Consider the following 243,793-nt stretch of genomic DNA (forward strand, 5'->3'; position numbering starts at 1 on the left):
TCTGATTCCGTTAAATTCAATAAACAGCTAATTATGCAAATTCAGTTAGCCTTACAGTTCAGACATTCGATTAATAACAAGAGTGATATGTGAAAAATTCACTTGCATAACCATTAGATTTCAGAGACCTTACAGAGCGGGCTGTAACACATTTCATGTTTATAGATGGGAAGGAGAGGATTGAGGACAGGGGTGATTTCCTGATTAAATCAACCTGCGAGGCACTGGCAGAACTGGGAGTGGGCAGAGACTGGGCCTGGCCAAGCCCCATCTGTTGCTCTGCTAGTGAGAACGAGCTAACTGCAGCTGAAACCTTGCCTCAATAATTGCTTATGGAATGCTAAGAATACTCCAGACAATTATATGTAAGGAATATAATACATATATAATATGTAATGTTGTATATGTAATGAGTATTTCAGAGATGGAATTGCTCATGCGTATGTTATGAAATTGTACATATCACATGGGTTATAATTAAGGATAGTTTTGAAAATAGGATATGAGGATATCTATGCTTTTACTTTCATAATTTATGTAACGTTTAATTATTTTTTTTTGAGGGTCTAGACACATCCTTTGTAGGAAAAATACTCATAAGAGTTCTTTATCTCAAAACTCCTGGCAGAGTCAGGGGACTTCATCAGCTTGTGGAGCTAGTTTAGGTGTCAGAGAAACAGCCTTAAACTGCAACTTCCACTAAATTATAGAGAAACTGTGAGTGCGGTATAAATGAAATTAGAACTGGGTGAGAAAATACGGTTTCATCGTAAATCAAGTGATATTTCAGGTGAAACAAAAAAATTGTACAGGCAGAATATTGTAATTGAATCGCGTTCAAAAATCTTAAAAAGCTTCAAAGTGAATAATTGTTTCCTCTTGTGAATTCCTTTCCAGTATTAAAAGAACATGTGTAATATTGATGCATCGCACCAGTCATCTGGAATGCTCCTTACTGCTGGAGTAAACAGAGTCACTTTAATATTTTTGAAGGTTTCTCTACATTGTAAGAAGCATCATGGGAGCTTATTAAGTTCATTAGAATACTGAAGAAATGTTAACAGCAGTTCTAAGTGCTTCTTTCCTCCAAAACAAGTTTTGTTATTTTGAGAGGAAAAATATAAGCAGCGAGCACTGGAAAGAGACTCATGCTGGATGAAATGAGGAGAAAAAAAAAAAATTATCCACTATTGCTGTTTACAGTTGTGCAATCTTTTGGGAAGCTTTTCAGTCTGTGTGTTTTCACTCTTAAAGTTTCATTTTTTCACATCATATGAAGAAATAGCTAGCAAGAGATAAAACACTAAAATAAAGTTCTGGTAACGAGATGCAGCTTTCAAATATCTCAGCAGAGAAAGTGTTGGGGTGTCTGGGGCATCTGTTGATCTGACAAGTTGTATTATATACAAACAAAATATATACCTTAAAGAACTGTGTATCTCTCCTCCTCTAAGAGCACTGTCTGAAGTTGATGGTTCTCGTCTTCAGACAGTGGTAATGTGAAGAGTGATACTGGTCCAGAGCACCGTCTTATTTTATTCAGCAGCTGGGATCCAAGATGAAAGCCTGATCCCGTGGATGCACAAGAAAGCCTTCAGATAAGAGAAAGGACCTCCTGGAATCAGCCTGGATGTGAGAAGCCAGAGTAAGGTTTGAGTCAAAGATGATGCACGTGTGATGAGCATGTGGGAATACGGCTTGTATCTGTATCAGAAGTAAGGATCCGATGGGACTTATTCGAAAACTTCTTGGCCTTTGGCTGACTGCTTGGCATGTAAGGGATGCCAGAGAGAGTGCCTAGGTAGATCTATCTAAGTGGAGAAGTAGTTCTTTGAAACATTAGCCTGAAGGTGATTACTAAGTTTGCATTTTTGATGGCATTATCCAAATAGATTGTGGGCTTGGAGAACAAATGGTGGCAATGGATGCAACTTTGGGGAACCACATAGGAAGCTGGAAGAAGGACAGAAAGACTCATTAAAAAAGTGCAGAAGGAGAAGGAAAGAAAATTGGGAGGTGACAGCGTCACAGGGGAATCAAAGGAAGGCAAAAATTCAAGTGAAAGGCTGGTTGCTGGAGGGAGTCATTCACAAATGAAGCAGTAGAAGAATGGAAACCGATTCAAGTTTGAATGAGTTGAGACTCAAATTTGATGAGTCAAGAGACTGCATTAAGATTAAGTTAATGGTAGCTAAAAACTAAATTGAACTGGATCTAGATTGAGACTGGAAAAGAACAACTCTGATCAGCTGTTGTAGACAAGAAGTTCAAAGAACTTAGCAAAAAGATCAACTGAGAAGCGATGGGGCTAGTAAAAATGAAACTCCCACAGGTTTGTACTGAGTGGGGTGAGTATTGCATAGTAATGGCTTAAAGAAAAGAATAAAGAAGGGAATGTGGACAGTGTGAGGGAGACCAGAAGCTAGAATGGGCAAGCAGATGAATTAGAAGAGTAACAGCATGGAAAGAGGAGAGGCTTGAGTCTGGTTCTGCAAAGTGAAATATGGTACCAGCAGAGTTGTCCTCCTTCTCCCAGTTCCTTCTGTCTACAAAGGGAAATTTTAAAATTGTTGTAGTTGATAGGGAGGCTCAAAGGTGAGAAGTATTGTTAAAACAAAGAAGAATCAGTGTAATACACTGAATATAGAGTAATAACAATAGTAGAATACTACAGCAGGAGCAGTCAGGGAACAGACCACAGTCAGCGTGAGACGTGAGACAGAGGTTGGTTGGTTGATGAAGACGCTTATACGTTATGGTTACTGAAAACAGCAGAGGGTAGGTCTTTGACTCTCTGATGTTTTCTTTAGTTCATCCTCAATTTCTGAGCTGGTGTTGGGCCTTTTAAAGAAGTTGTGGAACCCAGAAGTTGCTGGGGCTCTGAGCCCTCCCAACCACTCATTTTGTCCTTGGGCACCCAGGATTTCCAGTCCTTGCAAGGGATTTCCAAGTAGTTAGTTACATTAGCTTTTTTTTTCTTTGGGTTTTGGGTTTTGGTTTTTTTTGTTTTTTTTTTTTTTTTTTTTTGCATTGTGCTTCTTGCGAGGAGATATGAAACAGACTTAGATCTGTCCTGTTGTGCCTAACTAGAAAGGAAATCTTTCTCGTCCAGTCATTCTTTACGTAAGTGTTTTGAGTCCTTGTTGGAATGATGTATTCCCAAATGGCACCAGTACTAATGTGGATATTGAATTCTGAATAGATTTTTATGACAAGTACATGTTTTGAAGATTACTCGGGAAAGTATTTCCACCAACTGCAATTTGATGAAAAACATACAATGCCCAAAATAGCTGTTGCTTTCAGATGCTGGTGCAGTTACAGGTATTAGAAAAAGCCAAGCAGGTAGAGCAAAATGTTTTCTTCGTTTCCTGTGTATATGCCTGTTCCACTGTGAAATTTAAATAGCAGTGATTGTCCCTCAAAATAAATATTTGTCAGAATTAAAAACAATTATAATCCTTTGGAAACCTCTAATATAATCACTGGTTTTGGCAAACCGTAGAAGAGTTTTTGGAGCACTTATGACAGTAGATTTACAAATCTCTATGATGCAGAGTTAAAACAAAGATAGTGCAGAGGCTTTTATTTCTTTGTCGGCAAAATGGCACGGAAGAAATTGAAAGATGCCTTCACAGTAAGACATTTTGTTCTTTGATTTCAGCTTTGATTATCTTCAAACGTACAGCATTAGCACCTTCATTTAGATGTTCTCGGTCTGAACAGAAAATAGATGAATTCAGAGGGGTCCTATGAAAGAAGATAGTGCCATGTGGGAGAAGGATGGTTTCATTATTTATTCACAGTTTGGCTTCCTTAACATTGAAATGCTAGAGTTCTTGAAGGACAAGTTGGAAATGGGTGTAAAAATGACACGGTGTAGTAATTACTGATGGAACACAGTCTTGGGATGCATTAATGGAAGTTGGTTCTGTTTGTAAAAGGCAGTAAGTTTTCTGGGTGGACTTGTTCACTGTCTCCATGCCTCAGTTTTCTTATCTGTGAAATGGGGATCCTATACATTAGCTGTTTTTTGGGATTCTTGAGTAATGTGCTATAAAAATGCAAATTTTTATATTTTTTTCTGTTATGGGTTTAAAATTCCTTAAAGCAGTCATAAAGATAACCATTTTAATTTCCCTTTGACTTTTAATTAAAAGCAAAATAGTAATTCAAAAGATGGTAGTATATGAGGTCAGTTAAGTTCCCTTTATAGTCTGCATAATTCATTTCTAGAATAGCTGAGTCAACCATTTATAATAGTCTTTAAAGTTCTGAGTAATAAGCCAGAAAGCCAGTCTTCAGAAAGGTCAAGACGACCAAAACATGATTGTTCTCTGAGTAGTAGCTGCTCTTGATAAATCTCTTTTCATTTGTAATTTATTGTTTGTACTCGGTGTGCCTCTACAATTCCAAGGCTTCTCATGTGCTCAGAATAAGTTTAGGCTGCCAACCCAAGCGCCAATGTTATATTCAAGTAATAAAGGAACTGGGGCAATTTGGTTTGATCACGCGAATCAGGTGAATATCTGCAGAACAAGTAAACTGTCACCACAGGATCTGTCTGTAATGGTAAATAAGTGATAGGCAATATCACTTACCTTTGATTACTGTGTGTGGGATACTGGGCTTGACAGATCAGCAGCCCAGCGTGGCGCCTGTAATGTTCCACTATCAAAGCTGACCTATACGGTCGGTTCCCAGGCACAGATCTAGGAAAACTGCAGAATCCATATGGTGCCGTACTACTATACTATATAGAAGAGTGCTGTGGAGCTCTTCTGTATGTCATACATTTTTATTTGATTTTATATTTACCTAACGCACTGACAGCACATAACAAATAATAGCAAAGCAATACCTGTGGAGATATTATTTTTATTAGTATAAATAAATACATTAAATCAGGCATAATAGTTTCATTTATTTGAGAGACTAAGATTTATTACTTTATTTTTTGGTCATTTAAGTAAATAAATAATATTCTGTGTGGCTCATAATCTTCTATGAAACACTTCTTTATTTTCTTTCGTTCTAGCAATTCGTAAACGCATTAAGTAAAATTCCATATTTAAATAACATTAAAATGGTGACACAAATTAAAGTAAGTCATAGCAGCGTGAAAAAAGTACAGCCTGCCAAGGTAAATTTGAATGTCCTAATTTTGATTATTTATGTTGCAATCTAAACGCTGAACATATTTTTGTAATGAGTATGTTTGTAAATTTCCAGTGGGATTTAAATTTTTTAAAATACAAAGTTACCGGGAAAAGAAAATATACCATGACTATAATTTTCTTGCTCCTCTGCTGACACAAACAGCTACGCAAACTTTAAAGCTATGTTATTTTATCAGAACACATTTAAGCAATGAAACACAATGGGTGGCGTTGTTATGGTAAGATAATAACCCCCCGAGGTGTACTGAGACACAGCGTGGCTGATTACCTCTAATCCTGTTGGGATGTAATTATTTCATGGTAGCAATATTCTTGGAACTACCCTGTTGCTGTTATCAAATTTCTTTTATCTTTGTATCGAAACACATTAAACAATGACTTTGTCAACTTTGAGGTCCGTTGAGATTAACCTATCTTTTCATGATGTTTAATTGGTAGTTGAAATATTTTTTTTCAAGTCTGGTTTCAGTTTCCTTGTAAGATTCCAGCAGAATTGCAAGCAGCACAGTAGAAGATTCTCGTCCGTACGAATGATGCAGCAAAGCACAAAGAGTTTTATAAAATGTATTAAAGTTTGAAAAGCGGTCTGGTTGGCTAGCGGGGATTCCAAGAAAATTAAGAATACTTCTGCATGGAAGTTGCATCAGGTCTGCAAGACTCCTAGTGTCAGTACAGGGTGAGATACATGAATGAGTCTGAACTATGGAAGCTCATTGGGAAAGGCAGCCTGGAGGTCCTAGAAGGCCTTGTTGGTGGGTTCAGGAGAAAATGCAGCTCCATGCAGGCTAGTTTATCTTGCTCTTTGGTGAATTTTGCAGTCTGTATTGAGCTTCTTGCTACTGGGGTAGCCAGCAAGGGTTTACAAGACAGGTAGATGAAAGCTAGCTTGCGTGCCTTGTCTGCAAGGTAGACATGTCATTGACTTCTGTTTACAGAAGCACTTGCTAGGTGTTCAAACATATAGTTGCCTGGTCAAAGCCTGAAGTGTTCAAGCTTTTCCACTTTCCTTCAGATCTATATCCCAGGTCAACACAGCAACGTACAGAGAGAAAGTGTATGGGAAAACATTGCAGTCTGAATGCTGACGTCCGCTTCTGCAGCCTTTCTTTTTTCTGGCTCATGAAGGCAGTTCTGAACTCTTCAGCCCAACCTGGTTACCTGAAGGGAAGCCTCTCAGATAGCGGGTACTTACAGAGCAGTTCCCTAACTTCTAGTTGAGACAAGTAACAGTAGAAATTCAGACTAAAACTTTCATTTCTTTTGCTGTCTTCAGTCTTCATCTGTCATCAAATCAAGACATTAATGCAAAGAATATTTGATGTTCTGTCTGATTTATGTGGTCAGAGGGTATACTTAGACCACAGGGCAGACGTTTAACAGTCGTGCTCTCTTGCTTGAAGAGCATGCCATGGCTCTTCCCCAGCACGTGTCCCTGGCTGTCCTGGCCACAGAAATCAAGACAGAAAAAGAAATCAAGACACAGAATCTCTAACCCCAAGGCTGAACTGAAGAGGTGGGCTGAGGATCTGGACGCTCTTGCCAAAGACTCTACAGCTCTCAAGTCTTTCTCGGTAGTTTGTAAAACTAAAAAATGGATCTAGGAGTTAAAATGGATTGAGCTGAATTTTTTGCATTTTGGTGTAAGAAAGGGAGAAGAGCAAGAAATTTGTCAGTGAATAAAGGTGTTTTGTTAAGTCATCACATTTTGAAACTACTGAGCCCTTCCTGGAGACAAAGAATTATTCTGCTAAATCCTCTGAGCCCTATTAACTTGAGCAAGGATAAAGAGCTGAAGAATCCCTTTGGGGCAGAAGAGATTATAGAATGGAACAGAAAGATCCCAAAGCAAAAAACCCCTAGAAACAGTTATGGGGGAAAGGCTTAGACTAAGATTCCTGCCTTTTTTGCATAAATTTATGAAAGACCGACCCCAGGAAGCTGAAAAAGTTGGACCACTGTTTATATACTGCATCCAAAGCAGAGTAGAATCTTTTTACAGCATGATAGCAAAAATGCAGATGGTTTATTTTTATTTATAATCAGTGCATATGTGAACGTTGGCTTTTAGAGAAGATCTTATTATAAAGAAAGGAGGGAAGGACAAGCGAGATGTAATGCTTTCTGGACCTCTGCCTGTCCCACAAATCACATTCTCCTCCAGGCTTTCTCAGCAGAACATCTTTGTTTTCTACTGAATGGTGTACTCAAAGATGAGTTGCATTCATTTATTTTCTAAAGTAGGGCTTGTTTGCACTCTATTTCGAATAGATTTCTGTCTTATTATACTAATGCACGTTCAGTCCTAATCTAATAGTCTGATCTGGATTACTAAGTGCTAACAGAGCTGTTATCTATCATGGATGAGTTTATCCCAGTGAAAGCGATGATTTCCAAAGGGAATAAGCAAGGTTTCAGAGTATGTATGTGAATAATAAATTAAGATACAGGTAGCACATTTTAGTAACGAGGAGGTAAAATGATAATTGAGTGTCTCAAAACTGCTGCGATTTAAAGTAGATTTTAATTGATAGAGATTTGCAAGGTACATGACCATTGTGCAAGTTAACAGTGTTGAACTAAGAGGACAGAATACTTTTAAAAATTATTATTGCAGGAGAGGAGGTGTCAAATGAATTCGACTCAAGTGCCATGTGGTACAGTTACACCGTACCTGTCTGAATTCTCTTTGGAGTTTAACTGTAATATTATTTTTTTTATATCTTACATACAACTTTTCCATAAAATCATTGAATTTCTGATCTGAGTCATTGCAGATGGTTCTTAGACCATATTCTAGCCTTGATAAAAGCGATTTTCGTGATAAAATCAATTATGAATTATTCAAAGGAACACTTATCAAGTCCAAAATCACAACTTCTGATGATAACGATAGGAATTTTGCAGATTAAAATGTTGACCTTTTGTTTTGGAGATGGGTTTCGTTTTGTGTCAGTAAGATAGCAGGTCTCCTATGATCAAATTTAGGAATTCAGCTTTGATCTGTCAAAGTTTTGTTTGAGATATGAGACCTTGATCTAATATTTGAGTTTTACTTTGGTGAGTTTACTGAGTTACAGAAGGAAGAGTGATGCGGTTTAAATGCTGCAACAGCAAACATTTGGGTAATAAATATAGAGTAGTTAATAGGAATATTCCTATTGGGAATTTTAAGTTCCAGTAAGTACATTTTTGTGTCAATGATAAAAAAGGAGAAAGAATGATCAGTTATTGTGGCCGCTACGTGATATGGCGCGTCTGCTGCCTGCCTTGAAGGGAGAGGAGACTTCGTTTGCGTGAAATGTAAGTTTGTACTTCTAATGAAGGAGGTGGTTTGTGATCCTGACAAATAAGTGACTGTTTTTCCAAGAAACAAGGCAACTGAGGGTTTCTTGGATACACAGGTGTCATCTATATAAAAGCAGGTCCTGTGGAAGTGAGGGGAGGAATGAAATCAAGGGGAAAAACAAATCAGGAAGGGAAAAAAAGGAAATGTGACTACTAAAAATGTATCCGTTTCAGAAGCAGAAGAATCTGAAGGCCACCTTCCTAGCTGAAAATGTCAAATAGCTCCAGGGTTTAGAAAAGAGGATGAGCATTCTGTAGGCTGCAGAAAATAAGTACATAAATTACCTGCAAGGAACAAGGACAAACAGACAAGGCAGCAGATGACACTTTCAGTAGGGATTTGGCCTCTTGGAAATTGCACTTCACCAAACAGGATTACAGAGATTTGGGAAGGGAAGAGAGGGAAACACCTATCTGTCCTGATAATTTTTTTCAAAAATCCTTTCTGTCCTTTCAGTAGGAGAGGAAAGACAGAAGAAACCACTGTGGTTGTGCTGCTTAACAGGGCCTGCTACCTGTTTTGGTTGTGCTTTGTAGCAGATTTTGTGCCAGTTTTCCTAGTTAAATTTGCATGTGCATTTTGATGTGACGCATCAAGCAGACAAGCTTTCTTATGAGGATGAATTCCAATAACAAATAAACATTTTGCAGTTATGGTGTAACTCTAGTTTCAGTGTGGGAAAGTTTTAATGGTAGGGCAGCTTTTTGTCCTCCTGTTTAGGAAGTAGGGAACATCTTCACTCTTGGAGAAATCAGAGAATGCCAGCCCTCCTGCTGTCTCTCTCGATCATGAGCAGCAGGGACATAGGGTGCAGGAGAATATTCACAATCTTGCTGAATTTTAAAAAGCTGAACGAAGGCTGTACCTCTTGCAAATAAGGAGGAAAGAAATGTATAAATTGCCAAAAAGAAAATCTCTTTTCTTCAAGAGCTGTGAATGCAAACGTTTAAATGCACAAGACAAAGAGTTACTCTTTCCTTGGGTTTCCAGCACCAGAGTCTGGGATTTTGCTGGAGGCCCTAAGGACTGCTTTTTAGGCCAGTACCTCATTTGGCCTAACCGAAAAGCAACGGCTGTTCATTTCTAACAGTTATTTATGATGGAGATACCTACCTGAAACCTTAGTCTAGGTAGGCTAAAATCCTTTTCATTTTCACTCAGAAAATGCAATTTTCCTTATAAAATGGGCAAAATCTAATCTCTGAATTATTTAATATTGATTTTTAGTAAGTGTTTTCTTAGTGCTGGATAATCCCTGAGATGTTCAGAGTATTACTCTTAATGCAGGAAGACAGAGTGCCTGCTTTGGAGACTTCACTACCTTTGAACAAGAATGTTACTATGGTTTAAATCCCACCAGGGCCGGAGGAATCCCTGTTCAAACCCTGCCTCTACCACCTTCCCATTAAACTTACGCCTCAGAGTTTCTTCTTCAAAATAAAAATAATTGTCTGCTTTACAAGTGAGTTGAGCAGATGCATATTTATGAAGTACACTGGTGGTACAGGTGCCCTGAAGACCAATGTGTGTTTTTCATGGGAGCAGTACTGGAGCTACCTGGCAAGGATGTTGTGTGATGCCTGCAGGAAAGCGATGGCTTGGTGGCTCCTGGGCAGCCTGGTGCAGCAGCGGAGGAAGGAGGCGACCTGGCAGGAGCTGCCGGACTTGACATTACCTGACTGCCCTTGGATGTAGTAGCAGAGTGAGCCTCCTTGTAGGCCAGCCAGCAGTGGAATAATAGGTCCCTTGGAGAATTCTTGTCATCTCCTGTCTGTAATCCATTACCATTTCTTTTTTTTCTCACCTTTGGCACCCTGGTCCCTGTGGCTGGCACGTTGTGGTTCCCATCCTATGAAAATTTTAGTATTTTCAGGGAGCAGACTTATTTTGAGAGTATGAGCTGGAGATAGAGGGTGAGTTAGAAGGGCACAATTTTATCTGCTCCTTGCATACTTTTTCCCCAAGTTATTGTAATTATTATTAGCCAACCTTCAATCATTATTGATACTACTCCTGTGCGTGCAGCACCTCTCATTCGGAAAGAACCTGATCTTTGTGAGCTGGAGCTTTGAATCCATATCTTGATGAGCAGACCATCTTGCTGATGTCTAAATAGGCTGCTGCTAATGGTGGATGAAAAGGCATGTGGACTCCGTGCCCCACAGAATGAGGGGTATCCTGCTGGCCTTAGCCTCAGGTGGTGTAGAGCCTTCAAGTTGGAGTGCACTATACTTCCTTATACGAAAGTGATCTGCTGCATAGATAGATAGCCAAGGCAAGGATAATTAAGAGTCAGGTAACTGAAATCTAAGTCTCTAAGGCATTCTAAAGAATGCCCTTTATTAATTTTACAGTCTTATAGAGGAGCCCAACTGAACTACAAGCTGTTTAGTTGGGTTGGTGATTGGCTTTAGTTTATTAATAAATTAGATGTGGACTCATTATTTGCCTCTTTTCACTCTTAATCTCTTTCTCTCTCTTTGAAACAAGAACCTCCCAAACCAAAGTGAGAGTGCAATCTTCAAAATGTGCTCCTTTCCCAGTCTCTAATGCCCTTTAATTCTTTTCAAGGTAATTTTCACTCTCATAGCTCACCTGACTCATCACTGTCTTTGTCCCTTTATATCTTTGTCTGTGCTATTTTCACACTTCATTTTCTATTCTTCCATTCCTTTTTTTTTTTTCCCCTTGAGCTTCTGATATCTTTTCCCCAATTCCTTCCTTAACTGTTTCTCATAAGACTGGCACTCCGGATCCTTAATCAGCCGTGATGCACCAGGCTTGTGCTGTGTCCTGCCTTGGCGTGGGGGTCTGAAGCGCAGATCAATCGACCACGCAGAGGATGCTCCATATTCCCCACCACCACCCTGTCCTCGGGCTCAGATGATATATAAGAAACTGAATCTCACAGCACAAACCAAATGAGATTGTTTTCATTAGGCCAGGAAAATCTCAGCGGTGAGACTTACTTTATGAACTGAGAACCAGATCCTTAGGTGGAGTAAAACAAAATGCTGCTCTGATGACTGGAAGGGAGAGGCACTGATCCACCACAGCAGAAGACGTGGACCACTGCTACGGTCTATGTTCAGTTTTGGCTGTTACATTTCCAGGCACCCAGCAATGCCAGTGTTTTATTACTTAAAGAGAGAACACTAGCAAAGAGTGTAAAAAACCGCCGCGCTGAAAATTAAGCATATAAAACCAGTATAAGAAAAAAGAGGAGCAGAGCAAAAGTGCTGCAAAGAGGTTGCCAATAATATCAATAAAAAAAGGAACTGAGTCAAGAAATGAACATCCGTACCCCAAATAGGAGTTGTAAAAGCATTTTTGATCCCTAATATTAGTTACAGTAAATTGCTACATTCCTGTAGCGCATATAAGAGACAAAAATTATTTTATTTCTGTTCCTTTTTGGATTGGGTAGAAAAGTAAACTGGAAAGCTAGACCTGCTTTACTTTCTTTAGAGACTGAACTGAGTGTTTTTTTCTGGCAGGCACTGTCCGGCTCTGTCTAAATGGAGGAAACAAAGAAAATATCTTTTCATTTATGTGCAATGTTCCTAGCTGAATTCCTTGGATTTTTTTTCCCCTGTGGAACTGGGATCTTTCTTCTTCTGCTACTGCTATTTGCGAATTATTTCTTCGTGAGGAAAATGTGATGGAGCAGTCGGTTAGGCTGTCTGTGCAGATGAACTGTCTGCAGGTAGGATTCTGTGTTGTACTGGCTGCATCTCACCTTTTTGCTTTTTATTGATTTGAATGACTTTCTCCTAGAGATGGAACAATTCAAACGATATTGCAGGTAGTGAAATCCTCAATAATTAGAAGCCCAAGGAAGCGAAATGCCAGTTTTGAACTGGTTTTTCTGGGTGTGTGAGTATGGGTGCTGGCAAGAGAGCAACAGGCACCATTTACACCCGTGTATTTTGGTCTGCTGGTGCATCTCGGTGGAGAAGGTGGAGGGGGTAGCGCAGACTGTGGGTCTGCAGCCCCTGGAGTTGCCGTTTACTTATTTTAGAGAACTCTTGTGATTGAAACAGGACAAAGAGTTGTCTGTCAGAAAGTCAGGATTCATGTATGTCCTTGAATTTTTTCAAGTAAAGGAACTTGTGCCCCAGATATCTGGGACGATCCGAAAAATGTTTTCTTTGGACAAAGGCTTTGAGGACACAGGCCATTGTAGGTATGTTAGTTGACAATATGTATTTTGTTGCCTTTTACAATAATGATAGCTGAAAATGTCACTGCCATTACATAGTACATTTTATGCTGTTTGTTTAATGCCCTTAAGCATCCTGTCCTGCTAAACAAATCTGCAAATTACTGGACCTGGGTAATCTTCCCTCAGCGGTTTGATATTTGTGTTTTTAATTGTCAAACCAATTACCAGGGCTTTCTGCTAGAGATGCTAATACTGTTTTGTACTTAGCCAGGGGAAAAAATACTAACCATCTTCTAGGAAATCATATTTTGAAATATAGGAATCTAAAAATACATATTTAAAACTCAGGGAAAGATGTAAAAATATGGTTTTGACTTGGGAACTGTTGTGTATTTTAATCATAACAGAATTAATTGTTCATTTCTGGAAATCTCAGCTCACGTAGGGAATTCAAACTGGTAGTGGAATATTGTGAAGGAACTTGTAAAAGCTTTGATAAATGCAGCAGCCTGTGTTGAAAATCATTCTTGAGTTTCTTATAAACAGGGCCAATGTAGGTTTCTGTGGTGTCGATGTGATCTCCTTTGTGCTGGGCTATGAAATCTTTTAGCACACTTTCCCTTGCGCTTGAGCTCTGATTCTCAAGGCCATGTGCTGTTTTAAAGAATCACTGTAAATGTGAGCATTTCTACTGATTGCAAAGAAGCGCCTCCGATCACAAACCTAACCTCTCCAAATGGCTGGAAGGACAGGGGCGTGGAAAGGCTGTTGCTTGGGGAATGTGAGCCAATTTTTTAAATCAGAGCTACGTGGTGGGGTTTTTTCCCTCTCATGAGGTTTAAATGACATCAGAGGCCAGAAACCTTCTCTGGGAAATTTTACCCTATTGTCTTCTATAAGAAAAGGAAAGCTGCATTCTTATGCCGTTTTTCTGTTAAAGTATGCAGAAACATTTTCTTTATCAATCAGTGTTTTCAATTGATATATGGAGGGGGGAAGTGACGGATTGGGCTCCCTTGGAATAAACTGTTTAGTGTGAATTAATTGTCTCTGTCTAATCATGTGTATTCTGACCAGAGAATAAAAAATAATGATCATAGTGAGAAGAAGAACTATAATGGAGCCTAGCCATGATTTGGACAGTTAGGGCTTTTGGGGGGTGAGACACAGTACTCCCTGGTACAGGCACATGCACTGAGATTGTACTGACGTTGTCCACTTTCAACTTTTAAATAGTGTGACCTAGTCATAAAAGAAATCCTTTTCAATGATTGCTACTTGCATATCCATTGGGAACAGTCTGTGGCTGTTACTCTGTGAGTACTCATCTCAGATGTAATAGGCTTCTTATCTCAGAAATGTAGCATATATATATTACATATATATTCACTGAGGAATATATTCATGTGTACCAAACTGTTTTTGCAAAACTACATTTTAATCTACTCACTGAGCACACACATGTTTTTGGTTGGATGAATGTTTTTTCAGGCACACAAAGAAGTTCCACGTAGCTTTAACAGAGAATCTGGTTTGTACGTACTGGCATTTATGTACACACAAGAGTGTATCTGTATGTGTGTGTATATATGTGTGTGTATATATATATATAGGTATGTATGCATGTGTATTTGTAAACTCAAAGGGTACTGTTTATAAATAATTAATAGATGCTGACTATTTAGATACTTTACTCAAGTATTTTAAATTGACAGTGTGGTTGTACGTTTATTGATAAATCACTATGTTTTCCTGCTGGTAGCTCTCTCTTGAGCTGCTTTATTTGCGATGTCCCTCATCAGCTCTTTGGCAGCTGAAGCCTTTGCAAAGCGACTGAATGACTGTGGTACGGGTGACCCCTGGGTCGTACTTCCCTCAGAGCCACTTGGGTCTGGAGCTGTTTGAGCCTCCAACATCTCCACCCAAGCAGATGGCTTCCACCACAGTTTGGCAGGAGCCTGCTTCTCCAGGTGGCTTTTCATGCCCGGGGAGCTGCGGCGTACCACCGGGCAAACTGATTCAAGTGCCGCTGGAGGCACTGGAGTAGTTTGATTAAAACGATGGGTCATGGATGATCTCCGCTTTACCCGTGTCAACGAGGAAATTCAGGTCCCTTAGCTTGGAAAGCACAGAGAGTTTGAACGAGACAAACGTCATGATCCTATTGCTCAAACTCTGTTTCTTCTGGGTGAATAGTTCTGAGAGAAGATAGGCTGCACTCTGATTTACGTCCTGGATCTACATCTGGGTCTGTGCAAACTCAGCAAACTGGGGGCACAAGCCCAAAGCAAGCAGTGCAATCGGTTAAAGCAGTGGACGTACATTTGATTTTGTTATTGCTCTGTTTGTGGACATTTGATTTTATTATTGCTCTGTTTGTACCCTGGCTTTCCTGAGAAAGGGAGGGACGAGTGTCTCCCAATAGGAGATAAGTTGTTTTGGTTTGTTGTTTTTTCTTCTTTACAACAGATAAATGTAGATTTTATTTTTTCTTATTTTTACACCTCTTCCACAAAAGCTGGATTTTTATCAAGCCACAGCTATAATAATTACAGTTAGATGACAGTTTTCATCCCTCATCTGTTTGGTTTTTGGTTTTTTTTAGTAAGTGTATTTTCTTGAAAATAGTGTGGGTTTTTTTTCTTTATATTGGAAAAATCCAAAGACAGGGTTCTGTTACAGTTTTATTTGCATCAGTTTCCTATCAACTCACTACGTAGGAGAGGGAGAAGGTCAAGTAATTGGTAGAAAGGTCCTGGGATGAAGCATGGAGGAATTGGGCACATGCTGGCATGGGGGTCCATGCAAGTAAAAATGAACATCAGAACAGAAGAAAATTTAGCATTAAGCCATTCTGAATACTGAGACAACAGAGTTTTGCCCACCTTTGCCATGTTAAAGGTAGGATGTCATGCTTCTTTATGCCCTTGTGGTGACACGTAATTAGAGAGTGATACAATGTAGATAGAGAATGTATGGTTGAACATTATTTTCAGTCTCATAGGAGCGTAGATGTTTAAGAACAGCTTGCAAAATGATTAGTTTTGAATCCCTCAGTGTGAATAGTTTCTGTATTAGAAAAGAAACCCGCCAGGTAGAAAAGATATTGCTGGAGAAATCCACCAGGAACGGAGTGCTGCTTCTTCTTCACATGAATACTTTTGTGGTCAGATCCATTTTGAATACTGTCCTGCAACAGCATTTTGAAGTGTTGGAAACTATGTAACAAAGCTTTTCATATTTTTCAATTGAATTTTTAAATTTTTTTGGTGTAGCAGGTGCATGACTGAAAATGTCACTGTGGCTCTTCTGCTGTATAGGAGATGCTAATTTCCCTGCAGCAGTGTATGGGTAGTATTGTTTCTCTTGCCTTCATCCCCACACATATATATATAGGTCTTTTCTTATTTTCAAAACCTTAAACAATAATTTAACTGGAAGCCTTTTTTCATTATTTCAGACATGAAAGGATTTGTTCAACTGGGGTCTTTAAAACTGGTGCTCTGGAATTTGAGAGGACCAACAGTCAAGAGCCTTCACCTTTTCCCTTTTCTCCTGGCTTCTTTTTTCCTTCTCTTGGTGTTTGTGGTTTTTTTTCCTTTTTTTCTTTTTTTTTTTTTTTCCTATTAAAACTTCTTCCCTTTCTGTTCTCTCTGAATCCAAATCCCGTGTTTTTTCCAACTAACGTTTTGTTTCTGGTTGTGGTACACAGTGTATCACGTCATCCTAATCCACCAGAGAATAATAACTTAATTAACTGTAGATTACTAGGAAAAGCTTTTCTCCTAGAATCTTTCCTGTGGAGATAACTGCCCAAGTGAAGATTATTTTAAGTGCTGAAGTCTGTCCTCATATTTACTTTTGCACGTGCCCTAGAATTTATGCATCATAACAGTACCAGGACTAGTAAAACTGCAAACCTCTCAGAAACCCAAATATTTCTTAAAATGATATTTTTCTCTTAATTTCTATGACGGTGTTCCTCTTTATGAGCCATCTTGCTCAGGAATCTTCACCCTTCGCACAGCACAGCATCTGTTAGTAAAGTGGGTCCCTCTGGATGTTCCCTGGCCCGTGGCAATATCTGGTTCTTGCTGTCCAGTTTTCACTTGCATGGATCAACAGGGCATGGTATGAAATCCTTGCTCATCCGTTCAAAGCTCTTTCTCACATATCAGAAACACTTTAAGCTCTGTCCAGTACTTTTCTCTCTATCATTTATGAAAAATCATGTCAAATTCTTATGAAGTGTGAATGTACAACTGTACCTATAAGCTCCAGTGAGGATTAAGATGCAATTGCATGAGGTGGCATGTACTTGCGCTGTAAATATTCTGTCCCTCCAGGAATTCCTACACTTTCGGCTTTTTGGCTTGTCTACTACTCATCTTAATCCTAATGGTGCATGTGATAATAATAGCACAATCTTTATGACTTTTCTCCATTTTCATTGCTATCAAGTGTCATGAACTTGAAATTTATTCAACTACTTATATAACTGTAGCAAAAAAGGATCTTACCTACTTTTAATTCCATTTTCTTGTTCCTCAGCTGGAGCAAAGCCAGCTCATGACACTGTGGGCCCTCAGCTTTACGTATATCAAAGGAGGAGGTTTAAATCTCATTACATATTTTATTTCCTTACCCAATACTAAAATGGCAAACAGACCTCAGCAAAAATATATGATTTTGAAACACCATGTGACTTGAAATATTTTACAGGAGTGAGGACAGACACCTGACCTGCAGCAGTCATCGTACACCATTAAGATCAAAGAAGCTCATGCCTTAATATACTTATATAAAATATAAACTTGATTAAAGGCCACCATAAAAAATGAGTGTGTGTTCAGCTCTCATCTCTATGAGAAATGTCTTAATGATGAACTTGCATGGAACTTATGAATGGCCGCCCAAAAATACAGCAGGAGTGCAGTGTTTTGTCTTCACAGGGGGACTGGGGCTTACAGCAGAGAGCCACTGGCCTGGCAATGGCAGAGCTGGGCTCTGCATAACCCAGGCTCCAGCCTAAACCCCAACGGATGGAACTGTAAATCAGCCCAGGGATGCGTTCAGCACATGTTAATTAGAAGAAAAAGCCATTTTATTGATGTGATGAACTTTCTCTTGCCAGGGTTACCTGCCTCTAGATAATCCTCTTCGCTGAATAATCATCTCTAGAGCAATTTAGCCACAAGCCTGTTCCCATTATTCACTGTCTTGAGGATCTTGGTACATGGAGAGGAAAAGGACGGTTCAGATGTGTTGCTGCCTCATGTCCTCCAGCCACGCCAAAGACAGAGAACAAATACGGACCCCACTTGTTCAAGGGATGCAGAAATAGAGTAAGAACAAAGAGAAAAATTACATTTCTACCTGTCCACAAGTCAATGTGAATTATGTAAAATGCTCCTGATAATCAAACCACAGCTGCATTTACAAATTTCATCAGAGACATAAAGTGTATATATATCCACAGACATAAATAGCTGAAAAACTAGCTTTTCTCCCACATAATGTACTTCTAATTATACTTTTGACAAAATACAAGGAGACAATAATTCATATATAATTTCCTGCAATATTTAACTATCAGATATGTCTTCCTAATTAGGAACTCGGAAGGCATTAAAAATCATTAGAGAAATAACTGGGTGAATGTAAGTGATCTTTTTTTTGCCATGAATGTCATCTTGAATTTGCAAATGAATTCACTTTGACAATATTTCCCCTTCTTAGAGTTTTATGCAACATCTGAGCAACTGAGGTTTAGTATTATGAACAACAGCAGAAAAGAAGCCGGAGTGGTTAGGTCAGCACGGATGTGTTTTAGATAAGATATGACAGCTTGTGTGAGGACAGGGTTTGCAAACTCCATTGCCAGCACTCTACCACAGACATTAAAAAGAGCAAGATATGGATCTTGTCACATATGTGGCAACTTGTGCTTAAAAGCAAATGAGTACGGAGGAAAAAAGTCACAATTGTGGCTATTTTATCTCATTCAAGATCTGAGCTCTGCAGGACATCTTTGTGTACATGCAAGTGTAATCTGAAATCCATCCCAAATACACCTGATTCCCTGCAGCAATACAGTAGTGTATCAGAGCAGCTTTTGAGGATGCTGCTTCTCAACCGTGGGGAGCTTTAGTTAATAGGTGAAAAGCTCACAAAACTTTGTGTCACTGCGTGATGCAAGCTTGCACTCACTTCGGCTGTTCTAGTACCTGGCAACCAAACTTTTGTCGCTGCTCGCAAATAACTGAAATGGCTTTAGGTCTGGTTTGACTTATTCTTGCTGAGGAGCCGCACCTAATTCTTCGGTTGTGAGTTGGATTAATTTACCGCTTGTCTTTGTGGTCTAAACTTCTGTTTCTGTTTGTAGAAGGCAGTTTTCAGAATAAACAGGTAGTTTCCAGTTCCAATTTTATCAGAATGATGTCTCGAGTTCAGGAGATAATTATTGCACTGCTATACTTCACACTGTGTGTGAAAATACCATGAATTCCAATAAATTTATCTCATATTTTCCCTGTCTGGAGTTCAAATGCTTTAAATTCCCTCATTTGAGACAAAAGGAAAATGTGCAGGCCAGAGAAAGTGCATAGTGAAACTGGAAAAAAAAACCAAACCCTAAAATTCTGCTCAAGCCAGTGATGCAGTAAAAAATACAGGACTGTTTGCTTCTCTGAAATGTGAGTCACCAGAACCTGTGTTCTTGCTTTGTAATTTCACAAATCTCCTTTCCGTGTCGTCAGTGCTCCCAGATATATATGCTTCTGCCTTTCCAGTTAAAAGCTTAACCCTCTACATCTGCAGAGTATGAGATGTCTAAGGAAGGCGATACTGTTCCAGAAAGCTTTTATTAATATGTAGTCGTGGTAACATATCTCTGAGAAAACAGCATGTGTTGCATCTTCTTCTGTGTTGCAGGATATTGTGATGTAGAAAAAGGATAATGTCAATAGGAAAGAGGTTTTTATCTGGATATAAAAAGGGTACTTTGCTTGCAAGGTAATATTAGAAAGCTACATGCCTACAACTGTCAATGCACTTGTTAGCATTCAATGGAATTGTAGTAATAAAAATGGAATTTAAAGATGGACTTTTAAAGGAAAATCGAAGTACTAGATAAGCCCCTAGAAAAGCCTTTACTGTGAATTTAGAACAATAAAAATTTGCATAAAAATAGATGGAAAATTAAACTAATGTGAGATTTCTTAAAGTGATTTTGCTCAAAGTAAAGATTAGTGGAAGAAAAGATGCAAGATGTGACACAGGGCCAGCAGGGATGTGATTTCTTCCCTGGTGGAGTGCAACATTTTGCTCCTGATCTGGTCTGCTCTGTCCAAATGAATCAATGACTGCCCCGGGTGAATTGTTCTTCTTGATTATTGAGAAAGGATCTTCTGTCTGGAAATAACTGCTCTCGAGTCCGGTAGGTTTTCGGCCTTCTCTGCAGAAACTTAGAAGTTTGATCTTAGGTTAAATATGGTTCGAATTTATCGCAATGGATGGATATGTTACAAGGGGATTGAATAGGCCAATACTTACACTGAACCTGAGTACAGGCCACTGAGACGTCACGCGGATTTTAAGAGAGAGAATGATATAAATGTCACAGGTTATGACACCCCTTTTTATCGCCCGCTCTCCAGCTCTTGTCTTAAGGGCCAGCACCCTGAAGTGAGCACGTGACGAATCGCTGGTGAAGGGCGGGTAGAGGAAGGCCTGAAATCCCTCTTCCCTGCCGTAACTCAGACAGGTGGCACCACACAGGGCCCGTCTAATTGCCTGGTTGTAATGATCCCTTCTGGAGAGCGTGTACAATCTATATCCGAAGTGTTCCTACAGCGCTGTTAAAGACGTGTCTGTGCCTGATGCTTTTGTGTCTCCGTAGCATTCAAATAGCAAGGTTCTGTTTCCGTAGGACTTCATCAGACAAAGCCGGTGAGTCTAAGTGCAGCCGAGCACCTCAAATGGCAGCAACAAACTATAGGGGTGGGAGAAGAGGTATGAAGGTTACAATAACAATGTGCAAGCTATTCCGGATGATTTGGCACGGATAGCTCATTGTGTTATACGCACCACAGCCAATAAGTCATATGAACATAAGCAATTACACCCTGAGTAATTCTGGGCCTGACAAAGGACAGTGGTTGTTCATTCGGTTTAAAGTTTCTAATGAGCTCTTTGTACATCACCATTCCTGGAAAACACCCAAAACCGGTCTTGTCAAAGTGAAAATGGTATTTTATCTTTGAAATTAGGGTTAGAGAATTTCATTGCCCTGAATATTCAGCACTTTTCACGTCCTAGTTCTGCTCATTGATCATGCATGTAAAACATTAGTGGCATCCTGGGTACTGAATTAAATTCAGTCTTTGCCATTTGCAATTCTACTCACTTTGGAGGTCACCGAATGTGACAAGGCTGCCTTTTAGTTTTAAGAGCCATGTAAACACCTCTCTAGCCTGCTGCTACCTATTGGCCCAGGGATCGGTGTTATACTTCTGGTAGGAATGAAGTGCGGTTCACACCAAATTAGCTGCCTTTGAAAAAAAAAAACCCTCTGTGAATCCTCTGAAGCTGATGTGGCGGTTTGATTAGCAACAGGACATGGCAATATAAACTGTCCACATGGCTGCCACAATGCCTGAGGGAAGGGGAATAGAAGGGCTTTCAGTGTCCTGATTTCTTCTTGCCTTTATTGTGGAGGTTAAATGGCATAAAAAGCATTCCTGGAGATAGAAGTATGGGTACACATATCCTACACTGCGTCTACCTTTGCCCAAAGACACACACCTTCCCTGTTATTCTTGGTTATTTCTTTGCATCTTCATGAAAGAAAGTGATGAAGATAACCAAACCCTCACAATATTTCTTAAAGATTTAGTAAATGTAATAAATTGCCCATACTTTCATGTTTGTACGAAATTGTGCTTCCCCTGAACTGTCTCAATCTATTTCAGTGTGAACCATAAAAGTCCTTTTTTTTTTTTGAGGAAAACCTTCCATTGAAACTGAATAAGATGCCATCAAATTAATTAGAGGTCTACCTGGGAAAAACTATGGACCCAGCATTCAAAAACGAGCCAGACGATGTAGCCATATAAGTGCTGGAGTTTCAAATCATGTCAATATTCGTGCTGTTCACAATAAGGTACAGCACAATTACAAGTAAAAAGTCTGAAAAGCCCAAGTTCATAGGCATATGGTAATAGGCGTAGACAATACACTTCATATAGTACAAAATGTGCGTTAATTGACAGTGCATGGTAATATATGCACAGAGGGACATGTTTCTTAGAGGATTTTAGCTTCCCCAGAATATTTTAGAATATCTTTATTTTACTACCGTTATACTCTAGATGTGTTATTTTTCCTTCTTCATAGACAAAATATAAAATTAAACTCCTTGGTGCTCAAACCCCAAATCCCACGTCAGGTTAAAGCTACGCTTTGTTTTAATCGTGCTTAAATCTTACTGAGGTCAAAGAGGGATTCTCAAGTGCTTAAAAGTAAGCGTGAGTTAAGTGCTTTGCTGGAGTGAGTCAGAATGAACAGCACTTTGCTGGATCAAGGCCTTACGGATTCGCGGTGGGATTAGTTGTGTGATTACAAGTAGCTTTTTGTGTTTTAAGTGTTTATTAAGTTAGAATCCAGGGAAAAATGTTGCAGAAGCTCTCCAAAACCAGCTTTGGATTGTCTTCTCTAAAGATTTATTATTTTTAAAACATCCTACTGATTATGCGTTCCTCCCGTGCACGTTCTTATTGTTGCTCTTTGCCCTTTGTGTGCGTTTATTGTTGCTTTTCTCCCTTTATGCATACTAGAAAGTTAAACAGTAAAACAAGATAAACAAGCAGGTATTATGTGATAATCGAACTCTTAATGTCAGTGTTATGATGCAAGTAATGCAACTCAAGGTCTCTTATCCTTCAGTAGCTAGACAGTAATTGCCTGATGATAATCATGATAACTACACTCCCTGGAGTTCCGTTACTGCTGTTGAGAAATATCTCCTGAATCTCGCACATGAGCATGATGAAAACCCCCACATTCAATTATTCTACTGAAAGTTGAATGATTATGATGCATGTTCCCTGACACGGTGATTTACACAAATAGAAGTTTTATTCTGCGAGGAGAGATAATATTTTAAAGCAGAAATAATTAAATCCAATGTGGAAACTTCATTCATTGCTGAATGCAGGGTCTTCTCGTTTGCAGAGCAAGCATTTTATTACCTGCGTTACATCCCTCAGCAAGTGGGGATGTAACAATAACTGATTATATTAAGAGGCTATTTTTGAAAAATATGGTTGCAAGGAGTAATCAGTTCAGGTCTGGCACGAGGGGTGAATGGAGATTACATCCCCTTAATTGTTTTGGCAAGTTTGTCGTTTTTGTATGAAGAATGATGCCTTGTTACCTGCTACAGCTACGGCCAGTCTACGGATCCCTCGCACAGTCCAGGGTGGACTTTATTTCTCCGTGACTGTTTTCCTAACAGCACAGTCATTTAGACCACCTAAACCAGCGACAGTTGTTGGTGGGTTTTAAATATTAGCTTACTATGAAAAATAACCTTATCACGGTGGATTGTGGATAATAAGATTTGGTTTCTTATGAAAATTATCAGAAACATTTAAATCTTGGAAATGGGCAGAAATATGCCAAGGTCTTTTTTTTATTGCTTCCCTGGGAGGCGAGGAGTGTTGAAATACAGATTGTGGAAGGTCTAGGTAATGCTGTCTTTTGGTTTGTGGCTCTCGCACGGCTATTACTGTAATATACAGGGTGAACATGTGGGATGAGGTGCTGGATGCAGTGATGGCAATGGCAGAATACCTGCCGGCTGCAGGGGGGACAGGATCTCACTTGTCCGCCTTTGATAACAACATAAAAACTGCTGGACTGAAGTGGACCGCTGGCTCCAGCAATTTCCAGTTACAGACCTCAGTAAAAGAAGCAGGAGGAGGGTAAGGTAAGGTAAATCTACTCTTGGCGTATTCATTCAGCCCAGGCAAGAAGCAGTTTAGGGCCTTACTGAGGAATGTTTACATTCGCACCATGGCTGGCAGCCCTGATCAATCTGCCCAATACCTTTTAAAAGCAATTTATTCTTTTGGTTTCCACAGAATTCTTTAGCAATGAGCTTCACGATTAAAATGCATTAGGTAAAAAAGTACCATATGCATCACAGTACTGTCTATGGGTTATCTCTGTTCTAAAGAAATTGTCGTATTCACCTGTAATCAAATTATGTGTGTGTTAGGAAGCCTGTCCCCCAACCTCTTCTCCCCTGATAGCCATCCTCCCTGCCTCTGATCCTCGTCATCCTTCCTCTGCTATTTTCCGAGGTGCGGGTGAGACAAAGGTGTATTTTCCAAACTGCTGATCTTTTAAAAAGGGTGCAGACCACTTACTTAGGTTACGTGCCTCAAATTCTACTTATTTCCCCTTGCTTTTAAAACTTGTTCTCTGCTTATGTTTTTGAGTTCCTCCTAGTCCTTGTATTTTGAAAAATAATGTATAATTATTCTTTTTCTCTGTGCTATTCATGTGTTTGTAGTTGCCGTCTTTCCCAGTCTGATGAGTCCTTGTCTATTTAGTCGCTTCTCTTGTGGGAGCTGCTCCAAACCCCTGATGAGTTCAGCCATGTGTCAGATAGGGATAATAGATTATTTGCCTTACAGGTTGTTATGAATCCAAGTGACTTGATACTTTAAAAAGCTCTTTGAAATCCTTGGATAGACCTGTTTTCTATTTATTAGGCCTTTGCTTTCTCTCTCAGATTAATGCAGAAACACAAAGGTATACAAAGCAGTTGTTTGCTCAGGATGTCAGAATTGCCTCATTTGAATTTTTGGTAGGGTTTGAGTCTTATTTAAATCTGATCCACCTCATCCAACACTTAACAATAACCTCGGTAACAATGTTACTGAGACATTTGATTTAATTAGATAATCCATTACTCAAAAATGCACAAATCCAGCAGAACCAGGGGAATTTTTTTACCAACTGGCAGCAGCCTTCTCCAGGTCTTGGGGCATGCATGAAGTGTTGCGAACCAGTATTCCCCATTGTGTTACCAACTGATTGTGTGAGTTTATGAGCAATTAAACAAGGTGAACTAAATTCTTCATGTCCTTACAATGACGATATACTGGTACATTTGGAAAAGTTTCACCAGTTGCAGTGGAGTTTGTCCAGAGTTGCATCAGTTGATTTTTTTTCTTGTGCTTTTCTTACGCTCAAAGAAACCAGAAGGGTGTGTATTTGTATAAATCACAAGATAAAAATTTTTTACATTCTAAAGCATATTAAAACATTAACTAAAAAGAATACTTTTTTCAGTGATTGCAAAAGTTATTCAGCTCTTTGGGAAGCCCTCATCTTCTCTGAAGATGATGATGGTTCCAAAGGACAACTGGTCAGACATAAATCTCCTGGGGAGGGGTCACAGCCTCAAAGATGTGAGCCCACATCGTTCTTACTGCAACTGGAAAACGCGTTTTTAAAGCATGGCAACGAAGATGTCCTACAGCCCGATTTGAAAAATAACTCATGCAAGTCATCCTTGTTTTCTCCCTCCTTCTGTTTCTTTTTAAAATCCATTCATAGAGAACTATGCAAATTATTTTAAATAGACCTCAGGCTAATGCCACTGTTTTAAACGTGTAACAGCAGTGTGAAAGATGTGAGCGCACTGTTTAATTTATTTGTAACAGTAGATCAGTGTTTCTCATATTTCCTGCCTTTTTTTTTTTTTTTTTTTTTAAGAAAGATTTAATCCATGCGAGAGCAGCAGCCCTAGAATTCTGCTCAAGGATCCATGTCCCCCTCCTGCCTGTGGAGCACTGGGAGGATGAGGAACACACTAATAATATTTTTCTACCGTAACCACCTCCATTTTCTTCTTCAGACGCTTTGTTTCCTGCGCTAATATTCTAGTTCTCTCGACATAATGAATGAGCTTAGGGACTTGCAGGAGTTTCAGTGCCATTTGTTTTTTATCCTAAAGGAAAATACAAACCCCTCTGTCAGACAGGACTCTGCATAAAAATAAGTGCTTTCTGCAATACAGAAGCTGAAGGTGACCTATGGTAATAAATGATACAAACTTTTTTTTACGCTGAAAGCATTCCTCCCTAGGTTTTCGTTGTTCTAGCTGACATTTCCTCTCATGATTTAGGTACTGCATAGTATTTAAAGTATATGCTATTTAAATGGTAATAGATAATTGAGCATCTTAATGGACTTTCTTATATCTCTCAATCATTGTTTACTGATTTGCTTAGTGAGGAAACAAAATTGAATGCGGATAAAAATAGATTTTCTAATTTGACTTTTTAAATTGAGAATGAAAGCAAATATTTTGCCAAATCAAAAACTGGTAAAACATTTGGTTAGGTCAAAAAAGATGTTTATATTTCCAGCCTATTAATGAGAAGGACAATAAAGGGTCTATAAAAGAAATAGTTTCAAATGAGAACAGAATCAAGAGATTTATTTAAAAGGTAAGAAGCTTGCCTGCTTCTCGTGTTTCTTGTGATTTTTCTTATATTTCTTAATTCCATGTTATCCTTTACCATTCTTTTTCTTTGAAAGTTTTGGTGCAAATTTCTTTGCTTAGTCGTACCTCTCTATGAGAAAGAACATTTATTTTAATATTCCTCCGTGATATTGATCAATATTTATGCTATTAACCAAGCAGTTGTATAACAACCTGTCTGTTCCAATACTTAACTAAAATATTTCTTTCTTCTTTCTATAAATTGCTAAATTGTTCCTTTGCATCTCCTGTTAATTGAGAGAATAAGTTACTTTATTTCTTCAGTAATAAAAGACAATCCCCACAACTGAAAATCTTTGGGGAGCTGATAGCAGTTGGGGCTCAGAGAAGTGACAGAAATGCTCTAAGCAAAGATGAGAAAGGATAATATTATTTTTTTTTCCTATTTGGAGATGTCATGGTTGGACTAAGGGCTGCTTGGTCCCTTGAATTGGAATTTTCCCTCAGTTTCCATAAAGGCAGGACTGAGGCCCATAGACACACAAAGCTCTTAACAAACTAATTAATATTCACAAAAGTGAGCCAGGAATTGGAAAGACGAACTAATGAGAAATGATTAAGAGTTAAATATGCATGGCATAGCTTAACAACTATTAAAGCAAAGGACACAGTAGTTGCCTGCAAATACAGAATGTAAATAGAAGGGGCAGAGGAATTAGTGAGGTTGGTTCTGGAACTAATGGAATAATATGCAGTAAAGTTGTTGTCTTTTTGCTTATTAAACTTTCCCTTAAGTTCTAATGCAATAGGTGATACTGGAAAGAAAAATGAGAAGGAAATGTCAGGATAAAAGGATAAAATCGAAAAAAAAAAACCCCACAACCAAAAAAATCCAGGCCCTGGCCAAAAGATCAGATTTTAATAACACTTTCTGCCTCTGAAATCATTAAAAAATGCAAGAAGGGGGACCTAGAGAGTTACAGGACTGTCAGCCTCACCCCAGTGCCTGAGGAAATCATGGAGCAAGGTGCGTGGCTGTGATGCTGTGTCCAGACACACAAAGGACAGGGAAGTCACAGGAGCAGCCAGCCCTGGTTTGCAAAGGACAACTTGTGCTTGGCTGCTGTGACTCCCACCCCGACGGGAGGACTACTTCCAAACTGGGTGACGGCCACGAGTGCTGTTTGGCTCAATATTAGCATAGCCATCAAGGCAAACCCCACCAAATCCCAAGAGCCAAACTGAAGCAGGAGGGGCTAGGTGGGTGGCTTAGGAGGAGGGTGGACCTCAGAGGGATCTTAACAGGCTGGAGATACTGGCCATTGGGAATCTCACAGAGCACAATGAAGGACAGTCAGAAGTCCACCACCTGGGATGGGGTGACCCCGTGCCACAGCTGAGGCTGGGGATTCACTCCAGAAGCACCTGAGGTGCTGGTGGACAACACATTGACATGAAGTCAACAGTGTGGCTTTATAGCAATGGAGGCTAACTGTGGGCTGGGTTGTGTTTGCAGGACTGCAGCCAGCAGGGGAAAGGACGAGGTTATGCCCTTCTGGGGACAGCACTGGGGAGGCTGCATCCACAATACTACGTCTAGTTTTAGGAGGTGTACGCAAAACGGAGAGTTTTCTGTGGAGGGCTGCTAAGATGGGCAGGACACCTGCTCACTTGTGAGGAGAGGCTGGGGGGCTGGCTTGGCCTTGCCTGGAGAAGAGAAGGGTGGGATGGGGTGGAACCCAATATCAGTCTTCTCCAGCTCTTCTCAGAGAAGCACAGAGGAAGGACAAGAGGCAAAAATCTTATGTTGCAACAAGGAAGATTCAAATTGGACATATGGAAAAAACCTGGTATGGTGAGCATGGTTAAACACCAGACCCAGGAGCCCAGAGAGTCTGTGGAGATTTTCTAAACTCAGCTGGACACATCCCTGGGCACCCTGACCTCAGTGGGAAGTTGGCCCATCTTCCAGCAGGAGGCCGGACTGAGTGACCTCCAGCCAGCTTTTTTCTGTGATTTTACGCAGTGGCCTAAATCGCTGATTACAGCTGAGCCTCTGCCGCAGGAGGGTGCTCAGAGAGGCAGGGTGAGCGGGCGAGGAGGGAACAATCCAATGAATTAACCACATATAAGAAGGATTTCTGAGTGGAGTTGAGAAGAAGCTCGCAGCCAAAGATAGCACGTATTGCAGTCAAACTCCAGTGTAGCCAGAGGGTCTGGGGACTCCATAGAAAACTTGCAGCCACCAGGATGCCCCTACAAGGAGCCCAGGGCTCACTCTGGGCATGGGAGAGCTGTGTGAACCCATCCCGCCTTGTGATCAGAAGCCATTTATGAGAGATTTTGTGTTGGTAATTGTTTTCTGTATTGTTTAAACCAGATTTAAAATGCAAGTCTATTGCAAGAGTTTTTTGATATTTATTGTTCTAATTTAGTTGACAAATTGATGCTACTATAAAGCCAATGTTCTGTTAAATCTAGTTTGCTTGAAACAATACTTTACAGGTGAAACACTAGAATAATTGAAGTGTGCATGCCTGTTATGCTCCTTAAAGTGATTCACCTGCCTTTGAATGCATTCAGCAAGATTTACTTTAATACCTAGTGTCATACAATAGAACATTTCAGGACAATCTGCATATTTAAAATGCTGTAATTCTGTTTGGCAAGTACGGGCTAACAGAATGACAGCGCGTGCGCTTTCAAAGCCTGGTGTCTGTAAAACACGGTTCTGGAGCCCAGTTTGTTGGTGGGGTGGTGGGGTGATATCCCGCCTGCGGCCTGGAGACACTAGCAAGGTCCAGAGCTGCCAGGTGAGTCCTGAAATCTGATTCCTGAAAGCATTTAGAAAATATACTTAACGTAGAAGTATAGTTAGAAGTATACTTAAAATCCTGATTTGGATTTGCTGCCATGATAGATTTCTGTCATCTCTGGAATACATTGTATTTTAAAATTGCGCTATACGCCCCAAGTAGCTTTACGTGTGAAGATGTGAAGGAAACACAGGATGAAAACCAGAAGATTTAAGTCTAGCTATAGATTGAATATTGGTGATTTATATCGGCAGTGGTGATTTCTGTGCTTAGAAGATCAAGAGTTCTTTTAAATTTGTATCTTACTGTAACGACATTGGGTCAGAAAGCATCAACCCCATCTAGGATAAAAAAAAACCCAACCCTTTTTGCCTTTCTTACAAGAAATAGTATTATTGCAAACTTGAAGTATAGAAAAAAAACCATTATTGCCTCCAAGGTGGTATGCCATCTTAATAAGACTTATCTTCAAGACAAGAAAAAATGTACTTTTCAAATCCCACATGCATTATAAACCACCACTTACAAAACCTTTGTTCTAAAGTGCTGGCAATTTTACCTGGGGCAGACATTTTGCTGCATTTAAAAAGTCTCCACAGGATACTAGTAAATCTAAGGTGAACTAGAAAGACCTATGGATACAATGAAATTTAAAGTTTTTGGTTTTCCAAGTTTTGGTTGTTTTTTTCTTTAAAAAAATGTAACTTCCACCCTACTTATATAACCTTAGCTTATGCTTAATATCATATTTGAAGAGAGAAATGGCTAGTGAAAAGACTAAATTCATGTTTTTTCAAAAAATATCATTAGAAAACATAGCACTGTGACAATTTAAGCAAATAGACAATTGAAGTAAACTAACAACATAACCAGTAATGTATTTGGGTCATGAGCCAGAAAAGCCCATCTGGCATTCCCAGCGATAGCAGGAACAAGAGCTGCCACCTTTTATTGCATATTGATAAGGTCTGGTAACTACTGGATTGCTCCACCTGAATGCAAAATTGCAGACGTAGTGGGTAACGCTCAATCACAAGCGGTAATTAATGCAACACCAGAAGAACATTTCCGGACACACGGCTTTTCCAGTTAGAATTGGCCTATTTTGCTTTAAAGAACTGGAAATTGAAATTCTGCAACCGAAGTGTTTATTTGAGATAAAACAAAAAAAAAAATTAGCGGCCGTTTATGCAAAAATAGATTCAATTCCTGAGAAGTATGACTGGCTGGAAGGCCTGGCCCACAAACTCTACCTACGCAGCAGCGTGGCAGTGGTGGTTCATCACGAGCATCTCCACAGGTTTAATGCAGAGTGAAATCCTACTGAAAACAGGCATGAGAGAGCTGAGCACGAGTGTGATTTCATTGCAGCCATGGAAAATGTAGCCTCGTAGGAGCGTGCAAGCTATTCCCTACACCTCCAGCAACCTGGATTTTAAATAGGACAAGGATTTTTTTCTGACCATGTGGACAGTTGAAGATAATGCCTGGAAAATGAGGTTTTTTGATTGGGTTCTTCTTTAACTCGGTTTACAAACTTGTGTTAGGATGCACTAATTTTGCTTTTACTAGAATGTTCCACGTAATTGGCAGATGCCAAATGTCTTGTGAAGACAAGGCCTAACTCCTGAATTACGCCCCCACAATTAAGATTGTATCAGTCACTCTTTAAAACATTAGAATGTCCATATAATTTTGTTAGGGTTGAGAGCTTTCAGTGTAACTGGGAAAACTAAGTTTAATAACAGAGTTTAAAAAAAATAAAATAAAATAATGAAATAGATGGTGCCAAAAAGGTTTCCTTTTTTTCCTTACCAGTCATTTTCCTGGCATGTATTTGAATGCCTCTCAGCCTTTTATACCTAGGAGCAGAGGTTATAATAATGGCTTTAAATGTGTAATCTTGTGCAATAAAACCCTTGCCATTAATGCAAGGTTAAGTATCTGATTTTTAAACCTATGAAGGTCAGGAAAGTAAGGAGATAAAATTACCTACGCAATTTAGCTTGCAAGTTTAATGTATTAAACAGAGTTTACAACTACACACTGTGGTGGAGGAGCATCTGTCCCAATAGTATGAAAAACACCTTTATAATGACTTGACTGGTTCTCTGACTGATCCGTAAGCAGAGAAATCAATCCCAAGCTGAGGCAGGACCCTGCGGTGTGGAGCCTGCGGTTCCCTGGGGCCAGGCAGTCGTCAGTCCTGTTCCCTCGCCGCTCGCCTTCCCAGGAGCGTGAGTTTATAAGACTTCCCTGCAAAATGGAATATACGGCCGGGCACTGACTCTGTTCTCTAGACAGAGAAGAAAAAGGCCTCTTCCATCGATTAATCAGTTTTTAGCTTCAGGATTTAGGCTGCTGCTTTCTGGTGGGATTTCTTATACCATCCTGGGCAAGAGTCTGAAATAGCAACAGGAGAATGCTTGCACAATACGGACCAGTTATTTTTGGAAGGTGACAGCCCATCTTACCCAATGTTTTTACAGAATCTATAAAAAGAGCAGGAAGAAAATTGCCTTCTTTTTTGTTTTTCTCCTATTTCTTTGGACTTTTATGAAGTCCAGTTAAATTCTTCAATCTCAGAATCCTCCCTGACAATTTAGCCATATTAAAGAATCACGGACTGGCAGGGGTTGGAAGGGACTGTTGGAGCTCATCTAGTCCAACCGCCCTGCCAGAGCAGGGTCACCCAGAGCAGGTTGCACAGGAACGTGTCCACGAGGGTTTTGAATGTCTCCAGAGATGGAGACTCCACCACCTCCCTGGGCAGCCTGTGCCAGTGCTCTGCCACCCTCAAAGTAAAGAAGTTTTTCCTTACGTTCACTGATTGAATTTATTGGTTTTTGAACTTGATCTTGGTGAGCGGCATGATTCCTGCCTGATATTCTCTTTCTCGTATGATGTGTTTTGCTTATAATCAGCTGTGAAACATTCTGTTGTAATTCTGTACAAAAGAAGTTTTGCAAAAAGTTTTATAGTTACTTAGCTTGCAGCGAGTCCTGCTGCAGCAGTATTTAAAAACAGAGAACTAGGTGAAAATTTCTCAAAGGATTCAATGCGATGGTTTTAGTTTGCTTTTAATTAAGCTTTCTTCTTCCTCCCTTGAAACTTAGTCTCCTCGGAGGCTAGGCACGTGCTGTGGAAATATTCACCACAATTCACATCAGCTCAGAGAAAACTGCATCAAGGCCCAAATCGCAGCCAGTCTCCATGAACTCATGGCTCATCTATGATGGGTGCCAGTTGTTTGAAAAGAGTCAAAATTCAGTGTGAATTTAGACTCAGTCAGACCTGAATTTTAGCTCTGTTGAGCTAATATCCCTAAAAAACCCATGGGTAGTGATGTGATATTTGATGTGAATATTTGATATTCCCTTCCCTTCCCTTCCCTTCCCTTCCCTTCCCTTCCCTTCCCTTCCCTTCCCTTCCCTCCCCTCCCCTCCCCTCCCCTCCCCTCCCCTCCCCTCCCCTCCCCTCTCTTTTTCTTCTCTTTTTCTTTTTTTTTTTTTCCTGAAGCAAGAAGGAAGGACCTCTTCTTTCCTGGGTTCTTGCACACGTTATATTCATGCCAGAGCTTTTGTTTGCCAGTTACCTCATGGCAGCTCACATATTGGTAAACAATAATTTGGACAATCTCAAAAAAATTATTCCAGGCTACAGATGTTAGTTGTTTTGCTGGAAGACTATCAAAAATAGCAGGGAAGAGAGCTGTTGCCAGACTGCATTATCGTGTGCCAAGGATGAATTTTCACTCATAGCAAAACTCAAATTCAGATCAAAATCAGGATTCTGCTCCATATGTGATCTAAATACAAATGGGTTCGTAGGTATTTAGTTCATGAGGCACGATGGGTCACTGAGACATGGATGATTTGACCGCTGTGATGGTGAAGAAGGGGTGAGAAATACAGGGAGGCAGCTGCGCTCGTAGCTGGCGTGGGTTCACTGCTAATCCTGACCTGTGTGTGATGCTTCTGGAGGTACTGGTGCAGTAGGTACTGGTGAGACACACCTAGGTATTGGTGGACTATAAGGGATTTATTCTCCACTCATCCTTCTTATGATGTTATCCTTTTAAAGGAAAGATTTTCAAAACAAGGAAAGCTCTTCATACATCTTCATAATGGAGGATGTTGAAGTATAGAGCATTTTAATGCCTTTGCTGAAGGTCTATGGTAAATTCGTGGCAGATTTAGGATTAAAATTGATGTTTTCTCTATCCTTGTCCTAAACTCGGTCTCAAACAGTCCTGACACAGGCTTTCTGAGTCAGCTCTGCAGAAATGGGAGACTGGCAGAGTCTTCCAAGACGGTATATAGCGTTAGCTCATTCCTACAGTGTGTTCTGCTCCCTCCCATGGTAACAAGACACAGCCATGCATATTGGGAAATGGAAGAAGTCAGAATGGGTGCTAATCTTAAAAAAAACAGAAAAAAAGGTGAAAAACACTGCAGGACAACAACTTATATGTCAATAGCATGACCACTTTCTGTCCCTCAATGCAAGCGAGGTGTTGTCAGAAGATTACTACTGCATAAAAATCTATTTATAGAAGGCCGAGTAGAAGAATGGATCACAAAAGAGCATGTCCCAAGAGGCAGCTTCCTTCAGCTGCGTCTTCAGCCTAATCTCTCAAAAATACATAAATATTCAGCTACATGGAATATTACTTGTTGCGTAAGGAGGCTGAAATGATGGTATTGGTAAAGTTAGTGGAGGCAGTAAGAAGGAAATTAATATAATAGCTGGAAAGAGATGATAGTTTATGGAAAATCCATTTATAACGTTAAGGGGCTTGTTCATAGTTGTTACTGCTTTCCCCAGAATGGTTGGAGAATGTGTCATAACCTACATTTTTTTGAAGCGCAGTACCTGTATTGTATTTTCGCAGTCTGTTTACCTTTAAAAAGCCTTAGACTTCATCATAAAGTAAACCAAACTTCTATTTTGGTCTGAGGTCAGAGCATTTATATGAAAATCAGAGAGGCGGGGATAAATAGGCATGGATCTTAGAGCTGTGGTGTATATTAACAGTGGAGATACTAGCAGATTTTGTAACACTTTTAACACATTTTTGCCAGAAGTGGTTGTCATAAGCCTGTGCCTGTGTTTAACATGTGTCTGTTCTGTATGTTAAATACGTGGTTTCAGAATTGAGTGATAGATATTTAAGTCCTGTATGATAATGGACAGAGAGTTTCAGAAAGGGAGAAATTGAACATTATGCATTTTATTGGAGCTTTGTGAAGTTGCAGACTTCAATTTGCTACAAACCAGTGGAGCTAAACCAATGTTCACAAAGATGGGAAATTTTAGAGAAATAAACCTATAGCTTTTTTTCTCCTACCTCTTGCTGTCTTAGAGGTTAAAACTGTATAATACTTTGTGCTAACAGTAAGCTTTATTACACAGACTTTGCAGTATTTCAGACTACAACTGCATTACACTGTTTTATTTTAGCGTTGATGTTCGATGCCAGCTTCCAGGTGAAGAAGTTTTGAAGGAGTAGTGAATTTTACGCTTCAGTAGTATCTTCTTTTTCTGTTAATAGGCTATATTAGACATAAAACCACACCATGCTAAAATGAAGTCAAGGTTTATTGATAACTCTTTCCTTCGGCTCAGGTAGAAAACAAATGTGCTAAGTTAAAAGATGTATTTTCTCATTATCTTTGTGAGCGCCTCCTAAAGCAGAATTAAAAATGACATACCTGTCTTTCATTCATTAGAAACAAAATGAAATTATGCGAAAAAAAAAAGAATAAATACTTTTTGGTAGGCCACCACCTGAAATATCAGATATTTAGACTGCTCTCCTTAACATTAAATTCTTGCTTTTGAACTTGAAAGCGGTGGTTTGTTATAGATCAACTTTGCATTTTTAATGCTAAAAACTGTAAAATAGAATGTACGACCTAGATTAAATGATTTAGAAATAAGAGTAAGTATGTTAATGTGAATATAATCATTAAATTGAACAATTATTCATTATTGTGACATGTATGTCATGCGAGATGAATACTGAATGTTATTCTACCGTGTTAACAGCGACAGTAGTATTTACCTTCTATATAATCTTTTACTTTTAAAATAATAAGGTTGTCCAACTGCTAGAAAATAATCAGATTTTAAGTAGCAGAGCTCTAGAAATTAAATTAAATAAATTTTCTATCTGTCTATCTATGTTTAACTGTTTTCTTTCATATAACATAATAGTTGAAGTTCAGTTAATGAAAATGGTGCACTAATCTGGTAAAATGCCACCTCACCTTTAAAGCTTTTCTTGCTTGTAAAATTGACTTTTTAAGGGGAAAAACTTCTATCAAGTAGCCCAACTAATTGGAAAACTGTACTTGTGGTATAATGTGATAGAAAGTAGTCAAGACAGTGGAAGGTCTCTAAGGGACATTAAAAAGTAACAAGCCCTGCTTTTGTGGAGCCGACAGCTGCACTTAAAATTCAAAAGATTAGCAGATAATACTTTATTATTCTGTCCTGATTATCATAACTCTGCATTTTATGTATATATTTTTAGTGAAGCCTGCAAGCATTGAAGTTTGTGATGTTCCTCACCTCTTCCTTATTTACTTCTTTATCTACATCTCACTCTCTTTCCCTAGTATCTCCAACAGAGGTTATTTCCACAATCTTTTCTCATCTTGCAGGCAAAGTTAGTACCATTTTTTTTAGCTATCAGAATTTAATCAGGGAAGGCGCCTGGGTGAAGAAGGGAAAATCTGCTCTGTGCTTGGAGGTAAGAAATGCCAAATTTCTGGCAGACTGCATACAATCCAACTTTGGCCCCTTGCTGTGTCCGTACAGCGCACCAGCTGAGGCAGGGATCCTATGGAAAAGTGTGTTCCTGTAATTAAAGCCCGTATCACTCCATTTATGAGGGTATTGTTAAAGTTTAAAGGATAAGTATCAGCCTGGCATTATCTGACACTGACAGCCTGACATAGAAACTTTCAAAAGATAAATGGCCTATTTTTAGGAGAAAAACAAACTGTAAGCATCATCTCAGTAGATGTTGTTACAGGCTGTTGCACTCGCAATCGTGACTTTCCTGTTGCCATTGCAGAAGTGGTCACGTTATCTGGCAGCCCTGTGCTGTCAGTGCCCACGATGGGGAGGAAGGGCTTGTGGGACCTCCTGCCCATAGGAGTCTTCCCTGGCATCCGGAGCAGCTTTGTGGTCAAGGCTTTGGCCAGCCTGGACTACCTGGGACAAAATAACTCATCAGGTTATAGAGTCATAGAATCACAGAATGGTTTGGGTTGGAAGGGACCATCTAGTTCCAACCCCCCTGCCCTGGGCAGGGACACCTCCCACTAGACCAGGCTGCTCAAAGCCCCATCCAGCCTGGCCTTGAACACCTCCAGAGATGGGACCTCCACGACTTCTTCCTGCTATGAAGAGTGGTCTGAGCGATGCCCTTGCCTGACGCTATGGACCATCCTATGTCCCAACCCTTGGCGGGCAGTTTGCCCTTCCAGCTCCTGCAACTGTATCCCGGAAGCTTGAGGGGTTCTAGCAATTTGGGAAGCTGGAGACAAACCTAAAGACACTTCTGCTCCCTCAAGCCCTGATCCCAGCAGTCGAGGGCCCATGGGGAGCAGTGAGGAGCTCCTCCTTCTGCTCTCCCTAAGAGCATCAGACATTTCTGATTAGGCCTCCTGTTAGCACAAACCAGAGTTTCCATGGAAAATAATATCCTACAGCCAAATTAAGTTGTGCTGCAATGACTTAATGAACCTGCATTACTGAATGTTCCTTGCCTGTGTCTGTTCCCTCGGTATATCTTCTGCTCTATGGAAACACCAACAAAACAGGCTGCTTTGCTCAAAATAAGGCTTGACAGGTTTAAAAATGTCGATGTTGGGTAGGATAGCAAAAAAATCCCAATGCAGCTTATCAACAGCTGGGTTTTGTGTGAATGTTTCTGTCCACCGCGCCTGCTACGCAGGGAAATGAGACTGCTCAGTCTCTTCATAAATATCCAATAAGCTATAATGTCATCAGTCTTCCTAAAGTTAAAATATTAAACACTGTAAATGGTATTTGACCTCTATTATGGTGTCTGGAGGATTAAAAATGCTTGGATTCCGAGCGGCGCGCTGTCACACGTGCCCCCAGCCTGCGCTGTGTGTTTGCGGTCGGAGCCTGTGGCAGGGGACGCCTGGGAGGAGGACAGCCCGCGCCAGCGCTGCCTTTCCTCAGCACCTGCCCTCAGCGTTGTGAGCCCAGCACTATTCTGTGCTTTCAATGGTGGTTTAGAAATTATGTTGGAAATACGGAAAATGTGCTACTGCGACATCTCCGGACGTTACCAACAATACAGTGTCAAACTGCATTCTGTCAGCTTCGCTTTCAGTTTTTCAGAGATAATGTTTTTGCAAGACTATTTTTAAAATCTATACTTACAGTTCCCTTCTGAGCACTGATATCATACATTTCGAAACAAGGATGAATTTGCTGTGGAGAACTGCCATATTTGTCTTTAATAGGCGATAAACAATGTTTTGTGCTGCTGAGTGAGTGAAGCTGAACCGGTGCCTTAAGTTATTTGAGAACACAGGATTATTATGGATGAATGTGTCTGTTCTCATTTCTGTCAGAGTATCCATCATACTTCCGTTTTGAAATCAAAGATATGGAGCAAAGAATATCTGGCTCCAGGGCTTTGATTTTCAATGAGATCTGCTTGAAGAAAGAAAGGGGAAAAGGAGGAGCAAGTGGATGATAGAGGATTTTGCCTCTGTATGAATGTAGCCTGGGTACTGACAAGGACACGAATAATAGTCAACATGAATTTATTAAGAAAAAATCATGTCAAACCAATCCTTTTCTGTGGAAAGTGCTACGTGTCTTAACTTCATTGTCTTTTGCAACCGTGTCAGAATTTTTTTCCTAAGTCAGCTGAGGAAACCTGGTCCAGGTGCATTTGCTGTGGGGAGAGGAGGGAGCAAATCTGTGGAGTTACTGATGGTTCACCATGTGGACACGCTTTGCTCCTGAGGCTCCATTGGATCTGCCCCATGGCTGGTGACAGCCTGTTTTTGCTAGTGACCAGGATGGTAGACCAGAAATCCTTTCTAAGAAATGTGCAGGTAATACACAACTGCAGTGAGCTGCAGGTAAACTTAGGGTTAGGATTCAAAATGAGTTTAATAAATTGGAGCAGTTGTCGGAAGAAATAGGATGCTGTTCTACCATGGAAGGTACAACAGAGCACACTCAGCAGGAATAATTAGCAGCCTGAGTACCAGATGGGTAGATGGCATTTTTGTAAAAAAGTATATAGAGGATTATAGTGGATCACAGAGAAAATATGAGTCAATAGTTTCTTGCTATAGAGGAGAAATCAAAAAACACTCAATGATATATAAAGAAAAGTATTACGTTAGTACTAATGTTGCCTGGCACCAAAAGTCCTCAGCTTTTCCCTGCACTCAGACAGGGAAACTGGACCCAAGGAAAGGTCTTGACCACTGCAGGAGCGCAGAGGAGAGCAGTGAGAACCATCAGCAGTGTAAAAATAAGAGGGAAGAGTAAAGAGTGGGAGAAACAGAGTCTAAAGAAGAGAAGACATGGTAGGTCTTAAAATGCCCCAGAAAGGCCGGTGCAAGCTGAGGGACTTTTCTGGTATAAGGCCATGGAGGGTTGGTAAACGCCAGTTTTAACTGCTAATCCCTTCTTCAGCTCAAAACCAGACTTTTACCTATTCTCTGCTGATAAGAACAGTGTATAAAAGGGAGGATGCAGGAATCGAGGTGTATTTAGTGGTAATAAAAATATTACAAAAATAGGAAATGAATCATTTCACCCATGTGCCATGTAAGGCTTTACATTTTGAAATCTCCTATTGGCTGGAAAATTTAATTATTTTTTCTCATTTTGAAGATGGATTATATAACCAAATATATTTTTTTCCTTTTCCTTACACATTGTGATCCAATTCCATTTCAAGTTTTGGCATATTTTCTTCACTAGAAATTGTTTACACAGTTTGAAAGATAAAATGTAAATATTTCCATTGTCTTGGCGGCAATTTTATAAATATTCGTAAAACATACAGTAAAATGAAAGTAATTTTTGGAAAATCTAAAGGTCAAGCTTGATCTGATTGTGTCTCTTTGAGTTATACATTATTTTACCTATAAACTACTAATTAAAAAGTAAGTGCACTGTGCCCAATAAATGTCCATTTGTATTTGTGTTCTCCAGCAGTTACTTCTATCACAGAGAAGTAAACAACCATTTTATAATTTTTAATGGAAATGTATTATTTAATAATGTTTTAGCTTTTGTCTTCGATAACTCTTGCTGTAATTTTGTTAACGTAAAGTAATCTCTGCTTAGTTTGTACGGCATATTCAATAATGACACAATGCTTTTTAATACAAATACACTGAGTGCTGGCCTCAAATCCCAATGTCTACTAGACATCTTTCTAATTTGCAAATAATTTCAGTTTTTTTATTTTGCTGTTACGGACTGATAAATCCACAGCTTAGAACTCAGTCACAAGCTCTTCTTTCCCCCGAACTTCAATTCTGTGGCTTTATAAAAGAATACAACCATTTGAAATCAAAGTAATTCTCCCTTTTGTGAGGGTTCACTTTGTTAGTTCACTTAAGCTCTTGAGCTGGAATACTGAGTAGTTCCCGTTACCTGCGTGCTCTCTGGGGAGCCCAAGGAGGAAATGCAGATGGTTTTTAGGTAGGTCAACTGATGCACACTGAGCGTTTCCTTGACGTGCTACGCCTTGGCTAGAGTATATAATGGCAAGAACATCTGTAGCTGAAACTCCGGCACGGATAAGATGGTGTTGCAGAGCATGTGGAGGGGCTACAGGGAGCTGTGGGAAAGCGAGGACCTGGAAGTACTTTTGGCCTGGCTTCAATAGGGCAGGCAAAGCGTGCGCTTCTCCGGGCATCTGTGGAGTCAGAGGGGATCCTGCTTTCCTTCAGGCATCTCCCTTTGTGTCTATAAGGGTTGTGAGACTGTTTGATCTTGAGAAAGCTTGAGCTCAAAATTAGCCAGAAAACTTTCTGAACTCCTGCTTAATTTGTTCTGCTGTTGTTTTAAGTTTCCACCCCCCCCTCCACATTTGTTAGTAATTTTGTACAAAACTTCGCTCAGATAGGAGCTACTTCAGCAGCATACTGTGAATCTGTGAGCACACCTAACTTGCATAAAATTGAGTGTATTGCAGGTGCCCTCTCTTAACTAGGAAAATTTAAAGCTACTGGCTACAAATCCAAGCATGAAATGATCCAAAGTGGAACTCTGTATCTCATGTGGCCTTTTCTCCCTCATCTGAATTTAGCCCTCCAGTATACAGATGCATCTTGCTGTGCCCTTGCGCCCAAAGGCAGAGCTTAGCCTCCAGCGTCTGGGCAAAACACTCGCCAGCGCTCTCAGGCAGTAACAGATTGCAGTTCTGTAGTTGTCGGTACAGTATTAAAATTGCAGCTTAAGATTTCTTTTCATGGACCCAAAACACCACACAAGCATTAGGAGCGGTTTGTAGAGTGTCAGGCTGCTGGGATGAAACTTTTCCCGTTGAGTGCAGGGACAATTTCTTGCATGTCTATGGAATATTTATTAGTTCTCAGATAGCTCGTTAATTGGTATGAATGGGCAAGTGCATTTAGGGTCATACTATAACTAAGGTATTAAAGTGGTTGATCTTTGCTTTCTGTAGTTTGTTTCAGCTGAACTGTGGACTAAACGGTGGCAGCGTGGCCTTAGAAACACTTGCCTTGAAGTTTGCTTTGTCTGAGTTTTAGCCTGCCCTTGTGGTGCCCTGTGGCATTAACAGGGTCGTGTAGGCTGTGAAAGAGTTAAGTCTTTTGGGTACTGCTCAATGTTACTTATTTTATATAATAGGCTCTTTATTTTTTTATTTTTTTATTTTTTTAAAATATAGCGAGACCAAACTAAAGTCAGCATCTTTAGGAAGGAAAGACAGCATTCTTGTAAGAGCATGGGTCTGGGACTTCAGAGATCTGTATTCAGGTCTTGGCCCTAAGCTTGTTTCGGAATACGCTTGGTCTGACTTGGTGGAACCAGCTGCTAGGAGAACCACGGCCTCTGGAAAGCTGTGTGGGATGCCTCTGCTCTCCTGTTGACCTTACTGGAAATTGCTTCTCTTCCTCCTGCCCACTCAAGCCGTGGAGGCCTCCCCATCTCTCTCCTCCTTGGTCTCTTGGAGGATCTCACTTGTCTCACTGCCGTTGGCTGTGGAGCGATGGTTGGATCTGGCAGAAGCATCTTGTTAGACCTGTGGAAGGTCCCTCACCTTGTTGGAGCTGATTTCTTCGTTTCACAGGTGTGTTTCATTTGTCCAGTTCTTGTATATAGGTTGTAAGAAACTGTGTATTTGTATAACACACGGCTCAGGACTTGGACTTTGAAAACTTGGGTTCAAGTCCCTGTTCAAATCCCGTCCCTTTCTGTTGTCGTGACTGGCCTGTCATAGCTCAGTAGAAAATTAATTTTCCTTATTCTGGTACCTTCTGCTTTGTGAATAGTTCCAGGAACAACAATTTAACATCCCCTCGTGGCCCTTTTCAATACTAGTTTATTTTTGTGTTGAAGCCTTGGTTTATACAAGTGCAGTTCTCTTCTGCCTGACCAGTAACATTTCCAAAAGTAAAGGCATGGACAGTAGAATCGTGTGCTTCCTGCAAAATCATGTGTTTAGCATGTACAGATCAATTATATCCAGTTAACTCATTGGGTTTGAGTCTGATTCTCTCAATTATTTAAAAAAATAATAGGTACCATGATTATACAGATTTTATAAGCATTTCCACTGACACACTCCCTCAGTTTTAACTCAGTGATAGCGTACATGCAGCCCCTTCATGATCACTGTTTTAACCTTTGAAATAAATTTGTCTTTACATCTTCCTGTTTAGACTGTAATACACTTTATTCGTCTATAATAATTTCCTATTATTTTATGCAAACGCTCTTTATCTTTCTTTTTTAATCCAGGTAGTCTCTAGTGTAATAGTGACTAATCTAGATCCTATCCACCCCACTCCCCCAGCTCCTTCCTAATGCTGCCGTAACCTTGCTCAGGTTCTTTTCTGGTTTTGGGTTTTGGGTTTTTTTTTTCAGACATTATAACTCGAAATTCACTCCCAGCTTTTGTTACCTTGAGACTGAGACTGGCTTTCTTTTGTTTAGTTTGGATTCATTCCTCTCGTCCTATTCTGTTTTTTTTTAAGGAAAGGGAAATCAGTGTTCTGGGCATACTTTGTAATATCTATATATCCTTATGTCAGTATTAATCTCCGTGCTTTTGCCTTGTTCAAATACCACCCTATTTATTACATTGCTTTATTTTACAATAGCCTGGACCTCGCATAATTTCAATAACTGATGGTTTTCCATCTTGATCTTCCCAGCTACGGTCTGTAAAACAATTCTGTTTAGCTGGTTACTTATGTCTTGACTTGTATCTTTATTCTCAAATGTTTCCAAGCAGAAGTTGCAAAAATAGTTCTTGTTATATATAAAGAAATAGAGAATAGAGCCAGGTTTGAATTTCATTTTGGTCATTTCTGTCTCCTGCAGGAAATCCCTGCCGTTTCTTCATGTCACTTGCCTTCATGAACCTCCAGTCTTCTTCAGTAATTTGGTCTTGTAAAGTGATGGCAGGTTGTAGCTGTCAAGGGGAAAATGATTGCTTGGTATATAAGGGCATAAGCTTTTAAAAGGGTTTTAATAGCAGGAGAAAGGTTTTGAAATGGTCTCTGTATTAAAGGGCAAATGAACATATTAGGTTGATAGTGGCTTGGGGTATTAAACAGATAGGCTGCTTCATTTTGTGCCCACTGAAAATTTTTTTTCAGTACCCCAGACTTAGTTAAAATGTGAAATAAACAGGCTTGATGATCACAAAGGCTTGGATCTTCTTTCTCTGAGACATCTATGTTAGTAACAAACTCTTTGTTGACCATCAGAAGCTTGGCGCAGAGTACAGGGAACACATGCAGCTTTTGAGTAGGGTGATCTAGTTTTGTTACACCCTTATGACAAATCTGTCTTATACCTGACACGGACTCTGACAGCACTAACAATCTAATAAATCAGTCATGGGTAATGCATGCCGAAAGCTGCTTTGGGGAAAAAAAGAAAGGAAAAAGAGGGGCACTCAGGAGCAGACCAGGAGTATGTTTCTTTCTTCCCGTGGCTCTAAGGCAAACTGATTAAATCCTCTGTATTCTCTCAGTAAACTTATTGCAAGTTATTCCGATCTTCCTGTTCCTGTACAAATGCCAGCAGGTTTTATGTCTAGATCGAAATTATTTCTAAACAGGGGAAAAATAAAGTCTTAATCAGGTGTCAAAGACATCAGCTGGGAAATTGGCTGATCCCATCAGGAACACCATCATGGCAGAAGAGTAAAATTTTGAGAGCAAAGTTAGTACAAAAATTTTTGACAAAATTATGATCATTAGGATAAAAGTTCTTTCTGGTTCAGACTGAGAATTTGTCTAGTTAGGTTTTTGCCTTGGAAACACTTTTAATTTTTTGATCAGCTTTAATAGAGCGACTTCTCCAAGCCAGGTTAGCTGCAGAGTTTGGGGAGGTGTTGAGTCATCTCTCAAATGGGAAGGTAATAACAGAACTGGCTCTGGCACAAAAGAGAGAGAGAAGGAAGTAATTTTTTGAACTCTGAAGAGCTCAACTAACACATCTAATTTGGAAGTGAGTTGCCCGTGACCCAGGCAGAGGCAGAAAAGAAAGGCACCTCTGGTCGATAGGTGTCTCAAGTGTTACAAATAGGAAGCAATATGGAAGAGAGAGTAACGTCCGTCTGCGTCCTGTAAGGCAGACATCTTCTTCCTTTCCAAACCTGCCTTGCAGGTGCCCAGGGATCAATCCAAAGCTCCCCTCCTCGAGCACAATAGAAACTTGTTCTGAATAATAAACGTTAATTTTGGATGTGGCAACTCCTACTCTGAGCTCCTGAGTATGAATTAGTTTGCTGAAGTCTAAATGGTAATCTCAGAGGTACATATTGTTATGCAGACCGTGTGTATTCTGCTATGTCCTGCTCCTTCTCCAACTGATATTAATGTTAAAAAATTAATTGAGCATAAAGGTGTAGTACTAAGACCACAGAGCATGTCACGCTTTACAGCTTTTGTAGTTAAATAATTTAAAATTAAAATAATTTTATGCATAATTCTATGTGTATTTATTTATGTATATGGAGTATTGCAAAGTCTTTTTCATTTGGGACGTGACACATTAGTTGGCAGACCCTCTCAATGTGTCATCAGCTTGAATTGAGCCCCAAAATGTAGTCACTTCATTCCATCATCTGATGTTTTTTCAGTCACTCGTGCGGAACAGGGTTTTCTGGCAGGAAGGCTGAGCATTAAATAGACATAGAGACCAGATCACGCTACTCTCCCCTACGGTTGGTCTCCCTTGGACAGGATTAGCGGCTTCTGCTGTTGAGCTGCTGCTCGACTTGTTTATGGTCGATCCAAGGAATGACACCTGCAGGCCCCCAAAAGTGGTACATTTCTGGAGCAAAACTCTGCTCATTCTAGAAGGAGTTAAGACCTACCTACCTATTCTGCAGGGAGTACATGCGCTTCTTTCAACTTATGTAGCACATCCTAACATGAGAGAAAAAAGCCTTTTTTAAATGAAAAGAAAATGTTGTTTTTCCTGATGGAATAATGAACAGCATGGCTGTTTTTCCATTAAAAGCATTTTCTTGGCTTCACAGCAATTTGTAGGAGGTTTTCAGCTAATGTGCTCTGGAGATACACATATATGTGCGTACGTACATATGTGCAATGAAGCATATAACCTGCCCCATCTTTTTACCAAAGGTTAATGATAGCAGAGAGTAGGCACAAAAAAGAACTCCTTCCTACTTATTGCAGTTTCCTGCTCTCTAGGCAGAAAAAGTGGTAGCGTCATCTTTTCTCTTGAAAACAACACAAACACAATGAAAATTCAAAAGGAATGCAGTCAGGACCTTAATGTCTAAGCATCCACATGAATGAGTATTATAAGCCATGGATGAGTTAAATCTGGCAATGATGGCACTCTTAAGGTTTACGTAAGCAAAAATCCCAAACACTCCTGCTTCTGCCTATTGGTTCTGTTTGCTATTCCCATAACAGGATCATGATATATTGTGCCCAATTTATTTGGGGTTTTAATAGGATTTTGAAACAAGCCTTCAGCAAACAAAGAGTTTTGGAAGTCATAGTGACAATTAGAACTAAATAACTTACAACTTCAAGTTGTACAACTACAACTATGCAGAGGTAGAGTGCAATTAGTAAGACTGATTCCTGCTGTAACTCCTTGCAGTCTTTTTGGACAAATAGCAAGTAGAAAAAGTGGCTTATAAGTATAAGACAAGATTTAGAAAAAACAAGACCTTATATTTCCAAGACAAAGTCCCAATTGGGTATTTTTCAACAAGGTGTAGAACACCTATGAAAGTACAGAGATTAATTTTTCTCTGACATTATTCTATATCTTGTTTAAAACACAAGCTGAGCATATAGTCATCCCTGTATCTAGTGTCTTTTCAGCACAGTATATTGAACAATCAAGGGAAGAAAATCAGTTAAGTGCTGAAGAGGCTGGGAGAAAAGGCACAGTATCAAATTCATCCTCAAGAAAAGAAGTGTTACACTGACATGATCTGTGAAACTACAGTAACTGTAGGTTACCTATAGTTCGAGATCAGATACTGGAACCTGAGCGTCACTATTTATCAGCAATTGTTTGTGCTTTATAACCACACATGAACTATCCTCAATGATGCAAAATACCTTTCTAATTGTCTAAAAATAGAGGGGGATGTATATTGTCTCACACAGTCACTTCTAGAAATACAGTGAGAAGCTGCAAGGCGTTGAAAGCTGTTTTAGGTTTTCAAATTCAATCTTGGCAAGGGATTTTGTTCATTAGCACTGTCTCTTGTAGACCTTATGGAGGCAAGGTAATAGAAATCTTTTTTATTGATTGGGGCTGTACTTCAAGAAAGGCGTAATTGCCACCCTAAATTTAATCTTGTAGGTATTCATCTGGTGCCAATGTTCTGTTTTAGTATTAATGCCTTCCTGGAACTACTAAAATGAGTGCTAAAAACTTAACTTCATATTAACATTACTAACTATGATCTAGATCAATAAGTATTAGTAAAATATAGCAAGTTTTTTTGACGTCTGGTCCTTTGTCTAAGTGTTTGTTTAGTAGGAAACTTGCAAGGAGTGGCAAGTTTAATTTGCTTTTTTAATGCTCTGCATTTGGGATACTATTTACATTGGAGCAATTAATAACAAAATAAAAGAGGAAACTTAAAAAACAAAGAATAGGGAGTCATTTATTGGAAAACAGATTGGATACCTTTAAAAGCATTTTGCTATATTTGTTAGATTTGGGGAAAAAATGCTACTAATAGGAGCTAGGCGAAAGGGAGAAGGAATGTTCCTGTGAGTTATAGTACTGAAAAGTTTCCCAAGATTTTTAAACACTTAATTTGCAATATTCAAAGGTCTCACAGTCAGTATTTTTTATTCTTGTAAATTGACAGTAAGGGTCAGATGAAATTTTACATCTAGTTACCGTTGCAGCCCTGAAGGTTCAATCAAAAAATCCGTACTTGTGTCTTTGTTCCCCTAAGTTACCTCTGGAGGAGTGAGGGAATGTCAAAACTTCTGTATTCCTCCATCAAGGCACCAAGATTTTGGTCGACAGTTGCTCTGAACCTTCCAGTGAGACAAATGAAAGGAGAGCATGAATGCCCAGAGCGTGGTTTGGGATGTACCTTACTGAACCCGAGAGTTGTCCAAAGTGACAGTTGATAACTCTTTTTTTCCAGGAGAACTTATAATTGGTTTCCTTATTCCCTCTCTCTCACTCCTTCCTCCTTCTCCCAGGCTTCCTCCCACTACTCCATCCCATCCCACCCCATCCCATCCCACCCCACTCCACCTCACCCCACCCCACGTCAGTACCGCTGCCTTGGATGAAACACGCGGCTTGTCTTTTGCCCGCTGGTAGGCGAGCCTACCAGAGTGGATTTCTGTAAGTCTGAATTTTCCGATTAAGATGCACATTTCTGAGAGCGCCTAGATTTTCCAGCATTTTGCTAAGCCTCTGTTGTATGATTACAAAGCCAGTTTTCTAAAGTGCTTCCAGGGATTAAGGCTGTATGGCTACATGGGGACTTGTGTGTCCTTAGCATCTCAACCCTTGACTCATCTGGCAGCAATGTACAGCCATTACAGAGGACAAAAGAGAACTCAAGTGTAGATGCAGCTGAAAGCCAGAATTTTAGCAGGTATTGCAACTTAGAAAACCAAAGCAGTTTCTCAGCGGAAAGACGCTACAGGCTGGAGCCAGCATTAGTTAAACATTATTGAGGTCTTTCCCTTGGTAGTCACTGAAATTTCTCAGTAGAAGCAGGATCTGATTTATTCACTTTTCTCTAGACTCTGGGTAAACATACCTGTTTAAAAGAACAGGAAGAAATCAGGAAATTTATCTGTGCCTTCAAATTTTAATGGAAGCAGAATAACATGGCACTAAAAATCTTTATAAAATGGTCTGTACCATTTTAAAATCTTGTTGTTGCCCGGAACAGTCGTGATGGTGTCACTACAGCCATGGATCATGAATTTGAGTCTTGCCATAGATAAGTTTGAAAATAAATGTAGGTTTATTGACGTATGAGAAGGATTTGTGTTTTTTTTTTATTTATTTTTTTATTCTTCTGTGTGATTATATGAGGGTAAAAGGGAGAGAACTAGCAATTTCTTCACACTCTATCTTCCCAAATGGAAAACGTGCTCACTGCCAGATTATCAATACCCAAATGATCGTCTTCATTGTCCTGCTGTTATGTTATCTTCATCCTATTGGGAGCTGCAAAAAAGAAATGAGGATTCAGCTGCTTAAGGGACTATAGAAGAAACAGCCTCATGCATGTGGTGTCATGTAAGAAATATTATGTGCACGCGTTCAAATGATTTATTATAGTTACTGTATTTTCTTTGGAATTTTTATGTAATTACAGCAAAATCGCAATCCACATTTTTTTTTTCACAATTTTGACTTAGGTAACCAAAGTTTTTATTAAGCAGGGAATGAAGAACATGTTTTTGAAAGGGATTAAGCAGTGAAATGATGAATGGAACTGTTTCCAAAGCGTGCGCATAAAGTGATATCATCTAGCTAAGGCTGATTTCTGCTCCATCGCTTCAACAGGAAAATAGCTATATTGCTGAAATGATTCGGCTTAGGCTCTATTATTTGCGGTGGTGCTTGACAGTTATGGAGTTGGAATTCAATTTCTTTCATCTAAAGCAGGTGTGCCTTAAAAAAATCACTCTGCCACTTCTGTATAACGCATGGAGATTGTTGGCGTCTTGCCTGAAAACGTTTCAGTGCACTTATCCCATTTTCATACAGCAGAAGTTGTCCATGAATATCATCTTGGTTTAAATACATGAGTGAATTTTCTTTATCCCAAAACAAGATAATAGATGATATGAAAAGCTGTATTTTATGCCAGCACATAGATTTAAGAACCCGTTTTGAAGGGCAGTTTTATAGAAATCTATATTATAAAGCACATAAAGATGTTGATATTAATTTATTATTCAGGACAAGAAGAAAGGTGCTCCTTAATCTTGATGTATCTGTATTTGATATGACAGGTTAACCTTGATATTAGCATCATGTATCCAATGTTACTTCCCTCTTTCAGTCTAAAATACCTTACCGTAGTTTCTGATAGTGATGTATCCAGGTAGCGGTTGTTTATTTGTGAATAGTACGTGGCACATTTATTTTATCTGAAAAGAGAGTGTACTTCTACAAGTGCCTGCTGGGATTTACACAGAGTAAGGATTTGATTTAACATGGAAAATGTGTGTGTAATATCGGGAAGAGCGATATATATTTATTGAGGTCAACTGAAAACATATGTGTGTGTCTGTGTCATATCACATATTTCTGTATATCTATATACACATTTATACTAAGATACGTATCTGGATTTTAGATGTGTATATGTAATTTCATGTATAAAATAGGATGTATAACGAAACATAAAATGCTGCAAAGGCCCCGTCCTGCTTTCTTTTGGTAAAACCATGTGTGAAGGAAGTTGGAGCATACATTTAGTACCAAACGGGACAGAAACGTGTGTTCATGTTACACACAACTCTGCGATTACTCCAAAACCCCATTCTGAAGGAATTTGTCAACTGAAGTCAAAACGTATCAGAGAAGACTTTCAGTAGACTGATTTCTCCTGCGTTCATGAAACTCTAGAGAGCAAAAGAAAAACATTGTAATTTCCAAATCGGTAATGCTCTCTCCCATTTAGACTTAAAGAGAAGATATATTTTTATTGCAGGGGAAACATCAGCAGAAGTCCAGAATGAACACTTTTGTAAATATTCTTTCTTCATAAGCTTCTCTGAGATTAAAAAGGCGTTCAAGTATTCATACACACTACAGGTTTTCATTTTACTGTGCACTACCATAGCATTGTAAATCCTTTACGGACCAGTGGCAGGCTTTGGTCATCACTAGGATGGAACACACATGGAGACCTCCAGGCTAGCAGGGACCCGAGGTGGCGAGTTCACTGGTAGGGCACTTCGATGTGTGGATTTATCCGGGCATGCCTGGAAGCCTGAGCTCTTGGGTGCTTCCAGGTCTAAACCAACTACAGTGTGTCAGGCTGCCTCTGAAGACAGCCTGAATCCCTGAACAAGGACATGTCTTGAAGGTATTCAGTGGAAGTCCCAGTCATTTTTCTTGCTTAAATAGCATTAGCTACTCCTACATTCCTTTGTAATAAGCAAGCAAATTGTCTGGCATACATGTTTATATTTGACTTTCCCTTTTTTTTCTCATATTATTTCAATTTCTTTCTCAAATCATTTACGAATAGGCACACCGGTTTTTCCTAAAACTCCACTCCAGCTTGTGTATTCACAGATGCCGAGCACAGTTTGTATACCTTGAGCACGCTGATTTGTGATTTAGTGTCTCTTGATGTATAAATGAACAAAATAATAGTGACATTAAGGTCACTAACTGCAGCAAAGGGTTGCCTAATATGAGAAATTGTTTATTAAAAACATCTCATATTTTCAGGCTGTACTGAAATCAATAATATGTTTAATTTTTGGAAGGCAGTCACTGGGTTCATTCATAGGGAATGAATGGCCTGTTGCTGTTCGATTTACTGGTAAATTCCAGTGTTAAAAAGATCTGCTATCAGGTTTGCCTTTTCTTAATTATTATTTTCTGTAACGAGCTACACTTCTCGGTACCTTTATGCCTTCGAATAAATATTCAACAGACAGGCGACTTTAGAGCATTAATATTTAAACTGTTATTGGGAAAATACACCATCATGATAGCTTGTAGTGTAATATTATGTACTGTTTATATCTAACTAGATAACATTGTTTAGCTTAAATTAATTCTGTTGACTTAATTAATGCTATTACTTTAATCTATTTCGAAAGGAAAAAAAGAAAACCCAAGGAAAGCGTGATGGTATCAGATAGGACAACAGATACAATAGGAGTTTCAGCTTTCCGAAAAGCTCCCTGTTGTACAAATGATGCAGTGATTGTCTTGGTCTCTCTTGGGACTCCTGCCAAAGTTTTTAACAGTGGTTCCACTGGAAAAGGGCCTGTTTAGTCTGTTTTGTTTGGGTCGCCCCTTCCAGCCCCGAACAAATGTGCTCTAATGGCTGTTTTGAATGTAAAAGTCAGCGGGAGCATTTGTCTTCATGTCTGCCACGAAACTTGCTAAATTATCTGGCTCTCTCAAAGAGTCAATACAAATTAAAAATACGCAAAAGGTTTCTAAGAGAGTGATTGCTATTCTAGCAAGTTCATTAGCCTTCTGAGGAATGCTGTTGGCAGGCTTTGTTTAGCAGAAGTCCAAAACAAAGTAAACCAAAAATGTCAGAAAATGAATTGCAAATCACTTGGCAATATAAATGTGAGAACTAGGATGTAGATGATGAATAATTTGGGAAAATTTATATTGTTCCTACAGGAATCTTAACTGCACAAAGGGGAACTATACCAAAGATTACAGCAGAGATAGGGGAATAACTTGATTAAGCGAATATGGGCCGTCCAGCTTTTCCAAATGCACCGGCAAAACCAGGCTCCTGACACTATTTAGTTTGTGGAAAAAAAAAGGGAGCTCTGCAGAAAGGCCTTTTTTTTCCCCAGTTCCATCCATCCATCTATCTATCTATCTATCTATCTATCTATCTATCTATCTATCTATCTCCTGGGTGTTTTCAGTATATACTGAGGAAAAAATGCTGCTAAAAATGAATTTTTTGCTCTAATTTTGTGAGACTAAGTTGAAGACCAGAAATTAAGTTCACAGGAGCAAATCCTAAACTGAAGACGTGGTGATTACCTTGTACCTCCTTCCCCAGGAAAGGGAGGTGGGTGGGATTCGGTTAGCTGCAGGTGCAGTCACCTGGAGCATCCCTTGTCGGCTGCTGCTGAGGGAAGAGAAGAGGCTGCTCCCCTCCAATTTAATCCAGGTTTTTTGACAAATTTTACATGCCACTGCTACTGTATTGTTCCCATTATTTGACGACACATAACAGAAGCAGAGCAAAGCGTGAGTTTTAACTCCCTTAGCAAAACATGGTGGTCAATCTCACAAGAAGGAGAGAAGACTGCAGACGACACAGCCAAGGCTAACGTGCCTTTTCTTTGGTCTTCATGGAAAGGTTAAATGTGACAAAAAGTTCAACATGATCAGAATTAACAAAGGAACAAGAATGCAAAGGGGAGTTGGGGAGAAACTGAGTATTTAGATTCAGAAAAGTCAGATTTAAGGCCTGCTTACAAGGTTAAATCACCAGGCAATAAACTGGGATTTGAATTTACGCTATGCTATCTACTGTGCATTAACTCCCCATATGGAGTCTTAGCGTATAAGAGAAGTGTTACATGAAGCAGCTTTTCCAGGTCAACAGGGCCTCATAGAGTTTACCCCAGGCTATTTAAAGATGCATTTTCTAAACCAGCAGTGATTTGCTTTGAGAACTCACAACGGATATAAATAGTCCCAATAAACATAGTAAGTCTCTTTAAATGAGAAAAAAAATGGAAAAGCAAGAGAAAAAAAAAAAAAGCAGCCAAAGATTCAGACTAAGTTGGTATCTAGAAAGATACTAACACAAATTATTAAATAACCAATTTATAAGCCCCTCAACTGTAATGAGGTAAGCAGCCACCAGGTGCAGATACGGTTTTCACTTTAGAGAGATTTCTGACATGACTCAGTCACTCGTGCCTGTATGATTCAGATGAAATAAGTAAGGAGCAAGCCCTGTTTGGGTAAGAATTATCAAGGAAAAATTTATCAACATCAATTTGATCAATTTTGCCGGTCTGTAGGCCCTGATTTTTCTACTGTTTTCTATGTTCATTAATGTCTCAGACAATGAGATGACACATTTTTGAACAATGTCACATTTGGAGGTAACGCAAGCAGGCTTAGAATTAAAAATCTTTTTGATAAATGGGTGAAACAGCTTGAAATCCATAAGAGAAAATTAAGGAAAGACAATAAAAATGGTGCTTGCAGAGGAAAAATAAACTGCAGAAATGCCAAATGGGAAATAAGTGATAAGGTGTCAGCATTGTGGAAAAGACTGGGCAGGTTGCTGTTGTAGTGCAGTCAGAGAAAAATGTAAATCCGTTGCTGCAAATGTGTTAACCAAAGACTCAGGAGCTGCTGGGCACTAGCCCGTGATGGCACACAGCTACAACGCATCGGGAAGGAGATGGAGAAACTGGAGAGAGTTTAGACAAGAGCAAGAGAGAACAGGCTTTGAAACTTGTTTGGATTCGTTTAGGAAAATGGGAGAAAATCAGGCAGGTGAGAGTCTAACTGGCTTAGAACATGTAAACGTTGTTACTGAAAGACCTGTGATAACTTTTCTCCGTTCCCACCAAAGTTACCCCAAGAAGTATCAGTTTTACTTGCAGCAGATTGGGTTTATGTTCAGTGTTAGGAAAAACAAAACTGTGCTCTAATGATGTAGTTAAATACTTGAATAACTGCTTAGATAAATCGTGAGATTTCCGTGACTGACAGGGTTGGAGAAGAAGTTGATTAAAGCCTGTTCAGAGATTGTTCGCTTATACCTGATCCAGTCTGAGAAATTAACTCTTGGGAGGCCCATCAACCCAAATTTTCTACAGTAATATGGGTGTGAATTCCTGTGTTTACAGTCTACTATAATCCATGCTAGTAAATGAGCTTTGTATTTTAATATCTCTCATAATATTGGGTTTTTTTGGAGGGGTAGCTCATTTGCTTTCATATAATATAAGCCACGTAATTTAAACTAGACACCATTAAATCCATCACTTTTATTACTAAGTTTGATTCTAGTTTTCAGCAAGACTCATGGATTGAAGGAAACCTGTTAATTCTCTTTTACTCAGAACGTTTCCTTCTCCACATCAAAGCAATGAGCGTTCCTATCAGTGCAGCCAATCAGTATTTCTGTAGAATAAGCCGTGAAAGTGAAGAGTGCTTCAAACGGTCTTAAAAAATGTGAGATGAATCATTGCTAGAGAGAGCCATGTGTTTACACGTGTCATTGATGGCTTGGCATTCTGGACATACATAATACGCAAAGCCTTTTTCTACTTTCTTTTCCTTTCAGGACTGATTTACTGTGTAGTAGTTTATTCATGCGAGAAAGGAAGCCTGGTTTTTTTTTTTTTGATTTAATATTTTCTGTTAAGTGCAACAAAGTTCCATTTCATTTGTGAAATGACAAATATCATACTTCACACTTTCATAACTAGAACAATGCTCTAAAGCAATCCTGGTAATCTTGGTCTGCTGTATCAAAAAGGGCAACTCTTGACCTTCTGAGGGAAAGTCTCCTGGATATAAACACCTGCAGAGAGTAACTCCAGTTTATCTTGGCATATTCCTGCTTCCATTTGGACTTCTTCTATTAATTATTTGAGAAAATGTGCACCGTATTTTCCTAGGCTACAGCCAACCTGTTTAATAGATTTTTATATACAGAAAATGACAATATTTACGCATCTTATCTACATCATCTGCATTTCAGTATTGATATAGGAGCTGTAATGTAGTATGAGAATGTACTTGTTAAGAAAAATCCATACAGAACTTTAATTCTGATATTAAAATCTAATTATCATTAACAGAATAAAGGGACTATCTGAACAGATTTTCATCCTTTCTCTTAATGCATTATGGAATTGAAATGAAAATATGTTGATTTTTGCCCCTAGCCTTTGAGTATAGATAAATGACAGGGCAACCTGCCTTTTTGAAAGCTGGAGATGGGGTCGTCGGGACATCTGAGTGGAACAGTGTTTGAGTTGTGGGAAATGACCGTGGCTTAAAAATGTGGCCTTTAACAATGGCAAATGTAAAATGTGTTGGATGTTTGTGATTGTGGAAGGGAGGAGATTCTCTGAGAAACAGGTGGTGCAGGATATGAAATAAAGCAGCACTCAAAATCGAAGGGGAAATTCAAGTTGATATATACCATGAACCACAGGCAAGATGGAAAAAAAAGGTTTTGTCTTAGTGGTGAATCAGGGGATAAACTGGACTCACTGACATACACTGACGTGGTGGTCAGATCCAGCCCAGCTGTCAGATGTTCTGTAGCCTTGCAAAGCATTCTGTTAGTTGGACATGGTTTATTGGTTTCTTTTGGGAGGATTGGGAGTGAGGATAATGTTTGCCTGACTCAATGCTTCTCAAATTCACGCAAAAAAAAAAAGATTTGCAGGAACTGGACTTCAGTTTGCTTTGGTCAATGCCAGGAAGAAAGAAATCATTGTTTCTTCATAAGGCAAGGGGAACAGCTATCACAGCACGAAGATACAGAGCAGGGCAGTGTTGCCTGTTTTGGCTGTCATTCGCCTTGGAAGGGCACAGAAGATTTAGCCCCATCAGCTCTGTCTGAGCACATGCTGGAGCATCCAGTTGGTAATGGAGTAGGGAGCGCTAACGGGTGCTGGGAGAGTTCATCTGGCAAAAGAGCCTCTAACAAAGTTACTTGGAGGAGCGAGATGGATCCCTCTGTGAGCAGGAGAGCTGTTTTGCTGTTTTGCCACTTTTGGGTAGGTCTGTAGTGACATTTAATGTAGACTTTGAGGTCAAGCTCAGCAAGATGAAGTGGGCTGTCTGTGGACATCGGAAACTGGAGTGGAGAAGGAATGAAGAAGACCAACTGCTGCTCGCAGACCTCCTGGGTGCAAGGCCTGAGGTTTCACCTTGCGAACAAGAGGCACTGTTAGGAAGGGGGAGGGGTGAAAAGCACGTGGAGGGGTGTCTGGTGGGGAGGAGCAGGTTGCCTTTGCAATTTAGAGAAGCTTCCAGGCTTGGGCTGGACTGCAACCAGCTATTTTTCTCCAGGTTTGCTGTGTAGATGATCAGTGGGTTTGGACAGGAGCACTGCATTAAGGATGACCCTAACTACCAGAATAGAGACAGCTTTTGTGGGTTTTATATTTGAAGTATTAAACAGTTCAGTAAGGGAAAAATTTGTACAGAACTTGGATACAGGGTTATTTTGGCAGCTTAGCAGTCATTAAACTTCCTTTAAACTGTTTTGTAACCTTATTTACATCTTTCATAAAGTTAACAAGACTTTAATCCATTTTCCTGTGAGCCATTTCAATTACATTTAGTTATTTTTGTCCCTCTTACCATAAGAATCAGTGGTTTTGGACTTTACCTTCTTTTCACATGCTGAACCAGTGTGGCCACTTCTGCAAGCACAGACATTTGGTCTTATGCATCTGCTTCCAAACAGACATTTTTGCTCACAATGTGCTACAAATAAAAAATAAAGTTGTTTAGAAATATACTTATTCTAAGTCTTGTAATTAGGAAGGGAATATTTAGATGCTTTTAATGGAGGAAAGGGCAATAAATAAAAAAATATTGAGGCATTAAAGATGGTTTGCCATAGGCTTTTTCATACCTATGTGTCTGTTGTGTGTACAATTTTCTTTATTTTTTCCTTTTCTCCCCAATGATGGGGAAAGAGAAGACTTTGCCAAAGTAATCGCCTCGCCTCAGTCAGAAATGGACCAGTGCAAGGCCTAATTTTGAAAGCTAGGATACGTTCTGGGCATTGGTGGTTGGGTCAGATTTGTGCCAAAACTGATTTTCTTTTGTTCCAATTGAAATAAAACAACAGCTGTTAAAAGATCCGTTCTTGACTTGAGATGAAGAGATATGTTAAATATGTACGCACAAAGGTGACGCTATCACAATAAATAACAGGGAGAATTTGGTGAATTGCATACTTTACACCTCTGGAAACCAGGGCATAAGAATATGTAATTTCATGGTCCCACGGAACCAGTAATGAGCTACTTATTCCAAATAAAAAAGAATCAGAAAAACTTTTTTATCTTATCTATAGTTCCGGTGTGCTTATAGAGGCCCATCCATTTGAAGATATTCTGTTAGTAAAAGAATCAGTGTCCTTTTTTTCAGGGGAGAAAAAAGATAATAAATTGAATTAGTCAAATTTCAGCCAGTTTTTCATCCTCATTAGCAGTTTATGTTGTTATGACATTGTTTTGGCTTAGAGGAAAGAGAAGAGCCAATTCATAGGGCACCAATTCAAGAAGAACACACATGTCATAGTATTTTAATTAGATCTCATGAGTTAAACCACCTATAAATATTGCCAGAATATTGTATCCTAGTTACAGGCAGTCAAACTAAATGCCTTCAAAACTGGTCAGATGTGTATCAACAAATGGCATCATATTTTCTTGTGTGGCAGAGACATATAGGAGGCTGCAAACCATACACCGTTAAGACAGATCTGAAAATGAAGTAGACGCATGTCTATGATCCAATACCATTTCCTTCGTCATGGAGCAAAGTGTTCTATCAGATCTGAAAGATTTTAATGTATCCTTCTGAGGGTTTTTTCATAGAAAATCAATTTCAACAAATTGAGGGGCTGAAGGAACAAATTCTAGGATTTCAGTTTGTTAGGCTTAGGTTCTGATTTTGACACAGACCTAAAGTCATGCAAATTCTTTGTGTTATGATCTGAAGTCTTAGAGGTAGACTGGGCCAGTGAAATTTCTTTAGAAAACACCTAGTGAAGTCCTATGCCATCCAAATGCGATTCTCAGTCATACGAATTGTTGTAGTGGCCTTGGAAGGCCAGCAACAAGACGGGTAACAACGTCTGGAATTCGTATTGGTTTTGTTCTATCAGCTTATCATAGCAGGTGACGCTCAGTGAGGAGGTTGAAATTTTGCCAGAGTAGGGAATATTAAAATCTAAATATGTATAGTGAACTTCAGGCCTGACAGCTATGGGACAGAGGAGCGAAGGAGCAGACTTACTGCCACTCTACACATCCTGAAAAGGAGAGGCTGCAAACAGCTTGGTAAACTCTTGTGAGTACAGTCAGGTAGTGAGGGTTCATGCTATGTCAAAACTACTGACCCGCACCGTGTCCAGAACAAGAACACGTAGAGGCCTGGACATGCTGGTGACCTCCAGGTGCTCCTTTTTAAAAAGCCAGCTGTGTCAGATGGTTATCTGCTGTAGGACTCCAGTGACCTGGAGCCAGCGACTCACCTCCCTAGTATATGAGCTAGTTGATATATTTCCGCTATTTTGAAAAGGTGAAAGTGCTGTTTTGTTGAAGCAAGTTTTTACGAAGCCAACTTGTTTTTATTAGGTGTCTGTTGCAAAACACTCCGTGAGACCCAGAATAGGCAGCTGCAAACCTCTGAACTTCTCCTTCGTCTGAGAGGGGGAGGCCCATGTTTGAGTCCTAGGTTTGGATGGGGCAGAGGAGGAATGAAATCACGCTCAGTCTGGAACAACGTGCTCATCATCTGCCGACTGCTACTTCAGCTCCTCCACGAACTTTGAAAGAACTCAGATTTATAACTGGAAAAATTACAGAATTTCATTCATTGGAACAAAAAACCATTTCCCAGTAGGGAATGTGTTGTCAGCAGAAGGGGCTCCTTGTGCCTGCACCAGTGCTCTTCCACTGTACTAAGCTAGATGAGAGAGAACTGTGTATGGTATTGCTGCCATTCATTTGCTATGAACTTGGGCTGCGGAAAAATGGAAGTTGAGTGTCCTTTCAGCTTGGTAGTGGATAAAACAAGAACAGGGTAAGGCGAAGAGAGGTGGACTCTTCTGGAGACCCCTATAGCAGCTTGGGGTGTACTGGTTCGCATGGGCAGAAGAATAAGCATTAGATAAGGTACTAGGCTTTTTTTCCATCTATGGTTTCTTTGATTCTCGGTTGATGCAAACAAAGAAAACAAAGGAAAAAGATTTCCTCCTTTGCTACCTGCCTGTCTCTCCCTCTCCACCCACTGCTTCCTGCTGTAGTGCTCAGAAAAACAACGGCTCGGTTAGGAGAAAAGTTAAAAACATTTTGGAAGAAAATTGGAAGTGAAATCACACAGGATAATAATATAGCTGAAGTTCAAATGAATATTTCATAAATGTATTTACAAGGCATACTAAGCCACTAAACACTAAAAATGACATGGGCTATGTATGCATTATCCTGTACAGATTCAGCAAAGAAAGTCATTTAAAAAGCTAAGCTTATGTTAAAATTATAATCAATAAATGCCCCTTACAGAAAGAGATTTATCCCTGGGAGTTAAAAGAACAGAGCTATAATTTGCATGCGAACTACATTCTTTAAAAAAAAAGATTTTTCTTTTTTAAGGTTTGAAAGGGTTACATAGGAAAGCTAGAAGAAAGCCTGTCTGAGATGTTGTTCAGTGCGGAGAGAGAGAACGAGGAAGAACGTTGAGGAAATTATAAGGCTATAAGCTTGACACTTATAACATGCAAATAAAGAGAAGATATTCTGAAGGGCAATGAGGAGCCGGTACGGGTTCAATAATATTAGAACAGAAGATAGCAGCATGAATTTTAATGATGAAGATCCTTCACGACTATAACCTTCTTATACTTTATAATTAATTATTAGAATTATACCTTGATCCTGCATTCAGAGCCTTAAACAACAGACTTCTATCCCTGGCCAGAAGCCCTCTGACTTTACTGGGTTGTGTTCTGGCTGTATCTGTCAGTGTCATCAGATTGTACTGTCAGGTCTTCACTGCTTTGGTCTAACGTTTCTTTTCTAGCTCAAGAAAAAGAGAGATGTGAGTTAACACCGCAGGAGGCAAGGGGAAGCCACAGGCATGGAGCTTTAGACTGGGTATCTGGTATGGAATGGGAAGGAAATCACTGATGGAAACATCGTGATCCTGGGATAGTGTTTCTGTGTTTTCAGAGAGGGAATTTTTGGAATATTTGTGCTGAAAGCTGGATGTGAATATGAAAGCTAAAAACAGAGTCATAAAGAAAAAGCTTCTAATGGAAGAAGCCGAATCTATGAAGCTGCTGGTTTCTATAGTTGAGATATGTTGAATATTTCAAACGACATTTTTTAACCTGTCCCCCCAAGAGGTAATTTCCCTGCATTTGCAATACACTTCGAAACTTGTCCATTATTCCTTAAACTATGACCATCAAAGTCATAGGTATTTATCAAGGATAATGTGTGTATTCCACCATAAACCTTATTTGTTGGGACAAATGACCTATTTTATTGATTCTCTTTCAGAAGCTATTCTGTTCAGTTACAGATGAGTGGGGAAGAAAACTGTTCTCTGACCTCTTTATTTGCAGTCTGATAAAAGAGGACTATGGTGTTTTATCTGTTACCAATGGCTCCTAAAAGTCTGCTTTCACTCTTGCCGAGTTCTGCAGTTTAGTTGTGCCCAGAGACTGGTGAAACTGTAAGAAAAACAGCCCACAAAGACGTCTATGGAATGTCATTGTGAGTTTGACTGATTGTAGCATTAAGAAATTAATAATTAACTGCGTTAAATGGACATGCAGTTTCATTGCACATCGTTGCAAAAGAGGCAAAGCTTTTGCTTGTATGATCTCATCTCCAAAATGTAGCAGACCTGTTCTAAATTAGATATAAGCTCCTTAATGTGTGGTAACTACTTCTGACAACACAGGCCAGTCTTGCTCTCTGAGACATTTTGAAAATACTTTAGACGTAGAATTATTCTGACTTAGGCATTGCCAATCTTCATTGCAACAGAACTGAAAATCTGCTCTAGGTTACTGTCAACGGTGTCGTCTGCTGAAAGGTTGAAGCATTTCAGAGTATCACTTGTGATAGAGATCTAGGTCCTTTTTTCCTGGTGAAAGGGGCATCAGTATTTGTCCTTCTAAGTATTTAAATTAATTATTAGGGACCTAAAAGTAGGGGATGTTATGTTTTAATTTTTTTGGTTTTATAGAAGACTGAAGAGAGGAGATTTAGAAAAGATTTTATTGTGGCAGCTATATCTACTGTGGCCTCCGAACATCTTAAACTGTCCATGTAGGCTTAGGCCAATGTGAGTTAGAAAATGCACTGATGAAGGAGATCTGTGACTTCTTATTAAAGATAACTCAAAAGCAGGTATCCAAGATGAATTTTCAGTATTTGTCCATTGTCTCTTGTTGGCTTAATGGCCTACTCTGGCGAGCTATCTCAGTATAGAGGACTGAAAAAATTTTTTCCTTCTGAGAAATGTCCAGAAAATAGTAGTGGAAGCCTCCGTAGATCCTTTGATTTAGTAACCCTACTGGGTGTGTGTTGGGAAGTTAATGAGGAAAAAATGAGGTTTAGCGTGTAGATGAAACCTGTATCTGTGTTTCCATCACTGCCATCCTGACAAGGACAGCCGCATGAATACATAGGCTGAAAACAAAGAATGAATCTGGGGTTATTGAGTCTCCTCCTCCCCTTGAAAAAGCCCCAGGGAAACAATCCAGGCCTAATTGTTTCTGGACAGTGAAGAAGGTACAGTGATTGCCAGGAAAAACTATCCTGATTCTTACTTGTAGAGTGAGATGAAATTGTGAAATGGGAAAAAATTGGATGAAAAATATGGAAAAATATATAATTAATAGATAATATAAATAATAATTTCACATACAATATAATAAAAATACATAGTTTTTAGATAATATTTAATAGACTAAATTAATGCAGTATATGACAGAGTATTTGAATGTCATGAATATGTTGCTACTACTTTCGTATCTTAAAAGTGAATGTTTTGTTCTGTTGTTGAGTTTAAAGCCAAAGTTGGTAGTTAAAGTGATGCAGATCAAGACCGTACGCAGCCTTGTTGTCGATACTGTAGTGAAGCACAGAATCCGGGCATATGCACCCGAGCAAGAAGGAGGTGGTGAGCATGGGGAAACCTGGGGGCCTTTCCTGTGACAAAGCCATCTTGCAGAGCAGCGTAGTGTGATGAACCAAACGCCTCCTTGCCAGGAACGCGCTGGTGCTGGCAGAGCGTGTGGATTTGTCCCACTCTTCGTCTGCTGCTGGAAGATGGGAAAGAGGCCAAAGTAAAGAGAGAGCAACAAAAAAGAGGTAACCAGAGGTTGGTTGCTCTCTTCTTTGCTGCTGCTCACTGGTGCCAGAGCCGAGGCGAAGGCGAGCACTTCTTTGAGCAAGGGAGGCGCTCAGAAGGCTTTTTAAGTTCAAGTAGATAAACGGTTTTTTTTTTACGTTGAGTTCTGGATTTGGACAAATAGCATCCCATTAAAACACAGAACCAGACTTGCTTTCAGGGGTTAGACTTCTATGCGAAACTTTATACCTAACATCTGTGAGGATGAAGACTTTCTTGTTGCCCTGCTTGCTCCCTGCCTCACTGTGAAAACCCTGGAGCAACATTATGAGACCTCACCATCTGCTCTCTGACAATAGTCTTCTCTCTTTCTGTTTAAAATAACAGAAATTCCAGCCACTTGGCGATTATTTGGGTTTGCTGTGGGACTAGGATTTTCAGCCAGCTCCTTTTGGACAAAAAGCTGATTTAATTCCCCAGTAGAGTGAAAACAAGGGAAGAAATAGTAAAAACAGAGTGACTAACAAGTGAACAGATTTGGAGCAAAGTTTCAAAGGAGGTGGTTAAATAGATATATAAAAAATTGCCTGGGCTTGTGTGCCTGCATAGTACAGCAGAAATTGTTAATGATAGTAAGCCCTACTTGCCTTTCACAGGAACAAGCACGATTTGTTTATTTATTAAATAAACTGAGTCAAGAATATGTCACCAACTAATAAATAACTTTAAACATTACCGTGTTTGAACTAGAAGACAGCTGGCACAAAGAAACAATTACACAGCCATTGGGATTTAACTTACAAAAGATTTCCATAAGTAATTACACTCTGTGAGTGTGAGAGGAAAGAAAGATTGCCCTTTAAAGGGGATAATGCCTTGATATTTTCCTCATGCCCTTTTGCTGTAAAGCTAATAACATACACAAACTGAAGTGACCCTGTATGTAACGGGCAATAACGGGGCTCTCCTGTTCCAGGTCTTCCAATCCCTCCACGTGCAAATACCTCCAGCCGTCTCGGTGGCCAGTCTGAACACGTAGCATTTACAGGGTCTGGCTCTTAGGTTACCAGATACACAGAACTTCTTTCTGTGCGTAATGCCACCTGGGTGTGCAGAATGGGCCACTCCATTTCCTTTTGTCTCCGATCCTTCTTTTTTTTTTACCTTAAATTTCAAATTATTTAATTTAAAGACTACTAATTTTATCTGACAGGTCAATCTCACTGCCCACATAAGTAAAAAGATGAGTCAGGTCTCTTTCTCACGCTGATGGTGAGTTCAGAAATGTCTTTGAAAGTAATAGTTTTACTGGCAGCATAAGACAATTTCAACAAATGAGAGGCAGAATTTAGGTGCTAATCATGTTATGGTTTACTTTAACACGTCATACAATAATAGAATCATTTTGGAAAAGATCTTTAAGATTATCGAGTCCAACCGTAAACCTAACACAATATATGCATAGTACAAAATTTAATACGTGAAGATCTCTGGTGCAACGTGCGCGGCTATGAAACTTTAGTAATTAAAGCAGCACTTACGCGTCTGGCACAGCATTCCTACCCATCCTCCAGAGCACTCGCAGATGTTTGGACCTATACATTCTCCGCCGTTCAGACATTTCTGCAGGCAAACAGCTGAACAGATTGACATGAAACAAGTGAGAAGATGTACACGGTAGATCTGGATGTTCAAGATCTGTCTGAAAGGTGACCTGCTAGGTTTTCTTCCATATGGCTAATTTCTAAAGAAGCGAATGTCTTCTGTTCATCAGAAAATCAGTGTTCAGGATTCTTTGATATTTGCTTCTTAAGAAATTTATCTTTGATGACTGTCTACTGGGAGCTTTGCTATTTCTAATGCTCAGCTCACCATCAGCTAAGAATACTCTTCATATGATATATTCATATGTGTTACATGCATATTATTTGTTCCATGTTATAAATAAATATATTCCCATATTGAAGTTTGATATGTTTATTGCATATATTATATCTTCACAGATCCTGAAAGAGTGAAGGCATGTTTTGGTGTATATGTGTGAGAGACTCAGAGTTCCTTCAGAATTTCTGAATAAATTATTAGTAATATAATCTCAAAACACTGGTTCTGAAACCATATTCACTATCACGACCAAAAGGGTAAAAAGCCAATATTTTAATCTGGTTTACATAGTGTATGTCATCTTGATTATAAATTTATTCAATTTACCTGTCAACATCAGGGTAATGAATAGCCACGTAAGGAAAAATATTCCTTCAAAATATTTTAGGGTGAGAGAGTTGTTTTAATTACATTTGTATGTAACTGTAGTCGGATCTGTTAGAGTTACAGAGTAAGAACACATCGTTCTCCAAATTACGCACCAAAATGTATCTGGTGACCTTGGGAGTGTACCAGTTTGGAAGGCTTTACAGCAGGCTTTAAATAGTTCTGTATTTTGAAATATATGGCATTTCTCTGTAAAATGTAAGAAAATATGCGAAGCTGTTAAAACATAAAATCAATGCTTCAAGTTTAATACTATAAAAATGAATTGCCGTAACAGGATGTATAAGACAGCCGCATGAAGCAGAACCGAGGGTTCCCCTACCCAGCTTTTTTTCCTTCGCAAGCACATCAAATGTTTACAGCATTTTGCATTACCTGTACGTAAAACAGTCTTTCCGCAAACTGCTGAAGTAGCAAAACAGATTCTATTCGCTAGATTGTTTTTTAATATTAAAAGAGGATTACAATTGATGTTGACTGGCCTAAGTGTTAGTAGTCTGTTCGATGGGCTTACGTCTATTGCAGTGCTTTCCCCTCCAACCGGACGGGCAGTCGCAGACGTTTGGGCGTATGCATTTCCCTCCGTTCATGCACACGGGATCGCAGACACCTGCAGGCACAGATCAAAGGAAGAACACGGCAGCTGTGAAAGGAGGGAAGACTTTAGCAGAGACTTATTCGCCACCTTTCAGAAGGTTCGATTGCTTGTAGTTAAAACCTAGAAAAGTAATTTGGATTTGAGAATCTGAAATACAGAGGCTTGATAGCTCCCATAAATCCTCCTGGAAAATGCTGCGCCTTGTGTGGTAGATCTTTTGGGGAAGCTCCAGCAAGAGTTGTCTCACCAGAAAAACGAGGGAGGCATTAATTACAATGATTCTCAGAAAAACAAGGAAGAAATTTTCTGTGGCAGCTGTGGACAGGCCGAATACTTGTTAGAGCTTTCACTTCCCAATTGGAAAAACATGTTCTCAGATGTTCATTTGGATAAGAAAAGACTTGAAGAGAATAGATTGTTTTCACACAATTTGGGGAGTGTTTTTGCATTCAACCAAGTTTAAAGACTAAATAGATCTATTCCTCCATTGTCTTTTTGCACAATTATTTATTAAAGTACTTACCTGTTTATTTTATTCTTGCATATAAATAAGATGTGAAAGCTCAGTTATTCTTTCAACCACAGGAAGCCAGATGATTTTTTTTGGTTAGACTTCATTAGAAATCTAATTGCTAATTTTTGCATCTCAGATTAAACCCTGTATTTATCAATATAGTTGCTTTACAACAACCAACAGTAAAAAATCACTGTTCTGGCAAGTCAAACATCTGCAATCCCAGCCCGCTTTGATATAGGTAGGTGCCACAGGCAAATACCCAAAGTCCTCATCTCCTGTTTCTCCCTGCCTGTAAGTGTAGGAAGGACCCATCAGAGGCAACGCAGTTTAGAAACATGGCAGTGCTGGTATGATGGGAGTGGGAATGATTTGCCTTTTACAGAATCACAGAATGGTCAGGGTTGGAAGGGATCTTCAGAGATCATCCAGCCCAACCCTCCTGCCAAAGCAGGGTGACCCAGAGCAGGGTGGACAGGAACGCATCCAGGTGGGTTTTGAGCACCTCCAGAGGAGACTCCACCACCTCTCTGGGCAGCCTGTTCCAGTGCTCTGTCACCCTCAGGGTAAAGCAGTTTTTCCTCACGTTGAGATGAAACTTCCTGTGTTCCTGGTTGTGCCCATTGCCCCTTGTCCTGTTGCTGGCCACCACTGAAAAGAGTCTGTCCCCATCCTCTTGCCATCCGCCCTTTAGATATTGATAAGGATTGATGAGGTCCCCTCTCAGTCTTCTCTTCTCATGGAAGAAGGCATTTGATAATGGAGTGGAAGACAATAAAGCTGTGTTACGTAGGAAATGGTTGGAAGGAGCATGAGTGTCAAGTTAGGAGGAGTCCGACAACGAAGGATTAAGAACACATTTGTGTCGAATGGCTTCTGCCATGTTTAAAGCTTTATAGGCACAACGGGATATCCTGGTAACTCGTTAGCAACAGCAGTAATCAGCAGCAGCTCTCCTTGCCTGTGGAGCCAGGGGGCTGCCCCACACCCAGCCCTTCCTCAGCAGGGAGCAGGCTACTGGCTTCTGCAGGCACCGAGGGGGCTGACAGCTAAATTCTAGCGTTACGGTGCCTTTGTTAGACTTAAGGTTGTGATGTCTTTTGGCACATAAGCAGTAAGAACAGAACTTGAATACTAATGCCGTAGCAATTCTGTTTTTTAAGTCATTGCTATGTACAGGGCTCTGAAACTACCACAACCCTCCCCCCAGACCTTTGCCGTAGAAGGTGGAAGTCAGCAAAGAGCCTCAAAATGGGAACGATTATTAAAAAATAGCATGCAAAAATACAGCAACTGTTGTTTAATGGGAGAATAACCTTCTGTTCCTCTCTTAGGTACGATCAGGCATTTTTGGATAGGTAGATTTAGATTCCCTAATTATTCCTCTGATGCACTGAAATATCGCGTTTGTGGCTTTTCGTGTCCTGGTCTGTTCCTTCAATGCAGCTGCTGCTGCACGGGCAGCTTTTAGAGCTATATTGCTGCTCTTGGTTGGCTGCTACATTTGCATTTTGCTCCGTGCCAAACCTCCTGGATCCCTCAGCACGGTGACCTGCCCTCAGGCAGGTCAGACTTACCCACGCTTGTAAGGGCTGCCTGGACCCAAGCCCTTAAACTGTCGTCCTCGTTTTCCTTCTTTCTCTGCCTCTCCTGATCCATGCTGTAATCTTGGCCTCTGCTTACTAGGGCTAATGGGGATCTACAGTTCTTGCTGAACTATCAAAAAGTGCTGCAAGTACTAGTTGAAACCCAGATGAGTTCAAAGTGTTGGGCAACCGGAACTCTGAAATCATTTCGTCTTTTATTTTCCCTCTTCCTTTCTGTCCCCTTTTTGATCTCATGTCTCGGACAACGGACTTCTGACCTACAATCTTATGTTGTGTTGTGTTCGACTTCCCATTTCAGTTATAAAAGAGCTCAGATATTCAGAATTTAGAAACGATGACCCCAAACCATAAAATGTGGATCGAGATTTCAAATGACCTTATGCTTTGTCATATTCACGAACCACAGTGTCCCCAGTGCTAACCTGCTGTCCCAAAATCATACAGTCGAAATCCAGGGATTTGATTTTGAGATCAAATGAAACTTGGACAATGTCTTCCTCCCACCCCTTAAAAAGTAAAGCCAAGAAAAAGTAACTAGAAGGACAGTACTATTTGTTCAAATGGGTATTTCTCTTTTTGTTTTGTCCCTTACATTTACTGTGTATTTTTAACATCATACAAACAATTGCTTTTTAAAGGTTGTTTTGTACTGATATCAGGTATTTTAAATGTTATGATGACAGACTCTTCCTTCAATTACAGGGAGTCAAACTAGTGTGCTTTCTGATTCATGTTTAGTTTTCAGTTTGTATATAACCAAATTTGTTCCAGCTTAATTTGCATTGCAACTCAGCAAAACTTTAAGTAGCAGGTGAGCTCCAGTCTTGGTCCGAGTAAAACACAACAGCTCAAACTGGCTTTAAACTTGGGATCTATTTCTTTGTGCAGCTGCCTTACAGATGAACAAGTAACTATGAAAATACACCATGAACTTCCTTTGCGTTGTTTATTGCTTAAGGCATCTCTCATTTAAGTGGTAAATCCAAAAGGGTCCCATTCAAAGCGACCTAAGGGAAGTACTTAAGTGGGAAATGTAGGATTGGGGCCAAACCTGTTCTGAACCGGAGGGGCACTTCTGCCTGCTCGCCCTCCAGGGCAGGTGCTTTCTCTCCTTGCTGGGGAATTCACCACCACCTTTATGTAAACAAATGCAGTGTTATCTCTCCCCTTCTCCTGTCTGACCTCCCCACCTTGTTCTCCCTTTCTTTAACTTCCTTAAGTACGATTCCATCTCAATACCCATCAGGCAGGCTTCAACAGTTGTCGATGATAACTAGTTTGGATCCTTTCTAGTCCCACTCCTTGGCCTCTGTGGAGGAGCTCCAATTTCAAAATAGCAAACAAAAATGTTACAGCCTCTCACAGGAAAACTAAATAAATTATCAGACACTAAGAGAGCAAATTGAATTATTGTAATCCTCCCAGGCACTGGCATGACTTTGAAAAGACTCGCAGTTTTTTTTTTCCCCTCCGCTTAAAAAAGGCCTGGCATCTTGACCCAAAGGCAACATTGGTTTGATAGGTTTTCCATCTGCCTTGGGGACAAGCCCTAATAATAGGGCTGTAAACACATTCCTGTCTTCCCTTTGTTGGAGGTTGTTGTGTACATAACTGGGGGTAGCGGGAGTCCTGTACTGTCAACACATCCTGGGTGGAAGCTTGCTGGTAGCCAGTAAGTATCACTAAAGCCTTAATCCCATTCCCCTTGCTGTCAGTGTTGACATTTACATGCTCTTCAGTAAGAACCAAAGCACAGAATTTCATATGCGCTAGAGTGACTCAATTCTATAAGGCGCCACAATTCTATAAGGCCACTGTTTAAAACTAGAAAGGACTCCCGTGATCTTCTGTTTTCCAAAACTGTTAAGTTAGATAAGCTAAGCCTATGTTGAAGGTGATAATGCAAGTTAAAGAAAAAGCATGATTACATGCTGTATTTCAGGTGAGGGGTGATTTTGATAAGGTAACAAGCAGGTGCAGGTGTAAAGACAAAATATAGGTGTTGCACAGAACATCATACAAAATGTACACAATTCTTCTGTGCGCTGAAAGGCACTCACAAGTTGTTAAGTTTTCTGTTTTATGCAGCAGCTCTTTCTCTTTGATGGCTTTAATGCATTTTGGCCTTACAATCACTTAAGATTTCCTGTGACCCTTTTCATAGCTCATCGCCTCTAGGCTGACTTGACCCAGTGAAGTGCTTCTTGCAACACTTTTTATCAACCTCCATGGAGCTCCATAATTCAATTGTTCAGCCCCAACCTCTTTAAGGTAGTTAGACCTCCTGTTTTGTCAGCCAAAGGGAACAATTTTCCTGCAAATTAAATATTTCCAGAGATTACTAAAATTCTAAAAAAAACCCCAATGAACACCTTAGATGTTTTCTGTAAAGTCAAATAGGTCCTGCTGGTGTAACTAACATCAGTGATGGACATCTACAATTCCAGTGTCTTCCTTTGCCTGCCCTTCTTGCCATTGATTTACAGTAGCAGTTCCTCTAAAATATACACAATATTAAACAAATTATCCCTGCTATGCAAAGTCAAAAGGGACTGGGGGCAAAGTTAAGCACCGGGCGTGGTTTGCTGGACTGCAATTGAGAGTAATCTCTTTTTCTAACAAACGGTCGTGATATTTGCCAGCAGTAGTTGCTGATTAGTTTACAGTGATTAAAAGAAGCTAGACATTTCCTTCAGACTCCCACTGCTTCTGTGGATTAGCAGACAAAAACTTTTCGAGTTGAACCTAAGCCACCTTTTGATGCAAGTACCCCATTACACCTTTTCTCGCTAGAAGGAAATAATAATAAGTAGTGAAAACCTTGTAATTTTGTTGAAATAGGCCAGTCTTCATCACCACCCTCATAAAGTCAAAACAGAGGGAGTATTAAATCAGGCTCCTAAAATCTTGGCAGAAAGGGGTCCTCTGCACTGTTTCAGGAACGCGCCTTGCCGCAGCTGAAGGTCTATGTCCTTTCCTGACAGTGAGACTGCACAGACTATTTCTTTCTGAAACAAAAAGTACCTGCCATCACATATCCTGAGCCACACTGCTGCTGAGGAGACAGTGCGTCACGCTGCAGTGCTGATTAGAAGATGTAGTTTTCAAGACAACTTTTCCTTTTTTCTTTTTTTTTTTTTTTTTTTAATCCCCTGTAGAAGCTGAGAAAATTGACCTGCTTCTGGATGCATTCTGCCTTTGGATGCAAGAGAGAAAATAGCCTCAAGCAGTACCATCTGTGTGGGCCAGCTAAGGTAATGCAGCAGGCTATAGCTTTACTGACAAAGAACACAGAAATGCGGCCAAAAGAACACCTACTGGTAGATATATACTTCAACGGATCCTTTAAGTCACCGTCCCCGTGCTGTCGTTTATATGTAATTCACAGGCATGGCTTTTATTTCTGGCCGGGGTTGTTTTGGACTGACTTCTCTGTGGGTCTAGTGCATATTTGGACTTGCTCTCTCTATTGCTCTTCTGAGGAGCAGGAAGCTTGATCACTTGCAGGTTTGGCTTTTGTATGTGTACACGTTGTTTTAATGTTCGTTTTCTCCTTTCTGCTTAGTGGTTATCTTGATTTGGTGTGACATTCTCAAACACAAAGAGCTGTAGCTGGGGAGATACGACACAGTAAGGACACAGAGCATGGGACAGATTTAAAAATAACACCGACTGGTCTTGTCAGGAAAATAAAGATGACGGAACCCAAGCTGAGAATAAAAATGAAACCAATAGATGTGAAAGCAGTGGGTTTTGTGTTGAAACTGGCACTTCTAGTCCTTTTCCAATGTTTATAGGCAATATACATCATCTATTGATAAAACACAAAATCCGGGGAGAAGCTCTGTACCAGGAACGGGACAATCATGAGGCTGCAGCCTTAAAATGTAAGGATGCTGCTGATCTTTTTCATAGGACGCGAAATGGAGGGTCGGGTCAGCAGTTTCACAAAATAGCGCAGCTCGATTGATCGACTGGAAAGAAGGTTCCCCATCGCTCTGGATGCGTTATGCATCCCAGCAGCACTGCTCGAATGAAACATTATCCTCACCGCAGTAAGGAAACAATTGGTTCGATGCTTCTAGGCTCCAAATAAAGATTTGATCTTGCTGAATGGTCTTTAATCCTTTCAAAAAAATTGAGTCGCAAAATGGGTGTGTTCTGGCCAAAAAGGGTGTTTCTGACAAAGGGCACCGTTGTTTGGATTCTACTGCCCTGACACTAGCAGAAACTAGTCACGGTAAAAAATGTCATTCTCCCCTGTAGAGGGTATAACTGATGCTCAACAGATCATTAGCGAGATGGATGTACCAATATATCTGCTGCTGTGAAGGTCCCAAATGCACATAGCTCTGAAAGACATCTTAGATTCGGGACACTAGCAATTTCTAGTCCCCTTTTTTGTCTACTTCCAAGGGCAGTAAGGAACAGTTTTGCCCGTGCTGAGTTTTAGGCACGTATATTGTTCCAGAGCTTGATTTTCTCTGAAATTCCTCATCTATGTTGATTTGGATTTATAAATAAAGAAATAACTTTCTCTCCAAGGTCTATCAATGTAACCTCACACATGCGATCCACTGAATGTCAGTAAGTATAGGCACAGATTTAATTTCAAGAAGAAGGAATATTTGTCATGTAATAAAATTGTTTGCAATTTTTGTGCAAGGTTCTTCTAAAATTTGGATCCTTACCCATATCAAGCTACCAATCATTTTGAGGTTTGCTCATCCCTATTTCTCGCTTCATGTGTCACTGACAGAGATGCAAAGCACTTCTTCGATAAATTACCTTTCTGAATAGTAAAAATAATCTGGTAGAAACCTCTGAGGGATGCAGTGCGGGAGAACAAATTACTACAAGACACAGAGGGAGCTGTAAATGTAATTGTGATGGGTGTGGTGACAGTTTGCATTTATAATATATTCACTTTACCACATGGCTCTAGCAATGTGAGTTAGTTTGCATGACCTAGCACGCATTTCAGAAGAAAAAATGGCCTGAAAAATTGTAGACCATATAGATAGCAGTGCAATGCCTGTGCTTCGCCTAATTCTGTCTGGGCTTCGTTCTGATGTGTACTCTGATATTCCCATGGGGCCGCTGAGTGTTATTAAAGCAGGAAATAAATCTAATTTAGGTATTAGTTCAGGAAAAAAAAAAAGGGAAAAATTAATTAATACTGGATGGCAAAACTACAGAGATGCTAGACTAAATTCTGAGTGTTGGGTTGTAATGGACTGCATTCCTGTTTGCTCTGTCATGCCATTCTCATCAGATGATACAATTTTATATCAGTTAAAGAACATCTTGATCTGTCCTGATCTGTACTTTCAAAAATTTCCCTGGTAATGGGCAAGACTCTGACGCCTCAGGCAGCTGTGGAAACCAGTGAGAGGTTGTGCCTCCAATACAGAGGGGACTCTCCGCTCTCCTTGGCCTGAAGTATTTCTCCCTCTGGGTCTCCTGATCTTTATTTTGCCTCCTGTCAGGTGAAACTCTTTCTAGAGATACAATGGTACGATGTTTGGATAGCTGCAAAATATTTCAGCATCTTTCAGAATGAAAGCTACTACCAACAAAATCGGCAGGTGCAGGTGCACGTTTATGTATTTGGTGAATATTCTGCTAGGAACTGTCAGGTTTTGAGATCATTAGCAAAACCTTTTTCTCATTTACTTGTTGGTTTCAGTCTGATTGCAACACTATTAATTTGAAAGAGACGATAGCTATACTTTATTCTCATCTTTGCAACTGTTAGTACATAAGTAATGTGGGGAATCGTAAAGTATACTCTCAGCACAGCTTATATTCCCATCTTGTTAGGGTCTCGGGTTTGGTAACATTTTCTCTTCATTGAAGAATGCTCTGTGTTTTATTAGGTCAGTGAACCATTGCAGCGTGTGTATAAATTGTTCTGTTGAGCTGCTTTCTTGTCATGCCCGAATAAGAAGTGAAAGAGGATTCTCATATACATTGTTTTCCTCTCTTGATTGTTTTTGCAGCTCGTGTGCTTGCAGTATGACCTGCCATTTAGGCACGTTTTCATCGCACTGAGTGGGCTAAGCCGTCGCCCGGGCTTGATGCAATTTGGTTTATTTTCATCTGTTCAAAGAAAAAGGGGGATTCAGGGTGGACTAACTGAAGAGAACCGCAATGGCATGGGAGAGACAGTCTCCAGCCAAGAAGACATCCAGCCACAGGCCACCGTGGTCCGGCTGATAACCCAGCCAAAGAGCGAGGAGGACCTCAGGTGGGAGCCCGGTCAGGGGGTTGGGAAGAGGACTGCTGTCTGCGTTGGCACCCCATTAATCTGTTAGTCGTCCTGTTGTTATCTGTCTTAGAAAGTAAGCTAAGTCTTACTTGGGAATCAACGCTGGAGAGGACTGTCTTTCCCAGGTCTTTTTGTGGATAGGCAACATTAATCTCCAGAATTTTTCATCATCTGGGCTTTTCGAGTGGTAGATCCCATGCTCCTTTTTTAGGAAGAGACATTTTTTAAATATTTTAATTAAAAATAGACCCCCCAAAGTATTGTTTCTTAAATCAACTAGAGGAAAAAAGCACTTATCCTCACCCAGAAGCCCACCACAAAGGGAAATGCAGTAATTCAGGAATCCCTGCTATTTTAGTTTAAATATGCATTTACATATGGCAGCGGGTCTGACACATTTCTTTAGCGCCTTTAAGATGCAAGTAAAGAAATACTGTCTCAAAACCTTGATTCTCTACTCTAGTAAAATTCATGCTGTAGTTTGTGAATGTTTTGCTTATGGAATGAATGAAAATTTAATAAGGCTTTTGGGCTTATTTAGGATATATATTCAGTTCTTATCCAGATATATTCTTGTTCTCTTCCTGCAAAATAAATTTAGAGACAACTGCGTGTGCTCAAAGCCCCTATTAAAATAAATGCACCAACTACATATATGTAAACAAAATGTAGCTTTTAAGAAAGGCCAGCTAGTGGTTTTGTCACAAATTCTTACTAAGGGCGAGCAGAGAGGAGCGCTGCTCTGCGAGGAGACCACAAACTTGTCCCTTGAGTCACTGCCTCCCTTTTGGGTCTCTCCCTTTCTCCGGGAATTCAGAGCTCTGCCCGTTGCCCCCAGGCAAGATACATGGATTGTGTTGTGTTCAGCTGAATGGGAAAGACAGTAGTAGCCCTGATTTTTTCTTTGTCTTCTGTTGTATTTCCTGGCCAAGGAAGGAAGATGACATCTGATATGAACCTATTCTGTTACACGGGCTGCAAAATCAAGTAAGAACTGAGACCAGTGTTTCCTTTTCCTGTGTCTCCAGACTGTGCACCAACTAGTCAACAAGCCAACCTGCCCGTTGTTCTACTTCTGGCGCAAAACTAATGCTTTTAGCAGTAAGTTACAAGTTTCTCTGCTATAAGCAGCTGTTTCCTTATGTCCAAACACCCACTGCCCGAGGATATTTGCCATCCAGAAATCTTAGACACATAGCTGCTGCCTTTAAGCACATCCTTAACGTATGAGAAAGAAGTCTAATGCAAACGATTACTCCATCCATTTGGATGAGATAGGTGGATTGTCCCCCGCTCAGCTGTGTGGGAGGGTATGTCGGACCTCTGGTTTGCAAACTGGCTGATTTTAGATGGCCTGAGTCAATCTGCCTACTCAAGGAAGATATTTCAGAGGATATATCACCCCTCGTCAAGATGAGAATTCGGTGGAGGTCTAATTTGTTGAGCAATAAGACTTCCTGCTTACGCAGCTGGCAAGGCAGTAATCTACAGAAACATTACATGGGAAGGCTGGAATATGGGAAATCAGTGACTTTCACAATATGACATTGCTTAGCAAAGAGCTGCCTTTGAAACCCAGTGTTCACATTTCCAATTAGTTTGCCTCTAGCTCTCATGCAAGTAAAGTCCTCACGGTATTGGGAAGGCAAAAGAGGGGGGGGAGGGAAGAGGAGCAAGCGGAGCTGGAAGAATGAGCCTGAGTTATACTGTGCACTGTGTATTGGCTATAAATCCTGCCTGCAGGAATTACTGAAATGGAGAAATAGTTATCTACTAACTTTGAGATCCAATCTGCAAAGTCCCAATGTCAGCGCGATGATTTATGCGATACAAAGTCGGCAGGATTCGGCCTGACGTGATAAAGTAGATGCAGGCAGAAACGGGGTCTCTCTGTTTTATAGCGTCAGCCAAGTCCCGCTCGCTGGGCGCCAGAGGAGCGGGCGAGAAGGAAGGGTGCCACCGGAGAGGCCGGGCCAGGCTGCAGGTGTGCTTGGTGCTCCGGAGGAGGGAGGAGGAGGATGTTCGGCACCGTTCTCCCGTGACCTTTGCTGGCTGCTGAGCTCCAGAGGGAGCTGTGGCTTGCCTTTTTGCGCAGAGATGAACTCGCTAGGAGCAGCCAGCAACGGAAAAGGGATAAACACGGCGTCCCGTGAATCTCTCTTTTTCTCCCCTTCTCTTCACTCCAACCCTTCATAAGTAAAGGAAACTTGGCTTTTGTGAGCTTTTCTTCTTCAAGAGTTGTTTCTAAGCAGCCCTGTGAAAATGTGGGTAGCAAATAAATGAAATCTAATCCATTTTCTTTGTTTATAATTTTTGTAAGGATGTGGTACAAATCAGTGCGAATGCTGCTTTAAAACCTCATGAACAGGAGTGATATCCCAGGATTGTTACAGCTGTGCGTTTTTTCAAAAGGGAATTTAAAACCAGGCGCGTGAATAGCTTTCTTTTAGTCTTAACGCCGAGTAAGTGTGTCTGATGCAAAGTCGATCCAGAAACGTATTTTATTTTGAGGCACTGCCAGCATTTGCCTCTTTCTGCTCAAACAGACTGATTATAGTGAAAACAACGCGTAGCAAGTGGGAATACAAGGTTGTAGAATTGCTGAGGCATAACCATGCATCTCCCTGTCAGCTCCGACGCCCCCTCGTCCTGGGTGCGGGTGCCTGGTTTGCATAATCACCAGGCAGTTATTTATCAGTAAACACACCAGGCAAAGCCTTGTATTTCAGCTGTCAGCCAATCAGACCTGGTTGATTTACATGTTTTTTGGGTCTTTTCTGAGATGTTGTTTATTTACATACAAAACAAACATGAACTTTCAGGCTGAACGCCTTCCTCCCTACACTAAAGAAGCAAAGGAGAATAATCCCGAATGGCAAAGGCACGGTGGTGCCACGCCGTCCTGCACGGTTTTGGCTGACAGGCAGAGATTATTAGAAATGCCAAACTGTACAGGGATGGAAGCGAAAATCCTAAGGCTGGTTGCTATATATTTAAAAGAAACCAACAGCATATGTGGGTTCAGTTTAGAAATAACCTGTCTTTGATTGGCTGCCATGGCTTTTACCTTTAATTATCTCCTTCAGTTGAGAATCTGAAGTTGCCAAAAGCAAACAGAAGCTTTTGTTTCTCTGTCCATGCAGGTGAGATATTAAGAAGGCACTTAAAAGCAGTGGAAACAATGCCAAAATATCCAAGGGGTAAGTGACCAAAAAACTGATTGGACTTATTTTTATCTTTACCTCTAAATGCTTACCTACCTAAAAAACCCCTTTATAAATCTGGTATCATGACAAATATGCAATTTGCTTAGATTATGTGAACCCTTTATTCTGTTGTTTCCATTACAGATATTAAGGTGCCTTTTTATGATATTTTTTAAGATGAAAGAAGTACTTATGAGCATTAATTACTGGAGAAACAGATACTCACAGCTGCTGTTATTCTCATTTTGTTGAGTCATCACAAGGACAAATGTCTGTCCCACTTGACCAGCTGCTACCTCTGAGTTGCAAGACGCTTGGGTTCACACATTAGGAACAGCCCTAACGTGCGAATTATCTCCAGGATGGGCATCCAAGTGCTTCTGGCTTCCCTGACTTCATGTAGCTCCATCAAAGGGGTCATCCAGTACTGGAATCAGGGCTGTACATGGGAGGGAATTTTCCCCTTGCTCTAACTCTGTATTGGAGCATATTAAAGCTGAAATCTAAGGGTTTACTGATGCAATTCGTATCATTATTAAGCTGGTTTCAGAGATAAGTGTGCAAAACCCGTGTACTGCTGTGTATAAACAATGACAGAATTGAAAAGACTGCCAATTTCAAGCATTCGCTGCAGGTGCGAAGAGGTAATATTTTTGTTCAGATCACTGTTTCTGAAAGGACAATTTCTCACTTTTTATGGTGCATGGGAAATTTCCCAAACCCACAAATATTTTCCCAAACTAAAAATCAAGAACGTTAGGCTGCTCTGCATGTAATAAATGGGTGGGAAACTTCTTCAGACTTGTCTTTTTCAGTCTTAAGTTTACTCACTCTATCTTGTTAGGTTTTATTAGGCAGGTAATAAATCCACCCAAAATTTCTAAGATTAGGGGCTCAGTGTAAGTACATAGTAAAGCTGATTTGCTGACAGAGGTTTTTGAAAGTGTTCTGGAAGTGTAAAATGACTTAAGGACATGGAAAACTCAGATTCAGAGAGTGAAGAGCAATTAAAATAATGATAAAACCCCTCACAAGGAATTGTTTTTCTCAGAATTGTCACATTCCTCCCTTTGGCTCAGCCAGCGGCACATTTCTCAGCATGGGGTGACCTGGCAGGAACAGGTTAGACACCACTGAGCTCTGATTTGGGCCACAGGTTCACCTCTGGCAGTTCCTCTGACGATGTGGCATGTTGTCCTGGTGACGTAAAAATGGGAGCTGTTGCAGTATTATTATTGTATCTAATTACAGTTTTTCTATTGTCATGTCTGTATTTCTTTTCCTTACTCTTTGTGTAAAGATAGAACGACTCTGCACAGGTTGTAGTATCCTGTGTGACTCAGGGCACAGCTGGGTTACACGGGGTCCTTAAAGGCAAACAGAAAAGATGCTCAAATCCAGCGAAAACCCACTCTGTAAAGTAGGAATCCACTGTTTGTTTTTTTTTTCCTGATTCCTTCTTGCCATACCAGGAAGGCTGGCAGAAGCACTGCACGGATCATGTCCCAGCTGGGTTTCTGAGCCCTCAGACACACGGCACATGGGGCTGGTCGCACCTCTGCAGAGTCAGCGGCCCAAGTGGCCACAGGATTATACAAATTAATTTGATAAATGGATAAAAACATATATATATATACTGCTAGTGACACTGCAAATGAGACAGAATGAGTTACATGACATATTAGCTCCTTCTGGAACATAAGATGGATATCATGGTATTTTTTATACATTCTATTTAAGAAAAAGGGGTTGGGTAGTGGGACTTCTTCACGTGGGGAACTTACTTTCCACATTTCATTTGTCTGTGTGTAAATAAATTAGGAACACGCGTCTATGTATAAACTCCTGGACTTTAAGTGTATGCCGAGTACATCAGCTGATCCACCAATCAGGTCAGTGCCTGACTTAAAATAATATAAAATCACATCAAAACAAGGTATGAAATGCCTTTGACACTTGAGCTCTGAGATGTATTGGACTGGGGGCAGCCTCCAACTGAGGGGAGTGCTACTTTTCTCCATTTTCTTTGGGGGGGAAGGTTTGCGGAGGTCAACTGGGACTCACTGCTGCTGTGTGCCCTGCAGGCCTTTGCTCCAGAGGAGTGGAGAAATCTGGATCCTCTGGCGGAGGAGAGAGAAGCTATTTCATATGACAACAATGATAAGACACACAGCTCTAATAGCAACTGCTTGCTACGAAGAGCTTGTGAATAACCTATTTCTTTCTATGGATCATGATACCTGTCCCATGTGCAGTTGACTGTAAGCAAGAAAAAAGAAACATTACTGAATTATTTTACCTATTAACAGTCAGGGGCCAGTGAGTATGCAAATAGTAGCATTTTCCTTCCACTTAATCACGTTTCTCTTCATTCACCACAGACACAGGTCCTTTCTTTAAGTATTCATAAGACTAAGCTAAATAAAACTGAAAACATATTGGTCATTGAAGTAGAATGGAAGTTGCGATTGGACAGAACAAAAATATTTTTGTCACATCAGAAAGCTTTTTTGCAAAAGATTATACCAAGACGGGCAACAAAACCTCATAAACTCTTTGAAAGTGGAAAGAAACATGCTGTGGATTGGCAGCAGTTGGAGCATTTAGGGCAGCGCTTTGCCAGACTGCAATCATGATCACCTCTTTTTTCCTTTGATCTGTCTGGAGATGCGCTAGCGTGTTTAAAGCTGGGAACGGCACTTTTCTAATGTTCTCTAGCCTCAAAAACAAGATGCCAAACATAAGGTTTTTTTCCTCTTTTCTTCCCTCCAGCTTGTTTCTGCCAGAACAGACTATTCAGTTGTGTACTTTGCAGCCAGGCAGAACTGTGCATCGTGATTCTCTCTGCTGAAGGAGGGGAGAGCTGTAATATGGGGATTGAGAGGGCTTTTGTTGCTGGAAGGAATTTTTTTACTAGCTTTTTTTTCTCTGTGTGTGAGAGACATAAAATGCTCTGGAAACACACAGATTCTTCCTGCCAAGAGTGGTTGTTTTCACAGCTCCCCTTTTGCCAATTTCAAACTGGTTAAGAAATAATAAAAAATAAAAATAAAAAAAAAAAGTTTTCACATACATATACTAAACTCCCTGGATGACAGATATTGTTGAGCAACAGAGTCTGTAAAAGTGCCAAAATAACCTATTTCCCCTGAAGAATAAAAGAATCAAATACGAATACCGATGCTAAGGTGAAGAGGGAATTTTCAGTGACAAGAACAAAGGCAAGGCTGAAGCGTTATTAACCGACTGTCTTAATTAAGCTAGAAGTATGATGTTCTAATATTTTTCAGGATCTCAGTCAGCTGCTCTGCCTTTGCTTTTAATTTTTTTCCCCAAAAATCTTTAATGCAATATAATGGATTCCTCTCCAAATACCGGAGTTATTCTTTGTGAATGCATGAAACATTTAGAGAGGATTCTAGCAAAATGTTCTGCTCCCAACATTGACTTGACTTAATGCTATTCTAATTAACAGGTTGGTTTTAGACATAACGTAGTGCCGTACGTGCTCCGGTAGAAATATAGGAGATCATGGCATAAATCCAGACTATATATTCTGTTGAACATACACAGAAGGGAGAAGAGTTGTCTATGAGTCAGAGAATATTGGAAAGCAAAGGGAAGTTTGTAACTTACTTTTCTGACACCTTCTTCCAGTGTAGCCCTCGGTACAGGAGCACACGTTGGTCCGAACGCAGTGACCACCATTCTTACAAGGGGGAATGCACACAGCTGGTGAAAGGAAAGCGAAAGTTTTGTGCACCAGAATCACACAGGGGATCGACATTGCCTAAATATAAGCTCCTTATTTAGGTGCCTGTGGCGGGGGACCAACCTGCAGAGGCTTTTTTCTTTAGTTGGGGTAGAGAGGGTGTCTCTCCAAAGGATGATTCGGGCAGGTGCCTACCTAGACATCCTGATTCTTTCTTGTTTGTGGAAAGAACGTGGGACACAACTCCGGTCACCTAAGGGTCTCTTTCAGATACCTGCAGTCAAGTGGTCGGAGTATTCCTGAGAATCTCTTAGGTTTTTAACTCTCTAGCTAATGGTCTTCTTCAAGGGCTTCTGCCCTTGAAATATAGATGTGTTTGATATTTGATAACTTGGTTTTGGTGCTGTTTCTTCCCCTTTTCTCAAGGAAGCAGAAGGAAGGGTTTTGCTTTTCTTCAGCATCCATCCACTCTCTCCCTATATCACTACTATAATCCACAGATGTGGATATTTATTTCCAAGTTTCAGTTCTGTCCAAACCATAACAGTTAAGGATAAAAATTCCAAATCACCTAGATGTTGAAAATCACCTTCCACGTTGAACCTCAAGAGAAAGATCATCAAATTACAGAGTCTGTATCATTTTCACCCTCTCCTTCACCCCCAACATCACAAAAACAAAGAACTTCCAGCAAACTCCATTTGCAATTAGATTTTTGTGTGTGAATCATTCACTTGCAAAAGTATGCGTTGGGATTGCATTCATCTAGGAACTCCCGGGAAACGGGAGAAAGAAAAAAAGAACTTTTACTATTGAAATAGTACAGGTTTGGTGATAAGAGTGTATTTATATACCCAGATGCAGGAGGGGTTATTAGAGGCACGCTCAAAAAAATGAAAAGCAAGTGGTGTAAGCACAGGAGTCTTACAGCTATTTGAGCCCTAAACATGAGTTCATCTCTCCTGTCCATTCCACCTGAGCTAACGGGTAGTTAAAGTATTCGTTAATTTGACTTCTACAGCACAAAGTGAGCAAGAAGCCCAAGATACTGTTAGCTGCAGTTTAGAGCTCTCCTCTGTAGGACAGGGATTCAAAATCAGGTCCTGCTCTGTGTCAGGCAGAGTGGTGTTTGATCGGATCTTTGAGCAGGGATCTGAAGAAGTCCTGTATAGGTCTCCCATCCACTGCACTCTAGGATGCTCGGTCAAGTGGGTGATGTTGTGAGCCCCATTTGAATATAAGTGATCATCTAGCTCTGAAACACGGTATTGTGCACGCTAGAGTACGCAAAATGAACAAAGTAGAGCCATGCTTTAGCATTTAATTGAATAATGGCTAATTAGTGATATCACTGACGTCAGAGAGTTTTAGATTAATTGTTTAGTTATCATTAATGCCATCATAAATAAGTGCTTACTCCTTCACAGTACCATTAAGAACAATATAATGGGGATTTACGACAGCCTATAACATCAGGCCCCCCCATCAGGATTGGGGTGGAGTAGCTCGAAAGCTGCCCGGCAGAAAAGGACCTGGGGGTGCTGGTGGACAGCCAGCTGAATATGAGCCAGCAGTGTGCCCAGGTGGCCACGAAGGCCAACAGCATCCTAGCCTGTATCAGGAATAGTGTGGTGAGACGGACTAGGGAAGTGATCATCCCCCTGTACTCGGCACTGGTGAGGCCCCACCTCGAGTACTGCGTTCAGTTTTGGGCCCCTCGCTACAGGAGGGACATTGAGGTGTTGGAGCGTGTCCAGAGAAGGGCTACAAAGCTGGTGAGGGGTCTGGAGGACAAACCTTATGAAGAACGACTGAGGGAGCTGGGGTTGTTTAGCCTGGAGAAGAGGAGGCTGAGGGGAGACCTTATCACCCTCTACAACTACCTGAAAGGAGGTTGTAGAGAGATGGGGGCTGACCTCTTCTCCCTGGTGACAAGTGATAGGACGAGGGGAAATGGGTTCAAGTTATGTCAGGGGAGGTTTAGATTGGATATTAGGAAACATTTTTTCACTGAAAGGGTTATTAAACATTGGAATAGGCTGCCCAGGGAGGTGGTGGATTCACCATCCCTGGAGGTGTTTAAAAAAAGGGTAGATGGGGCACTTAGGGACATGGTTTAGAAGTGGCTTTTGTCAGGGTAGGTTAATGGTTGGACTTGATGATCTTAAAGGTCCCTTCCAACCTCAGCAATTCTATGATTCTATGATTCTATGATCAAAGGAGCATACAGGGAGTTATGACAGGGAAAGTCTCTGGATATACTTCATGTGGGGACAGGTAATGCTATAGGCTGCTGTTTATATTTTAAGCCCGGATCCTTTATCAAGATGATAAATAGAGCTTTCTTACCTCTCTGGCACTGCGGCCCGTAGAAGCCATAAGGACATGTGCACGTGTTTGGCCGTACACAGATTCCTCCATTCAAGCACATGGGATTGCACACAGCTGTATGTGAATATAAGATAACTCTATGAATCCTGTATAATTTTGAATTTTTTAAAGTAGGCACTCTTTTGCTGCTGTGCATGTCATTATAGAATAAACATTTCTAGCAACATTGTGATAAATTTCACACCGTCCTCGCTGGTCAGTTGTGCTGCGGCATTTATTCATTGTCGACACAGTGGGAGCGTTTCAGTGGTGTTTTAGCATAGCTTGGGGGACGAAATAAAGCATAATTTAATAGTTTATTTCTGATGTCTTCCTTTGATTTGCACAGTTCATTTGCTTCCAGCTCTAGTATCCTCACCAAACAGGATCCCAAGGCAGTAAAATGTAGTCACATTGCGTACAGCCTGGATAACCCGGAGATCAGATATTAACCATTTGCTGCTTTGTCTGAGTTCAGCAGAGCATCGTGGCATTTCCGTGAAGCTGAATAGGCACGTGCCGCAAAACCTCCCTTTGTTCTGCCTCATTTAAATGCCAGTTCCCACAACATATTGGCTCGTGCATCACCAACAAAGCCACTGGCTGAGCTCCCTTTGCCTCTTTATTTATCCTTTATTACTGTAGATGATATAACAGGCATTAGAAATTAAAAGCTGTCTGGCATATTTCTATGCGGCAAGTACCTGACTGTTGAAAAAAAAAGAGTATTAGAATTGCAAATTAGTTTAGTTGGGAAGTCGGTGTGTGAAGAATAAGGAATCTGATAAAGTTTTCATTGTAAAGCAGAGTGACACTTTAAAACAGTCTTTTTCCTTCTATTCCCTTTGTCTTTCTGTATCTTACAGAATAGCTCATTAAATAAATTAAATACATTTAAGCTTAAATAAATTAAGGGTCACTAAAATGTTTCAGGCGAACTAAAGGAGAAATAAAAAGTTAATTTGGAAAGAGAAAGGAAGTGAAATTGTGGTCTAGATGAGAGGCTTTTCTGAGTAAGCAGCAGTCACGAAGTCAAAATGGACTTCATTTGTTGCTAATGGTGAATTTGGATTAGTTGTGTCGTTGTCCTAGCTAGTTCACAGATGTCCACATTCTGTCAGTGTTTATAGCTCCATTGGTAAAGTTCCCTAACTCCCTTTTTTTTTTTTTTTTTGGTTTGTTTGTATATCTCTGTTCATCCAGAGACTCCTATCCTATCACTTGAGGTAGGAAACCCCAACAGTATCCTCAAAATACTCTGCGTAGCGCACACAAAACCATGCTGGAGAGGTGAGCCTGATAGTCTTTCACCTAAGGAATTATCAGACAAACAAATCCAGCTGCAGTTACTCTGGGTTGGAAATTACTGCTTCCGCTGCTGATGATTGTCCTCCTCTTGGAATAATCTTGTTTAAAACCACCCCAAAATAAATTTGCAGAATTCAAGGAGGGTAATCTCCGGCAGGGAAAAGAGGAGATAGTGGGAACCAGAATAGCTAGTGGCAATCCCAGGCATTTACCATGGATCTTACCTAGGTTAATTTATGTGTCCTCAATAGGTCTGTCATTTCAACACTTACAGGAAGAGCAATTTCAGGGAGATGGAGGTTAAAATGACATCTCTCACCTTTCAGGAAAGGTAACGTAGGCTGCAGGTGTCTTAGTCATTTAATGTTCACCATGGCAGAGGCAGACTGCCTCTGTAGCCTTGAGGTTTGGCACTGATTAAGGTACTCCTTGTGCTTGCTTTAATATTTCGCTATTTTGCATGCCTTGTCCCGGGTGAGTGCTCCAGCTTTTAGCGCTTAGACCCTGAGAGGAAGGTCTGAGCTGTACCTATTCGAAACAAGGTCCAAAACGATGAGTCCTGCCTACAAATAGGTAGCTAGTTCCGATCCTCACCGCGTCATTTTGTTCTGACGGGTGGAGGTGGGTTTTCCCTTTTTGTAGCTTTTGTAGGTACTCTGCGGGTATGAGAGAGTGGCAGGAGGAGCAGTGTGGATTCTGCCAGCAGCAGGAGGTTTAGCATTAGGGGCCGAATGGTTACGTCCTCCTTGCAAACTGGCTTTTGTTCTGTCTCATACAGTCACAGGTCATCTTCTGGAATGGAAAACTGAATCCAAGAACTAGACCACAAAAATCTTAGTAGTCAGTCTCAGTTTCTGGTAGCATGCCTTTCTAGGCTCACTTTTCTTCCTTAGACTATGAGGTATTAGAAGTGTGTATGTAGCTGCTAACTTAGCAGCTGAAGTCACCTTAGCTTTCTTATGTTCTTGTCCCAGCTTAAACTGGCCTCCTGCCTCCGTAAACTGTACTTTTAAATTCAGATTTGACTGCATACAGTTAAAAATCACCAAAATGCCAAACACTTGTTCTTTCTGCCCCACCATCGTACCTTGGGAGAAATATGTGGGGTTAAAAGCAGTGAAAACTGGAAGTTGGGCAGATGGCGAGCAGTGCAGACGGTTGCATTGCCCTCATCTCTGCCACTGCGGGCGTGGGGCAGGACTCATTGTTTGGGCTCTCCGTGAACAAGACCAACAAAGAGTGAGGTTATGTCCATGGCAGCTGAGACTGTAAGTCAACACATCTCCAAAGGCTCCAGTGAGAATTTTTCTCATTTGCAGAAGCTACCAAGCACCTAGAAAGGTTGTGGCTCCTGAAATGGTGAATAGGTTTATTTTCGATTTTGTGTAACCTGAGAAGAAAGTCCAGGATCACACGAGCTTAAAAAAAGCTGCAAAAAGGTTTTGTTTGTGGGTTTCCTCTATGTGACCCTGAGATTTACATAAACATCTAAACTTATGAATACTTACATAAACTCAAAGCCTTCTGAGGTTTTGCCTTTTACGAAAAGGTCTCCTTTTCTTACATTTTAATTCTTTAAGCGCTTCCTACTCTGACTGCTGAATTGCAGGAATCACATGGATTTCATGCAGCAAAAGAAAAGAGAGACAAATCATTTCTAACCACTTACCTGTTTCGCAAGAAGGGCTGCTCCATCCGTTTCTGCATTTGCACTCATCCGGTGACACGCAGACCCCACCGTTATGGCAGTGTCTGTTACACACCACTGGAAAATACGCAAAGGATCAAAATCTTGTGTTGGTAACACCGATGCAAACCCTAAAGCTGCTCTATTACAGCAACTAGCTAATGGTATTAGTCCAAGAGGCAAACGGAGGGATGAATCCATCCCTTTCCTTGGTTTTCCTTCTCTTTTCCACCCATTCTTTCCATCAGAAGTCTTGCGTCTAAAATTCTTTGCTTTTTAAGTATTCCAGCTACCCTGGTTCAGAGATAAAATTATATTCCTGTCAAGAGCAACCTGATATTTAAATAAGCAGCGAGGACTGTAATAATGAAACCGCATATGTTTCACCATTCAGCTAATATAGAAGGATTTGAAGGCTGATTTTTTCCCCAGATGTTCCATATATTGAGCATCTTTTGTAACTTGTATGGCACAATAACGTGACTCCTAATAGGTATGGTTTTCTTTTTGTGAACTCAAAATTAGTATTACCGCATTCACTCACACAACCTTGAATTTCATAAATGTTACTATAAATAACATGGAGGTTTTTGCTTGATTGTTTTTCCAGAAGCACTTTTATGTAGAAAGTGTTGATATAGATGTGCATATTTTTACATAATACAACTCCGCTGCTGGTAAATATATGCTCTGAAATAGTTATTAAATATTACTTCAATATATTAGACTTTGATTTCCTTGCTGTATTCAATCATCATTTCAGGGGGAAATATCGAAAAATAAAAAGGCTTTTTCTGTCTTATAATTTTCTGCAAATTCAAACATGTAATGAGGAGAAAAGCCGGAATGATTTCATACATACTTGTTTCACATCGAGGACCAACAAATCCATAAGCACAAGAACAAGTATTTTGAGATACACACGTTCCTCCATGCTCACACGGTGGATCACACTGCACTGCAAGAATAAAACACGAGGACAAAAAAATGCAGTTCGAATGTTGCATTCTGTGTGGTTATGAGCACAACACTTGTTACTACTTTTCCTATGCCATTTTATTAATCCAACGGGTAATTTGGCTACTGAGGAACTTGGTTACTGCAGGGTGAAAGCGGGTATCACGTCAGTAATACAGCACTAACTAATGAGTAGCTATATAATGTCTGCAAGGGAATGATTTTAACATAATCATATTTAACTTCTGAGCAGGCAGATTTTTAAGTATGTGTTTTTGAAGTCTAAGGATGGATCAACCACAAATGTAGTTAATGCTAAAGACCTTGCCCTTCTCTCTCTACGAAATTGCCTTGTGGATGTTCGGTAAGCCTTAACAGGGGTCAGAAGTTACGCTAAAGCAGAGACGAAGTGTTTCTTCTGCACAGAAAAGAGTTGCATGGGAATTTGTCACCTAAATGACAAATAAGTAAGCAACAATTTAAATGTTTAATAAGTAGTGTGAGGTCTGCAAAGCAGCAAGTTAGATAATGCTTTCTCGACATATTACAATATGCAATGTCGTTCTGTGGGAAAAAGAGGATGTGCAGGTGTATGGCGTAAAGCTGGAAACTTTTGGAAAATTGCAGCTGCTGAAACAGGCTATTTGATGAAGACACTCGTTTAATTTTTAAATGAATTTTTAAATTATGAACCTATTGGCTTTGTCGTGCAGGGAGCCCGGAAGCTTTAGCCTCTTAAACCTAACATCTAAGGTAGGTATCTGACATCTGATGTCATGAATACTTCTATTTGTAGCCCTCTAATAAGGGGTAGTTCTGTATGCCGAGCACATGAGAGGAGGAGAGACGACCACGGAAGGTAAAAGACAACCACTGACACTTGAAGAAGAAGAAATGCTGTGTGCAGGAGCAGAGCAAGGCATGTGTGTCGGCTGGCTCTCACACCTTCAGAAAAAAAAAGCCACCTCACATAAAAGAATGAAAAATATCTTTCCTTGTGCTTGGGAAGTGAATACAGAGAAAAATGTTGCACTTTGGCACACTTTACTGGCAGAGTTTTGTCTTTTATAATGGATATGAAGCTAAGCAAGGTTATTCCAAGGAAAACGCAAAGTGAAGCTAAAGAGATCTGAAACAAAGCATCTTTCATTTTAAGTATTGTTACAAGGGCAAAAAACCCCTGAATGTACCACATTTTGCTCTTAAAACTGGAAAATGGACTATGTAACTGGAAAGCTAAATGAAGGACAAATACTTGTAGCACCGCACAATTTAAACAAAGCTCGTGCATCAAAGGCCTCCTCACCTCTTACGATGCCACCAAGCCTTCACATAAAGCCATTGCATATCAACCTTGTCACCCAAAAACGTTACAAAAGCCAGCACGCATTTTCTGATTGCAGTTAAAAAGACAAACTCCAAGAAGGTGCCTTTAAATAAACCATTTTGACACAAATAACATTAAAGAAATGTATTTGGCGTTAGATCTGCTCTTCAGGTACCGCAGTATTTACACCTCCTGTTACCATATAGTTTTAACGGTGAAATTTTCAATGTTGCATTAAAATAACTTTAGGATTTGACATGCCTGAGAACAGAAAACTTGCTAGATATAGTTTAGATCCCTACTAAACATGCTGAGAATGTCATTAGGCTAACTTTAGTTTTGATTTGATGGGCTATAAGGTTTAGACATTTGCAATTCCACATGTGTTTAGCTGAAATTTGAAGTGTACGTCTGGGAGAAAAAAAGAATAAAAAAAAAAAGCAATGGCAATTTGAGGACAACATGAATAGATTTGATTTAGACCCATTAAGCAGTTAGGGTTAACCTTTCCTAAAGTTCTTCGAATTCCACCACCGGCAGCAGGGGCTGGAGCAGGTCAGAGGCTCAGGCAGCTCGGGCTCTGGTGCGAGCAGCGGGCAGCAGTCCGTGGTGGAACAGAAAGCGGAAGAAAGGGAAAGAAATCGAAGCTGTTTTCAAAGAAATTTGTTATTCCTTTAAAATTGCAGTACTCTATTTATAAGCCACCAGTCGCGTTCGGGGGCTTGTGGTAGATGTCACTGAAGTGAATGACAGGCGCAAGGGAGGAGGGTGCCCACCCGTCCGCTGCACACACCTCCCTCTGAAACATCTCCGCTCTTCTGGGCCTGGGTGACCACGGGGAGTTGCTTATAAAGGGATCTCTTTGCAATTAGAAATTAACGGTAGGTGGAATGGGTTAATATTCTCTGCGTGGAGATGGGGAAACACAAAACCTGGGAAAAATGTACCGCTCTTTTTGAAGTGCGTGAAATGTGATTGTCTTTCCTGGAGGACGATGGCCGCATAAAGCCTCCAGGTGCCCAAGGGCTGTGCCAAGCACACTGACAGTCAAACATATTATGCTTTATTTCAGCGTGTTTTGTACGCAGCACTTAAAGTGAATGTGTCCATTTGAACAGAGTACTCTCCATCTGGCCTTTACACATTTCGAGGTGCATCTGAACTGTCAGAAAAGAACATGGTATTTTGGATATTAAAACATTTAGCTCTTATGGTGACATTTAATAGTAAAATGTTTAAAACTATTCTATTGCTGGTGAATAGCAAAAGATAAAAACTGAACACTGGCTGCAATGTGAGAGCGAGACTAATATTCACCTAAAAGACATTTCCCTCCATAATAGAAATATACTGTTTGTGTCAAATTCTTTTTCCGAAACTTCCGTCTTTCATCTTCTGGAATGAATTTTTTTTTTCCATGAGCGTTTGCTAAATTGTCCAAAGGTATTGCAGTGTTTTTATACTAAGCGATTTTGGATGGTATAAAATGACAGTAAAGAGGAAAACATTGCTGTAAATGGTCAATCTTGCTGTCAAATGTACGTATGTTTATGTTTATAATTTAAAATCTGGAGGTAAAAATGGAGAAGTCCATTATTGTTTTCTCTGAAAAGGCTTTTTGGGAAATATCCTGAAACTACTTTTTTCCATTAAAATGAGATCATGCACTTCTTATAAGTTTCTCTACGATAACTTTGGGGGTACTCAAGAATACCAGATGCTGTGTTCTTCCCTCCATTTTCGACAGCCTAATCAGCAAATGGCTTCCGCGACAGAGTTATTGCTTAACATCCCAACAGCGAGAAGGCTCCCTGTGCCGTCCGGCACGTGAGGTCCTGGGCGCGCGCCGTTAGAGGAAGGCTCGGAGGTGTGAGAGCATCACCTGCAGTTCCATTTAAAAATTTGGAAATTCACTGGATGGAGCCTAAGCTGTCTTGTTTCATGCAAACGTTGTACGTTATTAATTTTCTTTCATAGTTGCATTAATCTAATTTCCTAAATGTACAGGTCAAGTTTGAATATTTGCAGCACAAGGGAGGGAGAATAAGGAAAAGAAAGTTACATTGCAGGTTGGACAGAGTTTTTGTTCTTCTTTTGAACAGATATGGATTGAAGCCTTTCTTTCGCATGGAAGATATACAGATAAAGGAAATAAAGCATAGGGTTAAAGCATGCATTAGTGCCATTAAAATAACTCACATGCATATTTAAATAGTCCAGCAGTCCAGAGCGCCGTTATGAAATAAATACCTATCATAGCAAATAGAAAATTAACAAGATTAACTTGACTGAATAAATTGGGAATACAAATGCAGACAACGTTTCTAGTTAGGTTGTACTAATGGGTTTTGTCTTGAGAAATGTCAGCTGAGTGCTCATCTGCAGTCAAACAAGCAAATAAAGTGTTAGGAATAGTTAAGAAATGAGCAGAGCAGAAAATGCCAGACTTTATCATGACCGGTATCCATGGTGAGCTGCATCTGAAACACCACATTCAGGTCTGATCCTCCAGCTCAGAAAAAATAGAGTAAAAATGGAAAAGATGCAAAAACAAAGGCGACAGGGATAACCACAGTTCTAGAACAACTTTTGTACGAAGAAGAAGTGCATAGATCAGGTCTTTGGGAAAAACGTGACTTGGGGATATAAAATAGAAAACTACAACATGAGATGTGGCCTGGAAAGGTTGAGCAGGCCACTCTTCAAAGGCATCACCTTTGCTTTTTGAAGCACAAGATCTATAATTTGCTGAGAGACTATTCTGGACAGTATCCCGATATCTTTCCCATGTATTGCCAGACATCTGCTGTTGGTAGCTATTTGAGATGGGGGAAGGACTTTTGGTCTGGTACGGCAGAGTAGAGCTTTTTGGACGTAAAAATGTCAGAACAGATGAATGCCAGCTACCTGGGGTTTTTTTTACCTCATTTCATCCAGCTGTGCATCCTGAGGTCATAAGATTTTCCCAACTACTCCATCTTTCCTGTTATTTTGAAAATTATTTCGTTTGAACAGTTGATTTTGTAATGTCAAGGCAATGCTATGTTTTCAACTCTTGAGCAGAAAGCGTGACTACTACTGTTCTAGTCCTCCCCTTCCATCAGAAAATACTGTGCAAAGCCTATAAAATATCCAAGAGTTTTACTGATTTAACATTTTTGAGAAAATGTTTCTAAAGTAGCATGACTTTATCTTTTATAGGAATCCTGAGGAACTTTTATGACTACTAAAAAATGAGAAAAATAATAGTCCTTAACTGTCACTTAATCCAAAATAGTTATAAATAGTCGTCTGTATTCCGTGGAACTGAGCCTTTGATGTTTTAATTGTACAAGTTTAGCAACGAGACACTCCTCATTGAATGAGTTTAAGGTAAGAGAAATAAAAACAGGGATGACCGGGAATTTGGCTTAAATTCTTATTTTTCTTCAGGCTTCAGGTTTAGGTCTCTCGGAAAGAAGCACAACAATGATGCCGAGAGCAGAATTTTTTGTTAGCTTCATCCCCGTTGTGGAATGAAAAGGACATGTTCCACCTTAGGGCACCCTACGGAGCTCAAGAGACACAACAGCTGTTCTCAGACAGTGCCATATGCACAGACCCTGGTGAATAAACCGAGCCCAGGGAAAAGACGGCATTCGTTTCCTTGTCCAGTGGATACGACATCTTTGAAAGTGCAAGCTTACGTCCCTGCTGTAGAGCGGGGAACAGAGGCAGGACATTAAGTAATTGCTCTAATGTCACTAACAACACCAACGAATATGTCAGAGCGTTAGCCTCAAATGTTAAAATAAGTGCTGCGTTACACGTGCCAGTTGTAATACGCGAGACAAAGTATCAGAAACATTCTGAAAACAATCCTGTTTAGACTAGTTATGCATTATCACATTACTAGTTTTTTTATTCTGTTGGCATACTGAGCTGAAATATTTAAAGCTCTGTAAGTGTCATGGCACTTCTGCAGCTCGCTTTGGCAGGTGATCGATGCTGATCCGTAAAATTGCTAGGAGTTTACCGGAGCAATGCATTGGTTTTATGGTGTATATACTTGAAAAGGACACTGAGAGTGGAAATTATGCATTTAGTAATCTCCTTCATCACCAGAGGAACTCTTGGCTAAGTTGACTCCATAAAGGCCAGCGAGCGTCTTGTGCCAGAGAACATGCAGGGCAATCCCGGGGGCTACAATAGGCCTTATTTCTCCTGCTTATTTTTGATTTGTGTAGGTGCTGTTGGCTATCTCAAAAATGCTACTCTGAAATGATGTTTTTCAAGGATTTGGCGGTTTAGCAGACTAGTCTTAAAGTTAGGTCACTAATAAATGGTAATTGGCTTTGTGCAGGAAGGCGAAAGAGCTCTGCAAGCCGAGAACCTGGCCAGCTGTAGGAAAGGGCACGGGAGTGATGAGTAGAGCCTTGAAGAACTACTTCAACTCACCTCATCTGCAGAGTAAGTAGCCAGAATTAAGAGAATTAAGAATCTGTAATGCTTGTTATGCCAAAGCAAGATGGGTAAAAGCAAGGTCCTACTTTTCACATGTGATAAAGTTGTCAGTAGTGAAGGGAGTGATCTAAATGGAAATTGCTAAGAGAATCTGAACATGTCTAAGTTTAGATGCTTGAAGATAAGCCAAACACACTGACATCTAGCTATATTCTTCCAAAAGAAGATCGGAGGTTGGACCTGATGATCACCAGAGGTCTTTTCCAGCCTGGACTCCTGTGAGTCTGTGATTCTCAAAGCAAGAAGGACAGAGTAGAGGGAGGGGACTTCCAACAAAATCATAACAGGGAGTTAGAGGGGCTTGACCAAAGGGATAAGAATATTAGAGAAATAAAATTTGGTATGATTTATTTTAGAAGAGAAAATCATTTTCAGGATGTTGCTTATTTTTTCCCTACCAGTCCTCAAAGCCTGATTTTGAAGCGCACAACAGGAAAAAAAAATAAAAATTACATTCTGTAACATGATAAATATCACTCGGTAAAGTATTTCTTATCTTAGAATATTTTCAGACACTCTTATTAAACAAAGGTCACATCCCCTCAAGCTCCACAGGTATTAAAACTTGCTACCGATGGGGCTGTTTCTTTTATCTTGGTGAATTTTGATATCAAACAGGACGGTGACAACCATCGATAGCTTGTGAAGCTGTCGACATTTTTGCTCACTTGCCACGGATGTTGCATCAAAGTCTGGAGATTTCGCAAATGCTGGTCTCACCTAAGCTTTGATCACTTGTTCAATTTTGCTGCCTCCTGCTCCTGGAAGGTACTACTGTTTTCGGGGAAGTCGGCACCATCGTGGCAGCATCGCAAGGTGCTGAGAGCTGAGGTTACGACAGGCCTTAATCCAAGGAATTATCCTCATCTTTCAACTTCATCTGTCATGATGAGTCAGCTGCATCTGACATGGGAAGAGGCATCGACGGCTGGAGGTACAATGGGTGCTATTCACCCTCCTGGCCACGCTCCAGGAGGGTGCTCGCAGGTGGGTGGAGGGTCTCGGGATGAAGCCGAAGCGGGGAGCAGACAGGCTCATTATTGAGTCAGGTGACGCGGTCAGTGACAAGAGACAAATAAAGGATGTTTGTGTATCGTGTCATCAAGCCCCGAGACAGAGAATGATGTTGGTAATAAAGTATTTCATCCTAAGGACTCTCCAGAGAGATTTTCAGTAATACCAGTAATTGAAGAAAACATCTCGTCTTGCGAGACAGTAAAAGGCAGAGGTAGATTTATGTTTTAAGAACTATACTGATGGGCATACTAAATATACACGAAGCAGCCATATGCCCGTATTCATAAATATTCATATGTACATGGGCCTGGTCTTTGAGGGGAGGACATTCTGTGGCCAAACTTGCTTTGGGCTTCCCAGTAGTAGGAGCTACTTGGTACTTCTCCAGCTCCAGGTACAAATCAGAGGTCAAAAGACAGGGTCTTTTGTGCCAAGTAACCTTAAGTCCTTTAGAAGGGGCATTTCAGGAATGTGCAAACAGACAAAAATTATAGCACCCAGGATGATAGTAACCTTTTCTTACGCATTTTGTAATATATCTCCAGCACTGCTCTGAGCTCAGAGGGCTGCAGTATTTCTGGGGGCTTTGCGTCCCCACAGAGCCTTCTTTACAGCAAAGAATCCCTGCAAGGTCCTCGGCAGTGGGTCACGGCTGAGACCCCCCTACGCCTGCCTGCTCTGTGCGCAGCGCACGACAAACCATATGTGAAAGAGAATGAAATAGATGATGCGAATGCTTTTTCCTTTGTGTAGTGAAAGGCCAATTAAGATATCAACTTATCAGAGGGTTTTCAACAAAAGGTGTAATTAATGATAGCTAAGTCAGGGAATCCGTTGTTTCAACAATGTGCATAATACTATTGTTTTACAGAGGTATTCTAAACAGTCTAATAAATAACTCAATATATTGTGAAAACCCTTCTGGTGCTATATATTTCAGATGACAAGTTCAGTTTTGTATTTAAGATATTAGATAGATATTTAAAATAATCTTTTAGGTAGTAGAACAATTAGTTTTTCCTAGAATATTTGTTGCATAGAGAAATGGCGTTAATTTTACCCTTTCCTTAAAACAGAAGTTTTATGTGTTTTCTAAAGTAATGACTTCAGTAGAATGAATCTGGCCTTAAGCAAGGGTAAGCAAGATTGCAATCTGTCCCTGGTTTCAATTGATTAGATATTATCAAATAAATATGTCATTTATGTAAGCAGAAAGAGCTTTTTCAAAGTTATAGAATGCTTGTCTATTATTTTGAGATATAATTGGCTTTGAAAACCAGAAAGATCCCAGCTAGAAAAATCTCCAAATTTATAATCAAAATTAATTTTTACTTTGTGGAGTTACTAGATTTGAAATTATAACAGAATTTGAAAGAAGATTTCCCCCCTTACCTTCACATGTAATTCCATCACCCCTGTATCCAGTGGGACAAGACCCACATTTAAATCCTCCATCTTCGGCCGGCTCACACTTCACACCAGTAAAGCACGGCGTATTAGCACAAACGACTTTCTGATGCGTCCCACCGCTGGGTTTTGGCAGTTCCACACGATCCATTGCTGTGTTGTACGCCTTTCGGGCTGCTGCGGTCTGTGCCGGCAGCCTTGCCCAGGGAGCAGACCCTGCCGGGATGATAGCACTCTGGGAAGCTGCATCAAGGGAAGAACCTATTAAATGGAAAGGGGACGTGAGGTGTGTTGCCAATGGAGATGCTCTCTGCTGCTCTGTTGGGAAGTCCTGGGGTGGTTTAGCCTTCAAGACTGCGACTCGACCGGGCCATTTCCTGGGAGAATAGCCGTACTTGGAACGAGTTTGCTGAGCAGCATGTAGCCTTGAGAAGAGTGAACTTGCGTTTGTGTTGCGATGAGAAGGAACGGTTCCTGTTGTCCCCGGTTTGTGTTGTTTAAAATGGAGAGGGGGATGGGTTGTCACACTGGCAGTTGTGGCCCTGGGGTCTGGCTCCTCGTGCAGAAGGAAAGTGCGTGTATCACTCCTTCTTTCAAGAAAAGACTGTTTCTCAGGTGCTGTGAACTCCATGTCATTTTTTTTTGCTGATGATGTCTGAGCTTGGGAAGTCTTCCTTTTCATTGTAAGGGATGGATTGTTAGTGACTGTGGGGTTTCTTTCCAAAAAGTATGTAGTTTCTTGTCTTGGAATTTGGGTTTGGGAAAGAAGGGAATATATGTTTCTTGATGTCTTTAAAATGTCTTCCTGGTGAGAGCCTCTAGCATCTTCAATATTTCTTCCATCAAAGTCCACATGGCTTTGGGAAGATCTTGAAACTAGGGCAGAAGAAGATATATATTAGCCAAATTTGCTGGTTTAGAGTTTAAAGGAACTGCAGTGAACATTTAACTTATGAGAAAACAAAGGACATCAATTCTAGAAGTAAAACAGTTAATCTGTCATATACACTAAGGGCGCGTTTATGCTGTCTGGCACAGAAATGACACGGTGTTATCTGCTAAGGGTAACACCAGCACTGGATGTACAGGGAACTGCAATACCAAAACGTACAGCGTGGCACTTCATGAACTACATGAAATACGTTCATGCTGTCTTAACATCGAGCCTAAGGTAGTAAGTCTCGGTGAAGGTCAGACATTATTCTTTGAGGGGTAGCACTGGGCTTACAGGGGTTAAATTGCAGCCAGGCAAAACTACTTGCCATGCTGGTTTACTAATTTTGGCTTACACTAGTCCATGAGGTTTTGGCACCTTTCTGTGGTACACCCTGCAGTTCTTGACCACCTGAGCTAATACTTGTTTCTTATTAATTGTCTGTATTGCAATTATGTGCTGGGAAATGTTCTGCTAGACAGTACGTAATGCAGAGACTTTGCATTCAAGCTCTTGCAGTCTAGGAGAAGGACGAGACATTGCAGTTTGGGACAGATAGATGTTGGAGATGGAGAAATAAAGAATGTTGAGATGGTCCTTGGCAACACCATGTCCTAGAGGGAGTCTAGTCCCATTACACCGGTGTGTAACTATGTAATGCTTTTGCAGTCCTTATGGCAAAGGGAAGTTTTAGAAAAGCATTTAAAGGAGACAAATGGAAAAGCTTTGTTAATGCTGTGTACGGCTCCCTCCAGACGTGAGGGGCAGCATGTAAGAGAGAGTGCTGGTTTGTAACTGTCACCCACTTGTTACAAAGCCAGCCACCTTTTCAGTTGTGTAAGGAGGGATGATAGATGGGGAGAGGGAAGTCTGTGAAGGGCCTTGAAAGTGGAGACGAGTAGTTTGAATCAATACTTTCAGGAAGATTAATGGCCATCTGCTGACTCTAATGAATGGAAGAAGCTATTTTTAACCGGTTCTGGCATACTCACTCCATAGGAAACAGAATGTATTGGATCCTGAACAAAAAAACCTCAATTGCTTCTAGGGTTAACCCCATGTGGGATGTACCTCTTCATTTTAAATATAAATATTAATCACTTTCTTAAAACTCCTATTGATGTAGAAATTATCTACAGTTAGCAAGGAAAGAGATTAGGATGCTTAGCAAAGGTCAAAATGTAAGTTAGAGCATTGACTAGACCAAAGCATATCCCGGCACGCAAAGTCGTGTTTATTTGGCTGATAAAAAGTGTCATCTACTAGTGGCTGATGAGTTTTTATTGCCTTGAAGCCTAATGTTTTGGAGTTTCCCAATGGTACTGAATCAAGCTATGGACATCAGTAGGTAAATACATGGTATTTACTAGAGCAGTAGGTAAACACATGGATTTTACTGTCCAAAGTAAGGCTGATGAATGATGAGGTACACAGAATGGAAGAAAAGAAATGGTGAGGCAAGGAGGACGTCAGCAAAAAGAGCATGAGAGGATAGGAGAAGTCAAAGGATTTTGAAAAATGAATGAGAGAAAGGTGAAGGAAATATCCCCACAGGAAAATAGATGATCGTTACTGCCATTAGAAAATTTGATTGAGAGACCAGAAGTCAACAGGAATGACAATTAAAGGCTGGATGACCTGTCTGACATATTTCCAAAATGAGCCCTGATTATAGCGTTGAGATCCTTCCACTGTGTCATTAAATGGGATTCCTCCTAAGCAAATTTTAGCAACTAGTAAGGGGATCAGACTGACTACCCGAGAAAGGTAAATCTTTTATTTCTTTATCAGATGATACAGATGATATAGCAAATAAGCTACAGCCTTCCCTGTAAGGCGGAGCATACTGTTGGGGTGTATCTATGATAATGTAATTTTTACATCTCAAATAATACTACCAATGAAGAGCAGCAGTCCACTTTGGGTGGTTGTTCATTATGATACATACTGATCAAGGTCCCTCAGCCACTCTGTAGAGGCCACTAAAGTTCATAAGATGTTGGCATCATTCGAATGTGGTGACTAGAGTGTCTTCTCAGCTCTCATCATTTCACGTTTTTACTTGTAGTGATGCTGTGCAATTTAGTTAGGATTAGAATACGATAGATTTTTTCTGGAATACCTGAAAATTTCTTTCTGCAGTCTTCCAGATATCTAAATAAGCTAAAACAAAGAAGAATACCAAAAGATTGCAGACTCAGTTGTCTGCAGTCAGCAGCTTTCTCAAATCCTGTATTACTTCAATTTATTTTCCTTGCACCCGATCAATATCTTCAAATGTATAACCCATTATCAATGCAGAAGTGTGATTGCGTGAATCTGGTTTTCTCTGTGATGCCACTGTATGATTACATATTGGACTGGATGAAAATAACAAAAAAATGACAAGGCAAAGTGCTCAAGGTTATATGACGGTACAAAAATACATTTTCACTGCCTGTCAGTATTTCTGCCTGTACTAACGGCGAAATGTGCAGCAGTGGAACGATTGGGTTTATTTTTCACAGAGGTAGATAAGGGACCGAGAACCTGCTGCTTTGCTCCAGCTGTGCGTGGCAGGAGCTCCATTCGTATCGATGGTGTTACACCACAGTAAGCACAGTGCAATGCCGGGATGGATCAGGCCCGGAGAAGATAGATTCCTCTATGTCCCCCTATCTGGGGAAGATCAGAACAAGGGTGACAGAGGGCACATTTCCGAGACAGAAGTTTAACATCCCTCCTCCAACTCAACTCCGGGACACTTCCCATCTGTGTGGTGCAGGAGTTCCCCGACATGAGAACCCCCTCAGCCTTCGGTTCTCCTGGTGTTTCAGATACTCAGTGCTCCTCGCACTAAACTCATAAATCAGAATCCTCATAACCAGTCTGTGGTTCACGCTTGCCAATGCCGTCATGGCATTGTTAAGGCACAGCAAATTCTGATTTCTTCTCTCACTTGAATTGCATTTTATAGTGAACTACTAGATATCTGTAGTTGAAGAGGATCATGTTCATTTTGAAGGTAATAAAATGACTGTATGAGCTAGTGAAAATAGCAGTTCACAAAAGGAGAAGATACTTGACAGTCTCTTAAACCCAGGGTGAGATATCAACACTATGAAATACAGAAAAGAAATCTAATATATTTTCTCTCTTCTGAGTTTCTGGCTATTTTTTTGCATTTACAAACTTTCAGAAAAAGGCCACATTCAGACTTGAATTAAAAGAAATCACATTCACTTCTGACCCCAACCATTCCTGTTCCCAGAGAAGCAGCACACATTTCATACTCTGCCTGGACAGGGTGGACCAGGTTGGTTCCCATATTCCTCTGTGCCGTTCACCCAAGTCTGTGCTTTCTCTTAGACCCGTGCACCTCACACCTTTCTTCCCAAGACATGTGCCTTGGAGACAGCCCCATCCTGACCTCCAACTAGCGGCTGACACCTCAAACACCTGCTTAAGCTTCTTGTAGACGTGAGTATTTATGACCTTTTCATTGCCATGCTTCTCGTTGCAGCTATTGGAGTTAGAAACTTACAGTTTATTTTTTAAATGCAAGTGTAACTTTTTTATCTAGTGACATGAGGGAGACACTATAAGCATCGCCATGTAATCTCAAGTGCTTCTCTGTCCTTTAATCTAATAAAGTGCCCCAAACCAGCCTACTCTTCAGGTGGAGACTGTCTCCTCCTTAGCAAGACCATCTGGCTGGGGTCTCTTCTGCCTGTCAGTTCAGAGGATTATGGGCACCTTTAATTCCAATCAGGTTACAACTATTTCCAAATTCTGTGAATAGTTTTAAGAATTCATCTCCTTATTAACACAATTCAATAAATTTACAATTTGTGTAGTTTTAGAGCTATTAACATTTAGCAGTAGACGCTGTGTAGCACTTTTCTCATTCAGAAGAATGTCGAAAGAGAAATGCTCTTCTGACATATTACACTATGTGGGTCATCATTTAAAATTTGAAACATCTACCAGCACATAAATCTTATTTAAAATGTCAAGAGAGAATAGAAAAATTACACTGGTCTAAGAAGTCTTGTTACCAGAGTATTAGGGATCGTCCCTTCTCTGCTTTTCCACATTAATATTTTTCTCTGTTATTTACTTGGTGAGAAAGGGGAAAGGGAGCAGCTGTCAATAGGAAGCTCTAGGGAAATTCTGGTTTTCCATCAATTCTTAATCTGCCACTTTGTACAATTAACTTCTGGCATAACTTTCTTCTCTAGTCAGAGTATGTTTAATTCCTAAATCTTCTGTGTAGCCATCCAAACATACCCTAAAGCCTTCCCTCTCCCAAATATTCAGAAATATAGCTTTGATTTTCCCTTCCTTCCTCTTAAGTATACAGAATTTCCCCACATACAGATGCTGTTTGAAATTCCCAGTCACCGATGTCCCCTCTCTTACAACCGCAAGCAATAACTCCCAGAATAAATTCCTCAGCTCCTTTAAGTGAGGTACAGCTTCGACTTCCAAGTTTTACAAAGGGTATACTTCCAGGATTATTTTTGTAGAAACAATAGCATTTTGTTTCTACAGTTATTGAGATTGGGATATTATTATAAATTTAGATAGGACCTTAAGTTTAGAGCTCATGATCCTTTACCTGTTTTTCATGTCAAAAAATTGAAAAGTCAAATGTGTTGTAAAAGGGTTTAGGAAGACAAAACACACTGGGAGTAGGCACAGGCAAAAGTTAATCACCACCACCATTTGAAAAATGTGGAAATCGAGGATAGGAGTAAAACTTTTACATAAGAGGTGCCCAGATCTGGAATTCGCAAATCAGAAAACGATGTGGAGCTGCGTGTGACAGAAGGAACCAGCCAGGCTATGTAGCTTGTGCTGGGCTAACAGAGCGGGACAGCTTCTGGCCCTACTGTGCCTTACATCCAGGCAGGGCAGCACATGAGTAAAGCAGTCGCACGACTCCGTATCCGTCTGCGTAGGTACATTCGGTCTCAGTAAAATCAGTGCTCTCCAACCACCTCTTCTGTGATGGGTAAATGTACTCACTTGTTGCTTTAATGATGAAATTAAAAGGTGAGCATCCCGTTCACTCTCCCTGGGCTATGTTTCATCCAGACAGAAAATGAGATTGTGTTGCCGATGTTGCTACCTGGTGAGCAATTTCCTTCCCCTTCACCTACCAAAATCATAAACAATAGGGAATATTCTGTGGAGCCTGCATCACCTGGCTACTTCTGATTTTAACTATTCCTCTGCTTCTGACTCGTCAAATGTGGCTGCAGCTACATATACACAAATCTATGCATTCAGATTTTGCAATGCAAATTTGTTTTTTGTGTATGAAATACAAAATGATTCTGCTCTAACACAATGCATTTTGTGGAGGAGAAACCCTGGGATCTTCAGCCAGCTCGCCCACTAAACTGTGTTTACGAATCTTCCTATATTCACAGGAATTGATTCCCACAAATGGATTGGGGTCCAGACTCTGCCATCAAGGAGATCCTTTCTCAGTTCTCGGATGTTGAAATCCTGTGTGAGATCCTGTATGAGAAAATATTACCTCAAGAAGAAATAGTGTGTTTGCTTAAGTTGCTTTAAAGGCCTTTTGTATTTGTTTGCATCAACACATAGTTCATTTGCCTCTAGGTTTTCAGAGCAATATAATTGACATCTCAATTCGTTAACTTATGAATGTAAACCAAATAGGCGTTCTGAGATGCCCAAGCAGAAACCAAAAAGTTTATGAACGTAGAAATGGTGTTACTGACTACATGTCAGGGAACAGTTTCAGACGTATCTAAGATATGTCAAGGAATACATAAATTTAAAGATCATCCCTTTCGTACTCAACAAATGCCAAAACAATGCCTTAGAAAGATTTTGCTTAGGTATATCCCTTTCCTTATATGAAATATTTTTCTATTCATAAATCTTTTCCACTAGAGCGCATTATAATTTAGGAATTAAGAGAAACAAAAAGCTTAAAAGAGTTGGGGCACTAATACTGCCTTAGTTTATACCAATTTAAACCAGATTTCTCCATAGACTTTAAATGATTGACTCCTTTTTAGGTGTCCTGAACAGAAAACACTAGTATCAGGTTATAAGCCGGATTTCTAGAATGACACTCAAATCTGAAAGTAACAAAACAGTTTTAAATATGAAACTTATCCTGATACATGGCACTTTCACATAACCTATGTGTAACTGTATTCCAAGGAGGTATCCATCAGCTTTTGGTTAGTACAGGCAAAGTGCAAGAAGGGTGCAAGAAGGTGGTGAACACAGTGGTAGCTGAACAGAAAAAAGGGCCTGAAATAATGTCTTTTGTGCACTTTGTTTGCAGACTGTGTTTATTGTGTTGCCTTTTTGGGTTTTTTTTGTTGTTGTTTTTTTTTTACTTTTGTGATGCTTTCTGTAAGTTTTCACTAGAAATTTTAACGTCAGGGTCACCAGAGACAGTGTTTTTAAAAATGGTGTAGAAATTACTGATTGCAAAGACGTGAGCATGCTCCCCAAACAGGGATTTTTTTTCCCCTCCATCAATATTTTTCTTTATCACTATCTATTTTGGATTGTATATGAAGATTTATAAACCAGCTATGTTTTTACAAACATTGCTTTCTCAAACACCTCTCCTACCTTCCAGTTTATTTCAAGATTTAATTGAAAAGTTCTCTCCTAGGGGTGGGAAAGGCTCAACACGTTTGATGTACTCTCACCCCTTGCGCGGGAGACTCGCTCCCCTTGCTCCTTTGTTACTAGATCTCTTTTTCTGCTCTTTGCTTTCCTTGGGTCTAACCCATTCTCTGCTGCTGTTTTTAGAAGTGCTCTTCCTGTGCCTTTCTCTGAATATCCAGCTAACAAAACAGGAAGCGAAGGAGAACTATGGTTGTGTTTCAAAACACCATGGATCACCCACTTAACCCCCTCGTCACTGTTTTATTGTCCTTTCTTTCGCTATTCCTTGTCCATCTTTCAGGTCTGAACTTTTACCTCCCCTCTTTGTGTTTTACCGTCTCCAATTATTTGAGTCTGCAACTGTATTATTTCAGCAGCTGCAAAGACAGTATTAAGATAGAGTTCATAAAACTAAATTATATTTTCTATTCAGGAAATGGCAGTGTATTTTACTTCTCAGCGCTGCGAGAGATGGAAAAAATTAATAAAAACTCTGTTCTTATCTGATGATGCCTCATGGGCCTTCAGACTCTCTCATGGCTTGAACAGGTTGATAGATATATACAAAATAGGCTAAATCAAGACAGATCCTCTCTGAAGCATCCCTGTCTAATTCTCTGAATCATCTATGTAGACTCCTTTAGAACTGTAATAATACATTATAAAGTTCATAACATTTCTTCAAAAGAAAATCTATAATATTTCTTCAAAGAAAAAATAGCTTAAATTTGAATATTTTACTGAAATTCTCCTTTTATTTGATTCAAGAAGTAAGTAATCTAAAACTATAATTATGTTGTTTTGGGCTGTAAACACAGAAAAATGAGTTACTTTACATATGAAAGCCAAGAAAAAATCTGAACTATGCCTTCCTGGAAACCAGTAATGAATCTATCTTAATACCATATAAGCACATATAAATACTCTCAGTGAAATCATGCTTTTATGGATTTTTCCACAATTTCAACTGATGAGGATTAGGTTGACAACTATCTATAGTTTCTTGTTAGAAAAAAAAAAAAGCGGGGAATTTTGATAAGAAGTTTTCACAAATGTTCTTAGGCAGTTGTCCTAATTTGTGTCTAGTTGAACCAAATGGGTTTTTCACCGTTGTCGGCAGGTGAGCGCTGATAAACGGTGTGTCCATTTAGCTGTGCATAAAGAGTAGGAACAATGTGCATTGAGTTCAGGCTGCGGTTTAGAAGAGGGGTCGGCATCCCTAAATGCAAGCTAAGCAGCATTAGTACGGGATTTGAAGCTTATCTTCCGTCTGAACCGCCTACACTCTGAATGCTACAGTTCCTGAAATATGGCTACTTAGCTACAGCTCACTGCTTTAGTAAACGTAGGCGTCATCAGCTCTTGGCAAAACTGACTTCTGCCCTTTGAATTCTATGGTAACACATTGGGGACAGTCATGTCATAAGACTTGCTTCCTTTATAATGCCTGTGTTTCTCCCTTTGAAAGAATATTAGGATGAGCAAGTAGAGACATTTGATAGTTGCACTTCAGCTAGCAACAGTGTTGTGTTTAATCTTTTCCTCTCTTAGGCTCTGAGGATGTATTATGGAAATTATTGTTTTTCATGGAGCAAGAATTTTGAAGCAAGCTGAGGTCACTCAGGGATTCAACACTGTAACATAAACAGCTGTGAAGAAGATAATAGGTCTCATTTTTTGCATTCAAACAAATATAAAGGGGAAGTTACGAACTAACCAGGGGCATTTGAGGGAGAAGGAAGGAAGAAGGCTTAAGGATTACCTTTCCTCTGAGGTATTACATTAGCTTCAGAAGAATTTAAAATTTCATGAACCAATAGCTTGATTCAAGTCTGAGATTTTTAAGACAATATTCCATAACTACCATAAAGCAACGTGTGTTAACATGGAGAAACTCTTAGTGAGAACTTTTACTTTTCAGTAATATAAAAGATTATCAGCTGTCACACTTATAGACCAGGGAGCTCTGGCGATGCCCTCCAGTGTGCAGTTCTGCCCCACTGTGACCTATAGAAATTTAAGCAGAACAAAAGTCTTTTGTATTTTTGTCATAATATTGTGAGATAAATTCTCTTTGAGAAATCAAAGGTTGGACGAGATGATCTTTCGAGGTCCCTTCAACCTGGGCTATTCTATGGTTCTGTGAAATTCTTAGTCTAAGAAAGTATCAGCATGAGAGATCATTCTCTCCTGCATGCCAGAGCATCTGCTGGGTTGCGTTAGCTATGGGATGTTGCTCTGTCCCTTCAGAAATTAACTAGCTCTAGACATGTAATATATGGGGCAAAATTCACATGGATTGGCCATGACTATCACCTGTTTCTGCAAGCAAGATCAGTGAAACGAGTGCCACTACATCTGTAGGTACCTGTTCATCAACAACAGCAGGATGTTAAGGAACTAGTCCTAAATTTGTCCTGAGCAACGAGTCTGTGTATTTCACACCTATTTTTACTCCCTGTACTGTGCTGTGCTTTGTATTGCTTATGAATCCTTTTTATTCAACTCCTGCTGGGCTTTTGCAGTTAGTGGCAAAACTCGTGTTGCTTTAATGAGGCCAGGATATTGGTCCAGTATGAGTTACTTACAGTTTTAAAGGACTTCTAAGTGCATTTAACAAAACAGCAATCTTATCAAATTTGTGGAAGCAGGGTTGGCTCGCTTTAAAAGCTGTGTGCTATTATAGCTAGATGATTAAATGAGCTTGGAAATTTTAAGAGGAGATAATCTAGCTCTCTGTTCTGTCAATGTAAAAAAACTACAGGGCTTGTGTCCTCCGTAGATTATTTGTTGGAGACTGAGTTGCTATTATCACTTAAAAGTCATGATGGCACAGTGATTGCTTAAGCAAAAGGTGGCACATTCTTGGTAGGAGAGAAGTGTAATCTGTACTTGATGTTCTGATTGAATGTAAATATTATTCATGGCATATAGCTGAGTCCTCTTCCCTAGTGGTTTTATGGCTTGGGCTTCATTGGTCTTCTATTGCTGAGCTACATCATTTCCTAAATATATCATCTCTATTGGAAGCACTTAACAAATTCTGGATTGACAGAGTGTATGGATCAGTGAGCTGGAAACCGTTTATCTTTTAAATTATCTAAACATATTCTTCCCACCGTGCCTACTGTAGTTGTTATGTTTGGGTCATAGCATATACCGTACAGCCCTGTGTTGATATTTTTCTAAAAATACTTAATATTTTATTAGGTATCCCTAAGGAGGAGAAAGCCATCAGAACGACTCTCCAATTCCCTTTCTATCTTGACAGGTACGGGAGTGGATTTTCAGTGGCAATTACACACTCAGAGGGCAGGAAAGGGTCACAGCTTATGTCCAGCACGCCAGGCTGATCCTGGCCTCGTGCGAAGATTACTGGTATACCATTTGCAAAACTGTGTCTTTCGTGAGTCCAAATTTTTATGGAATGTCTTTGTGTGGCATTTCTAACCCCACTTCAGTTGCCGTTTCATCATGTAGCCCTCGAAGGAGACATCATTACATCATAACTGGTCAGTCTGAAAAAATGTTCATTTTTTCCTGAAATACGCACACTAGAAACACTGAAACATAGCTTACAAAAGAGATCCACACCACAAACTCCACCACAAACTTCCACCACAAACTCCAAGATGAATTGTGGTCAGAATTTCAGCGGCCTGAGTCAGAGCTTGGAGCTGGAAGCCGTGGCATTGAGATGCAACGCTTCCCGGTTTTGGAGCCCACAAGAATAGCTGAGGGCTGTTACCACAGAGAAGCAAGTCAGAGTGTTATTTACTATTTGTTCTGTATTTGTGTTACGCCTTCTTTGCAAGGATCTCGGATAACCTCACAGCTAAGGACTGCAGCATCAAAATATTCCTGCCTTCAAGCGAGCCTTGTAACTCATGGCATAAGCCAAGTCAAGACCAGTTGATTACTCGTTACAAAGCACCCGCTGAATGCTGAAAAGCGTGTGAGCTTTATCTATACCTATTGGTACATACAGATTTCTAATTTAAAAGTTCTGTGTGTGATGTGCCTACCTCAACAGGTTTTAAGATGTGTCTTCCAGGAACAGTGCTCGACTCACTCCATTAGGGTAACGCTAGTCGTTTAATGGAATCGCTTATGATTTACACTGCTGTAAGAGAGACTGGAATCTGGGCCTTGATCTTGTTAATGCAAATTCATCAATTCTGTTAGATAAGAGATGAAAGGAGTCCATTATGTTCTTCAGCCATCTCTTGAAGCAAAATCATTTGATTGGTTCCAGGCAGCAAGAGGTCCCTACTCCTGCAGTTAGCTCCAGAGGTGAAGCCTCCGGTTGGTGACCAAAGCTCTTACTGGACTTATTTATTTTTCATGGGCAGTGATCAATGATAAGCGCTAATAATGACAGCAGCGATTGCAAAGTTAAAAGTTAAGAATGTAAAACTTAAGACTAATATGTTCCTCTGGTGTTAGACTGAGCACTGTGTGTTTAAACACACATTCCTTTAATTCAAAACATTTTGTTCTCCTTTTAAATCTGCACCTTGATGTTGATCTGATGGTGGTGCAAATGAGAAGGTCACAGAGGTCTCTCTGATGTAAAATCAAAGTTAATTCAGAAGCAGAGTGCAGATACCGGAATAGTGTAAAATATAGAGTACAAAAACTTAAAAAACAGCTGGCACGTACAAAAGTATATCAAGTGCCAAATGTCTACAATACTGCAAATTAACTGCTATGGCAGGAGAACTAGCAGTGGTGTTCAGGATGGAGAAGCACAACTCGATTACAGAGATCATAAAATAATCCTGTCCCTTGATCTTCGGCTCCCTAAACCAGGAGAGGCAGTAAGCGCTGGCTCTGAGCAAACAATCTGTTATCGGTGATGGATGTGGCTACGCTTTGTCCAGTAAAATTGCTGATTTACTAATAGGAAAAAAATAAATCTTTTGTGATGACACCAACCTCTCTAACCTGCTAAAGAAAGTGCAAACAGATGGGTATCTCTGTGACTGTGAGTGATGAAACCGGTCCAGGAAATACCGGTAGCGTCTGACGAGAACTAATATTGCAACATGCAGTAACATCACCAGCATCCCCCATTAGGATATATTAATTTACTTTGTGCCAAGAATATGACCAATGATACTGCATGGCTTGATTTAAGAGATCTGCCTCTTGTAACAAAAAAGTAACAGATATTTTATACGACTGTGAAATGTGCCCAGTGAAGCCTGGACAGATTTAAAATTCCTTAGACTTTCCTCTTTATTCAATGCCAGTAAAATTAAGGGACTTTTGATCCCACTAGTAATTTTTTTAAAAAATGTAAGATACCTGCTTTATGGATGTTGAAGGGAGAGAAATAGTTTTTTGTTTCTTATAAGAGAACGTACTTTTAAAAATAATAATTTCCCTTTACATACATGAAACTCCATACCAACTCCGTTACTGGTGATGTTTTTCCTTAAGACTAATCCGATGTCCTTCAAAAACAATTACAACCAAGTCTGGTTGATTTAAACTGGTACAAACTACTGATATAAACCAGGTAAAAGACCTAAGTGAGAACAGGAGGAGGCCCTGCATTGTTGGCAGAGCAGGTAAACAGAGCTCAGGAACTTATTTGTGGAGTTACATAGTCAAGCACATCAAAAGGTTAATACCAATCACATATCAATGCTGAGGAAATGCTACTTTGTTGATTATAAATCAGAGTTGAAGGACTTTTGGGTACAGCTCATCAAACATTGTTTTAGGAAACAGTTTTCTTCTGGCATCTTTTTTCTCCTCGGTGGTCTACAAAGGCAGTTGGGTAAATTTTTGCGGTTTCTGTATGAAAAAATACTTATCCCTTAATCCTTAAATCACAACAATTGAGTATAACTTCATGTCAAAAGCAGCCAATAAAAGTACAAAATAGGGATTAGCAAGAGTATTTTTAGATTAAAATTACTGGAGTTGGAAAGAAGTGGCACATAATCTCAGCACCTTCACAAGCACTGTAGCGAGCTGAAGAGGATTTGTTCTGTTCCATTTGAAGACTGATACCATGAGTTACAGGGGAGAGCAGCTATTATTCTAACAGGGAGGATTTCACAATAATCATAATCCGTAACTATACATAAATTGAATTGAAAGTTAATTCTTTTTTGTCTGATATCTTTTAATCATCAATGCTATACAGTACTTCTGCTTGAACTAGCAAAGCACATGGGAAAGGAAGTTAAACCCATCGTTTTGGTCATAAATTAGGACACTCGCACAGCTGCAGCAATCGCTTTCATTTCTAAATATTAAAACAAATGACTGCTCTCGTTTAACCTTGAGACACAAGATTCTCATCGTTTATATTGTGATATAATTCGCATGAGTGAATGTAAGGTTCTGATAGGACAAAAAAGTAATTCCTCTTCATTCCCTCCCCGAAGTGCTCAAGTGGCCACATTCGCATCATGAAGACCCAGGCTCAGTTTGCGTATTCGAGAGGAAAAAGAAAAAGAACCCACCGGCTTGTGATATACAGCTTGCTTTTGAAAGGAGCACGTATTAGCTTCAGATCCTGATACTTGGGATATTTTTTAAATCTTGCCTGGAGTTGTGTATGACAGGTATGAATCACAGTAAATGGCAACTACCGTCTACGCTTCCCTTTTTAGAACATACACAAATTTATTGGTTAATGTTTATATAAGCACAATGTAAGTGTGTCTGATTTACTGTGACGATATCTACAGCTGTAGACTATATGTTCTACTCAAGAGCATTTAAATGACCTTTGGGGTCTATGATTCTGTGATTACCCCATTAACGACAAGGTGCAGCTTTGGGCAATAACAGAAATGTTAGCTTGTTTATAAGCACAATTATTTATTTTGTTTTGTTTTGTTTTCTCAACTGCTTTTACAGCTTCACCAAGTTATAGAAGAGTCAATAGCTGACATAGTGACTCTGAAAAACTCATTGTACATAGTCATTGCTAGAGAAAGAAAAATGTTTGGTTTATTTTTTGACCTTTAGATTCAGTGAACTGGCTAAAATCGATTTATAGTTCAAAGAGACTGGATGATACCTACACTAAGCAGTAAAATTGCTTCCACTTTGATAGTGTGCATTAAAATACAACACTAAGGTAACAGTCATTGTTTTGGATACAGAATGGGGAGTTAAGGTGGGTTTGTCAAGCGTAGGAGGTTGGGGAACAATTTGACAGGTTTCAAGCCAGTCTGTCTTGAATACTTAAGAAGAAGATTTAGAAAAATACCAGGGAATCTAAGGCAGTAGGTATTGCTATTAGAGAATAAACATGAGTTCTCTTGGCAACTCACTGCGCATAAAAAGGGCACAACAATCCAGACTGTCCCTAGAGAACCATACATTGAGTTATGAGAATTTCATTGAGGGAAAGCAGGAGCGGATGACTGATGAGCGGTTGCTATGCTATTGCCACTTTCTGCCTGAGGTCAGGACCCAACTTTTCTTTTATCACAGCAGAAGACCTCTTCTAATGATCAGTCCTCAGAGATTAATGGGACGAGCTGAGCTACGGAGTCCCCTGAGGTAGATTATTGCTCAGGGTACGAACGATACTATTGAAATGTGTTAATTATCTGTTGCCTTTAGTTGTTGGTATAGTTGTTCTTACATGACACTTTGTCTATCATCATCTTCACAGGTCACCTTGGAGAACAGATGCCTTGCAGCAAAAGAATTAGGAAAGGAGGAAAGCGGAATGATACTGGCATGTGTCATTTTCGGATCTTACCGAGGAGGAAACATGTTTTGAAATCCTGTGCCAGTGCTGTGGCAGAAATACAGATGTGGTGATTCATACAGCCTAGGAAGTCCTGTTGTGAAGAATTCTCCCTGGTGGCAAATGAAGTGGGTAATCTATTGAATTTCAACTCAGGGAGCCAGGTAGTCCTGAAATAAGACCTGGTAGCTGCTCATCAGGTAAGAGCGCAAGAAAAAAAGCCTTCAGTGTTCGATTATAAAGTACATTGTATTTTAATGCCATACTAGTTCATGTTTTCCCACAGCCTTTGTATGCAAAACCTTTTTAAAATTCTAGAAATTAGAAATTTCTACCTGGTCTGGGGACTTTGGTACAGATTCGACCATTTCCAAAAAACTCTGCTGGACATCGGCCGCAGACGTACCCGACATAAGGGGGTTTCCGATCAAAACATAACACTCCGGGAAAACACGGCCTGTTGGCACAGGTAGTGATATGTGACAGTGGTGCTGCATGGCCTAAAAAAGAAGGGAGTTCAAGCATTTTTATTTATAATTTCTCAAATCAAATGCATATATAAAATTAAGCCGTGACTGCCTGAGCCCGACTACAGCTTTATAACTGCTTTTATTCTTTTAAAATCTAATTAATGCAGAATGTTCCCAAAGCTTGAGCCAAACATGAGAATGTCCTGTAGGCACAGTGTAACAGAACAGCTGTTTCTCATTAAAGCAAGATTTATTAGTCCTCTAATTACATGTTCTCAAGCTTATTACTCAAAGTTGTTTGGCATTTATCATGGATGATATAGAAACTGTAATTTTCAGCATAAGTGAAAGATTAACTGAGTAAGAAACTGTATTATTTGACATCCTTTTGTCTTTTATAATTAGAAGGTAATCATCAAACCTTACAGCACATATACCATACCTTTAAAAATACACTGTCAATTACATACGTTTCTGATCTAGAAATCATCCTTAATGTGTCAAACCTTATATGACAGGAGACTATTTTAATTATCTCAGAACTACGTGCAAAATTTAACACTCCGGTAGTATATACTATTTTATCAATTATGATATCACTGAATAGCGAGTGTATATGAACTGCCTGTGAAGTATTTAGTAGCATCAAGATAGAGAACAGATGATGAATAAAATCTTAATGATGGTTGTAGATCTTTCTTAATTGCATCCAGTGCGGTCTCCGTCATGATTCTCAGGTATTTTCAACGTTATTCTTGCACCAGCATTATAACGGTTGCCTGTATGAGGCATTTCTTTTACATATGCCCCTACACAACACACGTGTCCAGTCTCAATGCTTCTACTCCCTGCTTTCACTAGAAAATCAACTAAAAATGGAATACCCTATAGAACTGGGCCAGCTTAAGCATCATGCGGGTGCACATCCTGCTGTAGCGCTCCACGTCTGGGGTAAGTGGCTGCCACAGCCAAGTTCATACTTCACGAGTTGATCTTATGCTCAAAACTCAGTCTTAATTCAGTGGCTGCCTGTCAAGCACTGAAATAAAATGTCAGTGTCACTTGGCAATGGCAATTTGGCATAAGCTGTCGTTCTTATCGTCTTGCTTTCCATTGATCACTGAGATTTGGAGTGACTTTGCTCTACCTCAGTAGCGATGTGATTTCTAGTTGAGCCTGACCACTCTGATTGCTGTTGCTGCAATGGCTCTCTTCCCATGTAAAATTGTTTAGCAGCAGCCCGGTCTGATGTATCGAGGGTGTTTTTGATTTTTAACTCTACCTTTCTATGATGTATTATAAACAGCTACTTTATCTTTACTGTTATGATGGTAAAATGTATGATTTCTGAATATGTAAGCTGCAGCAATGGGAAAAGATTTCGCATCCTTGTATACCTACCCTGTCTATCACTGATGTTAAAATCCTTAATTACAGGAGAATCCTTTGCCTCTAAGGGCTGAAGTAGCTGCTTATCCTCTGTCTTGTTCAAATCGCCTTTGCCTTTTTCGTTGCTTGAAGCTTTTGTAACGTCAGCAGCAAGCACAGCTGTGAAAAGAAAGCAAGGAGACAAGGAAACAAGGTGTTAGAGCTTAGCTGTGATTGATGATAAAAAGCAACAGGAAGAGCAAATCAGATAACCTGACATAAGTTTATTCTGGAAGCCAACCATCAAGCAAATAAAGGCAAATCAGGTGAGTCAGCTGCTGACACGCAGCAAAGCTTCAACACAAATACAGAAAAAATTACTGTGCCCAAATTCACTGAACTTTGCTTATCTGGGAGATATACTTAATATGCACAGTGATCTTTTGTTGAGCTAAGGGCAGTAAGAGGGCCACGGGTCCCCATGTATTAGACGGCATTGTTATTTGGGTGAAGATGTTACACCACACACTGGGACCCTTGCTCTGTGCAATTCCTGCCTCTCCTTGAAAGCTTCTTTCTGAAACTACGTTATGCATTTTTCTTGGCTTCAGGCAGTTCAGCTGCAAACTGTGAACCTGTACAAGGTGTACATAGATGTAAAGAGGAAAATTGATTGGTGGAGACTCTAAAAAATATTGGTTTCTGCATAATTTCAAGATAGGTTTTTGAATGAATTAGGGATTGTAAAGTCTACGTGGATATATGTTGTGAGCTGAACAACCCTGCCCTGGGCCTCTTGGCTGTTCTGTACTCTTAATAAAGCCTGAGACTATGACTCTTTATACATATTAAATAATGGTATGAGCTATAGCCCACTCTAACAGCTATAAAGTTACTTCAGTTTTCTCGTCCTTCCTCCCAGAAACCTTTATATTTGCTTCAGCAAGGGAAGTATGAGTAGGCACATTAATCCTGTGTAACAGAACCGCAAAGAATGACTTCTGTCCTATTTTGGGGGGAATCATGTTGATTCCTTAAAATAAATGTGCATTTTGGAAATAGATCAATTTTTCTGTAATTAAAAAAATGCAAAGGAGGAAATTACTTTTCTGATGTATTTCAAAAAAAAGAGGCATTATTTTGTATATCCTTTTTTTATTGGTCAAACTAGCAACAAAAATCTGCTTTAGTGAAACAGATGCAAAATCACTTTGAAATAAAAAATGTGGCCAAATAATACAGCAAATAAACCCCCATTCTGTACAGACATTTGGCAACATGATTGAAGGGATATTTGGTAAACTTGGCAAAGGCAGTCCTGCTGGTGCCAGGGTCATGCAGTTACAACTGAGTCTTTCTATATCAGGTTTGGTTTTTTTTCTTTTTGGTAGTCAGTATGAGGAAAAGTTAACATCTTCACAGCTAATATCTGTATCTTCTACTTCTCGTATTTCTTTGGAAACACCAACAAACAAAAAAAAAAACAAACATGAAACGCTTCACGCGTTGATTTCTCTCCTTCTGGCCAACCAAATGGTATGTTTGGGGAAGATTTGTGTGTATATGACTGAAACAAGCAGCGTGTGAGTTGGTTGCATCCCACGCACTGGGGAGGTCTCAGCAGAGTACAAAGTCACTGTAGCCTCCCTACTAAAGAGTCTGTTGCCCCAAAAGCGAATAATGAGCAAGTGTAAAATTGTTCCTAGCCATTTCCTTCACTAGGTGGGACCTGTGGCATGACTTTACACCAAGCATGAGCTCAGCAGCTGTGGACTGCATCCTCTAATGAAAGCCCACCTTGGAAACAGAGGTGAAGGGATGTGAAGGATTTACACACGGACCTTGTTCCTCTTATCTTACATCCTGCTTACACAGCATTCGCCCAAAACAAAAGTAATCCTGGGGGTTCTCCCCCGGTACTTGTTAGTGGATGGTATATTTAGGAGTGAGATCACGGAGAACATGGGGAAAGTCCTTGGGAAATTACCTAGCTGGCATCTGGAAAATACTTTTTTGTATGCTATGGTGTTTATTCTAATCAAAATGAAACTAAACTGCAGTGAAGAATAGCAAACAGAGACCAATTTGCAATTATCCATATTAATATAACATGACAATAGTCTGCTTTGTATCTTTAAAGGTCTGTACCTGAAGCAAGTAGCAAAAGTACTCAATTAAGGATAATAATAGTAGAATTGAACCCATTTTTCCCCCCATCTATTAAAATAAATCATGCAAAACACTTACATTTGCAAATTCTACCATTTCCCTCCATCCCACTGGGGCAAATTCCACACGCATACGATCCGAAGGTATTCATACAGGACACTCCAGGAAAACAAAGACTCTCTTCACATTCATTCCTGTCTTCCTGACAAGCAAGCCCTGTGGCAAAACAAAGGGGAGGTTAATAATCAGGAAAGATCCCCTGTTTATTCCTCAGCTCAAGTGTTGAAGCCGACTAAGGCTTACGTCTCAGCTGTAACTCATTACAGGGTATGTCACTCATGTTAGAGCCAAATTCCCCACTGTCTCACTTAAACTTGCTTTTATCACGCTGTTTATTACTGTTGTTGCTGGCACCAGAAGTGCTGAACTCGAGGCTACTGCTTGTAGGAAACCGTGCACGTTAAATAAATTATTTCCCCTGCATTTCACATCTTTGTTGCTGCTTTTGTTGGCTTTTTTAGGTGAGATCTTTGTCATATACTGAAGAAGCCAATGAATGTCACCATTTTGGCTTTAGGATATGAAGAGCCAGGTACTGACCTGTTGTGCTTTTCATTTCTACGTGAACCTCACATAACGGCTTATTGTGAACCAGCCTGATAGACTCTGGCTGAAGGTAAACCTTACAAAATGACCAGATTTATTTTTAAAAAAACAATTTTTTCTATTTAAAATTAAAATTTGAAGATACCTTCCGAAAATGTCTCTGAGCCACAGTGCTGGTGTACAGAGGATAAGCTGCTATAGGATCTGAACCCAAAACAGTGTGTCTTGACTATTGCTGATTTTGGAAATAAGGTTTTAAAAGTCCCTTGACGTAACTGATATTCAAATTCATAACTCTGGATGATTTAATGGGTACCTATAGGGGAAGGTGACCCAAAAGTTAAAATTACTATCTATCTGAACAGCAAATGATGCAGAGTAATCACATATAATGTTGTTAAAAACTCCCTCAGGCTTCAGGTATACGTGATGCGATCTCTGCGCACTTGAGAGAAACTTGCTGGGCTCTCCCTCGTTACCAGAATATGCAGCCCTGACAGCAGGTCGTAAACTAGCCCATATCGTGTCTATTAAGTCATGCCCTTTGTCCCTTGTGGGAATACCCAAGGAGATTGGGACACCTTCTGGAGAGTCCAGGTACCTGCTTCAAGACATACCACAAGGTACAGAAAGGCTTGCTCCATACCAGATATTCAGCTTTATTATGAAAGAAGCTCTAAGGATAAAGCAGTATTTTTTTCTTCAGAAAATAAATTTGTCTCAGTGGAATGAATTAGGGACATGGTTTAGTGGTGGACTTGGCAGTGCTGGGTTAGTGGCTAGACTCAATGATTTTAAAGGCCTTTTCCAACCTAAACAATTCTACGATTCTATGACTCTATCAGTTACAGGATGGTAAAATCAGAGCAATACTATTCACCTTCTACAACACGATCTGTCATTGCTTCAGCATTTCAGGTAGCTCCCACTACTCCTTTCAAGTTCAAAATACATCTCCATGTAAAAATCTCAAATTGAAGTCTCTATTGATTGAGCTGCCTAAAAAAGCTAGTGACACCTTCTCATGCCTGCTTTGTCTTGCGGGAAAAAAATGAAGAGCAGTGCAAAAGCCGTGTCCCTTTTTTGGTGCCATCTCAAGGTATGTTGTTCTGGTTTTGCTTGCTTCTTGGTTCTTTCATTTAAGTCAGACACCACATAGTGTCACAGAGCTTTAACTTACTTTGTTTCCTCCCTTGTTAACGTCTTGGATTACTATTTCTATTGTATAATTTAATTAGCACATTCGTAGCATCAGGTTGCTTTTCTCCGATACTGCTTTCTGATGATGCTTTGGGAAATTATTTAGACATCACATTTTGGAAAATATTGAATGAGTTACCCTCTGATTAGATTAATAATTATTTTCTTTCTCTGAGTATCATATAAAGATTAAACATGATACCACAGTCAATGAAAGCAGGAAGGAAGTCCCCAGTTTTTGTAACAACAGCCACTTCTCCCCCTGTCCCCTCTCCTCCCTCCTACGCACTCTATTTTTGCCGCAAAGTGCTGGCTTTAAAATCTCAAAGATGAGGGAATTACAAAAAGCAAAGGAACACCATAAATAAAAAGCTAAATTTCAAAATTCAGTCACTTGACTGATTCTTGTAAAGTAAAGGTGGAACTATGCAAGCACTTCATTTCACTCAGAGGGATTTGATTTTAAACAGTATCTAATCAATTTGGGCATAAATGACAATTCAGCTGAGCCTGAGGACAAATGTTTGCAAAGTCTGAAACTTGTCTGAAAGTTGCTAAAGAACCAGCAGAAATGGAGAGAAAACTGTCTGCAACAGGACGTGTCAATTATTCTGTTTGCGCGACCTCCGGTGCACTGCAACACAAGGGAGTCTCAATTCTCTTGGCACTGCTACATGACAAATAAAGATAATAGGAATAAAAGATCTACAGGTTGCAAGGTTGAAATATCTGTTTCTCCATCCCGGCATGGGAAACTGGCTGAGAAGATAAAGTCCTTTTATGCCTCAAGAGTAGCTGACCACCTACAGATGCAGAGAAAGGCTTTTTGACTGTGTTCACACAAAGTTGCCTCTAAAGGAGCAGGCAATCTCATTTAGGGACTCTGTGGTTATAATACACCATGAACGAATCTTGGGGTTTTTTTACAGTTTCATGAAAAGTAAAATGAAATTATAATTCTGTCTTCCCCGCTGCCCCAATTTTATATTAATGAATGGTACACAGAATCATAGAATGGTTAGAGCTGGAAGGGAACTTAAAGATCATCTGGTTCCAAACCACTGCCCTGGGCAGGGACACCTCCCACTAGACCAGGTTGCTCCAAGCCCCATCCAGCCTGGCCTTGAACACCTCCAGGGATGGGGCAGCCACAGCTTCTCTGGGCAACCTGTCTCACCAGTAGTGAATTTCTTCCTAATATCTAATCTAAATCTACCCTATTTCAGTTTAAAGCCATTACCCCTCATCCTATCACTACACTTCCTGATCAAGAGTCCCTCCCCAGCTTTCCTGTAGGCCCCCTTTAAGTACTGGTAGGCCACTATAAGGTCTCCTCGCAGCCTTCTCTTGTCCAGGCTGAACAACACCAACTCTCTCAACCTGTCCTCATAGGAGAGTGCACCAGCCCTCTGATCTGCCTTGTGGCCTCCTCTGGACTTGTCCTTGTCCTTCTTGTGCTGAGGACTCCAAAGGTCCATGTCCTTCTTGTGCTGAGGACTCCAAAGCTGGACTCAGTACTGCAGGTGGGGTCTCAGCAGAGCAGAGTAGAGGGGCAGAATCACCTCCCTCACCCTGCTTGGCACACTTCTTTTGATTCAGCCCAGGATGTGGGTGGCTTTCTGTCTGTGAGCACACGTTGCTGGCTCATGTTGAGCTTCTCAACCACCAACACCCCGAAGTCCTTCTCTTCAGGGCTGCTCTCAATCCATTCTCTACCCAGCCTGGATTTGTGCTCGGGATTGCCCCAACCCATGTGCAGGACCTTGCATTTGGCCTGGTTGAACTTCTTGAGGTTTGCATGGCCCCACCTCTCAAGCCTGTCCAGGTCCCTCTGGATGGCATCCCTTCCCTCCAGTGTGTTGACTGCTCCACACAGCTTGATGTTGCCAGCAAACTTGCTGAGGGTGCACTCAATCACACCGTCCATGTTGCCGACCAAGATATTAAACAGCACCAGTCCCAATACCGACCACTGAGGAACACCACTTGTCATCAGTCGCCACTTGGACATCAAACCGTTGACTGCAACTCTTTGACTGCAACCATCCAGCCAATTCCTTATCCACTGAGTGGTCCATCCACCAAATCCATGTCTCTCCTATTTACAGACCAGGATGTTGTGTGGGACAGTGTCAAATGCTTTGCACACATCCAGGTAGGTGATGTCAGTTACTCTTCCCTTATCCACCAATGCTGTAACCCCGTCATAGAAGGCCACCAGATTTGTCAGACACGATTTGCCTTTAGCGAAGCCATGTTGGCCATCACCTCCTTATTTTCCACGTACCTTAGTATAGTTTCCAGGAGGATCTGTTCCATAATCTTGCTGGACACAGATGTGAGACTGAGTGGCCTGAGTTCCCTAGGTCTTTCTTTTTTCCCTTTTTGAAAAATGGGTGTTATGTTTCCCCTTTTCCAGGCAGTGGGAACTTCACCAGACTGCCATGCCTTCTCAGATATGATGGATAGTGTCTTAGCAACTTCATCTGCCAGTTCATTCAGGACGCTCGGATGAATCTCACCAGATCCCATGAACTTGTGCACCTTCAGGTTCCTCAGATGGTCTTGAACATGGTCTTCTCCCACAGTAGGTGATACCTCATTCTCCCAGTCCCTGCCTTTGCCTTCTGCGACTTGGGCAGTGTGGCTAGAGCACTTGACAGTGAAGACTGAGGCAAAAAAGTCATTGAGTACCTCAGCCTTCTCCATGTCCCGGGTGACCAGGTCTGCCGTTTCCCATGGGGAAAGAAAGAATGGTTTTGTGATTGAGATACGGTTTTCAAGGTTTTTTTAAGGTTTTCTTCTGTTCTGATGCAGGTGATGTTCTTACTTTCAGTGGCCAAAAGAAGAAACAACAGGAATTTTTGTTATATTGTTAACACTGTAGAAGAAAAACGAATGAGCTTTGAACACTCAACGAGGTGAACATGTATAAGTCTCTGCAGAAATTTAAAGTAGTAATAATTTTGGAGTAATCCTTCTCCCATATTTTCCTAATGCTTCTCTCCCTGCCTTGTTCCCATTCCTATGTTATACCCTCACATGGCCTGAGAGGCACTGAGGCACTTGAATTGTTTGAATTAGCAACACGCCGTGCTCCCTGTGCTGCTGCTTCTCTTGCAATGGTGTTTGGAAAGCTCGCAAAAGAGTTAACTTTTCGTTTCTTCTACCTGTTCACTATCATTTGTAAAGATTTGACGGTGAAGTGGTGCTGTCACGCGAGCAGTATAGCATTGCCTTCTCATTAGATTATTGATGGTTTTCTGGGGAATTGAGACATAAACACAGCATCATGGATGAGCTTTTATTGTTGTCACAGAACCTGCCCTGAAGTAAAATCATCTACTTCCCAGCTGGCTTTCAGCTCCACTTGCTTATAATTTTTCACCTGCTATTAAAACTTTGAGATGTATTCCTGTTTCACTCAATCATATCTTTTTTTTTTTCTGTTGTTACTTGTGTTTTAGCATTTTTTGGCAATGGAAGTACAGCTAAAACAACGGGCATTTATTTAACCTGGCAAGAATTAAGGGTTCAGGAAGACTGTGTTTCTCCGGCCACCAAGGTGTCCTGTGTCCTTGTCTCTAGAGCCAGCTGTATGTTGCTTTCAAGTGTGTTATTTTCAAGCGTTGGATATTTCATTCGTTACTGTTTGTGTAAGAATGAGAACCGCATTTCAGAGTACGCTCCGTGTGAATTTATAAACAATGCATCATAATTATGGCAGACTATTTTACGTGGAATAAGAGAGCTTGATTTCACCCCGTCTATGTGCAACACCGCAGAAAGTGAGAAGGGCAGCAGTGGGAAACTGGTGATGATTGCACAACAGGAGCAGATCCACTGCAGTAATAATTAGGTGAATTTGATGTTACTTCTACTGGATTTTTCAAACCTGTAGCACTGCACAGCAGCCAATGTTACGGGTCTCATTAATTCATTTATGCTTTCATACGTGAACAGAGTAGGGTTTTTGACAGGTCCAAGGACTGAAATCCGAGCTCACCTTAAGGTGGTTATTTCTTACTCTGCTTTTGAAATGGTTCTGATCCAAGAGATACTCTAACATCATTTCTGTTAGCACCTTTAATTTGCAGGAGACCAATTTGACAAGAATGGGTAGCAACACAATGTCTTTACTTTCCCGTGACCGTTATTTTCCATGGCCCTGTGTTGGCAAAGCTAAGCAAGAGCCAGGTTTAGAAATCCTGGTCAAGTCCTGTATGTTCAGATTTGCCTTGTACCTCCTGAAGAGCTGAACTGCAAATGAAAAGATGACAACACCCGTGAAACTCCAGGAGCAGGCGTGTTTAGGCCAATGTGAAACTCTGTTGTGTTGGAAGCGAGTAGTGTTACGCACAGCTGGAGCGCGGTTCCCAGCTTGGAGGAGGTGGTAGGCACTCTGTGAGACCCAACAGTGACTCAGCTCTGCCAGACTCCAGAAGCTTAATTCAGCAGAGAGGCTGGCTCTGCTGGTTCCAGCCTGCAGAGCACGGAGGAGTCGTCGTCCGCATGCTGTCACAAGTACTTTTTCACGTGTGTGAATCATTCACAGATGTCCTCATTGCAGTGAAGCCGACTATAAGTTGCATGATAGGTACCAACATGTTCTCTCCTCTTTTATATTGCCTATTAGATGCTTCTCTTTCTCCCCACATTTCAAGTTTTCCTGTTTGCACTGTGTGTCTTGCATCCACCTCTTTGGCCTCCCTGCATTTCGTTCCTCTCCTCTCCATGTTTTTCATTCTGCTGTTCTAAAAGAACCTTTTTTGGTGCAGTGATCCTCCCTCTTCCCTGCATCTCGTAAAATCATATTGTGGCCTGCCCTGAACTGTTTAAAAAGTCAGATTTGTTCCATCAGCATGCCTGACACCCTAATGGGTTTGTGGTTTTCTAATGCTTAAATTTAACGAAGCTTCAAGTGGGACTAAAGGACGATTTATTTTTGCATGTTTTCCATATCTACTTCTCCTTCCTAGACCTAGAAAAATCATTCATTGCCGGTTCTTTCATTGGCTTAATTTAGTAAAATCCTGTGGAGTGCAAAAGGGTCCTGGATCTTTGCCTTTTCTCTCTTCCACTAAGCCTTCTCCTAGCTCGTCTCAGGGATGGACAAATCCATGGGAAATAAGCAGGTGGAAACTGAGATCAGGGAGGTTCATGGCCTCCTTAAGTGATCATCTCAGGACCACAGAGTTTCAGGTCATTTTTCCTTCCTTGAGCATGGATAATTAGGTAGCTGATTTTGCACATTTTCTGTCTGTCTAAAGCTAAGCCACGAGAGCAGAAGAGGAGGCTTCTGTAGTCCATTTGGCAGATGCTTGTGGTCATGCTGCACTCAACAAACCCTGCAGCACAATAAGCCTCTAGTTAAATCAGAGATGGAAACAGTGAGGCGTTACCTCCCAGACCAGGGGGACATTTACAAAAGTAGCTATCCACACCGTCCACGCACGTCCCGCTGCCGCAGGGGTTTGATTTGCAGTCATTAATATCTTCCTGGCAAAATTCTCCATCAAATCCATTCGGACATAAGCAGAGGTATTCACCAAGGCCTGGAGGGAATTTAATATTGGTAACACATGTCCCACCATTGAGGCAGCTGCAGGGCTTCACTCCAACCTGAGGAAGGCAACAGGGAGGTGTGGTAAGATTCCTCCAAATAATTACAGCTGAGAGGTGCATTGTTACCCTTTAGGAAGGGTAGATTTGCAGTGCAAACATGTTTTCTAGTATTATGAAAACTTATTTCTAACCAATTTCCTTTGTCTAGATAGATGGTCTCATACTCAGCATTCTTATTTGACTGAAAGCTTGACTTTGAAGGGATTTTTTTTTTTTATCATTTAGGGGCACATTCTAACTTCTTTTAAGACAAAAAAATCCTAGTTGCTATAACAGCAGTTTTTACATAGTATCTGAGGGCAGAATTTGTTCCTTATTCTTCAAAGAAGAAATGAAAAATCCTTTCTCTTCGCCTGCCTGCCCTCCTTACTGTTTCACATCACAAATGGCTCCCAGGCAGGAACATGATTGTGGAATTCCTTAGCTGGTCCTCAGGGAAGAGAGGACCATAGTTTTATTTTACATATGTACAAGAACAGCATTTCAACAGATTCAGACCTCTCTATTAACTCACCTAGTTAAACATAGGTCTTGTTTGAGATGTTTCCATTTAAAACCGTATCTAGACACCAGTTTCCCCTTTGCTGTGTAGGTTCAGCAGATTGGTATTTTTGACGATAGTGGTTTGAATGAGCAAAAACTGGAATCTTTAGGAAAAAAATCTTTTCTTCACAAAACTGTTCTTGTGTCAAGACTCTGCATCCCACTTTATTAGCTCATCCTATCGCAGGATTAATGTTAAGCTATACAATAAAGACAAAGCAATGCACAAGCTCTGCCAAGAAACTTAAAGCATGGAGTAATGACATAAGAGCAAGACACCCTCTAAAAATATCATTGAGAATGAGTTATAATTTTCCTTTTATAGCTAAAACTTGGTCTTTTATGTTATATGCTTTTTTCTGCAATCCAAATGCAGAATGTGAATTTTAAAGCAGATTAATGAACCATTAAAAGGCTCTGCAAGAGTGTTCTTTCAAACAGCAATCAATAGCACTCTTTCTTGTTCCTTGTATATATAGTTTCTATGTTCTCGGAGATATTTATTCCATTAATTGATCATTATTGCAGTGCTGGGTAATATACAGTTATGAGGAAATAGCTGAAGTCTTAGTTTTCAAGACAGTAACAAATGATTAGCTATAATGACAATTGCACCAAAGCGCTGACATGATAAACAGGTTTGTTTTGTTTTCCCTTTAAAGTGTTCGTTTCCTTACCTCAATCGAGTATCTGCTCTGTGCGTTGCATTCATCCGCCACGGTGAATTCAAAGGTCTGCATTTCTTCTGAATCAACTTTCCAGATGAGAAGGCCAGCAGGAGAGAGCCTGGCATCCTGCGGCCCAGCCTCTAAGATGAATAGCACAGCTGACCCTTCCGGATCCGCTGCTATTAACTGGTAAACAAAATTCTCACCAATAAATGTCAGCAGCTGGCTGGAGGGGGCCTGGAACACAGGAGGCAGGTTGTCTAAACAGCAAAAATGAAACCACGATTACATAAATTCCAGTTTCTCCCATGTAAAGATTCACAGCGCGGGTCTTTGTAGGAGTTCTCTCAAAGAACAAGGTACAGAATGTACCCTTGGACTGGCGGAGGAAGCAATTTAGACGTTAGAGGCAGCAAATGGCTTTACAAAAACGTATACCTTTTTCCTCCTGTTTTTTTCATGCCCCATACTGAACTTTTCTCCCATACTGAACTTTGATTACTTTTGGTGAGTTACCTGTTACATGGGAGGAGATCAGACGTGACTTCTATAACCTCCCACTAGTCCCCCAATTCTCACTAAAACTTTAATTATTTGTACTTCTAACACTTACTTACATAAATATATATTTATTCTATCTACCGCTCAGTCTCCCTATACATTTAAATATAAGTAAACTAAATCTCAAAATGATGAATGGCAAATGAATCGCCTGGGCAACTTGGAGGGGGGGGAAATAATTGTGTGACTCTTCCATTGAGTAGACTCTCCTGCCTTTACACATGAATAGCAATTAAGCCTCAGCAGTTTGACTGAATTCAGCTGGACATTTCATCAGGAATAAAGGTCTTCTCAGAGCCAGCAGAGGTACGTCAGCGATGCTGAGGTTCTCTGTCCCCAGTGACAGTAGTGCATATCATGTCACCATTGGCATTGTTATTTCTGGTGGTGGTGTTTACATTCAGTATTTCCTTAATGAAGATAAAAGCCTAATTGTACAAGGCTGTTTTACCGTGGAAGACAAACACTACCTGACAGTACTTACAATATAAATAGGTAAGGAGGACGAGGTAGAGAAAAGTATTATATTTTATAATTAGAAACCAAGGAAAAGTAAGATTGGATGAGTATCCTGAGGTGACAGCAGCTCCATGCAGGGCTGGGAATTTTGTCTCCATATCCTACCCCTCCTCAGTGTCAAGCCATTTTTAACCAGCAGTACAAATTGACATATATTGATATTTAAAGGAATCTTCTCACAATGGAATTTGACCATAGTTATGTTTAACTTAAAGAACATTTCTAATACCGAGGTTTAATTTCAAGTCACACTCTAAAACTACGAACTATATACGTGGTCTCATAAGGACTGCATGTGTCCCGTGCATTATGCTTGTGGGAAGTTGTCATTAGGGTTTTTTTGTGGTGCATATCCTTTTATCAAGCTTTGCTTTCCATACCATGTCTCACATTATGCAATTATTTAAATGTGTCTCTCCACTCATTGCTGCTGTGCTACCAGAGCTTTCTAAACTGCTTGTCCAGCAGATTGTCCTGGCATAACTGTTGAAAGCTTCCATCTATTAATTTAACTTTTATTTCCCAAACACTTAAACCATGGAGCCCATAAAAGTTGTGCCCAAAGTAATCAATGAAATATTGATGCTGGGTATGCATTTGCAGATAAACACAAAGGTGCTAACTGGATGGAGGCTAATGGGAAATTGTAGGCACAAAATAACATAAAATCAGATATTCTGGAAGTAGTCTGTGAATAAAGGTGTGTCTAATTCCACAGAGATCTCCTTGCCATCCGGTGAATATATATATATGCTCCCAACTGTTGCAGAACTTTTAAAAAGGTTTTCACAATTTTGAAAACAAGTCTGACAATTTCTTTTCTTTAGAATTCTTTAGAATTTCTTTTCAATATTTTTAAATTTTGAAATCATTGAAGAGCGAACTTCTTCAGGTCCAGCTTACCTGTAGGCATTTTAACAACTCGTACAAGTAACATCCTATGGGATTTTTAGTTGGCCAACACTTGGGATGGATTCTTCCTACAGTTTTTCCTGACAGGGAGTTTAATTTCCAAAAGCTGGATTTTTTAGGACATAAACTAGAGGGGTATGTTTTTAAATAGAGAAAATTCAAAGTGGAGAGCCTGAAACAGGAATTAAAAGGATTAATGAACAACTCTCTCCCTTCTTATTGTATTCTTCCTTCTAAAATTGATTTCAGACAACTTGTGACTTCTTGTGTTGTTGGAAACTGTTGGGTCCTTTCTGGTCCTTCTCAAAGGCATTTCTGTCACCTCTGAGGAGAGCGTGTCTGCTCGCCTCTCTCCTTGGCAGTGTGTCCGCCGGAGCTGTGGACTCCAGCCGTTGTGTTACAGCTCTCGCTGCTCCTGCTGCCGTACCTTGCGCTCTCTAGGAGCCTCTGTGCCTGAGCATCCCCAGCTGTTCCCCAAGGACAAGAGCAATCTTCCTCTCCTTCCAGAAGGGTCATGCTGACCTAGTCACCCTAAAAGAATATAAAACTGCAAACAAACAAAGCAAACTGGCTTTGCTTTGTCACTCACATACCTCTCTGTGATTTGCTTGTGTTTACAGAACTTAAAAGTGCAGAGAAACTCTTTTTAGAACCAACACATGAATCTACTTGAAAGTGGTAATATAGTCTTTCTATTGACCAGATGCACATGGGCGCTGTGAGGATAATGCTGCTAGAAACATGTATTATCTGTAAAGCATGTGGCAAGTAACGGCTTTTGTTTACAATGGGGATGTAGCCATGAAAAAAGCTACAATTAAATCCTTAGCATTCAGGAGATGCTTCAAAAGGCAGCCTTCTCGGTGACCCCTGCTATCACGGGCTGCAGACGAGCCTTTAGGTTCTGGGGCAGTGAAGGTAATGAGCGGCTGATCCCTATCACTTACACTCCCTGCCAAGCCAAGGTCTTTTGTGTGGCATTTCATAGGATTTGGCTCAGGGAAAGAAAACAATTCTTCCAGATACCAAAAATATACAGTAGTCTTTTAAAAGCAGTGTTTTCCCAAATTTGTTCCCTTAAAGATTCATACCTGCGAGAGGATGACAGATGTATTTTTGGGCACTGCGTGGGGCACTGGCGTATCAACTGTTTAATTTTCAGGTGTTATTTTGGTTTTATTAATTTGAGATTTGTCAGGTTTCAGCCAGAAGAAGATACGTGCCTGGACGCATAGTGCACGCGGTGGGGTACTGTCTGCTTCTGGTCAGCCTGCACTTCTGGTGCACCCAATTATTCTCATTGCCAACAGTCCACGTGCACTTTTGTGCAGGATAGATTCATGTTAGCCAAATGAAGGAACCAGGTATTTCATAGACCGAGTCACAAACTCCCAGCTAAGTGCTTCTAAATCTTAGAAAAAAACTGTCTTACTTTCATTAATAGACCAGGTGAACTTAGAAATGTCAGGTTCACAGAGAAGGCAAGGACTGGTAGGGCTTGACTCTCCTTCACCATAGCAAAGTCCATCTATATTACAAGTATTTTCCTGCCAAAAAAGGAAATAAAAATGGGTGGTAGGTTGTGGTAAGGAAAAAAAGAAATAAGAAAGATAAGAAATGAGCAGTTAACAGTTTCTGGAGGTAAGCAGAAACTCACTTGTCTCTTGAAAGAATAAAATAGTAGCATTTTAAATGCTGGTACTTTCTCCCAACCAGGAGAAAACAAGATATGTAAGTTTTCAACTGTGATATCCTTGTCGCTGCGAATGTTTTAGCTTAGTCAACATGTGATGTTACTTGCTATAGATGAGTGCGTTTTTCATTTCCACGCTTAGGTAGTGGATGTGATCATTATTCCCAGCTGTGACTGCTAATATGATGATTATTAAGTAATGCTCAAAAGTGAGCTCCGTGAGATTAACAAAAACTGAGACTGGATAAAAGCTCCATTTGAAATTTTGGAATCCTCTTCTGGTAACTTAATTATTTCTGGAGGTGCTTCATAAAAAAAAAAAAAAAAAAAAAAGAAAAGAAAAAGCAATGATGTAAAAGCAGAATAAAGAACTGCATTAGATTTTAGGCTTCCGTGAGAAAGTTGTAAACAACAGCTAAACACATTGATGGTGCCTGGGTTGGGCAGAAGGTCCCAGCAGGACTTTGTGCGGTGCACTGTGGGCACAGCAGCCTTTAAAGCTGACCTGGTCCTCTCCTAGTTAGGGTGGCTACCAGGGCCAGGGAGGCCTTGTGGCTTCTGGGTGGGCCGAAGACACTTGGGTTGTCTGAGGAGCAAAGGCAGGGTTGCAATTAATGGGTGTAATTGAACATCCACACCACGAGAAGGTCCTGTGGCACACTTATGCCTTTTGCTTGTAGCCTCTGTTGGGGCACACCTGCAGATGGGACTTTATTTGACTCCCAGGAACACGTGGGGCTCTGTTGGGAACACAGGGGATGTCACTGCTATAGCGGGACGGCAGGAGGGAGAAGCTGCCGGGGCCCAAATACATTTTTCCTCTTCCCTCCTCTGAACGCACATTGCTTTTCTGAGACCGGTGTGTGTCCTATAACTGGCCTTGTGGTTTCTATCTACTGCTTTATTGGTTTCTCAAACTTCTTTTGCAAAGTATATTAGTCGATATTTTAAATAATACCACTTTAAGAATAATGGGTAAGGTAGAGAAACAAAAAGGACTCTTGTAATTGCCCCAGCATGATAGAACATGACAGACCTCCAGCATTAAAATCTGGACGTTAATTAGATTTTATTACATTGTTGTTTTCAAAGGCTTGATGTTCTGATGGAAAAGACGCTTTTTCTGATGTGGTAGTGTGGTACAGAATGTGAAATGGCCTGATATAAAATGTCCCCTAATTGAAACACCTTTTCTGGAAGCAATTTAGGTATTACAAAGTAATGTTATAAAAGGGGTAATTAGAATGTGGGCTGATGCAATTGGAGGCCTAGTTCAAATAGTCCCTTGAAGCATTTTGGGATAGAAATTATTATAATCCCTAGAGAACACCAGCATATTGAGAAAACATATATATTTCAAAAATGTAAGAATAAGGAAAGCCTTTGATAAAAAAACCACCCTAGCTTTAATTGAAATGATTCTGACACAATTATTTTAATCTGAAATTTAAGTGGTTTTGCCCTGCTTGGGCCTATAAAGTAATTTCTATTCACTGATTTATTTGAAAAAATTTGAACTTTCATTTTATTTTGGTAACTGGTACATTCCTGCAATCAGTGCAAGTTTGAAACCTGCATTTTCCCATTAGAGTTAATGAGAACAGTGAGGCAAATGAGTTAAGATACACCTGATTAATCTTCATTTTATAAAAATGTAGGCTGGTGGTCTCCTATTCATTCCTACTTGCCTCCGGGTAGGAAAGCAGGATCAGCGCATTCAAATATCCCCAAACCCTCCAAAAGTTTCTTTACAGCCCCGCTGAAAAACAGAGAAGTTGTCTAACACGACCCTGCAGAAAATAAGAGCGGGGAAGCTCTTTTTTAAGGGATGGGGGACATTACACTAATAAGTCCACAGGACGACAGGGAGCTGTAGTGCTCTCCAGGCAGTTTCTGGCATGTTGGCAGTTTAAAACGCAGCACTAGGCTTTTGATTACGGGTTTGAAACTGTCAAAGTACTATATGTTTGTGCTCAGCGGCGTTTAATGTAAGCTAGAATGTTTTGTGTTCTCTCAAGGGTGTTTTCACGTGACAAAAACTGTATAACGTGCGTATCAGTATACCTCTTGCTAAGGCAGAAAAAGGGTATAGAAATGATATAGCTTACAGTTACAGTGCCCTCGCCAAACAGGGTAGGAGAGGTGTAATAGCGACACTTCAAAAGTGAAGTTAAACTGCCTTTCAGGGGAGACTCCTCAGTCTTACTTACTTCCATTAACAGCTGCAAAGTACAAATATTGTCAACCGTCGTCTGTCTGAAAGTGTCTGTCTGTGAAAGGTCCATCATAAAGCACGCTCTATCAGGTATTCATTCCCCATGTAAATATGGGGAAAAAAAAAAAAATCACAGAAAGGAGCTTGTGAAAGAGAGAAAAGTGTTAGCTCTGCAGCCGACCTATGAAATAGATTTTCCTCTTCTAAAGCAGTTATTGCACACAGTACATCAAAGCGAGGGAGAGGGCTGAGGAAGGGATGAACGATCCATATTAAACCTTTATGCTCTTTAAATTACCTTTAATTTACAAAGTCCGGTTGGGTGTAATTGGCAGGCCTGGCAGACTGCGTCGTACAGGGTCAGCACTCTGGAATTACTGTACTGGAAGCCATCGTTAGTGATCTAAATGATACAAAAATCATCCTTATAAGTAATAATGTTCCATATGGAGACTGTCTGCTCATTTTGGAGCGTATACCGTTGCCCCCTTGAACTGGATGTTTGCCAGCAAGATAAATTAAACCACTTGTGAGTGGCTCTACTGCAAGCTAACAAATTGCTTAGTGCTCCAAAATGGAAACTGTTCATTAATAACCAAAAAATCTTTTGGCTCAGCTGGCATTCAACTTTTCTGATTGCCATTAGGATCTTTTTTCTGAGAGTTTTTTCAATACCCTCATGGAAACTGCGGAGGTCCTCAAGTACTGCAAGGGTGCCTTTCAAGGAGTTGTGAAATAAAATTAAGATTTTTGGCTGAAATTCAGGACCACTTCCTTACTGATGGCAAATCAGTAAGTAAACTCCCTGGGGTAAAAAAAAAAAAAAAAGGAGAATCCGTATTATTGAGGTGATTTTAAATTAACCTTAAAAAAAAATTGCTAGAGTGGATAATACCGGACAGCAACAGCTCCGGTTCCACAGGAAGGTGCATTAGAAGAAGAGTCACCTCCTGTCCCATGGTTTCCTGTACTTGTAGGTAATTTAGAAAGCCTGAAGTTAGCATGGCATTTTTCATATATGGATGTTTACACAATAAGAAAAGGTTAAGTGAGTTTATATTTTATTTTTTCTACAGTAAAAATGAAAAGATACCAGACTAGCGTAGAAAGGGTTAGCTTTTGAGGAAGTGTTCTAACACCTCTTGAGACACGTGAATGTTAAGGAACACCCCAAAATACTGCTGAAAACCACGCTGTAAACACTGATGAACACCATCAAGAAAGCAAAGCCCTTTCTGTTGGGTATTTTTTAGATTTTGGCTTCTCACAGTCAAACTAATGCCGCTGTTTAGCAGATCTAACAAGGCCTTTGCTTTGGATCGGACAGGTCCCCCTTCCGTCCTCTTGCAATAACACCAGCCCCCAAGCCCTCCTCCACCTCTCCTGTGCCCCCAAAGCTGAAACATCTGCAGTCCCTTTACAAAGGACTGTTACCAGGTCAAGAGTATAAAGTTTTTTGATCAATTAATAAACGGAAGGAATGTATATAAAATCGAACAAAGATAACTGGAAGTGCACAGAGTAAAAATTACTAAGTTTCATCAAAAACATCAATTATTAGTTCACTAAGAATGACTTGAAAGCTCATGGCACATAATGCAGCAGACGCTCCCACAGTATCACATCTTCTCAGCTCAAAATGCACTGCAAGCTAAGAGCGTTGCTGCTGCAGAAACCAGCACAAGGAGGTAAACAGGCAGTGTTCATGGACACTCACGATTTGAATTTGTGGAAGAGAAACAAATTCTTTGGACTAACTTAAATTGGTCCAAAAATTCAGTCAAATTCATTGGTCCAGTAAAATTCATTGGTATAGCTTTAAGGAAAAACATACTTTTTTCCTGGGCATCATACTCTGTTGAAATATTAGACTATTGTGTGTTACACTAAAGGTAAAAAAACTCTTTTAAAAGACGCAAAGAACTTATGCTGCAGTTTGAGAGGAGAAAACAATAAAACAGGCAACCCCCCTCAAGACCTGCACTTCACTGAAAGACAGCGCTTCTTGGCAGCAAGGCTTCCATTAAGAGTATGTTATGCCTAATGCAATTTAAATTTCATTTCATTCTTTTACCAGAGCGTCCAATGTTGCCTTAATACCAGTGAACTAATAATGGGTGAAGAAATGGGTAGACGGGGAAAAAATATAAAAAGCTATAAAATTGCACTAATTATTCCGTCTGAAGTGAGCATTGTGAGTGAAATGTAACTCTTCCCAATTTGTTTTTTTTTTTAAATCTGTATTTTTTTTTCTGCGTTCTATTATAAACATCCATTTTGGTGTGGGTTTTTTTGTTCGTTTTTTTTTTTTTTTAGAACTGGTTTATTTTACAGCTATTTTAATTGCTTTTCCATTAGTCACCTTAGTGATGTGGAACAAATACTTCAATGAGACCTAAGCTGAGCAAATTCAGTTGGCCCTTAAAAGCCAAAGGCGTGCTTAGAGTTGTGCCTTGATTGCTTGAACATGTGCATCCTCTGGAAAGAAAGAGCCACTTCTTCTGGATAAGCAGTCAGGACAATCAGGAAGTCTGGGACTTCTGCCTGAAGTGTTTCCTTCATCATCAAACAATCTTGGCTGTTTGTATCACTCATAATCTACATACAGTTTGACTCGTGTGAGTGTTTATAAATGAAAGCTGCAAAAACTTGCTGAATTGAAGTTCAGTTTCTGCCTCACTGACTTTTTAACAAATATTTTTCCTGCTCGTGATAAATACAGGCAACGATAACAAACTGAGGGTAAATGAGAGACCTGCTTGCTTTCACCTCTTCACCCAGGCATCTGTGTGGACAGCCCAAGTCATCTGCTGCCCAAGTAAGAGTTTGTATTTTGATATCTAAACTAATTATACCAAACGCTCTGGTGTAGCCCCATGTATTTTCTTATCTGCGTTCGGCAGCACGTCATGGAAAGAATGAGCAAAATCTGAAACATGAATACAAAGGCAGATAAAATGAAAGAGCACTGAGAAGAGTTTCCCCCAACATAGGTAGTGAAAAGACCTATAGTGAAACTGCTGATTCCTCTGAAATTTGAATTGGGAAGGGGAACAGATTCTGAAAATATTGAACAATGGTATTTCCAGGAAGGATTGTTTTGATTTTTGGTTCTGAAAAATCTTTTACCGGCATTTGAAAAAGTATCTATCAACCCAGGAGATCAATGTTGCAGTAAATTTCATGAGAAATTTTCTGGAGCACAAATTTTTGAACATCTGTGGAATTCATTTCAAATCATTTTTTATCTTGAAAAGCTCCGTCGTTTTGCTCTCTTCGTCACCGTGTAAGGCCAGCTGCCTTTGAAACCGAGCGCTGAGCTCTGCCTTCCCAATTCCTTCAGCAAAAAGATCCACAGGAGCACAAGGGTTCGCATACGGACTGAGATGATTTGATTGTGCATTCGCTGCATAGCCATACGCCTGTTTTTTCTGCAGGGTTTGAAGGTGAGGGAAAGGGCAGAAGGCTTTCAGGTGCAGAGGTTTTCCTGAACTTGAGCGCAAGAAAAAAGATATTCTATATGTGTTTTGAGGGGGAAAAAAACGAGAAAAATTGTACAGACCTCCTCAGGGCTGAAAGGCAGTGCTTGAAAGCAAACTGCATCGTAATACACCTGAGCTGCGAGGAAGCTACCCAAGTTATGCTGGAGAAACAGCCCTGTGCACGTGCAAAAATGTTAGCTGTCCTCTTGGGCCAGGAAACTCAAGGGTTTCTCCCTCTCAGGTCCTTGAGGTGTCATTTCAACTCACTTTTGGCAGAGTTCAGCATCTCTTTAGAGAAATTTTGGAACCCTAAGCACAGGAACTGCCTTCCTGGTTCAGCCTCAGTGTCTGCCTGCTGAGAGCTCCTTCTCCAGAAGGAAGGTGCAAGGTCCACACCAGCAGCCAACAGTCAGGCTCTGCTCCCCCAGAGATCTTACGCTAATCTCTTAAAACACGAATCCCTATCTATTTAAAATAAATGACTGGATGGAAAACATGCGCCACCAAACAGCTTTCTGTTTCTCCTAAGCCACGTTCCCAGTCTGATCTGGGGTACGGACAGCTGTGGGTGCAGGACAGGCAGTAACACCACAGTGAAGCGAGTGTTTTATGCATTTAATTTCTACATACTGCAATTTTCAAAGCACATCTGCAGTCTTCCTGCAATGACAATATATTTTTCTCAGCTATGGAGCCTTTAAACGATCTCAATCTTAAAAACACCCCAACAAATACGCGGAAAACAACCATCCAGGCTGAGAGCAAGACCAGGGGTAGAAGATGCAGGGTCAGTAAGGCACTGATTTTCTGGAAATAATTAGAAAGTAGGTATCACTTTGTGAACAAAAGGGGCTAAAACCACAGCAGAGAATGTGGTACAAGCAGGTATCACACATGCTTCTTCCTCCAGTCGTTCAAGACCAAGACCGAGACCATGACCATGACCACGACCACGACCACGACATCCCTGCTCATGCCGTGCTAGCCCTCACCTGCTGCCCAGCAGCCAGCCAGTGCTCTGCTGCAAGCACCGGTCTTGCAACCAGAGAGTCAAAGCTGTCTTCTACTTGCTGCCTAGTCAGGAGTATGAGCTGGGGTTTCCAGAAATGAAATACTAATGATTAGCAATTGATTAGTCCAACTGCATCAATCTCAGGTGATTACCTGGAGAAGTGATTGTAATTTGCACTTTTGGATTGCCTACAAAGACACCTGTTTTAACTCATATTGTTTTGGTTGGTGGTTTGGTTTTTTTTTCCCCTACATGACATTAACGTATTTCTACGGGCATTTTCATTTCTGAAGGGAAGCAAGTTGTGCTTTGTATTTTAATTTACCCTGACAACTGATTTTCTCCTTCTAAATCATTTCTTAGAAACATAAGAAATTCCTACTTTCACTTGCCATCTTGCGAACGGCTCATCACCGGCCACAAAGCGCACAGCCTCTGTCTCTGTAAGGTTCAGGAGAGGAATCTGGCAGTCAACAGCCTCAGAGCTGAGAAAATCTGCTTTCGTGGTTTCTTGTTCTCTTGATATCCATTCGCCATTGAGACGCTACAGTAAAACAGAAGGGGAGTGCAGAAACTGAAGGTTCATATAAAGAAATTCCAGTTGACAACATATGCTTGTATTTATAACTAATAATATAAGGCATTTCCAGGTGGTTTATTTAAAAGAAATGATGATACTATACCCACAGTAAAGAGCAAGCCATGCTCGTCTATGCATGCAGGTGGTCTATTGATTTAGGAAGTGCTGTGGTCTGCGCTTGGGATGAGCAGCTGGGATGAGACAGGGTAACGTGGTGGAGCAAGTTTGTGTTTGCTCCTGGGGCTCAGCAGCCAGCTCCTTGCTCCTCGAAGGCAATATCTGCTACTTATCTCCATCAGCTGCACAAGACATCACCGCTTGTCCAGAGCCTACCGAGCCCTAAGCAGGCGTCGCAGGCAAATCTCAGCTGTGCCTCATTAGCATGTGAGCACTGAATGGGAATCAGGTTTTTACGAGGTGGATTTATGAGATGAATCAAACCCTTCATATCTGAGTGTGCTGATACACCAAATAATTCAGTCCTAGCATTGCCCATGTATAGTTGTTTACAATAAAATTACAGTTTTAGTGGAAGAATTGGTTTTAATAGTCATTAAAACTTCTGACTTGGTATTGAATTGTGACTAAGAAAATTCAAATAAGAGCCTCTGTAACTACGCTGAGGAATCTTTGTATTAAACCACAAAATTTGGCATTCAAATGTGTTTAGGTGAACCATCAAGCGTACTAGACTCCAGATGTATAAAATGAGAAATAATATTGTGATTTCAGGCTTCACCAGACTACAGTGCAGCTGAACCAAACAAGAGTTAAACAAAACCCCACAGAGAAAATTAACAAGAACGCATAGCTGTGCGTTTCCGAGGAACTAGTTCTGGCAAGGGCTGAACCTCTTCAGCTCCCCTCGTTCATACCAAATGTATTGGCAATGGGGTTTGAAGGTATTGCACCCTGCTGTGGCAGTGAGAGATCATGGAATCATAGAATGGTTCGGGTTAGAAGGGACCTTAAAGATCATCCAGTTCCAACCCCCTGCCCTGGGCAGGGACACCTCCCACCAGACCAGGCTGCTCCAAGCCTCATCCAGCCTGGCCTTGAACACCTCCAGGGATGGGGCAGCCACAGCTTCTCTGGGCAACCTGTTCCAGTGTCTCACCACCCTCAGAGTGAAAAATATCTTCTTAATATCTAATCTAAATCTCCCCTCTTCCAATTTGAAGCCATTACCCCTCATCCTACCACTACATGCCCTTATAAAAAGTCCCTCTCCGGCTTTCTTGTAGGCCCCTTTCAGATATGATGGCACTTGGCACAGTTCAGGGTAAAATACCTTAATATAAACATCTCACAGTTTTACTGTGTCATCAGTACTTTATGAGCCTACGGGAACTTGCTTACAATTAACCTGGTGACCTCGCAGCGCAGGTTGGGCGACTCCTTGAAGCCGAGGCCAAACACCCGGATCCTGGTGCAGTCTGAGGCTCGGACCTCACAGAGACCCCCATTCTCCAAGCCCGTGATTTCCAAAGCTTGCTCTGAAAGGGTGAGACAGATACAAAGCTTTAGAGAGTAGCACTTACACGCTGCTCTGTTCTGGTTTATCAGAGATTTTGTTATTGTTCCTGGTTGGTTTTGGTTTAATTCTTTTCCTTGGGGTCTTCCTTGCTCCCCTGTGAATTTCTCTTGAAAAGAGGAGCAGCAGTTGTTGAAATGGGAAGCAGCAAACCTCCACTGGGTAATTGCTCTGCGCGCCCAGCACTGCAAGATGTATCAGCGAGCGTTATACGGCTCATGGAAGCAATTAATTGAAGCCACGGCTTCATGATAAAAGGTCTTCAGTAGTAATACTTCTGCTGACCCAGGTAACAGGATGGGAGCACAGCTGAGAGGACGGGGTGTCGTGCCATAGAGGATGACCGTGCCACCAGGCTCCTCATAATGTGAAACAGCAGTGCAAAAACCAGTCCTTTTTTTTTGCAAAAAGCTATGGATGCAATAAAAGTAATGATCCTCAAAGGAATGCTTGCTTGTGGGGGTTAAGTCACTAATGGGTGGCACTCAGCTCTGCACAGTGTCAGCACAAATGTCATGCACCAACTAAGTTTCACCTAAATCCTTTTTTGAGGCCTTAAGTAGGACTTAAGTGATGTACAGGCTGTGCTGCCCCGCTTACAAGGTTGAATTTCACCCGTTACTGCTTTTAAAATGTTTTATGATTCTCAGGTAAAGGTTCAAATGGGTTCTGTTGCACTTTAGATATTCACCATTTGAAACTGCTCATTGCTTTCACAGTGGGGTTATTTTTACAGAGTCAAAATGCAAGTCCATTGGATGGCAGAATTCATATCTTTACTTTAGGAAAACTATAATTGGGGAAATATTTGCACTGGCACTGGGATAGCACAATGCACATCCTATGTCAATAGCAGCAGTCAGTCGAGATCATGGGTTTGTATTTTTATTGATAATATTTGTAACTCTAATGGTCAGGAGAAGCCATTATGATGGCAAATGATACAAAGCAGAAAATTCACTGCTTGTTTCCTGAGCAACACTTAATAGCAGGGGCATGACCGGGAGCCCTGTGAGGCTCGTCGTGCACCGGCACAGTGTGGCACAAGCTCTTTTCCCTGTTACATGGTGGGGAGAGGCTGCTTGGCTTTTCCTCTTCCCTGCCCCGTCACCACTGCTCTGGCAAAGCAATATCGCCCATCAATTTTCTCTGAGCTGTAGCTTATCTAAAACAGAAGCTCTGTGTCGCCTAATATTTTAATGGTACATCCGTTCAGCTCCGATTCGAGGGGCAACACGCCCTGAGCTGCGTTGATAACTTTCCCCAGCGCCTCACCGCTCCTTTAGGGCTCTGCCATTTAAGCTGTAACTAGGATGAATGCAGTTTAAACACTGCGATCCCATCAGATTGCAGCCCATAATAACATAGCTGCATGACTCTCGTTTTTCCAGAGAAAGGAAGGAAAGCAACATAAATGTGAAAAACAGTGAAAAGACTTTTTCTGTACTTCTGAAGTGCTTTTAGCTTTTTTCTTTTATTTTTTTTTTATTGCAGTAGTATTAGCAGCACTGTTGGACCCTTTGCAATATTTACAAGAGGAGACATGGTTTACAGCTTATCAGCATTCATCCGTTAGTTGTGGATTCCTGTAATGTACAAAACTATTAGTCAGATGTAGTGAATGGTTTTGATAAATTGCCTTCTTCTGTGGTTAGTGCATAAAAATTAAAAAAAAAACAAACCCGACACCCGGCTTCATTATGTTTTCCATGATATTTTAATCATTAGTCCCCCTAGTACTGAGGTAGCTGGGATTGCATTAACATTTTCATTATCATTGCAGATTCTCAGGCTTCTGTGGGTGAAGTAAACTCTCATAGCCTGGGAAGGAGGGAGGCAGAGGAGTGTTCTCCTGCAGCCCTTCCTCTCCCAGGAAGGCCCTCTCAGGTTGGTTGGTGGTCAATGAGCTCCGTGTTCTTCCCCGAGCCTTTCCTTACATCTTCGTGAGCATCCTGACACGACCCCGACACCACTGTGACAGGGCCAGGGTGAGATTATCCAGCCTCAATGCTTTTTGAAATGATTTACAGTATCAGCACGGCATTTTGCATTTGTTTCTCTCAAACCGTTCTGTACACGCTTTTGTAAAACTTTAAATTGATCTAAATCTGGGGGAAACACGTCGCCATTTATGCTTTGGATAGCTTCTCTCAAGATTTGCCATGTTGTGGGTTAATCCGGGTGAAAATGAGATTTCTTTTTCTGGTGAAAGGGACGCATGTTTGGTGGAAGAAAAATGCACCTTGTGTTTTCTGTAGTTTGGTGAAGGTGGGGAAGAAGGAGGGGACTGAGCTGTTTTTCAAGCGGGTTTTTTTCTGTGACCTCAGCCGGCCGTGTTGAGCCATCGTCAGCCGGGAGTGCCCTAACGGGAGGCATCCACAGCACGCTTGTGTGGGAGAGCAGATGTAATTTAATGCTCTGTTGCTTTATTTCTGGCCAGGTGAAGACGTGGTACTGAGGAGGTGGTGCAGTCCCCGTGCAGAGTTTTACCTTTCGCAGGGGGTGTTGGGAGGAGAGGCAGAAGAGGGAGAAAGTCAGATGGGAAATGAAAGTAAGTATAATGACTCATTTTTAAACAAATGGATACTAGAGTTCAGGCCTTAGACCTCACTTTTGAAGTACGGCACTTCTGAAAGTGGCCATTAGTTTTACCTAACTGTTTTTTAAAATGACATATCCCATTTCATGGGCATAGGAATTTTAGGCATTTGTTTTTAGTGTGGTTTTCTGTCTGTCTTTCCCTCTGCCTTCTAGATTTGACAGATACTGACCGATTTCAGCCTAACGTGGAAGGTGAAATCTCCATGACATTAGCTTTGGAAAAAATCTCATGACAGTCAGTAGCCGGGTACTCAGCCGTACAGATGCTGCTCCCGCCGGGGTTCGGCTGTTGTTCATCCCTCCCCGTGTTAGCGGATGGGTAGTTAATAAACCTGTGCATGGCATACGCTCGTGGGCCAGAGAGGCGGAGACGTGAGAAGGAAATATTGGAGAGGCTGAAAAAACCTCAGCAAAAGAGCCGCGAGTAGTTCAGCGGAAGGCTGGGGGCAGGGGAGAAAGAGCGAAGGAGAGAGCGGGGAAATATCACAAAGGTGAGAGTCAGGGCAAAAGAGCAGGTATCCAGAGAAAGCGGAGGTCGTGGAGGCCTGGGATGGATGTCTGATGTCTGTGCGGGGGCAAGTTAGAGGCAGGAGAGAAGCCGGTGGTAAATCAGGCCGTGCGTGGAACAAGCTTGTGAAAAAGTATGATCTGTTTGAACATTAATAATTTATGTTTAGGAGCGTAGATGCCAAAATATAACAAAATCCAGGACAGAACATCCTCCTCCTTTTCTCTGCACTGGCTCTATAGGCCAAAAATGTACTTTGACTTTTACTGGTAGACTAAAACGTGAAGCTCAGGCTAGCAGCTGGGGCTCAGGTGGGTGGCAGGGCGCAGCCACGTTACGGAGGAGGATTTAAGGAGCTGCGTGTTCACATCCGCTGGCTCAAACATGGGCTTCTCCATGCATTTCTAGTGCCTGGCCTGTACAAGCACCAAGCAAACACACCTGAGATGCATCTGTCCCCTGGCAGAGCATTGCACTGGGACACTGATGAGCAGCAGGAGACGTTGCGGAAAAACATGAAAAAGTCTCAGGTCTTAATAAAACTATCTTGGAATAAAAAGGAGAGAGGACTCTGGACTTGAAGGTTGCATCTAAAAGGCCTCCAGACCTCAGGCGATTAGGCAGAACAAAGGGATCTGTCCTGTTTGGTTTGCAGTGCTTGTGTTGTGCCTCCCCCGAGAGGCGGGGACCCTCCTGGTCCCTCCTGCTTCACCCCCAGTAGGAATTTGCAGGAAAGAATAGCAAGTTCAGAGCTGCTGGCAGCGCTGACAGCGCGGTTTCTTTCTGTAAGCATTTACATGTATTGCCAAACCTGACAAGGAGCACAGGCTACATAACAGACTTAAAAAAAAAAAACCCTGCATAAATACATGATTAGTTTTATAGGTATTTGTTGTAGTGAATTATGTAAATAATAAGCACGCACAGATGTAGTGGTAAAATGGAGACGGTTGACACAAAATCAAGAATCCTGCAAAACTACACTTATTGAAGTCTTACTGACGCGTAGGTATGGTTCATGATGGCTTGAAAAGCATCCTAGCACAAATAAACATTCTTCTGCAGGATTTGAAAGCTACTCATGCAGCATTGGGCCGGAGCAGCAGACCCGAAATTAAAACTGGCAAGAATTTTGTTCACATAAAGATAAGGAAATGGGCTGCCCTGCTTTTCTTGGTCAGGATGATAAACAAGCAACCTAAGTCATGAGAAACAAGTCAAGAACCAGATCATAAGTGCTGGGTATTGTCACGGCTTTGCTGAAGTGCAAAAGAAAATTGCCCATGTTGTCCGTTTTCCCTATCCTTCAAATCATGCGGCTGGTTGAGCAACCTGCTGTGCCAGAGCTTGCTGGCGTCGTTGTGGACACCCAGCTATGGCAGCTCTGAGGGTTCTGGATCAGAGCAGACGGATGCTTAGTCATCTCACAGCCTGGACGGAGCAAGGCTGAACCTGCCTCCATTCAAATACATGCACAAATAGTGTATTTCTTTCTTTTGTATGCAGGGTTATTACAGCAATCATATACACAGTTATTGAATGCATTATTCTGGAACTCATGCTATCCATAACCCAAAGCTCATTTGAAAATCCTCCCTAAGAAAAAGTGTTAGCAGCTATATGCCGTTCGCTGGGAGTTTTGTGCATCAGTGACCTCCCTGGCTTCTAAACGGAGACTGTGTTTGTCCCTGCTTCCAAAACCAGTTCTCAAAGCACCAGAGTTTGTCATATTAGCAAAATATAGACCTATGACCTTTAGCTGATATGGAGTGAATCTGGTTTTCTGCTTTGAGGGTGTCTGGTATGTGAGATGGATTGCAGACGTGAGACCTGAGAGAGTATGGGAAAGGCACTTTGCAAGTACCCATTGCATGCGAGAAAAGGACTGGCTCAATTTCACGCTGAAAGCGTCCATGTGCTGCAACAATGTGGTAGATTATTTTTGCTTTAGAAAACTCACGATGACATTTTATGTTTATTTGATCCTTCTACTTTTTAAAAGGCTCACTAGCAATTTACTTTAGCAGTAGAAAGGAAGAGGAGTACGCTGTTAACTACGGAATATTGCCTCTTTTCTCGATGGCCTTGATAGGTGGTAAAATGCAAGATCTGGTTGCGCATTCGCGGTGCTTTCTGGCATACCAGAGCAGGTCTCGTGTGCAGTCCTTCAAAGGTGCTTCAGGACAGGACCCCTGGCAGCCCCTTGCGGCTCCCCAGGAATGGCTGCGGTGACACCACTCAAAGGGACTTGGCCGTGAGTATGTGGAGTCCTGTGTCCAGTTCTGGGCTCCCCGGTTCAAGAAGGACAGGGAACTGCTGGAGAGGGTGCAGCAAAGGGCTACCAGGATGCTGAGGGGACTGGAACACCTCTCTTATGAAGAAAGGCTGAGGGGTTTGGGTCTCTTCAGTCTGGAAAAAAGACGGCTGAGGGGGGATCTTACCAATGCTTATAAATACTGAAAGGGTGGGTGTCAGGAGGATGGGGCCAGGCTCTTTTCAGTGGTGCCCAGCGACAGGACAAGGAGTAACGGGCACAAACTTGACCATAGGAAGTTCCACCTAAATGTGAGGAGGAACTTCTTTACTTTGAGGGTGGCAGAGCCCTGGCACAGGCTGCCCAGAGAGGTGGCAGAGTCTCCGTCTCTGGAGACATTCCAAACCCGCCTGGACGCGTTCCTGTGCCACCTGCTCTGGGTGACCCTGCTCTGGCAGGGGGTTGGACTAGATGATCTCCAGAGGTCCCTTCCAACCCCTGCCAGTCTGGGATTCTGTGATTCTATGATGAGGCTGCTCATGGGTGTCATCGTGGTCCTTACGTCCACGCTAGTATCCAATTAGTTGTTTTTAGTAATTTTCCCATCTTTACAGTTACTAAATTTTAATAAGATCTGCTTATTACACTTGGGCTTTTATTCACAATTGGTTGAACATTCTGCACTGGTAGATTATGGGTTCTTTACACAACATAAAGCATGATGTGAAGGTATTATAGGTTTGCTCTGAATTTTTGGCTTTCGTCAGTTTAAAACAGACCTTTTAATGTTTTGCAGGTTTGAATCCTAGAGCTTATAAACTGTCATGAGTTTGTTATTTATCATGTGTGCGTGAGTATTTGGGAAAGGAGGTTGTTTGTTCAGGGTGCTTTGTTTTGTTTTGGATTTAAGATTTAGGGCTGAAATTACCTGCGGTGCCTGCAAACAGCCTGATGTAAAGAAGTTATAGGCATGCGTCTGGAGCGTCTGGCTTTGGTCAGTTTAAACCAGACATATAATTTTGTAAACTTTTCTAGCATTTAATTCTATATACTTCAGAAAATTGTTTTGTTTAGCTACATGTTTCACTGAACTGCTTTCACTGCTTTGCATTAAAGCAAATAAACTATTTGCCAGAAAAGACTAATCTCCCTGATCTGATTTGCAGGGAATAGCACGGATGACTGAGCATGCAACCTTCCATGTCCCTTATCATGAGGGTTTGATATCCTTTTAAAATTCGGTTTCTATTGACTTTGTAACTATCAAGCTAATAGCACTCTTCCCGCTCAGCCAGGTCTGTGCTTTGAATGGAAAGAACCCGGAGCTAAAACAGTAGATTAAGGCTGGTATTGATGTTTGCCTTTTCAGATGCGTGGTTATTGCACCTGCGCCATCAAAAAGTAAACTAAAATTGCTAAGAAAAAAAGAAAAGCTTCAAAACTAGCATGAAGCTTGTCAGTCCCTGAGAATTACCCACAAATATGTTTCATGTGAGTGGGAAAGACCTGTCTCCATCAATATAAAGTGGAGTATACAGGTGTCGGTCGGGATACATCAATAGTAGGTTAGGTTCACAGGTTTGTTTTTTCCTTTTGATTCTTAACTATGTTTCTTCTGTAAATTTTCTATTTCTTCGTACCATTTCTGTGGTTGGAGGTGTTCGTTCATTCTAAAAGCACAAAAGTGATATTTTCAAAAGCAGGTAAGTCCTACGTTCAAATATTTATTTTGACAAGTAATCTCGAAGCCTTGGTATTTACTCACTATACCTACTCATTATGCCTTTTGTAATTATGACCAATAATGCCACCTTCGTTTTTAGTCTAAAAAGAACATATTGGTGTAAACTTTTACGGCTTAGATCTGTAGAAACTGTAGAATAATTTTATTCATATAAGATGCCATTATTAACAGGATTCATAGCTCACTCAGATGAGGACCACTGCTCTGTAGCTGTTGGGGAGAAAGAAAGTGCATTTTGTAAATAAACATTTTAAATATTTTTTTTCCAGTTTGCATTCAGTATTAAATCATAAATTGGTTTAACTAGGAAAAAGCTGAATTACTGAAGCCAATAATATCTTGAATCGCATAATATGTATTTTCATATTTATTCTTTACCTATTTTCCAATATTACCCAGTAAGTGAGGAAAAATTTGATATTAAGTGGAAGTAACAGGTCTCAAAAGAAAGATTTTCATTTCCAACTTACATAGAACCTCTTTTACAAAGTATTGATATTTTAGTGAAACTTCTTTAATGTCAGCTTGAAGGAAATGGGAATATATTCTTAATATCTTTAAGCCCTATGTAAAGAACGCAATCCCAGTGGAACGGAAGCAGCATATTAAAATGTGGTTTATGTCGCAACAGTATATAGAGATCTGCATGAAGTGCTCCCTGCTTTTCAGAAATTATTACTGAAGCAAAAGGTATTTGATAGAAAGAGTTGAGTTAGCGTCTAAACTATAATACAATAACACTGCCCCACTTACTGACCAGCAGTTGTCAAGTGAAGGAGTGCATAGTTGAGGGAACGTGGTGGGCACAGGGATAGGAAATTTTCCAGCCTCCCTCAGTTGGCTAGAAAGGAAAACTCAACATCGTGGGATGGAAAAGGCGATAATTGATATGAGAATAAAGGAAAATGAAAAGAGTTTTTGTAAAGAGGGACTTAATTTTTTCTCGATAATGTCAACTTCATCAAAGCAATAGTAACTGTGACTTTGGTAATACTAGGTCCACCAAAGTCAGTGGTATTATTATAACGAAGAGGAGAATTAAGCCCAATGACTTATTATTTGAAAAGACAAAAAGATTTTTAAAGAGTAATGCCATTTATCTTTTTTTAATAGTAAAAACACTCTGTTTTTGACAGAAAAGTTTAAGAGCAGTAAGTATGGTGTTTGCTGTTCTCACAAGCATGTTTGACTCTTTTTTTGAAATCCAATTTTGAAAAATTGATACAATTAATTGTTAAAGCGTATTTCATCCTCACAACCATCTGAAGGGTTTTGCCGTATTAGCGAAAAGCTTGGTTGTGTTTTTACTTTGTTTACTAATCTAAACAAATTTGAAAACCCGATCAATTCCTGTTGAGAGGATCAGACAGAAATTCCACAATTTCAGGTAACTCTGTTTCTGAGGCCCTTATGGAGACACAAAGTGTAATTCTCCCTTGAAGGTCTGGTCACACCAGCACCACGGGCTGGTCGCAGAGACAGACGCTACCACCTTTACATACAGGGAGCAGTGTGTTCTTTGTAGATATCCTGGTGATTTAAGAAATTAACTGTTCCTTCTTTGAAAAGTCTAGTATGCGTTTTTTACTTTGTACAGTCTAATTTATACACGGAGAGCTTCTGTTGACCCAATGCAGCCTAACGGCTCCCTCTGTGCTGTTGCGATGTGTCACGTCGGCAAAACACATATTGCAAAAAACCACATTGTGCCAAAAAGTAACCATTTACTTGACAGACTAACAGGCCTTAAATAATCATTATGGAACCATGATCTGGAATTTAAAGACCTCTGAACTGATAGAAGTGGGAGAAACATATTTATTTCAAAGCCAATGGGTTCCCATACAAAATGTCCACAGCAGATGTTTGACGTAGAGAACCGAAATACTCTGTCCCCTTTCATCTGAGGATCTCGAAACAATTTAAATCTTTTCTGTAAATGCCTCCCTCATGTTTTGTCCTTGAAAACAGGAATCAAGTTTAAAAATAAGGCACAATTATATAAACAGTGAGATTTCTACAATACATACTTCATCCTCGACTTGCGCGACTGGCCTGATTAAAGCTCTGAGCTTATTCTGCCACAGGGGAGAGACATCTTCGTTCAGAAGACCCCACCTGAGGAGCTGCGATAGCTCACTCCATACTGTTACTCAATATAATTATTATTATTTAAAGATAGTTGGTGCTTTAATTAATATTATTTAATTAGGGCACACGAACAAGAGTCAGCCCAAAGCAGTATGATAAATTCAGACAGGTCTATATAATCATTCTAAAAATAACAGGGTGTAATTCATGTAACTGCTGGTGCAGACGGGTCTGAGGGACCCGTGTGGTTGTGGTTCGCAGCTCTGAAAACGCGGTTGGGTTCACAGAACTTCTTAATAACGCTACTGAAATGTATTGATATGAAAATGCGACATCCGTAAGTGTGTTAGGTAAGCGTTAACTTCTCACCTTCTCACCATTATTTTTGCTCTCTTTGCTTTCTTTCTTGGCTATTTTTTTTCCAGAACTTTCCACGTAGAAATTTAAACTTCAAGTGTCATTACTTCACTGAAACTAATTTGTCCTTATTATTCCTCATTACCTTTTATCTTGTAATTGCTCTTTAGAGCTTCATACAATCTGCATTTTACATCCCTCTATGTGTGCTTTACTAGTCTTGATTTTTTTTTATAAGCAACATGGTCAATATATACAAACCAACCTGATTTGCTATCTGCGGTAATTGGATTCTGCATTTAATTACAGGTGGTAATGACATTTTAAGCACCTTATACAGGTGTTGGGGGGGGTGGTTTATGAAATGTTAAGCAACATTAAGAAAGTCTAAGCTTCTGGAGCATTGCCAAATTTCAGAGGTGCCTTTCAACTCCAAATTGCCGTTTTCATGTGAGGATAATTATAGCTCTGGCCACCTGGACCGCTCCTGTTGGAGTCAGTCGGAGCAGAGGAGTAAGCCTGTCTGCAAGCCACACATCGCATCTTCTCTCTTTCTACATGTTTTCATTTAAAATTATTCCAAAACCACTATGGGTTGTTTTCTGAACCCTAAAAATACTGCATGGCCATCTTTTTGGGTGCGTGTGCTGGTCAAAGCCTGTGGCAGGACACATTGTTATGTATTGGCAGCGTAGCTGAGATTGGGTGACCTTGGAAAAGATATTTGAATTATGCTGATGGCCTCCTTGATCTTAGGGGAGTTTTAATTCACATGTATAATTTCAGCCTGAGAAATTAGACGGAGGTTTGTTTTGGAGCTAATGGGAAAATATATGGCCAGCAAAAGGAGTTGCCTTCTCCTTCATTACTCATGTAACTTCTCCTGGAAAATAACTTTTTCCTAACAATGGCGTTTGAGTTCGCAAGAGTTGGCATTTCCAAAATCAACATGCATTCTTCTGCTTCTTCGGTCCTGTCTTTTTGAAAGGAAGCGAATGAGGCAGCAGGTTTATATGTCTTGCAGAAACCTAATTCAGTTCTTCATTTCTCCTCCTTTCCTTCCCTTCCCTTCCTACCGAACCTCTGCTTATTAGTACAAAAGCCCAACGGCTTATCCCTCCTGTGCTTGCTCAGTGGCGATTGCCTGCCCGCTGCCAGCCGGGTCGGGGTGCCGGAGCTGCCAGTTAGGGGGCTCGAGCTATTCCCGTTGGAACACGCAGCTTTATTTCTGAGATTGATCTTAATTCTTCATCTTTAACAGCCTTTTCTGGTGTGAAATCCTGGCTTTAGTGACGTCAACGGGATTTCAGTTCTGAGGACTTCCTGCCTTTTGAACTGCCGTTTGAGAAGCACATCGTTATTGTGTGATACCGTGGTGCCTGTCCCTGCAAATAGGGATTACATCACAGGATGTCTATGTATGACATTTCTGCCTAGGAATGTAAAAGCAAGCAAATATCTTTAGAAAACGCAGTGAATAAAACTCAAAAACCAAGAAGAGCTAAAGGTGAATCTCACATTAATACTTATCTTCCTTGTCTGTACCAAATTAACTAGCTGACCTTTTCTAAGTACTATAATCTCGGAGTGATTGGCATCCCAGAACTAAGATTTTATTTCTCCTTGTAGGGTATCTGACCTCTGGCTGGATGTATAGATCTGCTTTACATTGCCTTTCCAAGATCGGGTACTTTTATAAATGCATGGTTTCTGTATTTTTGTGTATAGGGAAAGACTATTCTAGATGACTCATAAATTAATTCATAAATAGTCTGTAATACGTGGAGCTCATTGCCGTTCATCGCATCGATTCACTCCAGACTGTGGCAGTACTTTTCCCTCTCCATAGTTACTCTATGTTACTCCCTCTACATAGTTCCAAGTTGAAACCAACTTTTACGAAGTCTTCTCTTAGCTTCTCTCCAGTTATGCTAAGAAAAAGGAGAAGGTTCTGCAAATGAAGCGTGCCGGTTGTTACCTTGAGTTTATTTTAATTTTTCTGGATTCTTTTTTTTTACCAATTTTGCTCAAAGTCAGCTTGAACTTCAAACGCCTCTCCATCCCATTATCTCAGTACCAGTAGTACAAGGGATGAACTAACCCAGCAGCCAGGTCCTGGTCGCTGCTGTGGGTGCCTGAGCTATCGCCCTCCAAGCACATACTGGTGTTTCACCAGTCTAGCGTTAGTCCGTAGAGGATATCTGGGAGAGAAGGAGGAATGGGTACCAGAAGACACATCCTGTTCTTAATTTCTTCTCTATCAAGCATGCCTTTATGTCTGGTATCAAGAATTACAACCAAACTATGGAGACTAAATTACTGATCCTCCTGTAAGGACATAAAGCCGTTTCAAACACTTCTCCAAGGGATCCTGAAGCTGGAGAAGGTTATTCCAGGGGACTGGATTCAGATCCTTGTGCTTTCGGTCACCCTGCAGATCACTGCTTTCTGAAAGCGCTACAGTCAACTCACTTTCTGGGGTCCAAAGCCCTGACTTTGGGCTGTTGTAAGACAAGTATAACCTTCAGTCATAAATGAGAAGCTGTGGAAAAATTTGGAGTCCGCTGTTTTTAATTATTATGGAGCTCTGTCTGTACTTAGGTGAAGAGGTGTTTTCTGACACCCAGGTCACAGGTACGTACTACGTACGCAGAAGCAGCATTCAAAGATCGTGGCACAGACATAAGGTCAACTACTCAGAAATTAGTATAGCTTTATACTCAGAACTTAACTCAGAAAAGATAGCTTTAATCAGTGGTCTTCACTAAAAACCTGGTGAGTACCCACTGAACGTGCTGAGAAGCTAAGTTTCAGTGTCGTGTTCCCCAAAGTAAAGGAAGCCCTGCTCTTTAAAGGGACTGATGGGATGGCAATCTTCAAACCGGTACCACTGACATCAGGGGAAATTTGTACTCACCCATCACCTGGAGAAGCTGAGGAACCTTTTGGCAACATGCTTTGGGAAGAGTCAAGCGATAGCAATTTACGGGTTCAAAGGTATATTTTCCAAAGCGTTTTGCATTTGTGGAACCCCTGTTACAGAATTATTTGCAAGTCTCCTGATCACTGTTGTTCCCATTTGTAAATCCTGTGAAGTCTTAGGTAAATTTGGTCAGGAAATGAATCCTCTTAATTTTTAGCGTCTTCATTTTGGGTAAAAAGCCCAACAAATGAAAACAAATCCAGCCAAAAGCCCTCAGATTTTTGTATTAAAGCGGATCCTTTTTTAACAAGAAAACTCTCCAAAACGTTAATGTTTTTTTTTTTCTTCCTTAGTCTGTGGGCAAAATTTTTTTAAGTTATGTTTGCTTAAGCAGCTGGGGTTTTTTTTTGGCTTTGGTGTTTGGTTTTTTTTTTCGTTTTAATGAAAAACAGATTGTAAAATATTTTGAATAAATACTTTCCTTAGGTTGTGGAACACACAAAGAATTGCTAAATAGCTTCATTGTCTACAAGGATATTTGGGAAACAGCAGTTTGTCATTAAAAACCTAATTGTCACGCATAAACCAGCGCAGACGTTTCCATGGGCTGAGGGGTCTATCCCCGTGAACCGTGCTGCACGGTCAGGGTTTTACCCTGTACAAGCTGGCAGACAGACTACAAATAGAACAAAATAAATCTCAATTTTGCAGAGACAATTTTCGTGATTAAAGTTAATTCCGCTACCCTTCATAACAGTCTGTTGTGACATTTTGAGTTATTATTTTTTTTCTTCTGTACAAAGGTGTAAGTTCCCGCTGTACGTGCGTGGTGTGGAATATGTCATGGGTGACTGTTGTCTTACACCTCTGGAGATGGACAGCAGTTGACGAGAGGGCAGCATCTAATCTCACCGGTATGGTGGAAAAAGAAAAAATGGATGGTAAATGTTCCCTAGGCCAGGTGTCCCCTTGGGAAGACATACCCTGCGCATCGGAGAGTTATGCCACTACCTTTTCCTCAAGAGAGAAATAAATAGGCCATTAAGGCCTATTTATTAATTATTAATTAATAATTAATAATTATTTATTAATTAAGGCCATTGTAGAGAGGTTGGTGCTGGTCTCTTCTCACAGGTCATTAGCGATAGAACAAGAGGGAATGGCTTCAAGCTGCAGCAGGGTAGGTTTAGGCTGGACATTAGGAAAAAATTCTTCCCAGAAAGAGTGGTCAGACCCTGGAATAGGCTGCCCAGGGAGGTGGTGGAGTCACCATCCCTGGATGTGTTTAAGACTCGTTTAGATGTGGTGTTAAGGGATATGGTGTAAGGGAGAACTTTGTAGAGTGGGGTTGATGGTTGGACTCGATGATCCCAAGGGTCTTTTCCAACCTAAATGATTCTATGATTCTATGAAATACTGTGGCTTAAAATGACAATTTCTGCTACAAATTTTATTTAATGCTTTCTCTTCTGAGCTCGCTTTACCTAGCTAGAAAGCATTCTTCTCCTCGAGTAGTTATTATTAATGTGTTCTCTAGGTTTTCGTAAGTGAAAAATAATATTTGTACTTAAAGGTTATACCCACAGAAAATATTTTACAGGTATTAGTTAAAAAAAAAAGTCCTTAGCTGCAGCCAAGATAAGGTAGGTTGTATACAATGTGATACAGAGCACAAGGACCATTCGCTTTTTAAATCAAATATTGCCCTCGAAATGTTGGGAAAACTGCATGGGAATTTTGTATAAGGGCCTCCTGCCTTGCGTTAGGAAAAATGCTGAAGCTGTCAATGTTAATTTTGTCACGACACTAACAACCCCCCGCCCCAGCAAAGAGAGTGGTATAAACATTAAGGGAAATTGATGCTTCCCTAATTGCAACACTGTGACTCTTTTGTGGGTCCAGTGCCAAGCTTGATTACCCCGGGGACCACGCTAAGAACGAGGATGCTCATGCTAAAACCTCAGCCTCCGTAGAGTGACTCTCACTCCATGGAGACCTCCCGGGAGCCCTGGGGCAGTGGAGCTGGAGGGAATTGGGATACTAGTGACTCTTTGGAAAACTGGGAATAATTCCCAGAAAACTGGGAATAATTCCCTCTTTGGAGGGAATAATGTGAAGTACTTTGGACTCTAACCAACCAGACTCCCAAAAGAGAAGTGATCTGAAATGAAGACGAACTACTGCATTTTCCTCAACTGGAGAAAAGCAAAGCAAAGACAGTGGGAGACGGACGAAGCAGCCAGACGGGGAGTAGTGATGGCTTACGGTGTGTTTGTCACAGCTGATGTATGTTTGCTTTCCACTTCTCACCTCCCTGTGCAATCTCAGGCCATGCTCTGTACTCTCTCCTTGTTTATATTTGATGTCGCAACAAGAACACAAGGTGTCATTAGCTTTTATTTGAAGGGTCATATTGAAGTTATTTTCCTCCAATCTGAGGGATTTCAGCCATAGCAAAGTAAAATAAAATTTAAAAATGTGGTCTAAGCAACCCCCCTAACCTGACCGTATCACAGAGAAATGAAGTTAAACATTGAATTGTATATTGGACAATTGCTGCAATAGTGCTCAGCTCGCTTTTCGGTCCCTGCTGCCTGCTGTTCTCCGTGTGAAAGAGAAGGAATTCCTCCAAATTTAGGAAATCATCCTGCAAATTTTAGCCTGCCATTAACAAAAAACAAATGTCAGGTTATACTTTACTGCTTTGAAAATCAGCGCACTGAAGATATGTTTACTGGGAAGAACATGGGTGATCCCAACCTGGCTAGTAAGTGCGTTGGGGTATCAGATGTGTGGCTGAGCTCCCAGGGCTGGGATGGAGATTGGGATGTCTCAGCTAAGCCATGGTGACTCACCCTAGATATGAGCTTTCCTGTCCTAAATACAGAATAATGTCCATTAGCCTAAGCATCGTAGGAAAAAGCTTTCCCCCACATTTGGGATGGGTTAAGAAGCATAACTTGTCATTTCAGCTTAGCTGAAATACGGTTATTTCCTGAGCTGCAGGGACTCAACTGTACGGTTGAGCCTTAAGTACCTTTTTGTAACTTCAAGCATAAGCTTATGTGGTTTGCTGAGACAGGGCTTACGTTTTGAAATTAATGCTAACATTTATGCGTGTGCTTAGTTTCAAGCACTGTCAGTACTCACATTGGACTTGGATTTATCCATTGAGAAGCTGAACTGTAAAGAAGAAACAAACCTAGCGGGATAGCCTCCTGTGTAAATATAATTCATAAATATTTGCAGAACCAGGTCTGCCAGTTCAAATATGTCCTATAGCTATTTTATGGCTTTGACAATACTACCTGTTCATTTTGTCACTTTTAAATTTTTTTTTGTTACCTCTACAGTGTTTGAAATTAATTTTCAAATTTTATTCTCTGTTGATCGGGAAAAAAAGAAGTAGCTGCTATACAGCGTTAACATGAATATTGACCACAAGGTGAGCAGGACCCTCTTTTTTGTCAGAAGCTTGCTTGTCAGCATGCTGGTGATAGATCAGATGTAAAGAAAATCACTTCTGCAAAACCAATTTGCTAAGGGGCTTGTAAAATCCATTTTTAAAAAGTTACTGAGGCGAAAAAGTGAAGGACCAGCCAACCAGATATTTTGATCGGCTCTTCAAGGTCAAAAACTGATTACTAATTCATCAAATATCTCACTGGCAGCACTGTTTGAAGAGCAAACAACTCTGTGCAGATGTTCTACCTAATAACTCTAATACTATGGAAAGATGGGTAGGGTAGGAACAAACAGAATTTTTTACTTACTTTTGGCAATGCTACAGTCATAGGAGCTGTGGTCTTCAAAGCACTGGCAGCCCAGTTCAGTACATTGTCCGTTGCCGTTACAGAAAGCAGGACACCGGAGGACGGTGAGGATTTCCTCCTGGGTAGCAGATGGCTGCTTTCCTACATGAAACATTCTGTTTCCTAGCAGTCTTCTTTCACATTCGTTTTCTAAAAGGGCTATCAATGCCCTCACCCAAGCCACGTCGTCTTTGAGCTGCAGATCTAAAAGGCATATATCAATTGCCTCATCCATCTGTTTTCCAAGGAGACCTTTACACACTAAGCCAATGGTGGAATTTGCCAGAACTTGGTGGCAAATCTCCCGAGCTTTGGTGGCAGTTAGGCCATTGGGAGTGGGCCAGGCCAGTGGGAGTTTCGTTCGAATCCCTTCAAAGTAATCCTCTGGGAAAAAATATGCAAAGCTCTCTGAGTCTCTCTGGCTTGGGCCATGCAAGGGGTGAAAGGATGAGTACTCATAATAGTCTTGCCTTTTTGCTCTCCATAGGTTTTCTGTTCCTTTGGTAGAGTTAATGGAACTGTTCTTTGTCATGGAAACGTTGTGCGCAAGGGGTTTTAGTCGGTCCTCGGGGCTACCTCGCTTTTGGACTGATTTACGCAGATGTCTTTGATCAAAGGAGTTGGTTGACGGTTTCTCGTCTTGTCTTAAAGTAGACTCTGTTTCTGAGTGAGTGACAAACTCTGATGTAACATCTAGATAGGGGATTGCAGAGGTGTAATCCACGTGATCATAATGGCAACCAGAGGATGGAGGGAAAGGAGTCTGAAAGGCATTCGGCACGGGTGCAGACTTGGTGCTCTCCTTCTGACATCTGCAATAATTTTTCCTTTGCGTCCTCTCAGAAGGTGCTGGAGTCTTGTCAAATAAACTCTTCCCTGGAGGTATTCTGATTTAAAAATAGAAAGAGATTAGAGGGAGGAAACTTTCAACAAATTAGTCTGCAATACCAAGTAAACTTTCTTTCCCTGAGGCTGGGGAATGTATAAATTCCCACGCTACCAAAGTACTTAAGAAAATGCTCAAGTTTAATCTCTGTTTTCTTTAGTCGCTTTTGCACTGCCCTTCTTGAGTTGTCCTGTATGTTTTTTTAGCACTACACTGGGATGTTTTAGTAACAGATGCTTAAGTGCTTTGCTGGAGCGTTGCCTAACCGCTTGACTTCACTTCGCAGAACTTTCTGTAAGGTGCAGGTTACTCTTTGCATATTGCACATGAAATAAGGCCTTGGACTTGTCTGGGGCGTGACTCAGATACAGCTTGTTGAATGACAAAAAAGATGTATTTGTTTCAAATGCTTTATTGTGAAAATCATCTTTATCTATTTGACTGTGCTCTCCTTACCAGGAGTTTCCTCTAAGACTTGGGTCGCTATGTTTTTTCTATTAAATGTTTTTTTCCTTTAATTTTTTTTTTATATATATAATTCATTTCATTCTTGTCTTCTAATGGAGATTTCTTTGAGTTTTTCTTTTGACACAAAGCAGTTTTCTATTGATCATAGGGCTAGGTTATCACATAAGGTAAGGTGATTTTTTTTTTCCTTTTTTTAATTTAGTCCAGCTTTAATGATGGATGAACTTCTAGAGAGTTCAGTTTGAATAAACAGTCATGATTAAAGTCTGTGTGGAAATTTCATGAGCACAAGATCTCTCATTGACCTTGGTTGTGCAGCACAAGAGAAGTCCTGGAGCTTCATAGAAAAAGATATGCTTCTTATCCTAATAGTTGGTAGCACTTTATTTCCAGACAAATTTGAAATACCACCGAAAATTTAAATTATTTTGGCATTAATTTTGTCCTGCAGCCAGAATGCAGAGATTTGGGGAATGTGAAAGCGTTTGCCAACATTTTGGAGCCAGACACTAGATTCTGTTGCAGGAAGCGTAATTGCCTTTATCTGATTTTTCCAATATATATTGAAAATAGCATATATGGCATTATTATTGCGATCATTTATACAATACTATTTTTAACTAAAACATCACAGTGACACAGGCAAATTGAACCAATTTTTCTTTCTAAAACAAGAGCCCAGACACTTATGGAACCATTTAACCCAATGTGCAGGCAGCGCAGGATAGAGGAGTTCTACGCTTGCAGAAATGCACAAGCTATTCTGCACTTTCCTACAGTCTAGGACAATAAAACACGTTTGGTGATTGAGGGACTGCTAAGTTGACCTCTGGCCTTTTGGACAATGCAGTTTGGTGTCTGAGCGGGCGTCCTGCACGCGCTGGTCCTCCAGCTCTGCATGGTGGGGTTACCTGCAGCTGGAGCTGCCCAGACTTGCGTCATGAACGAACCGTAAACCTAAATGAAGGCAGCAGAACTAGCTCTTTCTTTGAGGGAGCACTACACAAAATAAAGGCTCTAGGTAAATAATAAACTGGTCCAGAATTGGGACAGAAAATTAAAACACAAATGCAAATTTCAGTAAAGTGACATTCTTTTGCCTTGATATTTTATTGAAACAAATTCCTTCGCTGTTCCTTCGTGAAACCAAATTTCTTCCTTTGGTCAGCTGTGGTGAACAGGACGGGGGGTGTATGGTGTGGAACGGATGGAGGCACTGAAAACCCCATCCTTCCTCACAGGTGTACGTACACTGACAGCCTGTCAGTGAGCGCCTTCTGTCCCCTGCATGAGATGACTAGACTGTCATTCCTCTTAGCTGCCCGTTATAATCAAGGAAGAACTAAAGACGAGTTTCTCAAACTGAGCTGTAAGCTATTGTAGGGGCAGAGTTCAAAATTAATAGCATTGCTGCTGGTTTCTCAAAAGGTTTGAAAAATGGTTTGAAAAATGTATTTTACCTACTTAAAACACATGTTTTAAAATTCAGCTTTTCTTTGTCGATATGTTATTTAAGGGCTGGGATGTTGTTTTATTGTTTAAAAGTTGCATCGGAAAGCTGATGTTTAGAACAGATCTGTGCCATTCAGAGCCCTGCAGCTGCTTGAGAGAGGTGGGAGTCAGGGAAAGAGCCGAACTGCCAGATGGTGAGCACTCAGACTAGCTTCAGGTGCTGGAGAAAACCTAACACGCTTTCAGTGTTATTGAAAATGAACTTAAAAACAGCAGCAGAGAAATCACCCTCCAGGTTTCGTATTGTACTGCGCCATTTCTCCATGAGTGGATCAGAGACCGATCCAGACTCCTCCAGAGGTGGCCTTAGCCTTTCCAGTGGCGTCGTTGGTTTTTTAACCAGGTTCTGAAGGCCCTTGAGAATCCATCCTTCGGAGTACTGCACGGTGAGACTCATCCCCCCTCTTGCCCTTCTCACTTAACAGGAGATTTTCCTGCCTTCCCTGAAGTATCTCCATGGTATGTGCTGAGCACTAGGAAGCTGCTCACTGTCTTATAAACAAATTCCTATATATTGTGCTTTGGCTTCTGATCTTTCAGCAAACTCGCTTTGAACAGGACCTCCAAAGGATCTTGTCAGCCCTTCTTTGGGTAGTCAGCAGTTGGTCATTCTTGCACCAAACTGTTTCTCCCTTTGCCTTCCCAGAAGCAAGCTCTGACTGATTATCACATTATTAAGATGATAAAGAGGGCTGCTGACTTCTAAATAGTGCCATTTGTAATGACAGGTCAAAACTGCCATTAAATAGCAATTATTTAAGACCTCATTGAATACAGCTCGAATATGATAGAGGCCTTTGGTTTTTTTCTGCTCTGAAATTTTTTGTTCCTATAGGATTGTGCTAAATTCCCATGTACGGATTAAGTGATATGCTAAGGTGATTCACCGTATTTTTCCTTATTTGAAAAACATACTTCACAAAATAACCTACACTGTCAACCAAACCCATTCTGGTTTTGGGAACACCTGTTAGGTGCGTTTAGAGTTCAGCAACGGGAATTAAAATGTGGGATAGGGATAGGGATAGGGAGAGGAATGGGGACAGGGAGAGAGACAGGGATATGTCAAAGCACCAGACTCCTGGTTCCAGACCATCTGTCTCAGAAAGTGCAAGTTTTTAGAGCTCACCGTCATCATTAGCAGAGTAGATATTAAGTTTTTAGCATGGTACATATATTACCACACTTTGTCAAAATGTAACATTTAATCTATACTCACATATTGTAATTAGTGTTCGGGAATAAAAGAACAAGAGAAATACCAAACCCTTAATTAATCCCTATTGTCAGTTATCTACATTTTCTAGTGTGGGTGAGAACCGCATTTTTTTTTAACAGCTGGGTGGGATCTTAACGCAGCTGTTAACATGACATCTCTTGCGAATATAAACCTTCTCTCTCAATAACTGCTTCTGTGTATTGTGCTGGCTGAAAATGAGCCCCCCGCGCTGTTTGGATGGTCATGGTCTCCAGGCTTCCTTCACTAGACTAAGCAGATCTCGCTGTCATATCGCGGGGGGAGCACGTAATGAAATAAACCTATCAGCACCCCGTGAAGCAGTGCTGCGGAGCACCTCCCCGGCCGGCATCCTCTCTCGCTTTGTACCTCCACTCCTCTATGAAGTCTTCCTCGGGCACATCGCTCAGGTCGTTGCGACCGATCCCGTCAAAGAGGCCACACAAACCTCGGGTGCTGTTGAAGTCGCTGCCCGGTGTCCTCACCGTCAAACCCATTCCCCACTCGCTCACGTCGGCTCGCACAAACGCTCCCGAAGGGAACAGGATCTGAACAGGCAGAAAAAAACCCCGGTGAATTGAAGCTGTTACCAAGCTTTTCATGCAATAAAAAATGTCCCTTTCTATAAACGAAAATATCAAAGTAGGACATTGGCGACGGCGGAGGTAGTTTAAGATCACTTAGATACACTATAAATATTTATTTGTGCTATTATTTAGCTTGCTTTCAGATTCTGTGTAACTAATGTCTGATAGCATTACATAAATATAAAACTGTACAAGTACTTTATTTTTAAATTAATAATTAGATCCATTGAAGTTTTCCCACTGGTAAGTTACCAGCTAATTTTTGAAGTGACTTCCATGACAATAAGGCCACCCTTGCGTCTGCCTGGGAAATCATTTCTTTTAGATAAACTGCCAAGTCTGAAAAACAGCTTTCTTCTCTCTGAAAAATCGTTTCATTTTCCAAGGCCGGATTACCCCGAAAATGATTGTGTTTTAAAGTGGATAAAGCAATTTTCTCATTAAAGAACTTGCGGTAGGCTTACACTGACCTTTAAAAGAAAAAAATTTTGAGGTTAAGACAAAGAAGGAACTGTGTGGATAATGGATTTTTCAGATTGGTGTCCCAACCAAATAATAAAAAAAAATAATATTTTTTTTTCAACTGAAATGTATTTTTGTTTCTTTGCTTTATTTTTACAGGTAAAATGGAAATTATTTTGGAACTGATCTGAGCCAGGAGTGAGAGCAGAAGCACTCTGTCCTGATGAGTCAACTTAATTTTTTTTTTTTATCCAAAATTAAATGTTTTCAGTTAATCTTAAAAAGTATATTAAATAGTTGGAATCATCTCATTACAATAACTTCAAAACAATTATCTTTTTTTTTAAGTCACCCCTGCCTAAGTATAATTTATTCAGCCAAATAATGTCCAATGCTTTTCCTTCTTTCAGTGGGGATTTTTTGGTCCCTTACAAGCTCCTCCCCACCAAATCTATTCATATCTGTGGAGAACCAACCAGATTATATTTGCATTTCTTTGCTGCATGCTAGAGTTTACATTTTGGCTGCACTAAAGAGTATTGTTGCCCATTTTAGCTTCCCAGTCATCACTTCAGGCACTTGAGGAGCTCTCCATGAGCGATCTCCTCGTCCAGCTGAGCGGAGCAGCAAAGTGCCACTGATTGCAATAACAGCCAGGGACACTATGTTTTGAACTCAGGCCCTCTGTGTTTTCATCAGGGGAACTAAAGCATCCTTTTTTACAAAAATTACTGGCCCCCTGCCGTGGGCATGGACACCTCCCACCGGACCAGGCTGCTCAAAGCCCCGTCCAGCCTGGCCTTGAACACCTCCAGGGATGGGGCAGCCACAGCTTCTCTGGGCAACCTGTTCCAGTGTCTCACCACCCTCACAGGAAAGAATTTCTTCCTAATATCTAATCGAAATCTACCCTCTTTCAGTTTAAAACCAGAATAATGAAGTCATTCCATAAAACCAGTTCTTTGAATAAGTCAGAAGGTCTTGGCTGTACCTCCACCTTGGTTGTGTGTCCCACTTCCCAAAGTAAGTTTAAAAAAAAGAAAGATTCCCCAACAGAAAGCTCAGATGGCCTGATGAGTTGGGTTTTTTTTCTTAGTTGTTTAATAGGTAAAGCAGGAGAACCGCAGGTGAGACGGTGCTGGGTAAGATTTGATTTCCTTCTTCAGGCAACCATGTGCCCTCTAATTACATTCTTTACTACAGGGAGGAGCATTTCCTACAAGGCTGCATATAAAATCCTTGCAGTCAGGACTGCATGAGCTGCTTCAGCCTCCTGTGCTGTCTGGATTAATATTTCCAGGTGCGGATTTATTTCTGGAATTCGGGGGGCTGTAACCCTTTCTTCTCCTGCTGCCCCGGGCAAGGTGTCCCACCTGCCACTGAGGACCTAACAACCGCCCAGGTTTTCCATAACCCACCTGGAGGTAATGCTGCTGGTTGAGGCTTTGAAGAAGCTTTTTTGAGACCTCAAAGACATATATAGTGACTGGCTGCTGGAAGCTGCTGCCTGGCACAGAAAAGAGCGTGACTTCACTCCATTCAAAGCATCAGCCTTGAACGGCGCGGGAGCTGCGGGGGAGTCAGCTCCTGGGCTGCACGAGATTGGCAATGGGCAACTGCTGAGCACGTTGGGATGCACCGGGCACAGCGGCCTGATAAGGCACCATGTCCACTGCTGCACAGTTCCTATGGATTCCCCTTCAGTTCAGGGCAGGATTCACGTTCGCGTCCCAGGGACGTCCTGATTTGTTTCACTGAGACTTGCACGAGGTGTAACTGAGAAGAGGGATTCCTCACTAAGATTATTCTAGTCATAAAACAGTAATTATATTGCATTCAGTCGCAAAGCGAAATGACAGCTTGCTTCCTGCTTTTTCTCTATTCTATAATTAACAGACTTTCAATTACTAACTTACCAAGGCCTATTCCAAGTGAGATCATGAGCAGAGCCAAGCACAGGCACTCCCTGCATCGTTCTGGCTCTATTGTGGACCTGTCTTCACCCAAAACATTTCCTGGCAATAAATCTCCATGATACCACTCTAGGATAAAATTATCTTCTTGGCCGTAATTTGTATCTCTTCTCCTCACCAAAGCCCCCGGTGCAGCCTGCTCTTATTCTTCCCATGATTTCACTGGATTAGCGTGGATAAGTGATACTCATGCAAAGTATGCTGCGGCCATATATTTTTTAGGCGAATACTTTAGATTATACCAAATGTTGCACATTTGCAGCCCATTTTCCTGGCTTGTGGGGTCTATCTAGATCTGACTCATATTGCCTTACTCTTCCACTCTAAAACGACGTTATTCTGCTACCTGTGATCTTTCCTTGAATATTTATATCGTAAGCTGTGCAAAGAAATTTGCTTTATGTGATGCGGTCGGGTGGCGCCTGGCATAAACAAAGTGAGAGCGGAGTGCTGTGCTGCGGAGAGTAAGTGACAATATTGGCACTCCGCTATGTCTCCAAGAAATTTCCAGACATATTTGGGTTTTTTTGTTTTACAGTTTGTTAAACTAACACTTTAACCAGCTTCTTCCCTGCATCTCATTTTTTCGGTACATTTTGCTGCAGGCGCTCTTATGGCTTCAGACTGATTTTTTTTTTTTTTTTTTTTTGCAGCGACTTCATTAATAATTCAGAAATATTAAACTCAGATTTTTAAAGAACAACAACAAGAAGAGTCCTCAAATATCCACGTACTGTTATTTTTCTCCCTCCGTAGGACTTCAGGATTTTGACGTGCGGTGATGCCTGGGTGCTTTTGACGGCTAGCTGGGGTCTGCTCTCCCGAAAATGGCCGTTGCAGGTGTCCAGCACCACCGTGTCACCCCCTTCTCGCGCAGCTACGCCGCAATTGCAGGCGGTGGCGGAGCGGTGGCCTCCACAGTCCCACTGCCGAACGTGGACCTCAAACGCCCGCGACGTGCTCCGGCACAAAAGGAAGGTGCCAATTTTATAGTTATCGTAACGCCTACACAGCAACGAGCAAAAAAAAAAAAAAAAAAAAAAAAAGAAAAGAGGATTGAGAGACCCTGAGCATCCACCTGTGACGGCCGTTCGTTGGTACGCGTAGAGCAGCGCTCCTTAATTAGGCCAGCGTGGTGGCTGGCCTTGAAGGAGGGAAAAATCAACACGCGGGGAAGCGTCTCTCCGGCACCGTAAGCAGGGGAACGGCGTCGCAGTTATTAGCTGGAAGTGCATAAGAATTCATGTGAAAAGCACGTAGCTGTCTCCCAGCTGCTGCCATGGCAACGGGCATGGATAAAAAGGATAAACAGTTGATAAAAGGCAAATGGGAAAAAGTCCCTGCCTCCAGGCCTTAATAAATATGTTTTGGTTCTAACCGGATGCTTTACAGCATGATATTCTTCAGAGCAAAATCAGTGCTCAAATAACCTCTTCTGTGACTAATCACCAACTTTTACAAGAGTGACTGTGGCTAGGTGAATACTTATGTGAAAGACGGGGATTGTGCGCAAAAGCTGTCAAAATGAAGTTGGTTTCAACCCCTCAAGAACTTTCCTGTAAGCGCAACTTCCACCCTAAACGGATTGGCAATCAGCGCATGGCAGCGTGTGGAACAATTTGGGACTTTCATTCTTTGTGCAAGAAGTCCTTGCTCCATCGGGGTGAGGCCGCGGGCGGAATAACTTGAATAACTTGGCAGGCACTTGCCCTCGGCACAAGCCAGGTAAAACTGTTCCTGCCTTCAGCCCCTCGGATTTCCACAGCAGGGACCTGCGAGAGGATCCTCCTCTCCTCATCCTTTGTTTTCTCGTTCCACAAGCTTGTCTCATTCTTCCTCTATTTTATTCTAACGTGATGTAAGGAAAACACGGCTGCGTACTTCATGTGTGTTGCTGGAGTTATCTTCACGCGAGCCAACAGCTGCCGTCTGTGAAAGTGATGGCTGCTTCTGCCTCCTTTGAGGGCACAGCATTGAGTTTTAAACATGATTTTTATCAATCCATTTTTTATATGGAAACTAAGCTATATGTTTATAATAATAAGCATTACTCTTTTCTACAACAACAACAGAAAAAGAAAATGTGAAAAGGAATGTATAAAATACCTCAACTAAATAAAAAGATTGGTTTTAAGAACTCTCATACAAACATCAATATTTTTTCAGTCTGTTAATGTTTCCTATACAGAGGAACAAATGGCTAAAGAACCAAGATATTTTTAGCGTTTATATATCTGCATTTTATTTCTCTTCAGAATAAAAGCCATAGAAAGGTATGAAGCTTAAAACACAGTAAGAATTTAAACCCCAACTGTTAAAACTCTGCTAGAAAACATCTCCGACTTTATCTTTCATCTTGAAAAACTTAGTGAAGTTGGCCATAAAACGGTAAGATTTTGAATGGCTCTGGCTCGTCTCGTTTTCTAATCAGGCGCATAAATCCTAATACCCTGCGCAGATGCTGTGGCTAAGATTGATTAGAACTAAGGACAACATAACAAATAGATAATCTCTTTTAACATCAAGTACTAGCTCCACTTGGACATCTTCACAGGAGAGACACAGGAGACGGGATATTTTATGAGAACCACCTTCCCCAGTTTCCTTCAACAGGTGGAGCTTAGAAGGAAAGGTGTTTAGAGAGCTTGATGGAAAATAAAGCGTCAGAATGGCTGTACCCAGACTAATCAGCTGTATCCGATAAATAAGACTGTATTAGCATATGCATTTAAATATCATTATGGGAGCTATTTACTGCTTAATAAGCATTGACAGTGGACCCAATACAACTCTCCTGGAAGTCACTTGGAGTCCTTCAATTAAGTCATGGGATAGATGTCATAGCACGTAACAAACCTGCAATGTGTCTAAACTGAAGCATTCAGCTGCCTTTGAATTACTTGAATGGGTAATTGGATGTAGTCAGGTAAACTTTTGTGGCATTTATACAACCGTAATTGTGATAACGATTCTTTGCACAAGATCTGAGAAACCAAATTGCAGCCCTGTGGCGCTAAAAGCATGAAGCAGAGTTACTGGAGCTCTCGTGTAAGGGAGCTCTGCGTGTTCGTTGTGAACCAGGCGCCACTGCTTGCGTGTCAATTGCCCTCCAAAGTCCACTTCTCCATCCTGCTGCCCTAATAGTCTCTAGCAGAGGATGTACTGTGGTTCCCTCCCTCCCCATCCATGTGTTTGGGAAGTCTTTCAAGGAGAGCATCAAGTTCTTGTCCCAGCATGAACTCATGGCTCAAGTTGTGCGCTTAATCCAAGAATTATAAAACTCTCCTGTGTCTTTGGTTATGACAGTGAGATGCTATAGGAATTGTTTCTGCTGGTTCACAATAAGAGAGGGACAGAAAGGAATATAAATATATGTAAACAATTACTACTAGTAGCATTAGATTAACTAGCACAATACAGTTACTATTCACCAAGCTACACTTATCTTTTTATTAATCCAGTTATTACTGGGGCTGCTCCTGAAGTTTTTCCACCAGAGTTTTGCCACCGAATAATTTGATTTGTTGGTGTGTCCCTCCAGGCTCCCTCTTTCCTTGCTCATGAGAATTGTTTTGTGCTAGTTGTGACCCTATGAAGTGCTGGGTGATGCTGGAGGATGTCCTCTGGTTTCAGAGCGCTCATCACTAGGGGCTGGCCATGCCGTTCTCAGGGAGCGGAGCTGTTGGGTTGTGTTCAGCAGTCGCTGGATGCTTAGAGGCGTCTAAACTTCTACAGCCCATCAAAAAGAACAGCACCTCTGGGAGGGCCACTCATACCTAGGAGTTAGTGGTGGGCTACTATGATGAATGCCATAGTTCACCAATCAAGAAATATTTTCCTTTTTCTATTTTGCCTTAAAAGGATTTTCTGCGTATTTAGCTTTAAGCTAGTAGTTCATATTTAAGAATCTACAATTTATGGCATGAAAAGCTTTTATATTTATAATGCGCCATAACTAGTAATGAGGGCTATACTTTTGCTTTACCAGGCTTTCACGTTTGTTTAATTTAGAAGGTACTTTGCTATAAAAGGAAGTGCTCTCTCTGGATTTTAGCTACTATAATTAACGCTATTTCACATCTATGCTTCAATATACACAAATTGATTGTGCTTACACTGGAAAATATGACACAGTCTTCTTTGATTTTCAGTCACTTTCTTTGGTCAAAAGAATGAAAGGATTGCAAGATAAATATTTCTGCAGAAATATATTAGCGTGGGACATACCAAAGGGGAGTGTTATCATTAGGAATGGGAGTTAGGTAGTTCAGTTACCTAATGAATAGCTAACTACCTCGGATGTAATGTGAACTCAGCATGTCAGATTAAAAATCACTGAAAACATCACTATAAAAGTTAGAAAATGAAGTATTATTGTGAAATCTTACAAGTCAAGCTATAAACTGGAAGTGACCAATTCAGTAGGAAAATTTTACTACCAAAAAAGAAACATCCTCCAGCCTTTTGATCTTCCTGGCATTTTTCAATTTTCCAACAAATCTGCTAAAGAAATTATTAGAATCAAGATTTTTAAATTAAGTTAAATTTTGACGAGCTTTGCTTTTCATTTAAATTTTGGAACACCACCCACCCACAGCAGCTCTGCCGACAACATTTAGATCTCAGAGCCTGCTGTCTCCTGGCAAGCTGACCTACAGGCTCTGGCGTGGAACAAATGGTTTTCCTCGGGTTATGTTGTCTGATGGGTGCTCTGCTCTTGATCCCAGAATCAGTTTTGATAGTTTCTTTTTTCAGCTTTGATTGCTGACACCTTTGTAGCAATATAGAGGTGGGTAAAAGCTGCGATTTCCTTCGGTTCTCTTGACTAATTTTGGATGTTTCTTTTCTTTCCTGTGTGATGTTCTTATCTGAGCCTGTGTCTACTGATCACTCACAGCTGATGTAGCTCCTGATGCCCAAGAGCTGATGCTCCACATACCCTCTCAGCCTATTGCTTCAGAGTCCCTAGGAGAAGTTTCTCTTAGCTTTTTTTCCTCCCTTGCTTTGCTGTTTAGAGTCTGCAGATCGGTCTCTTTTCTGATACTTTTTTATTATTGATGGGCGCTCATATGGTTTCTTACTTGTGCCCACAAGATTTTTATACAATTCCTCCCTTCACAATACCTAATGCGCACCTCGTTTCAAACACAATTTTCCACCATGTACCCACTCATGGCCAAAGGGGGATGCTTCAGTTCCGTGCCTCTGTGTCAGCCTTTATCTTTAGGTTATAGGTTTTTATCAGGACAGAAGCAGGAATTGCATTCCTCTCTCCTTAAATACAGAGCTTTAAAATCATTTGCTAATGTGTTAACATTTTTTGGGGTAGGCAGACAGAGAAGTTGCTTAACTGATGTGTAATAGGGTGGCATAATCATTACAATAATTGAAAGAGAAATTATTTACAATAATAAATGGGAATATAAGTAGGAGTAATGAGACTGTGAAATGATGGGTAAGAAACTTGGCTGAGTATCAAGAAGTGATATATCTTAGTGAAATAACTTAGTTATTGAGATGGCAGAAGCCCCATCAGCTTGGGTCATTAAAAGCTACACTGGACAGAGCAGTAATGAACGTCTGTCCGCGAGGAAGAAACATGGAGTTACCGAGGGGCCAAGCTAATCCTGGGATTTTTGCATTTCAAGGCTGTGTGACTCTGAGGCAGGGTGCCGCAGAAGGACAGGCTATTCCAAACTCCCTGTGCTCAAATCGAATCATAAATTCCTTAGAAGCATTTCCGGGTGCTACCAACTATAGGGTTGCAAAATGAATTATTTTAATAGAATTGCTTTATTTTATTTTAGACCCTTTTTCCCCACGGAAGCTATGTAAAAATGTGCTACATGTCTGAGAGTGTTAGTGTTCCCCCATTCCAAGAGGCGCTTTTCAGTAATTTATGACTTCCTAAACACAAGAACCTGGCAGATCACTGTCCATTCTTAGTCTTAAATCGGAAGGGAGTATTTTAGAATATGAATGTATACAGAGTTTTGAAATAATATTCTAATCTAATTTAATATCCCAGAGTTGAAATAATTTCAGATACCATGCGGAATGGGAAAGTCTTTGCACCTCTTGCAGCTCTTCCACAGCTTCTACGTATCAAGAAAGCAAACTTGCATGAAACCAGTACCCGACCACATTATAGATGTTATTCAGCAAAGCAGGAGAGAAACTGTAAAGCCCTAGATGTGCAGAGCTGAGGCTACCCAGTTAGGTGACATCTTGATTTGAGGCAGAAGTATAACCTTTAACGGAGCCACTGCCTTTCTAACTCACGTTTCACCGCCACGTTTCTCCAGCTTTGATGTCATTTCAGATGCTACCTCCAGAGCATGATGGACTGAAATTGGGACATTAGGATACCAAAATTAGAATATCACGCCTGCCGAGCCCCTGTGGATGCTGTGCACCTAAAGTCATTATCTGTGCCATTAGGAGGTTAATGGCAGAATGGCAAACCTGGAATGTGATCTGAAATATTAGCAACTTGGATCAAAACTCTAAAAACTTTTTGTTATGTTAAATAACTGGGGTAGATAGATTCACAAATGACTAGGGAAGCTAACTGAAGAAAAGTTCTGTACAGTACATGTTGTCAAACACAAAGATACTACCTTTGGTGCGCCAGGTCTTTAAGCATTTATTGCTGGATAATATAGGAGAACACCTGGAAAATACGGGAGGATGAACAACTTTATTTTTGTACTCTTTCCCTGATATTTGCCACTTATCATTTCTGAACTTCTTTAATCTGAGAGAGTATGGCCGTCTTTATGGCTTTTTGGTTGTGATCATGGCTGTCAGCCCCATGCAGAAATGCAGCGGTGTGTAAACCAGCTCTGGAAGTAGATAGAAGAATGCAAGAACACACTTGGGCAGAGTGACTTTGCATCAGGTGTTACTAAACTGCTGGGAAGGATACAGGCCATCCCCACGTGCCGTGCCGCTACAGGGACATACTGGCTCTCTTAGGTGGAACTGGGGTGTCGCTAACATGACGCTACCTGGTGTAGACACCCTCTCAAAGTCAATAATGACGGTTCTGCTTGAAGAACATTTTGGAATCCGACCTTTGTCCTGTAAAAATTATTCGGACTCAAACCCGTTTCTGTTTCAAGATTAATCCATTTCTAGTCCTTTTTTTAAAAGGAGCATAAACAGCTGGAAGGAAACCATGTATGTTATTGAAGCACTACATTAATCACTATAAGCAAACTAGTACAACGCTCTTTTGATATTCTAATGTAAAATCAAATGCATCCTACATCCAGAAACTGAAAACTGCAGTAATTGAGCCAAATTATTTCAAAGTAGAATACTCACCATCCATCAAATGTGATAATGTGTGGATCAGTGAAAGAGTAGCAGTTCCCTGTTGGGAGGTCTCGAACTGTGACCTAGTTAAAATGAAATGTGTAATGAATACAGTCTACACAGCAGTTTTTCTTCATTACTGTTCCTCACAAAACATTAGGGGCAGGATTCATGTGTCAAGTACAAACTAAAATCTGACTTCTAAAACATGATTGCGAACGGGTACAAAATAAGCTTTGCTTTCAAACAACGGAGTTTAATCACATGCAATAAGGGAGTTCAAAGTGCTCTTATGTAATGCACTGTCTTTCTTTATCTGCTAAAAAATGAAGCTTTTTTTATTAAACTTTTTTGCTAAGAAGTAGATCATTTGCTGAAATTATCAAGAGAGTAGAGTGCTCATTAAATTGTACTAATTTTAATGCCTAAAGTATGGTATAAGGTATGCTGTAATTAAGTACCATTAGCATATTTTAGTAGTCGTCACTGCCTGTCCCCTAATTTGACCTTAAATTTCCTGATACAGCATCTGAATGGCTGATTTTTTATATTTGATGTGCAGGTTATTGATCGGGTACTGGCGCCGAGGGCCCAAATCAGGCTGCTGGAGCTGTCTGCTTTCGGCGTGTGAATAAAAGGGGAAAGGATCTACAGAGATCTTCAGCTGCATCAGCTCTTGGCTACTTGGGCACAAGCCGGGTCACGGACAAGGTCTGAGAGTCCTGGTGCCCTGCAAGGAGCCTGCGAGAGCCAGAGGAAAGGCAACTCCCTTCAGGGCTGCAATACCTGAATCTGGGGCATCACTTGGCCGTGTCTGCTCGCCATGGTGTTTTTCCGTACTCTGCGATCCAGTTCTCAGAAATGCAACTCTGGGTTGTGTAGTGATTTGCCATATGAAGAGCTCCCAGTCATACTGGTGGGAGTGATGAAGAATTGCTGTTTTCTCATCTCCAGCCTGCCAGGCTCGTTTCTTGGCCAGGGCTGTTAATTCTTTGCCCGCCCTTTGCCCATGAGAAATCCAGAGGTGCAATCCAGTTAGTTCTGCTACAATCCGCGGAGCGGGGAAGAAGAGTGGCCGCTGTATCTTTGTGCAGTCTTTCAGTCACAAAGCAGGACTCAGCTTTTAGGAACAGTGGTGAAATTAAATAAATAAGAGGGTGAAGACGGGAGCGCACTCCCTGACAAAATTCCTCACCTGCGGCAATATATCATCTGTATTGCAAAATGCCCCTTAACCATCACAGAGAGACATTGCTTGGACACCCACTGGTGTCTGGCACACCGAACTGTTAGAGTGATGGTCTTGGGGACTGAAAAATTGAACACTTCTTTGAACAGTGTTTTTGATCTGAGGTCAGTTGTATCATTTGTATCTACAGCGTGATAGAATTTTCCCGTTTTCTCCACGGCCGCAACCTTCCTAAGTAAAACCTTTGCACAAACAAATCCATGTGGCCCTTTTTTCTCTGCTCTTTTCTTGCATGATACCAGCAAAGAATGCAAGTCCTAGCTGTTGGCAGTCTTAGTTTTCTGAAGAAATTCACTTTATCAGGTGTCTGAGTGTGTCAGAATGTTCTGCCTACCATTTTCATTCAATTTTCAGATAAATCAAAAATATTTGAACAAGTCTGAAGGACTAAAGATTATGTGGATTTTAATATATGGATTTTTTTCCTTGATATGTTGCAGGAACTGTGTTACATTAACCTCTCCAATTAACTGCAAAGCAGCAATGGAGAAATGATGGGGAGGGAAGGTAATGTCTATTATGTTTCCATAGATCAAGTTTTAACTGAGATAGATAGAATTTATTATTAAAATTGATTAATTCCATTTCACACTTGTTACATTTTAATATTTTAATGGAAGCATTTATAACTTCAAGAAAAAATACAGGTATGTGAGTATACCACATGGAATTAGCTGCAATTTCTGATTTAAGAATGTTAAAAAATTTAAAAGAAGCCTATGCTGGAGAGGAAAGGATATAGTCACATGCCAGGCATTTTACCTTTGAAGACAAAAATTCTTTTGGTCCAGTTTAACCTCATTCTCTCATGAGCGAATCCACAAAAATCAGGGCAATGAAATTATAGATTTCACTGGGTGTTTGGTTTTGGTTCCTTAAAATATACCAGCTTAGATGTGCCACTGCTCTGAGAAATTTAGCTGAGTCCAATCCATGTTCTGGTTTATTCTCTGGGGCGGTGGGATTACGGCTCTCAAACCTCCCGTCCAAGGCCCTGAAACAACTCCACCGACAACGGGCTGGTCCCTGCTCGCCACGCTCCTTTCTAGGCAGGGAAAGCACGGCTTGCCTCCCTGATTGATTCTGATTATTTTTATTTCGGACGTTTTGTACAGGGATAAATGAAGGGACGGAGCAGCCGCATGTGTCATCGGAGGTGTCCTGGTGATTCCTGGCACTGCCACAAATTGAACACAGAGCTGCTGAGTCCCGGTCCTCCTTTCTCATTACCGAGGCGCTGTCTTTCCTCTGCTTTTTCAGAAACTGTTCTCCAGACCCTCAGTTTTCCCTCTCCCTCCTTCTCAAAAAGGTGCTAATTTCCTAGACTGTGTTCTCTCTCTCTCCTCTTCCAGCATACACAAACTCGCCTGGTTACATCTATAATCCAGCATTCGGCCTTACTGATGTGCCGACTAATAATCAAGCCTAAATCTGTTAAAGCAAAAGGCTTTACATGTTAATTTTATTGGCACATAAAGAGGCTGGGTTGGTTTACTCTGCTGACAACAGTTCCCAGATGTTTATAAGGTTAAGTTTTTTGATTGTTTTCTGCAGTACTAAACTTCCCATTTAAATTTGACACATTTTCCACATTATTTTAGGACCCGACCTTCACATCCTTTGGTGTGTAAGCCCTCCAAAGCAAATCCCTCCGTCCGACTGGCTCGGCTCGGATGCGGCTGACGCGGTTCCCATCCTGAGCAAAGTCTGTCACGGCTGTCACTGTCACCGCGGCTGCTGCACAGCTGCTTTCTGCGCAGGGCGCCCGCAGCAGATCCACCTGGCATGCCGAAAGGGCGATGTTTGGGGGCCCCGGTAGTTGGCGATCTAAAATGAACACAAACACCGAGTCTGACAAGAGTTATCCGAACAGTTGCCCATACCCCGTTTACCATCCAACACAAATGTTTCACATTCCAGGACACACATGCCTTGAAACCAGATGGGGTCTGCATGAAGGCAGTTGTGCCTGACTCAATCTGGCAGCCCGCTGCACATTTTACTCTGTTTTGGGTTTGGTTTTTTTTTTTCTTTTTTTTTCCCCTGTAGTAGACAGTTTACTAAAACTCAGTGGTGCTTTTCTTTCCACAGGTGCTAATATTTCTGGAATGACAGTCTTATCTTTATGGGTCCATGCCCAGGGAATGAAGACGAGTAGTTCTCATGACAAAGAAAGAGATGAGTCTGTGTTTCTGGAAAACATTTATCTTTCACTAGCTTTATCATAAGGAGGTATCTGCTGGGAGTTATTTAATTTAAAATAAATGGAATTTTTGATCTGGAAAGGGAGGGTTCTCGAGTCAGTTTATTGTGAACTTCAGATCCACAACAGGAAGGCAAATGCAGCAGATTTGTATTTGTGGTTTTGGCTTAGCCAGGTTATAGTGCTTTACTTTCCAACCTGTGAAATGATGGTAGTTTTATTTCTGTCTTTCACAGAGGCATTGTGAGGATAAATTCACTAAAAGAATGTGGGAAACTAATAAGCTATGCTGGTACCCGCTATGTAAGTATCTGTTATGGGTAGGAAAGTGATGGGCAGTGATAAAATTGATACGGCAACAATAACCCGGCTCATTCATTCAGCTCTGCCTCTGCACACCATGTGTCTCCTAAAGGGACCTCTTCTAGGTGCAAGACTAGTAGTGTCCGCTTCTCTTGTTTATGCTGAGTATTTAGTTTTCTGTCCTAGACCAATAATTATCATCTGAAAAGAACAAAGTTCCAGAAATGGTGTCAATGGAATTAATCTAATATGAAAATATCAAATTTTCATACCTTTTTTCCCCATTTTTAGAATTGCTTAGTAATTTATAGGAGATGGCATTCAAGTACTTTAAGATGGTATTTCAAACATGATCAAATAATCAATGCTTTACTCCTTATGGAAAAGACTCATAAAATACAATTTAAATTAACCATGTAGAGTTCTATAAGAACTGAACTAAAAACCTGCAAATATTAATAGCATATTATCTCTCATACCAAATCCTTAAAGGCTGCCTCACTTCTTATAGAAAAATCCTGGCTCGTTTTCAAGGTTCTTGATTCAATTAAATTGGAGGTTTCCATGAGGAATAGTTATTGCCATTACAGCCCCATGAGCTGTGCTCACAACCCAGAACAAAAGTTTAAAATCAAAGAAAATCATCTTGTCAAAATAGTAATGATAAACTTAACAGAAGCCGAACTCCAGTGGCTCTGCTGTGCCTTGGCATTCATTATGATATTGTCTGAACTTAGAGAGATAGTTCTGTGCTTGTAATTAGCTTTCTTATCACTTATTCCCTACATAATTAGCACAACAGTGTTGTCATATTGATTCAGTCAGACAAGGAGCTTGTCAGTTAATTTATTTGGTATAAACGAAGCTCAGCTAAAGTTGTTTTTATTTTCAATTTATAGCACTGTGGCTGACATTACTTTATTTCGGAAGCCCACGGTGTTCCTTCAGATAAACTAACGGGCCCTACAGACAATAAAGGCACAAAACAGACACGCCGTTATGCAAACACGCAGCAGCAGAGAGTCAACCTCAAGTATATACAGACATCTCAATTGATCATAAATGGCCCAAGCGTCACGCAAGGAAACAGCCTCAGGACGGAGCAATCAAGGGCTAGAGCTGGTTATTAGTTTAAGCTGCCGAAATGAGTTGATTAAAACTAATGGAAATTTTCCACTTCGGTGACAAGTTCCTTCAAAGATTAGTTAGTTGGTTGAGTTGTGCCTCCATCCTGGGACCTCTTGGTACCAACACATCAAGCTCATTGACAGCTTGAAAGTAAAGCTGCTTCTGCAAGTCTTGCCTCCCCTCTTTCCTCCAGTCAAATGAACATTGTGGGACTGGAGAAGACCCTGGCAAGGGGGTCAGCCTCGCCCCATCCATCAAACTAAGCCTCCCCCACTTGAGACCTCCTGGACCATGCATTAATTCTCGCTGAGGTGTTGAAAGGCTTTATCAATGCCTAAGAAAATGTGAGTTAAAAAATTTACCTTGATAGCTAATGTGACTAATTCTCATTCAATCCTCATAAACGGTAGGTGTCTAAGTTGCTTGGAGGCTGTGGGGATATCCCACCACACACCAACCTGCGTTATTAGCTGCCTCAATATCTAAGAAAATCTATTCCCATGAGCTCAGTGGATGTTTGCCTGATGGACCAGCAGAGACTCTAAGCCAAAGCAATATGTAGAACAGAGCAGCACTGAGCCATGGAGAAACGCAAAGCACTCACACACAAGAGCCAACACAGCTGCTGGAACCATAAGGTGCCGTTCAGTTTAAGATCATTGTGTTATGATACCATTTGAATTATTTTTTCCTTCTGTCTAAGCACTTGGCTGGTGATGGGGAGAGAAAGGAGAGGGATTTAGAAAGGCAAAAAATATCAGGAACTATCTGGGTTTTGCCGATTTTTTTTTTTTTAGCTGGCTTTTTGTGCATAGAGAAACTCTGTCTGTAATCCTATGTCTAAACAATTTTCTCATTGAGTCACCTATGGAAGAGCAATAAATGCCTTGTTAGAAAAATGGTTAGGTGCTTTATTTAGTGCAAATGGGAAGTAAATGTATATACGCCCCCTCACCCCTTGGTTAGGCAAGATATTCCACCAGATTAACCTGAGGAAAGCATTTACTGATGAAAAAGGCAAGAATTTTCTAAGTAACATTGTCAATGTTTTCAAGTAAAAAAAATTACCTTTAGAAAGAGAAGAATATGTAAGCATGATTTTTTTTTCTTCTATATTAAGTTAGATAAAAACTGTAAGCCAGCAAAAGAAAGAAAAAAGGCTTCAGTACACATTTATTGAATAATAAATCTGCAGGCGAGCTTCTTATTGATAATTAATGAAATTATTCTACCTAAAACCAGTGCTGCTACAAAAACTTAAAATGGAATTTTATACTCCTGGCATTTAAAATAAGTTATACGCATAGTTATTTCATCCACAAATCGCAAAGGATCACCATTCAGGTTACTGCTAGTCAGATTTTTTTTTAATTTTTCTCAAAAACCTGAGTGATATTAGCATCTATTTTATCTTACAAACAAATATATGGCCCAGTGTGTTGATTTTATGGCTTCTGCCCTTTGTTGTTATTTAAGTCTTATCATTTCTGTTGGAATTCATCATAAGATAAATACAGGAAAAAGTAATCCCATAGATTCAAAGCCGATATGTAAAACTCTTACCCAAATCCTCAGTACTTAGCTGCAAAGTGATTTTACAGGGGTCATCTTGCCCGGGACAGGCAATGGGTATGGTGCTCAGAATGGTCAAAACATGCTCTTTGCCGTCCTCTGCAATTTGTAACGTTTCTGGTAAAAACTGCAAATAAGAAAATCATTTTGACAGATTAATTAGGCAATACCGATATTTATGACATTTTGAGTGTTTTTAATCAATTATGAAAAGATATAATTGCTTGTAAAATAATAATAATCTTCATAATAACCCTCATAATAACTTTATAAGGGGAAATTGTTGTTAAAATACTTTAACATTCTTGGCAATTAAGAAAATGTTTGCAGTTGTCAGATATCGTGTCTAATTGCTTCTCATCTCCTGATCTCAAAACAGGTTTTTGTTAAGCCTGGAAATAGCATGACACCATAGAATTTATTCATTTTTAATGTCCCTGGTTAAAAGGAGCTCCTGTTCCAATGCACTAGGAGAAATATCAGCAACATTCACAGCCTGAAGTATGGTGCTGCCTCATAGTCATGGACTCTGTGTTCCTACTCTGCCCCAGGTGCAAAGTGACCGCAATTTTTGCGTCATTCCGCTTCCCTGCTATGGCAGGAAGAAGGATGTCTCCGTAAGTAGTATATTACAGCTTCGGTGGCTGGTGTGCCGGGGAGAGAGGTCGGGGTGTGCCGGGGGGAGAGAGGTCGGGGTGTGCCGTTTCTGTCTGTTCTCCTGGGGCAAGAGCAAAAAGAGCACTTGGGGCTAGTCAGAAACGGCAATTTCCATTCCCTGGGAAATCCTGACATTTCCAAAAAAACCCAAACTGTTCTTCAAGCATCACACAGAATGGGCTTCCAGATTTTTCAAACACCGTTCATGGAAGCATGAGGTTTAGATGCTCAGGAGATCGCAAATTCTCCTGGACTGCCCGACTGCCAGTCTAATCCTTGAGTGGGATTAGGCCTGGGTGGGTTTTTTTCACTCCATGTGAATTTGTCTTCAGCAATTTGGTTTTTGCAGTGCCTGACCATAAGAAGGTGATGGATAAAACCTAGTTTTTCTCTTCGCTTTTTTTCTGGTTTAGATACAGTGAAATTCTGCATCCTTGTAGGTGTGTCTTCCCATTATACATAACCACCGGAGTACTTTGGGATGTGTTTTTGCACATTCTTTACGGTGCATTAGTGTCAACACCTGCACCAGGTGCTGATGGGTGCTTTAGGGCGTTTCACAAACAGACTGAAAGCCATGTAATTTATTAAGACATTTTCTCAAAGTGAACATAAAAGCAGCACTGGTTATGATGATCAAAGCTTATATTTCTATGACTTGGTTTTTTTCAGAGCACGTAAGGTAATGTATAAATATTCCCTAGGGATGATGTATAAATATTCCCAAGTCAATAAATCAGGGCCATCGGCATTACCTTAATCCCGGCATAGAAACCTTTGCTCTCTTCAGGCAACGACTGCTGCTCAGAAGCGTCCCTCGAAAAAGCAGTAACGGTGCAAAAGACCTGCAATAAATAAACAGCATACGCTATAGCTTTTTTTGAAGAAAATTCATATAATTATGCATCTTCCTCTTGATCAGAGTTGTTAGGCTTCTTTTTCTACTGTTGAAACTAATTTGGGGGTTTGGGCTTTAAAAAGGTTTTTGCATAAATCTTGAGATTTGGAAGAATTTATGATGCGTTTAATAAGCAAAGAAACATGGCTCCTGTCTCAGCAATTACTAACATTGAATGCTTACAGTGTGTTTTCTTCTGCAGTTTTCCAAGCACCTTGGTTAGTGATATTAACTCATTTTAATTAGGGAGAATTACATTGTTCATAGACGTTACTGTCAGGATTAGGACATTAGCCCTTGGGATCCCAGGCTTCAGTCTGTCCACTGGATCAAATATCCTCTCTCTGTACCATGTTTGTAAGCAGGTTTTTATCATTTTAATTAGTTTGACAGTCAGCCGGTCTCAGAAACTGTGTCAGCAATTTAAGAAGCTCCTTTTTTTCCCTTATTGCATTGTAAAAGATGATGCAGATGTGCCTACAGGGTTTATATTGTAAAAAATAAAATAAAATAAAAATTTCCCCAAAACAAAAAAAAAAAAAGACAAAAACAACCCAAACCACCAAACACAATGTACCAGGCCATTTATGTTTTATTCCTAGCACAGTCACGCAACCTTTATCTCAGCTGAGCCCGCATACCATCTGCCATCTTAATGTGTCATTGGTTTCAGAAAACCCAAACTCCTAACATCATTTCTAGGATCATAAGATTAAACTACAGAAATTTTCCTTAAAGCAAACGACAGTAGGCTCTGAAACTGTACTTCCGAATTATTTTTTTTCTTGGCCTCTCCTCAGAAATGGAGTAACAGATTGTGACATACTAGATCAATTCCAAATAGTCAGATGGCATATTTATAGCTACTGCCTTTTTTAAGCCACGAGTAACCCATGAGGAGGAATTGGACCAATCTAATTTATTTTCTGCGGTGACAAACTCCTTTGGATGGAATTTCCAGCATCGCTCATCAGCCGTGCTGCTCTTGGTGGCTCTCACCTGCCGGCTTCACCACGACTCCCATGACCAGTGCCAACAACACAGATCCAAACCCAAGATATTCCCAGGTTCGTATGGTCATACGGACATGAGTTGCATAGCACTCCAGAATATTTCTTTTACCACCTTAAAAATCTGTCTTCATTCCCTTCAAGTCATGAGTTTCCTCCAAACTGAAGAATCCTCTTTCCTAACTCATTTGAGCACAACCAAAATGCCCCACCGGCAACACAGTGATACTTGTATGGCTATGGGGAAAATCAAGTGTTTTCTGTGCTCTTCAGGTGGATCATTTCCAGTCCAGCTCAGTCCCAGGTTTCTGTGCCTTTTTGGCTGTTTGTACCTCCACAAAGTTTCTCATTCTTCCGCTAACAGCTCCCGCCACTTTGGCCCAGTGAAAGTGGTGTTATTTGTTCTGTTAACCAGATGGAAGCCGTGAGGTCATACTGGGTGTACTGGGGGAAAAAAATGACAGAGGTACTTTACAGTTAAAATTCCTCAGACACTTCACAGTTAGCCAGTATGCCTCCGGAGGAGAACAAGTCTTTGTCTTCTCAAGGTGATAAACCCCTGTTATCATTAGATATTTGTTATCTCCAAGCATTCCCCTAAAGGCTCGTGTTCAGCTTGCAAAGTTTTCAAAAAAGTTGTTCTGCTGGCTGGGAAGGCAGGAGGCGAGTGTTGATCTTCCTCCTGCTGCTTCTCCTACAGCTGCCACGGGGAGAGTCTGCAAAATCGGGATCTGACAAGGCGGTGACAACAGAGTTCAGACAACCTATATTCCCCCTAGTGAAAGGAAAACAACCCAACAATCCCTTTGCCGAGCTCATTGAGCAAATCCAATGCACCTGCATTGCCGATACTGTATTTACACTTGCCAGGCTGTTTGCACTTTCGGCTTTGATGCCTTTTACCAAAAATATTCAGAGGGAGACACCCCTCTGAGCGCGCCACGTGGAGCGCTCCTGCCAAGGAGGGAGCTGTAATGAGAGGCAGCAAGGTTGCGTACGAGGATGCCCGGTGCCAACGGAGGCGTCTCCCGGTGATCTTCTCCAAAGTGACATCCTGGGAAATGTCAGAACTTCATTCCCTGCAAGCATTGTAAATTCTCACATATATATTTCAGAGGTATATTTTATTAATAAAGCACTGAACACTAAAATAAAAAATTACTCAGTAACAATACACTGAGATATTTTTAGACTATCAGTCCGTTCCAGTTCTATCTTCAGCACTTTCAGAGACGAGCACAAACTTTGCAAATTCAAAATGTACGGACAGCCATCATGAGTTACATTTTATTTCTGTCTTTTATATCATTCCTCCCCTTGTAGTGCCTTTACCTTGTTAGGTGCACACTCCACTTCACAATCAGCAGATATGTTCATCGGATACTGAGCTACAGGTTGACAGTTTGTCACATAATTATTATGATAGTCACTCCGAGGAGTTTTTTTTGCCTTCAGCTAAATACTAGTTCTTTTTCTCCAGTTCAGTAATCAACTTTTTCTTTCTCTTCTTCTCCCCCCCCCACCCACCTCAGGATGGAGCCTTTTTAAAGCAGAGATAAAAGCATCACTGACAAGCAGTATGCTGATGGCCGTGACAGGTGAGGCAGTATTTTTCCACAAACTTATCGGATCTGTTAAAAGTCAAATTATAATTTTTCATCGCCGCTTTTAAAGGGACAGAAATGTAAGGGTGTCCTCAGACAGGATGACCGGATTGCTTCTGGGAAAGGGCTGCTCCCTTTCCCCCGTGCACCGCAAGATCTTCCCACAGGGTGGAAAACTACTTTTAGGCCGAAAATCCTGACAGAAAAAGGCCCCGGTACCTAAGAAATTTCCCCTTTCCTGTGTGTTGGAGCAGTTTTCCACCCTTAAGTGGAATCGATCAGATTCCTTCCCACTTTGCCGTGAGCCCTGCGAGCAGTGTATTTAGCTAAAAGCAGAAATCAGTCATTAGTTTGGTGGGGGTCGGGTAGCTCTGGGAAAAAATTTGGGAGAATATTTTAATCCCAGGACCCGTCACCATCTCTGACAAATTTCCCTCTCACAACTTGCACGTCAAAATGTTCAGAGCTCTCAGAATCCAGAGCTCCCCCAAATCAGTTGTTTATACTCATTTTGAACATAAAACTGCCTGCAGTTTCACCCTTTTCCGTGCCCCTAGTTACTTCTGAGTGTAGCACAGGGATCGTCTGCAGCAGCCTGAGGACGTAGTGAGAGACGTGGGGCTGAGGGCAGAGACAGAAAAGCTCAAAGAGAGTCGCATTCACGTTTGTTGCCATCTTCAAAGGCGGCGTGCGCGGAGGTGGGGGAGCGGAGGGGGATGCTTGCTGGAGCATCCAGCCTGCCGGTGCCTCCCGTTTCATCAGCCTCTCCCAGACGTGCTCAGATAAAGGGTTGGGCTCCCAAAGGCAAAACAGGAGATACTTGTTTTGTGATCAAAATCCATCCCTGCTCTTCAGTCAGTGAAGGCTTCCAGGTTTGCCAGGTAATTTCGGGAGCTCTCAGAAAGGCCAACCTCAGCTGCACGCTTCTCAAAGCCCTGGCAGAAATGGTGCCACCGGCCACTCGACGGCATCCCTGGGCCAATGGCACTTGTCCTCAAAATAGGGAGATCTGGCAGATAGGAATAGTGGGTTTGGTTCTGCCCATCAGGACCACTCACATGTTTTGGCTAAGCAGTCACCAGATAAAATAAGCAAATGCACGTGCCCGTCCCTGGCTGCAGTCGCTGCTTCCTCTCCTAGTGCAGCCTCTGCCCTGGGGGTGGGACACTCCCTTGGGAAGGGCGGGACATTCACCTAACCCAGCTGGGAGGGTCAGCTACCCATTTCCCATCTCTTCAGGCAGCACTGGAGCCGTACTGCACTGCCAGAGGCCCCACAGTGACAGTGATGGCTTAACGTTGAAATATTTACTTTTACTGGTAGTGATCTTCCAAAGACTACATACATCCAGGTACATCTGAGAAGAACTTGAAGGTCTGGATGAAAAAGTAGGTGGAGGCACTTTCCTGACCCGGACATCCAACCTCTTGAGAGGTGTGGGAATTCAGGGATGCTGCTCTGGTCACTCATTTCTGTTGGCCACTTGTGGGGACCTCCCTTCTCAGCATCAGGTACTGTTTAGGAATACCCACATCTTCCCATTCACTGGGTGGGGAAGTCGGCATGCTGGTGGTAAGGTTCAGGTGCCTAAGCTGCGGGTGATTACTCCAGGATTACTCCGTTAACTCCAGGACTGGATCTACCCTCCGAGCTACATCACCCTCGTCAAAAGGCAGGCTGGGGCTGCAAGGGTAAGAGTCACTCGGCCACCCTCATGGCTTGCAGGTGAAGGGCTGGGCAGGGAATCGATCATGCCAGGGAAAAGGGTGTCTCGCAATGGCTATCAAAGCCTCTGAGCTGCTGTTGTCTGCTCTATTAAACCCTAATGGGCTGGGGTTAGAAAAGCCTCGAGGAGTTGCTCCGCTGGGAGCTGGGAGAGTGAGGGAGGGAGCCTTGATGAAAAGAGCAAAGGATGAGCAGAGCTGGAGGATGGCATTTCTAGGGGAGCCGGAGGAAAAAGAAAATAGTTCTCATTAGCTTGAAGAAATGATCTGGCTGTAGGTATTTGCAGAAAGGGGTAGGAACAAAGTCTCTGGAAAGGCTTTCCAGAAGGGTTAGGGGGAAGGGGAAAGCAGGGACAATTCTGACTTTGAGTTAATTAATAACCCAGACTGCAAAGCTTTTGAACACAAATTGCTCCCTGTGATGGGCTGTTGGCTGCAGAGGGGTGGGAGCCGGTGCAGCAGCATGACCTGATACTGCGGGAAGCCCAGCTCCAGTCACTCTGCTACTCGCTATATATAAAGAAGGCAGCTCTTTCCAGTTGCCAAATGGCCAAACAGTGTGTGGAGGCCAACTGTAGGTCATTCATCTACTAATGAGAGAAACTTTCTCAAGATAGTAGCGAGGTGTCTTATCAGCTGCAGAATTTTGCTCATTTCTCTGACCCTTTCTGCTTTAAAATCTCTGTCCAAGTCTACCCAGAACTCTGTTTCTGCAGCGATGCTCCTCATTTTCTGCCTGAAACTTGAGAAAGAAATTGTAAACTCAGGTATGACCTACAATTAGGGAGGTCTTCCTATTTCACTTGTTGATTTTGTCAAGTCCAGTGGCTGGGATGGGATTAGTATTTAAGCAGGAGGAATGTTCACTTCTCTTCCCTTGTGAGTGAAAATTAGTTATTTTCTGTACTGAGGCACTAATTTACAGTCTCTTTGGCTGGGGTGTACTCTTCTGCTGTTGGTGAGTGCTATGTGAAACAGCCACTTCTAGCACAGAGCTTGGAAAGGCCAGTTTTACTTAAACATTTTTATTTTACAATGCTCATCATAGTTTATGTACGGTGACAATTGCTCCTCACCGTATGAACTTTTGGATTGCTGTGCTGAGCAAAATCTGCACGGTTTTCCTCTAAACACCTTTCTTTCTTAGCATAACTCATTACTCACTGTGTGCTGCTATAATTTATAGATGGCTGTGCCTCGAGGAATGAAATGACCTCTGTCACTATCGCATAAATAAGGCTTAGGAACGCCAGAATTTTCATATCAGATGGAGTAGGTTTCTTTCAGCATTTCTATAGAAATGGCGGCATGTTATAGATTTATTTAAGGCTGCAATGGTTTTGCGAACATTATGCTGCCAACGTTACTGCCTGAAATAACAAAATTGGAGCCCAAAGATGGGGGAGAAAAGCACACATGATGGCTATTAAAATATAACTGGCTGTTTAGTCGATACAAGTTCAGAAATGTTGGCCAGTAAATCTCAACTCTTCTCTAAGGTTTGACTGCGTATTAAAATATATCAATAGATATTCTATTATGTGACTAACCCATTACCTGGAGACTTTCTGACAGATAAAAAATAGCCTAGATATCAATCACCCAAAAGATGATTAAAAAAACCCCACATTTTGCTTGGCTGTAGTTTTTTGTCAAGGAACGAACAGAGAAGACGCTGATTTCAGACCATAAAAGTATTGAGCCCAAATTCAGGCTGAGTGCAGGTAGAGGAAGAGTAGGTTAAACAAAAGCAATCAGTTTTCAAAATGCTGCAAATTCTGCATCCTTGGGGGACAAATTCTGCTCTGAACACCACCCACGCACGCTGCCGGTGCGCAGCCATGGGGATGTTACCCCTGGGCTGTGGGGAGAGAAGGGGAAGGAGAATGGGAAAGTGCCCCCAGTTCATTATCTCCCCTCTAATACGGCTTTTATCTGTGAGGATCTGGCTTTCCTTCAAAGCTGCCTGGGAAAAAAGCCTTCCATCTACATCTTTCATGGACAGGCAGAAGGTTATAAACTGCCCTTGTGCGGTGGAGTTTGGTCCCAAGGGTCTGACTCTGCCTTTGGTGGCATCACCTTTCCTTTGTGGTGGCCCTACCAGCCCTTACTAAGTTGCTTCAGGCTTGCACCGATGGAGTGAAAGGAGACTCTGCCCCTTTGTGACTCTTCTCAGACACCCAGAGTGGGACAGCAAACACGGCTAAATGCTTTTCTTAATCTTTATTACGTAAAACTGAATTCCCAGTTACAGCTGAGGCTTCATTGCTTACTTTTCACCAGTGGTGATTTATGGATAATTATAATTAGTCAAATAGGCCATGAAGACCTTTAAAAAAATCTATCCAGGAAGAGAATATTTTAGTCTCACTAAACCCACTAAATGAAACATGTAGTTTCAGCAGAGGACAAAGAAGGGCTTACTGAAAACTTAATATAATAAAAATGGTCTTATAAAGATTTGGTGATGCTACTAGTTAACAGAACTATGTTTTCTCTGGATCCCTCAGGACTGTTAAAACTGGATTTGAAGTGATTGCAAGTGAAATTATTTTGATGAAAATATCTCTTTGTAACACAAACTTGTCTTGAACTGGCAGAATCGTCTGCCTCGTGTTATAATATAAGCGAGGGCAGCATCAGTCAGACTCTGAACTCAGGAGGCATAATTACGAGGAGAAATGAGAAAAAAATATCTAGATTATGCTGCTGTTATAAATGACTCATCCTTTCAAGAACTGAAAATTCACATTTCTTAAATATCTTAAATATCTCAAAGAAGAGCTGCAAAATGCCAAGACTATTTCCAACCTACTTTTAACACAAGGACATTATCCCTGTTTATTCTTTCAGCTCATTGTAGCATCGCTAATGGCTCTCTGCCTATAAAAGTTATGAACCTAATTTAACTTTAAAAGTCTTGTTTCTGTACCATGAAAGGCCATGAATTCATACACAAGTCAATTTTTTTCACATCTTGTATCAGTTTCTGTTTTGTTGTTGTTGTTGAAACTAGATCTGTGTTGCTATGTAAGCCATCGAATATACTTCTTAAAGATTGTTTTGTAATGAACTCTATCTTTCAGTATGCTATTGAACCAAGAATTTGGAATCAGAGAGGCAGAACACCATGAAAAAGACCATAAAATAAACCTCCCTCTATTTTAAAATGTACCGTCCTTTTTTTCTGTGAAAAGATATTATTGTGTCTCTGGTCCATGAGTACAAAAATTACTGAGTGCATATAGCCGAGCCTGCCTCTACTGCAAATTCTTGTTGCTGCAAGAGACAAAAAATACTAAGCAAAAATCAGCTCGGGCACATGTACCTACTACTCATGCCACCTTCATGGCATTCAAGCTGCAATGTAAGTGCAAGGATTCAAGTTGCCTTTAGAAAATAGCAAAACGGATAGCTTCTGTGAACTCGCTGCGATTCAAAGAAATGTTACAGGTCCTGAATCTGGTAAATGCTATTTAATAATCTTGCTGTGAAACAGTTTTAGTCTGGTGGTTTTTTTTTTTTTTCTTTCTGCAGTAGTTGTAAGTATAACGAGTGAGGAGCAGCACTCATAAAAACACCACGAAGACTGAAGAAAAGGATTTGACGCCCCTGAGTGTTTGACCTTTTTTTGCTGGAGGCGGGGGGGCATTACCGTGTCTCCCAATCCGAGATTTCTGCCGTTCATCTCGACGTAGGAAAATGACTGCGGGGTGGTGTCGCGCTGAATCTGCTCTTTCTTGCCAGGGGTGGAGAGGCGCGACCACACCACCAGGTATTGCAGCGGGGGCTTCGCGGAGGGGCGGCTGTAGGAGCACTTGAGGTGGACGCGACCGTGCACAAGCTCGGGAGTTATCGCTGGTTGCAAAGCCAGGCTTGTGAGTTTGTCTGCAAGAAGGAAACCAAAGGAGGACGTGGCACAAAATATTACTTTAATATTACAGCCGTTCACCCAACGAGAGGATTTCAACATTACTAAACGTGGGAGTAGCGCTACTTTTTATATTCTTGTGAGTTGATTATTAGCCATGTAAGCAAGGAAATGTATTTCATATTAAATGTAAAAATCCCTAATTGTGTACTGACTACCTGTTGTTATATTTGACCTGTTTTTTGTGCTTGTTTTTTTTATTTTGCAGTAAGAGAAATGTTACTGAAATGAAGCACTCGGATTAATACAAATTAATTACTCTGGCAAAGGCCATCAGCTTTGCATTCCCCTGAAGCACAGCCTTTTGATCCAAGTTTTGCAATAAGTACAGAAGAGATATGAGAAATAATTATTTTGCAGAGGTAAACTGACTCTCAGAGAGCACCCAGCCCATATTGCCACACTGTGAAAATCCTTTCCAGGGTGTTCTGGGACGTACCTAGGCTGAGTCTGCTCAGTAAAGTCTCCCTCTGCCCAGAATAATGCCACTGCTCTAAAAATACAACCTGCTTTCTATAGCCTTCAACAAGTAATGAAGTCTGAAACTTTTCTTCCTGTTAAACTCACCTAGAAAGTAGAAACAAAAAGATGTATAATACTGCAGGGTGATGTTCTTTCATCTCCAGGGACCTGAACTCAAATGGAACATGAAGCTGGTGCAGATGCTTTGAAAAGATAAATTAAGTAACTTTTTTGGAGGAGCGTAGAAAATACTATGGGAGCCCAAGAGAATAAGGTATGAGGCTGTTACAGCAGAATGAAGAACCAATATGTTAACAGCTGTCCAGGGCAAATAACAAGAGTTAAGAAAAAGAAACAAGTTACATAAAATATGAATAAGGGCCAGCTGTTTATATCCTTTTCTCTTTTGTTTGTAAGGGAAGCTGCCTCAAACCGTGGCTCACGTCATCACTTTCTGCAGGAAATTATTGCAGAAGGACAAAGCTAGGTGATCAGCTCATGGGAGGATGCGAGCAGAATTGCGAGCACGTACGCCGCTTTTCCCAGCCGTGTCCTTTCTGCCAAGCTATGAAGCTTTAAATCCATTTTCTTTTGCGGCTAAGAAGTGCTGACCGGTGTCCCGTTCCCAAGCCTCTAAAGGATGGGGCTGAGGGATTGACCCTGGCAAGAAGCCATGATGGCTCCAGCTGGACCCAGCCCCAGGGCCACATGAAGACTCCTGTGGTGCAATCTTCACAGCTGAATTTAAGACCATGAGTTAACAACCCCCAATAAAAACCTTCAGCTTCAGGTGTTTTCCATCCAATACATGATACTGCAAAACCCTCCTAAAGACAAGAAGTTAAAGACTTTGAGAGAGCTAAACCTCACCGAAATGCCCAAGAAAAAGGTGAAAGCTTCAACAGCAGTGGTAAGAAAAAGGCAGTAAGTCCTTGGTGTGGGATAGATGGGAAGGGATAAGATTTCTTTTATGAAAAATGCAGGCAGCTTTCCATTACCGAACAAGTACGGATCAACAGAAAGGACAAAACTAATCACCTAAAAGGTAAAAAATTCTTCAAGCAAAGGTAGTGGAAATCATATAGTTTAAGAAAAGACAAGCTTAAACTGCAGAATGATGGTATTCGGTTAAAAAGTCATTTCTGAGAAAGAATCATGGAAATGAAAGAGCAGTTTCATTTATTTTAATGGATATTTTTTATTTCACATAGTGAATTAATCTCACTTTCTTTGAGCCTCTTCTTCATGCGGGAATGTTAAAATATTGATAAAGATAAGAAAACAGATATGTCTCTCTCTAAAATTTATTTAAGCTTGAATTTTGCCTGATTGAAAGGTGATAACCCTAGTTTCTCAGTGTGTCATGTCTCTGCCCAAAAATGCTGAAAGGAAAGTCTAAAGGTAATTTTTTTCCTTTTGAGAAAGAGCTGTCTTTTCTGACTAAATCTATATGCACCTGAACATGCTCCGAAGTTCAGAAGGTTTAACAGAGTGAGCAATTGCTTTCTGCTATTCCTTTGTTTCTTAGCTACCGAACAGAGGTTAGATCTCTTGTAGTAGGCTGAAAATTATTTCTGACGAGAGTAATTATATAAATGTCATGAAAAAGATGTTATCAGTTTGGGGTTTTTCTCCTTCTGTAGTTTCAGAATTATTTCTTTTTTTGGGGGGGGGGGATACTGGATTACTGAAGATAAGAACAGACCTTAGATACAGTATCCTGGATACAGTGCCTCAATAAAACGGAGATGCCTCCGCTCACTAGCTGTGCAACTTCAAGCCAAAGTGGAGCCAAAGACAGGAGGAAAGGTTATATGTGAACTGTAACCAAGCAAAGAACACTTCAGTAATACACACCAGATTACATTTTGCCCTGGTAATAATAGCTGTTCCTCAGGAACACCTTGGACCGCCGCTGATTTATTTTCCACACGGTCCGCATCTTACCGGGAGCGATGCTTGACTCGCAAGGTCACCGAGATATGCATTGTAATACCAGGACCTTTGAACACGCAGCCAGAGAGGCACAGGCAATCTTATTGATAAATACTTTACTGATCCTCACCTTCCACGCAGTAGCCCATGCATCCTTGAGTAGGCTGCAGGAGATACACAAAGAACTCGCCGCAGTTCCTGACGGCGACGGGTATCCGAAACAAGCAGCAGTCCTTGGTGCCCCCAAAGAAGACCTGCCAGGTAGCACAGGCCGTGAGCCGCTTGCTCTCGCCAGGAAGCGGCAGGGATTCGGACTTCAGCGACAGCCACACCGGAGCTTGGGTCCCACATTTATTCATCTGAGGATGCACACAAAAGAAACCATTTACGGCAAATGCGGTAGGACTCCGTGGAGAATCACTAAAACTCAAGAATTTGAGTGCGGTGAACTTGGAGGGTCAGTGAAAAAGCTGCGTAGGTGGGGATGAAAATGTCTTGCTCAGTTTAGTGAGGTGACTTTACGCGGATAAAATGCTCAAAGAACACAATAACTGGATTCAAAACTATTTTCCTCTGTTTTTGGTTTGTTTGTATGACAAAGATGAAAGCATGTAAACAGGCTAGATCCCTTCTCTGGGAAGCACACTTTGGGCCGCATCAGCTGGCCATTCCCATCCATGCTACATCCATGGCAGAAGAAAGCAAAAACTGATAGAGCACGAGGGGCAAGAAGAAGTTAGGACCATCCCAAAGCAGGACATCCCTATGCTCAGAGCCCCGGCACCTTCCTCCAAAACAGCTACAGCTTCAGCTGCCGTTGTCCTGACAGCTTCCGTCCTACCCCTCCAGCACATATGGGACAATTCTTTGGGACATGGGCCTCATTCCTGAAGGGAAAAACGTAATGCAGGATATACGAAACACATGTGCAGGGTATACATGATTTGATCAAATTTTCTGTCTTTTTTTTTTTTTTTTACCCTCAGCCTTGTATTTATTAACAACATCCACTAAATCCTTGAATCCTCTGAACACAGGAAATCCCAAAGCAGCGGGGGTTCGTCCTAAAATGGTTTGAACTATGGCGTTTTGAGTCATGGCTGGGACGGCATGCACGAGATTTACTTTTCCCAATTTGAAGATGGATGTTCAGGCACCTGAATTGCCCTCTGTACCTGCCAGGCTTTTTCCACTGACTAAAGGGACACGATTATCCAAAGCTATCTTTAATTTCAGTTCCTCAGTGAGGCGATTAGCTATAATCAGAGCCTAATAAAATATACACAGCCAATTACAATGGTAACTCACTATTCAGCACTGTTACCTGTAATTTGCCAATATGCAAAACATACAGATATTCCAGCTAAAGTTTGAAAATTATTACCAAACGCTGACAATAATTTACTCTCAGATATCAGTCACATTCCGCAGAGCGTGACTGCTGCCGTTGCTTTGCATTTCTTCAGCCGGCGATAGTGAACTATCTCTAATAGTCCCACTTCGGGGACACGGTTCCTCCTGGTGCGATATACGTTTGACTGTATATCATGTTGGATAAAAAATACCCCAACATTTTTTTCCCCTTGGCCCGGGTTTGCTGCTTCGCTTTTGAAGATCAAAAGTTGTTTGTGACAGCAGGGGAAGCGGTGAAAGTCAAAGGATAAATTTATCAAGTCACGCACCAGTGCCCTCCTGTAGTTTGAATTTTACCTGGGAGCTATACAAGCCAGAAACCGGAGACGGGAGCATGGGGGCCGCACACCCAGTAAAAGAAGAATATTTGGGGGAAAAAAAAAAAAAAAAAGCATTTGCTATGACACGGTCTGGTTTCCATTTGGAGCTAGTTATTGTCAGGCTTCTTAAAAACAAGGATTCCAGAGAGACACCATTAAAATTGTCCAAAGTCTTTTTTTCCCCCCCTGAGATGCGGCAGCAGCTGAGCAGAGGGGCTGACCCTGCCCTCCCGTTCTGTGCCCGCGTCCCTGGTGTCCGCGCGGAAAGCACTGGAGCTCACCCAGCGCAGCAGGTGCCCGGGGAGGAGAAGGGTGCTGGCAGTGTGCTCGCAAAGGAGAAGAGATCAGCGGGAAAACGCTTTTAAGTGGAATTTCAGCTGAATCCCTTCCCTTCCTTTATTTAAAAGCCATGTTGTGAGTAACTTTTTAAGAGATTTGTTCTATTTATTTATTTACTGCTTTAAGGGACACCGGTGCTTTCTGTGCTGGGCAAAATGCCGATGTCAGGTATTTCTTGTATCCTGGTGAACTTCTGACCCAGAGAGCCAGATCCGATGTGCTGTAACGTGTTTCCAAAGCATGTTTATGAGCACACGCTTGTAATGACACAGAAGAGTAGAGCAAACATCCTCCACAGAAGAAGTGATGTATGCAAAGGAAGGAGGATGGGCGCAGAGAGAATGGCAATGACTGGAGTTCTGCCGTCTCTGCTTCATGCTCATGTTACCCTCTTGATGAGATACTCGCGCCTTCATTTCCTCTCACTCCAGATAACTGCTGACTTCAGTGCCTCTGCACGTGTGAGTAAGGATTGCCGGACTGAATCGTTATTTTTCAAATTGCATTAAAATGCAGATATTTGTGAGTGTACCTCACAGGTGTTTTGAACGCCGCAAGCCGGGAAGAATTAGAATAGGAGGGTGAGGAGCAGGAGAGATGAAGGAGTGCTGGAGCTCAATGGCTTTGTGCAAGCTCACAGAGAGCCTTGAAGGAAAGCGTTTTGGTAAGGAGACACAACACAACCTGCCCATCCCTCCTGAGGTGCTTCCCTGCAGAGCTGACCCACGGCTGGCATCGGAGCTCGCTGCCTGAGAAGGAGGGATGCTGGCACCGCTCATGAATCATAGAATCATCTGGGTTGGAAGAGACCTTCAAGATAATTGAGTCCAACCATTAACCTAACACTGCCAAAACCACCACTAAACCATGTCCCTTAGCACCACATCCACACGTCTTTTGAATACCTTCAGGGATGATGATTCCACCACTTCCCTGGGCAGCCTGTTCCAATGTTCAACAGCTCTTTCTGTGAAAAAATTTTCTTTAATATCTATCCTAAACCTCCCCGGCGCAACTTGAGGCTGTTTCCTCTTGTCTTATCTCCTGTTACTTGGGAGAAGAGACTGACCTCCACCTTGCTACCCTCCTTTCAGGCAGTTGTGGAGAGTGAGAAGGTCCCCCTCAGCCTCCTCTTCTCCAGGATGAACACCCCCAGCTCCCTCAGCTGCTTCTCATAAGGCTTGTTCTCCAGACCCCTCACCAGCTTCATTGCTCTTCTCCGGACCCACTCCAGCACCTCAATATCTTTCTTGTAGTGAGGGGCCCAAAACTGGACACAGCACTCGAGGTGGGGCCTCGCCAGTGCTAAGTACAGGGGAATGATCGCTGCCCTAGTCCTACTCACCACACCGTTCCTGACACGGGCCAGGATGCTGATGGCCTTCTTGGCCCACTGGGCATACTGCTGGCTCATATTCAGTCTGTCAACCCACAACCGCAGGTCCTTTTCTGCTAGGAAGCCACTCTTCCCCATGCCTGAAGTGCTGCATGGGGTTGTTGTGACCCAATTGCACTTGGCCATGTTGAACCTCACACCATTGGCCTCGGCCCATGCCATGGGAAGCATTCCCAGTGCTGCTAACACCTGCCGCAAAGGGTTGTTACCACCATTTACTGAGATTCGGTTGCTGAAAGGTGACATTCATTGCTTTGAGGTGACGCCATCTCCTGCAAATACGTGTGTCTCAAGGAACATTTGCACCAACGTCTGAACAAGCTGAAGAAATACTCTAACAATTTTCTGTAGAAGACCTTTTGCTGCTCATATGGAGCCGTTGCATCCATTCCCTTGTGCCTTTATTGGTGTAGCTGGCCCCATCATGTCAACGCTTCTCCATTGGGTGTGCAGCCTCCGGACTGCTCCTGGCCAAGCACATACGGCGCCTCAGTTTCCCTGGCTGCTACCTGACCTTGGGCAACTCACTCTTTCTGTACCTCGCTTCCTTATCTCTAAACCAGAGGTAGATGTGGCTGAGGTGATAACAGTACTTCCCTGCCTTGCAGCAGTGCTGAAAAGATAAATTCATTAATGAGACGCCCGTCTCTCTGCTGCGCTACGGGCCTCGTAGATAAATAGACAGATGCAAGTGCATTCTGGCTGGGAAAAAAAGACAAAATAAAAAAGGTAAAATAAAATGAAAAAAAGGCGAAGTAAATGTACATAAAGGTGGGTCTGCATCTCCGCTTAACACACAGTGGAAAAAAAAATAAAACACTGAAATAAGAGGACGGTGATTTTCTCCCTCTTTGTACCTACCCTGGCCACGAGTCTGTGAGCCATTTCAGTGCTGGAGACGGCAGGGATTAGCAGGGCTGACGTCAGCCGCCAGCATCGTGCGTGGGCCTTCTGATAACCCCCCGCCGGGATCTGCTGCACCACGGGTTTGTTCTGGCGAATCTCGCACCGAAACCGTTTGAGCAAAATAGTTTATTACATAATGTGCACAAATTGCAAGCAGCTATGAACTCTTTTGACTGACTTCACACCCAGGAAAAGTCAGACTGTGAGAAAGCAAGTTATTGTAACAAACACTGATACAGCGTTCCAGGCTGGCCAAGGAAGAATTTCGGTACAAATCAACTATTTCTGTTTCCTTGGCAGCTTTATGACGTACATGCATTTATTTCCTGCTTTGAGCTACACACTGTCCATCTGAGTCAGGCAAGTTGCCCCACGCTAGCCAACGGGATTTGCTGCATGAGGCCTCTGTGAGTTAGAAAACAGATCCAGCAAGGCAAGGGCAAATGTATATTCATGATTCAACCAGCGGTACAGATAAGAACAGGAAAAAAAACAAAACAAAAAACAAAGAAAATATATTTAAAAAAAAAAAAAGTCTGGGAGAAGAGACTTCAAAGTGCCAAATTTTTCAAGTCCCAGCTGTGGCATAATTAGCATTACATTTTGTAGCAGTCATTTGGGAGAATAACCAATGGGAGGTAGTAAATGATTGGCATTTAAGATACAGCATTTACCTGCAATAACTACAGACATGGCTGCTCTAAGAACAGCATAAATCTGTGGGAATCTCACACCGTAATTCAGCAGTATTTCCAAAATGAAGAGGAATTATACAGCTGCCGCCACAGAAGAGCAAACTCCGCAAGTCTCTTGTAGGCAGGAGCTTGGCTGCTGGGAAGCCAGTGGTGGGGATCAGACCAGGCTTTGCTGGGCTTCTCCAGCTGACTACAGAACGCCGACTGCACGGCCGCAGCACTAGTGCCGTGGCGTGCAAAATATCAGTCTTTCTCACTTGAAATGGAAGCTATGCAGCAGGAAGAAAAATAAGGTACAATACCAGCGATACTGGAAAACATGTGCGTGCTCATGCCCCGTCCTTTTATTTCGGAATATATTGGTAGGTCTAAAGAGAAAAAGTCTCTCTGCCTTTCTCCCTTCAGATCCTGTTTGCTTTTTACGCCTTTAAGCGGTGTCCTGGGTGGTGAGCTGCAGCAGACATCTGACTAACATTCCATAGCAGAGATCACAAATATTTGATTGTTTCAGTTGATGCGTTCACTTGGACTTGCAACTGGCCAGTGTAATGGCAAGTTAGTGAAGTAAATATGTTGTAAATGGGGAAATATGGGTAAAACACCTCAAAGGAAGGCCACCTGGAGAACAGCACAAAGGAATTGCAGCCACTCCAGACACGAAGCCAGCTTCAACAGGGACCCAGCTTAAGTGCCTCTATGCAAACGCACGTAGCATGGGGAACAAACAAGAGGAGTTAGAAACGTGCACACACCTCCAGGGCTATGACCTCATTGGCATCGTGGAGACATGGTGGGATGGCTCCTATGACAGGAGTGTTGGAATAGAAGGATACAAGGTCTTTCGGAAGGGCAGGCAGGGGAGACGAGGAGGGGGTGTTGTCCTCTACATCAATGACCAGCTGGAATGTACAGAGCTCCACCAGGGGATGGATGAAGAGCCGACCAAGAGCTTATGGGTCAGGGAGAGGAGGGACAGGTGATGTTACAGTGGGGGTCTGCTACAGGCCACCTGATAAGTATGACAGAACAGATGAGGCCCTCTATAGACAGATAGCAGCGGCCTTGTGTTCACACGCCCTGGTCCTCATGGGGTACTTCAACTACCCCAAAATCTGTTGGAGGGACAACACGGCAGGGCACAAGCAATCCAGGAAGTTCATTCTGGAGAAGAGAAGGCTCTGGGGAGACCTTATAGTGGCTTTCCAGTATCTAACAGGGGCCTACAAGAAAGCTGGAGTGGGACTTTTTATAAGGGCATGTAATGATAGGATGAGGGGTAATGGCTTCAAACTGGAAGAGGGGAGATTTAGATTAGATATTAGGAAGAAATTTCTCACTCTGAGGGTGGTGAGACACTGGAACAGGTTGCCCAGAGAAGCTGTGGCTGCCCCATCCCTGGAGGTGTTCAAGGCCAGGCTGGACGGGGCTTGGAGCAACCTGGTCTAGTGGGAGGTGTCCCTGCCCAGGGCAGGGGGTTGGAACTGGATGATCTTTAAGGTCCTTTCCAACTCTGACCATTCCATGATTCTATGAAATTTAGGTCATTCAGTGCATTGCTCTTAGGTATCCAGTGACACAGCCTGCACAAAGGAGAATTTATCTAACACAAAAGGGAGTTTTTAGGCTCTTGCCAGGCTTCTTTCATACTTTATCCAATTATAATTAAGTGGTGGTTTTAATCTTCAAAGCATTTTATAAACCTTACCTAATTAATCTTCACAACACCTCTATGTGGCAGGTAAGCATTCATTAAGTATTTTTGATTGATAATTAGGCACCAGCTAATCTTTTAAATAATTCAGTTCAGAAAATCTAAATGAAAAAAAAATTAAATTTGCTCCCTGTTTGCCAAAACAATGGGACAAACCATTATCATTTAATCCAATGATGCCTCCTTCCATTTGGTTGGGGTTTGGAGAATCAACTAGTTTGATTGATTGAACACTCTAAGGTTCTTTATAATTGCACAAAGAAATCAAGCTTGATTGTTCTTGTCACTTGGGTATTGCACTGAAATTATGCTGTTAAAAATAAGTAGCACCATATGTGAGAAATGCATTGTTTTACTTAGATGGAGATGGAAGGCTTTTTGGTATACTGTTGGTTGGCAGTTAAAGCACTGTGATTTTGCATCTGTTATCCGCTCAAAACTTTACTTTGTCTTAGTTTTTGAATTTCTTTGTAGTATGTTAAAGTAAATAAGATTTTTTATTTCAATCTGGGGCCGAACTCCACAGAAATCAGTTCACGTCAGGAATATCTGTAGTAGCAATTAAACCGGTGCCTGTCTTGTGTTTCTTTTTAAGTACATGCTTCTGAACAATAGAGGCTGTAATTGTAATTTCTATAGAAGTCTTTTTGTATGCCTGAAAAACAAACAAGAAAAACAAAACCTCTTCATACCTACCATTATGATCTTGGAGTATTCACGTACGCATGTGAGAAACAGAATTACAGATGAAAACATGAAATAATACCTTGAAAGTGTCACTTGCTTTTAAGTTCGTAAAACAATTGCAAATCAAAGTAGGACTGTATTCAGAGCAAAATAAAAATGGAATCAAAATAAAAGATTAATAGTATGCAGTTGAGATATTGCATTTTGATTGTGAGTATAAAACATTCTACAACAGGTTAAGTAGAGGAGGAAATTAAATTGAGTATGGGAAAAAGTAAACTTCTCCAGGGGCTACAATATTAAGCATTATAGGCAGGTTAGACTTGACATGCTTTAACATGACCTTGTTTTATACACCAAAGATTAGCATTTAAGCCTACGTTTGAGCCTAGTATATATAGAAAAGTAAATTTATATTGTTAAAAATGCAGCTGTTGAGAAAACATCAGCCCTGACTGCATAACATGTCCTTTTTCTGCCACATTTACATACAAATTTGGAGATGGTTTTGCTCGTTTAGAGAATGAAATTTCTGAAGAAGGATATTGGAAGTAATCTTGATACACCGTCACAGGCAGGTATTATTACTGGGCATTTCTGAAACGGAGTGTTATATCCGTAACTAACCTGTAGGAATCCTTGCTGTGGGATTATGGATGCTAAAAAATGACAATGACCGGACTGGCTCGTGAGGCAGAAATCCCTTTAAAGTCTCATACAAGCCGTGCTGTTGGTACCTGGGGCAGGGGGACCTCTGCTGTGGGACGTGGCTCCTGCCGTGCATGCCAACAGGATTGCAGAAAATAAAGTGAGCCCAAGTGAGGGTGCTTAAGACTGGGAGGAAAGCAAAAGTGAAGCAGTGGCTGCCCTGAGAGGCTGAACTTGAGCTGATGGGATGCGGTGTGTTTGCACTACGTGTGTTTGCGTGTATCTCTGTACGCACCTGGTGCGTGCCTATCAGTCCAGGTAGTATGCACGTTTTTGTATGCCTACATGTATAAATGCTGCACCATACATCTGGGCCACCTGTATTGATGGGTGTTGCGGGAGGACTGCTGGCCGACAAGGTGCTTGACATTTCAGAAGATCTGGGGACCGGTGAGACCAGTGTCTCACCTCGGCAGTGGGTGCACAGTGATTTTTGTGGTCAGTGCGGTAACATCTGTGTTTATCTCTCTGCTCAAGGAATATGGTACCACGAATCCTCTGCTTCAGAGGACAAGTGTTTGATAGTGACGGTTGTCCTAGTAGTGATTCTGCTTTTAATACCTTTATTTTTTGCTTATCATTTGCTGTTTGCAATTGACTACTTAAAGCTGGAAATATTAGCATTGCTTTGAGAAGTAATGAATTCAACTCGTGCGTGCGGTATCGTGAGTATTACTGCTGGCTCCAGAACCAATTACTATTTGCATAACCAAATTCTGAATTGTTCTTTTTGCTTAAGGTTGTGGAGTATAACCTCTGCTTTTTTACCCCATGTAAATGAGGGGAAGAAGTACGTTTCCAGCCGTATCTTTGGCTTCACCACGAGCTGTGAGCCAGCGCTGCAAGGCCGGCCTGTCGTTCGCGTGGCACGGCGTTTGGATTTGCATTGCAGTTAGCAGCACGCGCTGCTCCTCTGTAATCCACAGATTGATCTTTTATCTGGCTGTAGAGAAGAACGTCAATAACATCAGCAGGTTGTGTTTTCTCTCATTTCTTTCCAGTATTCATTCCTTTCCTGGGGCTTGCCCATAGGTACATATATACAGATGTATGTGTATACCCTATATTATTATAATTCAGAAGCCTGAATTAAAATAATAGTTATTTCTGTAACTGATGTATGTTTTTCCTATATTGACTGTTAAATGCTTCTCTGTATTTTTAATAGCTTTTCTGCTGAGCTTTAACTTGTATGTCACTGTTGTTCTTACTCTGAAGGTCATTTTACTACTAGGTCTGGCAACGTCTGTGCACTGTTTCTTGCTCTTAGTACCGTGCCTTAATTTTAGTAAAAGCTTCCCTGTGCTTTCTTCCTTTAGTGTTTTTGCCTTTCACGGTGGATTTGGCAGCTCTTGAAGAACAAACTATTGTTTGTGATCTGTAGGCAGCAGCCTCAATACCTGGGGATACAAAATTTGCAAGGTTGTGTTGCTTTTCTACTAGGATTTGTTGTTGGATGGGGAAGTGGCTGTGGCCAAGAGTGCACGCCCAGGATCTGGTAATTGCTGGGCCTCCTTTGGGAGCACAGGGGGAGAAGCGAGGAAGAAATAGAGGGAGGAAGGTCAGGATCATTCGTTACCCCCCAGAGAAATTCAGCAGGCAAAGCCTAAATTGGAAAGCAGTTTCAATCAAAAGCATTTTGCCACTGGAGGAATAAGTTTATGGGCAGTAGTTGGATCCAAGGGATGGAGAATTCAAGAATACAATTCACATTTTCACTCTCTTTGACACAAAAGCTTTTGGGTTTTTCTTCTGTCTTTTTTCCCTTTGTTTTTCACTTGTTTGTTAAATTAGTGGACAAGAAGCAGCAGCTTAAGAGCTGTTATTTGCTTTTCATTGCAAAAGCTGCCCTGCCTCCCAGCTGTGACATGGTTGCAGACTGAGGGTCTCATAACTTCTGCGTGTGACTTGGTTCTGCTCTCTGTTGAATATAATACTTTCTGTGGTTATGAAACAGTATTCAGACAGGGCCACACTTTTATTGTGGAGGGTTTTGGGGGACAGATTCAGAAGACAAGTTTGGAGATCGTGCCTGAAGGAGTCAGCTGCCCCTGCCCAGGCACCGCAGCCGGACCTCGGGCGCTCACCTCCCTCACGCCCACCCAGCACGTGCCATTGTCCTGATGCAATTCTGTCCCCAGCTGGGCAGGACCGCTGAATCTCCACCGTGGTTTAAACCCCTTCAGAGCTCAGTTGGGTGACAAGAACCCTTACCTACTATTACTTTGAACTAAGAAGTTAATCTTACCCATCGATAAGCAGCTGATTGTATCCGTCCAGTATCAACGGGATATCACCAGTCGTATATTTTACAAGGTGCTGGAGTAATGTACTTTTTAACTCTCCAGCTGTACTGTCAAGCTTTCTTTGGTCTCTTTTCTCTTCTGTCTGTTCAGGATTTCGTCTTTGACTTGTTTAATTAAAATCAGCTCACTCCAGCCAGAGTGGAATGTCCAATAATAACTGCTTATTAAGGAGTGGAAGCTATGCAGTTATTAATTTAAATTATTTTGTTCCAGAGGTTTTGCTCAAATTAAATGGAAAACCAAATTAAACAATGATTTAATTAAGTGGAAGAGATAGAACGTAGAGGCAGATTTAGAAGGTGAAGATCTAAAAGAAGCGTATTCTTCCAGTTGTGACATCTAACAGATGTAATCCTTCATCAGCATGGCGAAGCAGAGATTTACTGTCATTCAGAGGATAATGAAGAAACCAACGGCAAGAATAATGTTACAAGATAAGGAACTAAACTAATGAATATAGCTCTACAAACCTGAATAAAAAACTCCAGAGAAAAGATTAAAAGAAACAAAGCATGTATTGTTGGAAAGAAATCTCATACAGTCAAGCATTGCTACGTACTCGAAATTGCTGAAATACAACGGCAAATTAAATAACTTTGTAGAATATATATACATTTACAAAGTAACCTGTAAAAATAAACTTCATAGTGCATTGGGATATTCAAGGATGACCTGTCATGAAATGAATATTTCAATAATAATCATGCCAATTTGTTCATGTTAATTAGATTTATGGTTTCTGCATGCAGAGAGTTAGAAATCCCCCAGAAGTAACAATCATCTCTTAACATTTCATTTTAAATTAGATTATTAAGATATACTTCTATTGTGACAAGTTCACAGGTCCATTTTGAACAGATAGGAAAAGTTATTTGCTGTTTTCAAGAAGGTTCTCCAGCTAGGCTAACATCGCCTAATATTAAACTTCCTGGCTCTCTAGGTTGAATATGTCATCTTTAATGTCATTTATGGTAATTAGTTTATTATTTTCTGAGTATTTTTGTTTAACAGTGTGTTTGAAATTATTCTAACCTCCTGCAGCTGGGCTATATGAGGTGGCAATGGCTTTAGTTAGGGTCTCAAGTTGCTCTGGCAGCAATGATTACAAGTTAAATGTTATTGTCATACATATTAAATACACATAAAACCAAAGACAATTATTTTGAAAAACAGATAATTATTTTGTATTTTTTGGATTGTAGTCTTATGTGCTGGAGCTTTTTTTGCTTTAGAAAGCCATTAGCATACTTACGAAACTAAATAAAACAAGAAATGGTAATAGCGGAAAAAGACTCAAAATTAGCTTTTCCTTCTGTATCACTAATCAATCTCTTTTCAGATTCATTTTTCTGATTTTCCCCCTCTGATTTCATAGTAAGGATGTATTCCTAATTCACGATAAATTATAGGGGGAAAGACTCAGGTTCCAGAATCCATTCTTAAAGCAATAGAATTGCTCGAAAAAAGTACAACTTACGGACACATATGTAGATTACTAAGGATCTCTCTTTTGAGTTTGAAAACACCTTGTTTTATGTTTGAATAATGCCCAGTCCATAGGGATCCTGGTCTCTGACTACTGCCCTGGGATATGAAATTGTCGTTGTTGTTGTTGTTATTGTTGTTATTATTATTGGAAAAGTGGTTTTCCCATTACCACTCACCTATCCCCATTGCAGTCTATTGGCTCTGAGAATATAGAGGTGACTGGAAAGGAAAATCACACCAAAGGATTTATTCAAGTTCACCAGGGTTAGAACTTAAGTTTTACTGACTTCGACACATCTCGTCGGCATTTCCGCGGGCCTGTTGCCAATCATGAAACGGTACCATGCTGGTGGCAAGGAGTGGTCACAAACCAGGTCCTGAATCGCCGTTCGCTGCAGCTCCAGTGAGTCAAACCTGGTGCTGCGGTAGGGATTGCGGAGGATGCGGTGTCCCTCCGGCGAGCACTCAGGAGCTGGAAAGGGTAAAAAAGGACAAGGATTAAATAAATTAATTCGATTTAATTCAATTGGATACTCTTAACAACTGCTTAAAGGGGGATACATCCTCTTATATTGAGATTCAGTTTAGGATTGGGCTAATTTTCAAGGCAAACACTGGGAAAGGATCAAATTTCGTATTAAATACATAAAATTGGAAGCTTGGTAACATAACGATTTTAGTTATCTAGATATTCATCATATCTGAATCAAACCCAGAAGCCTTAGCCCTTTAATATGGTCTCAGTCTAGCTTTAGGGATTGACATCTGAATTTCTCCTCCTCAGCAATCAAGTAACGTTTTGAGGTTCTAAAGCCTCATGACCTTTGAAAATATGTGGGGTTTTAAATTTAGTTTACTATATGCACGAGCATTTTAATCATGATGTAAGTTGATACTCAAGTATAAAGTGTACTTCTCATACTCTTAAATACATATTTACAATAATGAGAACAAGAAATGTTAAAAAGAGGAAAAAAAAAACGCTGAAAAAACAACGAAACACGGTTTTTAGAAACAAGCTCAAGTTAGGCTTGCAAATATTCCAGCCGCAGGTCAGACGCCTGAGAGCACGTACCCGTGAAGCCAAATACATCAGAGCTTCTGGGCATGCATCACGAAGTTTGAGTCAGAGCCCCTGCCCTTCGACGTATGTTTGTTTACACGCATGCCCTGTTTATTTTCATGCGTCTCTCGATTTTTTACGGAATGTTCAGTATTTTCTTATCCCCGAATAAAGAGAAGCCTCGCAGTGATTCTTTTAGAAGTTTTTTATTTTCAAAAAAACGATCATGTAGAAAAAAGGGCCTTTTCTCGGTTATCTTGGCCTTTTCTTCTATGAGGCAAAGTCCGTTTTCACTGTGTTGGCACTGCGGAGTGGGTCACAGGAGGGGACCAAGCTGGAGTTGCTCTGCTGTAGGTACCAGCAACAGAAGGCTCAGCTAATTTCTTGCTGCAGTAATCTTTAATTGCTAATGATGATGTAAGAGGCAGCGAGCACATCGCAGGAATCGCACAACCTGGCTTCAGGAGTGAGCCTGGCAGTTGGCAAAATCACCTCTTTGCGCTGTAAATAGAGCTTATTTATGGGACACCGTTGACAGAGAATAAGACCCCTCCCCATAATGTCATTTCTCAAATGTCACTTTTCAGATTATAACTCTGCTTTAATATTATGCCCGTGGCACTCTGAAACAGATTTATCATTTTTATTTTATTGACAAGATACTCAGAAGGTCAAAGTCAATCCACTTATGGTACTATTTTTAAAGATTATTTTTATTGTGCCAAAGGCAAGGCAATGGTATACAAGACAAATGGGCACAAAATGTAGCGTAACAGAGCCTTTATTGCAATTTTCAGGGAACTAAACTGTCAAAGCACTAGTGCGATTCCAATGCAAAACTCAGCTGAATTAATACAATTGCCTTTTTAAATAAAAAAGGAGTGCCCTAAGCTTTTCTTTTCTCCAGGTAAGAGCCATTTTAGAGACGGAACATTTGGAAATACCGCACCTCCAATTAAATCTGGGAGCTGATTCCCTCCCTCAGATGTCCTTTCTGGGGATTTGGGCCCAGCGGTGGGGACCACGTGGAGACAGTCCTTTGCCAATTCCCGACCCAAGGGAATAAGTGACATTTCAGCAGACCAACTGTTTTAAGCAAATAAAAAGTTTACCCTGTATTTAAAACACATCAAAAATGCAGACCCTGGCTGATTGCTTCAATGTCACTCAGTGCTTCAGGAGTGTCAATGGGAAGAGGACTTTGGCTCGTGGTGTCTTCTGCTTGCCCTAACTCCCCCCTTTATGAACAAAAGAGTCTAAAAGCAAATGATTCTTCGCACAGTATTGCAACAGAAATCCTGCAAGAGCATTGTAATATAATTAATTGCATTCACTTTCTCAATAATAATAATATCAAATACTCCCTTTAAATGTAATTAATAACCTTCTGCTCGATATGTATTAGTTATAACCCAAATTCACACAACATGTTGTGGTCTTACCAATGATTAACTACTCTGTCTAAACAATGCAAATATGTTAGGCACTGAGACACGGCTAATTATTTTTCATCCTTTGCATAGTTTTGTTTGCAGTAGTTTAGAAAATGCTGTTTCGCATATTAACGTTAGAGAAGCTGAGCGCTGGGGATGGGGCTTGCAAAGGGTGGGCAGAGACTTGGGGGAGCACATGGAGGAGACACGTAAGGTCAGTAGGGAGAGGGGCGTTCACCCATTAAATTTAGCAGTATTTGGGACAAAAAGCCATGTGTTCACCCCCGAAAGAGCATATATATGAAACCCTGGCTCAAGCGGCCACCACTTCTAGAGGTGTATTTTATTCTGTATGAAACGTCGGAATATGTTTATGTACCTGTGACGGGGTTTAGTTCTGCCGGCAGGCTGTCATCTGGGAGGCAGCACGGCAAATTGATCTGCTGTCAGCTCCCCTGGAGCCAGACTGACGGATTTTGTTCTCAGCCTGATGCAGATCAGACGGAACCACAGCGGAGTCGATGGCCGGCACGGAGCAGGAGGGAGAGGGAGCAAAAGCTCGCCCGGGTTTTGCAGCAGGCCATGAGCAAAACAATCCCTCGGTTATACAGTTTCCCTTGTAAAATGGTGCTTATTATGGCCTTGTGACAGAATCATTGTAAACTTTAACATGTAAATTGCAGGCCGTAGTACAAGTTAATTACTACCACCTTTCCCACAGAAAGAAAGAAAGGCATCGCTGTAGTCAGACTATGTTATGAAAATGTTATTGAAAAAAAGACCTAAGAAGATACAGTTGAGCTCTGTTGGTTGTTCACCTGAGGGATGCCCGCCTGTACCTGATGGTGGCTGCAGCTACACTCTAATCAGATGAAACCTTCCTCTTCATTTTTAATTCATGACAAAGTCAGATGCGGATGTCAAGCTTGTGTACAATGATGAAGTGCTCAATATCACAATTGTTCCCCCTATTGGGGGGAACGTAAAAGTCCACGACCATGTCTTGTACAGAGTTGCTGCTACTCTCTGGTGTGCAGGCTACGTTGCCTTTAAAAGGAAATATTTATTTCTTTACATATGAGAAACCTATACATTTAATTTAATCACCCAGCTTTATTCCTATAATTGCATTAAAACGGCTTATGAAAAAAATGCTGGCTTTTCAGGGAGCTGGATGCTCGTCATCATTACGACCATTCAGGGAGAAATTAAACCGTGCATTGAGCTTTTGCTGCTCTCGGTCCAGAGCACTGTGAGAGTTAAATGTTGTGCAGTAGCCAATGCTTTAGTCTCCTACAAAGAACTTCTTGAAACACCATCACCCTCAGTAGAGGCAAGGAGTTCTTGCCAAGACATAAGGATTTTTTTGCTTCATGAGACTTTAAGCATCTTTTTTTTTTTAAAACCCAACAATTTTGTATCAGTAACTTGCTGCAAAGAGACACTAAGCAGCTCCTTTTTGACACAGAAAGCAAACAAATAATAATACTTGTTGCCGCGGCTCAGTGAAAACGACATTTGAATAACTCTGGTGGCATGATAAAGCAAGTCGTGTGGGGAAAATCTGTCTCCATTGAAGCCATAAGGAAAGCCTGGAGGTCGAGATTCACCTGACGTTAATGTGTGAGAAGTTGTTATGTGCAGATGAAATGAGAGGCAGCCTTGGACTCACTGGGAAGAGGAGAGCCTCCTGCAGAAGGCAGAAGCATCCAGAGATATCTGATGGACAATGAGCAGAAAGTGGATATCTGAACTGGTGTTTCATGCTGAAATACTGTTGTGGACCTGGGGTTTGGCACTCCAGTAAAGGGAACGTTGATGTGGCCATGACTGGAGGAAGACGTAGATCCTGGGGACAGCAGCCCCGAAGTCATTCTTGATGGGTTGCTCAATATTGTATTGGGGGGGACAGAGGCTCCACAAGGCTATGCCAGGGACCAGCCAAACAAGAGTCTGGAATGGTGTTTTTGGGACTTTACTCTGGGATGTCACCAGCACAAGCCCACACATTTCACAACTTAAACATCCCCTGGCTGGAGCTTATTTCAAGCAGGTTGGTAGCTGGATGGTCTGCAAGCGGCTGAGCCACCCGTGCATTTCTTGGGCAGTGGCCCTGGTGGAAAAGATGTTGCTGTGGGGACCACCAGACATTTGTTAAGGGTCCATCCATCCCAGCTGATGCTCACGGCCATGAGTGGAAGCACTAGACATGTCAGGGAGGGACGCCAGGAAAATTGGAGCGGCAGGCTGAAAACTTGAAAGGAAATAACTGGCTAAAAATTTGGTTTTATTTCTAAAGGCAGGGGAGTGTGGGTGTGACAGAGTTACCTGTCGCTCTTGCTCCCAGTAAATATCAGTGGCTTACATGGAGGAAGGTTTAAGAAGCTGTGAGATTTTGTTTGTTTGCTTTGAATAGCGGCTGCAAATCAAATAATATCAATAGGTGATGGCAGCTAGAAAAACCTGAAAGAAATATAGTCCACAAGCCCACGGTGCATGTTTGTTTGGGGCAAAGCGGTGCCAGCCACACAATATATTTAAAGGGCATTCTAAAGCTCTGGGAAATAGCTGGCAGATCGCAAACTAATTTTTATGTGGAGGGTGAATGAAAACCCGGCGACCGATCCCGGTAATACCAACCAACAGCACGTTGGTGATGTGCTGTGATTGTTCTGTGTCCAGGAAAGAGATATTCCCAGATGCAGGTTTCTTTCTCGCCGTCGTCCCCCACATCGTGGGAGCCCAGCTGGAGCTTCCCCCAAAACCGCAGCGAGCCCCGGGGCTGGGGGAGCGGGGCTGCCCACCGGCTTTCACATGGCTTCGCTCAAAGGCAGAGAGAGGAGGTACTGGGGAGCTTTTGAAGTATGACATTTGAAAATACGCACACATAGGTGCATATGTAAGGTATATGAATGTCTATACATCTCTATATTCCAAATTATCTATGAGAATATTCGTATCTTTGACATCAGTACGATACACAGTAAATTTTTCAAGTTCCTCCCTGGCAGATGTTCAGCTTTCCGCTTTTTGTTTCTTCCAATCCATAGTGGAACAAAACATTTTCCAGAGTGCTTGGATTTCTCTTCATGGGAAAATTATGAAAGATTTTCATTTGGAAAAATCAGTCCAAAATGCCTAGGCTGTTAAGCCGTAACTCCAAATTAGTTGCAGACAAAGGATGAGATCGCTTTCTTCTCTTTCTGTTTTAGAGACGGAAGGAAAGCTTTTCATCACCAGCCACTTCCATGCCCGGTGGCTGTATTTCACTGATGCAGCAAAGCTCAGGTGAAAGCTTCTGAAGCTTTCAGTGCGTCGGTGCCATCCATTTCCCCTATTATGATTTACCATATATTGAAAGAGAGGGTAGAAAAGGAAGGCAGATCTTGGGAAAGGGAAATTCTTTCCAAGCTCTTAATGGTTGTGGTTCAAAATAACAGTAGAAGGCTCTGATCTGACAACATTTAAAGAATCTCTTTTGGGTGATGCAAGTTCCAGATGAACAGTAATTATTACTAGATAAGGCATTTATAGCTAAGAAACATCTGACAGTTTATTACAGATGAAAGTTGCTGCCTTATTTCACCAATATTTGCTAAGATTTTAATGCAATTATTCTGCATGCTGATGACAAAAATTTTATTCCTAATAATATTCAGAGGCAGAATTTTTTTGTGAATGTGAAAGCGATCACTACATGAAAATGCTTGAACTGTGCATGCTCCTCTGGCAGGTAAAATATAATAATTTTATAAAAAACCTTGAGAGCTAATAAACAAAGCTATTTTCAGATAATTCAGAAGCAGCAGAACCTCCGACTGAACTGAAACGATAAGGAAGCACATTGTATAAACACCACATACTCATAATGGCCAGGTCTTGAACAAGTCATAATGCGTTCATAAGACAAAATTGATAGAGATAAATGAACCATTGTGCAAAATGTGTGTAATTATAGAAAATTTGACCCAGGAAGAGGCTGAGCACCCACTGAAAAGAATAAGATATTTTTCACACATATTATTTGTACTGAATAACAGACAGAATTAAAAAGAAGAAAAATCAGGCCAAGCAGGAACATAGTTTTCTAGGAGTCTGCTGCTTAACGTTTCCCCTTAGATATTACACTGTTTTGAAAATAAGGCATCTTCTGGTAACCCAGGGAACTCAGCATGCAATTAGAGAGTTTTTCACACGTCTGTCCTACAGAGTAAGCACTCTTCTTTCAAGGCGGGCTTTAAATTGTTCAACTCTAGGGATCTGCTATGTTGGAAACAAAATGTATCCTGCAATACATCCTCCTGCAGTGCCCGAGTGTGGCCCGAGCACCAATGACAGAGGCAGCGATGTGTGAAGAGATCCCTTTCCTTCTCCCATCAGTCCCACGGATGCCACCCTTGATATTCTGTACTTACAGTATACGTCACTGCAACTCTTACTAGAGATTGCTCCCATCAGACAGGATTAGTGAGTTTATTGCTTAATTCTTAGGGAATTCTTTTTTTCTGCACAAAGGCGACAGCACGGGGCCCTGAGAGAAAGTGTAGTTGAAAAAAATCTTCCCACAATCTCAAGATGTAGTCTGTATGATGCATCTGAGTTTCATTTGCCTGGGAACAAGGCCACTTATCATCCTGGTCTTCTATGAACTAAAGCGATATACTATTGACGAGCCAAGGGCCAACATTCGGTTCCAGAGAAAATGATTATTTATTCATGCTAGTATCTCTTATCTTGGCTTGCATTTCTATTTTTAACTTGTGGTTTAGGAAGGAGGAATTGATTATATGAAACGCCCCTGCTAGTCTGTGTTTCCCCTGAATGCCTTGCAGAATAATGCACTACGTACAGCTCGCAGGGAAGTACGCGGACAGAGGCAGCCGTGCATTTTGCAAAGGGCCATAAGAGGTGTCAAGAGAGGGCTGACAAAGCAGGTGACAGCAAGAGGTCCCTGCAAGAAGCATGAGCAAAGTCTGAGGAACTTCTGGGCAGTTTGAAGCATTGTCACAGGCGATGTGCCGAAAAGCACTTTTTTCAATGTTTCATAAATCAAGAGGATGAAGGAACCAATTATTTATTTTCCGTGACAACAATGCAGGCGTGGCCAACTGACCTGGATGAGCCAAGAAATTTCCAGCTGAAGTGTTGTCCTTTAAAATGTTTTGGTCTCCAGGACTCGCTATCTGCCATCTTTTGTCCGTGGGAAAATTGCTCACGAATAGCGTGGTGGGCACAAGAGGGACGACACATGATCACACGGATAAGAAGCAAAGGGCAGGTGGACAGGGCAGGCGAAGTCTGTAATTCTCCTGCTTTGCGAAATATAGACTCGTCTATTGAACGCGCCAGTGAGAAAAAGCAACAAAGCCAAATTGTGTCAATGACTCTATTAAATTTTACCAAGCCTCATCCTCGCTAATTCTGATTTGGCTTTGGAGCCAGGAAGGCTGAGCATCTGAATATAGAAATCACTTACAATTGCTGTGTCAGAAGAGAATTAAAAACCTCATAAATTTCCTCAAGTTATCTTTAAGTTAATGATGATGCCTTTAAGGACTTCTGAACAATCAATAAAAAGAAAATTATAATTATTGTTATTGATTGGTCTATTTTGCTCTCATCCCTCAGAATGAAAAAGTGAAACTAAATGAAAAGGTTCTTTCCTACCTCCTAATCTCAGTTGAACATACACTTGAAAATGTAGCTTTCCTAAATAGCGGTAGCAAAGACAAACTCACATGTTTTGATTTTAGAACCCACTGGGCTCTATTCAGATGGAAATTTGATTTCCATGGTTTACCCCTTTGAGAGCTGGAGCTGTTTCCATGCCTCGACTGCCACACAGGCTAATTACAATTTGCGAGCCGCACATTTTCCAGACTGCTCCCATGGCAAATGCTGAGTTTTGGCCACAATTCCCCCCACTCCTTCAATTTAATTCTGTATGTGGATGATATAGCGTTGGGGAAAGTGTCACCACTAACTTATTGTCAGTGCATCCAGGATGCAGCACAGACTGGCAGAAAGATAAGGGGACTCCGACCGAAGGCAGCTTAGCGCTGCCAAACGCCAGATTCACGCGTGTGTCCTGGGTGTGATTTAGTTCCTAATGCATGCAGGGTGACGAGGCAATTTTTCCTGCGATTGTTTTGCTATTATTCATCGCTATTATTCATTCCATTCATTGGCACAATAGCGGTTTCGGCAGCCACACACTCCGCACATGTTTATAATGGGTTTTTCTGTCAGGGCTTTGACATTTAGGAAGAATTTTTTCATTTGCTCTTGCCTTTGGAGTAAGGCTTTATTTGTTACCATTCTGCAGCAATGTACATGGACATGCTCCACTTCCCAACTAATGCACAAACCTGGAAGGAATTCACCACCTTCCCACCAAAATTAAGGTCTTCTTTGACCCTGTCCTTCACCCTTTCGTAGGCTGCTCACTCTTCGAAACTTGGAGAGCGTCGACGCAAAACAGGCTCGAGCACAGAGCAGCCCCTGCTGCTGATGCAAAAGCCCTGCTCATGCATTGTAGCACTTTGGATGGATTTAAAAATATTAAAATAAAAGGTCAGGAGCTAGAAATAGTCGTCGGTCTGCCTGGCCAGAGTCATAAGACAAAGCTGTGTACTCCCAACTGTGGAAGTACGACATTAAGTCTAATAGATTTCCAGAAATCAAGTTTATCAGCAATCCTCGCTGCTTGTTTCTTCAACATCTCAAAGACATGGTTTCTGTACATATAGTCATAATTATCTTCAAAATTATAATGCATTAGCACCTTCCTCCTATAGGAACAGGACGGTCGCAGTTCCAGCCAGCAGTTTCCCTCAGCCGTGGTGATATTTCAGGGGAATCTCATATCTTTGGTTGTGAAAAATGCCACCCATTGTGCATCCAGCACTTGAATGAGATCTGTCGGTGCCTATTCATGCCATGAAAGAGCAAGGCTTTCAGTACCTATACATGAAAATCTCCAGACAAATGCATTTACTGCCTTTGTTTAGAGGAATTTAGCCACCATTCACTGTTCTAACAGGTATTAGTTTTCCTTTTTAGGGTCATCTCTTCTTTGGTTTCTCCTCAGATCTCTGCTTATTTACCAGGAGTAGTAGAAGCATTCGTAAAAATAGTAGGGTTCCAGGAATCTATAAGGACTTCAGCTAGAAGCTACTTTTTGATGTAAAAGAAAATCTAGTTCAGCTGGTATCAGCTGAGTCTTCATTACCTTTACAGCTGCTACCTGGGCGATATTTGAAGATGTAATTACCATAATAAGAAAAAAAATCTCCATAATTATATGTGCGTAAAGCAAAATGCCTTTCTCTGGCCATCCAGCTGAAGCTGCAGGTACAGATACGCACGCTTACGGAGGACACAGGGGATTAGGGCGGCATAGGAATAAACACGAGACAATTGTTGCTCCATATGGTGCATAGTATAGGCAGATGTGTTTTGATCAGGATCAGCCATGCAGAAGGTAAACCGACTGATTTTTTTTCTCGTTTACACTGAACTAACTTTGATCACAGTGCAGGTTCGCGTGTTTTAAAATTTATGCTCACTTAAAACCGACTCCAAATGTGCTGGGGTGATTTGTGTCCTCAGAAGGTCTTCTGAGCCGGGGAGCTCCGTGTCCTGGTGGCTGGCCAGGCTGCGTGTGGGGTTTCCCACGCAGGGATGGGTTGGGTTGGGGTGGGATGGGGATTTCCTCCACCACAGTCAATGTGGTGCCGGTGTTTTTTACAGGAGGTATAGCCCTGGCACTTTCTAGTTCTTTAGAAGGTAAATAAAAGAAAATCAGATTGCTCGATGGAGTACTCTTGGTGGGAACCACTGTCTTCCTTTCTTAGACACTGATAATGCAGTATAGTTTCTTCTCACCAGACAAGATGAATCCTCGTAATTTTTTGTTTCCATAGAGCCATTTCCATGCTGAGCTTTCAATTCTACTCCTCCACCTCCTTCTTGCCTGATAACAGTGAGAGTAGGCTTCTAGCTTATAAAATAAAGCTATACCTTTTATTGAAAAAGATGGCTTAAAAAAACCAGCATTCCTGAAGGAGGAAATAGCCAGAGCCAGAGCTATTTCTTTTGATAGGTAATAACATCTGTGTATCACCATCTATGGGTAAAACAAGGCGATTATATGCAGACATGCACTATTTCAGGTTTTCGTCCATCTTTCTGTTATCAAAAACAGACTCGATTTTGCATTCTTACTTGGTAATTGGCTAATAACTGTAATTTTCATCTTAAGAAGATAGGCTAGAAACCACTATTCAGAAAAGCCCTACAACATAACAATTGATCAATTCTTCATTACACTTGATGCATTCAGTTTACCACAGTCATTTCATTTGCAATTTGAGCTGAAAAAACCAACAGCAAAAATCTACTCAAGCAATTTCAGATTGGAAAGCCATAACACAAATTAGTACACAAAGAAACAGCAGGCAATCAATTTATCATTTGCTACTTTATTCTTTAGCAATTTGCAGTCATTGTGGAGTTGCTTTTGAAACTTGTAAAATTTGATTACGTGAAACCTGGTGAATGTCAGGCTTTGGTCATTTCTGTGTTGTGTTTTATGAGTTGTTTAGAGAACAGAGAGTTTGTATAGGTAGATCCGTCTGGCATCTGCTAATATCCTGCAGAAGCACACATACCTAAAACAGCGTGGAAGCCCTGGCAGCTCTACTTCTGTTCTTTTCTACTATTAACCCAGTTCACAGAAGGTTTAGCTCCCATGAAAGCAGGTATATGCCACTTCAAAAGACACACTGTGGACCTACATCTCCAAACAAGTGTTAAGTGTCAGCTGTGGGCCCACATGCGAGGCTGACTATTGTATCTCCTACGGTATCCACCATGTGGTTGGAATATTACAGGAATGTAACGATGATTTTAACCCCGCAGCTTGAGTAACACGCCTGTCAGGCCGTTAATAAAAAGGGGTTTGCCTGTGATAGACTGAGAGGTGGTGGTGCCACATGCTGCTGTGCAGACCTTACACCTATTCACATTTATTCATAGGTGACCTCAAGAGGGCTTTCTATTTTTTATCCCCCACAATGTTCGTCTTTCTGCATTCAGAAATGAGGATCCCATTAACCCTGTTTAGCCTTGATGTCGAATTGAGTTGTATAAATATTGTTTGCAAGCATTGGATATCCTCACTGCTCGGAGAACAGTCTGCAGAATAGACCCGTTGGGAGAGCAACGAAAGGCAAAGAAAGAGGCAAGAGGAAGGGGAGTGACTTGGGGGAATCTTCTGCTGATTTGGGCTCCGCTGGCCAATTTGGAGATGGATGGTTTTCCCTGACTTGAAACCAGGTCTACCATGTGCTGATGCAATGGCCTGAGCACTTGGGTATTCCATGGCAGATTCCGCTCCCACTGAAACTGCTCCCTTTTCTATAGTTTTGTTAACTATATATTGTTAACTACAAATAAGAACATGCCAACTTTGACAGATTCAAAGCTGTTTCCCTTCCTTTTAATTTTCTTTGCACTAATGCATACTCTATTATGTTTATAAAATGCATAATTTCATCACGAAGATCTACAGGTCTGATACCAAAATCTTCTGCTGCCTCATGATATCCCTGTGGAGCAGAAACCAGGGAGAGGGTTATTAAAGCCTGTTTCTTTGCCCCAGCCTCCGCTTATTTGCTATAATGAGACAGAAAATGTCTCCTTTTTTTTTCTAGGCAAGAGAGTTTCTGACAGAAGCACTTAGGTGTGGGAGAGGTTTCACAATGAGACTTCTGAAGTGGTTGAGATAGATGCGAAGTCCCTAAAGGACAAGGCTGTCACTTGCTCCAGTCTCACTGTGGGAATTTAGGCATCTCCCTGCTCAGCCTCCCGGTTGTGATGGCTCCTGCCCTCCTGCCTTGCTGGTCCACATGCTGTGCGGCAAAGAAAATTGTTCCTCGTGGACTACCAAAGCTGAACTGCTTTGGATAAGTGCATTCACTTGTTTTAGAGGTGTGCCAGCTACTTTATTCTGCTCTGCAGTATGAGTAAATGTCCTTGCTGGACTTTCACTCTCACCCTGTGTTGTTTAAGCAACCTTCACACTTAAAATTGCATTTCTTGTCAATAAGGTTCAGCGACAAAGAATGGTCAAAAATAGCATCACCATACCTCTCAAAGAATTTCCCAACCTGCCTGATTCTTAATTCTATTTCTTGTGAAAAATTGACGTTGAGTTGCTTTTTTGCTTTTTTGGTTAGAGTTTGAGTTGGTTTTTTTGGAGTCTTTTTCAGACTAGACCAATTCTGCTGATGATCATGTTTGGCATGTTTCAGTCTCAGCAGTCCAAAAATCAGCTTTTCATCAACAGAACTGTGCAGCACAAGGCTTATTGTCTCTCATTCAAAGCACGTCACAGGCAGGTCTGTGTTTCTGTTTGATGAACACCAAAAGACCCAGCGTTCAGGCCTGCCAAGGTGAATCACGCTGGGATGGCAAGACCTAAATTACGCTGGGGTTTCAGGACCAAGATGCAGCTATTTTTCCCTTTTTCACTTCAGCCCCCACTGTTTACCCATCTACCTCCAACTTACCCTTTTGGCCGGAACCGCAACTGTCTATTTTACCCCACATATTACTTTCAAATGCGGTGTGAAAGAAAAGCCAGGGTCCAAATTTACTGTGAAGATCTTTGCTAGCTATTTTTTAGCCTCTCATTCCTTCTCTGTCATGCCACTGTAAAATTTTAGGCTAAGGACCAGTTTCATTTCATCCTTTCTATTATTTGCTGAAATAAGTGTCTAGTGTAAAGGAAAGCACTAAAATCTAGGTTATTTCCTTACAGAACATGTAGATTCAGCAACATGGCTCAATATTAATAACAACTGAATGGCTAAATCCCTGCAAACTGGGATAAAAGTTTGCTCCTAGGGATCCAGCAAACACACTTAAACCATTGAATTATCTTAATTCTAAAATAGCCTTCCAGCAGTACCACGGGGCCAGGCTACACTTTGGGTTATTTTGCTGTATCTGGAATTTTGAGGCTATTCCAGGGACAGACAGGCACAATGAAACACAGAGTTGGCCAAACATGTGAAGACTTGAGGTATAAAAGGATTAACAGATGCTAATGTTCTACATTTTTCTGCTGCAATAATGTAAGTACAGACAGCACCCAGAGCAAAGCAGAAAGGAAAAGATTGCATGTAGGAGGGACAGAAAGGCCCAGCTATAATACTGTGCTGTAGTAAATTTTGAAAAAGGCAACTGTTGAACAGATGTTACCGGCACATGGAAAATCTAGTGAGTAAATGATTTGCAATTCTCCGGTCCAGTGAGGAAAAGTGACTTATTTCAATCTAAAATGAAGCCTTGCGATTTTTCCAAAGAAACAGAATCTCTAAAATCACAAAGAAAGACTGATAGTGATTGAAGGTCGGACTAAAGTCCTCTTCAACCTGAAATTAAATATCTTGGAAGCAGGAGACATTGAGTCATTTCATTTGCAAAGACATTGATAGGAAATATTTAAACTTTTAGAAAAATATGACTTTTTTTTTCTAGGCCAAATAGTTTGTCATGTTCAAAATGAAATGATGGTAGATCTTGCTGATGTAGAGAAAAGTGTTGCCAATGCCACTTTAACCCGAAATGCGGTCCTGAGGGCACTCGTATCATTGGGTTTGCTCCAAGGAGCACATTCTCTGCTTTCGTTTTCCCTATCTCAACTGCCTTCATGCACATGAACTGCTCCATATGACGAGCCCTTATTTTTTATTGTTTTTATTCTGACTGCAGGACAGCCAGATCCAAAACACAGGTCTCCTGCAAGGCCCCTTTCACATTAAAAGATGGATGTTACACGGCTCCTGTTGCTCCGGTGTCAGGAAAGCAATGCATGCACACAGCATAAATATATAGGCGAATGAAGCGTGTCTCGGCATGGCACTCACCCCAAGCCTGATTCCCCAGTGTAAAGAGAGCGCAGAGGCATTTTGGCATGAGCAGTGCTGAAAAGACGGTCAGCCTCCTGCTTTTCATGGTAATCCTTCTTATCTCTAAACTATTGCTACAGCATCTGCATGGGAACGTGAGGCAGGGAGACCACTTCGGTGTCTTGATGGTCCTTCTGTAATAGAGGTGTTTCCCTGTCCTCTACCTCAAGCAAGGATGTCTAATTCTGATTTATCTCCCATACTGTAGTGATCAGTCACATAAGTGAGTGAGTCCCCGAGCTATGCATCCAAAACACTCTGGATTCATGTCACCTGCAATATTTTTACATATTTCTTCAACAACAAGACACAGTCTTCATCTTCATCTGTCCTGAGAGACAACTGCCCTTCCTAAATTTTGCATCCTTTTATGTCGCAATTCTTCTTAGCCGTGATGCAAATTTGTTCAAGTTTCCAGCAAGACTGATCTGTCATTAGGGTCTCAATCGCTGATATGGATAATACAGTGTAGGTCTGAATTGAAGTGGTCATCTGAAACAGTTAATTTCCGTATTTCTCTCAAACTCATTACTTGATATTTGTTACTTATTCATTATGACTCCTTGACTACAAAGAGGACATCAAAGCTGAATACATCTCTTTAATCAGGGACCAAAAACATTATCACTCTGATCATAGGATTGCAGCTTTCATATTTTCTTCTCAGACCTATTCTTGGAATGTGTCCCATCATTAAAAATCCTCTTCTAAGGTAGGAAAAATGACCTTTTCTCTTTCAAGGCAAACCTTTTCTTAAGATCGTCCCTGGACTTCATGGGCACACGCCAAGAATGACATAGATTTTTATACAGACTGAATCTTATTTGCGATAATAATTTGCAGTAATTTTGCATAGCCAAAACCCTTTCAAAGATTTCTTACAGCAGCAGGTTATTTTGACTGTGATTTCATGAGAAATGGCAGACCATCCCTTTGCAAAAGGCTTTGCAAATAATCATTAAGCTGAGTCTTCTTTCCTATGAGAATAGGATGTAAAGAACTGAGATGTGATTGCATTTGCGTGTGCATATGGTATCTGTGGAGACAGTGGAAGAGTCTGCTTTTCAGCCTTTTTATAAAAAAGGTAGATATATGTACAATAGCTAAAATAAGAGTTGATTTTTTTCTGCCAGACCAAGTAAGAGTTGGAGCGGTAAACAAACAAGGCTCAGATTAAAGAGAATAAACAAAACAATTAATCATTTCTTCTGGCCCAAGTGAAATGAACACTACAGCTGAGTTAGCCCCTCTTACACTGACAGGGGAAACAAACCCTGTCTATGAGACAAACCCCTGCTAGAAAGAGAAAGAGAGAAATACATCGGGGAAAACAGGCTGCCTGTCGCTGCTGTCCTGAGGTCTGGCCTGGGCCAGGAGCAAGGAACCGTAAGACGCTTGGGCAATGCAATGGAAAGTCAAAGCAAACAGGGCAGGAAAGGACTGGGGAAGGTCATGTAATCCACCCACATTCGACACACACCACGGATTATACACTACCCCATTTTCCACATGTGAGATAACATTTGTGACCTTTAGAGGCGTTACCGTCACTTGGTCTGTGCTCTTAGCAGTCTATTACTTTGAAGCAGAAGGTATCTTTCTGAGCAGTTCCCAGAAATTCCCTATAAACTTTGCAAATTCTTTTGCTCCGGGCGTCAGGGGCTGCCCTAGGGGAACATCTGCAGGGTCCCTCTGAGGAGAGGGCTCCGAGCTGTCCCCTGTTGCTCACCAGCACGTTGGGGTTTGTTCACACCCTTGTCTCTTTAGGGCTTGGCATGGATGTTACATGCTTGTTTTACTTTCCGTCTGCTAACAACTTGCCCCTGAGTATTTGGAATCAGTATAAAGTGAATAGAGTGAGACACCATATGTTAATTCCAGTATGCTTTTTGGCCGATAAAAGTGAAAAGTATAAGCTCTTTGTGAGATTATTGCATATAAATGAGCTAAGGCAATTGCACGGATAAGCTAGAAAAGCAGTAGCTTTACCCATTAAGATTTTATCTAAATAATCCAAGTGTTATGAAGGAGGAAAAAAATAAGTAGAAGATTGGGCAGCAAGATCAAACTGCCTAAAAATCTGATCTCTCATCACGCAGAGATTTCGAACATTAAACTTTTTAGTATGTCTAAGAGATGCTTAGTGTGTGGTGGTGCATCAGAACTGTTACTTACTCTCTTGCTGCTGCGGATGTGTATATTCCGCTACTGCACATATTTCTCAGGCAAACAAATATAAGCGGCAAGGGAAAGGATGTTGTTCCTTGATGCAGTTGTTCTCTTGACACTTTGTACTATGAAATAAACTCCAAATTTCCCAATAGAAAGAGGCAGAAATTATGAAGAATAAGATTGACTGAAATGGATGAGAGTGCTTAAAAAATGTTAGCTGGTATTGATGTTTTGGAGAAAAAAAAATACTCCGAGAACGCTGCCCCGAGGAGGTGATTGATGCGGCTGCCACGGGGGCCTGTGTCACGCCGGATAAGTCACTCCAGCCGTGTCAGGGGTGATCATTACTTTTATGCTCTTTGTTTTCTGGGTGCCTGACTGACGACCCCAGTATGCAGAAATATGAGGCACTTAAAGCTTAGCTGCTACCGAAATCTCGATGTCGGAGCTGGCTGCGAGCTTTCTGATGAAAGGTTTTTCTGTTGGAAAATGTTGACTTGCCACAGCTGAGATTTTCACAGAAGCGTGTTTTTCTGTTGAAGTTATCTTTGTGTGATTTTTAGTATAGAATTGCTGCAGGAAAAAATAAAAGGAGGGGTGGGTGAGAAAAGAAAAGGGAGGAAGCTTTGGAATAATCAAAGCACATGAGAGACCACAAAATGAGAGGCTCGGGCTCTGCTCTGAGTCTGCCTGAGCAAAACTTCCCAAATTATTGCTGTTATCTCCTGGGCCGATGGCTTTCAGGGGATTCGTGGGGGGAGAGGGGATGGAGGAGAGGATCTTTCTGCCTTTCCTTCTCTTCCTAAGTGCTTTTACTAAATATTTCAAAGGGGTTTTGTTTCATTTCAGTGTGAAAGAGTGAAAAAAAGTCTCAGTACTTCTCGTGGAAGGGGAGAGCAGCTCCATGCCTGGCTCCCCTTTGGGCAGCTCTGGGTTCAGAGATCAGACACCTCGGCAGCTGGGACACTTTTAGCCCCGTTTCCCTGACTCTGAAACCATTAACTCGTTGGCCTGAAGATGCTGGTGAAGTCAGGATACATGACACCTCGGGCTTACCTTTTACTCACTAGGCCAGCAATGCTGCCAGAGAAGGCAGTTGGCTCATACAGTGCAATTAGTTCTTTCCCATCACCTTATTTTCCCCTTTTCTGAGGCAGGATTTAATATTGCTAAGCCACCCGTCTGTGGGGCTTGCTTATCCCCTGCTCAGCTCCAGGTGAAAGAGGGCTCGTGGACACCGATCTCCCCAGACGAGGTGTCCCACCGCTTAACTCTCTCATGGCAATAAAGCGTCCAGCCTTGCCCTGTGCCGAGGTCAGGCTGGTCTCCCTCTTTCTCTGCCATCCCTGGATATAGGGAATAACCGACTGCTGCCTTCTCCACTCCCCATGTTAGAAGACTAAACGCAACCCCTTTCAGTGCTCTCTTCCGTAAGATAAGCCTATTTCTTTTAACTTTCCTTGCAGGTCACATTTCCAGGCCCCTCGTTAGCTTTGCTGCTCCCTTTTTGAACTCCCCCTAATTTGTCCAGCTTTATTTAAGTGAGATGATCAAAATTAGACACAGGACTCCAGCTGTGGCCTTTCAAGTCCAAGTGCACAGGCCTAATGAGTTGCTGTGCTTTATGCGCACTACCCTCGGTAACAAATTTTATTCTTGTTAATTTTTCCTAATAACTCTGCGAGTTGCAAGTCATTAGGAACCTGCATAGAAGGTAGTCTGGTTGGTTTGTAGGTTCTCAAATCACGCTTTCTTCACTTTTTGTCGTGAAGTACTGAATTTGTGCTTCTGCCTTTGTCCCTCTTAGGATCTCAGAGAGTCTCCATAAGTTTTTGAAGATAATTTTTAATTATTCAAAAAATGATTTGGCTATTACTCAAGATGGATTCAGCAGTTATTAGCAACCTGGATATGACCATTTTTAGCTGTCTCTCTCTTCTTTTTGTGCCTTGTGTTCCTATTACAGTCTTGAAATTAACTCTGCTAAATATCTGATTGTAATTAAATTTCTCTGAGAAGACGGAAGCAACAAAGACTTCGAATGCATCTGTATTCCCTATGTCATTTTACCTGCTTTCCTTCCCTGTTAATGGACCTGCGCTACTTTCCTTTGCCCTGATAACATTAATAATATTTGCCCTTCACCCCACAAAGGCCGTGAAAGTAAATTAATGGCGGCACATTAAGCACCTAGTTACTATAATAAAGAAGGAAAAAGACCATCAGGAAATGAATGGCACTTCCAAGGTGGTTTTTGCTACTTTGTGGCATACACGCATTAGAGCCACGTGCTCACAAATAAGAATTACATGAAATAATGGCTCAGTGCTCGGTAATGGAGTGCCATCTATCCTGGGCACTGAAGGACGCGCCAGTCCTCAAGCAAATCAGTGTGTGGTCATGCCACAGAGACTGGGTTAGATTTTGCGAGCACAAGGAGCAAATTAAGGCAGCACAAACAGCCTTAGCTCTGGGGTTTCCTGGTTTGTCAGCGCTTCCCGCCACAACTTAGTGTGTCGATAGATGAAAGATGAAATATAGTGTCTGATGACTTCGTGATTGTACCAGACAGGCTTGCTGTCTTCTGGAAACACTTAGAGATGGTAACTGTGACTGGCACAGCTTTTTGTGAGCGTACGCAATGATGTAAATTGCCCGTGGAAATTATTCTGAAGTGAAATCAGGCCTCAAGCTGAAACAGTGCCGCAAGAAACTGAACTAGCACCATGAAGGTGGCTAGCAAAGGTGATGTTTGCAAGGTTTCTGTTCCCCCAGCGTATGTGCTTGAGATTGCTGGGGACCAAATGACAGCCTGGCACGAAGTGACCCACAGCAGCCTCTGCACCAAACTGCAGAAGTTTCTAATGACTTTTTATGGATCATTTCTTCCTTGGAGAGCACTACGGTGCTGATAACCCTCGTTGCCCTGTGGCTCGTGTGACCAGTTATTCTGTGACTTGCATCTAGCATTCTTCTACTCAGAGGGAACAATTTAAAGTACACTGTGTTGTCTTTGTAGTAACCAAGATTTCCTACAAAAATGATTCTTACCTGGTGGCATGTAGCCAAATTAAGACCTTATTTCCTGCTGACGAGATGTGAACAATCACCAGAGCGGGTCCAGAGCTGACCCCGGTTTTCTCTCAAATAACCTTTTTTTTTTTTTAATTCCTGTTGTCCAATCTGGCTGCTGGGGATTTTACTCACAGGCTGTCATCTGACCTCTCTGCCCACGACTGTAAAATTAATTAAACATGCCTCTCTCTGTGCATGCTCGCTAAACAGACTGTCCATTCCAGCACTAGTTAGTACAGCATTTGCATCAATATTAGCAGGAAATATCTAAATACAGGGCATGAAAATTTTGCACTCTGCCTGCTGTACAAATCAGCTCATTGTACATCCTCTCTTTGTCCTATATGTGTAGCCTTTTGTCTCCCGTGTCCTTTCGACTTAATTTTAGTTTGCCCTCTACTTTCACCTCCATCACTGTGTTATACACGGGCAGTTGGCTATGTGACTTAATCATATCAGCCTCCTCCTGCTGTTTTACTTCAATCATCTCCAACCTTTCTCCACCAAGCTGACAAAGATACTTTCTCGTGCGCCGTGGAAAACATGATCTAAAACAATATGATAGTGTTAGACTTCTGCGTGCATAATTTCAATAACGTCCCATGTAACCAGTCACCTGGCTGGCTTTTTTTAAATGAAGTCGCCCTTGTTATCAGCCTGTTTTCATTCAGTTCTCACAAAAGGATTGCTCACAGCATGAGTCATGCCAGACATTTCAGTACCTCTATCAGGAAGTCAGTAAAGATAATAAAAAGGGGCACATGCGGACAAATCTTTGGAAATACAACATTTAAGAGCAGCGATGCTGCTGATAGCTCTCAGTCATTTTGCAGAACATTAGGGAAAAAAGCAACCAACCCCAAAAAGTAACATTTTGTTCATTAATACTTTTGTCTCGCTCCCCCCCGTGCTTGCTTGCATCCGTTACATAACTCTAAAGGTTTCCAACTTTATTTTTCATTTTAACGTCTTCTGCTCTCAGAAATTTCTTCTCAGTAAGAATAACAGAAACCTCAGCAAGGGAAGCAAAGTCACTCATCTAAGCCTGCAAGGTTGGAGATGAGCCTGCTGTCACGGCTCCATGGAGGTAGCGCAGAAAGGTGTTGAGAAATGTGCTCTCCTGCTGCCATGGCCACCCTTAGGTACAAGGGTGAACGCTGCTGCCTCCAGCAGGGAAGGTGCTTTCTGGTCTCAGTCACTTCCCATCCGAATAAGAAAGGGATCGGTACCCCATGCACACAAGTGGACGCTGAGATCATCTGTTGGTTTTTTGCCTACATGTTTCTCTCCTGAAAAGAACATATTTTTGCAAAGTCAATTGGCAATTTCTACATCATTATGAAGCTTTCCTGGCACCGTATCTGCTGATTGATGGCCATGAAAATGCAGCGTATTTCATTTTCTTTTTCTAGACGTGAAGCCAGCTGCTAATGGTTTTCTCAGGGTGAAGCTGGCAGCTGCAGGATCAGGTCTCAAGGCTCTGAAATGTACATTTGCAGGAGAGCCGCCTGGGCTTTTGGCTGTTTCATTACTGGTTATTACTGCTCATAAGAAGTGATCTAAGCAAAACGATTGCTGAGCCTGGCCGTAAATTCTGGGGTTTGAGTTGTGAAACCACAGTCATTAGCATCAGATGGAAGTGATCTCAGTGATCTCAAAATCTTTCTGCAATTAAAACTTCCCTTTCCTCTTTCCAAAAACACATTAATCCCATGATCTAACAGTTGACATTTAGTTAGTTTTATTCATCTGCCTCTTCAAGTCAAATGCAGAAACTAATAAATAAGTACTACCCTCTTTATGTTAATTGTGAAAGCTTACTGAAGACCGAAAGAAAGCATGAACGCCAGTGAGTCACTGGGCTGAGTGAGAACAAGGCTGTGGCTCTCTGCAGTTACCAGACAGCAACAAGTAATCTTCTTCTACAGGTCTTGGATAAAATCAGTGTCTAAGTACTTGTTCCTTTCACTCTAGAAAAAGACCATTTGATTCCAATACGTTTGTATTTTGCTTGACTTTCCTGTATTTCACACATAACAAGGGACGGGAGACCACTGGCTGCAGGCTTCCAGGCTATGGGATTGCTGTCCTGCTTCTTCAAGGCCCATGCAGCGCTTTTATAAAAAAAGCCCTCTGTGACCATGAAGAATGAGGTAGAACCGAGTCCCTCCTAGACGTGTAGGTGGCATGTTCTTCTGGGAGGCGGAGGCAGGAAAGGCACGTGGGCTTTGGCGGTGCTGCGTGTTACTCACCAGGCTGGCTTTTAAGAAACCAGGATGGCTGCCTTATCTTTCCTAGAGAAAGACAGACTCACCAGGATGCCCGGGAAATAAAAAGGCAGAGCAGTGAAGAGATTCGCCATCCGTTTTGGTAAGCTGCTGTCAGGCGGGAAGCAGGCTGATCTGCATTTGCGTTTACATTTTCAGAGTTTTCACAATGACTTAAATGGGAAAGAGCAAGGCAGAAACGATCGCTTGCGTGGGGATTCCCGAGAACAGCAAGAGAATTTCATAATCACACAAAAATCACGCAAACACAAATTTTGCATTGTTGGCTGCTGTATCCTCAGAGAGGATTGACCTTGGCACACGCTTGAACCATTTTAAACAGGAGAAAGAGCTTCCATGAGCAGAAATACTGTAAATCAGACCCTTCCTTCCAGGTAGGAAAGTCCTGTTTGCTTGATTTCTAATCTATATGATCAACTAAAAGCATTCATAATTGTTAAGAGGCTGAAAAGTGGGCCTAGAGTGTACATCGCTTTCCCCTGTGAGGCTCTGCAGGTCGAATTGTCTCTCATCAGCGTGTGCCACAGAGGCTTTAGATAAGGAACTGGTGAAGAATAGCTGAACAGTGAAAGCTATTATCTCAAAAGACTGATATTTACTGGATTCCTGCTTTTTACCTTTCTAGCTGAGTCACAGAATTTCCTTTGTTGCCGCACATTCGTTTTCCTCCTTTCTCTAACAAATGCTATTGAATTGAGTATGCACACGCCTTACATACTGTTATCTAGAATTATCTCCAAAAAACCCTTTTAAGCCCTGTTCACATACAAATGAGACTTGAATACTTCCAGGGCAAAGCAGTACATTAGCAAGCCTGAGAATGAACAATAGAATTGGGTCAATAAAAGAAGGATATACTATCTGATCACAAGGTGACTGTTTCCACCGTAATGTGAAAAGCTACTTTCAGTGCTGAAAATACAGGAGAGCAACAGTTAAATTAATGCCACTGCATAGACCTCATTTGGATCCCTGCGTACATGTTCAGATTTGTGCAAGCAGAGGGAATGGCTATTAGGATAATCAGGGGAACGAAGAGCTTGCTTTGTAAGTAGAGATTAAAATTAATTTGCTTAGCCTAGCAAAAGGGAGGCTGAGGATGTATGTCATGTTGCTGATACGTACCTAGGGGGAAGGGAACTCTGCAGGACAACATTGTTGTCAGAATATCTGCTTTGGGAGCAACATTTATGAACATATTTAGGGTAGAAAATAAGGCATTTCAGCCTACTGAAAGGTAAAGATCTAGGCGTCTCGAGAAATATCTATTTCTAAGATGGATTTGATGCAGCGCTGCCTCTACAGCAAGGGGTCTTGGACTGAGCAAGAGCAATGGCAGGGTTCATGGAGGAAGGGCTTTTATAATGTAACTGAAGGAGCTCCGCAAGGTGGCATTCGCCAAATCCTCTTTCAAGTATATCTTCTCAGACCCCGGGTGTGACCAAAACAAGTCCTCCTCTGTGTGGCATGCAAAAGGCCAAAGACACCTCCGACCACGCTGGCTGGACTGACAGCTCCAGCAGACCATCCCCTTTCTCTCATGGATGTAACACCTGAAAAACCTTCCTGAGACTGAAAATGAGTGTGATGCATAGAATTCCCCCCACAGGTTACTTGGGTATATTTGATGAAGGAAAATATCTGCTCCATATTGCTGCAGCTACTGAAGCAGCAAAGCTGGAAGGTCCTGGTTCAGGGGATCAGAGAGCTCTGGAAGTTTTGAAATGCTATCCTTGCCCTCACCCACTGGAAATTTGATTTAATGCTTACAGGCCACACTGTTGTTTATAATATTTCACTTTTTGATAAAAAATTTTTGAAAACTATTATCTATTTTGTTATTTTGTCATCAATTATTGAATTATTGTTAGGGTTTTTTTTTTATACATTCGCCATCTCATCGTCAATATCCTGGAATATAAAAATGTCTGATTTGTAGATTCTCACTATGCATAAATTAAGCTGGATTTATGAGACTTAAGGTCTGTTCTTCCTCTGTTCTTTGGAGGGCTTTGCGAATGTGCAATGAGAGCTCTTATTTCTTATTATGGAATTTTATTGCCACTGTGTAACTGGGTTAATATAAGAAGTATAAATAGGGATATGCATTTGCCTGTAAGACGTTTTAATATGGAGAAGAGCATCTGAAGTTCAAAAAATATGAACTGAAGTACAGACTGTATATCTTACTCTGTAAATGGGATAGAGAAACCATTTCAAATGCTGAAGAAAGAATGGAGTATGTGGGAATTGTCCCTTAGGAAATATAAAAAAGTCATCGGATTTTTTTAAGCCATCTTGCTCTACTCTGCAACTACATTTTAGCAAACATCCTAAACCGCTGCCGTTGCCACCTCTCACCTGCTTAAAAAGTGAAAGAAAGGACACAGAAAAGCAAGAGAAGCTGGAAAGATCTAACCACCAGGATATTTTGTCTTCCAATAGTTCCTCTTCTTTTTGTTCTACATGAACTTGGCTGATGTTAGCTGATGTAGACTGAGACCCAGACAATAACCATGTCCTACTTGATACTCCTGAAGTACTCTAAGTGTAGAATACAAGCTAAATCCTGTGTCTGTCTCTCCTGTGCAGGAGCAAAAAAACCCCCTCATTCATCCCTGTGCCATCTTCTCATCCTTTACATACTTCAATGGTATTTTAATAGCATTAAGTCCACAAGGACACAGGCAATGCCCATGGACACAAATGAAGGGAAGGCAGAAGGCTGTTGCCAGCAGATGAGGATGGAGCCAGCACAGCTGTGCCTAAAGAGATAGCAGCTGGAAAGGGCTGAGGTGGCCACCAAAAGGCAGAACAGCTGGAAAATCAAAAAAACAGCTTTTAAAGCAGGCACACACAAACTGGCTTAACGGAGAGAAACAGGTGTCAGGTCTGGAGAGGCGAGATTGCCTCGCAAGAGACCTCACCAGGGGCTGACCCCAGGGAAGGAGCAGTAACGGGAGATGGAAAGGAGAAGGGGGAGTTTGTGCTTCACACAGGTTGGGGCAAACACCTGCCTAGCGGCTCTGCAGCCTTTGGGCTGTAGCAGCAAAAAGCCACGGGGAAGGGGTTTGGCACAATAGACTTTTTTGAGTTTGCTTCAAAGCAGAAAGAACTGCTGGAAACTGGCACGAGGTTGCTGCTACCAAAGGACCACCATCGCTCTCAGTCCTCCCGGGCAGATTTCCTTCTTATGCCGACAACAGGATTTGCTGTGGTTTTCTGTAGGAAAAGGATGAGGCCAAGTTCACAGACAGGCTGACTGTAAAGCTCAATGTTTTGGAGTAGGGGTTCATTGCTCTTTGCACGGCGCTGTAGATGGTAACCTTTTATTCCCTTTTTCAGAGTTAAGAGACCCATTTTCCTTTGGCCCTAAATGTGAGACTGCAGCAGGTATTCTAAACACAATGGGCAATTTATTTAAAAGGTTAAAAATCACGCTAGTCTAGAACAAAACTGTGATTTCCCATTGTTCATCACCGCTGTAGCCATCTTTGCTGCTGCGTGGTGTCAGACGCAGAGCTCGTGGGTTATTGCTGTATTATGTTTCTCTGTGAAATTCAGTCAGATTAATGACTTTGGGGTCACTTGAGATTTACATAATTTATATCGATGACTTGCTGTTTAAAAGTGTTTTACAAAATCAGGAAATAAATTGTAGGTTTTATAAAAATATCATAATTAAAAATTGACTTGTACTAACTGCCGGCTTCAGGAGCGCGCATGAAGTTCAAGTATGATGGATTGTTTTGCTCAATGAAAGCTATAAAAAACCAAGAGAGACTTATGATGATAAAAAGCATTTTTTTTTTAGGTGGTTACATTATCAATCTTTATATTGAGCCAAATGCTGCTTGCATTTCTTCTGTGCATATTTTATTGACTTCATTATGACCAGTTGTGAAAGGAGAGCAATATTTGTATTACAGTGAAGAAATATTATCACATTCAAAATCAAAACATGCTCTTGAACCAAGTATAAAACTTCAAAAGCCAGAAATCAAATACTTGTTTTAGTTATGTCTTTACTGTGACTTAATCACTCCAGAATATAGCAAGCTGTGATAAATCTTTCTGCTGTAAAAACAGAAGGGAAATTTTCTTGTCTTTCCTCACATTAGCAACCAAAATATTCAGATGGAGAATGTGCTTTTTCCCAATAGTTTGATTGGAGAGAAGCAACGAAAAAATACGCCACAGGAATCTGTGACATGTAAGGCTGGTCTCAATGGTTTTTTTTAATGAAAATGGGTTTAAGGGCAGCTGTCACGATGCAAAAACGAGCCAAACTGCTCTCTGTATGACTGGTATATTCCCAGTGAAAATCAATGGAGTTGGACAGCACGAACAGCCTTGAATTTAACACGGTATTACAGGGTCCATAACATGAGACCCCTGAGTAAGAAATTAGACACACTCTTCCGTTTTATTTGGTCCCAAAACAAAATTCAACTGTTTGCGTGAGATAGTGAGATGTACAAAAGCACTGCTAAAAATGTAAAGTTCTACTTTGTTCCTACAGTTGGAGATGAAGCAAGAAATGGCCTCCTACCCTTTCCCCCCGGAAGAAGGGTGCAAATGCAAAATGAAAAATGACAAAGCTCCAACTGTCCCCCAGGAAAATACTGAGCAGGAGCTGGAGACTGGAAACAGCACATGTCGGGATGAGGTGGGCTCTGGACAGGGTGGGAGGAAAGAAGTGTCCTGGGGCAGTGATGGATGGCTCAATGGCACCAAATCATCTTGCTAAAGCTCATCTTGCATTTATTGAGTCAAGAGGAATGAATCAGGTGGACTCTTATTTGTAGGAGAAATACTGTACAATTGCAGAAGCAGGGCAGTGCTCGCTGGAGGCTTGTTCTTCTCAATCCAAACCTTCCCTATAATGCAGAGTGTATGCACAGCAAGGAGCGCTCTCTCATGGTGAAATTACACGTTCAACAAGCTACGCCTTGCAGTCATATAATATAACGGTTGTGCAAACAGGGAGAGAGAGACAACTTTCTGATGCACCTTCATGAAATGGATTTGAAATAAGTTTTGGTCTGTGTGCCAGATATCAGTGATAATAAAAATGACATTCCACTTAATGGCTACTTTTTCCATAGTTTTGCAGCCCAGTTCTGGTTTGCTTTACTATCTTACCTCAGTGAGGGCCCTCTGAGAAGCCAAAACAGGATGGGATCTGAGAGCATAAGGCAAAAAGAAAAATATGGGAAGATATACATAAAGCTTCTGGATGGTAATCACGTAGCGTAAGTGGTACGTTAAACCCAAGACACCAATTTTAGTCAGTGGCTGTCCTACAAATGCTCTTCTGCTATTTCGTGCTGTCTGTTATTGTCAGCTCGTGTGCTCCTTTGCAGCTTCACTTGGGTTTCAAATGAACAACCGCACGCTGATAAGTTTTCTGGACCCTATTTCCCAGTTCCCCGAATTATGGGCTAGTGGCAAAATCACATTGATAAAATCTTCCAGATGCCTTATCTGAGTTTCAGAAATAAATAACTTGTTGGGTTCACTCTTGAACTTTCTAGCAAAATAGATCACTAGGGGTCACCAGAAAGAAGCAAAACTTTGTATTTAATCTGGAATGCTTATAAACTTATACAGTGTTTTTCAACTAATCTTTTAAAGGGGATAATTTAGTTTTCAAACACCAAGGCAAATTATTTTTCTACAGATGACAGGTATTTCCTACTAATGAAAATGCCATTATAGAAGGTCTGTGTTAAAAAGAGGAAAAAAAAGGCTTGTGTGCAATTTCTTGCTCGCATAATTGCATGCTGATACTGAAAAGACACTGTGATTTGAAATTTTACTCCAAGCTAAAATAAGATGCTGGCTCTTACGGTTTGGTAACTTGTGTTAGAATACTGGGTAATATAGCAGTATGAATTTTAATTTTTCAGCTGGGCTTAAACAAAGCAATAATGATTTGCTTTTGGTAAAAATTCACTGCAATATGTTTAAGTTCATAACTGTAGAAATTCAGATTGCAGTTTTTCAGAATTTGTTCCAGCTCTATGCTTGCAAATCTTAGAAAATATATTGCATAAGGTGATGAGAGGTTTATCCAAGGATGCTTGAAAGGACAGCCTGCTCAGGTAGAGAGAATAATATTTTGGTGTACTTTGGGAGAAAAGAACAAATACAGCATGGGCGGAGTTCAGTGAGGATTTGAGGAAGAATTTGGCTCGGCATTATTTTATTGCTTTTCTATTCATTCTTAGCGCTGAGCAAAGGCAAGGTTTCCCAATGGAAAGCCAGTGGCCAGTTTGACTTTAACGAAAACCGAGAACGAGTCAAGAAGCACCTCATTTACCAAAATACATATATTTCTGTATTTTTCTAGAGGTTTTGATGCCTGTCACGGGAGAGGCCAGGGTCTCGCAGGAGTGTTTGGATGTAGCGAGAGCGGAGATCTGCCTGCGCCCAGCAGAGCTGCATAGTTCATACCCCTGCCAGCGCACATTCATGCACATTCTTCCCTGCTTTGTCTTCTCCTCCTTCAGCCTAGGTAAAACTGACATTGTTTCCCCCTCCCTTCTTGAATGTATATATTTTACAGCTAATGAAAAAGCTGAGGAAATATAACTGTCCCTCGTATTGATTTTGCTTTTATATAGTGCCTTTTCCCCAAATGGACGCCAGAATGCACTCTTAAAATCAAACTACGTAGAACAATAATTTCTACCAGAATGGAAAAACATGGCATCAGCTTAACAGCGCACTTTAGTGCTAGACAACACTTTAGGAAATGAAGGTGGCTTTAAGGAGCTGGAGTAATCCTGTGGCCTTGAAGAAGCTATTAGATATGGGGATGGAGCGAGACCCAGCGCAGCCTGTTTCTCCCCCCCTGCAGGCCCTGGATGTGGGGGGAAGCCTCACCGGCCCCTGCTCAAACCCTCTGATATTACAGAATGGGTGTTATCAGGCGTATCTTATAGGCTGAAATATTATTTAAGATATGAGGGCTCTTAAGACATCAGATTTTAGTTCATGTAACAAATAGCGCAGCAGCCCCCAGCCCTCCATACACGGAATTTACTCAAGTATATTCCCCTTCAGGTGTCTGCGGTGTGTCTCGGGAACCTGCTGCCCCCAGCCCCAGGGCCCTCATCAGAGCTTCCAAAATTAGGGACTCTTTTGCTTTCAGTAAAATTATGATTTTCATAAAGCAAAAATTCACTTTGTCTTGTTTTCTTTATGCAAAATATGCAGTTCCCTTTTGCCCTCCCTTGTGCATGGAACAATAGGGGATACAGGATCCTCCATGGCTTGCTTTTTGCGGAAAAGAACCTTCGACTAAAAAAACAGTTGAAAATCAGTGTGTTAGAACATGGCTTCATAAGCACAAATGAACATAAATCATTTCTTTCTGTGTTGTTGGGGACTTGTAAACAAGTATCATTACTAATATTAAAATTTACTGCCCCTTTTATTTAGCTTGTTCATTCTTCTAAAAAATGTATGCTTGGGTTAGAGCTGGTCAGGAATTCTAAGTGTTGATTATTCTATATGCTGTTAATGAAACTTTTCATAGAAATGTGCAAGTTTTGTGAAGACCTGTGCTTTTTTTTTTAATCACAGGTTTCATCTTAGCAAAGGAAGCATTTTGAGGCTCAGGCACTTGGGAGTATGTTTTTGACCAAAAACCCCATGTATTGATCAACTGAATGATCAGTCTATCTACCTGTCTAACTCTGTACTGGAATTGCTTTTTTTTTTTTTTATTTTCTATAAATAGAAAATATACATTACGGCATAGAATGACTGAACCTTCTGTGCATCGCGGTTATTTACACTTTTACAGTAGACAAACACATGGGAGACTGACGCTGAAGCCCTTATTGCAAGATGTATTTAATCACTAATAGAAAGTGAAACAGTTCAAATAAGAGATCTAAAGATATTCTCTCCGGCATAATCAATAGACCAGTTCTGAGGGCACTTGTCTGTGACAGAAGAGATTGATCCAGCTCCTGTATCCTAAAACACAACATCTTTCCTGTCAGAAGTGATTAACAAAATACCAGGCTATCAGTTAGCTCTTTGGGTTTTTCCCAGTTTTGTCTCAGCGGGAAGGTAAATTTTTAATTGTTTTCAATTGGTAAAGCAATCAGACAGAAAAAAAACCCCTTCCTTTGTGGGTCAACAGCAGTTACTCAAGCTGAAGTAGGTTATCTTTGGGAAGTCGTATAGTCTATAAACTGTTACGCAGATAATCACAGTGCAGAGCTGGGCTATAAGAGCGGTGAGACCCTGATGGAAGCAAAAATCCTGCTTAATGGGTGGACTTGTATGATGTATTTTTTGTGACCATCATAATTTTTCTTGCAGCATTTCTACAGCATTGATTTTAGCGATAATTATATGAAGCAGCGATAACAGTGGTGGCCAAAATGGTATTTCCCCTGCTTATGCACACACGTGGCCATCTGTGCTACCTTTTACGGGATTGCAATGTTTTAGTTTTATAGTCAATTTACCTGCATTGAAAGCAACGTAAGTATGAAGATATGTTAAGGTTGTCAAAGGCATACCAAGATATGTTAAGGTTGCCAAATGCATACCTCATCCATGTGTGCTGACCAGCTGCAAGGGTTTAAATCTGAGAACCTCACCAAAGTGTCTTTCAGAAAGCCTGTGCTTCACTACCAGGGAAGGATTTCTCAGCACGCCTGATTAAGAGAAGCCAGAATAGTTGTCTGCTTCAAGGGTCTTAAAAAAATAAAATCCAATGCCACCCTAAAAAACAGACTTTGGAAGACAGCTTGTTTTCCAGCTAATCATTGTTTATACGAGTACTATTCAGTGTCTCTGCTGCCAGCCTTTCTGAGTGGTAAAGCAGCTCCTTCCAGCACAGTTTTTTGACCTTGCGAGTGCTTCTGTGCTGGGGTCCCCGGGAGCTGCGTGGGGCTGACCAGGCACGGCGCGCCAGGTCCCCTCGCATCCCACCGGCACTTAATGAGGATGCTTGGTATTCTCGGGAGGCAATCTGCGAGCTCAGACCTAAGACAGAAGATGAAGCTGTTTTGAAACAGCAGATGAATAATATTGTCAGGAGAGCATTAATGAGAGAAAGTGTCTCCACACCCATGCAAGGAGTATAGGTAATAGCAGACAGAACAAGAAACACGAGCGGATAACAGACATTATGACGCAGCAGGAATAACTGTGGGTGATTTTCATGACTAAATTATGAGTTATTGGGAAAACATGAAAAAGGAAGAAGTAGTGAAGGAATGGGGGTGGGTAGTAGATTCATGATTTATGTCAAAGCTATTTGTATTGCAAGGCAGCAATCATGTCAACAGGAGAAAAAAGTTGTAAAATTCCTCTGGGACATGTACAGCTTGTGCTGGGATCATAGTCTGCAACTTGAATCCAGCTATCCTGAAGTACGTCAACACCTTTAAGCCTAATGCCCTTGTGCAAGCACACGCTAGGGACAGGGATTAAGTCAAACTCCAGCCTGCCACATCCGAATCCAAGTGCTTCCACACAGCCGTAGGCTTTGGCTAGGATACCTTGAGGAAGTATCAGATCTTTTCCCCTGTGAGGTGCGTTGCGGTGGGCAGAACTGTACCAGGGCTGTGCTGGGAGGCACAAGGGAGTCCTGCCTGCCACCGTTTCAGGGGATGCTGACCCATCAGGCAGGGAGCGGAGGATGAACAAAATACATCTTTCCTCCAGATCAGGAACGCTAAAATCTACTCCAGCTTTCCCAGTGTAACTGTTCACAGCGGTTTGTTAGGGATTTCTTTGACAGGATCAATTGCAATAACTAGTCCACGCAAAGGACTGAAAATTACTTGAAACTGGAGGATTCCTATGTTCAACAATTATGAGTGAGACTTGTAGAGGATGTTATAGGAGAAAAGCAATGCCGCAGGAATGTTTTGGGGTGTGGGTGGTTAAGTCCCACTGGCACTTACAAGACTTTCTGTTGGAACAAAAGCCAACTTCTGTGGTGGTTATGGGCTAGCGAAAGTAGAAGGATAGCTTTCTTTTACCTTTAATTTTATACTCCTTTATACACAGTCAGAAAATGAAATGTCCACGTATCTCAGAACCTGAAGAATAGAGTTGCAAGTACATTGAGACAGGAAACAGCCCTCTTTTCATTTTCCTTGTATTTCTTGCAAAAGAAAAACAAGGAATTAATTAGGTTTCCCCTTGTTTATGTCTTTGTTGCTAACTCTAATCTTAACATCTAATAAAAGAACAGAGCAAATGGCTCTGTGAATTTTTATTTTTTTTTTTTTCTCTAGTCCATTAAGAAAAGAACAGAGCTGATGATAAGGTAGCCTGAGTGAATCAAAGTATCTATGCTGTGTTCTTGAGGGAGGCTGAGTCACAGCCAACTAATTTTATAGCATACCCATAGTTGATTATAAAGGAAATAATTGGAGGAAAGGGACAAAGATGACTATTAAAAATAATCTCTGAAAGATGTTTGCAAATCTGCCCGTTCTGGTAGCTGGACCAGATCAACAAATAACATATCTGACTAATGCAGTGAGGTCTAATAATGCTATTTCTAAAGAAATTTTTAATTATTAAGTTATGGGCAACAAAACATTAGCTCAGCTATTAAATTGACTAGTGCCCTGTGGTCTTTATATAGGTCTGTAGAAAATCAATGAGGTAAAATTCTGTGAAAAGTTTGCATGACAGTCAAACATCAGCAAAATACAATTTTAAACTGAGATGAGCAGACATAATAAACCTCCTTTCTGTAAAGGAATGGTCTAGTTCAGGTCCCAAGTCATTCTCCATATTTACCATTAAACTCATTATAGAGCTATAAATTCAGGAACTTTGAGAACCCCCTTGTCTCCAGCTCATCTTCTAGTTATTTTCCGTAGGCTTTTGCCTTCTGAGACAAATTAAACTTAACTTTTTAAAAACAAAACTTTTTAAAAAATGAAGAGAACGTAAGACTGCGAGTCTGGAATGGGAAATGTTACGCTTTTTCTCATTAGCATGAGGAGGAGGAAAATTTGGGGTACCCGTCAGTTCATGGAAAGCGCAAGAGCTACTGAGCTGATGAGGCATTAGCAAGACACTACCTGTGGGACCATTTACTGAAGCTGTCAACACACAAAGCTGCCAGGGGACAGTTGAGTTGTAAAGTGCTCCAGCTACCACAGGAGATGCATTACATTATTGTGGTACGCAGACAAATTGCTATCCAGCTCGTGGAAGCTGCTTTGTGAACAAAATAGGGGAATAAGATAAACTTGCTCTCAATCGATGAATTAATATAAAACCAGCAAAAGGAGCAGAGCAGACTACTACAATCCCTCAACTATATTAGGCAATCAATTTTTTCCCTTTCAATATGTAGAATATTCCCTTGCGGCTCCCCGTGGATGCCATGCAGTGTGAACACAGCAATCAAAGTAATAGACGTCGGAATAATCAAAATAATATGTGTCAGAAAGAAGCAAATGAGTACATACGTTCATTAAGTAAATCTCCTAAGAGCTTAACACACAAACCTCTTTCCAGAAAAGCTGTACAAACAATTACATGCACTAACACGTGGTTTTACTGATGTTTCAAAGTCAGATGAAAAATATTCTTCAAACTAATCCACCTTTTTTCAGATTTCACCATAAATAATCACTACTTCGGGCAAAACATGTAGTGTACCTGCCACAATGAAATTAATAAAGGTCATAACTGAAGGTAAAATACACTACTTTGAAGAAAACTTAATAATCGTTAAACAAGCCATATATGCTGCCAACCCAGCATTAAACACAATATACATTTTTGTAGTGGATTGGGCATCAGCAATGTCCAACACTAGACCTCCATCTGTGAGGTGACAAGAAAGACACTTACTCCAGGAAGAAAGTAGCCAAAAAGTCAGAACAAACCTACAAATGTCCAAGACAACAAATCTGCAGACAAAATCAGATGAACCAGTAATATGTCTGCCTTGAGAACTTTTCCCAACAAACTGTTCAAAGCAGTACAGTCCAAACCCAGTTAAAATACACAAAATGGTACTTCTCACAATATTTTCGGCCTTTTGAAGCAGCAAGTCTAGTTCACAAAAACATTGTAGGGAATATATTGTAACGAAAGAGCTATTTCCAAAGCCAGAAATGTTTTATTAGTCTACAGAAGTGGTCTAGAGCAGGAAAGACTTTGTCTTCTTTTCTTCAACTGTATTTGCATTATAAAGTAGATACTGGATTTTGGAAGTAGTTGGATCCTTTTCTGACTGAAATCAAAGGGGACTTGAGTGAAATTTCAAGTTTCAGTTTTCTAAAATATGTTAAGTAGTCTAAAACCTACCAGCAATACCTTGTGTCCCCTTGAGTTTGTGTGTGTAGGCATTTGACTCCAGAGTTTACAAGGAAGATGGAGAAAGGTTCAGCATTTTTATAACCCTCCTATTTACTATATTGGCTTTCGCTTCAGTTATGAGTTGTGCTGCTGTTCACGGGGCTGGGTTGTGACTCATGAGGCCTTGGTACAGATCTCAGCTCCACCAAAGGATTTTCTGCGTGACCTTGAGCCACTTCACGTCTCCATGCCATCTGTAAAACAGAATGATGATGCTTCCTCTCCACAGCAATTTATCTTGTCAATTTAGGAGCAAACACTGATTTGTCTTGACTACTTGCAGCTCCTATCGATTGCAAAGTTAGATGTATACAATACTTCTTCGGATTTGGCATTTGGAGACAAAATAACTTTGAGGAACTGGACCATTAAAACAAACATTTTGGCCCTGAATGTCCTATACTGTTATGAACAGCGTCTAATAAAATGTTCCTCAATTTTAGTACAGCATGGAGTAATAAATAGTTGTTAAGGAATTTAAAAAGTGTACACATTTGGCAGGTCAATGGGAAATAGGCAAATTCTTGAGAGCTGCAGTAGAGAGGCAGCTCTTTAACACCAAACGTGTTTCGTAAGCCTGTATAACTTTGAAAACAACTATTAACTTTCATCAGAAGATCGGAAGACAAATTCATGAACTAAAACTTATTCCCCTGGCGAATTTCAAAGTCCTAAAATCCAGTGACATCCTGATGCTGCTCAGGAGAGCCACGAACACATTCACTGTAAGGTGAAAGACGTTCCCTCACCCCCAGGCTGCCCGATTTTGCCTTCCTTACAAAAGAACTATTCCTGCAGTAAGGATAACCCTGTTGTCTTTCAGATAAAAAGGAGAGGAACAAAAAAGTTATCAGCAAACAGAAATCATCGTACAACCCCTGCTACCGGCTTCGCTTTGACCGCACATAATCAGATAAGGTCAGATTTCACTCTTAGTTCAAACAACACAAACTGGATTAACTGCAGACAATGAGGCCGATGGGGTTACTTGGTGTTGACGAAAACTTAAATAAGGGGGAAATAAAATATTAACCTGTAAACAGCTTTTGATAATTAAAAATAATAATGGGAGAGAAACATGCCATAAAGGTTGGTCCTCTCCCTTTGGCGGTTGTTACTGCTCTATTTGCCATAGCCAGGGAGTCTTGGGTTTATTTCTGCAGGAAAGCATTCAGCAGGGTATTTTTTTGTTTGCACGGTGCTATAAATGCCTGTTGCACTTTCCTCAGAGTGAAGACACGGAGCCAGAATAACCCCAGTGTAATTTCTAATGTTATGGGAATGTCCCATGTCACTCGTGGCCCAAGAGCTTGGTCCCTGCAAGCTGTTTCCAGATGAGACACCCTGGGGCTTCCCTGGGGGTGTCTGCACCCCTCCTGTGCTCGGCGACCCAGAGGGTGGCAGGAGCTCTGGGCCTCCAGGGGGTTTGCTGAGGACCAGGGTGGCACATTTGAGGTCTGACGAAGGGACGGGAGGGTTTGTCATCTGCAGTAGGGACATGAAGCAGGTGGGAAAGCTCCTGAATAGTTTGAATTATTTCTTTTGAAATACTCATGGAAAAATGTTTTCTCAGCTCCATTAGATTTTTGCTTAAAGCATGGGAAGTCCATGGCACTCCTATTTTATAGCAGAAGCTCACAAGTGAGATCATGGGTTGCTCGTGGGCAGTACACAAAGCAGACTACGTACTCTGATTTTCATTTCATTCTTCTAGTGAAAGCAAGACCAGGGTTTATAAAATTGCAAGACATACTGAAAAATTTTTGCCATGACAGGCTATTCTCATTTACTTTCTTAAATCAAATCAGACTATACCCATCGTTTGAGAATGCACCATCTTTTCCCAATGGCTGTAGGCACATAGCCTTCCCTCACACCATCCTCTTTCTTCTCCTCATTCTTCATCTCAGGATATGCTGGAATTTTTTTTTATGTGTTTCAGAGTTGAGGAAAATCCATAAGAGAGAACTTGCAAACAATTAATTGTGTCTAATTTTACTGTATATGTAACACCTTGTAGTGAAGCTCCAGTGGATTTCGTGACCTTCAAGTGCCTTTGCAGGAAGCTCGTATCCAAACTAAAACCATTTTCAATGTATGTTATGAAAAGGCTCCAGAGGGGATGGGGAGCAATTCCATCTTGATGGTGGTGTTACAAGCAACTACCTATTTAAAGGTTAATACTTTTGTCTAAAATACCTCTGTAAAAAAAAAAAAAAAGGAATCTGTTGTCTTTTTCTTTTGATTGGCTTATTTACAGAATTTCATCTGAGAAAAGTCTGACGGGCTCTGGGTTGTGTCAGCCCTCCCACACTTATGACTCACTGAGTTGCTTTTGTCCCTGATGCTTTGCTTAATCTTCTACCAGAGGGCAGCTACGGACCTTTTTGGTAACCCTTTCATATTTCTCAGTCATAGGAAATGATGTAAAAACCCCAAATAATGAGAATATCCCCCATCTCTGGGAGCTTCATTCCCTGAAATAGATTGCAGAAGATGATAAAGTTCTTCCTTGGTCTTTAAAGGACTTTTTCATCTTCTCCCTCTTAACAAGGCATCTGCAAAGAGCTGTTTGGTCTGACATTCCTTATTCACAGCTAAATTCTTGTGGGATTAGTAGGTTTGTTATACTCAGAGTAGAAACGTAAACAGCATATGGTTCTGTTAATATCCTTATAGTGTCACAACACAATCTGTCAGAATGTAAACTTTTTTGAGCAGTGTCATTTACTTCGGGTTCACACTATGAAAAAAACCAAACCAGCAAGTCTTAAGAATCCTTCCGCATCACCTGAGAGACAGCAAGCTATTTCTTAATTCTTGTTTTGCGTTCCCAGTATAATCAGTATGTCTATACATATTACCTTCAGTAACAAAAATACAGTGGAAAATACAGTTACTTAGTTACTAGGAGTTAAAAGGTCATTTCCCCTTGATGAAAAGCTTGTTCTATCAGATAAGTAGCTGCTACACTCCATAAAACTGGCAACCCTTCAAAAGGTTTCAGAAATTAAAGGCATTGTTTGAAGATAAAGGCGATAAGGTCATTTGCCTTGTGTTTAGTCCTGCAAACCTTTCTGGGTGACCCTTTGATATTCAAATGAAGAGTGCTTTAAATTGTTTTATCTTCATAGAGCTAATGAGTGCTGGCTGACAATCACTTTTGAGACTCGTTGAAACTTCACTGGAATTAAATTTTGTAAAATATTGCAACATATTCCCATTAAGGGGAGTGCCACCACGGAATTTGCCAAAGCTCTCTCCATAATCACTCTTAGCACTATGCTCTGGTCCTACTGCTTTTCTCAGTTTTGGTTGTTTTTTTTTTATTAACTCTGTTTTTGCTATTTGAATAATGTCTAACATGATTTTCAATGCATTCCTGCAGTAGATTAACAAAGCTGCATAAACAAGCTACATATGTAAATCTATGTCCTCCTCGAACTCCGTGCTGGAGTGAAACAAGCCTTGCATTTAATGTGCTCAATAGTAGAAAAATTACTCATGAACTTTTTATTGCCAAAGACTGTATAGCTGTGTATTATTATATGTGTAATTAACTAATCTCTAACATTGCTCTGATATATGGTGTATATACTTCTTTCCTTAGAGAAATAGATTCTTATTTTAGAGCTTTCTCTTTTTTTTATAGTTCATTTCATATATTCCATTTATGGGAAAATGTTATGAATATTCTTTAAATCACTTGATTTTTTTTCTAGTAGGAAGTAAGAATCTTCAGAGGTTTGTAATTTCTTTACTTAAAAATAAAAGAGAATAAAAAGAAAGTCAAAGTCCTCTAATGTACGATAAACATTTTGTGCTGTAAGCAGCTTGCACTGTGACCTTCTTCGTTACCTTAGAAGTTGTTTATTTTCACCTTACTTCCTTTCTATTTTGGAGACGCTAATAATAGCCCTCTATCACTCTAACCCACATTAAAAAGTAAATGTAAACAAGATCATCTCAGTTTTAAATATACATGAACTCTATGCCCCAAATGACTATCAAATAATTAAAAAGTACAAAATCCTTACCTAATGGAGCTGACTCAGTGCTAATGGCCAACAAGGGAATCCAACAGAGGTAGGCAACAAGTTGGAGATGCTGATGGAAAGGAAAGGGCTGCTGCATATTGTCCATATTTATCCACGCATCTGCAGTTGCTTAGAAGTTAACTTTTGAAGTACTAAACTTTGCAGGAAAAGCCACCAGCCTGCCTGCCTGTTTCAATTTTTTTTTTTTTTTTCTTTCTTTCGTTCTTTTCAATCCGCTTTCTTGGAGAGGGCTTAATGTGTCATTAATCCCAGAATTTCTAAGAGGGAAACCCTCCAGCTAGACACAAACCCCACTCACCCACCCACCCACCCGCAAGGCGATGAGAGGAGAGCATGTGTCCCTGCAGCTGCTCTGGCTGCAGCTGCTCTGATTTACACACCCGGTAAAACACCCGCGCGCGCCGGGGGTGAGAACAGCATGGACTGGCCGGGTCGGTGGTAGGAGGTGATCCTGGAGAAGAAATTTGGGTTGTAAGCTAAACGTGCTGGCTCGTGAGGATTTTAAAGCGGACCACCCTAACTTCAGGTTATCGCAGTCACGTCTGACATCATGTTTATATGACAGGGGTTTAAAAAATGTTAAAATATAAGCTTGCAAATAGTTTGGTTTGCGCCTCGGGTTGCTGGAGGTTACATTTATGCAAAACTGTTAGAGAAGTCTGTGCAGCGCAAACAGCAATGCTGAAGGTTTGTGTCTTGGGTCGATGTATCATTGTCTGGTATTTTAGAGAATAGCCCTTTGCCGCTGAAATAAAGCGCGGCAGCATTTGCTCTGCTAACCCCTCCTGAAAAATGAGATGTACGTTTCAGAAGGTCGGCTCACCAGCAATAATAACAGAAATAGAAAACAGAAGCGAACGGCAGTGAAAGAATTCAATCACTCATCTTGCTCAATCACATTTTTCTGAAGTTTTGTCTCATGGAAAGTGCCCTGCTGCTACCGCATGGGTCCTTCGTGCTACTTCTGGTCAGTGTGAACAATGTTTGTTGTGTGACAATGCATATTGCCAGCTTAATGCAAAATATGAAGAATTTGCTACTAAATCACATGCTGTACTCTGACATTGATGGCATTTTATTTAGAAAATATTGTATCCCCCCCCGCTGTTCATGTTTTCCACACCTGCCAGTACTTCTTCCCCTTGACTTGTCAAGGAAGTTTGATTATTTTGCGCCTGCTTTTTTAAGTGAGGATATTGTGAATTATCTGATGACAGAGTAATACACAAGCCTGTAAACATTCCACGTAAATCACTGTGAGGAGCATTTCATCTAAAAGCATAAACAAAGCCATTAAAAATATTTCGCACTACAGCCAAAGAGTTTCAAATATTGTTCAAATAATTTGGCTTAACTGCATCCCTTGGGGTGTTTTACCACTGCATTCCTTGAGGGAAATATAGGTTATTTAAGAAGAAACTTCTAAAACTTTTTTCTTAATTATGATTTTGGATTTCGACGTTGCAAAATGGCTGCTTTTAACAGTCCCATTGGATTGGCTATCTCGTAGGCCTGATTTCTAGCCCTTTGGGAGGCTTTGTGAGTCTCTCCTTTGATTTTACTGACGTTTGGATTATATCCCTTCAAGCTTATTAAGACTCCAAGCCAATATTTCTGATTTGTTTTTTTCTCTAAGAGATCTCCATCCATTTCTTGAGTACAAATGTGTGACAAATGACAAAATTCCATTTTATTTTAAAGAGGACACAACTTCTACCTTTACATGGCTTTTTCAGTTAATGCTTGAATTTATTTGTGGCAGTTTCTGCACACTGATAGGGGCCCGATCTTCTTTGTGTCTAAGTTTTGGCCTAAAAAGCATAGCTCTAATGTTTAAATTTTAACCTGAAAAAGACTGAAACCTGTTGTTGATTGAGATTTGTCCTTTCCAAAATATTGGCAACCATAACCAATTTACAACAAAGTAAGAGAGCTTTTCACAGACAACCCAACTTTTGTTGGTCTTTGGGATAGAGGATACAAAAGTAACCAGGCAAAAAAGTGTAAGTGGAAGGTATTCAGGGCAACAGAAGAGAAGGGTCAGTTTTGCAGTCTCGCTTATCCCCTCACCTGTTGTCCTCCTAAGAAGGTTTTAATCAAGGCAGCCTTTTCAGGTCGTTCCTACTGGTAAAGATGAAATGAAGCTTCCCGTTGCCTCAGTCAAGGAGTTTCCCTGGGTTGGATATGGCTCCCTTCAATCTGGGAGGACAAACAGCTCTCGGTCACACAATGAGGTACAAATATTCCCCATTTCCCATTACCCCAGCCCAAGACAAGAACTTAGAGAATTCAGAAAAATAGCAAACAACACCTTCTCCTTCCCCCAAAAAATTAATCAAAAAAATCATGGGAAACGAAGGCCATGGAGAACCTATATAAAAGTATTGCAAAATACTCTCACAGTGTCTACGCCATTAACCTCAGTAAGAGGAGAAACTGAAACTCCCCAGAAAGTTGGTGTAGTCAAGTGTGGGTGACGAAGACTTGAAACAATTAGCTTCACCGTCTGTACAAAAAGACAATGGAACTCTGAAGGCCTGACACCAGTCTGTCTTGTGTTAAATTAATTTTCCATGGCAGGGGTGGATACGGGGAGTTAAAACAAGCCAAAAGTCACAGCTGGAAGCTGGCAGCAGCATTTCAGACTTGGCCAAAAATTGTTTGATGGATACGCGTGTTAGGTATTCAGATCTCTTCGCTTTAAAAGAAGGAGACAGTGTTTGCCTCACTGAGTTTCTGCAGTGCCTGGGATGGGCTGGAGGAGCTGGGCTGACCCGGGGCAGAGAGGACTGGGCAGCCCAGGGGGACGTAGCAGAAAGAAGAGGAAGGCTGTGGGAAGAGTATTAAGAACAACAATCTCTGCTTTTTTCTTCAGATGCAGAACGAAACCTCAAGGTGGAACTGAATGATAACACAATGATAAAAATGCAAATACCTTGAAGGCCTCCAAAGATGTGGCTTTTTGACACTTTGTTTCAAGTATGAAATACTCAGGCTCCTGAGTCAGTGTAAGAGATTTAATAGTTGCATGCAGAAATCCTGGGAAATAGTGAAGTTTTGAGGGATGAATACCATCCCTCAGGTGCCTTCTGAAGGTCACGTGGAAGTATCCGTCTACCTGGATCCCCCAGGAAGGAGAAGAGAGGGTAATACCATGTTCCTCTTCTCAAAAATTGAGTGTGGCTAGCACTTTCCTTTTGCACTTGAGCCAGCGGACAGTCACACCGTCCTTTTAATCACAGACACACTCATTAGAAACGGATCTAAAAATGACAGTCTAGGTTTATTTCCTTCTGCTTTCTATAAGGAATACCCTCACTGTGAGGCGGTCCCCTGGGGTGGCTTTCAAGGCATAGAAGAGATTTGTTATTCATGGGTGACAAAGAGAGCATGACCCTGCCTGTACACACACTTTCCTGGTAGGACAGAGCCCTTCAGAGGGAAAAGTCTTCATTAAATAGTATAAATATTTTTTTTTGAGCCCGAATTTACACATACATGTGCCAAAACCCTCCTCTCTGCATTTTTGTTTCCTTGTTCTATCCGATCGAAAATACCTGCCAAGTCCAGTGACAAGGAACAAACTTGCTGTGCTCCCAGGGCAATCCCTTCTCTGTTGATACGGGCTGTGTCCATCGACTCTTGCAATCCTTTCTGCAGCTTCAGAGCAGGTGGAAAGGTTGGAATAATGGATTTTAACTGAATTCCAGCAGCCTCCAGCAAGTGACCCCTGCAAAGGATTTTCCTAAGAGAGTTGAGAAGGGATTGAGCCTGGGATTCTCTCTCTCTGCTGTTGGGTCATATTTCTTTTAGTCATCTCTATCCGTATACTTTAGAGAAATGCCAAGCACACTTATTATAACCAAGGTACAGTATTCGCACACCTCGTTAGCCCAAACAACTACTCTTTGTCTCACCATTCTTATTTCAGGACTGCACAGGTGAGTGACATTACATGGGAAGAACTTCATCTCAGTTTATGCCTAGTTTGGGGAAATAAACAGCGGTTGCACAGTGATTAGAGCTTGTGTTTTCCTCTGCCTTGTGTTCTAGTGTATAGAACACAACATTCCTGGTTCTTCGGAAAATAATACAAGTAGTGCGTGTAATTAACAGGACCGAGCTCTTCATTTAAGTGAGGACTAATAGTGATTTTTAGGGTAATAATTCATTATACAAAAGAATACCCCATTTGCACAGCTCCAGGAGTATAGAGAGCGATTTGTACATTCGATCATTTGGTGTGTTTATCTTTCAGCTTCTAATTCCCTTGTGGGAGAACCCTGATGGCTTCCAGTGCATCGCTCCTCATTAGCCAGTGGGCCAAACTATAGGGGTTCAAACTCTGAAGCAGAGATAAACTGAAGAAACCTATTCATTATCTCCAGTTTTTTTAAGGATGCACAGAGCATGAGCACTTGGGCTCTGAGACAGCACAAGTACACCTATTAGACGAAATTAAATCAGTTCCTTGTAGCTGCGTTGCCCCTTGCCGTGGATCAAAGTTGGAAGTGATCCCTGACCCGACACGGTGCACCCACAGCTCTGGGTGTGCAGGAGGATGAACCTCTGTTTTGCTCTCTTCGCTGTTTTGCCACATGAGTTGCTCTGGCCATCTGAACTTTAGCTGGGCGCAGCGTGCCCTTATTAAATTTGCAGCGTGCACCATCAGCGCCCTTCTCGGATGGACACCTCTGCCAGGGCCGGTGGGCTGCACGTGGGCCCAGCACCCTGTGAACTGGTGCGTGCTGGAGCACAGTCATGACGGAGGCGTGTGTTTTTCACACGAGTTCCTTACTTTATTGGAAAACAGCAAACTATTACAGAGATGTCGATATAAACCACATCTGCAATTCACCTCTGCTCCAGAGTGCCCTAAGACATATCTAAGAGAAGGGTTGCTGTTTCTTAGCAGCTCAAAACCAAAAATAGCTTTTCTATGTGAAGAGATCGGCAATTAGCAAATACTAATAAGAAGAGGACACCCGTGTCCAAACTGTGTATATCAGAACTGGCTGGGAATTTCTCATCAGAATCCATTTTCAGAAAATTATATGGTTTCCACAAAATCAGTGGGAAGAAGATAAATTTTTTAGAAATCTTTTTTGTTCTTGTATCAGCTCAGTATTTCTTTCATTTTTTGTGAGCTGCTCTGGTGCCTGATGGGTCACGGTCCTGTCTTCCACAAGGAACTTCTTCAGCTTCTGCAAATATCATTCATTGTGCAACTTAGGTGAAATGGATTACTTGATTGAAAAAAACCTACATTTTGATATTTTTTTCTGCAAAATTAGTATTAATAAGTATGGAAATATCACTCTCACGGAGTGGAAATTCTCAAAACACTCTTACATGAGTGGATTAGTCCAATAACACAAGATACAGTAGGGAAAAGGAATTGGACTTTGTCTGAAAAACTTCTTTACCTGTTCTCCCTAAGTCTTCACTTATCTTGACTGGGTAGTAAAAAGAAAGAGTAAGAAAAACAGCTACTCATAGCCTTGATTATGGATAGATAACACCAATACAAAAATCACTATTACTCAAAAAAATTGCAGACTGAATTTTCTCATTCAGTGAACTTTCCATTTAGGAAACGGTTTCTTTTGAAATGACAGCAGAAAGGCATTTCACAGGAGATTTTCATCAGTATTAGCAGTGGAAAGGCATGAAGTGGAAAGGTGTTGCTCCTACCTTGAACCATTTCATTCAGCCTTTTTCTGGAACTTTTCCTTTTGAAGAAATCAAAATCATAAAGGGCAACCAGTGCAGTGCCAATCTCCCCCCAGATCCTCCAGCCAGGAGTAATAATGAGAATCAGAGCAGAACCACCAGGTTTCATAACAAAAGGTGGGAATGTGGCTTGTGTTAAAAACAGCATAAAACTGGCATTAAAACTGACTCTCCATATATATTTGTCATCTCTTCTTTCATCCTTCTTTTCCATCTTGGCCATTACGATTTGATCTTGTAAGACAGTCTGTGTAAGCAGATGTTGTGTTCAAAGAAAGCTTCTCTTGACCTGGTGGTCGCTTCTACTTCTTCAACACAGATGTTGCCTCTTCAAGGCTTTTAGACTGCTGAATGAGCAGGGGATGCTAGGAGTAAATAAAGAAAACCACCCTAGCTGTACCGAAAATACAATATAAATGGTATCAAAACGTAAAATATGGCTAACTAGTGGATGAATGAAAACAAGTGGCAGAGGAATGGGAGTGTTACAGCGTAGATGACTCCCCTAATTTAATTCAATTGCCTTTCTACATTCATTTCAAGAAAGAAAAATATTGCAAATATTATTTCTTTTCAGAGATGATAGGTTAATCTAAGTATTAATGAGGATATCCTTCACTATCAGATTAACTATTAAGATTAGCCTTAAGAGACAGGCATCCCAGCAGTTTTAATAAGGACAGTTAGATTCCTCCATAGGAGGCTCCCCATCGTGTATAGTTTTCAGGTCTCTGAGAAATCTGCTGGAGAAACCTCACTGCATCACTGTAGAGGAAACCAAGGCATATCAGCCTACTTTTAAAATTCCCCCTCTTCTTCCTGCCATCAGTATCATACACAAATAGGAAAGGAGTTTTAACAATTTTGTTAAAACATTTGCAATGGCACAAATAAGAATTTTATTTCAAGCTCCCAGTAACATATGTTTCACTCTATAACCTTATCACAGAGTAGGTTGCTTTGGAAAAGACAAAGATTTATTCTGAAAGATTTTTCTTTCATCTCTTTATAGTTCTGTTGATGATTTTAAATGTTTGTGCTGTTGGTACTTACATACAGTAAATGATAGATGATATATTACCACAACAAATACATGAAGCTGAATTGCTTTTTTTTAGTGAATTTAGTGAATTTACTGCCTTGAAAGGTAACAGATTGATAGTACTAGTGAATTAAATCCTCTCTTTATCCCCAGAACAAGTATAATATGGGCATTGCAAATATTTTGGAGACCTATAAATCAGCCATGGCACCTCAACTATCATCCACAGGGACCTACTGCTCCCTGCTTTTCTCTTTTACTTTTTTTCTAAAACTTCTTCCTCTAGGGATTTTACAGAATGCATCAATTTCAAGAAGAGAAGGACAGTGGTACATCTCATGAGCTTCTCTTTTCTGTTTTAAACAACAATTATCAACTTTTCATATTAGAAAAGGTATGTGGGGAATATCATGTGTCGGTTGTTAATGGTGCTGTGGAAGGTGGAACAAGAGCTTCTGAAATACAGGTCATAAACGGCGTACTTCCAGCCATGGATGGGAGACTCTCCTTCACCTCTTACAGAAAATGTTCATTCAAAATCTCATCTTTTTAACTGTTACTGTGGTTATAAATTTCTAAGTGGCCAGCGGCTTGAGCCCACCTTGAAAATAACTGAAACTAAAGAAATGTTGGAAGTGCAGGGCTGGATTCTCTCAGATATATTTACTCCATTACTCTCGGTGGAGTTAATCTGATTTATACACATCACCCCACGGGAAAAGCAAGTTTCCAACAGGGCTCAGAAAGACCTCATGGGAGCTAAGGGCCAATTTATAGCCAGCTCAATGATTTATTTTCCACAAGGATTCCTCTGTTCAGTATTCTCAACCAGGCGTTTTGCACATTCCAGGGTTTCATCTTTTGAGATGGTAAAAATCAATTCATTACTGAATTTTTCTGAAGAAAATTGTGTGGAGGGAAAGCAGGTGTTAAATAAAAAACCAGAAGCACTTCAAACACATTATTTCAGCTCTTATAAATAAAAGTTTTCTCATAAATTCATCTCTTGTGAAGAGATCTCATCTACTTCACCTACCTTTGAAAACCTAGTAATATGAAATTAATAGAATAATATTTACTGTTATAGACCAGTAACATTTCAGAGGGAATAGGTTTTATTTTGGGTGGGTTTTTTTCACTAAGGCAAGCATTCATTCCAAATATCACATAAATTGGAATCATAACTCTACTTTACAAACCTGCTTGGCTTTCTGGGCACTAGATAATGGGTTGCTCTTAAAAAATTTTGTTGCTGTCTCACACTATACATAGACCTCTCTCGGGCTATTTTTTGAATGCTTCCTTTCTTTTTGAGCAACTTTTCTGTTGTCATCCATCTCAACAAGTGTGAGCATTTTTATGACCCCGGTTTGGATTAGCTGTTCTTTGCCACTTTTTAAAGGGACATTTCACCTTGAATACAACAGCCCTTGGCTTCTAACATTCATAAAATTCAGATCTTGCCTACAGTCCCTTATTGCCATTGTTCTCTTCTAGAGTTGCTTTTTTATCCTCTCAGTGTTACTGGCAACAAGAAATTTGTGATTAACCACCCAACAATTCCGCATTCACTGCTTCTGAAGGTTCATGAAAGTAATACAAAGGCAGCAGAGAAAATATTTCATTTTCCAGTTTTATTTTTTACCTTGACTCAAACTGATGCAATGCACGTACTTGAAATTAGTAGTCTATCACAGCAAATCTCATACAAGCATTATGGTATCTATTTATATAAAACCAAGAAAAACATTTTTGCTTTATTAGCGACTTTAATCACATTTACTTGTTTGGATTTTAGAGTTTCAATATCACGTGATAGGTTTTACACAGTTGACTGCTTATTAGTTGAATACTCTAATTCAGCCTCTAATTCTACCTTTTAATGGTTGAAAGCCCATTAAGGCAGCTATTTCTCTAATAGCTGTGTAGAAAAGGTGATGTTTGTTGTTGTTTCATCTGATTGATTCTTCTCCTCATCCTCCAGCTGAGCAGTGTGATGGGGCTGCCCAGGCTCCTCCGTCTGAGCGGTCTGATGGGGCTGCCCAGGCCCTTTCGGTTTGAGTTCAGTGCTACAGCCGCACAAAGCACTTTTTCAGAAGCAGGAAAATAAGACAGCCTTGCTCTGTGTACATTATCCACAATAAAACCCTCCTCTAGCTGTTTCCTGTTAGCACATATCATTAGTCTAATATTATTTAGTAGCTTAAAATAATGCTCTGGAAATCTCTTTTCAGCATTTGAAATACTTTCAGAAAATTTGGGCCAAACCCTTTGCCCACGCAGCTGGGCAGACTAGACAAAGCTACGTAAGTTCTCAGAATATTGCACAGGAAGAAGGAAAGCTTTTTTTTTTTTCCCCATCGTGCACAGAGCTTTATAAAACTTTTGTCCAACTTGAAGCAGACTAGGTTACAGGAC

General features: G+C 41.0%; 1 protein-coding gene across 1 annotated transcript; it reads right to left on the reverse strand.

The window, feature by feature from the left end:
* Positions 1–47,580: 47,580 nt before the first annotated feature.
* LOC141746602 (von Willebrand factor D and EGF domain-containing protein-like) lies at positions 47,581–234,871 on the reverse strand. The gene is made up of 29 exons (XM_074595441.1): positions 234,580–234,871; positions 196,452–196,636; positions 184,326–184,554; positions 181,523–181,755; positions 173,387–173,476; positions 171,966–172,101; positions 168,378–168,595; positions 165,529–165,602; positions 158,934–159,204; positions 155,547–155,725; positions 151,036–151,961; positions 134,610–134,746; positions 133,053–133,214; positions 128,475–128,579; positions 125,701–125,815; positions 122,286–122,536; positions 120,843–121,062; positions 113,713–113,850; positions 111,499–111,645; positions 109,963–110,127; positions 94,305–95,195; positions 85,971–86,066; positions 85,091–85,186; positions 82,093–82,188; positions 79,668–79,763; positions 64,350–64,445; positions 63,106–63,201; positions 55,848–55,945; positions 47,581–47,962 (listed from the first exon to the last, which is right to left on the reverse strand). The coding sequence occupies exons 1-29, from the start codon at positions 234,683–234,685 to the stop codon at positions 47,948–47,950; spliced, it is 5,667 nt and encodes a 1,888-aa protein (XP_074451542.1). The 5' UTR covers positions 234,686–234,871; the 3' UTR covers positions 47,581–47,947.
* Positions 234,872–243,793: the final 8,922 nt, after the last annotated feature.

The sequence above is a fragment of the Larus michahellis genome, chromosome 7 (genome assembly GCF_964199755.1).
Source record: "Larus michahellis chromosome 7, bLarMic1.1, whole genome shotgun sequence".
NCBI lineage: Eukaryota > Metazoa > Chordata > Aves > Charadriiformes > Laridae > Larus > Larus michahellis.

Excerpts from the sequence above, each read along its gene's own strand:
- LOC141746602 (XM_074595441.1), bottom strand. The coding sequence starts at position 234,685 with ATGGACAATATGCAGCAGCCCTTTCCTTTCCATCAGCATCTCCAACTT. Across the intron at positions 151,962-155,546 it reads GACTTCATAGAGGAGTGGAG|AATACCTCCAGGGAAGAGTT; the intron begins GTACAAAGCGAG and ends TTTTTAAATCAG. Across the intron at positions 79,764-82,092 it reads CGGGCCGCAGTGCCAGAGAG|CTGTGTGCATTCCCCCTTGT; the intron begins GTAAGAAAGCTC and ends TCCTTTCACCAG.